Consider the following 288,358-nt stretch of genomic DNA (forward strand, 5'->3'; position numbering starts at 1 on the left):
TTGACAGTACTTGGCCCCACACATACCATTATATACAACATTCAGATATGGTACTTCCATATTCTGCAATAAGGGATTAGGGATTCTAAAATTTATGCTGATATATTAAAAGAATTATAATCATCTGCTGCATAAATGGTCATAAAAGCTAGTGACCGGAACGTTCACTGCTGTCTAGATAGAATACGTTCCAACATCTCTTAGCAAATAGTCTGTCCAGCTTTCCATAAACCATCTGCCAGCAGTCTGTATCTACAGCCCATCGAAGTCAGGAATTTTCTGGAGAGTGTTATCAAGTTTTACTTTGGAAAAAACCTACTCCTTAAAATAAGGCGTGATGTGTCTTTCGTTGTTTACTTATAAGGAAATTATGATTTAAAAATAAACAAAAAAAAAAAACGTATTTGCAATCTTTAGTCACACTTAAGCTCTTTTCCAAAACATAGTGAGCTGCTTCATACTGACTACATACACAGCTGCTTCCAAGGCAGCATCCTTCCACTGTCATGGAACCTCATAAATGACTTTGATAAGGTCTATAATGATTCCTCAAGCACATATACACATCTTTGTGGTAGTTTTATCCCTGGTTTCACAGACAACGTTTAAGATAGTCCCAGACTAAAATACATGCTTGAGCTATTTTAATTGAAAGCAACTTGCACTATCCTAAAATATGTCAGTGCCATCGTTTTGTCTCAAAATGCACACCAGTAATGTTGTTTTCTAGGGCATGTTTATAAAAGCTACTTAAACATCCTTATTGAACTAAGGCCTAATCTTGGCTAATTTCTAAGCCCTGCCTATGAAACCAGGCCTTAGATCTTATATAGCAGTTTGTTGGCAGCGGCACCCAGTCAGGGTGCCCATGCTGACCCCTGAAAGCGCCAACAGTGGGCACGTGAACATCAGAACTGGACCATGGATCAATGGATGAAGGTCTGATGAATCATGTTTTGGATGGCCGAGTGCGTGTGCGTCACTTACCTGGGGAACACATGACACCAGGGTGCACTATGGGAAGAAGGCAAGCCGGCAGAGGCAGTGTGATGCTTTGGGCAATGTTCTGCTGGGAAACCTTGGGTCCTTTCATCCATGTGGATGTTACTTTGACATGTACCACCTACCTAAGCATTGTTGCAGACCATGGACACCCTTTCATGCAAACGGTATTCCCTGATGGATTTAGCCTCTTTCAGCTGGATAATGCACCCTGCCACAAAGCAAAAATGGTTCAGGAATGGTATGAGGAGCACAACGATGAGTTTGAGGTGTTGACTTGGCCTCCAAATTCCCCAGATCTCAATCCAATCGACCATCTGTGGGATGTGCTGAACAAACAAGTCCGATCCATGGAGGCCTCATCTTTCAACTTACAGGACTTAAAGGATCTGCTGCTAATATCTTGGTGCCAGATACCACAGCACACGTTCAGGGGTCTAGTGGAGTCCATGCCTTGATTGGTCAGGGCTGTTTTGGCAGCAAAATGGGGGCCAAAACAATATTAGGAAGGTGGTCATAATGTTAATTAGCAATGGATTATTTCACCCAGACCCAGACTTTGTGCCTGATTGATGTATATCTTTTATATATCTACCCACAGAAGCTGTAAATGTAATATTTGAGGTTTGGCTGGGTTTAACTTATTTTGTTAAACAAAATTTGAATGTCTGTTTTGTTTTGTTTAACCACAGAACACTTTAATCATAAATAAAAAACTGGCATCCTAAAAACCAATGGAACCCATGGCTCAAAAATGCCAATTTTCTTCCAGATTTTTGGATTTTGGACTGCAAACTGAACAGATCTATTGATTTCAATAGATCAACAAAGTAATATAAGCATAAAAATACACAGCATATACAAAGTCTGGGTGAAATAATCCATTTCTAATTATACTGAACTGTTTCAACACGATCTCATGGCAATTCGTAACTAGTTTAAGTTTTGCCGAATTTGTGGCTAATTTGTTCATACATTTTCATACAACCTGCTGAAGCCCCACTGACACTTAAGTTTAGGGTGGACCTTCATGCTTTTTCCTAAAAATCTTATTTTTTTGTGCGAATCGCATCAGACAAAATTCTTACAAAACCACCACCTACTTTGGGTTTCCCATGAGATAGACTAGAGATAGATGGTAGACTAGTATAGAATTTTATAGTAATGAGATAAAACTTATGTAAAAGTGTTGGTTTTGCACCTGAAAATGTTACATATTGATACCTATGTATTAACTATTCGTCCAGGCTAGCATGTTATATGTGATGTGATCTGATTTAGAATTTAGCTAAAAGGTTTTGGCTCGCTAGAGCTCTGAAAGAAACCATCTTGGACAATCTTTAGGTAGACATAAGTCATTTAAGTGAATGTTCTGATTGCGTATAGCCTTTTGACCCTGCTGACAAGCCTGTCAAGTTCTTTATGGAGACCAATCTAAACAATCAGAACATCCTGATCTCCTGTCCTTTTACAGTGTCATTGTATCTGCATTTTATATGTCTTCCCTTTAAACCCTGTTGACCCCAGGCACACCCAAAGCCAGGGGTCATATTCATGGTATGTGTGTCAGAGTGACCGTTCTGATAGTAAGTATGGTGGGAGCAGCAGGGAGGAAGAGCTTTATAGGTGGACAGGAAGTTAGTTGTAATGAAGCTGGAGCCATGCTAGATCTGAACCAGCACTGGGAAACTGGCAGGTCAAAATGATGCATTGTGCTTTTCATATAATTAATTACTATATTCTATTATTAAACAGGGATGTGTTGGATAAAACATAACCCTGCCAGCTTTTGTTTATCTTTATATTCTTTGTGTAAGTGGTGTTCTCAGGCAGGCATGTAAGGTCGTGCTGCATGCAAGAGTTTATAAAAGACCATCTTGAAGATTCAGCGTATTTGGTGGGAAGGTTCAGTGCTCTTTGAACAATTGCTACATTGAACAGTTTATCTGATTATGACTCACTGAACGTGCAAAGCTTCTCTGGACACTGTGTCCTGAAACACACATATGTCTTAAAACTGATGCAAATTGTCTGTGTACAGAATGATCAATGGTGTATTGTGCATAATGTAAACACAACATTTTATTTTGATAAAATTTGTTTTCTACCCACAGTGTGTTATAAAGAGGGCATCTGTGGGCGTTAGGAAGAACATTTTCGCTTCCTCTTTGCAACTGCTGACAGCTCATATCAGGTCTCGTATCTGGCTTCTACTCAGAGGTGGTTTGGTGAATTGTTTTAGTTTTTTTTTGAGGGGGGGGGGGGGGTTGTTATTTCTTTTGCTGACAAAAATAATTTGGTAATTAATTAATTAATTAAGTATTTTCAATCATCTATTGATCTCTAATCTCTAGATTAGATCTCTAGACTAAAGTTTAGTAACATCCTGCTATGCGTGCAACATTAGGCATGCTGATGAAGGTGTGGTCATGTGGTCTGGTCTTTTACAAACCCACTAGCACTTCACATTTCACAAGAGGAAACAACTGGACACACGAAGACCTAATAAAAGACAAGAAGCCGCATGATAAATACTGATACAAATGACAAAAGAATAATAAGAAATAAGTGAGGGATAACAAAATGAGCAATAAATTGATAGTAAATTATCAAAAAGAGTCAGAATACATAAATGCATTTAAATGTTCTTGTTTGTTTGAGTGTATAAATTCCCCTCTTGTGACTTCAGAATTGTATGCAATTCAGTTTTTTTTGTTTTGTTTTTTTGTTATTTTGTATGGAGCCCCTAAAGAGACACGGCAATGTTGAAAAAAAAAAAAATGTGATAATGCAAAACTGGTGATAGAAATTATGAGATTGCAGGAAAAACTAATGGTTTCTCTTTCAAGATTTTCACAAAGCTTTGTTTGTCTTCTCATGTTTTTTTTTTAAGTTTCATTGATAAACCAAACACTCTTCAGATGGTGATCACCTCTCAGAGGAAAAATGTGGCTTGATTAGATAATTTTGCAAAGGGAAGGATATTCTTGGCAATGCTCAAAATTTATCTGCAAAATATCTGAAGACCAAGTCATGCCAGAGAAAGAAAGATCAGAACATGCCTGGAGTGTTTAATGTCTTCCATAAGCTTTCGATATTAATTTCTTAAATGATTTATGCTTTAAAATCAACAACTATATTTCATAGAACTAGATGTGAGCATTATAAACATTTATGTCAAACTTTACAGTTATAATAACATTCTCCAGATTACACGACACAGCGAATATAACTGGGCTTAATGCTTCAAGCTGTGGAAAGATTTATGCTCCGTTTAGGCAAGCTGATTTAATGATAACTTTCCATTTGTGTTGAGTTTTACAAGAGCAGACGTTGTGTATATTGAATATTTCTGAAAAGCTTTGGTAAGTTTTCTTGTGAATATGAAATCAGCCTTCATCTACTTTATTCCAGAAATGTTCAAAATGTGATTTCCATAACTGTAATTTCAACTACAGAAGGCTATGAAACCCATAAATTATACATAATACATTTGAGATGTGATATTGGAAATAACATTTTGCATGATTTTTCTGAAAAAAAATGAAAATAAATTCTATGATTCACTGTTAGTAGACACATTTAAAAAGTATTTAAAAAGTATCAAACTACTGACAGTGTGATAAGTGTGTAAACACCCATTATTTCAATAGATTTATACCAGTGACACATGAGAATGAAAGTAGCCTACGCTTCAGTTTATATAATGCTCACTCCTCAGTCTCTCATACAGTAATGCTTTGGATTTCATAGGCCCAAGTATAATGTGAATGTGGGTCAGCATCACATTGCCATGGGACAACATAGGCACAGTCCAATCATAGATATGTTTCTGTTATAGACACAAATCGCCTGTCAGTGATTAAAGGTGGCATATTGGGAAAAAAAATCTAAGTCACCGTTCATTAGAGAGTCAGATCTCTAGAAGTTGTAATAGCCCCGCTGCCATTTTCATACCATTAAGCACATGTGTGGGTGTCATTACAGGCTCTACAGGATATTTATATGAAACCAGTGACTGAATATTGACTGAGAAAGTCTTGTCTAAATGATGGCATTAGCAGAGTTAGGATGAGCTCATTGGTTTGGATAATTAGAAATACAGCACAGGAGAAGTTCTGTGATGTTTCACCAATGGACATAAGCTCACAAAGCTCTACGTTTTTCTATAACAAATGTTGGACTGTAGCACTGTAGACTTCTAACTCGCCTAAACAAGTTAATCCTAGATTGGATTTCAGACAGAATTCAGGAGAAGATTTATTACCACAAGGTTCTTTTATAGTGCAGTAGAGCAGTGTTTCTCAACCTTTTTTTGTCCTCTGTTCCCTCACAGGCCTTTCATTAACACTCAAGCCCTTTACATGGTTTATTTTCCTTTCTTGCCTTAAAAAGGAACTGAAAGCATTGTTTATTGATTACAAAAAATCATGAAATTATTGCTGATTATTATTATTAAAACGAGCGTTAAAGCAAATATCTAATCAGCCAATCATATGCCAGCAAGTCAATGTATTTAGGCATGTAGGCATAGTAAAGACGATCTGCTGAAGTTTAAACTGAGCATCAGAACAGGGAAGTAAGGTGGTTTAAGTGACTTTGAACATGACATGGTTGCTGGTGCCAGACGGGCTGGTCTGAGTATTTCAGAAACTACGGATCTACTAGGATTTTCATGGACAACCTAGTCTTTAAAGAGAATGGTCCAAATAAAAAAAAAAAAAGAAAATATCTGTGGGGAAATGCCTTTTTGAGTTGAGAAGAGAATAACTAGACTGGTTCGAGCTGATAGAAAACCAATAGTAACTCAAATAACCACTCGTTACAACCGAGGTTTGTGGAAGAGCATCTCTGCACACACAACACGTCGAACCTTTAAGCAGATGAGCTACAGCAGCAGAAGTGCCACTCTTGTCAGCTAAGAACTGAGGCTACAATTCGCACAATTCAACCAGCTAACCAAAACTGGACAATAGAAGATTGGAAAAACATTGCCTTGTCTGAAGAGTCTTGATATTTGCTGCATCATTCAGATGGTAGGGTCAGAATTTGGTGTAAACAACATGAAAGCATGGATCCATTCTGCCTTGAATCAATGGTTCAGGCTGCTGGTGGTGTAATGGTGTTGGGGATTTTTTTCCTGGCACACTTTTAGGCCCCTTAGTACCAACTGAGCATTGTTTAAACGCAACAGCCAGCCTACCTAAGTATTGTTGCTGACCATGTCCATTCCTTCATGACCACAGTGTACCTATCTTCTGATGGCAACTTCCAGCAGAATAACGCACCATGTCACAAAGCTCAAATAATTTCAAACTAATATCTTGAACATGACAATGAATTCACTATAGTCAAATGGCCTCCACAGTCACCAGGGGTCTCATTTATAAACCGCACAACCTTTTTGCAGGAACTGGCGTACGCACAAAACGGGGCTGGAAGCGTGCGTACGCCAGTTCCTGCAAAAAGGTTGTGATCTATAAAAACAAACTTGATGGGAGAATGTGCGCACCTTTAAGCAAACTTTGAGCCAAACTCTGGAGACAAAGTGATATGAATTGAGATAGATGTGCTACTTTCAATCACTTTTCCAGTGACACGCTGTTTTATGACAGCGAGGAGCGCTGGGAGCACAATAATTCCAAACTAAACTGCAGATGTTATGACAAAATATTTTTTCGAGAATGACGATCAGTGATGCACACTTAACTTAGATATTATGGAAGACACTGTTGGATTCGGTGGTCGAACGGTCCGTTGTCCAGTTTGAATAGGTCTAATGATATCTTACTGTACAGCCACAGCTGCAGGAGGTGTTGATGTTGTGTGAAGGATCTTCAAACAATTACCATTTGAAGGATATATTTTGAGTAAAACGGTAAGATTTGCATGTTTTCTTTTTAAAATACTTTGTCAGTGACGCGCCGTTTCAGACAATTGTATTTACACTGCAATAAATAAGTAGTCCGATCTGTTTCCACTAAAAATAGCCTATAAACTTCCTAAAAGATATTTTCACCTCATCAGCAAAACTGCATAAATTTGATTTGAATTGTTTAAAACTATTAAAATACTATCTGGCCAGTGGGAATGAATGAATCAACTCTATTCTGAAACCTTTATCTGAAGTATTTTATACAATTTTGTTTTTATGGATATTTTGATATATTTATTCTAAAACATAAAGAGGATATTGGATGATCTTTATCAATATAATGTGTGGCACAAATGGCATTTGTAGTCCATATCTAATATTTTCCAATGTCTTGTACCTTTGACGGTGTTAACCATGGTGTCACGTGGTTGGGAACGTGTATGGAAATGATATGGAGATGAGGTTATGCATAGTAAAACTAGGCGTCGTAAGCTCCAGATATGGTTATTTCGGGGAGGAGACAGGGTGGAGATGCACGTACGCACAATCTTCGGCTGACTGGGATTTATAAAAGGATTTGTGCGCCGGTTCTGGCGTACGCATGGTTTTATAAATCAGATTTTTTTTGTGCGTACGCAGAATCTAGCTTTTGCGCGCAAGTACACTTTCAGTAGGGATCCTACGCACAGTTTTATAAATGAGACCCCAGGTCTTAATCCAATGGAGCACCTTTTGGGTGTAGTGAAATGGAAAATTTGCATCATGGATGCAGTCAACAAATCTGCAACTATGTGATGCTATCATGTTAATTCGGACCAAAATCTCTGAGGAATGTTTCCAGCACCTCATTGAATCTATGCCATGAAGAATTAAGGCAGTTCTGAAAGCAAACCTAGCAACCTAATGCTAGTACAGTGGCTGGTACACACATACGTGTGTATATATATACATGTGACAGTGAAGAAATTGAAGAGTAATGACTGGGGGGGAAAAATGCAGTGTTCCGAACGAAAAAATGTGTTCCGAATGGTTGCAGAGAACACACGATGAAGAAGATAAGATTTAGAAAGTCTTTAATAATCCGCACAAACAAAATTAAGACAGGCATACAAAACAACTCTAGCATTAACAAGACCAGACAAACTAAAGGCGAGCACACAGCAAAAAGGAAACTGAATATATACAAACTGGAAGTCCATGTAAATGAAACTAAGACAAAAATAACTGAATATATGTTACATTACACCACACCCCCTCCCATCAATTCATCTCTTCACACTCACACAAACTGTGCATTAAGTCCAGTCGGTACTCACTCTCAGTGGAGGTGGGCAGGGCTCGCTTATATTCCCTCGTATTCCTCAAGGATTCCCACAGCGATGGATTGTGATGCTGGCTCACACCCCTGGTCAGACTCTCCAAGGTGCTTCGGCTCCAGGGCGATGTCCTCCCTTCCCTGGGCATTGGCTCACACATTGCGGCAAGTGGAAGCTTCCAGTCTGTGGGGGGCTCTGGCATAGTATCTGTCGATCAGAGTGGTCTGGGCTATGGGTCATTCTCGGGGCTAGACACTCTCCAGACACCTCATGATAGCCTCCCTCCAGTCCTTTGGTGTCTGGGAGGTCTACTGGGTGATGATAGTTAGCCCCTATCCAATACAAATATTTTAGTGTCTCGTCATCAGCAAGATGGCAGAACTGCAGTATGTACTCCATAAAATCATGGCCGCATAGGGCCATGGCAGCAAGCTATGCTGCAAAATCCATTTTAGGTCCGGTCTTCTGTCACACACGGTTGCAGAGAACGCACAAAGGAGAAGAAGATGATCCAATTTAGAAAGTCTTTAATAATCCAGATGAGCAAACAAGCACAACTATAGCGTTAACAAGACTGGACAAACTGAAGGGGAACACACATGAACTTGTATACAAAAGATAATGAGATGATTACAGATTACAGTTACTATGACAGCTAAAGACTGGCAGGAACTAGCACAAATGAAAAAGAAAAAAAAATGAATAGAAACAAGCTAGAAGTCCATGAAAATGAAACTAAGACAAGAATAACTGAATATATGTTATAGAATGATTCTTTTAATAACCAGGGCATATGAATGGTCACCTGATTAAAGTCTAAATTTTCCATTATGTTATATCATGTAGGCCTCAGAGATATTCCTGTAACTGTAGAATAATTAGCTGAATGTCTCTTCCCAGGTGAACCAGACAGAGTTGTGGTGTGAAAATGAGGTCATAACATACCACTCATACTTATTTCTTGCTTGGTCATGCCTAATCTAATCTAGTCTAACCCATTTGCGGGATATGTTAGTATGGGTTTCATTTGATCACAAACTCAAAATACAAGTTCTTAAAAATGTTCTAGAACTCATAAAGTGTGTGCACATTGTAATTATAATTATATGTGAGTCATGTTTTTGAATGTTTTGTAATAACTGCTGTTGGCTTCACCTGTTCTACCTGAGGCATGATTGATAGAGTTCACACCTGTTTTCACTGAATGTTTTCCTTTTTTGGCACTTTAATTTTTTTTTTTTTTTTTCCTTTTGGATGAGGTCCATAATTTAAAACAGAAAATAAATATTAAATTAAAACTGGTCTCCAGTTAAATGGTAATATCTGCCTCCTGAAGCGATTTTCTCAGGAATCCGTTTATGAGCATTGTGTGGCTCTGAGCGCATGATCCATTTAGTTTTGTTGGGAACAAAAGCCTATTGACTTCATCAATAATCTGCAGCAAAAGATGTCTATAATTAATACCATCTCAGTCAGATGCCTCACATCCCAGGTCTCCATTTGTAGCATGACGGAACAACAAAGTCGAACGATTCTACTTGCATCTTTTTGTAACTGAGGGCCATTGATCAAGTTTCTGAATTAGGTTATGGCAATAGCAGGGTGTTTGAGCACTTCATCTGGCAGGTTGAATTAAGCCTTTAATATTGTTATAATAAATTAAGTGCAATGCAGATCATCAAGAATGTGAATGAAGTCAATGGAAATTTTTTGTGGAATATTTGTATCGATTAGTGAACCGAGGTTGCTTAAAGATGGTCATTAAAATGGCATTAATAATTCAGAACTGCAGAGTTGTCTTGTTTTGTTTAATGGCTCTCACTAACTATTGCTAGAAGGACTTATTGTCAAGATGTAACTGTGAGATACAATATATTGACATGTAAATTGAAGCCATGAATTGTTACACAATGTATTGTTTAACTGAGATCCTACTGTGTAGTTTGAATGGAGTAAGCAAAGCCTTTAGAATGGTTTAGGGAAAACATTTTATATATAACCCTATTCCAAGGTAAAGAAATGAACTAGTGTTTGAAGCTCTGTCTGGAAACAAGATCAGTGATATGAAGCATTATGCAGCTGTGTCTGTTGCGTCTGCAATGTTATCTTCCTTTTTAAATAATTGTAATGTGTTCTTCCTGTGTCTGTAATATTTCAGTTTAGTACAGTGTTGTCTTCAATGTTAAGATGAACCAGATGTCATCTGGCCTTTATGAAGTGGGACGAGCTTACACTAAATGACATGGCTCATGTACTCCTTGTGTACTTGGCAATTAATAGTAAGGCCTAAATACATAGACATGAACATAAACACATAGATCTTCTGTATCTGCTGTGGATGGTGGGTCACATGGTCTCTCTCAGTTTGGTCCATTCTGTTACTCTTTTGCTGTGTTTGAAAAGCTTTGGATTCCTTGCATGTGGTGTATGTATATGAATAACTTTTTCTTTAAACTGTCTACCAAGCATAATTTTAGTGTATAAAAAAACATAAGTAAAACAAAAACTGCTCTCTAAAACAAATATCCTTCAAGTACTTTACAGTATGTACAACGTGGACAACAGTATGGCACTGTGATGAATTAATTAGTTGATTTATATAATAAATTGATATTATATATTGATTTTGCTGAATTAGTATACTTTTAAATTGACAGGTGCAAAACATTTTGAATTCTAACTCTTGGTTTATTTTAGAAATGTTACAACCTTATTGTATCTCATTACCTTTTAGTAACTTCAGTTTATTGGTATTTTAGAGCAAATAGTCCTGTCTGTTCATTTGTTGCCTTGGATGCTGTTTTTTATTTTTTTTATGCTAATGTATTCAGAGCAGTCAATCCACTTTGTGCCTGTCGAGCTGAATGCTGCAGAAATACCAAATTTAATCTGCACCACAAATCTCTCTCATACAGTAGACTCCTTTGCAGGCTACTGATAAGCACATTTTAACACATTTGTTTGTACATGGTTTGACTTCTGATGGAGTCAGTAACTTAACCTATGTAACTTAAAGGGGTAAAATTGAACATTCTGAAATCATTTACTCACCCTCATTTTAAAGTGTTCGGATCTAAAAACCATATATGTGGCCCCCTAAACTTGCTCAATAGCTCACCTGGTAAAGCAAAACACAAGTCATGATAAAAGAGCTCAAATACATGTAGAAGCAAGCATGGCATGGTTGCTTGAGCAAATGCATTGCTTTAGTTAACACTATTGCTTAGGTTAAGTGTAGGTGTATGTTATTTTCAAATGCAAGTATTAACCTCAGAGTCACTGATGTTACACCCGCTGAGTGGCAAAAAGACTGTGACTGTGTCCGAAATCACATACTCATTTTAGTTGGTACTTTGAATAAGTAATTACTTCATGACCTCCAAAAAAGTGTGTATCTAGTATGAATGTGTGTAGTATAAATGAAATCCGGACGTACTACATTCGCCGTGTTGTCATTATCATGTGACCAATGGGTTAGTAAACTGTCCATCATATGCACATTTAAGAAAGGAAGTAGGTCATCCAGGTACTTTTTGCCTACTCTGCATTTATTAAAAAACATCCATTACGATGAGCGTTACGTTGTACAAAGTGGTATGTGGTTAATATTAGATAAACCCAAATTTCCTTACAAAGTAAGGATAGATAGATTGATAGTTTGAAACAACCAGATTATCCATTGATGTCCTCGTCACTTTAAGTTGGCCAACCAACATCATCTTGAAGTACAAACAAGCACCAAGTCAAGTCAAATGTATTTGTATAGTGCTTCACAATACACATTGTTTCAATAGAAATATACTGTCATGTAAACAGCTTTTAGCTTCTTTTTAATAGTAGATTGTAGAGTTGCAAACTAGTTTTTTCAGAGGGGTACCTTGACTGCAGTTTAAAAAAAAACCCTATGGTGAAAATCAAGTTTTTAATGTTGTTTATATGTCTATGGTGGTTTTAATATATGCAAATTCGTAAGTCAGCACTATTGCTGAGTCTCAAAAATGCGGTTTGAAATCGCCGGTGTTCCTTATGTCACAAACTACCTTGTAACCAACGTGCTGGTGGGCTTTATCTTTAACTATGCTCTGAAGAGAAGCCAAGTTATCCTGGTATTTTCTTTTGATATGATTTTTTTTTAGCAATATAGTAGTTGAATTATATTTTATTATGATGCTATAATCAACTATGCACGCGCCTTTCTCCACTGACGTTCAAAGTTGTTCAAAACGTTTCCAAGGATAAACGCATTATCACTTTTAAATTTCAAACATATTTGCCTGAATTAAACCAGTATTTCTACTTGCCATTGTGCAGAATTTACTACAGTAAAGTTGACCAAGTGGATCTCTGAGCTCGTGTGAGTAACTGGAGGTGGGGCTGAGTTGCATATTCATGGCTCTGCATATGAAGAAATTAAGAGATTTTTTTCACAGGAAAGACTTTCACAGGATGACTTTTAAAGGTGCCCTAGAACTTTTTTTTTAAAGACGTAATATAAGTCTAAGGTGTCCCCTGAATGTGTCTGTGAAGTTTCAGCTCAAAATACCCCAAAGATTTTTTTTTTTTAATTCATTTTTTTAACTGCCTATTTTGGGGCATAATTAGAAATGAGCCGATTCAGGGTGTGTGGCCCTTTAAATCTCATGCTCCACACCCCAAGAGCTCACGCTTGCCTTAAACAACATAAAAAAAAAGTTCACACAGCTAATATAACCCTCAAAATAGATCTTTACAAAGTGTTCGTCATGCAGCATGTCTAATCGCGTAAGTACAGTGTTTATTTTGATGTTTACATTGATTCTGAATGAGTTTGAGGCTATGCTCCGTGGCTAACGGCTAATGCTACACTGTTGGAGAGATTTATAAAGAATGAAGATGTGTTTATGAATTATACAGACTGCAAGTGTTTAAAAATGAAAATAGCGACGGCTCTTGTCTCCGTGAATACAGTAATAGCTTCACCCAACACCGAATGTTAAGGCCAATTCACACCGAACAGACAAATGGCAACAAACACCAACAAACAAGTTGGCCGGTGGATTTAAAATTTTATGAAAAAATAACAGTCACGTTCACACTGCCTCAACAGACACAGACAAACACTAATTGAACATGTTCATTCGGGTGAAAACAAATCCCAACCATAGCCGACAGGGGTAACACACTGATCTGACAAAACCCAACAAACATCCCACATAGCAACATTGTGTCGGCCCAGAACCGGCCCAGATCTGGCACATGTGGCATGATGATCTGGCCCACATGCTGCAATGAATTACGGCCCTTGTGTGGGCCGTTTCTGTCTGCCAGATCTGAGCCACAAGCAGGCCACAGCAATGCCACATGTCAGCCAAGAGCAAAGAAATAAACCAGAACTGGACCTTAACAGAGGATGATTAAACAACTCCACAAACAGCATTAACAGATTCACTTATTACTTACCAGATTGACTTTATTTCTGTTAGACATCAACAAAGGTTGTTATTGAGAATTAACAGAGATTTAACTCTGTTTCATTTGAAGTCACCATAATGGTGAATAGTTGTTCCATTAGTTGGGCTCTTTACTCTTATTATACATTTGTCTTTTCTGATCGCTGTGACAGTGTGTTTGTTGTTACAGTAGCAAAGGAGGGTAAAGCAAAATGTCATCAGGTGATGATAGTTGTCTGTTGGTTGTTTTGTAGTCTTCATGAAGTGGCCTGATGTCTTTTGAATCTAACAATTGTGTTACAGTTAATACATTTACATTATAACCCTATGCTACTACAGAATGAATTATTGCACCAATCAGAAGATTTTAACAGACATGAGCACTAAAAATTAGTCTATGATGAAAGACACAGACATCAAGAATCAGCATATCAATCTCAACTATGGTGACAATCAAAAGTGCCACGCTGCAATGCATGCTGGGTGTTTTGTAGTATGCTGGTACCAGCATGCATCCCACTTTTAATTGTCACCACTGTTGAGATTCATATGCTGATTCTTGATGTCTGTGTGCGTCATCATGAACTAACTTTTAGTGCTCATGTCTGTTAAAATCTTCTGATTGGTGCAATAATTCATTCTGTAGTAACACAGGGTTATAATGTAAATTAATAGCAAAGCACAATTATTAGATTCAAATGATATCAGGCCATTTCATGATGACACAAAATAACCATCATCATATGATGTCATTTTACTTCAGCTGTCTCTACTACTGCAAATGTGTTTAACAAACACACTTTCACAGCAGACAGAAAAGACAAATGTATAATAAGAGTGAAGAGCCCAACTAATGGAACAACTATTCACCATTATGGTGACTTCAAATGAAACGGAGTTAAACCTCTGTTAATTCTCAATAACAACTTTTGTAGATGTCTAACATAAAGTCAATGTGGTTAGTAATAAGTGAAGCTGGTAATGCTGTTTGTAGAGTTGTTTAATCATCATCTGTTGAGATCTTGAGAGATTTAATGTCTTCTTTCATCTTCAGTTGATTTCATCTAAGGCTGTGGCTGAAGTCAGTTAGTTCTTGTGTTTCTGCTCATTTCTTTTTCTGTTCTCTTCTTTCCTTCAGTGATTCTGCTTGTTAACAAGCTTATTAAGGCTGAGATGACTCTATACTTAATATACACAGATTTTGTGGCTCAGATAAGGTCCAGTTTAGGTTTATTTCTTTGCTCTTGGCTGACATGTGGCATTGCTGTGGCCTGCTTGTGGCTCAGATCTGGCAAACAGAAACGGCCCACACAAGGACCGTAATTCATTGCAGCATGTGGGCCAGATCATCATGCCACATGTGCCAGATCTGGGCCGGTTCTGGGCCGACACAATGTTGCTATGTGGGATGTTGGCATTTGTCTGTGCGGTGTGAATTGGCCTTTATAGTATAATACACCATTACAGTCACCAGCCACCAAGTTCCTGCTTTCATCACAGGCAAACTCTTATAGAGGACACAAAATCTATCTAAAAAAACTTAACATGTTGACCTTAACTTTTAAATTGAAAGCACTGTGATGTGATGCTGTTAGACAATAATTATTGTTCTGCGACAGTAATTATGACTTCTTATTATATAACTAGGAAGACTCTCTTATGGTAGTTTTTAAATTCTGGGAGAGTGGCTCACTCTTACTGACAAGCTGGCAGGATTTATTTTGACATCAACGTTTACACGGCATGAATTCCATAATACAGTCTCCCAGGCCTCCCCACCTCTTTCCACATTGCCTCTTGATTAATTTCTGTTGTTTTGTTTACCGCAAGCTACAAGCACCAATTTGCATGCTTTTAACACCCATACCAATCCAGTGTGTGTGAGCAGAGGATGGCTGCTTCCTGTTTCAAAGGGGCTGAATGGAAATAAGGCATCTTTAAATTTGAGAAACTCTTCAAAACAGTTGAGGCAAGTGGAGAGATGGAGATAACAGCCTTGTGAGATGTGAGCTGTTGCATGGAGAGAGAGTGACTATTCTATTCAGAACCCTGTCTATTCTGTATCTCTACTACAGCCGACTGTCCTTTTAGCAGCCGATTAGCATTTCACGCTTCGGTGGGCATGGTGGAGAGGTTCTTGATTTGTTGTTTTTGCTGTTTTCTTTCAGTTCTTTGCTTTACATCAGTATGTCTGTGTGTATAGTGAGTGCATGTGTCCTCAGTCTCTTCCCAGTATAGTTATACTGAAGCCATCAAATGCTCAATCTTGTTTCGAGATGCATGCTTGAAGGACATTGGGTTCTTACATCTCTTCCTTATTCCTGTCACTGTGCATATTTCTCAAATATTGACTTTGGAGCAAACTCATCTTATGTTCAGTCGAGTTAATGAATTGAAGGATAGTCCAGGCCATTCTGTTTAAGCCTCTAAATGGATCCTGATTGCCTTAGTGGTGTGAAGTCCATAAAGTGTCCGCATAATAGCCATTGACTGGTCGACAGAAATATCATCAGGCTAACTTATGCCCCCGCATTTACAGCAACGATAAAATGATGTGTCATATCACTGACCTTCAATTATCTCTCTCTAAATGTCAAACTATCCAGAGGTGTTCGAGTGCAGCATTTCTCATTGATCTGTATTCAACACCAAACTGAGACTAATCAATCTGAAGAATATATTAAATCTAATTTCATTGTGGTATTAGTAGTGTTGGCAAAGTTCTAGAACTTGTAGTCCTTAAAATGAATATATAGTAATACTGTACATACTACTGTGTGCATACTTTTGTACATCAGATCCATCTCATGAATTTGTGGCATTCATCCAAGTGGACGGTGCTGAATACAGGTGTAACTGGGGTAAAATGCCAAAAACACTTTCGGACTTACCGTGTGTTCACACCGCCACCGGCGAGAGGGTCAAAGCAGAGCCAACGTAAATGACAAGTCGCGTCAACCAATCGGAAGCCTCTCAAGCGAGGAACTCTACATTCTAATTGGTTGCCGCCGAACCGCATCATAGCTCATTACCATAAAGTTAACCTGATTTCAATTCTCCTCGACGCTCTCGCCATCCAAGACGCGCCGCGCCGCTCTCGCCGGAGCTCGCCGCCGACTCTCATTGAAAATGAATGACTAGCATCACTTTGACGCTCACGCTCTCGCCGGCGGTGTGAACACACAGTTAGTCAATACACATGCGGTCAAATCCTCAACATGAGTGTTACTGTAACGATGGCAGACTCAGGCAGGGGATCCAAATGCAAGCTTTTATTAAAAGTGAGCGTGGTCGTACAGGCAGGGTCAACCAGGATCAAACAGGTACAGCTGAGGGTAGACAGAATCGTAATCCAGATACAGGCAGAAGTCAGGACAGGCAGATATCACTCACAGGTCGGTATACAACGCAAGGGTCAGGACAGGCAGCAACGGGTCAATAAACAGGAAACAGGCAGGACCGGTAACAATAAACAGGCAGACAATAAAGACAGGGAAACGCTCAGAAATGTCACACAGGGTAAACAAGACTTCGCGATCAGGAGGTGTGTGTGTGAGTCATTTATAGTCCAGATAACAAGCTTCAGGTGTATGTGGCAGATGATGATTGGAGTAGAGTGTGTGCATGTGACTGACTGGGAGGATTATGGGAAATGAAGTCCGGGAACTGACAGGAACAGACGGTGATCATGACATAATGCCCCCCTCTCGGAAAGCACATCCTCGCGACGTAAACGGAACAGCTGGGGTGCATTGGAGACTGGTATGCAGACAGGAACAGGGTCCCCAATGCAGGTTCCAGGAACTCAGGCCACCATGACGGGTCAGGCGCCACGGGCAGCCATGGTGGGTCAGGTGGCTTGGGCAGCCACGGCAGGTCAGATGGCTCGGGCAGCCATACTAAATTGCAGTCCAAAGGTGGCCATAAAAGTTCAAAGGCCCATGACGGCAGTGGTCGGGCAAGGTCCCCACCCACAAGCTCCCCACCTTCAGGAGCTTGGGCGCCGCTGGCAGAGCGAGGAGCTCGAGTGGTGCTGGCAGGGCAAGGAGCTCAGGTGGCGCCGGCAGGGCAAGACGCTTGGTTCACCGGTTGGAGCGGGTTCTGGAGCAGAGCATCGCCTCACCCTCGGAAGAGGAGGAGGAGGAGGAAGAAGGCTTCCTTCATTCTTCAGGGATCGGAGGCCTTCCCAGAGCCCGCTGTGGGCCCGGAGACCACTCCAGAGGTCTTTCTTGCTACGCCCAAGCGTCTTGCCCTGCCGGCGCCACCTGAGCTCCTTGCCCTGCCAGCGCCACCCAAGCTCCTTACTCTGCCAGCACTGCCCAAGCTTGGAATCCACTTTTGCTAGTTTAAAGAACGCGAAAAATGGTCAGTGTGCCCGGTGCATGGTCTAAAAAGGTTGTAACTATTCTCTTAATGAGTAATGTATGTGTTTTGGGCGTAACGTGCAATAAACCAATCAGAGTCTCATCTCCCATTCTCTTTAAAAGCCAGTTGCGCTTGCGCCATGGTGGATTCGCTATTTACATGGCAGAATTTGCTAGCAGAAAAACTGAACACTTCTCTAGCGAGGAAATGGATTGTCCAGGCTTGTCCCGGAGATGGTCTGCTTGCGCGCTTTAACCTCGCGCACGAGTAGACCATCTACGGGACAAGCATTTTTATCTTTTTACACAGAGTAATAATCTTTTACATTGTAATCCTTTTATTTTTAATATTTGGCATGTGCTGCTGCGCATCCCTGTGTGTATAATAAGCAGAGTGTACACGCGTTGTGCTCCCGCATATAGGCACAAATTACTAACGCACCCGCGCAGTCTATTTCAGTTGCCTCAAAATAGCAACGCACCAACAATGCGCCTGAACACACCTCGTTTTCAGACCAGCCTGCCCTTGGGTGCACAAATGGGCGCAAATGCATTTGCTATTTAAGCAACATGGCGCAGGACGTGAAAATGATAATTGGTCAGGCTGAAACTAGCAAAAAACATTTGCACCGATAGGGCCCATGATGTGAACGGGACCCTAGAGAAGTGTATATATTGAAGCTTCATTTGAAAGTGTGTGAAGGGTCTTCACATTTAAGTGAGAGCTTAGAAGTATGAAAGATTGTTTTAACATAAGCTGAAACAAAGTCTGCATTCATCATAAGGACTTATAGCTCAAAAGACTTTAAAGACTGTCTCAAGTGTGACGCAAAAAGACTCCAGGTAGAGGTAATTTCACAGTAACAGGCAATCAGAACATATCATATATATATAAGCACAATATTAAAATTCTGCTCATGACACAGATCAGTTGATAATTATTTTCATATGACTGATAACGGACAAATGCTTATATTAAAATTTTATACAGTTTTTTTTAAATGAATTAGAAATAAAACACTAAAAACTAAAATAAGTCTTTTTAAATGATAAGTGAATTTAAATATCAAATTATTATAATGTAAAGTATGAAAAATACATATATTTATATATTTGTTTTGAGATTTGATAAAGATACCATTTAAGTGTTATTGAATAAATAATTTTTAAAGATCAACTTTGAATGTTATATGAGCATGCACTGCTAAATATCCAATATTGAAACTGATATGGTATCGATATATCTCGCATCTCTACATTGAATAAAGAATTATAAAGAATTGTATGTTTAGAGTGTTGGTAACCAAATATTTTTGCATTGACTTGTAAGAAAACACATTTCTCTTCTTTTACATTCCACAGAAGAAAGACATTTTTACAGGTTTAAAATTACATTAAGGTGAGTAAATAATGGCAGAATTTAATTTTTTTTGTGTGTGAACTAGCTAAATTGTTTGTGAAAGCTATGCTGTATGCTTTTAGGCTCATTTACATAAGCTCTTGAAAATCTAAATCATCCAGCTAACACCAACTCAATTCCCTGCTGAGTTAATGTCACTACCAACTTTACGACTTGTGGGATCAACAAATAGTTTAGAATTTTTTTTGTTTCTTTGGGCAGTATCTTGCTGAAATATGTGACAAACAGTGAAAAAATGCTAGTACTTTTCTAATCGATTTTTTTTATGGTTAGGTTTCATGGTGAGTTTAATGGTTATCATTTCTTCTTTTTCTTTTTTGTTCATAAAAAAAACCCCTACTTTTTCTGCATGTCACTTCTGTTATTGTTTAGTTAATGCTTAAAAATGCCTTTGTATCCTACAAATATTTTTGCCTCTCACAATGGATAAAAGCGTCTGCTAAATGACCAAATTACCACAGAATGCACAGCACAGCACAATGACATGTACAGCATTAAAGAGTATTCTGTATACATAGTACACACAAATACAGTGCTTGACAGTGTACACAGAACATTATGTGACACAATATGGGTAGTGTGACAGGTGAACAGTACATTCAGAGCAAAGTATATGTTTATGGTTTATGTTTAGTAAGTTATATGTATTTCCTAGTGTATATGTGTGGTGTCACTTACAGATTATAAATGTTTTGACGTGAGACTTTGTAGAATGGCATGGTGATTCTGTACAAGGGTTGACTGAAACTTCCCAGCACCATATTGAGATGTTTGTAAGCTGAATATATTTTTCATCCAATCGAGCTGAGGAGGATGAGGGTGCTTCTCATTCACTTTATTACTGCAGATGCTATTTTCTAGTGTATTGCTGCTGGTAAATGATAAAAGGTTTGCTGGTGGCGCAGAAGCAGCCCTGTTTAACAACTTTGGCACAGACAACACCCTTTCATGCAGTTTCATTCATGGCAAGCAAAACAAGCAAATGAAGAGGATAGATAATGCTTAACTGGGTGTCCAAATTCACTGCAATGCATCTTTTAGGCAAATGAATCATTGTCATCTGATTTTTAGTCTTGTATTGAATGATTGAACTTTTTTTTAGTTTTTTTTAGTTTTTTTTATGTAATGGTTGAATGAATCATTCAATGACTCAATCATAACGCACCAAAAGACATGTATCCTGCAAAAGGACCACTGAACAAATATTTTTTTGGTGAGCAGATTCAAAAGATTTGACTCACTTAGATTAATCAAAAGCGTCACTTTTGCCCTAAAGATTGATTCTTCTTCTTTGTTGTGCTTCTCCTTGTTCATGTGTTTCCTTTTGAAGCACGTTTGAGTCACTGTAACAGTTGGTTTCTATCACAGCTCCATGGGATCCTCCCATACATGACATCACTGAAGTTATATGTGCTGCATTCCAAGGCATCTTTTACTGAAATCTGCTGTATGTGTGTTCATGGGAATGCAGAAGTTGTTAGGGTAGGTACTCTCCATGCCTCTGGGAGTAGTTTACCTTGTTAATCAGGTCACTTTGGCTCCAGACACTAAAATACACAGACATCACAACATCTATGCGGCAAGCATTCGATGGGAGGACATTACAAACTGCCTGATATGATAATGTTATATCCGTAACATTCATATCCCAGAGTCATATCCGTAAAGCCATTAGACTGCTCATAAATCTTTTTTATAATGACTTTAGTGTTTTAACTCTCATGTTCTTTTTTTAAATGTGCCATTAGCTCAAAATATACTCATAACAACATTGAAGTATTATTTAGATTTATCCTAATCTTATTGATTATAACTTGATATGATGCTTCAACTGTTTTGTATATACTACCATTCAAAAGGGGACTGTTTATAAAGAAGTTATTTTGAAAAATTAATACTTTTATCAAAGTATACAAGGTGCTGCTTTTATCAAACAAATTGTTTATTGAAAATCCCTGACTGGACTACATAAAAAAAAAAAAAAAAAAATGACAAAACGATTTGGTGTAAAGTGTTTGATGCCAACACTTGTGAAAACACAGGAATTAACACATGATTATCACACATGCAGTCACATGACTACTAAACTGTCTACATAGTACTTGCCAGAGCAGATGGTATTCCTCGCCACTTACTGTGGTGCTCCGCCTCCTCTTGAAGTGGAGCACGCTAATCTCTCCATACAGCACCGTGGCATAGTTTCTAAAACAGCATTATAGGCGTGGGACAGATGATGTCTCAAACCCCTCCTCTATTCAGTGAGGGATACTCCACTTTCACATAAATGACCTCCATTTCACCTCTTTCAAAGCACCTGTCTTCACTGTCCAGAATCCTTACTTCATGATCAGCGTTTATTTTGTTGTAAGTATAGACTGCCAAAGTCCTGCCCCAAAGAGGTTGCCATCTAACCTAGGCCATGCGTTGATAAGGTGGTTCGGTTTCCCCTATAAACAATCTCACTGCACTTAACTGCATATACAATATAACTTTTAAGGTGTTCGAGAATCTGGTCCTTTGGATGAAACAAACGTCTTAATGTAGTCATCAGTTTAAAATATACAGGAATGTTTTGCTTAGAGAAATTCCTTCTGAACTTCTCAGATACTCTGGCCAAATAGGGGATAACCACATGATTTTCCAGACAATACGTAACCTTTTTCTTGATTGTTTAACTCTCCCTTTTCGTCTTGTGTGGGTTTTAAGGCACATTTTTTTAGACTAGTATTTGCTTGTTGACATTTACTTGACATACCAACATAAAGTCCAGTCCTAGTCCTCTCTTGTCCTTTACTGTCATTGCTTCTCCTTTTATTCTCCGGGAGCTTCTCCATGAGAAACTCGCTCCGTTCCCACGGCTTTCGGCCTCATCCTGCTTGCCACATACCCTCATCACCCCTCGGAGTCTGGGGTGTACCCATGCTTTACTCCCCGCCTGTCATATGCCGCCTGGTGGACGGTGACGTCTCCTCTGGGTTTGGGTAGATGGTAGCGAGTCCCCCGTTCCCTGCTCCTCCCTATCATGGTTGACGGCAGCAGGCTACGGCCTACGACGAACGGTGGCGGCGACTCTGCTCCCTCTCTGATGAAAGCTGCCCCTCCAGAACCCAGGTCAGCTGGCAGCGAGTTTGTCCGTCCCCCCGGCAAGTCACACCAGCCCACCACCTCGAGCATCCATGGCGATTGAGTGTGCTCAGCTCGATGGTGAGGGATCTTTGAGGGCATTCCTCTTTCCTCTCAGGTTTCGGCACCAATGTAACAATGTTAGCAAGTTCAAGGAAGGAGGCGATAACGGACGAACGTTCAAATGTAACTTTAATATCAAAATAAACAAACACAAAATGAAATTGAAGCCGCAGCCCCTCATGGATGACTGCCACATATAAACAATAAAAACCCCAACAGAAAGTCCAGGCCTGGTTTTGCCTTGTCCTGCTTGCCACAGTGTGCTATATAAAAAAAAAAGTAGGGATGCATTAAATGTATCAAAAGTGTCAGAAAAGACATTTATAATGTTACAAAGTGTTTCTATTTCAAATAAATGCTGTTTTTATTTCTATTCATCAAATAATCCTGAAAAAATGTATCATGGTTTTCAAGAAAAAAATATTGTTTTTTCTGTGCCATCACAAAAATAAAATATATAGTAAAACAGAAAAATGTCATTTAAACAGTAATAATATTTCACAATATTTGGCTGTATTCCATCAAATAAATGCAACCTTGGTGAGCAAATGGGACACACACAAGCCAATTCCCTCCAAAATGTATTTGCTCTCAGAGACCCCAAATATAAAACATGAATGAATTCATTTTCACACTGTAAAAAAATCCCAGTAAAATTTACGGTAAAAAACCGGCAGCTGTGGTTGCCAGAACTTTACAGTAAAAAATACAGTAGCAACGTAAAAAAAAAATATCTGTTAAATTTACGGTAAAATAACGTATTTCATTAACTGATATAATGTTAATTTACCAACCTAATGAAGTACTAATATCTGTTTTGTACCTTTATAATACACTGACAGTCACCAAACACAGTGGTGATGAGAGTCACGTGATGAATCAAAGTTCATCACAAGCAGATTTTCCACAAGCTGAGAAGGACAACACTAATATATAGAAGGAGCACACAGTCTCATTCACACACACACTAAACACCATCATGGTAAATGCATGAAATTTTAAAAATGCAATAAACATTAATTTAACAACATTAGATGTAACATAAAACCCTAATGTACATAACTGATTAGAAAAAAAAATTGAGTTATTTCAACGAAAATATATCAAATGTGAAGTGTCACGCAGGGAATTGTGGGAATGTCAATTTACGGTTTTTCATTGTAAATTTTACAATGAATTGTTATTTTTCACTTCCAAAAACTGTGAATTTAATGGTATTTTACCGTAAAATTACATTAAATGTACCATTAGATCTATTACAGTTATTCACCGTATATAGTACGGAAACTTTCTGTAAACCAATTGACAGTTTTTCACTGCAGCATTTTTACAGTCTTTTACTGTTAAAATCACGGTCATTTTTTACAGTGCACATTATAAGATTCTAAGATGCTTATCTATCTGAGCTCTTTGTCACCCTCATTGATCAATCACTCACATTATGAATAGTAAATAAATTAGGCATCTGTTTGTTGCATAGTAAAAGCCATATGTCCTGTTTTTTTCTCTGAATCCAATCTGAAAAAAAACATGTAGTGCCTCCAAAGAGAGCGAGAGAGGGAGCGGGCGCGGCTCCTGTACTTTAAGCAGATGGAAATAACCTTTTCCCAGCAGCATAGCTGATATCATCAGCAGGAGAACCCAGGCAGTCGGCACAAGTGGTCTGTTACCTCTGTGGCCTGCCATTATCTTCAGGAATTCTGTCTGTTATCTCAACAGCACCCTATCAAAGCGCACTATTACACTAGCACAGCATGAGCAAGGTAAGATGCCCTCACTAATGTCATTTGTACAGACCTGTGAGAAGCCTAATGAATGAAAACACATCCTAATCCATGTGTACAATGTGAACAATAAGCTTCCTTTTTTTAACAAAGGAGAGCTGATGAAAAGGAGACCTTATTAGATGAATCAGAGCTCCTTTGGTATAGAATGCATGGAGTGAATTGACTGAGAAAATTGCTTGTTGAATACAGGGCTCCCCAATGTTCAAAATGGAGGTCGATATTGATTATTTCAATTGAACTTTTACATTTTGTCTTTGCTAGTCTAGTCATGCTTGATTGAATAGATATGGATGAATAGACAGATAGATTGACGTAATTCTAGGCAATAGTGCCAACACAGTGGAATTTTTTGGCACAGTTAACATATTGGTGACCGAATGAGTTCGAAGGGGGCAGATGGATGACTAATGCACCATGATTGAAATTGAACTGCCGTGGACTGAATCTCAAACTCAATAGAGACGTGCTGCAAAACGTAGATGTACTGTATCAACTGATGAAAGGTTGGCATGGCAACAGATATAAACATTTATCTTTTTTGGCCAAACCAATAAAACATTAAGTAGACTTAACATACTTTTAAATACACTTAACAGATGCTTAATCATGAGTGATTACATAGGGTCATCTAGGATATGGGTGTTTATTCAATTTTGGACAGTTTAATGTCCCAGGGGTTGAATTTTTATTCAAAGTAACAGATTTCACCATTTTTTCTTTTTGTTATATGAAGGTCACAGAGTTTTTTTTTTTTTTTTCTGTGCCTTCATCATTTTCCTTTAGCGCTTTAAAAGGGTTAGTTCACCCAAAAATCAAACTTATGTCATTAATTACTCACCCTCATGTCGTTCCACACCCGTAAGACCTTCATTCATCTTAGCAAAACAAATTAGGATATTTTTGATGAAATCTGAGAGGTATCTGACTCATCCATAGACAGCAATTTAACCACCACTTTCAAGGTCCAGAAAGGTAGTAAAAATGCCGTTAATAGAATAATAGTCCAATTGAATAATCAAATAATAGTCCACATGACTGCAGTGGTTCAACCTTAATTTTATGAAGCGACGAGAAACAAAACAAAAATAATGTCTTTATTCAACAATATCTTCTCTTCTGTGTCATTCTCTTACGTTGTTTATGTTCAGCGCTTCCATGTTCTACATCAGAACACCGGCTCAGTATTGGCAGACACTGTTCACATGAGCAGCACGATGCATGCATATGATGCTGACACAGGAGCCGGCCATTAATGAGTCAGCGTTCGGACGTAAACATGGACATCAGCTTCAGTTTGGATCCAGCCTCTTAAGAAGACCTCAGATGATCAACACCCATGAAGAGACGGCGCCAACTCCTGCGAGGACTTCAGAAGACGCAATCATCTGGATCAACATGCACATTACACAATAATTATTGTTAATGTAATTCAGCTCATTACTTCTACGTTCAGTTAAACTGCTAACAGTGACTGTAAAATTAATTGCATTATTTGCTAACTGCATTCCTTAAATTGTGGTGTTGACATGCATTCTCTGTAAAGCTGCTTTGAAATGATTTGTATTGTGAAAGGCGCTATATAAATAAATGTGAATTGAATTGAATTGAAAGTATTTTTGCTGAAAACTTTTTTTTTTCAGGATTCTTTGATGAATGGAAAGCTCAAAAGAACAGCATGTCTTTACTGTCTTTATTATTTAATTTAATTTAATTCATACTCCTTACTAACTAAAAATATTAATTTCTTTACAAAAAATTGCACTCCAAACTTTTGAACTGTAGTGTACACAAAACTAGCGAAAAAGTGCATTTCTAAAGTTTATTTCCGTATATGAGACCAAAAATGCCCATAATTGAAGAAACACCCACTTACTTTTGTGTGTAAATGTATGTACAGTATGTCCCATGTACCATTCCAGTTTGATTTATGACAGTCACCTTCTGCTGTCACATGATACTTTATCTAGAGTCTGGGAATGCATTCCAACAGGGGCACATAGTGCTGGAGAGATGTGTGTAGTCAGACACTTTTCCATACGCCACCGAGCCACGAGACCAGGGCATACTTACGCTGTTTATAATAATCCTTCCATTGTATCTAGAGCGACGTTTATTGTCACACAACACCGTCGCATGCTGATATGGCGTGGTTGCTGCAAGAAGAAAACTGTGACACACCAGCAAGTTTTCAAAAAAAGGAAATGAAATTGACATGAAGAGAAAACACAAGACCATACCATTGCAAATCAGTCTGGGACATGATCTGAATGTACGTGACTTAAGTACGAAGTACCCAGTCTTTCAGCTGGACAACAGCAGGCTTGTTTAGAAAAATGTACTGGTGCCTGCCGTGTTCCTCATGCTGAGTTTGGAGATGAACCTATAATCACGGATGCTAGGATACAGGAAAAACCATCTCTGCTGCTCACCCCTGTGGAGCGATTTTAAAGAATATGCCAACTGTTTGTTTATATTCGTTTATGTGCGTGTCAGAGTTTAGTAGCAGATTTGGTTATGGGTTGATTTGGTTTTCAACCCATCCTTTTTACTTATTCTGTTTAATGCCTATATGCTGTTTTTGTGTTGATGAAACCTCTATTCAAAACATCATATTTATAGCCAAAACATTGTTTCCTAGGAATCTGTAACAAAATACACTACTGTATTATTCTCAAACACCAGGGTAACATTACCGTACATTTACCTGAGATGAACAGGTTTAGCCAGTGAGCTGAAATTGCAGAGTCACATTTCACATTTAAACTGAATGGGAAATTCAGTTTGTTCGTGGAAAGTATCAAGGTTTAATCTAACCAGTCATAATTAATAGGATTTAATGTATCCTTGCACTGTTGAGATTTGATTTGAGTAATAGAGGGTGATTTAGCATCTTGTTTCTCTTCTCTTTGAAAGAAATGTGCTATTCCGTACCCAGACACACAGATAAATCTGAAGTAGATAACACTATGGTGGCTCCTTCACATCCACTTTCATGAATCCATAAAATCCAATATGCATTTGATGGAGGAAAAGGTCAGAGTTGTTAATAGAGAAGGACACGCACCATATAAAGCAGCTGACCAAAGGTCCCATTTATCCTTTAATTCCATGTCCTTTTATTCATTTACTTTTTAATTCACATTAATGTATCTCAATAATGAATAACTTCCAGCGAGCACATTCATGAATACCAATTAGCCCTGTTGCATAGTTATGACTAATGTGGCAAATGAGAGACAGGTGTGAGTATAATACATTAAGCCACCTCTTGCTGGCAGACATGAGGCATGAAACGAACCCACTGTAAAGGGCTTCCAGATTTTCTGAACACAAACCTGGCAGAAAGTATTATAACTCTTTAGAATGTGAAATTAAAATCATTTGCATATGCAGCTTTATTAAACAGCCTAGTTTCTTGGGGGGGGGGGGAGTGCCTGTGGGGACATTTTTGCAAAAATGATATTGTGTTGCTTGTTGCAGGTTTCATGGTAGTTTAAAAGTGAAATGTCCAAGACTGGCACTAAATAGCATGTGCAATTTTCTCTAAAACAGTTAAACGTGACTGGCAACATTTTATGATGTTGGTTAATATGCGCATTATGGCAGTTTAGAAATGAAATGTCTGGTAAGTGCCACTAAAAGATTAATGCTCTGTCGCATTTGAAACGTAACACCTACTTTAAAACCCTAAATCTAACTGATAGTGTTAACAAAAGCAAATGTGTGGTAAAATACACATTTGCTGAAGCAATTTTACTTTTCTTCTACAAAGCTTTGAGTTCTTTTGTAGAGTCGTACTCGAGTCAACTCGTACCCGTGCTCCACATCTCAAGTGCAGTTGTACCAGGTGAGCTGTAAAGATTTTAAAAAAGAATTGTTGGTTTAACTTAAAAAAGTAAGTTACCTGGTTGCCCTGCCTGGTCTCATTGTTAATACGTAGGTATAAATACGTAACTTTCAAACACACAAATCGTATATTTTTGTACGTTTAGAAAGGTGCTGAAACTTACGATATTGTTGTACTTATAGCACTAAAATGTAAAAACGTATTTTTTTCAGCGAAAAAACTAAATATTTATGAATCTTTCATGTCATTAAGATATATGTATAATTTCCCTTTTATTGTTTTGTAGATAAATGTAAGATCCCTAAAACATTTAAATTTATTAGAATAAAACATAATGGACAGAAATGTGTAGGAAAATGTCAATTTTAGTAAAAATATAACATTAAAATGATATTTTGAGCCACTAATCCTACCCATAACCATTTCTTAAAACTATGCCGTTATAAATAAAAGAATAACAGACAAACAAGCGTAATCACAATAATTTATTTATTGCGAAAATGTCAAAAGTGGTACCAAAAGTAGTTCAAATAATGATGATTTGGAGTTGCAGTCCTCTCTGGCTGTAATAGTTTTTTATAGGGTACAGAGCAGAATTTAACTTATTAATCCATGAAAATATGATTCCGGCTTCTCTCCGTGAAGGCTTGCACTCATTTCAAATGCCAATCCACTTAAACACGACATATCTGAATCTGTGACGAAGCAGGTGCGAACTAATGAGCGTCGGATATCAGTACCGTAAACCATGTTGTAAAGCTTCTCGAAGGGCGCAAGTTTCAAATTTGAATCATAACGATCGCGGGCTTTGACTGTGATGGTTGCTGCTGAGAATGAAGATAAAGATTGCCAGATATAAAGGCTAAATTTGGATCTGTTCCTTACAAACATATGGATTCTAAAGATTTGGAGTACAGCAAACAAATAAAGTTGATGTGATTTGTTAATTTATGTTGTGCTTTGGTGTATCTTTTGGTTGTATTGTCAGTCGCTGCATAGGAGAAAACGTCTTCTGTATCGCACAGCAAACAAACTAAATATTACAAAATGGTTAAACAATTACGGAAATTGTATTAATTTTAGGGTTTCAAAATGTAGTCTTGTTTAACATGTAATCCTCCGAAACGAGTTTGCAGCTCAAGTCACGAACAGAAATGTTCATATTAAGTAGATGAATAAACTGCATTCAATAAATTCGACTAAAAACATGTATGGATTGATTAGTGAATGCAACAGATTTAAAACATTAATGCCACGATTTTAATATTAATACATGGGAATTCATACACATTCACACTTGGACACGTAAATAATTCACGTTTTACTGCTGTTAATCCGTAAGTATTTTTACGTTTTAGTGCTATAAATACAATATTGTACGTTTTTGTGTGTATGAAAACATAAGTAAATGTACGTGTGGTAGAACCACCCATTACGTAAAAATACACACATATTCTTATGAGATCACGTTGCGTTGCCTTAAAATTTTGAGTTCACTGAAATTAAAAATGTTAGTTAATACAATGAAGTTGATTGGATTAATCAACAGAAACTCAAAATATTGTGTTATCTGAACCACATTAATTAGTTGATTTGACAAAATAAAAAATGTTGTAATATTTTTTTCAGTGTACAAAGCAAGTTTACTACAACAGAAAAGCCATATATATGGAGCTCGTTATGTGATGTAAATGTCAAAACGTATTAGTCTACAAATCATACACCAAGTCATAACGTAGTATTGTGCAAGGAACTGTGTGAAAATAAATTTTTATTATCCGATAATCTGCCCATGTGAAAAGGAACAGGAAGGTGTTTTACTGCCTCAAGTGCCGTGCAATGTATGTATAGGTACATTTTTGCAGTTTTGTCATGTATTTCCAATGAACACGGGTAGGACGGAAATTATATACAATTGATAAAAACGTCTCCTTACAATGGATGTTTAATTCTTTGGCAGACAGAGATACTTTTGGAGGTTGGATTTAGTGTTGTATTATGTTATAAGGCATTGTCCCTCGTTGTGGCCTGACCTTTGAACAAACTGGAGGAGACTGTGTGATATTCTGAGATTGAGAGTAATTGTTCAGTGCTAAATGTGCAAAAGGTGCCGCAACCTTGGTTCCTTCACGGTGCTAACAATGACCGACACGGCACAAGAGATTGGTCCACTGAAGGACAGAGCAGCTGTGGTGGGCTTTTTCCATTTAACGGTTGTGAAAAGCGTGAGTGTTTGTGGGTTTTGGTTAACCTTGTTAGTGAAAGATGAAAGGTATGACTCATACAGGATTGCTGTTTCCTCAGTCCTTACCTCAAAAGATGGATCAGGCATCAATGAACGCTTCTGAAGAAGACAGACTACATGAAACTGAAACTGCCACAAAACTTTGGAATTAAGAACAAATCTTGAGAATAGCAATTTGAGTCTGTTGTCTACGAATGTGAATCTAAGCTCCTTTTGAATATGTGCTGTAATGATCAGCACCTGTTTTGTGCTTTTTTACGATTGGAAATCAATTAAATTCAGCTCAAAATCACACGTTTTTCTCACACATTTGAGAAAAAAGTGAGTAGTCTAATTTAGGACTGAGGAAGAAAGAGCACTGACCATCACCTCCATATGCCACTGTAGGTGTTTCACAGAGAGATGTGTGATTATGACATCATGCTCTTATTAAAACTATATATAGAAGTCTAGTTTATATAGAATTTCTAGTATTACTGATTTTAAAAAAAAATACTATATGGAAATCAATGGATACATCTTCCCTTTGATTTGTCGAAAATAACTAATCTTTAACTGCATAGTGTTATTTGCTTTGTGTGTGTTTTATTCTTAAAAATGATCATTGGTGTTATAGATTGGCTTCTCAGGTCCCATTCTAAGTTACAGTAGCTTTTTTATTTAGTTTTTATTTATTTATTTATTTTGTTTGATCATTTTACTTGGAAAGACAGTTGTTTCCCCTTCTTTTTAAACCTCTTAAAAATGTGTCTGTATCAAGAACATCTAAACAATGTGAGTGATTTTTCCACCATCACTTATCCTGCCAATAAATAATTCACACATTTTAATTTTGGAACAAAAATCATTCATTAACACCAAATCACGAGAGGTGCTGATTAGATAATTATGTGTGTTTCTACATTATCTTTGATGCCTTATGAAACATGAATGGAGATGATAATGAGGGTATTTACCAGGCCTCTCTTTATGAATTAGACAGAGGGATCTCAAATAAACCATTCTGCATTGCATCGCTTCAATCACATAGACAGCTAATATTGCACGGAATTAACTCTAATCATAAAAGTTGTGTGTTACCTTACACTCAGATGACTCACTATAATGAAGTAATTTTTGTAACGTCCCTAAATATACATTTCCCGAGAGAATGTCTGACTTCATAATGTTGCCATTTCAATAAAACAATGAAATGAGTTTTCATACTTTGGGGCTAAAACAATGTAGGCAATTGGGAAAAGTAAGATGAATGAGTACTATGACCTAATGTATTTTATAAACTGTGCATTTATTATAATGAATGGATAACTAGATGCCCAATATAAAAGTGCAATGCCAGTCAGTGATAAATTAATGTACTTATTTGTGGTCAGAGAATCTCTGAAAGTAGGGATTGCTGCTAAACATTTAGGGCCATAGAAAGATAAAACACTCCCTAAAGCATGTTAGTTGTATCTCTGATAGACTTAGACTGACTGAAAGTAAAATTATCTCATCAAGCCACAGAATTGCAATCAATTCAGCCATGGAAATGTGCTTTTCTCATTATGTACTTCTTAAGAAGTAAATTCTCAGCTTTTTTTCTGCTCATCTCTGTGATCCCACTTCTTTCCACATATAGAATGCATCTCATTTAGATAGTGTAGGCCTACATAACTTTACACATTTTATTTTGCATGCTCAACATATTTTCATTGTACAGGGGGAAAGAGACTTGAGTATTCTTTGTACAAAACACTATAATGCACACATGAGGACACATTTCAAGGTAGTAAGGCATCAAGGCACGTCCGAATCCAATGTTAGCTTCACTTCCTCTCTCATGAGATACCTTCCTCAGATCGATTTTTGGAGGAAGCATAGATGCCTTTGATATCCCACAATCCTGTGCTTTCCATTCTGTGACAGTTGAGCTACAAAAATAAAGATGGCGTCCGAAAGTTGCGTTTGCTGCTCAGTTTGTGTATAAATGTACGATTTTGATCAACATATTTCAATTTTGATATCATTTCTATCGAGAAATTGCTACTGTAGTAATTAAATATTTGTTTAGTTCTCACCAAAGCTCGCGCTATATTGCTGTAGATCATTAAACTGTTACGCTGCCTCAGAAGTCTGTCTGAAATCAAATTCGTGAGGTACCTTCATGCACAAATGCTGCCGTACAAGTCATTCTCTTATAAGACAGCGAGGCAGCAAGACAGCTACCTAGGTTTTCGGATGCAGCCTTTGTCCTCAAAGTTGATGTGTTAGAACCAGGAAAAATGTTTGACAAGGGCCAAATTGTGATGGCTAGACAAGTGGATCAGAGCATCTCCAAAACTGCAGCTCTTGTGGGGTGTTCCCGGTCTGCAGTGGTCAGTATCAAAAGTGGTCCAAGAAAGGAACAGTGATGAACCGGCGACAGGGTCATGGGTGGCCAAGGCTAGTTGATGCACTTGGGGAGCAAAGACTCAAATTGCAGAAAGGTGTCAGAACACACAGTGCATCGCAGTTTGTTGCGTAATGGGCTGCATAGCCACAGACCATGGGAGCCCATGCTGACCCCTGTCCACTGTCGAAAGCGCCAACAGTGGGCACGTGAGCATCAGAACTGGGTCACGGAGCAATGGAAGAACGTAGCCTGGTCTGATGAATCACGTTTTCTTTTACATCACGTGGATGGCCGGGTGTGTGTGTGTCACTTACCTAGGGAACACATGGCACCAAGATGCACTATGGGAAGAAGGCAAGCCGGCGAAGGCAGTGTGATGCTTTGGGCAATGTTCTGCTGGGAATCCTTGGGTCCTGCCATCCATGACACGTACCACCTACCTAAGCATTGTTGCAGACCATGTACACCCTGGAAATGGTCCCTAATGCACCCTGCCACAAAGCAAAAATGGTTCAGGAATGGTTTGAGGAGCACAACAACGAGTTTGAGGTGTTGACTTGGCATCCAAATTCCCCAGATCTCAATCCAGTCGAGCATCTGTGGGATGTGCTGAACAAACAAGTCTGATCCATGGAGGCCCCACCTTGCAACTTACAGGACTTAAAGGATCTGCTGCTAATATCTTGGTGCCAGATACCACAGCACACCTTCAGGGGTCTAGTGGAGCCCATGCCTTGATGGCTCAGGGCTGTTTTGGCAGCAAAAGTGGGACCAACACAATATTAGGAAAGCGGTCATAATGTTATGCCTGATCTGTTTATTAGAACAGTGATTCTCAAACTATGGTACTAATGGAAATACCACCAGCCCTGCACATTTTGTATGTCTCCCTCATCTATCACATCTGATTCAACTCATGAGCTCATTAGTAGAGACTGCAAGACCTGAAATGGGTGTGTCAGATATAGAGAGACATGCAAAATGTGCAGGGCTGGTGGTACTCCAGGGGAGGTTTGAGAAACACTGTATTAGAGCATTGTTGTTAAGAATGCATGCTTTTATTCATTTGCATCAGATATGGAGGAATAAAACAAACATCCCTTAGTGGTCTAAACATACTGTGACAGTTACACTCTTAGGCTAAGCCCTGTCAGTGCCACAAAACAATGGCACTGACAAATTTTAAGACATGTCAGTGCTAGTTGCTTTCAGTTAAAACAGCTCAAACATGCATTTTAGTTTAGGACTAGCTTAAGCCTTTTCTGTGAAACCAGGGGACAGTGTTTTATACTGTCCCATATGCTAATATGACACTGTACACAGAAAGCAGAGGTTCCAGTAACCTTAAGTTAAACAAGGACAGTAGAAATACTATATATGAAACTATATATAAATGGCATCCTTATTCAGTGGTCTTAATTAAATAGAAATATATTTCCTACCTATGTATTTCTTCAGTAAAAAGAGTAGAGATGTACTTTAAATGTCATGCTGAGCATCTAAAGCTTCAAACAGAGGCAAGGGACCTTTTTTACAACATGAGGCCAGAAATAGAAAATAGACCTTTACTCCAGTATCCAGGAGCTCTTTTGATTTGTTGCTTTCTCAATGTTCATCCTTACTCCAAAAGAGCTGAAAGGGGGACACATTAGGACAAAACACTGGATAGCACATACAGCTCAGCTCTCAACACTATTCTGCAAACTATTGCTAATTCTGTTGTTCAGATTAAAGAAGCTGATACGACAAACTAATCTGACTGTTCGTTGACCCTGCTAAACTGATGCTGGAGTATGATAATCACATGCAATGTGGTCACAGCTGCAAGGAAATGTTAACATTCAAAGGCAGTTTAATTTTATTTCTTATGATGCAATTGAGTCATAAGATTCTTTATGGACATTTGACTTCAGGCTCAAGTTTTTCAAATGATTTACGTAGATGATTTGAGAAATGTCTAAATTTAATTTGAAGAAAGCCTGAAGCACTTTCTAGCTCATTGACTAATGTTTTGTTTCAGTGGGTGCTTTTGTAGATATTGCTATAGAGAAAAAAAATCATTTAAGGCATTATAAGTCTTGCATACATTAGAAGCCACAGTTGTAGGTGTGATAACCCATCATGAGCAAAAAGATGCAATGTTATGTGTATGCAACAGCAAAATAAATAACACAAAGAATACAAAGAAAATGCACTAACCGTCATCATCATTGGTACTGTGCATTGATGTCGGTAGCACTTCTGCTTAAAAAGTAATGTTTCATCGGCTTCTTTTCATTAAAATATCATTACTTAATGTCTCTGCTGGGAAGTCAGATCGGGTTATTTGAGTAAGGAATGCATGGGAAATTAAATGAATGTGTGTTTGTGTGTTTATTTAGTACTGGCGTTCCAGGAGAAGAAGAGTTTCTTCTCTTGCACATCCTGATCAACAGAAGTAGAAGGGCATGAAAACAGCTCAAAGGCCTTGTCCCAAATGGCACCCTCAGCCCTTGCGGTCCTCCTCCGCAGTCCTGTCCCATATGGCACCCTCAGCTCTCGCCGTTATCCTCTGTACTTTGCCACATGGGCTGTTAGGTAACAGTCCGCTGTTGACTTTTGCGCCAATGTAAGCTCGGCAAAAGGTCTCAAAGAAGATGTACGTGGGATGCTGGTGAGCACATGCCAGAAAAATTCAATGACAAACGTACAGTTATGGTTACTAGTCAAAAATCTCTTTACTCACAACTCAGAAATCACTTTATTTATTCTGTTTTCCAGCAGAAAAGACAATGACAGCCTATGTTCCTCATGCTCCAAAGACACAGGATGTGTGAAACAAGCCTCAGGGCATCCAGCTGTATGAATGTCTACTTGCATTCAACAATACTGCGACCTGGTGACCTCCACTGATTTTGAGAACACACTTTGAAAATTAAAATGACAAGTGGGAAACCCTACGGTCCTCATCAAGAGCCCTATTTCAGTCAGTTCCCAATAACTGAGATCAGCTCTGAATGTAAATGTTGTTCAGCTATCAAGATCAAGACAAACTGGATGTCATTATTTTCAGAATCAGATCTGAAAATAGTTATATAGTTTCTTTGTCAATATGAGATCTTATACACTCCCTGAAAAAAGAGCAACTTTTAAGGGGCATCTTTGTACCTTATTTACCCTTAAAAGTTTCATAGCAGTACCTTAGGTACCTTACCTTGGGTTACTTCACCCAAAAATGTAAATTCTGTTGTTATTCCAAACCTGTATGAATTTCCCACAAAAGAAGATATTTTGAAAAATATGGGTAACCAAACAATGGATGGGCCCCATTGGCTTCCATAACATTTTGGAAGTCAACGGTGCTCCACAACTGTTTGGTTACCCATATTTTTCAAAATATCTTCTTTTGTGTTCAGCAGTAGAAAGAATTTCATACAGGTTTGGTTAGGGGTAGATAAGGAACAAAGTTGTCCCTTTAAGGATACTGCTTCAGTGATGAGCTGATGTACCCTCAAAAAGGTACAATTTTGCACATTTTGTTCTGACATGACTTGCAAATTTGACTGATTTTGCTGAAAAATACACTGATTATGAAATGGTATGCTTGTCTAACTTTTCACTGAACTCTTCAGTCCCTATTCTAGGTAATATTCATCATAACAGAATTGAACCAATCAGAGTGTACGGAAAAGATGGGTACTGCAATTAGCAGTCAATGGCTCCTTTCATCTGTTAAATGGCCATTTAAATGAGCCTTGAAAAATCAAACTTTTGCTCACTTTCCAGGTTTCTCTTGACATACAATTATCAAACCCTTCGTCAAATTGCTTGTACCTCTCATTTTTGTTAGAACATTGATTTCTCACATCTAATACCCAATAGACGCCTCTGCCATTTCTAATGTATAAAATGTGTGATCAATTTGTATTCCAATAAGATGCAGAGAACAGGAAGGTACATTGTGTAGTTGCTGGGGAAGTCAATATGTCCCTCTCTGTCAAGCTGCATTTTTAGGCTATATGTGAGAGTGTGATAAAAAGTTGTTTTCTATGTCTGCACACCATATTTTACTGCACAGTACACCTCAATGACTTTCCACCTTGGCAGAGGGAGATATACAAAGGGAATTTGCATTTTCAAACATCACTAGTGTAATTAAAAAAAAAAAAAAAAACTCCCCCAGGCATATTTTTGAATTTTCATCAAAGTCTCTGAATTGATTTTCTCTCCCCCCCTCTATTCTTTGGATATTTTCCTACTCTTTTCTCTTGCAACTTAGCCTACAACTACATTACAAGGCCATTTTAGAGAAGTCAAAACATATAAGATCAGTCACAATGAAATAATGAGGGGTGAGCACATCTTTCCTTGGTCCCCATCCACATAATTTTCATTTCTGGGGTGAAATATCTCTTTAAAGGGAAGTACTGAGTACTTCAACACACTTTAGATAAGGTCTTTTTCAGGGAAGAAATCATCAGTGGTGGTCTGGTCTAAATATTTCCTGAGCAAACAATACCATTTTTCATTCTGTCTGCAGCAGTTGGAAGCAGGCAGCCACTTTCTTGGCCTCAGTTTCTGAACAAAACCCTCAGTCTCACTGCGGTGTCAATCTGCCTTTACTCAGCTGACATCATCTGTCATCAAAACAAGTATGTAGGCTTCCAAAGCTTGGTGAGAAACATGGTAACTGTTGAAATCATTGAAGGCTTTGTCAAGGGTCAAAAGTTTCTCTTTTTTAGCCTTTATTTATTTATATGTATTTAGCCTATTATACTTTTTTTTTTAACCTTTCGCTAGTAAACCTGTAACATCACTGTGATGATTTCACATCAGCTTTACAAGGAGTAGTCTAGAACAGTGAATCTCAAGCTTTTTTGAGTATTGGACCCCCGTCATCTTTGGAACCATCATCAAGGACCCCAGAATAAAATTGTCTCATTGGTATCATTAATGTCTTTGTGACAAACAAATGCAATCGAGTTTAATTTACTCTTACGTTAGTTAACTTGTCCTATATCCATATAGTCAGTTATATTATACATATATTATCTTTTTATGGGAACATGTCAATATGAATATGTAATGAATATGTCAAATGTCAAAATATACAAAAATCATATTCAGATATTTTATAAGGACCCCCTGGCATTATATCAAGGAACACTAGGGGTCCATGGACCATGGTTGAGAAACACTGGTCTAAACTGACAAATAGATTTGCAGTTGCATAGTGAATGTATTAATCAACGTTACAACTTAAACATTCGTTTTAAAAAATAATGATAAATTAAGAAACATGACGTGAATTGCATAAAGCTGTATCATGGCATTAGGCGGCCATTGGAATAAACGTGATTAGAAAGCGTTAACCCTCTACAGCACAGCGTTGCCCTTAGGCAACAGAAAGTTTTCTTAAGCCCTATGTTTAGTAAATTTTTCTTTAAATGATAACAACCAATTAGAAAGGTCGAGAAAGTACCAAAGAACAGTTCAGTAAGGTGTTGGAGTCAATATCAAGCACCATTTAAAGGTGGGACGTCCTGTTCTGACACATGGTCACAGGAGCACATGGTGTGAGAAGAAGGCAATATTATTTGCTTTAGTAATCTTATTTAAAACGACATTAACTACATGAAAAATAAAAGAGAAGCCTTTTGTCAGGTTTTATGAAGTTTTTTTATTTATTTTGCATGTTCAGAAATTCAGTTTTTCTTTTCGTTGTCTCAGGGCAACATTATGCGATAAGGGGTACTTTTCGAGGAGGTTTTAGAGAGTACCTCTCATTGGCAACAATGTATTATAAGAAGGGAAGATGCAAGATTCCTGTGTGTGCAGGAACACCCAAAGTGATGTGCAAAAATTGTAACATACACCACTAAGTCACAGCAGAGAAGAAGTGCTTTTTGAAGTTTCGTACAGAGTGAAATCTTATTACATGAAGTACATTATATTGCATAGCACACTACATGATACAGACCTATGCATGTATCAAATTCAATATATCAATGTCTTTCAAGTGTGTTTCCCTTTTTACTTTTTTTTTTTTTTAATCAATAAAATGTTCCCAAATTAACCAAAAAATTATGTGAAATATTTTTTTCATGTGCCATCAACATGTGTGCAGTAGAGGGTTAACAGTGAGTTAATAATATGACTTTACTGACCCCTGGTGGACGACACGACGCATGGGTTGTTTTGTTTTTCCACAGTTCTTGAAAATTATATAATATAAAAAATTATTTGACATGAAACCCGTTGGTTTTTCATTAGCTGGATGATAATGGCTAACCAAAAGTCACAACTTATTAGAAGCTACAGCTTTTGAAGGACGCTGATCTCTAACTAGATATATTATCTTTTTAAAAAAAAAATATCGACAAAAAAAAAACAAAAAAAAAAACAGTGAGATTCGCCAAACTAACGGGTCGGTGTACCTTTGTTTGTTTTTGTGCCCTATCATCAAGGATTCGGAGAGTGAATATGGAAAAACTGAAGAAATGAAAATGAAGTATATATATATATATATATTTGTTAATATCTTTGTGCCACACACACACACACATAAATATATATATATATATATATATATATATATATATATATATATATATATATATATATATATATATATATATATATATATATATATATATATGGGTATCGTTCAAAAAATTTCGATAATCATACCTTTTTCGATACCAATTTTATAAAATCTGTTTGAACAAGATTACATTACCTCCAAAAAAAATCTTTGGTTTTATATTTTAAGTTTGTTGACTTTTTTTACAAACTCAAAGACTCATCTCCTGAGCTATTGCACAAAGGAATAAAAAAGCACAAATGAACAAAATGTAACCAATAAAACAGTGCAAAAAGTTTTAATAAAGTTCAAATAATTTTCAATGCAAAATGAACAGTTTCAAGTCAGTATGTGAGGCTCACTGCACATCTTTAAATCACTAAGCAATCTTTTTCTTCAAAAAAAAATGTAATTATTATTAACAATATATATATAGAACATTTTAATGATAAATTCATTATTCTAGTGCGCTTTGAGAGTTCAAAATAAAGAGCTCCTACCCATGTTCAGTGTGCAAACTGAACAAAGACAAAGTCTGTGCATTCACCTGCCAACCGTCCAATGATTTTATCTGATTATCTGCACCTGATCATCAAATTACAATCATTCAAATTCACAGTGTTAAACATGATGTAACCAGTGGTGTATAAAGTACTCGAAAACCATACTTGAGTAAAAGTATAGTTTTGTTGTTCGTTTTAATTCCGTTTTTGAAGTGCCCCGCTCTGTGCAGCGCGCATAGAGGCAGCGCGCAGCCTCACGTCACGTGTCAAAACAAACAATACGAGGCATCAGTAATAGTTTTTATTTCGCCTCTAGAGGCCACTCTCGTACTGTATAATGGCAGCGCATATTCTCAGCCGCTCCAGCAACGGATGCAACCCGGAAAATGAAATTAACCGCGGTTGTGCGAGCACTTACTTGCAGTCTGTGTTCTTCCGACTTTATTTTGTAGTAAGTAACGAAAATGCTTTGGGAAAATGCATCGGAGTAAAAGTATACATTTTATTTAGGAAATGTAGTGGAGTAAAAGCAGGGGCGTAAATTTCATCTGACAGTAGGGGGGGACAATAAACATAAAATTTCTTAAGAGCAATTTTTGAAGGGGACACAAATAACAGCCAAAATTTTACTTATAAAGAATATATGTAATGTTACACAGAAGAAAACCTACTATTATTAGTGTAGCATGGAGACTGCCATTATGCTCATTGTTTCTCTTTGGTTCAATGAAAAAACTGACTAAATTGGCCAAAATATTCTTCAAAATCTTTAATATATATATATATATATATATATATATATATATATATATATATATATTTATATATATATTATATTTAAACATTTTTTTTTTTTTTTTTTGAAGTTGTTTACAACCAAGTCACCAAAATACGATGAATACCAAAGTCCCTTTTATTCTTTGTGAATACACACTGAGCATAACCGAACACACAACAGTAAATCTATTAGCCTTATTACAGTTCACATATTCTTATTACAATGTTAATTGTTGTTGGTGTGGGTGACTTATCTTATAATATCCAACAAGCTATGGTAAACAAGCTAGGTAACATTATAATCGCTAAAATAGCGGACTCACGGGAAAATAAAATCATCAGTTATTATCTTTTTTGTTGTTGTTATGACTAATTACTCAGCACCATCAGCATTAAAGAGAAAAATAATCACTTCATCCGATGTTTTTGAATAAAATAGCCTTGAGAGCCGACTTACTGGAACTCATCTGTCTGTAGAACTATTCTCTCCCGCCGGCGCCGCCGGACTTCTACAGAATCTACACACAAGCGTGTGTGACGTGCGCGGTGGACCAAACCACTGTGAGGCAAGGGAGGGGTGACTCAAAATATTTCTAAACTTAAAACGCCCGTTTGCGTTTGTATTGCTTCACTACTTACATAATTATTTTAAGTTTATATAATTTATATACAATACTTAGCGTGGTTATTAATTATATATTTTTTTGGGGGGGGGACAGCACTCAGATAGGGGGGGTCATGACCCCCCTGTCCCCCCCGCGATTTACGCCCCTGAGTAAAAGTAAAAGTTGACAGAAATATAAAGACTCAAGTAAAGTACAGATTCTCTCAAAAAAAACTTAAGTACTGTAACGAAGTATTATTACTTCGTTACATTACACCACTGGATGTAACCTAACACACTGAAGTAGGCTGCTTATGAATTAACATTTAAAATTAAAGTTTTTATTAAATTACATTCCCCTAACAGCCTTTAAACACAAGCTTTACTACTTTCAAACTTAAATTGTCACTGCTTCCTTACATTATTGTTGGATATATTATTATAATAATTATATAATTTCTGTTTGTTAATCTTGTGTATATGTTTAGAGTTAAAGCTATTAAGTTATAAAGCAATATCTCATGTAGGGTTTTCCTTTGTGTTTTAATGACCACTAGGAGGTGCTTTAAGCACATGTTTTCCTTTATTGGTTTTCTCTGAAGAGAAATATGTTCAGTTGAAAACAAAAGTAAAAGAGTGACGCACGTTTGTTGCATCTTGCCGTGAAATGAGAGTTCCTTGTCTTTATTAAAATAAATGTATTAATGATTTATCTCTCATCCACCCGCAATTAATTGGAATGTTATTTTTGATTACTTGGCCCGACCCGCGGATTATCCGCAGTATCAGCACATCACTGTCAAACGGTTCGAGGATGGACACAAGCCCACAAAAGAACCATGTCGGTGAAAAGGGGGTTTCTGAGCACGTGACTGCCTGTCTGAGTTTTTTTTCTGTTGCGTTTCGACTTGAGGAACGAACGCTGATGAAATGCTGCTGTGTCGTGTGTACCTGTCCATATAGTCTAAAAAACATTGCGTGTCCCGCTGTTTGTGCAGGCAGTGTGGCACTTCTGTTTTGTTGTTCACAGTATCTGGAGTATCTTAAGATTAATCACATCTTAATACCAGGTGTAAACAGGGCCTAAGCATGCAGTTGCTGATTTTTTTTTTTTAACGTTTTTACGATCTGATGAGGCTTCTTATTAAAGATTGAGGCAAACAAAATACATTATTTTTTACAATTCTACTGTGATAAAGGCTATTTCCATTAGCAATGTATTCGCAATATACTTTATTCTTATGAAAATTTTACCTTACTTTTTATGAGTCTACCTTGTACTTTCTACGCGAGGGCGCCCTCTGGCTTCGAGTATGAATTACAACATATACTGTACATTATAGCAATAATCAAATTCAGTTTTATTGATATTTAAAATGAAAGGGTACTGGAATTTTATAGTTAAACTTTCTTCCTTATTGCAGTGTGTAAGGCATTGCCCTGTTCTCTTTGTTCTCTTGATTGAAATTTCAGTAAACTATTCATAAACAACTATACATTTATTTTCAACCAAACATTTTAACACACCTCTACATAGCGTGAGTGCCTTTATCTTACCAAAACCCAACCCACACACACACAAACACCCATTGTGTCAACAAACCTCAGAAGAAACCTCAGATTGGTTGAGACTGTTTGTTAGATCATGTTATCTGCAAAAGGGTAAAGGAAATGGAAAAAAAGTCCAAATGGGTTGTTTTGCTTTTCTGTTTTGTTTTTATGACGTATTATGATGATGTAGTCCTACTCATGGTATAATAGTCTTTTATGCAAAATATCTCATTTGAAATACTATTAGATGCTACCCCCCAGAATGGTCATCCTTGTGTGAGGGACCCCATCCTAAAACTTAAAAGGCAGCTATATATTTTCACATATAAAGACGCAATTAAAATATTTCATTTTTGTCATGTTACATTATTAATTTTTTCGTACTCACTATAATAGGCTACTGTACTGTACTGTAAATTACAGACCCCTAGTATTCCTAATTATTCCTTTTTATAAATATTTTTTTATAAATAGCTTTCCTGTGGCTCAGTGGTTAGAGCATGGCACTAACAATGCCAAGGTCATGGGTTCGATCCCAGGGATTGCACATACTCAGATACAAATGTATAGTATAATGCAATGTAAGTCGCTTTGGATAAAAGCGTCTGCCAAATGCTTAAATGTAAATATGGATGAAATATTATTTGTACGGAAGAGGATTAGGGCCAAGCAATAATAAAAAAATAAAACCATCTTGAGATTAAAGTTGTTAAATTTCGAGAATAAACTCATTAATTTACGAGAAAAAAACTCGTTAAATTTTGAGAAAAAAAAGAGTTGAGATAAAATGTTGAGAATAAAGTCATTAAATTACGAGAAAAAAGTTGTTAAATTACGAGAACAAATTCGTTAAATTTTGAGAAAAATGTCGTTAAATTTTGAGAAAAATGTCGTTAAATTTTGAGAAAAAAGTCGAGATAAAATGTTGAGAATAAACTCATTAAATTATGAGAAAAAAGTCGTTAAATTACGAGAACAAATTCGTTAAATTTTGAGAAAAATGTCGTTAAATTTTGAGAAAAAAGTCGAGATAAAATGTTGAGAATAAAGTCATTAAATTACGAGAATAAACTCATTAAATTACGAGAACAAATTAATTAAAATTACGAATTTGTTCTCATAATTTAACGACTTTTTTCTTGTAATTTAATGACTTTATTCTCATAATTTAATTACTTTATTCTCGTAATTTAATGAGTTTATTCGCAACATTTCATCTAGATTTTTTTCTCATAATTTAATGAGTTTATTTTCAACATTTTATCTCGACTTTTTTCTCGAAAATTTAACGACATTTTTCTCATAATTTAACGAATTTGTTCTCGTAATTTAACAATTTTTTTCTCGTAATTTAACAAGTTTATTCTCAACATTTTATTTCGACTTTTTTCTCGAAATGTAATGAGTTTTTCTCGAAATTTAACAACTTTAATCTCGAGATGGTTTTGTTTTTTTATTATTGCTTGGCCCTAATCCTCTTCCATATATTTGGATAATATTTGATTTATGTTAGATTTAATTTACGTTCGATTTTTTTCCTACTCACTATAGTACTATTTATGTTTATTTATATTCATAATTTATGTGCTTAGTTATTTACCTAAGTAAATTTAACTAAAAATGTAATTTTATTTATTTTTTTATTTTTCTAAGGCCCCCTCCACTCCCCAGTTTGAAAACTTAGTCTATTATTTGCTCTAGCTAGCTTATATCATCCCAATGGTCAAAAAGGAGTATTGATGTTTGTGTCCTGCCCTCTTTCCTGTCCAGTGACTGTTGGGACAAACCCAAATAGAGTGACTATCCAGTGATGGATGGATGAAGAGTTAGTATCACCTTGCCTCATGGTAACACAGGGTATTTACTGTTGGTTTTGTTCTCACACCTCAAAATGTCTCATTTTCTCTCTTCTACTAAACTGCTTAAGTTAGGGGATTAGAACCATGTTGTCAGTGAGAGCTGAAGGGATATACCTGAAGAATATCTATTTGAGGTCTAGACCAGATGGTTTTTACATTGACAGCTCTGCTATTTCTTGTGTGATAGATTCATAGTTTGATCTGTGTCTTGGTAAGCCTCTAACTCCTCCACATTAAATATGCATGAAGTGTATTTTTCTGACCTGACCGATATTGTCAAGTCATTCTCATATTACTGTGCCTTGCGATTTATCTGCTGTCATCGTTCTTGAAAGGTCTTTGCATATAAGTTAGTGAGGGAATGGATATAGTAGGCAGATAAAAACATGCCAGTCAAACACATATTCAAACAGTATTTTTCAAATTAGCATATTCAAAATTACAGTCTAATTTACTACAAGGCTACTCAATTATAAATATGTTTTTCTGCCTGGCTCACGGTTCCATGCCATTTTGTATTTTTTTATTTTTTTTATTTTGGAATTTTCCCATGGGATAGAAAATGCCAATTGGTTGCATAATTCAAAATGTTAGTAGATGTAGTAGGCAATCCAGGTATTGTATAACTTTATCAATAAACATGGTGACACTTTGACAGTCAGCTCTTCTTCATTTAAAAACTAAATTGGTTTTAATAGCGAAAGCTTCTGAGAATAAAATACACTAACAGCTCTTATTATACCTTTGATACCCTTGTGATCAGTGTCTGGGTGAGGGTTTGCTTTTTATTAGGATCTTTTCTGAGTCACCCTGATTTATCACCTTTGACTATAATAAGCCTAAAGTTATTGATCCATCTGTCAGTCATAGCACCAGACAGATGGTAAAGCACCCCCTTTCCCAGAGCCTTCAGCCTCCTCTTATTGAAAAGAGAGCTCCCTTGCATGATAATGAAGTTTCTGGCTAGAATCTGCACACTGTATCCTAATGTAACGTTTGATCAGGCTCCAGTCCACCAGAGGGAGCCTTCTCCTGAATATTGAACTTTGTCACTTCCTGTTCCTGCCACATCAGTTCCTGTCTTGTCATTTCCTGTCACTCTATATTTAAGCTACCTGTTTGCACTGCCATTTTGCGAAGTATTGCCAGTTCACTGCCTTACTAAGCGTTCTTCCATGACTCGGTTATTGATTATTGTTATGACCCTTGCTTTTGCTCTTCTGACTCACGTTTTTGGATTACTGTTTTGGATTTGTCTGCCATTGGATTGTTTTGCCTGTGTTTCGACCAAAGCCTGTGACCTGACTACGAGTTGTGACTATTGTTTGGATTTTATGCTCAGATCCTCTAATAAAGACCCGCTTATGGAATCCACTCGGCCTAAATCCTCCTTACAGAATACTTCGCCCGGCGCGGATCCAGCGGAAGTCTCTCAACTCCTTTCAACCATTGAGTATCAAAAGGATCTGCTGAATGGTTTTCAACACCAGTTGTTGACGCTGCAAGCCACCAACGAGCATTTGACACAGTACATTCAGTCTCTCCCTGCCCCACGACCTGACCCGGTAAGATTCGCTTTACCTGATAAGTTTGATGGCTCTCCTGACAACTGCACTGGTTTCCTACGACAGTGTTCTATCTATTTTTCAAACCAACCTGAAACTTATCGCCAAGACCATACAAAGTGTTCTTTTATCATGACTTTGCTTACTGGGAAGGCATTAGAGTGGAGCTACAGCTGTTTGGGATCACGACACACATATCCAGCAGTCATACAGTTACTTCACTCAATTGATTCGTGATGTCTTTCAATATCCTGCTGGAGGCATGGATGCAGCAACTCAGTTAACTCAGTTACGTCAAGGCAACAGATCAGCTTCTGACTATGCTATCCAATTTCGCACTCTAGCAGCACAAAGTGGGTTTAATGATGTTGCTTTGAAGCACATTTTTCGTTCAAGTCTGTCTGCTAAGCTACAAGCAGAATTACTATGCAAAGATGACTCCCTCGACTTCTCCCAGTTTGTTACCCTTGCTATCAAGATTGACAATCTCTTACGAACACAACCAAGTCCCAAGTCTAACTTCACTTATCATGTGCCTACTACTACTGCTCTAATACCATGTCAGTCTAGTCCTACTGAAGCCATGCAAATAGGACGAACTCACTTACCGCCTGATGAACGGAGAAGAAGATTACTCAATCAGCTCTGCTTCTACTGTGGTGAATCAGGTCATCGCTGTTCCAACTGTCCTGTTAAACCTGCTGCCAATCCCTCTTCAAGTTATCGAGTGAGTCACATGTTCAATACTTTGCAAATCAGTCTATGCTTGTCACTTCCCATCATTTTGTCAATTGCTAATCAAGACCACCATTTCTCAGCGTTAATAGATTCTGGAGCAGCTGCAAATGTGATTCATCAAGATTTAGTGAAGCAGTTGAACATTCCCACAACCAGATGTGAGCCACCTATTGCTGTTACTGCCGTTGATGATGGTCCCATCGGTAAAGGTCATATCACTCATCAAACACTTCCCATAAAGCTCAGAGTTGGCCTGCTTCACACTGAAGAAATCACTCTCTATGTCATATCATCACCACGAAACCAAGTTATCCTAGGATATCCTTGGTTGTCTACGCACAACCCACAGTTTTCATGGAAGGAAAAGGAATTGATCAGTTGGTCACCTCATTGTCACACCCACTGTCTGGAACTGCCCACGAAACTTACAGTCTGCACTACCCATCTAGCCAAGAATCCCTTTTCTTTACCAAATAACGTCCCCAAAGAATATGCTGAATTAGCTGAGGTATTTAGTAAAGACAAGGCCACCAAGTTGCCACCTCATCGCACCTGGGACTGTGCCATCGACCTCCTTCCTAACACCTCTCCACCTAAGAGCCGTGTTTACCCACTGTCTATTCCTGAAACCAAGGCCATGGAAGAATACATTGAAGAGGCCTTATCTTATGGATTTATTAGACCATCCACCTCTCCTGCAGCATCTGGGTTCTTTTTTTGTTGACAAGAAAGATGGCGGTCTACGACCTTGTATAGACTATCGAGCACTCAACGCAATCACTGTTAAGAATCGCCATCCCTTGCCTCTTATTCCTTCTTCTCTGGAGCAATTACGAGAGGCCCGCTATTTCAGTAAATTGGACCTCAGATCTGCCTACAATCTCATCAGAATCCGTGAGGGTGATGAATGGAAGACGGCTTTTCTCACCAGCAGGGGGCACTACGAGTATTTGGTTATGCCATATGGGTTGGCCAATGCACCTTCAGTTTTCCAGTCCTTCGTTAATGAAGTTTTCAAAGATCTCTTGAATCAGTATGTGATTGTCTACATAGACGATATTCTGATCTATTCATGCTCCATGGAAGAACATATCTCTCATGTAAGAACTGTCTTGTCACGATTGCTCCAGAATGATCTTTTTGTGAAGGCTGAAAAGTGTGAGTTTCATGTTACATCAACCAAATTCCTGGGATACAATATTAGCCATTCAGGAGTTGAGATGGATGACACCAAAGTAAAAGCTGTCACGGATTGGCCCATACCCAGCACTGTCAAGGAGTTACAACGATTTTTAGGCTTTGCTAACTTCTACCGTAGATTCATCCGTGACTTCAGTACCATTGCTGCACCTGTCACCTCACTACTTAAAGGAAAACCCAAGAAGTTAGTATGGACGAAGGCAGCTACATCAGCATTCAACAGGCTCAAGTCCAGTTTCACCACAGCTCCAATTCTTAAGCATCCAGATCCTAAACTTCCCTTCATCGTAGAGGTTGATGCCTCCAACTGTGGAATTGGTGCTGTCCTCTCTCAGCGTCATGGAACACCAGGCAAGTTACACCCTTGTGCATTCTTCTCACGAAAGTTAACTCCGGCAGAAAGCAATTATGATATTGGTAACAAGGAATTATTATCTATCAAGGCCGCTCTTGAAGAATGGAGACACTGGCTTGAAGGTGCCCTTCATCCCTTTCAAGTCATTACAGACCACAAAAACTTAGAGTATATCAAGGATGCCAAGCGTTTGAATCCTCGCCAGGCAAGATGGGCACTCTTTTTCACTCGTTTCAATTTCGCAGTCACATACCGTCCAGGGAGCAAAAATAGTAAGGCAGATGCATTGTCACGTATCCATGACTCTGATGATTCACAGGGGAGACCAGAAACTATCTTACCACCCTCCATCATCATCGCACCCATCCAGTGGGATATTATGGAAGAAATTCAACATGTCCAACACGAAGAGCCATCCCCTCCAGAGTGCCCAGCTGGAAAAATCTATGTTCCATCCAGTCTTCGCAACAGAATCATTCAATGGGTCCACACATCCCCTGCTTCTGGACATCCTGGAATTAATCGCACCACTGCTTTGGTCAGAAATTCGTTTTGGTGGCACACATTATCTGCAGATGTCAGTAATTATGTAAATGCTTGTCAGATCTGTGCTCAGTCACGAACACCTCGACAATTGCCTGCAGGACTTTTAGAACCACTACCCATTCCCCAACGACCCTGGTCACACCTGTCCATTGACTTTGTCACTGATCTGCCCTAACTCTCAAGGATTCACCACCATCATGGTCTCCATCGACCGCTTTTCTAAGTCTTGTCGTCTCATTCCATTGAAAGGTATACCCACTGCCATGGAAACTGCCCAAGTTTTGTTCAATCAGGTATTTAGGATTTATGGACTACCCGATGATATTGTTACTGATCGAGGGCCACAGTTCACATCACGTGTTTGGAGAGCTTTTTGTACACATTTAAACATCAATGTCAGTCTCACATCTGGCTATCATCCTCAAGCTAATGGACAAGTGGAGCGTCTTAATCAGGAGATTGGTAGATACCTGAGATCATACTGTAGCCAGGAACAGGAAAAATGGAGCATATTCCTCCCATGGGCAGAGTATGCCCAAAATTCCCTCACACATTCTTCAACTGGCCTTACCCCCTTCCAATGTGTCCTAGGATATCAGCCTCCTCTATTCCCCTGGTCTGGGGAGCCATCTGAAGTGCCCGCCGTGGATGATTGGATTAGAAGAAGTGAACAGGTTTGGGACAATGCTCATGTCCATCTCCAGCGGGCTATTCGATCTCAAAAGATCCAAGCTGATCGACACAGACGTCCTCATCCTCAGTACCAGCCAGGTCAAATGGTATGGCTTTCCACTCGTGACCTACGCCTGAAACTCCCTTCCAAGAAATTAAGTCCAAGGTATGTTGGCCCTTTTAAGATTATACGTCAAGTTAATCCTGTCACGTACCGTTTAGAGTTGCTCTGCTAATTACCGCATCTCTCCTTCCTTTCATGTGTCCCTCCTGAAACCGGCCCACGGCCGATCGAGCCCCGAAGCGACTGACGAAGAACCTCCTCCACCGCTCGAGATCGAGGGAGCTCCTGCCTACCTAGTCCGGGAGATCCTAGATTCTCGCAGGAGGAGGGGTCAGATGCAATACCTCGTAGATTGGGAGGGATACGGCCCGGAGGAGAGATCGTGGGTAGCAACTAAGGACATCTTGGATTCATCACTTATCAGAGACTTTCATCAAGCTCACCAAGAACGTCCAGCACCAAGACCCAGCGGTCGACCTAGAAGAAGAACACCTGGAGGTGTTCTTAGAGGGAGGGAATCTGTAACGTTTGATCAGGCTCCAGTCCACCAGAGGGAGCCTTCTCCTGAATATTGAACTTTGTCACTTCCTGTTCCTGCCACATCAGTTCCTGTCTTGTCATTTCCTGTCACTCTATATTTAAGCTACCTGTTTGCACTGCCATTTTGCGAAGTATTGCCAGTTCACTGCCTTACTAAGCGTTCTTCCATGACTCGGTTATTGATTATTGTTATGACCCTTGCTTTTGCTCTTCTGACTCACGTTTTTGGATTACTGTTTTGGATTTGTCTGCCATTGGATTGTTTTGCCTGTGTTTCGACCAAAGCCTGTGACCTGACTACGAGTTGTGACTATTGTTTGGATTTTATGCTCAGATCCTCTAATAAAGACCCGCTTATGGAATCCACTCGGCCTAAATCCTCCTTACACCTAAACTATCAGGCTTTCTCCTTGTGGATTTACTGTTACCCTTTGCTGTATGCTTAGACAGTCTTATGCTCTTCAAAGTTAGATGTCCTAAACCATCTCTTTAGGTCTTAAATCATCTATTTAGATCGCTTTAGTTCAAAACATTCAACTCTGTTTATTTCATTTAAACTTTTTTTTTTTTTTTTTCTTGTACGAAATATGGATCTCTTCACACACTTTACTGGTAAGTTGCAATTATCGTATTTTACCACTGGCTGAGTGTGTACTGACTCCCAGTTATGTAAATGAGGGGGAGATGATGTAATGTAACATGGCCACAGTACATGAAATCTGACTACCACTTTTTCTTACCTACTTACCTAAGGGTGTAAGGTGAAACTGCAAGCACAATAAACCTCGCTGGAATCAAAAATGGTCTGCTTCCCGTAGACTGGAGTGAGACCATAGATGTTTCTCCAGGTGTTGCGATCTTTCTTGGCGCTCTGCGGCGCACGTGAACTGACCATCTCTTCCGCTTTACTAGCTACAACACGAAATCAACATGAATGAACATCTGAAGGTATGTTGAAAGATACTGTACAGTACAACTTACCGAAATCCATATCATGGCAGACGTAATCGCTCAATCAGTGTTTCAACCGCGGAAAGACATCACTAAAACAGCTTGTAAAAATGTCATATTTACCATCACATTTACCTCAGAAAAGCCGTTCAATGTCCAAAAACTCATTAGTCAGCTACAAAAATGAACTTAGAGAGGAGCGATTTGCTAAATTGTATTTGTACTTAACATGTGCTTCAATAATGTTATGACAGCCACCATTTAGGCCTATATAAAAAAAAACGAGTAGAAAAATAATGTCATTAAAAAATTATTATAACATTATAAAAACATCCTTATATGTAATTTATATGTAAGTAGCTTACAAATCAATAAATTTTAGTTGAGAGATATTTTATTCTTTGAGGAAATTTGCCATGTTCTATACCTGATAGGCCCAAAATGAATCAATATTGAATCAAAGATTATCAAATCGAAATCAAATCGCATGCTTTTGAATCAAAATTAAATCCAGTTGTGAAATTTGCCAATGCTCAGCCCCAGTGTCAATTTTTTTTTTTTTTAAAGGTGCCCTAGAACTTTTTTTTAAAAGATGTAATATAAGTCTAAGGAGTCCCCTGAATGTGTCATTTTTCTTGGGCATATCTGCCTATGTTGGGGCATCATTAGAAATGAGCCAATTCAGGGTGTGTGGCCCTTTAAATCTGGTGCTCCACGCCCCAAGAGCTCGCGCTTGCCTTAAACAACATAAAAAAAAGTTCAAACAGCTAATATAACCCTCAAAATGGATCTTTACAAAGTGTTCGTCATGCAGCATGTCTAATCGCGTAAGTACAGTGTTTATTTTGATGTTTACATTTGATTCTGAATGAGTTTGAAGCTATATGCTCCGTGGCTAACGGCTAATGCTACACTGTTGGAGAGATTAATAAAGAATGAAGTTGTGTTTATGAATTATACAGACTGCAAGTGTTTAAAAATGAAAATAGCGACGGCTCTTGTCTCCGTGAATACAGTAAGAAACGATGGTAAGTTTAACCACATTTAACAGTACATTAGCAACATGCTAACGAAACATTTAGAAAGACAATTTACAAATATCACTAAAATATGTTATCATGGATCATGTCAGTTATTATTGCTCCATCTGCCATTTTTCGCTATTGTTCTTGCTTGCTTACCTTGTCTGTTGATTCACCTGTGCAGATCCAGACATTCTGCCCTTGTCTAATGCTTTTCATAATGTTGGGAACATGGGCTGGCATATGCAAATAGTGATTTGATAGAAAATAGTGATTTGACGTGAAGCCAAGTATGGTGAATTTGTGCTCTGCATTTCACCCATCCGAGGCAGGGAAACTGAGAGAACAGAACTAATTAACAAACTAGAAGCAAAATGACAAAGTAAAACAGAAGGAAAACTAATACAGAAATACAAACATGAATAAAACAAACTCAAAACGTGACACTAATGTCATTACTTGTGTTTGATAACTCGTACACGATTTCAAGTGTAATGCAGTTTTTGGTTATGTGATGCACACAACAAGATGTATTAATCTATAAATCATGCACTATATAGTAAATGTGTGTTGAGTAGTGAACACACACCCAGAGCACTTGAGCAGCCATTTTTAAGTGCTTTGCTCAAGGGCGCCTCATGGGTAATAAGAGTGGAAGATAGTGTTCATTCATTCCCCCCAGCAAGAGTTCCTGCCAGTATTGAGACTCAAACTCGCAACCTTCACGTTACAAGATCGACTCTCTAATCATTAGGTCACAACTGCCCCCAATGAAAATAGGTAGAGTGAATTTCCATTTCATGCTAACTTTAAGCTAGTATAGAGAATACAGCACTTTTGTCCTTATTTGTGTATATGTTAAGTCAGCACTTCAGCTGTTATACATGCTGACATTTTAAATCTTTTACATTGCTCTTGTAAATCTTTGTGTAAAGCAAGTGAAGTGAGTGGTAAAATGTTTGTTTTTTTACAGGCTTCCTGTTTCAGTTTGCTTTCTGGTTGTGGCTGTCGCTGCGGTTATCACGTTGTGTCCCTGATGGATGAAGTATCATTACAGCTGGACTTCTCAGGTTAGAAAGATTTCAAAAGCAGTTCTGTGCTTTTCCCTGATATTTCTCTTCCCACGTTTTTCACACACCTTTTATTTTTAAACATTCATGATTTCAGTAGCTCTTGAATCCCACATCTATAAGAACTGTATGCCTAAATCGGTCAAGAGTTTTTTGTACAAATCACAAAGAATACAGAAGTCAATACTTTATTAAAGGGGTAGTTCACCCAAAAATTAAATTTCTCTCATATCATTTACCACACACTGCCATACTACTCTTATTATTTCTGCCATTTACAGCGTTCAGAAGTTTTGGGTTGGTGGGATCTCACATTCTTGCATAGGCTGCATTTATTTGATCAAAAAATATAGTAAAAATAACAAGATTGTGAAATGTTATTAAGATTTAAATAGATTTAATTTATTTTTTTAATTTATTTTAAGATGTAATTTATTCCTGTGATGGCGAAGCTGAATTTTCAGCATCATTACAGTCTTCGGTGTCACATGATCCTTCAGAAATCATTCTAATATGCTGATTTGGTGGTCAAAAAAACATTTCTTATTATTATCAATATTGAAAACAGCTGTGCTGCTTAATATTTTTGTGGAAACAGTGATACTTTTTTGATGTAAACAAATGAAATAGAAATCTTTTGTAACATTATAATTATTTTTACTGTCATTCAGTCCATTTAATGAATCCTTGCTGAATAAAAGTATACATTTATTTCAAAAACAAAATATTACTGACCCCAAACTTTGCAAGTGTAGTGTACAGATATGATAATAACAGTAAGAGAAGACACTAGTGTACACTACTGACTTGCATGAAATGTACACAGCACTGATGCACTACTGCCCTCTTCTGGCTGTAATGTGGTAGAAAATCCACAATGGGCCTTTATGCTTTGATTTAAAACAATTGTGAAAGATGATTATATGAATAAAATGCTACTGCAAATCTACTTTAACATTTACTATACTTGCATGTATTATCCTCCTGGGACCCAGAAATAGACTTCTGTCCTCTGTAGTGGACATTATATTTGAGTGATTTTCTCTGACATCATACATGTCAAAGTTTTAAGTCTGGATGTCCTGTAAAGAGCACATTCAGGGCTTTGCAGAGATACCAGATTTTTAGAGGTTTCGCCATTACAACAACAACTTCTTGGTCTTTAATTATGACTGAAAATGAAAATAAGAGTGCTAATGGAAATATGATAATATTTTGTGATTAAATTTAAAATGTATTTAAATCTGATTAATTTTCAAATTGTTTATTATAAATCAACATCTCAGGAAAATGTTATGGGGTTTCAAATCAAAATATGACTTTCTGTTATGAAACAGAACATTGATTTCATACATGTCCACTGTAGAGGACACCAGGACTTAAATCATGTTTATCAGGCATTTTAGGAGATACAACAAGTGAATAGGGAAAGAAACTATATGTCAATATACCTATTAATTATTAGATATTATTATGAAAATGTTGCCAATTATTGCTCCCATTATTACACTTCTTTTTTCATTGCATGTTGCTCCAAGAACAGATTAATATGCAAATTAGATACAGTGTATAGATACATTGTATTGAATGGGAAAACCGATGTATTGCCATTTTACCCTCATATTGCATAAAGTAAAATGGTATATCAATTAATTCCATTATATGTTTTATAACATAGTTGAGAATCATCTTTATACAAAGTTTGGTTAAAAACAATATTGAAGCCTAAATATTGATTGGTGATTAAAAAAAAATCCCATTGTTTTTGCCTATAAATGTCATTTCATGTCATTTTATTTTTTAAACAACTTAGTCCTGGTGTCCACTACAGAGGACATATCATAACATATGAATAAAATATAATTTTTAAAAAATTTAAATTTTTCATTTGTTTCTTATGCTCTAAACAATATAATGACGTGAAAAAAATGCTAAATTAAAAAAAAAAAAAAAATGTTGGGTCTCAGGAGGATATGTAACTAAGAAATGCCAAATGTGTCAAATGTAATGGAGATTCAGAAAGGACAGTGTCACAGGACACTGTTGTCAGCTGCTGAAGGTAATCAGAGAACTTCCCTTTCTGTGGGAAATGTGGGAAGTAAACTCTCTCTCCCTCGTCTCTTTGTATATGTGTGAAATCTTAGTTTCACTAAATGAACTATTGGGGCTGAAACTTTCAAAGGTTTAAAGAGTTTCAGGGTTTCAGGGTCAAGGGACGCATAAGCCAGCAACTAAAATCATTTATGTAACTATATATAGTAGGCCATAAATATCAGGATGCAGGGGCTAGAAATTTGTATCACAGTTATTTCATAATTTCATAATAGGTTCTATTGTGACAATGTGTAGAAATAGCTTTTGTGTAGTCAAAATTACCTTTTACAGAAATTAATTTTCACTGGTGTAAACAGTGTGACAACTCTCTGGGTTCTACCTAATGTACATACACGTATATTATTAAACAAACTGCTACAATATCATTCTCAATACTACTATTATTGTTATTCACCTTTATCACATCAGACAATAGTCTAACCAGAAGACATTTTTTTTTATTTCCCAAGTACAATATAAATTATGTGTAGATATCCATGAGACTCTCCTAAGTTGTCTGAAACGTTCATATTGACAACTCTCTTTACAGACACATTGGAGATAGTTGCCATTGGCTTGTACATTTTTTATTTCGCTCACCAGACTTTTGACATACAATATAAATGTTTACTAAATGTAATTTTTATTTTATGTTACAAAAATACAGTTTTGTTTTACAAAATTAACTCACAATTCTATGAACTGATTTAGTGCTAGCCAATGGGATTGCCTGTTATGCATTAGTTCCGCCCACTACTGAAGGGTCCAGCTGGCACTGGTGTCTGCTTGTCGGCATGAAACGGAATTTGCGATAGTCTTTTCTACCCTATTGCTACAGTAAATATATACAAGTAAAATGGATTCTCAAAAAAAAAAAAAAAAAAAAAATGTAGGGACTTAATTTTGTCCATTGGGAAATGATTGGATAATGTCATATGCTATTGCTTTGATCTCATGACATCAGAAGAGATGTTGCTGTAAGAGGGAGAAAAGTTAATTTGATTAAAGATTATGAGGGCACATAAAAAAAGATGTGCATGGATACATAATTTATAATAAATACTGCAATATCCCATAAAAAGTTTTGATTTCATGGTGACTTTAAAGGCTTCATTTTATGCGAATGGATAAAATGTTAAAGAATTCCAAAAGATCTCTGTCATTTTTACAGAACATAACAAGAAAACACCATTTACGTGTATATATATATCATATAAAAAATATATCTGTGTTACACTTCTTCTTAGCGTCAAACTTGACCACTGACGAGTCACATGTGAACATTTACTAGTCAGTGACTAATGACATTTTTAGTCACCTAATAGTGCAAAATTTGATCGCATATGTGAGTGTTTTACTGGCATTAAAGGGTTATGCAATGATGTTAAACATTGTTAAAGAGTAAATGTTTAAGTATCACTTGTAGCTGTATGAAATCTGTACTTCATCCTTATTGTTGTCAAACTGGTGAAAAGTTTTTTTGAGCACTGAACCCTTGAGGGTTAAAGAGGAATCTGAAACTATACCATCCACATCAACCAGCTCAAAGACAGAGGTATGAATGGATGAGGTATATTCCGAATGATGCTACGTACACAGACACAATTCAGCACATGTGACACTGGTCACAGGTCTTTTCCATTAACTTGATCTCATAAACCAATAACAATCATCAAAACAGAGGAAATTTGGCAGTAAATGGGGTTTTTCCTGCAGGGGAAGTGGCTTTTTGGTCATATATTGTAGGTTCTGTATAGTTATGTGTAAGTATGGAGGGGCTGTTTTTGATGTGCTCATGTTTTTAAGAGAATGGCTTACTTCACTACTGAGCAAAATGCAGAGCATCAGATATATCACCTCAAAATCAATTTCTCCATCTGCACCCCATGTTGAACATCAGCATTATGTGTTTCTTCCCCATTGTCGTCACATGCTTCATGAAATGGTAGAACTGAATTTCTGAGGAAGGGAAAAGAAAATCGCAACAGTTGTTCAAAACATCAAAATTCCACCATAGATCCACTTATTATAGATTCATAAAAATTACATAAAAAAATTGAGAAAAATTACAGAATAATCATGAATTGTCTTCTTGTTAAAGAGGAAATGTGCATTAATAAGGAATTATTATTACAGTTTAGTTTTTTTTCTTCTTCTCACGAATATAATCATATATTATTTTAGTGTTTCTCAGTGACAGAATTCAATAAAATTTGTTAAAATTCAAATAACTGAAGAGAACTCCTTCTTAACTTAATTTTGGTAGAAATAACGGTCACCCTTAAATTAATGCTTTTACCATGGTAATTATATTTTAAAATTCCAAATACAAAGGGTGGTTCTGAAATCTTACGACTTGTTGCCTCACTGTCCTATCATGCAATGACTTAGCAGGCAGCGTTTGTGAAACTGAGCCTTACGAAACTGATTTCGGTTTAAGGATCTACATCAAAATAGAGACCTTTGTTGATAACTAAGCATACAGTCAAACCAAACATTATTATGACATTTTTGATATTTTTGATATATTTCCACTAGTGGGTGCAGGACACTATAGTTCATTTATGTAAGTGAGGATATCAAAGTAAAGTAAACTGTGACATATTATACCCAAACATTCTTCATACAGTGGACTACCATTAAATTTGATAAAAATTTGGAACCAAAAATTATTCAGACACTTTGACCTGACCATGTTTTTCTTAAGTGTTATCTGACACAGTTAAGATTTTTTTTTTTCTGACACAGTTTAATTCTGAGACCTTGTCATATTTAATTACCATTTTTTAAACTATAGCAAAAAAAAACTGTATTAATGAATGAAATGTTCAAGGTGTCTGAATAAATTTTGGTTTGACTGTACATACAATTACTACAATAGTAATTTCCCACTAATGACATCAAAAGTGGTTAATAAATGTACATTTACACAAAAACTGACCACCAACTGCAACTTTCAGACACCATATTTATTTTTTAACTTAACCGTCACAGAATCGAACGTACAGAATTATGCGGCAGCACTTTTCAGCCATTGGCAGTGTCACTGAGCTGAGACTTCTTTGTTTTCTTTTCTTTTTTAAAATCTAGGCATCCTTAAAACACTTTTCATGTGCCATGCTGAAGAGTGTCATCAGTGTTTCATGTGTAGTTTCTATCAGTACCCTTAATGTACAAATCACCAAATGACATGATCTGAGTGAAAAGGGGAAATTTTGAATTGGAAAAACCAGCAGATTGGGGTATAGTAGGGACAAGCAAATCAAACACAGTAATGCAACCAGGTAAATCATCCTCTGACTTTCACATGAGAACTTGTGGCAAAAATTCCCAAGGTGTTGGAAAACAAATAATTGACTTATTATGTTTCCCGCCACTTTAGGCTCCACCCTAGAAACAAGTTAGCAATTTCATGTCCTATAATTTCCTGCAAAATATAATACAGTCCAATAAAAGCATCATACTATCCTCAACAGGCTGAGCTATTGTATGTAAATAGACCAATATTAGAGGAAGAGAGAGGACTCAATGACAGTGAGAAGACTCGGTGGAAGTGAGAGGAAGTCTGAGCAGAGCTCAGGTTCTGGAGTTTGCTCATGCTGTGGTTGGTTCCTCTATAACCTGCACTGGACTTTTCCTGGCCAGGGAAATTCTGCCCTCCTGACACGTTACTTATAAGCTTGCACACTAAAACACAACAAAGCAAAGCAAAGCCAATCTGGTTGTGGAGGTTAATCTTGTTGAAAATTTGAGTGATCAATGGTAAGTCTCTTTTATAATCTCATTAAAAGTACCACTGAATTATTTTATTGAAATAAATACTAAATATTATTTAATATTAAAATATTTGTTCACTCATAGCCTATACAAAATGATAGTTAAATGCCTAATGTCTCGGGAAAGATATTCGTAGTTATGGCTTCACTGCCTACGAGCAATGGTTTTTCTTCAGGACCAAGATTTTATATTAGATTTCATATTTAAACTGACAATTTAATAAATGCAGAACAATAGCACAAGTAGGATTGACCAGTTTAACACACATAACAAGCAAAAGGTCAAATATTCTATTAGTATTAACCATATTACAAAATGACAGGCAAATAACTTTTTCTCTTTTTCTACCAACAGATGTTTTTTCTCTTGTTAGGTACATTGATGCTTCTCCAGTCTTCTTCTGCAGGATCCATCAAAACTGTTGAGAGTTACTGGACACTTAAACCAAATGGTTTGTTTCTCTGAATCATGTCTGAAAAAAAAAAAAAAAAATATTATTATAGTTTCTCCTAGGCGTTTACTTCACCCTGAAATACTCCTAGAGGTTTACTTGTATTTTATGGGTAATTGGGTTTGTTTTATTATATTTGCACCTCTAATTTTTATTTTCTCAAATGTCTGTCATCAGTGCTTGTGGTGAATGTAGATGTGGGTAAAGATGTAAACATGGTCGAAGTGCCACTTATCTGTGGAGAAGCCTACGAAGGGCAAAATGTTACATGGACCAAAAACAAAGATGAAAATCTGGAGGCTCATGGAAACAAGATCATGATCACCGTGGAGGGCTGGAAGGGGGCTAATTACTCCTGTTTCAACAAGGAGGGCTCTTACCTAAACCACACACTGGTGCTGGCTCAGTGGACCTTCAAGAAGATTATCAAGAACACTCCTGAGAAAGGTACAACCATCATTTACATTGTGTAGCATTGTCATAATATTCATTTGAAGCAATTAAAAACTGAAATAGTTTAAAACCTTCAATAGTTAAACATTTTACAGATATTCATTTCTACCATGTAGATTGTAGAAAATTTGTTGAAAAATCCAGTCTTCAGTGTCACATGATCCTTCAGAAATTCTAATATGCTGATCTGGTGCTCAAGAAACATTTCTGATTATTAACAATGTTAAAAACAGCTGGGCTGAAAGTTCTAAAAAAATAGAAATCTTTTATAACTTTATGCATGGCTTTACAGTTAATTTTGATCAATTTAATGAATCTTTATTTTAAGTATTCATTTAAAGCACTTGATTGCAAACATTGTAGTGTTTCTGATTTTTATGTTAATAATGTGTATTTATTTAATTACCAAACAAGGTTACATCCATTGCTCAACAAATAACTATGGAGGTTCCTTCCAATGTTTCTGGACATGGGATGTGAACAGGAATGGCCATGTTGCTCATATCAAAGCCACCCGGTAAGTTTCCCAAACTTGCTCTGTAATCTGCAATGATTTGAGGGGTGTGGAGGGAAAAAAAAACAAAAAAAAAACTTTGACTGATTCTGATCCAGCCCTCACGGTGGAAGCAACATCAGCTGCAGTCTGGATTCCAAAGGACAGAGTATCACATGCTTAGACCAAAACTACTGTCCATATTCAGAGGAGGTGGATCGCATCAACCTGACCATATACTTCAGAAGTAGCTTTGTTGTAGAAACTTACAACACAAAGTTTTACATCATGGATATTGGTGAGCTCTTCAAAATTTTAAGGCCCCATCTTATCAATTTTGAAGTAATATGCCGCTCATCTGAATATGAAACAATGTTGTTGACATCTTTTTTCTCCACTTCTAAGTGAGGCCTGATGTAGTGGCTATTAACAGGATCAATCAAACATCTGTAGAAGTTGGATATCCACACTCTTGGAACACACCATCTTCTTACTTCCCTCTCATCTTCCAAGTGAAAGAGATTCGCTGTCCGAAAGGCATAAAATGTGACTGCTCCAAACCGAACTCGCCAGAGGTACTGTTTTATATATAATAATTACTGGATAAAAGTTTGGAATAATTATGATTTTTCATGTTTTTAAAAGAAGTCTCTTATGCTCACCATTTATTTAATACAGTATAAAAAAAAAAAATTAAAATAATACAATTTAAAAGAAATATGTGTTTTAATATATTTTTAAGTGTAATTTATTCCTGTGAGGCAAAGCTGAATTTTCAGCAGTCATTACTCCAGTCTTCTTATACATTATTATTATATGTATTAATATTTGTTCTTATTGATCTCAGACTTACCTCACACAAAGTCACCAGCTTCCAGTGACAAAAGGGAGGGTGGTGTGTGTGAGAGCGAGGGATGAATTCTGTAATTCTTCTTGGAGTGAATGGAGCCTGTACAAGTATGTGTATTTATATTTGTATAGTCGCTTTATTCCTAATAAAACATTTCCTTATTGCTTTATTAATGTTTTTGTTTTTCTGTACACACTATAATACAAATTTTCTCTGTTTATTTTTAGATGCAGAAACAGAAAAAACAAGAAGCAGCGGAACCAAAAACCAAAGTTAATGATGATATAATTTATGTATCATTAAATAAAACTTTATATTATTTAATCATTTTAACCACTATGAACAATGACTGACTCCTACCACCCATTAGATCTACTTTGGTCATATACTGTTTAATTAAATCCAAACACATTGTATGTGTTCTTGTAATATATAATGTGTTTATCTATACTTTGTATAATAGAATGAATAACACTATCATGCCCTTAAATTAATTATTTATTACTGTATACATTTCAATTGTGTTACATGTATTTATTATGATTGCAATGTTTCTGATGTCTTTACATGAATTTATCAGACATAAACATCCATATGCTCATAATTACGTTTGTGTTGCATGTTTAGATTCAAGAAATAATTTCATGTCTCAACAATTGTGAACTATTATGTAGGTTGCCAAACAATGCACACATTTGAAAGGCATGGACTTTATTGGGGTCCTAATTATGTGCAAATGTCTTTTCTTTCTCTGTAGATCAGACACAAGGCTGCTCAAGACAGGAATTACTGTCACCGCTCATTGTGGAGCAAAACAAAGTGCTATTCCCCCCAGTTCAACAGAGTTCCATCATCAAAGCAAAAGCACCATTTAAATCAATTGATCACCGATTGTTCAAGTGTTGTATGAAAACTAACCCTCTATCGAAGCCTGGAAAAAACACATGAGTGATACTTAATCATCATGAATTGCCTGTCGTAAAAACACAAGCGCTGGGTTTTTGGAAATGATACAATTTGTGATTCATTTTGAGGAACTTAGCCAAACAATTCTGCCATTCATTCTCTCAGCAGATCAGCTGTGACTGGAACTCTACTAATCACCAAAATTAACAATCAGCTTTAAATGAGGTGAATGAAAATAAACTAATTATTACAGATAATGCATTTTTAAAAAGAGCCTAAACACTGTATTTATTTGGTTACATGAATTCTTGACCTGTTCATCCACCCAGGTGAGAAAAAAAGGTACACTTCTATAATGTACTTAAAGTGTTCTAATTTTGTACTTAATATACTAAAAATTCTTCTTAGATCATCTTAAGAACATCTAAGTGTACTCAACTGTGCTATTTTGAGACGCCATGAAATATGAACTAAAATGTACTTTTAATATACTATCTCTGTATTTAAAAATGTATTTACTTACCACTTGTAGTACACTGTGGGTTCAAATGTACTATAAGTGATGTATAAATAATTTTTTTAAACACAGAGATAGTATATTAAAAGCACATTTTAGTTCATATTTCATGGTGTCTCAAAATAGTACAGTTGAGTACACTTAGATGTTCTTAAGATGATCTTAAGAAGTACTAAAGAAGAATTTTTAGTATATTAAGTACAAAATTAGTGCATGCAAATAGAGCACTTTAAGTACATTATAGAAATGTACTTTGTTTCACCTGGGCAGGTAGTTTTCTCTACAAAAATATAGCTAATAATTTTGAGATATATAGAACTCCTTATCAGAGTAAACAGTTTTTTGTTTGTTTGTTTGTTTGTTTTTCAGGGCAAGTGTGACATAAAAGCTTTGATAGATGAACCTTTTCCTCAACAACATTATGAGAGTGTAGAGATTGCTGACCTACTTATGAAGTATAGAGACTAAAAGAGAATATTGGCTCACTCCCTTTGGGACATGTGCTCTTGCTAGCGGGCTGATAGAAACATTCACATGCTCATAATTAAATGATTTACAGTCTATATGCAGCAGACACACTGTCTGTGGCTATAATAAAAGATAATAAAATGTGTTTTTTCATATTTTGTCTTATAATGGACAGACTGTCCTGTGTCCACAGTGTTCATTTTATGCAAATACACAGTTCAGAAATATCTATAGTGATCTCTCTCTTTCTCTGAATCTTAGTCAGCAGTGTCTAGTGGTGATTTTGTTTTTATTAAACATACAAATAGAAGTAATTATGGGACTGTGTTTTTGATATGGTCCAGGACCTGGACAGTTTTTGAGACTCTTGTCAGTTGAAACTTTCATTTTTGGTTATCTTAAAACAAGGCAGCTGCTTTAGGTGCTGTTGTGGGTGAACATGTTATTGTATTTACTGTGTATTCCATGTGTGCTACATCATATTCTGATGATGCTTAATCATATGTTTATACAGGAGGGAAGTACATGTCAACATGAGTGAATAGCTGAGCCAGCTGTGGCTTCACCACAAGGAGAAATTACTAGGGGTTTGGGGATGATAATTCCCCATAAAGTGTGATTAAGGTCATCAGTTTTTAACCACATGCTTTTTTGGGTTTGAGTATGAAAGCAGAGACTGTCACGCGCTGACTAGAAGTGATAATCCACACAAAAGATGCTTGATGAGGAAGAACGATGAAAACACATTTAATACACACTAGGAATAATACATGTAAACACCAGCTCGAAACACAAGACAATGATCAGAAGATGACTAAGTGTTTAAATAAATAAAGATAACAAGAGCCTAGGTGAAGAGACACTCCTGCCCCTTCCCCCTTAAGGAGTGGATTCCAGACACTCCTAAAACTAACACAAAAAGTCCAGCAGGGTGGTGGCAGAACAGGGGGGATGGCTAGGCCCATGTGGCGGAAGTGGGCCTAAAGACCAAGGCAGAGCCGGCAGCTCCGAAAGTCAAGGCAAGGCCATGAGTTCATTGACCAGGGTGGAACCAGAAGAGCAGGAGACCCCCAAGGCAGAGCAGGTGGAGTCAAAGTCATCCGAGGTGGAGCAAGCAGTGTTGAAGACCTCCAAGGCAGAGCAGGCGGAGCTGAAGACCACCAAGGCGGAGCTGAAGGTTCAGGAGATCACCAGGGTGAAACAAGCAGAGGAGAAGACCACCACTGCGGAGCAGAAGACCACCACAGTAGAGCAGACCAAACTGAAGACACCCCTTGCGGGGCAGAAGACCAACATGGTGGAGCAGGCAGAGTAGAAAACCACCACTGCAGAGTAGAAGACCCCCACAATGGTGCAGAAGGGACTGAAGACTCCTACGGCGGAGCAGAAGACCACCACTGCGTAGCAGAATACCCCCATTTCTGGCATTTCTGGAGCCTGGAACAATGATGCTGTTGGTGCTGGATGTCATGGCAACACTGAAACATAGAGCCAGAATGGCTGTAACAGGGAGCTCAGAGAGTTCAAAATATTTTCTGTGACCATGACAGGAAGCTCAACGAGTTCATAATTGGCCTCCGTGGCCATAACAGGGACAACAGGGAACAAAGGGAGTTCATAATCAGCCTCTCTGATCGTGACTGACTGAGCAGACAAAGGGTTCATATTTTTGCCTCCTTTTCCATGACAGCAGGCAGACAGTTCAAATTTGACCCCCTTGGCCGTAAAATGGCAGACATAGAGTTCATATTTGACCGCCACCTCATCAGTCTTAGCTGTAGCAGTCGCCACCACCTTTGGGAGGACCTGCACAGGTCACTGCCGCCTCGGTAGGACCTGTAGGAGTGTGTGTGATCCAAACACACATGATGGCAGAAGCCATCACAGACAGTGCAGACGACAGTGGCAGTAACTCTGTGACCACCGAACTTGGATATGCTGAGACCACCGGACTTGAGGGCGCTGAGACCACCGGGCTTGGTATGCCAGCCGCTCTCACTGACCACAGTTGTGGATCCATTACATTAGAGTTAGTTTCCTTCATCCCGGGACTGATCCAATGATCAAGGAGTTCCATGGTGAGGGAAACTTGAGGTGTGTTGGCAATGACATACAGAGACTCTAGCATGACAGCCATGGCGTGAAGAGACTCTGGCGTGGCAGCCATGACGTGACGAGACTCTGGCGTGGCGACCATGACTAAATAAACAGGAACTGAACAACAGCAAAACAAGAAAAGAATATCAAAATAAAATAGAGATATAGGGAATCGTGACAGAGACAGTACTACACTTCTTTAAAAAATCTTCTTGTAATATTGCATAAATTGGCGACACTTCATTTCCTTTACTTCACACCCCACCACACAAACTCGATTTGAAATCAAACAAAGACTCCTGTAATTGTTTTCATTTATTTTATTATAAATAAATAATATAATATCTAAAAGTATATTTTATAAATAATTTTTAAAAATATGTAATTATGATTAATGTAGCTTATACGAATAATATTATTATTTACCTATATGGAAATTATTATTATTAATGCCAATCAAGCAGAGATATTAATGTGAAAAGTCAGCATTACACATAAACACATAAAATCATTTTTGTATTATTCACAGCCCGTGATCTGGTTCATTATAGCGCTGTTAATCTTTATTGCACAGCTGGCATTGTGAACGCTGAGTAGTCTGGTCCAACTCCTTGTCAATCCACCCCCTCTCTTCCTTTTTCTTTCAGTCTTCAACGTGTGCCCTCATGATGCCACGGCGCTCGTTAATCCGCTCTCCTCGGCGCACATGCTCAGTACCGATCACTGTGGCAATCTGTAATGGCTGCGGGATGATGTGATACGAGTCCCGGTGCCGCGCCGCGTCTCTTCGGTAGGAATGCTATTTCCTGAGACCGCCAGCCACTCCATTCATTCCTCCGTCAACATGGTTGACATCCGACAGAAGAATAAAGGTCGGACATCATAGGCACGAGCACTTACAAGAGTCATATTCGTGTAAGTTGAATGTTTATTTTGTCTCTGTAAATTGTGGTTCATTGAGCGGGGGATCCGGGCATGCGTCTGTCAATGTGTTTGTTATCCGAGGTCACAATAGTTCATAGCAGCATCTCTAGAGAGGAGGCACGTAAATAGCCGCGTGCTGCATATATCTGCATCCAAATACTATACATAACGAGTGATTAAAGGCCACGATAGAGATATTTGTCTGTATGTCTGTATCTTTTTATTATAAACGTTTAACACCGGTTATCAACATGCTAAAGCAACATCTCGCCTTGAACAAATAACATCAACACATCAGATCCTCACGTTTGTTGTTCTTATTTATAAAAATAGCGAAGTTATTTTTGTAGACGCGCTTATTTAATACTGCAACAGGCTCGTTGTGCGATCAGCCAGATGCATACAATGAATTTTCAATGAGCTCGGGGTTACTATAGTTCATTTCGACACTGGTTCTAACGCTAGAATATACATCAGCAGGATTTGAGGTCTTATAAAATTGGGGTCTTATAAAAAGTTACTTTTTATGAGGCTTGACCCTTCGAAAAGGAAGTCCAAACAGTTGAGGTCTTAAAAGTATATTATTTTTACAGTCTCTAACTGTCTGATAGAGTATCACTTTATTATATATTTAAATATTGCATATGTGTATCACACAAAAAAAATGTTTAAAAAGATTTTATACATGATAACTAATTTTTGTGCAAAAACAACATTGTGAAACAATGTCCTACAAAAGTAACTTCACAAAAGAAGTTAGAAAAATGGACTCCTCCCCCTGAAGTCTGTATACCTAACACACTGAGTGCAAAAGAGATGCATTGCATTTGCCATTATGTAACTATTTCCCTATACAAGGCTGCTGCGTACAGTGACAATCAAGTTATATGCAAACACATTATTTGCTAGGTTATTGTATACAATACAGCATATTAGATTATTCTCGCTCTGTACTGTGATTGTGTGAGTTTTAAAGCAGGCAGCCCTCAGGAAACAAACAGGTTATGTAATAACCTGTGTTTGACTCTGTCCATTTTATATTTAGTCTGTCTAATTATAGCCTGCATACAATCTTTTTGTATTTTTTGCTGTATTTGGTTGATACACAGAATAAAAAAATTGCCTTATTAGTATTTTGGTCTTTTTTTTTCAGAGCTTCTCTTGTGCTTAGAGTTAAGAAAACAGCTTTTTTACTGAATGGCAGTCATGGACCTTTCTCTATCTGTCTTGTTTCTGTCTACCTATCTCATATCAGTGCAGTGCTGGTGTGTGATAGTGCCAGTGAATTGCGTGTGGTTGGCGGTAGTCAGGAGTGATGGCTGTGAAGAAGCGGGTGGAGGCGGTGCTGAATGTGGGCCTGCGGGTCCCCAGTATCATGTTGCTAGAGGTGCTGTACCGCTGGGATGTCAGCTCCTTCTTCCAGAAGATCCAGAGAAGCAGCCTCAACAACAACCCCCTCTTCCAGTACAAATACCTGGCCCTCTACCTTCACTATGTGGGTGAGTAACTAACAAGCCTATGTTTATGTGATTTAATATTTGGGGTATACCATGGTATACGAATAAGGAGCCATTCTGTATCACGATGATAAAGTTCCATGGTATTACCATCTCTGCACCATGGTAGATCGGTTTACTTGTTTCTTTGTTCCTTCCTACTACCTAAAACCTGGCAAAAATCCAACACACTTTCATGGCAATTCATAACTATTTTACGTTTTGAATGTGTATGATAACATTTGCATGTTTTTGTACGATTTGCTTATGGCCCATCAGGTTTAGGTAACTTTTTTTTTTTTTTTTTTTTTTTTTTTTTTTTAAATTGTATGTTGCCCTACAAATCACATTATACGAATTCATATAAACTTGCCACCTTGTAAAATAGTTGTGTTTTCTCATGGGCTTGGGTTGGCTAAATCATAACTATGCTGTTATAGAAGATAAAATGCGGTTTGTTATAGTTCAGGACAGTCAAGCAGTCTATGAAGAATCTTTGCGATTGGAATAGGAGAGAAACAAATTGTTCTAGAGGTCAGACAGGTGGTCTGTTCATCGGCTTTTTGCTCCAGATTCCTCCACTCATTTGAATAATGGTGGCACAGGCAGCAAGATGATTGAGTGGAGAATGGGAAAGACTGAAATGAACTGTCAAAAACCTCAGATGCAAAAGAAAAATCACCAGAAAATGCATAAATACAGCCTATTCAAACCTATTTCTCAGTGTTATTTACCCTGTGGTCCTGCTGACAATGGTGGAGTCAGAGGCGACTGGTTCAGACCGCAGGTCTATCAGACAGCACCCTGTACTGAGATTTAAAAAGACTCAATGGAGCGTGGCATTAGCCCATATTCATCTGCTGCACATCCCAACAGACACAGATCATGAGTTATTCACAGGTCTCGTGCTGTGTTGTTGTGTGTGATTTGAAATCAACTGTTTTTGTTGTGAATGACTTCATTTCCCGCTCCTTCTCAATTGTCTGTTTGTTTTTCTATCTGAAAGGGTTTCCGACTTCTGGAGCACCAATTGGTCTTGTTTGTAAGAGACTTTAGTACAACTTCACCCACATAACCCCATGTTTAAATGGTTTATAAACTTTAATTAACGCTGCAGACTCCAAGAAAACTGGCTTTTGGAGCAGATGTTTGTATAGTACCCAAAGGAACAAACCCTAATGACCCTGTTTTGTCTCATATTTGTGGTCATGCGCTTTGCACATGTGGCTGTTATTTACCCTGGAGAGGAGGCTTTTGAGGTTACATGCGGATATGTTCGTACAATAAGAATGGCAGCTTCTGGTAATGGCTTTAGAACACAGACCACCACCCAGCAAATTGCAAAGCACAAAAGAATGCGCCATACTGTACATCCAGTTTACAGAATGAAAAGTAATTGTTTGAATGAATACACAGTGAAGTTTGGGTTAGGGTGATATAACTGTGATATCATAAAATAAAATAGTAACATTTTAGTTTAGGGTCCATTTCTCCCTATTAACTAGTTTCTTATTAGCATGCATGTTACTAGGATATTGGCTGTTTATTAGGGCTTATAAAACACATATTAATGCCTTTTTCTGCATGACCATATTCTACATCCCTTAATCCTACACAATAGCTAAACTTAACAACTACTTTACTGACTATTAATAAGGCAAAAGTCATAGTTTATAGTGAGAATTGGACCCTAATCTAAAGTGTGACCAATAAAATTCTTAAATTATGAAATATTTTTCACATATTTTACATATATTATTTCTTAAATGAAATTTTAACAAAACTGCATTTTGTTTATTGATGTTAGAAATCGTCTGTCCTTCATATCAGTCATGTGGTCGAAAACATTAAAAGACATGCAGAAAAAAAACATAAAATAGGAAACATCATAGAAAGGATGTCATATGGTGTGACTGTGCAAAAATATAATATTTATGAGTTTTCATACATGATATTTGAAAAGAAAAAAAAAATATATATATATATATATATATATATGAGAGAGAGATAATGTATATGTACTTTTTCATTTGTTAAAAGAAATGTATGTTTTAAAAGTTTACATTTTAAACCTTTCTTAAAATTTGTATAACATTTTTGGTATAACTAACCCATGAGTTAATGCATTAACTAACATTAACAAACAATTGGTTCTATAAAAATGTTCATGTTCATGTTAGATAATAGTGCATTGACTAACGATCTTACAAATGTTTTAGCAATTGTTAAAATTGACTAAGATTATTAAATTTTGTACAAGCATTGTTCATTGTTAATTCATGTTAATGTTAACAAAAGAAACCTTATTTTAGTTTTTTTTTACATTTTATAACATTTGAAACCAAATTAAATACAGAGTACATTTCTAAAAATGTTTTACGTGTTTTAAACCTGATTTTCAGAACAATGTTTCCTTTTTCCTCTTACAATGTCATTCACCCTTTTATTAAACACAAGCCAGTGTGACTCTCTTTCCACATTAACACCCACATACAAGTAAGTTGAATGTATTTGCAACAATAAATGTATAATTTAAAGCAAACAGACATTATTTGTTTTTCTCAGTTATGATGCTCACAAAGTGGCAGAAAACAATAGACTTAATTTGTCCATCTCTGCAGTGCGCTGTATTAGCTGTAGATGCTCTGGCAATTGGCATTGTTTAGAATCAATGATGACATTGCGGGTGAAAAATCCAGCATGAATTCCGTGTTGGTTTAGGCATCTGGTATAGTGCTGGCAAACAAGCATAGTCATGCTGCAACCATCATCCCACACTGGTCCCTGCATGTGAAACATACTGCTGGTGACCAACAATGCTGTATTTTTCAGCAGGGATTTCAAAGCTACCACTAGCAGAGCCCTTACTGTTGTTCTGTTTAATAGAGATTCAGCAGCTTCTCGTCTTGGCTGCAGCTTTGTTCTGCAGGTGCGTTTTGTCCAATGTAGATGGTGCTACCCTCAGGAACCCCTGCTGAATGTCGGACTGAGTCCAAATACAGAAGCTCCCACAGGTCAAAAGGACTGCTGTCAGGAAACACTTTGGACTTCTTTAATCTCAGGCTTGCTGGGTTTGTATTAGTTTTGAGAAAAAACACCTGGCACTGAGAAGCCCCTGTCAATTTTGCACTATAATGAAGCCAAAATAGGACTGTCCTGTCTGTTGAACACTTCAATTTCAAAATATAACACTGTAAGCCCATTAAAACTAATAGAGATGGCCTTGCCTAACACCAGGAGCTGACATTTCTGCAGAACAGCTCTACTCTTTCTTCAAACAGTTAATATCTATATATTCTGGGCTTTAGCCCAATCATTATATTGATTAAATATAATGTATTTGTGGCCACCGAGCCTTTTTTAGCTATACAAGTTTGTCCTGGCTGAAGGCACTACAGCAAAAAGGTTAAATTGAGACATGGAGAACACTTGCTGTCAGCAAGATCACAGGCACTTTCCATCTTTACTGTCTATGGATAATATGAGCTGTCTTTCAACATTTTATCCAGCCACAAAGCTGGCCAAGTCCTCTGCTCTTTGACCTGGCAAGAACTTCCTCATATTTCACCACTAACTTTATTCCCAGGTAATTGCATTGGTCCAAGCTAGTGTGCCAGCATACTCCACATTAATCAATACTGAGATGCCTTCCACCTAGTGGAATGTTTCCACTGTGTATTGTATTTTGTCCTGTTTTCTTGACAGTGGGGTAGAGCACGTGTTTTCATATTTTTGAATGGCAGAAGTGGATGAGTGGGTGAGAGGATGAGTGCTCTACGTCAGATATACAGTTACGCAACAGAAGGGATCAAGAGGGTTTGGCAGAGGAGTAATGAAGGCTTAATCTGTGCATGGCAAAAGCCTTAATCTCCCGCCTCATCCTGTCTACACACACTCGTTTGAACACACACATGTCATCGTGAGCCAGTGAATGTCAAATTGGAGGCTGAATCATGTACTACAATACTCTAGTTTATTATGATGTATAATACTAAGTGTATTTACATTTAAAGTACCCTTTTTCAGGAAATATTGCATCTTCAGAGGCATTTTATAAGATAAATGTCTAATGGAAAAATTCAATTTTTGTTAGCCAATTTTTTTTCTATATCCTCCACTTGAGTTTTCTCACTGATGGCTATAACATACTGTAGGCTCAAAATAACTTCTAATTTAGTGTTTTCATGCAAAGTATGCAGATTTTGGAATACCTGATGATACCGGTACCAACCACCAGTGGCCATTCAGAGAACATCAGGGGGCAGTGGAAGCAATATTTTCAAGTAGTGCTTGCTGCAGAGCAAAATGACCTCCACCTCTCTGGAGGGTGGAGCTTAGCCTGTTTAATGGGTGGAGAGATAGGGTTATGGGTAGGGTTAGTGTGTGGTTGGAGAATGCAGCTCCACCCATCATGCCCACAGTAGGTCGAGAGAGGGGGAGCTGGAGGTTATGGCTCTGCAGTGAGTAGCCTCTCAATATTTTTGAAAGGGAAGTGTTCTTAGAGGGCATTTGTTTAATGCAAGTTTTCACCAAGGATTCAAGATGAAACGAGCTGAAACTACTTGCAAAAGAATATAGTGTACAACATTCTCTAGTCTGCACTGGACATTCCAAATCCATTTGTCCAAATACATTTTATCACTGATTACTTTGGGTTCTTTGTGCTTTTGACATGACATGTGTAGACGGGATGTGAAACCTTCTAGGTTACACCAGTGCGGTTAGACAAGACTGTGTATAATCCATAGCCATGACTCTTTATGTGTTTCTGTCAGCTTTCTAGCGCAGCTGTCTGACTTTCTGTAAAAGCAACTTAGCGTCTAGCATCCAGACATAAACTGATATATCTAAACAAACTAAGATAAATTTAAAAAAAATCTGCTTTTTTTTGTGTGTAGATTCTTCTTGTTTGCTGGTTGGCTGCTGTTTGTGATAAACAACCTAATTAAAGGTGCCCTAGAATTAAATATTGAATTTATATTGACATAGTTAAATAACAAGAGTTCAGTACATGGAAATGACATACAGTGAGTCTGAAACTCCATTGTTTCCTCCTTCTTATATAAATCTCATTTGTTTAAAAGACCTCCGAAGAACAGGCGAATCTCAACATAACACCGACTGTTACGTAACAGTCAGGATCATTAAAGGATTAGTCCACTTTTAAATAAACTTTTCCTGATAATTTACTCACCCCCATGTCATCCAAGATGTCCATGTCTTTCTTTCTTCAGTCAAAAAAAAAAAAAAGTTTTTGATGAAAACATTCCAGGATTTTTCTCCTTATAGTGAACTTCAATGGGCACCAAACAGTTGAAGGTGAAAATTAGTTTCAGTGCAGCTTCAAATAGTTCAACACGATCCCAGACGAGAAATAAGGGTCTTATCTAGTGAAACCATCTCTCATTTTCTGAAAAAAATTTGAAAAAATGATATAAGTTTAACCTTAAATGCTCATCTTGAACTAGCTCTCTTCTTATTCTTCTTCTTTATTAGAATTCCAGCAGTGTAGATGCTGCTAAGTGTATTACTGCCCTCCACAGGTCAAAGTTTGAACTAATTGTTATATACTATTGAACTAGCATATTGCATATAAAAATTAGTTCAAACTTTGACCTGTGGAGGGCAGTAATACGCTTAGCAGTGTCTACACTGCTGGAATTTTAATAGAGGAGAAAAAGAAAACAGCTAGTTCAAGATGAGCATTTCTGGTTAAAACAACAACAAACAAAAAAATTTTTTTCAGAAAATGAGCGATGGTTTCATTAGATAAGACCCTTATTTCTTATCTGGGATCGTGTTGAACAATTTGAAGCTGCAGTGAAACTAATTTTGACCTTCAATTGTTTGGTGCCCATTGAAGTATACTATAAGGATAAAAATCCTGGAATGTTTTCATCAAAAACTTTAATTTCTTTTCATCTTGGATGAAATGGGGGTGAGTAAATTATCAGGAAAAGTTTATGTAAAAGTGGACTAATCCTTTAATATGCACGCCTCCAATATTTGCATATGCCAGCCCATGTTCCAGGCATTACACAAGGGCAGCCAGTATTAACGTCTGGATCTGTGCACAGCTGAATCATCAGACTAGGTAAGCAAGCAAGGACTATAGAGAAAAATGGCAAATGGAGCAATAAAAACTGACATGATCCATGATAACATGACATTTTTAGTGATATTTGTAAACTATCTTTCTAAATGTTTCGTTAGCATTTTGATAATGTACTGTTAAATGTTTTTACTGTATTCACATCCGCCACAGCCGTCGCTATTTTCATTTTTAAACACTTGCAGTCTGTATAGTTCATAAACAACTTCATTCTTTATAAATCTCTCCAACAGTGTAGCATTAGCCGTTAGCCACGGTGCATATAGCCTCAAATTCATTCAGAATCAAATGTAAACATCCAAATAAATACAGTACTCACATAATCCGATGTATGCATGCATGATGAACACTTTGTAAAGATCCATTTTGAGGGTTATATTAGCTGTGTGAACTTTGTTTATGCAGTGATAGAGTCGAGAGCTCTGGAGGTGGCGGAGAGCATGAGCATTTAAAGGGGACGCAGCCTGAATCGGCGCATTTCTAATTATGCCCCAAAATAGGCAGTTAAAAAAAATTAATAAAAAAAAATCTATGGGGTATTTTGAGCTGAAACTTCAGACACATTCAGGGGACACCTTAGACTTATATTACATCTTGTAAAAAAACGTTCGACGGCACCTTTTAAAGTTTGAATTTCATTACATTTGCATTTGTTTAACACTTATAAGTTTAAATTTTCTTTTCACATTCACGGGAAATGAATTAATCACTCAAACGATTCATTCAAAAATGAAATGATTCATTTATTTAGGAATGAAACGTGTAACTGTCTGTATTAGTGAGTCCTCTAACCATTCACTCAAATGATTTGTTCAAACACACTGATTCATACAGGAACAACAGTAATGTTGCTTGGAAACACAGAGCTATTTTTGTTGGTGGTCCAAAATAGACAAAGGAGTGTCAATATTGTGTTTACAATGTAAGTTACACATTATCATTACATTTTTATTTATTGTACTATTGTATAAAAGCTAAATCACACATTTGAAATGATGCTGGTGAGAATGTCAGCATTAATGATTGCCTATATGTTAATAAATAATATGGGCTACATAGTAAATATTCTAGTAAATTTCAATTCGACTTCTGTCAGTGAACTTGAAGCAATATCTAACATGATTTTTTAACATCGGACTCATCACGTGCATCAGACTGTCAAAAGATCAGACTTGAATTATTAAAATTCAGAATAACCATGTTTATTTTTTTAGACTGGTAACTGCCATTTGCTAAATTAAAAATTCAGTAGTAAACAACTTTTTATATTTGCACATTGCATGCTGTTTCACATGCTATTTAAAATAGTGTTTTCTGCTCACTAACCGGTATGCTGGTATTCTGAACATTGCCAGAGACTCTTTATGCAGGTGTGACTATCAGTAAACTGAATATCCAGATTCAGATTCAATCAGTGTGCTCTGGCTCTGTGAGTTCCTTTGACAGTCTGAGTGAATGGACTCTCTGTGTTGGTCAGGGATATTGAGAGAGATGTGCCCTCAGAGGCCCTTATGTGTGCTTGACAGCATCCTCACATAGCGGTCTAACAGCAGTCTCATTCTTTATCCCTCTCTCTTTCAGGTTACATTCTGAGTCTGGTTCTGCTCACTCTGCCCCGACAGCACCTGGTGCAGCTCTACCTGTATGTGCTCACTGCTCTGCTGCTGTTCGCAGGTCACCAGATCTCAAGGTTAGAGTTTCAGACTTAAATTTAGAGCGATTGACAGAAAAGCTGCCTCCTACCATAACAACCACACTTTCCAGAAAGATTCTGTTTTGGATGGTCAATATTGGTTATTCAGTCAAGATTACAGGGTTGGTTCACCCAAAAATGAAAATTATGTCATTAATGACACGCCCTCATGTCGTTTCAAACCCGTAAGACCTCCGTTCATCTTTGGAACACAGTTTAAGATATTTTAGATTTAGTCTGAGGGCTTTCTGTCCCTCCATTGAAAATGTATGTACGGTATACTGTCCATGTCCAGAAAGTTAATAAAAACATAATCAAAGTAGTCCATGCGACATCAGAATTTTTTGAAGTATTGAAAATACATTTTGGTCCAAAAATAACAAAAACTACGACTTTATTCAGCATTATCTTCTCTTCCGGAATCATTTCCATTGAATTGATTCCATTGAATCCTTTCATCTGTCAGCGCTGGTAATGCACTTTTACATCGACGTTGTTGTTTTTGGCGATTAGTGCATCCGTGACATTTTGAAGCATCAAAAATACATTTCGGTCCAAAAATAACAAAAACTACGACTTTATTCAGCATTGTATTCTCTTCCGGGTCTGTTGTCAGTTCACGTTCATGACCATAGAAAGTAAAAGAAATGGACACAGCGACCCCATTGTAACTCAATTGAGTCAAATGAAGCCCATTTTTAGCGATTTTTAGCACTTCCGCTTCTGACGCGCAGACTCACACTAAGCTTGATGACGTCCGCAACCTGTCTGACAGATGTAAATCTTCTAGTAGCTGTGCGTGCAAACTGCCATCGTTAATCTTGCAGAGACGGCGAGCTTGAGCGGGGAGTTCTTTGGCGTGAGTGAGCAGGAGTAAGTATTCTGATTAATTAGTTTGTATAGTATTTTAAAATGTAACGCCAGTACGCCATATTAAGATAATCTCCCCGATTGCCTGCGAGCTTCTCTTCCTGTCTGTACGGTAATTTCGCTACTGTGCGACAGAGAGTCGAGTGGTTATGACGCAATCGTTAGCTTATTTTTACAAAAACTGTTTCTACGGGGCCATAATGTAACATAGAAGGTAATGGAGCCCTTTATACATTGTCGTGTATCTTTGGAAATAAATAATGGACAAATGGAGTCTTTAAACGCCTCAGATGTAAAGTTATTCACTGTCAAAGTGACGCCAAAATGAATGGGAGTCAATGGGGATGCTAACGCAAGTGAAGTTCTGCTACAAGATGGCGGCACGCGGCCGACTTCAACTTCCAGTCGACTTCCTTGGGCACTGTTCATGACTCCGCTTCTTCTTCTTCTTTCCTGTTTTACGGCGGTTGGCATCCAGTTTATTGGTGCATTACCACCCCCTTCTGTTCCGGCGTGTGGTTCACGACTCCGCAGTGACGCTGCTGACGTGTTATCTTGTGCACCTGAGCTTCGTTTACAGTCTGAGGGAGACGCACGCTGTATTCAAGCTATTCTACATTGTTTGTATTTTAGTATTGCTATATTTTTTTGTACGTGTGCATGTCGCGGATGTCCTAATCGCCAAAAACAACCACGGCGACGTAAAAGTGCATTACCAACGCCGATAGATGAAAGGAATCAATGGAATCAATTCAATGGAAATGATTCCGGAAGAGAAGACAATGCTGAATAAAGTCGTAGTTTTTGTTATTTTTGGACCAAAATGTATTTTCAATACTTCAACAAATTCTAACTGACCCTCTGATGTCACATGGACTACTTTGATGATGTTTTTATTACCTTTCTGGACATGGACAGTATACCGCAAATACATTTTCAATGGAGGGACAGAAATCTCTCGGACTAAATCTAAAATATCTTAAACTGTGTTCCGAAGATGAACGGAGGTCTTACAGGTTTGGAACGACATGAGGGTGAGTCATTAATGACATAATTTTCATTTTTGGGTGAAGTAGCCCTTTAAATTTAACTCATTCAATCAAGGGAAATCCCAGACATTATGCAGTTTGATAAAGTCTGTTTTATACAATATAAAGATGCTGTCATATTAGCAAAATTTTGCAGGGGATTGTCAGCTTTCTGTTGCAAATTCACGTGACCAACTGGAACCCAATGGGGAAATCTTTCACCTTACATAAAATTCCTGATTGAGTGGATTGTGAAATAATGAAATAAAATAAAATGAAATGATAACCTGCGAAAATTCACCAAACAATGGTAAACATGACCGCACCTTAATTTGATATATTTTTCTGTGTTTAGCATAAAATCGGACTGACCCTAATCCATACATTTTCATATATGAATGCTATCACTGCAATAATGATGCAATCATAGACTCTTATGCAAACAGCCAACAGCAACTTTTTGGGGGCATTATATTATATTATATTATATTATATTATATTATATTATATTATATTATATTATATTATATTATATTATATTATATTATATTATATTATATTATATTATATTATATTATATTATATTATATTATATTATATTATATTATATTAAAAATATTACCTCAATTTAAAGTAAATTTTCCTTTTAAATACAGTATTTTTTTTTAAAGTTATTTTCCTTTTACGGTTAAGCAGGCATTACGACAGACGCTTTGCTTTACTGAAAACTCTTCCATGCTCATGGGTCTGCGATTATGGTGTGGTACTTTGCGCTTGACAGGTGGCTGTTTAGTGTCAGATTAAGAGAGAGCTTTTAGCACATTTCTCAGTATAATGTGTGTCTATAGAAAAAGAGTGTGGCTGCTCAAATTAAGATCACCCAAGTGTGGCAAAGCCATTACTGCCAGCTCGTAACTTACCTGCCTCACTCCATTCCCTCTCTGCCTCATTCTGAGCAAAGCCAAGCTCTGTAAAGGATTGAAGCAAGCTTTGTAAATGTTTATTCATGTATGTGTGTGTGTCGTGTGTGTGATAGCCATTCTGTCCACTTAAAGAGTTTAATCTCTCAAAGAACATGCCCGGGTTATATTTCACCACCAGAAAGAAATTTGTTATGATGTTATATGCAAAGCCATTTTGATAATCAAATTTCTCACCCAAAGCTATTGTGGGTCTTCTGAAGACTTGAGGTGTATCCCAATTTGTGTACGTATGCACTATTCTATGTTGTTTTGTAGCGTAAAATAGTGTGAGTAGTGTGATCCACTCATTACATTATTCGGATACTCTCCCTTTGAATTCAATGGAAGGAAGGAAGTTATACCTATATACTTATATATTTTTTCCCACAAAAGTACCCTGCGGTAGCGTCGCAGAGCCCCTTAGGGGTTACGGACCACCTATTAAAATCCCTTAGCTAAGGTTAAAGAATTATTTTAAACTTCTGAATGTCAGTGGTGGTGGTTTTTGTGCTCAGTGGGACTCAGCTGAGGGTTATATAAGTGAATGTTCTCTCAGGAATTCTAGTCTGGTAAAAACAGACGGACTGATGGTTCCACCGCTCTGCTCTGTCTGACTCGGGCTGTAAGTATAGATCCTCCACAGGCTGTGATGACTCAGGGGGAATGTCACACTGTGAGAGGTTAGAATAAGGTCTCTGTTTCTGTTTCAGGGACTATGTGCGCAGTGAGCTGGAGTCTGGCTACGAGGGCCCGCTGTACCTGGAGCCTCTGTCCATCAACCGCTTCACTACTGCCCTCATCTGTAAGTGCCTGACTAAGTCCACAAAAAATGGATCACATTTTTGAAGTCAATGTGAAATGCTGTTAGCATCCCATTTATACTTCCGTATGAAGGCTTTATAATACACACAGCACAGGAAATTCAAGGGAACAAGTTTTTGAAACTCAGAAGAACATAGAGGAAAAAAAACAAGATACTACACTTATCCATTGACAAGACCAAACAATGACCTGAAAGAACTGAGGGCTTAAGTACACAGGTAGAGTAATCAACGTAAAACAGAACAGGTGCAGGAACTAATTATCAACTAGTGAAACTATATAACTGGGAACTCAGGCAAAACACAGAAAATGCAGTGAAAACAAAACCAGGACAGATTATAACAGAATATACATGTTACAGTAGGAGTTCTGGGGAGGATAATCAATTGACTGGATTCTAAAAAATTGGGTGTTTCATATCCCAGTTGAAAAGGTTGTTTCAGAGTTTTTATGTTTTGATAAAAGACATTTTGAATAATGTGCACTGAGAAACTAGGGCTATTAGGGTTGAGCAATATAATACCAAAAATGATAAATTAGTTTTCAATATTTAAAGCCACAGTCCATATGATTCAAAATCAGTTTTTGAGCAATCACATAACCAGCCAGTGTTCAAAACTATCTCCTTACCCTAGCCCGATTCACAATGGTAAGCTTGTAATAATGTTTTTTAATTTGAGTGGTACTGGTAGGTTTTCGCAGGTAATATGAGTTTGCCACGTCTGTATATATAAAGAAGGAGTCCCAGACACTGCTGGTAGCGGATCATTTATAGTAGGACTGCACGATTTGGAGAAAAAAATCTAATTGTGTTAAAATTGCGATTTGCGATTTTATAAAAAAATGTTTTTTTTTTTTTTTTTTGTAAACGATACCTGGCTTGTTTTGCTTGTTTGTAGGGCTGCACAATTTGGCCCAAAATTGTATGCTAATATATTATTTTGACTAATAATTTTTTATTATTATCATCATTAGTGCTAAATAAAAACATTAAACCAAATAGGAAATATTACTGTTGTAATAACTTTCATTATTAAAGTATTTAGCATTAGTATTTAATTATAAATAACTATAATAATTAGAAAATAATATTTAAAACTTGTATGACAAAATGTGGGGTAACCTGTTAACATGCAAGCAGTATGTCTATAAATCATTATTATTATTTTATTATCAAATATCATATTATTATGATAAAAATCTGTCTCAATAATTTCTTTATTTTTGTCAGGAGGTATGCAAAATCAAAAATGGAGTCCATGTATTTAATATGAACTATGTGCCTCTTATGCATCCACTGTGGGGAAAAAACCCTGTACACTTATGTACGCTGGAGAAAAATATAATGAATATATGTTCCCCTCAAAATTCTTAAGAGAGAGGAATTATTTTTCCTATTTGTACCCTGAATAGGATTGAGTGAGCTTTACTTGCGCTAAACATGTCTGTTTCATACTGGACGCTGGAGGGCGCCCTTGAGCAGATACTCCAAATACTCCAAATATACACAATATAACAAACGCTGTTCCAGAAAATCCCCAATGGGCATCATGTTACCGCTGTGACTGAATAAAAAGAAGGTAGAAACGCTTTGATTGATTAAACATGAATAAAATAAACCGACAACTACAACAATACATGTGTTGTTTTGATTCAATTATGATTAACCGTGCAGCCCTAATTTATAGCCTTTTCTCACAGCAGCTGGAATAATTAAATTTATCATTTTGATTTCGGATTGTAATCCAGAAAGTTCCCAACGACAATCATAAGTGACAACTGAAGATTCACCCGTAGTCAAAAGCAAAAGACTTAGGACACAAATACACACTAAATACACATAGTCACGCAATGCTGATGTCATTAACATTAACAATTTGAGAACAAAGTATAACAGTTATAATAATTTGCATGGTTTGATGTGATCTGAGCTAAGCAATTGTTAGATTTAATCACCATTGGTAGCGCAATTTATTGTAATGCTTTTTTTTCTCAGTTGGTCAGAACAAAATTGGCAGACATGTTACTTGTTCAGATGACATTTTCCGGTGAAAATTCTTATTTTGGTTGTACTTCCAAGACGTAGAATCTGTGATTCCGAAGTAGAGCAAACATTAAATTCATCCGCGCTAAGGAGTCGTGTCAGTGCACAACCCACGTAAAGATAATAATTCCGCAAATTACTGCAATTGCAGATTTCAAACAGAGATGGCGACAAAGAGGTGAAACTTACAGGTTGCAGCTTTAATTAGCATAAGTAGACTAATGAATTATTAAGCATTTTTATTCATTTGAACAATAAATTTGAATAAACAGCAATATTTTTTACATTTTTTTTTACTAAAACAATTTAATACATGAAAAATGCAGCAAAGGCCATCTTGCTGCCACAAGCTTTTAGGAATGCTTATAAAGCACTTGCAACCATAATATTCGTCATCGTAATACACCAATAAATCATTCACAATATGACCATGAAGTTGCATTAATAAAGTATTGATTCAGTTCTGATTTCATGTTGACTTCAAATTGGTGTTCCAAGTCGTTCAAAAGAGAACCGCTCTGTTAAGATTCCTGTCATGTGCGAGTCTCACACAGACTCATTACTGCTCTCATTCAGTCTCTGCAGCCTATTCTTTCCTGAACGTGTGCTCATGCAGTTTCATTCTATGGAGAGTTGGGTAGTTTTGCATGTCTTGGGATGTGATGTCAGAGGTCAAGCCATTTCCCGCTCTTGTTCCCCTCTCATAAGCCGCCTGCCTCAAACACGCTGTGCGAGTGCCAGAGATGCACATTTCATATTTTCCCCTCTCTTCACATTTGCTATAAGTACCATCCTTTGTCAGCTTAATGTCTCTTGCTCACTTCCTTTATTTCTTTTTTTTTCTCACACACAAATACTGTCTGCTCTTCCCCTTGTTTGTAATATGTCATACACTCCCAATCTCTCTCTCACTTTCTCTTTCACTGTGTATTTTATAAGTCTGTCCCTTCCTTTGACTTTCTTGCTTTCTCATCAACTGTATTTTTGAATTCTTTCTGCTTTTTATCTCTTGACTTTCTCCTGACTTTTACACTGTTTAAGGGGTGAATCTCACTATCAAGAACATGCCAAGGTCATATTTCACCCTAAATAATAAAAAATATATAATAATACATCACATTTAAATAAATTAAATTGTACATATGGAATGTTGCATTATTTTTGCATAAATAACATAACACTCTACATTAGTTAGCATTAGTTAACATTAGTAAATGCATTAACTATATCATTAAAGATGAGCAATAGTATTTATTCAACATGGGTTAATAAAAATAGTGTTCATTGTTAGTTCATGTTAGCTCAGGACAGGCCCATTTAATAACAAATGTATTATAAAATGTTACCTTTTTATCATTGGGTAATGAATTTTCTAACATGAACTAACAGTGAGCAATACATTTTTAAAGCTTTAATGTTAGATAGTAAAAATGTAATTGTTATTTTTTTGTTCTTCTTAGTCCACAGTGCATTAACTAATATTAACAAACATAACTTTGGATGTTAAAAATGTATTAGTAAATGTTAAAATTACTGTTGACTTATTAATATATGCTGTACAAGTATTGTTCATTGTTATAGTTCAATTTAACTAATATACTTATCTAATCTTACCAAATGTATTTTAAAGAGTTACCAATGATTTTAACTGATACAGTATTTGATTTTAATAGTGTTGATTTCAACACTTAATAATACATTAACTATTTTAAGATCACTATGATGTTTTTTTTTTCATTATGACATTATTTTCATTACAATTAAACACATTCTACCTTAAGTGAAAATCATTGTTACCAGTGTAAATCTGTTTTGTTCAGTTATGTATTTATTTATTTTTATGTTTTTATTTTTTTGTTAGTACATAACAAACGATGATGCATTTTTTTAAAAAACATTAAAATATACATTAATGTCTTTCGAAGAGAATATTCCTGTCTTTATTTATCCTGAATTAAACATTGATTTACAAAATGTTTTCAGTACTTTATTTCACTATAAACAAAGACTAAATTAGCTATAACATGAATTTAAGTAGAATTTTCATTGAAGATAACTCGTAAAAAGCAGATAAATAAATATTATTATATTCACCTACTGTAAAGTAACATTTTGACTTGTCAAATATATATATATGCTCTTTATAATAAATAATTTTTATGTTGTTTTTATATTTTTGAATAATCAAATAAAGAAATTTGTCTGAAACATTTTATAAGTATATATTTTTTCAGTGTAGTGTACTGCCATGTTAAAAAATATAATTATTTAAAGTACATCTTCTTACTGCATTACAGTAATGAGAATTTATCTAATAGGATTTAATAGGGATTTAATAGGTACTTAATAGGCTTAATTTTCTTTATGCAATATATTTTTTCTCAATCTTTTTCTTTCATTTTGTGGTGATCTATAACCCTAGCATTTGTTGGTGAGATTCACCTTTGAGTTTTCTGCTCTTTCACTAGTGTGTGCACTGAGTTCTTGAGTGCTGCTGAATCCTTCAACCATTACTGTTGATTCTGTAGGGCCTAATTAACTCCAGCAAGAACAGATGCATTCATTAATGTCAGTGGGTACATTAGGGAACACACAGCTCAGATACAGGTGCTTTGCTTCGCTTTAATGTACCATATCGCAGGTATCATTAGCAATCTTATTATTATGAAAATGCCTATATATCTTTAATTCTTTTATGAATAAGATGTTTTTTCTTCCTCTGTGTCTGTGTATGTTTGAATAGGCCAGCTGGTGGTGTGTACCTTGTGCTCCTGTGTGATGCAGACCAAGCGCATTTGGCTGTTCTCAGCGCACTTGCTCCCTCTGGTGGCCAGGCTCTGCCTGGTCCCTTTGGAGACCATTGTTTTCGTCAATCGCTTTGCCATGATTTTCACAGGCCTGGAAGTCATCTACTTCTTGGCCTCGAACCTGCTGGTGCCATTTAACCTGGCCAAGACAGCATACCGGGAGCTTGCACAGGTTAGAAAGTGCCTTTCTGATGAACAGTAGAGGCTTAAAGAGTTTTAGGGCAGACTTGAGAATGTCAATTCAAAGAAACAAGAATTAAGCACTTCTCTGTCTTATTCTGTTAGGTGGTGGAGGTTTATGGGTTGCTGGCTCTTGGGATGTCTCTGTGGAATCAGTTGGTTCTTCCTGTGTTGTTCATGTGTTTCTGGCTGGTTCTGTTTGCTCTGCAAATCTACACATATTTTAGCACACGAGACCAGCCCACATCTAGAGAGAGGCTGCTCTTCCTTTTTCTCACCAGGTGAGTGGAAGTTCAGGCTGCTCTGCTCATAAATCCTGAGCATTTTACTCAAGGGCGTATTAGAGAATTAGATGAATAAGATATTAGAGTGTCCTTGATTTTTTTTTTTTTTTTTTTTTTTTTTTTTTCTCCATATAAAATTTTATTACTAATAAAATATTAGTAAATGTAAAATGTTTGATTTTGGTTCCATGAAGGTACACAGCAACTTAAATTGTAAATGCTCTCCAGTATTGCAGAGTGCTGTTGTACTCCGTACTCTCTGCTGGGCCTGGTCTTCACCGTGTCCTTTGTTGCTTTGGGAGTGCTCACTCTTTGCAAGTTCTACCTGCAGGGCTACAGGGCTTTCATGAATGACAACACCATGCACAGGTATCATATACCCTTCATATACCCTCTTGTTGCTCAGAACTTGTAGGAGAATAAAAACAGTAAAAGCTTTCTTTTCCATGTAATGAATGTGCATGATGATCATTGACTATCAGTTGCCATTTTGTCTGGTTTAATAATAAAATTATACATGTTGTTATTATTAATAATGATAATAATAATAGTATAATTGTTATTATTTGGATAATTATAATTTATGTTTTTGAAGGATGTCTCATTAAAGCTGCATTTATTTATTCAAAAATACAGTAAAAACAGTAGTATTATGAAATGTTATTATATATTTTCTATTTTACTATATTTTAAATTGTAATTTATACCTGTGATGGCAAAGCTGAATTTTCAGCATCATTACTCCAGTCTTCAGTGTCACATGATCCTTGGTAATTTAGTTTTCAAGAACATTTCTTATTATGATCAATTTTAAAAGCTTAATATTTTTGTGGGAACCGTGATACGGTTTTGGGATAAATAGAACGTTCAAATGAACAGCATTTATTTGAAATAGAAATCTTTTGCACCATTATAAATGTCTTTACTATCAAAAAATGTACTTTGATTAAAACAAATCGTACTGATCCCAAAATTTGTGTATATTCAGGATTTGAACTTGTGTCTTATCTTGTTAAATGAGATTTTTTTTTTTTTTTTTTTACCTCTAATTAAGCTGCCACTCTTTCCCCCAATTAATCTTTCCCTAACTAACTATACCTTTATGATTACCCTGCTAAACAGCTTGGCTGGAGTCTATATTTGATTCATTATTTTGCCTTTTTATCACTTAATTGATCATTGAACTCGCAGAAGTCCATCAATTCCTCATCTCTCTCTTAGGGGCATGACGGAGGGGATAACTCTTTTGATCCTCGCTGTTCAGACTGGACTGATCGAGCTACAGGTCATCCACAGAGCCTTCCTCCTGAGCATCATCCTCTTCATTGTAGTGGCCTCCATTCTGCAGTCTATGCTGGAGATAGCTGATCCCATAGTGCTGGCACTGGGGGCCTCCAGAGACAAGTACATAATGATGAATGTTGAAGTCATATATTTATGTATTATGCGAGTGGAAGGTGAATCCGTATTCTGATTGCCAACAGGAGTTTATGGAAGCACTTCCGTGCGGTTAGCCTGTGCTTGTTCCTGCTGGTGTTCCCGGCCTACATGTCCTACATGATATGTCAGTTCTTTCACATGGACTTCTGGCTGCTTATCATCATCTCCTCCAGCATTCTGACCTCACTACAGGTAAAGATCCCACACAGACACACACCATCAGAAGTGGAGAAACTGTGTAATGGAGCAGATACGGAACACTCATATAAAAGTGAGTGGGAGAATTGAACTTTTACATGATTCAAGCTGGAGCAGCTAAGTTTATGATGCCATTGTTGTCAGAATTTATTCCTGAATCCTGATATGGAATATGTAATTGCAATGTAATCCTGACAAACAGTTTTGGAGATTTCGAGGGTAATATTAGCAGTACAAATAGCGGTTCTAATAGAAGGCACAACATCATAAAGAATATAATATGATTTCCTTTCAGTTTTCTAATGATGTTTTCTAATATTCCTTATATGAAGTTTTCAAAAGAACCTTCCCGTTTCTCATGGATTATATTTACGTTTCCCGCTAACCATATCATAGCTTGGAGATGACACTGGTTCTGGGAGCCCCTGTAATTTTAAATAAATTTTCTGTATGTATCTTAGGGAAATGAAATATAGTTTATTCTTAAAGAAAGGAGAAATGAAACTCTGGTTTAAGAGAATATTCAAATCCTATATGTGAGGGGATGAATGCAAAAGAATGTTCGACGACTTAATTTTGAAAGAAATAAATAAAATATGATATTAGTACCAACAGTGATCAAATGAAAAATTATATCAAAGGAAACCATGTAAGTGAAGAATGGTATATCAGCTAGGCTAACAGACTAATCATTTTTTAAAATGTTTTTATTTGTATTCATTTTATTCACATTATTCATTTATTTATATAATTTTAGTCAACCAACAACTATGTTGTTTGCATTTAATAATAATAATAATAAAATAATTCTGTAATATTTTATATTAATTTTTTTATTAGTGTTATTTAAATATTTAATTTAGTAATAGTAATATTTAACATTAATGTAATAATTTAGTGTTTGCATTTTTAATAATAACATTTAATAATAATAATAAAATAAATTAAAAACAATAATAATATTTTTGTGTAAATGTAATCCACTACTCTGCTCTCTAGTCATCAACCCTGAAAAACCTATTACAGGTGACCATTATTTTTGTAATGTTTAATTCTTCTGATTTGAACTCTTTCACTCCCAGGTTCTAGGTACACTGCTGATCTACGTCCTCTTCATGGTAGAGGAGCTCCGCAAGGCTCCAGTGGAGAACATGGATGATGTCATCTACTGGGTGAATGGCACCTACAGACTGCTGGAGTTCCTGGTTGCGCTGTGCGTGGTCGCGTACGGTGTGTCGGAGACTGTGTTTGGGGAGTGGACCGTGATGGGATCTACCATCGTACTCATCCATTCTTACTATAACGTGTGGCTGAGGGCCCAGCTGGGCTGGCAGAGTTTCCTGCTCCGCAGAGATGCTGTCAACAAGATCAAGAGCTTGCCTACAGCTTCTCACCAGCAACTCCAACAGCACAATGACATCTGTTCCATCTGCTACCAGGTGCGTGTGGATGTGAGGATTTGTGTTTGTGATGGATGTCTAGGTACATTCTTTGTCTATTTCTGTGGTAGATTGATGGTGGGTTCAGTTAGGGTGCATCGCTCTTGTTCATACAATCCTCTAAGTTTTAAACTTATGCGCATAATTTGTGCCACGCCATTTGTAGTATGGTCATGAATGATATATAATTTTGTGTGGCTTGCTGACGAAAGACTTCAAGCGATTGGGTTTGAAATGTCTTTGTCTGATGGACGATATTGTAGACCAAAGCAATAAATTCACTGTGAACCGCGGCTTATTGCCTTTATAAAATGGTTATTAAAATAAATATTTTTATGGACTTTATTTTATCCATAAAATAAACACAATAAACAAAAAATATAATGATATTGATAACAAATGTATTCTTCCACCAAGTAGTGTAGTTCTTCAGAAACACTTCAACAGACAAACGCAGCAACACACAGTGGCGCAGTAATACTGATGTAATGAGGTCACAGGTGTATGTTTGTAAAGTAATGTACAACATCTTTGAGTGCAGCTCAATGATATTACATTAAAGAAGAAGCAACTCAAGCCTTATCCAGAAACCAGAATATAATACAGATTTGGGGGGTGAACTATTTTGAATTTGGTCAGCAAGCATCCACCTAACAACCGCATAACAACACACTAAAAAACATTTATTTAAAAAAAAAAACTTGCATAGCAACACCCTAGAAACCACCCAGAATACCCTTGCAATACCCTAGCAAGTAAGTACCCTAGCATCTACATATTACCACCTTAGCAACCACCCTGAGTCCCCTAGCAACTACATAGCAACACCAGAGCATTCATCCAGAATACCCTAGCAACCGCATAGCAACACCCTAGTAACCACCCAGAATACCCTAGCAACACCCTAGCAACCACCCTGAGTACCCTAGCAACCACCCTAAGTACCCTATCATCCACATATTACCACCTTAGCAACCACCCCAAGTACCCTAGCAACCAAACAGCAACACCCTAGCAACCAGCCCAAGTACCCTATCTATCATTTATTTATCCCTTCTATTTTAATTTAATATGTCTACAATTCACACAATATTAAGCAGAAATAAATCAAGAATAAATAAAATAATTTGATATATATCTCAACTGATTGGATATTGATTTGTGAATTTGTTTACCTTATTTTCTACATGTAATTTACAATCTACTACTACTACTACTACTACTACTACTACTACTAATAATAATTATATAATAATAATAATAATTATAAGTTACATTTACTATAATAGTTATATTGATAATAATGTTTTAATATGAATACTACTACTTCTAATAATAATATAAATTACATTTGCCGTTGTTATAGTAATAAAAAATAATAATAATGATAACAATAATGTTTTATTATTATTATTAATATAAGTAATACTTTTACTACTACTACTAGTACTACTACTAATATAATGTTCCATCGTTATAATAATAATGATAGTGATGGTAAGAATAAATAAAAATTATTATTATTATTATTTTACCCAACCTACATTCATAATAATAATAATAATTATTATTATTATTATTAATAATAATCATTTTTAAAAAATATGTCTCAAAATGAATATAAATTTAATAATTTTTCTTTTTATTGTTTTTTTAAATAAAATTTTTCATATTGTACATTATAATATTGTGATGCTTAAATTTGCTATTTAACAATTTGTATATATTTTTTTAGACCTAAACTTTTCTGTTCCTAAATCTAGGACATGACGTCAGCTGTGATCACCCCCTGCAGTCACCTCTTCCATGCCGGCTGCTTGAAGAAGTGGTTGTATGTGCAGGAGACCTGCCCTCTTTGCCACAATCAGCTGAAAGGCTCATCACAGCCGGGCTCTTCCACACAGCAGGACACCCCGCCACAAGATACCCTGGACCTGGATCCTCCACAGCATCTAGAGTCAGATTCAAGCCTCCAGGTTCCCCAGCAAGATGACACCGCTCACACTCCAGCATCAGACCTTGTGACTGGACTAAAAGAAGATGCTACCTCTCCTGCCTGTTCCTCCTCCCAGTCCTAAAACCTGCCTCGAGCCAAACTCAACTCACACACTGCTGGCCAAAAGACTTGTGTTGCAGCAGAATGTCCGATGGGAAACTGTTGGTTCTCTGTGACGGTTACGCACACTGAATGCTCCTAGACATCTATACAATCAAAACCTTTCTACAGTCCCCCTCTCATCCAAACCATCACAGAATCCAGAGGTGAAAAAAATAATTTCACCAATTCCACATCTGGATCTACCAAAACACCAGCTCTTCCCCACCCTTTATTATGAAACTACAATCTCCAGCAAACACCAACCTGAATGTGATAATGTGACCCTTGAATATAGTGCTGTGATGCTCTATAGGCACTTAGCACATATCCACTAGCACGCTCTCAGCATCCAATAGCAGTAGCCCGTCTCTTTTCTGTTTTCCATTTGTTTTCTTGAGAGAAAAAATATATATATATATATAGCATATATATATATATATATATATATGCCACTGCATTTGCACTAATGTAACATAAAGCAATGCTCCAAAGTTTGTCTTGTCCGATACCAAATATTTTGGTGTGTATGCGTTGAATCAAGTTATATACGAAATATATACCCATGTACAAATTTATATATATATATATATATATATATATATATATATATATATATATATATATATATATATATATATATATATATATATATATATATATATATATATATATATATATATAAAGGAGTTTTGATATGCAAAAGTACAGTGTTAAGCAGCACCGAGTGTCATGAAATGGCCTCAGGCTCATATGATCGCTACGCCTCTTGCGCGACCTCTAGCGGTGATAGTGGGAAGTGCCTTTGGCTGTAGATCAGCACTGGTGACCGTTTAAGAAAGTCAAATTCATTCTCGTCAGTATTTGGCATTTAGCGCATTTGTGAGCATGAATACATTAGAGAATGTATGAACACACTTTGCGAATGCCGTTTTAACTTTACACTAAGTGGTTAAGTTGTTTAACATAGTTTGTTAAATGAATGATATTTGGTTTTAAATCTGGAAAAAAAATGTTACTTTTATCTGGAACACCAGTTTTTTTTTAAGCTGTTACAGATATTTTTCCATTTAAAAAAATAAATTGGATTGAGAATGTAGAGTATAATCGTAATAGCATTCTTAATTTATCTCCCTTTGCTTTTATACAGCATAAACGTGGAATGATGTTCTGTGAAGGCTAACTTGTTTGAATTGCAGCTGAATTCAGTAAAATATGCCTGAAGTCTGAACGTGAACCTGAATGTCAGAATAAATCCAAACCTAATGTATGAAACATTTGTCCTGGCTTTCTTTCGCTGAGCCTTTCATGGCTCTTAAACCCACCTGTGATGGTGATGATGATGATGATGATGATGATGTATTAATTAATGCTTATGTTTAATGTAACCTTTGCAATTTGTGTGAAACCTGTGTGAAATTTCCTCACTACTAAATATTCCATGGTCAACTGTTATTGGTATCATAACAAATTGGAACAATTGGGAACAACAGCAACTCAGCCATGAAGTGGCAGGCCATGTAAAATCACGGCGCGGGGTCAGCGCATGCTGAGGCGCACAGTGCACAGAAGTCGCCAACTTTCTGTAGAGTCAGTAGCTATAGACCTCCAAACTTTGTGTGGCCTTCAGATTAGCTCAAGAACAGTGCATAGAAAGCTTCATGGAATGGGTTTTCATGGCCGAGCAGCTGCATCCAAGCCTTACATCACCAAGTGCAATGCAAAGCGTCGGATGCAGTGTAAAGCACGCCACCACTGGACTCTAGAGCAGTCGAAACGTGTTCTCTGGAGTGACGAATCATGCTTCTCTGACAATCCAGTGGACGAGTCTAAGTTTGGCAGTTGCCAGGAGAACGAATACTTGCCTGACTGCATTGTGCCAAGTGTAAAGTTTGGTGGAGGGGGGATTATGGTGTGGGGTTGTTCTTCAGGGGTTTGGCTTGGCCCCTTAGTTTCAGCAAAAGGAACTCTTAATGCTTCAGCATACCAAGACATTTTGGACAATTTCATGCTCCCAACTTTGTGGGAACAGTTTAGTGATGGCCCCTTCCTGTTCCAACATGACTGCGCACCAGTGCAAAAAGCAAGGTCCATAAAGACATGGATGAGCGAGTGTGGTGTGGAGGAACTTGACCGGCCTGCAACCCCATAGAACACCTTTGGGATGAATTAGAGCGGAGACTGTGAGCCAAGCCTTCTCGCCAACATCAGTGCCTGACCTCACAAATGTACTTCTAGAAAAATGGTCAAAAATTCCCATAAACACACTCCTAAACCTTGTGGAAAGCCTTCCCAGAAGAGTTGAACCTGTTATAGCTGCATCACATATATATATGGAACTAGTAAAGTAATGCATTACTTTTTCAATTTACAACAAAATATCTTAGTTACTTTTTCACATTTATTGACTGACAGCTTCCCTGTCCCCATGTTGAGAGATTTGTTTGAGCTGCGATCTCTACTGTACAAGTGTAAATATGCATTTCCTTCAGCCTGAGGTTTATTTGTTTCACTTTTGGTGTGAAAGGGCCTTTACATTTGCCAAATATAGAACTTTTTTGTTGTTATTTAAAAAAACAAACAAGCAAGCCCAGCCCAGGTGAGAAAAAGTAACGCAAAAGTAATGCAATGCATTACTTATCATATAAAGTAATTCAACGCAATAAGTTACTTTTTTTAGGGAGTAACGCAATATTGTAATGCATTACTTTATAAAGTAACTTTCCCCAACAGTATATATATATATATATATATATATATACATACATATATGTATATATACATACATACATATATATATATACATACATATATATATACATATATATATATATATATATATATGTATATATATATATATATATATATATATATATATATATATATATATATATATATATATATATATATATACATATATATATATGTATATATGTATGTATATATATATATATATATATATATATATATATATATATATATATATATATATATATATATATATATATATATATATATATATATATATATATATATATATATATATATATATATATATAGGCCTATATATTTTTTGACCTAACCACTTCTGTTTTTGAATCTAGGATATGATGTCAGCTTTGATCACAAGATTTTTTGTGGTTGTCTAGAAAAAAATCTGGTACATATATTTTTCCATTTTAAAAAAGCAAATCTGACTGAAAATGGTGAGAATAATCCTATTAGCGTTCTCAATTTATCCTCCTTTGCTTTTATTCAGCATAAATGTGGAATGATGCTTTGTTTGAATTGCAGCTGAATTCAGTAAAATAAGCCTGAATGTGAACCTGGATGCCAGAATAAATCCCAACCTAACGTATGAAACATTCATCCTGGCTTTCTTTCACAGTGCCTTTCTGAAGCGTAATAAGACCTACAGGGCTCTTAAACCCACCTGTGATGAATCAAACAGACCCACACCTGAGTACTGAGGTAATGTCAGACTGCTGAAACCATCAAAACATCTGATGAAGAGACACGGACAGGATATGCACTCATTTCCTGATCTTTCAGAGGTCTGAAGATCACTTGTCCTTTTACTGTAAGACCCTTTCTGTACAGTCGGCATAGTCATAACTGTTTTTTTGACGTACAGTAACTCTTTCACTATTAATGTTATGGATTTGGAAATACGTCTGTAAGAGTTTGAAGTTATGGCATACACATATTCCCACTCTATTTAACTGCAGTGTGAGGTGTTTCAGTGCAGGCAGATGAGAGCGTTTATCCGCTTTTCCTGTGTGAGCACTTTAACTCCCTTTAGCGTGTGGAGCAGGAAGAGAGAATGGAGGAAACATTAGCAAATCAAAGAGTGCTACCCTTTAACCTCTCTCCATCCTTCTGATCAAAGTTAGCCTTGAACTATGACCTTTGTGTATAATGGAGAAAAAAGTTAAAAAAAAAATACATGTGAAAAGCAGGAACAAAGCACTCGGTCATTTTGGAAAGGCCAGATATTCCCTAGGTACTTTTTCTCACGGAACAAGAATATAAATTATGTTGTCTTCACGGGTCCCCACCAGTGTGAGTTTCTCCTCCTCTCATTTCGGCTTGTGTGTGTGTGTGTGTGTGTGTGTGTGTTTGTTTAACCTACATTGTGAGGACCAAATGTCCCCACAAGGATAGTAAATAGATCACCTACATTGTGGGGACCAGCCAGCAGTCCCCAACAGGGGAAACTGATTAATAAACATACTAAATGATGCTACTTGAAAATGTAAAAAATCAAAATGTTTTTTGTGATGGAGTAGGGTTAGTGAATATACAGTTTGTACAGTATAAAAACCATTACGTCCCCACAAAGACACCGAAACCTAACGTGTGTGTGGTCCAGGTAAACCCTACATCATGGAGACAAAATGTCCCCACAAAGATGACAATATCTGAAATCCTTGTCCTTGTGGGGACATTTTTTGGTCCCCATGAGGAAAACAGCTTATAAATGGTGTTTTTGTTGTTGTTTGAAAATGTAAAAATGCATAAATATTTCTGTGAGGGTTATAAGGGATAGAATATACAGTTTGTACAGCAGTATAAAAATCATTATGTCTATGGAAAGTCCCCATAAAACATGGAAAGCCAACGAGTGTGTGTGTTCCCTGCGTGTGTGTAAAGGCATTCAGCAGAAAATCCAGGTTCAGGTCAAGTGTCACAGCAAAATATAATTTTTATGTTCTTCAAAACTAAATCTTAAAAAGGGTTTTGTTGTGGGCTAATGTCTACATTTATTCAAATGTATCACAATTTAGGTAGGCTGTGTCTAATTAAATGACTGATACTTTAAAAGGACAGTTTAGCCAAAAATTACAATTCTGTTACTATTTACTCAGAATGACTGTTTCAGTCACCATTCACTTTCATTTTATGAAAAGAAAAAAAAAAAGTAAAAATGAATAGTGACTGAGGCTGGCGGTTCCTCGAATTCTGCCTAACATCTTTGTGTTTCACTGATGCAATAAAGAAAGTCATACGGGTTTGGAATGACATAAGCGAGTAAATAATAATTTTAGATTGGCTTAACTATCTTTGCTTTACTCAAATGTTCCTACTAAATGTGTTTCCACGCATGGACACAAGATGGCAATGTTGGGCTGTCAACGATTGATCGCGCGCATCCAAAACTCTTGATGGGATTTATTTTCTTGAACACAAATCACAGACTCTCACACATTTTAGTTGTCATAATCACCACTAAGACTCTTATTTGTCAATTAGTCGATAATTAGCCTATGCCTAATGTCAAGGTGAGATGGATCACAAATATGCTAATCGATAAACAAATCCTAATTATTTCATATAAAGGGGTGCATTAATGAACATAATTATTATCGAGTTGTTTTCTTGCACTTGCACGCGAAAAAAACGCCTATAGACTAGCTATATTTTTTTTTAAGATGGAGCACGGATTTCATTTTACCAAAACTGACAATGTTAATAGGCTTTTCTTTAAAAAAAAAAAAAAAAAAAAAAAAAAAATGTTGACATGTGACAATTATCTCACGTGACAAGAACTTTCTTTTACATTATGATTTATTTTATGGTTATTGAATTCAATTATATGGGCTACTCATCAACGACAGCGTGATTTATGTGGACATCTGTTTTACAAATCAAATCGAATTTGTCGCTGTCAGCAATAGGATTAGTTATATTACATAAAAGTTCATTTGAGCATTTTTATAAGATTATTACAAAAATGGGCACATCATGTTAACAAAAAAAAAAAAAAAAAAAAAAGATTGTAGCCTACATTGATGTTTCCACGCAGACACACACATTCACATATACGTATTTAAGTAATGCACAGAATAGAATGTGTTTAATATGCTAAATAACAACAGGTCTGTTTCTTATTTGGACATAAAAAAACACGGAGTCTCCACCGAGTTTCTGCAACTTTAAGCTGGATATGGGAATATAAATACAGAGACCCAATGGGAGCAGAATTCCCCTCTGCCTGACCAGCACTGGATTGGACGGATTCTGTTATATTTCCTCTGTGGAAATATAATTTAGCCATTACTATACAATATCCATTTCCCGTGCACGCGCACTCATTTTTGAACATAATAAAGCTTTATAATTGCATTCTAAATATAACACAAAGCTGCTGTTGTGTGAAAAATACAAAGTGCTAAAATGATTTTGCGCTCCCAGCATTTACTTTTATACATTTAAGCTGCTGTTGAATCGTTTGGGTCAATCCAGTTTTGTTTGTTGCGCGTAGCCTATACTGTTTGACCAGATGTTTTATGGATTATAATATATATACATGACGTCTTAATCAGCAATGACGTTTTTAAATACATCGCATGATTCAAAATTATTATTATTTTTTTTTTGTAAATAATTTTGTCATGTTAGCAAGAATTTTACTATTTATTTGATTTGATTGCAATTGATCTGCTGAAATTATTAAAGCGACAAACTCCCCATTTAGTACAATGCACTTAAATGAATCTTTTAAAGAATAATTATGACATTAATTATTCATTTCCTTTATTTGTCAAGCATATCACGTGGGATATTGTCTCTCGAACAGCTACATTTAATAAAAATTAATAATAATAATAACATATTTGATGACAGGTGATCTCTGTTGATTATTTTTATTTGACAAACGTGTTTTAAATATAAAGAACAATACCGTACTATGACTGTGGTTGCTTGCGGTTGTTTTAGTAGGCTAACCACGAAAGTGAGATAACAAAAGTTAGTAAGAGTTCATATTTATTTTACCTGGATGTAAACAGACGCTCACGAGCAGAAAATCGCCTTTGCCTAGCAGGTAACCATAGCAACAATAGGTGGCTTGAGCACGTCAGTATCATTATCGGTATGAATAAACAGTAAAAAAATAAATAAACAAGCAATGCCATTGTTTATCACTTTATTACATTTACATTTCTCCAAAAAAACTTGTGTTTTGTTTAAAAGGTCTTTAGGATGAGCTAGACGTCTGCTTAAATGAGCCAGGGGCGCCAAAAGGATCCTACAGCGCGCGAGACAAACTTCAACAGACTGCGCCCCGAAATTTCCTTGAGAAAGTCCAACCCTTGAAAGAAACTACCTCACATATTGAACAATTCTCACACTTGTTCATCCCTAAACCAGTATTTAAACAAAAACTTACTGTGCTGTTTCTGAAATAACCAAACCGTATTCAAAATAATTCAGCGTTCGTGTGAACTGCATCAATTTGGCTTCAATCGCGCGCTCCGGTAGGCACTTACCCGCGTGACATTAACGCGCGGCGCGCATAACTTCTTTCTGGTTTTCACTCTAAACACGCTGCTCGCTAAGTGGGCAGGGCAAGCTGTGATATCTAATTAGGCGACGGGCTTCGTGGTTGGGTGGACAGCTAATGGTAGTTCGGCTTTACTTATGTTTGGGGGGCGGCCCTGTGTGCTCAGTCACTCCCTCCTCCTCCTCCTCCCTTTGGGGTTAGTTTGCTTGTGTTTAGTTCCCAGAGACAGTCAAATCGGATTCCTTTGGGAAAGGACACAAATCACTCCCGTTTGAACAAGGGGAACAGCGAGGGAGCTGTCTCCACAAGGGTCCACCTCTCCTGGTTGATTTCATATTGCTCATTCATGTGATTTGATCAGAGAATACTCTTTGTGGAGAAAGACAGGAAAGGAAAGAAGGAGAAAATAAAGGGAAAAAATAGTCTCTGGATGATGACATTTGATCTAACCCTCAGCGAAGCCCGTTCTTGATCCTATTGTTTCTTAAAGTGACATTAGACTTTTTTTTTTTTTTTTTTGCTCACGCTAGACCAAAGGGACCTCCAGTCTAATCTTACAGTTTTTGTTTGTTTGTTTGTTTGTTTGTTTATTGTTGCACGGTGTTCCCAAACCTGGATGTTGACATCTCGCGTTTCTTTTGGCACGTCGCTCTATTTTGTGTTTCAGAGAGGAAGCGCTAATAGAGACAAACGCGGTGACACCTGCTCACCCATACACTTCTCCTTGTCTTTTTTTAACGGAGCGATCAAAAGAAGCAAGCATCGACTGAGACGGTGACAGGAGTCTGTTTTCATGTTCGGGATTCAAGACAGCATTCAAAGGAGCGGGAGTAGTATGAAAGAGGAGCCCATCGGTGCCGGGATGAACGCTGTCCGGACATGGATGCAGGGTGCCGGAGTGTTGGATGCGAACACAGCCGCTCAGAGGTAAGCCGGCGGCGGTCTCCAGCGCTACGGGAACAACCAGACGGAATATTGTGCGCTTATCATCCTGGGACGACACAAAACGCTCATGTATATCATCCTAATCAGTGCGCGATATCTGCTTATTAATAACCAGGTGACAAAGAGATTGATTTATTGCTGCGATAAGTTCAGCATCCTCTCCGGCGTGCTGTGGACACCAGCAGATAGAATGCTTGAGTTGCAAGTCACATTAAAACTGTTTTTTATTATTTCTAGCATTATTAGTTCTAACGTTAAAATAGCAAAAAACGTTTGCTTTTAAACAAATAGTTATGCATTGTTTCTAGAGCTTCAAATACCGAATTTGAAAGAAAAAACAGACAGTATAGCTGAATGTTATAGCCTATTCAATAAGATTTATATTAATTACTTTTTGATTTACCACAATTACATCCGATATATTAAGTCCTATATTTGTTGTTATAGAAAAACAATAGGCCTTATAAATGCTTCAGAAAAAAATGACCATAGCCTTTCATTAATAAATTATTCATAAAATGTTTGTTTAAACTATTTAAACGGTTAAAATTACATTTTAAGACTTTTCCATTTTGGAAACTAAAACATTTAATTATTTTAACCCTTTTAAAAATAAACATTATGCCCTATTAAATAATCACAACGAGTGTAACTATTGTTTTTATTTTATTTTTAAATATACATAGGCCTATATAAATATATATAACTGTCTCTGTGTCTCTCTATGTGTTCATAGTGGAGTGGGTCTTGCTCGAGCACACTTTGAGAAGCAGCCTCCTTCAAATCTTCGCAAATCCAACTTCTTCCACTTCGTTTTAGCGCTATACGACAGACAAGGACAACCGGTGGAAATTGAAAGAACTTCTTTTGTTGGATTTGTTGAAAAAGAAAAGGCAAGTGAAACGGTCTCTTTTGCATATATTGGTTTTGCAAATTTGAATGAAAATATCTATCATTTTTTAAAGTGTAGGCTAATGAGAATGTCACTGATGGCGTATAAAGTTGACATTTTTATTCTTGCATTCAATTACTCTCATAAATCTCAGCTTTTAAACCTCCCTTTTATTATTATTATTATTATTATTATTATTATTATTTTACATATTCATCCCTAATAATTTAAGAGAAGCTGAGGTTTTAAGTTTTTTTTTTTTTTTTTTTTTTCTTTTAAAGAACAATTCTGTATATTTTGCAGAAAGGCTCTAGTGATAACCTAAGGTCATAGAATAAATTTTCCCTTTCAAAATACATTATCATTGATAATACACATTGTAAAAATAGCCTACACAAAACGTATTTTTTTAAGTACGCTAATTTGTTATTAAACTTGCTCCTACTCACTGAAAATGACTTTATACCGTTCAGATTTTATTTCGGTTCATTTTTTTTTTTTTTTTGGCCTCCTGGTCTGCTGGGGAATAGCGGTCTGACTCACATGGGCACTTCAGAAATAGTAAAATGGGTTTTTCTTGCTAACCATCAAATTTATTTTCGCAGGAAACTAGCGGAGAAAAGACAAACAATGGGATCCATTACAGATTGCAGCTTCTTTACAGCAACGGTAAGACGGCATCAAGACTCACTGAACTTTGCATAAACACATCAGGGATTTACTTAAGTAGGTTATCTGAATAAAATTAAAAAAAAAAAAACAGCGAAAAGGAGGGGTGACAAGAAATAAATAATTCACTATGTAACTAGATCAAACTGACTGAAAAGGAATATAATGTCCTGAAATAATAATAATAATAATAATATTAATATACTATAATTCATAGGCCTATAATTGTTCAAACAAAAGATATTAAAATGCGCAGCAAAGTCGTTGCGTTTTAACTAGGCTATAAAATTATTGAAACATAAAACGATGACCATTAGTGCACTTTTCCGGTTCCGCGTTTTCCAGAAATGTGCACTTCATATTTGATGGAAGCTAATGGCCTGGCCATAATGAAAGTATACTCTTTTCTGTCTACTAATGTGGCAAATTACAACCAGGCGTTTGAAAATTTGTTGCGCCAGTCTCTCATGTTCCTAAACCTGTACCATAAGACATTTTAGTTTGTTGAAAATCATGTTTTCTGTGAATGTTATTAGCTCCACATTTTATTGTTTTTTTTTTCTCTGTAAAAGAAATTTTAATTTCAGTTTGATTTAGTTTGATCCAAAACCTTTTTTTTTTTTTCATAATCGTTTAACACTTTCTGCAGACTATGTTGGGTTGTTTTGTCTAGACATTTGAAACATCTATGTTGTATTAACCCATGTCATTGTGAATGGTATATATATATATATATATATATATATATATATATATATATATATATATATATATATATATATATATATATATATATATATATACCTGCCAGATTCATTTCTAATCCATGTGTGTGTGTGACCTGCATTGTTGTGTGAGTTAAAGAGGAGTTATCTTTTCTCCTCCACAGGCATCAGAACAGAACAGGACTTTTATGTACGCCTGATTGACTCCATGACCAAACAGGTAAGACAGTATTTCCAAATCCCCACGTTCTGCTGGTGAATACCGTCAGAGAGCCTGTGTGTGATTTGCAGTGAGGGTGAACGTGTGCGTGTGTGCCGTGCACCCTGGTGAGTTTGGGGTTACACTCTAGCATGCCTCAGGGGCACGAGGATCGGTTAGTGTCTAAATATGACATACTCTCTCTGGGACATCATTTAAGATGACTGAGCGTATGCATGTATTTATGTGCATACGTGTCACAGCGAGATTGATAGCTAGAGAGAGAAAGAAAGAGACTTTCAGTTGTATTCATTGTCTGTCACAGGGGATTATCCAGTGGTGCCTTTCAATGTTTAAACAGCCAGTTTTTGAAAGTGTATGTGTGCGTGACTCTTTCGCAACGCCTATAGACTTATCAGTGTGTATTCAAATGTGTTGTGGGAACTGATGTTTATTATGAACAGGCGTGCATGAAGATTCTTATAGCTTGTCGTATTAACTGTGCAGGTTGTGAGCTTTAATCTTGGAGAAAAACACACAGGGCAGCGAGAGTGACCTCACAATCTCATATGTGGCGCTCTTCCCTTTTACCCTAAAACAGAAACAGCCTCTTCCCCCCTCTCTCACTCGTCCCCTCGCTTCCTCTCTCATGATCTCTGTCAATGAATGTTGTTTTAAAGGTCCAACAATGCTAACAGCTGCTATAGTCAAGAAGTGTGACAATAAATTTTAGTTCAAAGTTTCATAATGCTACATAGAATAAATATAATCAAATAAATATGCAAAGCTTATAATTTAATTATTAACTAAAAGAGTTGTATTTCCCTTAAGCTGTTTTAATAACAGTTGTATGTAATATGTGTAATATGTATGTAATATATGTAATATAATAACCCTACCCTAGGCAGGGTGAAGTGTGTATTGATATGAGGTAATTAGCAGGCGTGTGACAGACAGCCTGCTAATGCTTTGAACACTTAGTGCATCATGTGATTTAAACATGCCGGCTTGATTACCCTATTGTTCCATCCTGTTGCTGTATGTGTGCTTATTGAGAAGCTATATATATATATATGTATATATAATATATGTATTATCTGACAATTATTTTAATTTGGTCTAAAATTTTATATAAAACATTCAGTGTTCTAATATTTTTAAAATAACAATAAATGAATGTAAGAATGTTTAATATTTATTTGAATTTCACTCATCCAGTTTTTCATGACCAAAAGCATAAATTTCTACTCCCCGAATCCCTGGATGTTACATTTGGCGCGAACAGTTCTGCAGCTCCCATTTCTGTATTGTGTGATTTGTTTGTGTTTTATAATTTCCTTTACCATGAACGTTTATGTGCGGGAAGCTAGGTGCTGTTACTGATGCTGCTTTTTGCCCTCGCTCTACTGAGCGGTTTGGCTGCCGTGTAGCAGGACAGATTTATGTGTGTGGGTGAAAGGCAGGAGCGTTGTGCTGAGGGAGAGAGACTGTTCTCTGACACCCCTGAGGTAAATACAGTGGCCAGGGGGACTGGCCCTGGCTCAGCCTTTCACTGAGTGTCTCAATAAAAAGCCGTTTATCTCCCCAGGGTTGTCTCCCACGTGCACATATATTACTGACTGATTTATTGGCTATTTCTGTGGCAAACAGCCCTGCCATACCTGTTAATGATGAGGTGCCAGTGAGTGAACAAGAAAGAGAGATAGTGTGTGTGAAAGAGAGTTTGGCAGTCTAGTCAACATGCTGGCTGAATATATGGGTACTTTACAAAAAGTTATCTGATGGTATACCAAGGTATTAACCATAGTATTTACATAAAGAAATGTGCAAATTGTAACTTTAGGGGTACAATAGGTTGTCACTGCAGCAGTACCCTTAAAGGGATAACTTTGTACCTTATTTACCCTTAAAAGGTTACATATTATACTCTAAGGTACTAGTAAAAAAAGTTGTTCCTTTAAGGGCACTGCCCCAGTGAAATAAGTTTCTTGTACTTGGTATTACTATGGTATCATGTGCAAAAAAACTTGGTAAATACTATCTTTTAGAGTAGGCCTACTAATTGGGTCTTTCAGCAACGAAATACTCTTTTGCAACATTTCCCAAAATCCACATGAAATGTTACCTTAAATATATCTTAAATACTTTCAATACCAATACCTTTTAAAGGGTTAGTTCACCCAAAAATAAAATTTATGTCATTATTTACTCACCCTCATGTCATTCCAAACCCGTAAGACCTTCGTTCATCTTCGGAACACAAATTAAGATATTTTTGATGAAATCCGAGAGGTTTCTGACCTCCCTATTCATAGCAATGTCATAACAAATTTTAAAGCCCAGAAAGGTAGTAAAGACATTGTTAAAATTGTCCATGTGGTTCAACCTTAATGTTATGAAGTGATGAGAATACTTTTTGTGCATCCTAACAAATTTCAAGGCCCGGAAAGGTAGTAAAGACATTGATAAATTAGATGAATGAAGGTCTTACGGGTTTGGAACGACATCAGGGTGAGTAATTAATGACAGAAATTTAATTTTTGAGTGAACTAACCCCTTAAAGTTTACAGTATGGTCACGTTTACTGTTGTTTGACACATTTTTTTGTATGGAAAGGTCAAGTCATTTCAATAGGATTCCATGTGATCTGGAATTTCATGGGGGGCGAAAAATGTACTAATGGAGATTTTGCAACGGGTTGTTTATGCAGATTCGCTGTGTTGACCAATAGAAAGCTGCTTGGTTTGAAAATGAGCTGTGTTTCATACAGATTGATAACACAAAATGGACCTTTTGTTGTCTGCGAAATTTCACACAAAAACAAATTTTGTGTCAAAGACAAACTTGCGCAAAGCCTTTTGAGTGGCTCCTCTTCGGGTTTCTCATCTTGTTGTCATTTGACTGCAGCAATTTTTTTTCCTCACCCATGTCAGCTTAAAACGAGGCTTAGGTTATGACGGCGTGTTAGTATTTAAATGCCTTTTGGAAAACCTGGTCCAAAACCACTCTGCGGTGAGCAGTCAGCCTACATATGCTGAGGAGTGCTCGCAATGTGTTTAAGATTTCCCATTAAAGCCCCATAACTCTGTACAGAGAGGCTACAGAGCGCCTCTCCACTCAGCATGTGCTGGCTTTGGCAGTGTCGGATGGGAGGGCTGATGAGCAGGTTTATAGAGCTGTTCAACACACACTTCTCTTTAGCACTTAGCAAGGCGGTGAAGTCCAGTTGCCTGGCCACACAGTTAGCTACTGAGAGCTTCTGTGCATGCACACAGCTATTAGAGACAATCAAACAATCCAGGCTAGAGCAGCAAGAATCAAGTTTGCTTCAAAATAATAAAGAAATGGTTCAGTCTAAGCGCATAAGAACTGACAAATTCAGTGCCCGTCTTATGCTCACACTCACAATAAACCCATATACGCTCAGTCGGTTTGCCTGTGGGAATGGTTGGAGCGGGCGAGGAGAGATGGAGCGGGTGTCAAGCTGACAGGCCGTATCTGTGATCAACGCATGAGCTTGTGACAGATCTGATGAAGACAATGCAGTAAAAGACTCTCTCTCTCGCTCTTTATCCTTCCATCCAACTGTTTCCCTCAACAGCTGAAGCGCAGAACAAAAGCGAATCACATACGCGGGCTTAATGCGCACACACACTGCGCTGACACGCTAGCGTGATGGTAACAAAGAGGGAAATGTGTTTTCATGTATTTACAGTGCATTGTTTACATGCCTCAGATGCGGCTGTCAGTTCAAGGCGACACTGGCGGCTCTCAAACGAGATTTGAGGAGCAGTTTGTGCAATATAAAATATGCATTAAAAGCAGCATCAGGGCCTAATGAAAGCTTCACACACACCTCGGCGCACCGTGCCATGCATGTTTCATGCGCTCCGTGGCCCTCCTTAAGGAGAGCTTTGTTCAGAAAAGTGCTGGGCTGGAACCGGTGGGTAACTCCGAGCTGTAGCTCGCCTGTTGCTGTGTGTGTTTTTTAGAGCTAAGCTTCGGGCGGATTCCTAAATAAATTTGCACGGGAGAGAGGGAGGTCTCGGCTGTTCTTTCGCTTCGGTGCAGCTTGTGCGCATATTTTTCCTGTTAATTATGGAATAGGGTGTGTTTACATGCCAGAAACACTTCCCCAAAGTGTACGACATGCAACAAAGTGACACAAATCTCCTATATTAGATATTTCCTGTAATCAGTAGCTGTTTGGAGATTCTGATGATGTCAGATAGGACTTGAATGGCCGCTCTGTGCCAGGCCACATAAAGGCTTAATGCTACTCATTTGCAAATATTTACACACACAAGCTTTGAGGGTCTAAATATCCCAGTGATTAAGTCTGCTCATCTACATTGAACGTGTGTGTGTGTGTGCTTGTGTGAAATGTGTAGCAAAGAAAAGCATTCAAAGCTACTATAGACAATGACCTTTAACACTTTTTTTGTTGCAACTTGGTAATGAAAAGTGAGGATATTGGGTAAAATAGGAAACCTGCCCCACAAAGGCAAAATGCAGTAACTACACCAACAATGAAACTGAAAATTGATAGTCTAAGACAGGATTTTTTTTTACATTTTTGTTGCCAAGGACCCTTAATATATAATATTTTCCAAATATATTTATATGTATAAAGGCCCATTTTTAGTGAGTAGAAGCACGATATGAAGACAACATATTGCTTGTAAAAATTAATTATTACTGTACTGAATTATCTGAAAATATTTACTTTGTTTTAAGCATTTTATTAAAATACTTAAATTACATTTTATAGTAAATTCTATTTTTTTTTTACATACCATTAGAGTAGTGTTAGATGTAAACCTGAAGAGAAAATCTTTCAATTAATTTTCAACTTTATTTTTTTGTAATTAAAAAAACAACTTTATTTGTATAGCTATATGTTTGTATAGATATACATTTTTACAATATCACTCCACAGCAAATTTGCATTTATGTTTTCAAGTCCTAAAAATACATTTTGTATATCCAAAACCCCTAGTGTAAGAAAGTTCAGTCTTAACCTAACATAGGCAAAATTTGTAGTTGTTTTTTTTTTTTTTTGTCCCTTGCATGACGTCAGGGGCTACAGAAAAACCCACCAGATGACGCTTCGTGTTGCACTAGCTGGAATCCAGAGGAGTATGCAGGACCATTGTTGTGTTTGCCTCTGAGGAGAAATTGACAAACTGTTTTCAGACTTTTTCCAGGCACTTATGTACTGTTCTCTGCATGGAGTTATTCTGAGTCTGTTTGCAGGGGCTTTGTGTGATAAATAGCTAGTCTTATATATGAAATGAATGTGTGGTGGTGTAGAGGACGTCTTTGTGTGGCCTGAACTGCTCTCTCTGCCTCCCTCTTCCTCTCAGAAAGCCTGCGGGGTCGAGGCTCTAGGCTTAGACAGTGATGCATGCTTGCTCGCTTTTAGAGGACCTTGACCCTTATTTCCGCAATGTGAAATCTAACAAACAAATGTCCTCGATCACCTATGTCCTCTAGCCACAGCAATGACAGGAAATAAAAAATATATAATAAATAGGGCTGAAACGATTATTTGGCATTATCGACAACAAAAAATTGTCGATAAATATTTTTGTTGTTGGATAGTCTTTTGATCTCATATGATTTTGCTCTATTTTAAAGGCCTGCAATACAAGGTTTGACCAGAGGGGCGCAATTCTGTACTGCTGCCCTCCCGGATGAAATCCAATAGAAGAAGACTCGGCGCTTCGGAGTGTAAACAAAGCCGAACCCGTAGAGTTTGGGAAAGTTGTAACTAAAATAATTATAATAATTCTGTCATATACACGGCTGCCAACTCTGTCCACATGTCCATTTTCTCATGGAGTGAAAAATACGTCGCAGAGCACGAGGACACAACACACCGACAGACAAGACAGAGCAGGTTACTTTTGATATGAAACAAAGTCTCAGCTTTTAAATTTTGTCAAATTTACTACAAAATTCAAACAATGAATGTGGTTTTGGCGCATTTTTAATGTGTCTTGACAGATTCGCAATAGCGCCTTAGTTCAAACAGTACGTGAACCGATCATCTCTTCCTCTTTACCGCTAGTTGTAGCACGAAATAAACACAAATAAACATCAGAAGGTATGTTGAAAGAAACAGTACAACTTACTGAAATGTAGCATGTCTCCTGTAATCGCTCAATCAACGTTTCAACCGCGGAAAGACGTCAATAAAACATCACTTAATGTTATATTTACCTCAGGAAAGCTATTAAATGACCATAAACTCGATAATAAGTGAGAAACATTAACTCCAGAGATTTTTTTTTTCTTCAAAAAATATATTTACTATACATATTTTTACTCTTATTAAAAAGTTATTCTTATAACATTATTTTAAAAACTGCATTATATACAATTGTATTCAAATCAGTTGTTAATTTTAACCTTTGATAAAGTAATGTACCAGCATTGACCTAATATGAATTAACTTTATCTGGGTCTGATACTTGTTGTAAAAAAAAAAAAAAAAGTTGTTTTCAAACAAGTGTTTCATGTAATTGAAAAAGCATTGTGCACTTGTGAGGGAAACAGTTCCTCATTAGAACCATCAGCTGTTTTTCTGTGTCTTCAGTTGCCATGAGTGGCATGTATATGCGTGTTCAGAGAGAAAGAGAGAGTGATTCATGGCAAACGGGTTTAAGTGTGTGTGTGTGTGTGTGTGTGTGTGACAGAGAGCAGCCTGTTAATAGGCTGCAGTGTGTGTATGTTTTGAGTAGAGTCACTGATTCACGGCTGTGGGGGACATCTTGTGTGGAATTGGAGGATGGAAACAAAGCTGAGGTTTTTGGATGAAGTGTTAGCTGGGCCAGATGGCTCGCTATGCTCCAGTCTGGCAGCCCAACTGCTTGCTGCACACATAAACACACACATGCTAATGCACAAATACATGCGTGAATGCATACACATGCACAGAGTCTCACAGATGCAGGCTTATGGAAGCTCACGCACGCACATCTTTCCGAGAGGGCTATTTCACACTAGCTGGAGTACGACACTTATTCAGAGGCACCTGTAATTATGCAGTTTATCCGATCACCCTCCTTTATCTCTTTTCACTTCGCAAATGTCTTTTCTTATGTAGTAATAAGAGTGCTTTACCAAACAATGCTGTTTTGCATTGTTGTATGATTAGTCAATCTGTGAGCCTCAGATGTCTGTGGAGGGTGGGCACTGTGGCAAGGGTGGTCCTCTATGACATAATAGGACAGTAATCTGCACAGTCCAACAAACACTACACACAAGCCTGTTTTTAATTAAACCAAAGAGCAAAAATGATGGAGCTGATTATTGCCAAGAGAAAACAATGCAGAATTGTGCAAAATTGAAGAATAAATTCATGGGAGTGAATCGGAATTGAATTGGCCACACCCCACAAAAAAGTGTTCTTTCACAAAAGTCTGTCTGTCTATCTATGGGCTTTTTTAATTTTATTTTTTTTCAAACATTTCAAACAAGTTCAGAGTTTGTGTTTAGTTAAATTACAGTTACATGAATGTTCTTACATTCAAATTTGAATCACAATTCTGCATCCTGTTTTCTAGTTCAATTCAAATTTCATTCAGATTTAGGATTTGAATTGGAATTTAAAAGACATTCTCAATTCAGTTCTAAGATAGATTGGATTTTAAAGGAAAAGTTCATCCAAACATAAACTCTGTCATCATTTACTCACCATTATGTTGTTCCAAACATGTATGTTTGACTTACTTTCTACTGTGGAACACAAATAGAGATGACAGAATTACCATAGAAGTAATCCATTTGACCTAAGCAATAGTTTATTTGTTTTTTAACCCAGAAAATTATTCATTGATTCAAAGATTTTCATATTCAATCTTTGGATGTCTCCATGTTTGATGACAATGACACCAAACACCAACGGTTCTCACATAACCGAATGTGATGAGCCGAGTTTAAACTCTCAGAGAGGTGGTTAAGGATCATTTTCTATTGCAGCAGGTAAGTGGGCATTAAATTGCCCACTTTAAGCCTGGCTCAGCCAGAGACAGACCACCCCACACACGAAGGCTCTGTTCAAGTCTTCCCAAGGTGCACTAGGCAGTTTTGATTGATTGATTAGCTGAAACTAAATGACATCAATGAAATCCAGAGCCCAGTGTGTAGAGTGAGAAACACGGGACTAAATGAACAAAACGTTCTGAAACAAAGATACTAAAACCGACATGATCATTCCCAGGCTGCATGAGATCTTTCAACGGCAACCTCTGCCAGATGGAAGAAGGGTCACATTAAGTGCTGCAGTGTGTGTATGGCGTAATGATGTGATGTCATAATGTTTTTGTTTCAGTGAAACGATACAACCAGATATCCTATTCTTTTCATGATAGGATTTAAACACACTGAGAGTTAGTCATGGAAATTCATGCACGCTCAGAGCATTTACACCACAAGGAGAAAATGTTGTTTATCAATTTTCTCTAACCACATTTTTCCACCTTCTCTTGTCCATCAGGCAATTATCTATGAAGGGCAAGACAAAAACCCAGAGATGTGTCGGGTGCTGCTGACGCACGAGATCATGTGCAGGTGAGAAACACATACTGTACACATGCAATACACCACACTCCCTCCTATTACACAATCATGCTCTTGAATCTTCCCTTCCAAGCTCTGCCCGCTGACTGTGAGAGCTTTACTTTGGCATCGTTCTTGTCTTGGCAAGGCTGCAGACCTCTGGTTCTAGCATTAGTGTGACAGGGCTGAGCTTTCTGCTCACACACACACAGCTGTGTGTAAGCCTTGTTGTAAAATTAGACGTAAGGGGGAGGATAGATTAACATTATTATAAATTTGCTGAAAGGTCAGATCGTTATTCTTTAATTTATCATACACGTCCGTCAAAACTGGAATAAACAGTTTACTTCTATTTAAGAGGGATGCAGTACATTTATATCAAGGCTCAAGTTTAGACTTACGATGCACTATTACACAAGACGCTCCCAGATCATTTTTCACCAGCCCAAATGGGATCCTGATAAAGTTACACCAGCCTGTTTCCTATCAGAGTTAGAACTGTTCTTTTCCCAGACTCTGGCTCAGCCTTAGAAATCAAAGCTTGGCTTTGTGCAAAAAAGATGCCAGCTAATATTTCTATTTTTGGAGGCTCATTTTTCAGTGGTTGGTAATTCTTATTTTAATTATTGTTGAAATAATCACACAAAAACTAAGTAGAAAAATATACTGTTAAAGTTCACTTTATAGTCAGGGTTGTCACCATTAAGAATTGAAATTTTTAAATCTGAATTGAATTAGCAAACATGATGCAGAATTGCTATTTAAATAATAACTTGTAACTCATTTTAATTAAAAAGCAAAGTTAGTCATGGCAAACTTTGAACTTGATTTGAGTAAAGTTTTGAGGAAAGTGTAAAAAGCCTTTAAGTTTGAAGGTTTACATAGATAGATACACTCATGAATTGAAAGTGAGCTGGTTCTTCAATTCTAAATTTTTCAGTGACAGTATAAAAAAATGGAGTTTCATGACATGAGAAATGAAGGAAGATCGACGACTTAAGTTCAGACCAGCCCTCGTCTCTCTACCTTCTTGAATCTCTATCCAGGTCATCCACTTCTTGCTCTGCAAGAAAAAAAAAGAGAGCGAGAGAAAGCCATGCACCTTTAATTAAAATCAAAAGATAAATTCCTTGCACTTAAAACTGGGTTGTGGAGATGAGTCCTCATCTATTTTTGGTTGAAATGGAGAGCATTTGAACAGTTTTCTACTAAAAATATACCACTCATGCTTGGTTAATTAGGACAAGGAAAAACTCATTACTCAATAAGAATCCTCTTGTTATTCCACTGCTAATGAATGCAGCTTGCTTTGAGTTTTGACAATGAAATATGTGCAGGCGAGCCAAGGCTCTCTCTTCTTTCTCTTTCAATCTTTCACTCCCCCTCACTACCTTTCTCACACGCGCACACACACACACACGTGCACGCACACAGCCTTCTGTTATTGCTCTTTCAAAATAGTCGCTGATTTAAAGATGTGTATTGACACAAACACTTAGTACCATACGTGCCTACAAAGGCTCACCACGTCAGCTTTGATCTGCCACTGTAGGATTACACGGATCACATCTGAACTACATATCGCTACTGGAACCCATAAGGTCCCGCAGATGCAAATGTCTGTACTTGGTTGCACACCAAAGAGCTTTCTAAAAGCAGCAGAAAAGGAAAAGCATCTATTTCAAATGAGTAAACAACTAATTCTTTTCTCTATCTTCCTTTTCTTTTCCTTCTTCATCTGTATATGGTGTTTTGATACAGAGCCTGTGCTGAGAGAAAGGCACAATTACCAGTCTGCAATTAGACTGCTCTCCATTAATCAGGGCTGTTAATTGCTGTACGCCTTGCCATTAGCCATATGGTGCCGCATGGGCCTGCAAGCATGAGACAGAGACGCATTTTCCCAAACAACTCGCTCACAGGCAAGGCTAGAAACAATCGCTCAAACGCAACTCTGGGCTCTTTATGATGGAGTTCCACATCCTCATATGCAAGGATTGATATGATTTTGATTGGTTTGTGTGGTGCAGATGAAACATCACAAACTTGGCCAAAGTATTAAAGGCTGGGTGGTCACAGTTGGAGAAATGCTGCTTTGTTTGGTTTTGGGGGCTATTTTAGAGCTGCTGTCTGTAAAGAAGCTGGACTAAGGGCAGTTCAGCTTTAATGGCATCAGCGAGGGCCACATCCTGGTAATTACGTGCAGCAATTTGGATTTAATTTCTTCAAATGCTGCAGCAGGAGGAAACGCTTGAGATTAAAGATTATGGTTCCCCTGCAGGTCCGCTGGGACAGAGCAAAACGAGCCGGAATGGGCGAAAAATCCCGCTGAATGAAGCCAGAGCATGCGTGGAGTCATTAGCATATCGTTGATGGGGGGGCTTGGCGGTTCACTGATGGTGGTGTGGGGCCTTATTGTGGTTTCCCATGGGTTCTAGCTGGCTATTGGGTTATCGGAGTGTCACATCCATCTGTGCCCACCCCTCACATCCCAGAAAGCTTTGCTCCTGTGTGACCCACTTCTGAGAGAACATCGCTAAAGACTTGACTGCTCTCAGAGGAATGAGAGAAAATGAGAGCAGAGAGAGGCAGGAAGGTAAAAATACGACAGCAAGGAAGAGTAAACTGAGACGGAAGCCAACCACACTCTGTCCAAACTAACAACAACGCTTAGACCGCCGGAGTGCATGAATGAGGGGTCAAACTCAATCCATCTTATCAAGCTCATCAGGTCTAAAGGAGCCCACTCACACACAGATCTGTTCTGCTCCTATCACATGATGTTTCATGCCCTATACTCGCTCTCATTCGAGCCCCTCTGCCATCTGTGCAGAGAAACCTGAACTCACCGCCCCACCTGCTGTTTACTGCCAGCCTCCATCCACTGAAGACACCATGTATACACCCCCTTTCCAATCCCTCCTGTCTTCTTTCACTTGCTCAAGCTCTAGTATCCATCTTATTCTCCGCTGCTGTCCCATGCAAACAGAAACCTGGAGCTATGAGCAATGAGATTAAATAGAGAGCAAGAAGGTGTTGCCAATAGATTTTGGTGCATGTGTAATCTGGCAAAAATAATTATTCTATTCAGATATTAGAGGGCTGTTTGACTGACATATTAAACTGCCAATCACACGTCATTTTATTTGACATTTAGACTGCATTTACATTGCATGACCCAATTCTGATTTTTCCCGCCCATGTGGCACAGATCGGATATGACCCACGAACGTGTAAGCAGGAAAAAAGCGCATGGATTCTGATATTCTCCGATCGATTTCAGGCCTCATTCATAGGAGGAAATAAATCTAATATGAATCGGATATGTGCATTTGAATAAAATAAAATGCACACAATCATGTCCCTGCCCTTGATATACAATCACTGAAAAACGCATTTGGTTTTAATGAGTAAAAAATAATATATGAGGGCAGATTCAAACCCAGAACATCTGACGTGCTTACCAAAAGTTCTACCACCTGACTATTATTCCTCTCCCAAGCATCCCGTGAATCTGTATACATAATCGCTGTCATGAAAAATTTGAACTATATAATTATTTTGATGTAAGGAGGATGAAACTATTGCATTTCTATCAAATCCATGTCAATAAATTAATCTCAATGTACTAATAAAAGTGATTTCTTGATATCATAATGCTATTTTTTTTGTTAGTTTCACCGTATGTAGTTACAAAACTGTATCAGATACTGTCACTTTTAAAAGAAGATGTAAGCTGGTTGTCAAAAAACAAACAAACAAAAAAAACCTGAAAATCAGAATTAGCCATCAAGACCTGCAGCGTAAATGCGGCCTTAGAGGCTGGCAAAAGTTTCTGCATTAAAACTGATATAATATTATAAATTATAAAAAATATCAATTAAATATCTATTAGAAACAAAATAAAGTTCATAAATATAACACAAAATTGTATGTATACCTCTTTAATTTCACCTCTTCTCCTTTATCCTTTCCTCTCCTTGCCCTCGTCTCATCTCTCATCACTCTATAACTGCCCAGTTATCAGCCACACTTCTAATACACAGACCAAGAGGCAGAATATTGTGTGCTGTGTGAACAGTAGGAGTGAATGTCTGCCTTGAAGGAGTGAAAGAAAGACTGCTTCATAATTACTACCTCTTCGTTCTCCACTGTGTTTGAGTTCAGTGCTGACATATGTGCAGTAATACCCAGGTTAACTCCTCTCTTCCTCTCTTTCTCTCCCTCTACCTCTATTAGCCGCTGCTGTGACAAGAAAAGTTGTGGCAATCGTAACGAGACGCCCTCTGACCCGGTCATCATCGACAGGTAAGAGCTGGGTATAAGATGTTTGTATGTGTGTTGCAACATATCTGATCATCAAACTAGACAGGAAGACCAGTGGAAGTGTTGAAAGTGGCTTTATTGAAATGTCCCGCCTAGCTCGACGTGATCATGTTAGCAGGAAAAGAAGCTATCTATCTATCTATCTTAGATACTATCAAAATATTAATAAAGATAACAAGTTACATCATTAGAAAGTTCTAAAGGTTTACTGTCAATCTGTGGTGTCTTTTTTTCAATATAGATGCTCCAGCACCAATAATATTGTAATATGTTTCGGGTGTGCAAATGACATTACGCAAAATCAAACACTACTTCATACCTTTATAATGAAATAAAAAAGTACATGAGTGTCCATTGTAAAACAAAAAACAGTACTTTTTGTCCACAAAATTCATGAAATATTGATATATTATCAATTTTTTTGCATCATATTTCTTCTAAATGATCTGCTCTCCATCATCGTTCTTAAAGAAATTGTGGAACGTGAACAGTTGTGTTGTAAAACTGTATATGATCGTATATATATATCTAAAAATAAGTGAGTCTACATCCAAAGTATAATTTTTCAAAATGCAGCAGTTTTAGTTATAATATCCAAGCAGTGCTGTCGGAGTTTTATATCCTCCCGTAATTATCATTGTAGTAAATCTCACGAACAAAACTTTTAGCCAATGCCACGATCCAACAACATGTGTTCTGTTTATCTTCTAGACAGACGCACATCTGTCTCGAGTCTCGACCATTAACGCAGCAAGCCATATTATTTTACAATTGTATAAAATAATCCAGAAAAAGCACAAACGCGGCAGAGATGCCAAATTCAGCAGCTGGAATTAGCCGAGGTAATGTGATGGCTCACAGACAGCAGTGCGATCCACCTGTCACTCAAATGATCACGCTCTTAATTATACAGAACTTTAAGGCTTAATACAATTTAAACGGATGAGTTATAAAAAAATTCACCCCCCTCAAAGTTGTCATGAAGGGCAAAATTAGCAGTATAGACCAAAACCACAATTTGTACCAGCTATAAACATTTTTTATTTTTTTTCTGCTGTAAAGTTGGGAATTTTAACATGGGGGTCAATGAGATTCTGCTCTCTTTTGGAGCCTGTCCCTAGTGGCAGTCGCTGAATTGCAGTTTAAGTCACTTTTGGCTTCAAGAGAAACTGGGGGAGGTTGCCGCTTGGTATAAACAAATAACAGCCTGTTTTAATTTTTTATATAGTATTAAATTATAAGTATCAAATTATTATTATATAAATGATAATGAAGTATCAGCATCGCTGCAGAGAAAATGCTCTAAATGAATTCAAATCACATTCAAACAAGCCAAAATTACAAGTGTTGCTCTAAAACAGCTTGGTGAAGATGTCTCTGGATGCACTATAACACTATATATGCTCTACTGCTCAGTATAAAACATTACAAATCAAAGGCAACAGTTCAAAGAATTCACCATCAGTGGGAAAAACAACCTGACAACAAGGATAAAAAAGCCTTCCTGGAACCAGAAGCCATTTTTTTTGCAAAGGAGTAATTGTTAAGTGATCGTGCTAGGCTGTTTTGAGGCCCTGTCGGGGTGGTCGAGCATGTAGTGTGCTCTGAAGTTTGCATGTATGAATAATCAGCAGTGAAGATGTGCAAGACTTCTGGAGAGAGCAGCATGTGCAACGAAGCACGTCTCCTACCCTTTTTGTTTAAAAGATCATACAACCGTGTCACGTTATTATTATTGAGGGCGAGACCATTTCATTTCTGACTCGAACATGCCGTGGTACGACTAAACTAAGCATGGATTTCTGCAGATTAAAGTGTGTTTAAGTGTCAAAGGTGTGTTCTCATCTGTGTGTTAATAAGTCAGTGGCCTGTACTATCAGATGAACACAGCTGTAGGTTCACCGCAACTTTGCCAGCAATTGTGTTGTGTGTATGTGTGTGTGTTTGTCAGAGAGTAAAAGAAGCTTCTACCTGGCTGCTGTGTCTGTGAGGCTGGCCCATTTCTGCTCCACTGAGCTAGAACGCTTCACAGCTCTCAAAGACAGCTGCAGCCCCTCGATGCCACGTGGCATCACCTCCACCCAACACACGCTCACGCAAACACACTGCCCGTCACTTACTCTTCTTGATTGTTTCCCTATATAAAGTTTGTCTGAAATGCTTCCTCAGATCCTCCTGTTGCAGCGCCGCTGTAGGCGTTTATGGTCTGAACGCGTGTGTTTCGGGTCTGGCTGAAGTCGGCAGCTGTGCTCGAGGTCACCGCAGACCCCTTTAGGCTCAGGTGCAAGGGCATCACTAATTGCCTGTGAATAAAAAAGGAATTAGTAACAGTTTCCTTTTAGTCGTATGTCTCTCTAAGATGGGAAAATAGGTCATTTGAAATGAGAGAGGGAAATATGGAAGAGTTTACTGGAACTTTCAATATTTTCTTGGCCGCATTCACATTCTGGGGTTCCCAACAAACAAGGCGCAAGATGGAACAGAATCAATTACGGCAAGCGTAGACGAGCGTGCGCTCCCAAATTCATCAAAAAATATGATTTTGAGCATCTTCCTTCCCTTGAAGTTATTTAGCTGAATAAATAAGAGCTCATTAGTGTGGTCTTGTTTCAAAGAGCTGATTAGGTTTTACAGCAGTAATTAGCAAGGCTAGCGCTAATTCCTCTGGAAGAGTAATGAAAGTGATTTCCTAATTAGGTTCCTCTCATAAGACGGCACAACAGGCCATTTCAGCGAAACCAGAGGAATGTCAGGGAAATAAAGCCAACTAACAATGCCTTATTAGATTGTTAAAAGAACAAATCTTACTTGCAGCAGATCTGCGCTCACGGGACCGTAGGCTCACGGTTCGAGTTCCCAGACTCATCGGGAAGCTTTTGAAAATGTGATTGGGGTAAATTGAATTACTCACGTGAAATTAAAACTGGCTCGCCAGCTAGCTTTCTTCTCAGAGGGTGTGTTTAGTTTACGTTAGCTGGCTGTATCTAATCTCATTTCATGTGTAAATGTATGTGTGTCGTGATTGACTCCTCGTCTTCTCCTTTTTCTTCTTCTTTTACCTTCCGAGCTCTGTTAATGCCCCAGTAAGATTATTTCAAATACTTTAATCTGCTCTCATTGACACAGACACAAAAGGCCAGTGACATCTAATAGCAGCCCTTTTCACTGCCTCCTGTTTCATCTCTTTCACATCTCTTAGAAGCTCTCTCTCTCTTATTCTCTTTCTCAATTTCTTTCTCTCTTATCATTGTGTGTGTTAGGAGTAATTGAAGCTCAATAAGCCGTACAGTAATGGGGAAAGGTGTCGTTCTATCTCCCTGGGAACATTGCAGTTGATGCCTTCATCACCATGGATACTCTTAAACACTGATAGTGATTTCGGAGTGCAGAAAGTTCAGAGTTCCCGCGCGAACCGTGGGAGTTCTGTGGCTTTGCGCTCTGTCGTGAGCCCTGACCCTTCTGGAAGGCTTTATTTGTGATGTAATCTTCAACATCTGGATATCCACTTCATGAAGAAATAACACAGTGAAGGGTGGAAAACGCCACGGAACGGGCTTGATGTGCCCTTTCTCTGAATGTTTAATGGAGGTCTTTGGCTTGCAACTATACTGCTGGCCAGATTTGACCTTCTAGAAAAAGGCCTTCAGCTCTCATGAAAGCAGAACAGGAAGTAATGTTTCTCGGGTTGCTTTCACAGAACCATTTTCGCTCCTGCTCTGCTAGGGGCCGCTCACACAGGATGTGCTATTTTATTCAAAATCAGCATGAAGATGCATGAGAATGTGAAAGGCAGTCATCCAAGTTAAAATTCATCCATTTAATTTATCTATCTATCCATCTATCCATCTATCTATCTATCTATCTATCTATCTATCTATACTGCTGAGCTATAAAGGAGCAACATCTGAGCAATAAAATTGCACCTCAAGATTGGATGGTTGGGAAAGAGACAGTGACAGCGAGCAGCACTATATTCCTGCAGTATGTTTGCATTAGTGGATTAGTGGGCTCTATTTCACAGAGCTGCTCTCTGAATCGGTGGCCAGAGAGTGATCCTCACAGGCTGGGGCTCCCATTGTTAACGTAATCCTGTCCGATCTGTAGCCCTATTGTGTGGCAATTAAGACTGAGAGACTGTGAAGAGCTCAGCGTGAGTGTCAGTGTGTGCAAGCCATAAAAACGACCGTAATATAGTGAAGGAAAGCATTTGCAGTAAACATGTTTCTGTCTTCTCACAGAAAATTAACTAATAAGTCTTTTCCTCTTAAAGAGATACACAGGAAGTGGAGGAAAATGTGTGCGTCGGCTTTAAAAAGTGTGCGTGACTCTCCAGGCTGCGCTGTCACAGCTGCTGAAAGGTGATGTGCTCCTATGCAGTGACAATGTCTCTTTCTGGAGAGTGTGTATGTGTGTGTGTGTGTGTGTGTGCGCATGCTTGTATTTGTGAGTCTGTGTGCATAGGTGTATATGTGTGGCCTACTTAAGCCCAAACGGTGCAGGAATAATAAAAGGCCAAGCTCTGCTGTTCCGAGTTAATACAGGGTTAAAGATATGCAGCTCACTGTCAACAATCCCATCATCCGCCTGGATGGTTCCCAAAGAAGAGCATGCACTCCTCTCCACTCGCCCGTGCCTGTGTGTGTGGCCCTGTGTGTGCTGTTCTCCCCTGACAACTTTACCATTCTCTCTTTATATACCGAGCGCCCACTTTCATTCTCTGTTGCTCTCTATACACTCGCATATTTATCCATGTATCTAAATGGAAATGTCACATTGACATTGACATCTATTTTTTTTTAAATAACCTAATTAATTAACATGATTAATTATATTAAACAAATTAATTATAATGCCAGCCCATTTACTACTGTAAGACTGTGGTATTAGCTACCACTTTCATCGAAATTACACACAAAAAAAAAAACATTTTGAAAGTTTCTAACACTTTATGAAATATATTTAAATAGACTCCATACACAAAGAAGCCTAATTTTATGTATGTTTATGATATTACATTAAAAACTGCATGATGTAACAACAAAGATGCGAATACAATTTCAAATTTCCAAATGTGCATAAAGACGTTTGTGTTTGGTAGAGATTCTAATGTCTTTGAAAGAAGTCTCTCTCTTATGCTCACCAAAGCTGCATTAATATAATAAATACAGTGAAAACAGAAATAATTTGAAATATTATCACATTTTAAAATAAAATGTTTTCTATTCTAAATGTTATTTATTCCTGTGTTGGTTAATTTTGTCTCAAATACAAAAGTCATAAAAACACACTGCTATTCTCTCTGCTCTTCTATCTCTCTGCTTGTCCAGCCTGTTGTTCACGCACAGGGCATGAGGTTGTGATCTCTGGGTAGACTGATCGGCCCTTCAGGCTAGTGCTAGAAACCCTGGCAGTCAGAGTCTCCTCTTCTGCTCTTACAGATAAGAGCCACGGATCAGCCAGATCACTGATCCACTTCATACGCTTTAGACACAGATCTGACCCACAGGATGAATGATTAGGCACTCAATGCTACTGACAACACTTACTGATGAGAAAGAGTGTTTATGAGCAAGACAGAGAGGAAAACTTCACTTTATTCCAAGAAAAACAACCAAACTGTATCATTTTCACACACTAGTGGTGACACAGATTAGACTGGTGTTGTTTTAAGAAGCATGTGTGTGGCTGAGACCGTGTGTTTGTGTGTGTTCATACGGAGGGTATTGTTGATGTATGCCATTTCCTCATGAGTGTGTGTGTGTGTTGATTGAGGAATGTCAGACAGGAAGTGCTCCTCCCGGGGAAGGTGATGTCACTGCAGCTTCAGGGCGGCTTCCTGTCTACTTCTGCAGCAACAGATGCACTCTCCCAATCTCTCATTTTTTTCAGAAGTAAGCCCACACATACAACTTATTAATGTTAAACCTGATGTTTTTCTCAGTCTACTCTGACCAACCCCCAATTCCCCTGTAAATGCATGCTGGGAAAACATCCCCTCTCTGCCTCTCTCCACTGGATGCTCTCATGCAGGGACATCAGGGTAATCCTGTTATTTCTGTCAACACATACACACACACACACACATATAATTGAACAAGTGAACAACCACATCCAATTTTATTTTTTATTATTTTTTAAATGATCTAAAACAACAACAACTTCAAAGTATTTCTTGATTTGCACTTTCAGTGCCTTACTGAAGACATTTTCCAGTCAAAAAATCATTTTCTTTATTAGTAATTTTGTCTTTTTGATACCTAAATATATCTAAAATATATCTAAATACCCTTAGGAAATTATAAAAAAAAAAAAAAAAGTTTTAAGAATTTGAGTTTTTTTTAGAATATTTATTTGAATTTATTTTTCTTACCATTGGTAAATTAAATAAAAATAAATTCTTGTTAAGCAAGAAAAAGCTCTAAAAAGATTTATACTCACAATTTTTACTAGAAAAAGGAAAATTAATTTTTTTTTTTTTTTTTTTTCTGTGCACACATTCTCTATTGGCTTCTCTCATCCATATGGTGAGGCCAATCAAGATTGCATAGATCTATATTTAGCATTGTGTACCGCTCAGTGGGTGTGTGTATTTGCGTGCGCACTGCACAGAGGGAACCCCCGTGTCTGAAGTCCATTGTTGTGGTTTGTTGTGTTTGGGATGCACTTCCTGTGGTGAGAGGTCAGCAGCGCGCAGCCTCGGCTGGCTGCTGAATAATTCATGCCATTGACTTTGTGTCAGCTTTCACAGGCGTGCCCAGGGATGTTTTATTCATTTATCTCATTTAGGGGCCCTGCCTGCACCTGTTCCACCATTAAGCACCCTGCTCATTTGCATTAGATGCTAATTTAGTTTACCGGCAGGCCTGGGTTCCCCTATTTTTATTATATTTTCTTATAAATATTATACTTTACACAATACATAGATTTTTACATGAACTATAAATATATGCATGGTCAGTCTTAAATGTAAGAACGAAAGACAAAAAGAAAGAGATCTTGTAACTGTTAAGCACTCATTCTTTACTAATTATAGTTTATTGTAAAAAAAAGTGGCCCCATTACTGAAACTCATAACATTGGAAAAGTGTGAACGTACATATGTGGTTGTGTGTGTGTGTGTGTGTGTTTAGAAGGTGTCAGAGGGAACAGACTTGCCCTGGAGCAAGTTAAGCACAGATGTGCCTCTTTATACCCCTTCTCTTAGCTCCCGCCCTATTCCCTCACTCCACATGAAGATCACCTTTCTTTTAAACACACACACACTGTCATTTCCCCTGTCATCCATCTGTCTCTCTCTTTCTCTCTTTGTTCTATTTTTATCGCCACAATCATTTCATCTTATGTCAATACTTTTCTATACATTCTCATTCAATTTCAGTAAAGAGAACAGAATTTATTCTGTTAAGTGAACGTGAATTGGCATTCACAATTATTTTCACAATGTGATGCCAATGTAGGACCAGATTTTATTTTATGTATCAGGACTTGATTGGATGGTCATCATTACATACATCCCAGAATTATATAAATGTGAGATTGGCATAGCAATGGTTAAGTAACTATTTGGCTACTGGATAACATTATTTAAAGTCATGTTTAAACGCAGATCTTTTGTACTGTATTGTGACATACTACATCTGAAAAAATCTAGGATGGGGCCTTTGTTCTATTCATTGGTTGTTAATTGAACAACATATATATATATATATATATATATATATATATATATATATATATATATATATATATATATATATATATATATATATATATATATATATATATATATATATATATAGGGTGAGTTTTCATTTCATGCTGAATTTAATAGCATATACAGCCTAAATAATGTTAACTAAAAAAGAAAGTCATTTCAGAGGAAGAGCAAGTGATATTTTGATTAAAGATTAAAAAGATGGCAACGCACAGATGAATTAGTCACAATAAAAATAGATATGTACATCAATTTTTAAGACCTCATCACTTGTTCAAGCACACCTCCCACATTGCTACCATGAGGGTGTGATGTTTAGACCTCTCACAGCAAATGAATTCAATAGACGACTCTGTATGTGTTAGTTTGTGTACGTGTATGTTTCATTAGTATTACGCAGAATACAGAGCCTTTTCAGTGGCTGACACTACTCAAATATGTTTTTACCACTGAACGTGCTTTTCGCTGTTGGACCTGAGCGTGTTGGCTGTATGTGTGTTGTGTGTGCCACACTTTGCGCCCTCCTGGAAATTAATCTTGTTTGGACTGTCTGAGACTGACTACATTATACCTTATGTCTACTCCTCTAATTACTATACCCATCAGCTCTGCCTAATAAAAATATCTATCTGAACTCCATGCCATGCCTTGACAATTTAATCTACATTCAGAACCATTAGAGGAACAGTTCACCGAAGAATGAAAGTTCTGTCATCATTTACTCACTTCACTTTCATGATCGCTTTCTTGTTTCCGTGGAACTCAACAGAAGATGTTTGCCATCCTGGTGGTCTGAGAAGTGATGCTTTCAAGAAACCATACAATAAAAATGTATTAACACCTGACATCGCTGCTGATCGGTCATGAAACTACAACTAAGCTGATAGTATAAGATAATCTTGAGTCTTGAATCTTGAATCTTGAATCTTGATTCATATTCTGTTCTTCTGAATAATACATAATTGGAAAATAGCACTTTATTTTTACATACTACTTAAAAATAGAGTACTTTTATGTCTTTTTTTGGAGACTGGTGATGCTATAAATGGCCTACTGTATCTTGGGGAGTAACTAGTTACATGTAATGGCGTTACGTTTTTTTTTTTAAGTTATATTTATGGGCTTTTTGTGCCTTTATTTGGAGAGGACAGTAGAGAGCAGACAGGAAAGCATTGGGCAGAGAGAGGGGCGCAGGGTCGACAAAGGATTCAAACTCGAGACGAGAATCAAACTCGGGTTGCCGTGAACGCATTTGTCAGTGCACTAACCACTAGGCTGACCACTAGCGCTGACAGCGTTGCATAAATTAATTGCAAAATAAATGTAACTGTAATCAGTTACAGTTATTGAGAATAAATGTGTAATTAAATTACAGTTACTTCTGAAAATGTTATCGATTACAAAAGGGGGTTACATCTGAATATTTTCTGTAAAAAGCTAGGATTTTCTGAATAATATTAATTTGTTGCTTTGCCTGTATTTCATCTCAGAATGATCTCAAAGTAAAAAGAAGTGCTGAAGTCTTATATTGTGGGAGCTGTGCTTTAAAATTAAATTATTGTAATCTTAATTCAAGTGATGAAGGATTTTGAAAGTCTGACATAATCAGTATTGACTACTATTTATAAGGTTAACCCTGCCTGGTTTAAATGTTTGAAAATGATTAACAGTTGAAAACATTTGTTAGAAATTTAGAAAAGTAATCAAAAAGTAATAAAATGTAATCAGTTACATTACTTTAATAAAGTAATTGAAATACTTACACAACTAATTACATTTTAAATAGGGTAACTTGTAATCTGTAACCTATTACATTTCCAAAGTAACCTTCCCAACATTGTAAATTGCATTATATATGAAAAAGAGCAACAAGTACATTCTGCTAAACTTCTCTTTTTACATCCCATTGAAGAAAGAAACCAGTCAAACAGATTTAAAATAACATGAGGGTGAGTAAATAATGACAGAATTTTCATTTTTAGTGAACTATCCATTTAAACATCTGTTGTTTGCATCTGTTCAATATTTGGAAATGCAGGTCTTAAAAATCATTAACAAAGACTTAAGGTTTTGGCAATAAATGCAGGAGTTGCAGTAGCTGTATAGGTCAGTAAGGTGTCTGAGAGGTCTATCACTAACACTAATCATTATCTTTCTCTGTCAATATGCTGTACATCAGGGTTTCGATCACCAGCCTGTTCAAACATGAGCGCAGAGTATCTCAAAGCCATCATTACTCAACTATTTGATTTACATCTTATATATTTGGGCCTTGGGGCAGAGGATTGTGGGAACTGTAGTGCACAGTGAATGTGTGTTGGAGGCCAGCAGAGTTGCTGAGTAGTGGATGATTATGCAGCCCTAAGGTGTTGATGGCTTCACTGGGCTGGCCTGGAGCTCCCTCCCTGTTGTGTTCCTGATGTTTCTTTCTTTCTCTCTCTCTTTCACCATCGTATTTTTTTTTCCTGGGGCCGGGCAAAACTGCCTCAGGGGACTGTGGGTAACTGTGATTGACAGCCAGATGCTGGCAGAGGTCGAAGCTGCTTTAAAACGTCAATGGGCTTTCATCTTGTAGCGGACACCAGCTCTCTTTATACACACACTCTCGCTCTCTCACTCTCTTTATGTGCTGAAAGACACGTACACAATCAACGCAAAGTATGGTGCTAATGCTACCGTAATACAATCTGCACTGAATTAGCCACTTAAAGCTACAAGTGCATAAGATAATTTCATGATTTGAGAGATTTCTTCTGCCTTGCTGAAAGTAAAACAGTCTTGACCAACATAAACTTTCATGCTGGTTCACAATTTGTTGGTCAACCAGCATGGTGCTTTTCATGAAGCTGGTTGACTGTTAAGAAAAGGCTATCACAATTTGTTTGCCAGCTTGAGAAGCCTACAACATATGCTGGAAAAAGTAAAAGTCTGACACATAGACATTTCGAGACTTTTCAAAATAATCAATAAAGCTCTTATATGAGTGAATGGACAATATCACCTTTTTGGCATCACAAGTGGGGGTTGGGAAAGAAAGTGTACACATGCACAAATCTGTCTAGCAGGAGCCGGTGGAGGCGTCTCTCATTTCTCATCTGTTTCATCCTCCATGCGTAATCAGATTTCGATGTTTGCTGAGGAAAGAGGACCACTCACTCTCAGAAAGGCATGCCTCAGCCTCCCTGTCTCTGTGTCTGCCATTGCCACCACGGTCTGGGTGTTAGCATTGTCTGAGTTACAAATATGTCTTACCTGCTGACTTACACATTTTAGTAAGTGTAGTGCATGCTCTTGGTACATGAGTGATGTAGTGCCGGAGAGGTAATGCGAATCTTTATTATTAATGTGCATGTAGAAATAAAAATGCTAATCTTGTCCATATTAATAGCTTGAACCCTTCCCGTGTTGCCTTGAAGTCCTGTGTGAAGTGATGTCAGGGTCCGCTTCTACACACAGATGCTCATGTTATCATTCACTGTTCACACACACTTACAAACAGACAATGAGAGAGAGAGCGAGAGAGAGCTGTGGCCTCTGGCAGGGTAAATGGATGGCTCGGGTTACAGCTCCGTGAGTGCTGGATGAAGAGAGAGAGAGTGAGAGGACTGTGAAGGATATTCTGAATCACAAAAGGGTCAGAGGATGAAAAATAGATGGACATGTTAGTTCAGCTCTGGGTGAATTCAGAACTGGTTCCTCACCTTCCCTCAGAGCTCACCTGACCTCCTGTCCACCAGTCTTTTTAGGGATACATTGTGGAAGAGTTTGGAGGAGTGTGCCCTTTTTATGTGTACTGTTTAAAAGCACACATCTAAGGTCTGTTCCGAAACCCAGTGAGCTTCCTCTGTAGGCAGCTTTTTCATGGCATAGTAGCGGACACAACAACTTATGTCAATTATGCTGCCTTCACCTCAGTTTGGACAAATTCTAAAACAGCATATTAGAATGATTTCTGAAGGATCATGTGACACTGACGACTGGAGTAATGGCTACTGAATATTCAGCTTTGCCATCACAGGAATAAATTACATTTAAAAATAAATAAAAAAGAAAACACATTTTAAATTGTAATAATATTTCACAATATTACTCTTTTTACTGTATTTTTGATCAAATAAATGCACCCTTGGTGAGCATATGCAACATCTTTCAGAAACATTTTACTGAACCCAGATTTGGTGGTAAAGATATGCTCAGTTTAATATAAGAAAGTCACAATTGTGAGACATAAAGTCAGAATTTTTCTTAGCGGAAGAACCTGGCTTCCATACAAAAGTATCTGTAGGATATTAAAGGGTTAGTTCACACCAAAATGAAAATTATGTCATTAATTACTCACCCTCATGTCGTTCCGAACTCGTAAGACTTTCGTTCATCTTTGGAACACAAATGAAGATCTTTTTGATTAAATCTGAGAGATGTCAGTTCCTCCATTGACTGTCTTTGCAACGATCACTTTGACGCATCAAAAAGTTCATAAAGAGATCGGAAAAATAATCCATATGAATAGAGCAGTTTAGTCCGAATTTTCTGAAGAGACTCGATTGCTTTTTATGATGAACAGATGTAATTTAGGCTTTTACTCACAAATGCGAACATAAGCAGAAGCTTAACCTAATCTGAATGACGCACAAGAACCTACCTCTTCCGGTAGCTCAGACGTGCTGCGTAACACATGAGAATGAACCTCACTGGCTACGCAGCATGTTTGACATTAAACAATATTAAAAACATTACCTAACTTTATTCAAAAGTTTGGTTTGTATTATGCGTTCCAAATCAGAAACAAAGTTAAGAAGCCACTATAGAAGTCAGGTGTCTATGTAAGCAGTAGACTCTGAGGATTTGAAACACAGCTGTAGTCACCCTGTTGCTCTCTCTCTCTCTTTTCATTCAGCCAAATGAAAATCCACTGTCCGTCTCTCTTGTTCTTTCTTCACGAAGCCTAAATCTGCCTCCGTGCCTGCTCGTGTTTCTATCTGCTTTTGTTCAGATGTTTGTGAAGGGGTTGTGAGAGCCACACTGACCCAAATGAATTATGTCCCAGTTCTCCAGAGGCAGTGCGTCAACTATTTAGGGCATTCTGTGCAAGAGATTTTAGACCAAAGAGAAAGGGTGAGTAAGAAAGAGAAACACAGCAGAAAAAAGAAAAAATATGCTGTACTAGGTGCAAATTAGGATGCCTCCACCTCATATGAAAACACATCATGGCCAGATTTACGCACAGGTCATTTTGAGTTAAGCTATTTTTACACAGACTATACAACACAGCACAGCTGTCAGTCACAGATGTTTAAGAATTATAGGGAGAGTTGTTTTGTTTAGGATGGTTGTGTCTGTGCATTCGATACTTCCCAGTGTGCACTGCACAGGAAGTTGACTACAGCCTCCCACTGTGGTCTGCATTGTTTTTTTAGCGCTCCCCTCCACCCTGAGCCCTGACAGCAACGCACCAGCACCCAAAAACAACAAACATGTCCGGTACACTTCAATCTGCACATATATTACGCTACTGTCTGGAAAGACTATTCACAATAATTAATTATTTTTGGATTGCAGACTTTAATTCAGCATTAAGGACTTTAATCAGGGCATTTAAACTATTTTGGTCTGAAAGATTTTTTTTTTATGTTTTTGAAAGAAGTCTCTTATTCTCACCAATGCTGAATTTTTACTTATTTGATCCAAAATATAGAAAAACTTAATGAAGTCATGAAGTCAAAAAAAAGAGCACATATTCTTATTTATTCACACATATTAATTTCGAAATGGAAAGGATAGTTTACTTTAAAATGAAAATTCTGCCATCTACTCACCCTCATGTAACTCAAATCCTGACTTGTATCTGTGGAGCACAAAACTCTTTTCCATGCAGTCACCGTAAAAAGATTTTTTAAATTTGTAAATAAAACAAAGAATAGTACATTTTACAAGAAAAAATCAATTTCTTGTTAAAAACTTCACATTTAATTCAGTGTTACTTGCCATTTCTTTGTAATTGTGAAATGTATTAGCAATTTCTGAGTGAAAATTGTTGAAAATGTCAAACCAAATGACATAATCTCAAACCAAAAATGTACCATTTAAGAGACTGATAGACTGTAAAAGAAAACATTTAAGTCTTCTACAGCCATACAATAACTTTGTGATACAAACAAATGAAAAAGTAATGTCAGTTTACTATGCAGTGGGCTGAATGATCATTTTTGGATGAATCGCTTTAAAGATAAGTTATAAAGGCTAGGCTTTAGAAGCCATGGGGGGCTAATCTGGCAAAATTACTATTTGTTGTTCGGCTCTAGTGAGAAAAACAAAAACTGAACAGCTGGCCGTATACCACCCAATTACCTCATTCTTCTGTTCTGACAGGTTGAGTTTTATCTCCTGAGCAGATTACACATTGAATATTTACTGTAAGTGACTGAGAGTAAGTCGATGCCAATGAAAACAGTTAAAAACAGCTACATTTATATATATTACAGAGTTTAGAGGAAGGCAGTGATTCAAACCGTAGCACCTGCTCTTACATAACTTCCTGTCTCTCATGTCCTGATTTTTTGCTGTATGTTTGTATTTGTTTTTGAACTGACAATCATTCCTTGCACCTCCCGCTTCTGTCTTTGTCTTTTCCGCTTTCTTTTCCTCTGTCCATGGGGCGAAATGGAATGATGCAATTTTCTAATTCAGTCAAATAAAGCTCTCCTTTTGTCAGCTGTCAGAAGCCGGGCTTACAGAGGTCAAAGGTCGCAATGCTGCTCTTAGGAGAGCACTCATCGATTAGCCGTCAAGCCGCTGCCGCCTCGTCTATTCCGAGTGGGAGCGATGGAGGGATGCTGAGCTCCATTTCCATAATTGCTCAGCGCCTTAAGTGCTGGTACCTTTAGAACAGAGGAGGTTTGGAGGAAAAAAAAAACAGATGCAGAAATTATAAGGCAAATACAGTTATTGAATATCAGTGTATATACAAACTGGGCAATATTGATCTGTAATTGAGCAGGAATAATTCTTCCAGGCATTAAAGCTTCACCCCGTAGCATGGCCACTCTCTTTCAATAGGCTTTCATCGTGAGAAATGAAACTTAATATCTGCAATGTAGTTTAGCTTTATTCCTCACATATATTCTCTTATTCCTCTGTCAATGTGGCACAATGTAATCTCAGGATAGTGATAATGTTACTAAATCAAAAATTCTTTTGGTTTGCTCTTTGGATTTTTTGTTCTACAGACAGGAAATTCACACCAATTCTAATTCGGCAACAAAAGTAAAATTGAAGAATCTCATTAAAAAACGTATTGATCAAGTACTAATTTGAATTCTCAATGACTCAATTTTGATTTCCAGGCCTGGAAAAGTCATGACAATTAATTAAAAAGGCATGGGAATATATAGTAAATTACTTCTTTTCTAGTTAATCATTAAAGCTTGTGTAAAAAAACAAAACAAAACAAAAAACAGTTTTTTGAGGCAGGACAATCTGTTTGTTTGACCAGTAGCAGGAGAAGGTGTTCTGGGAACAACATGTCCTCCAACCAATACACCCATATAGGCCGTTTGTCACTTCCCTGAAATACAACCCATACTAGTGTTTACTAAGAAGTTGCACCCCTATTGACAACAGGACACTTTCATTTTAATGCATGAAATACAACCAATAGGAGCGTTTACTAAAGTTGCGCCCCTATCAACAACAGGACACTTTCATTTTAATGCATTGTACCCTTTTATCTGCTTTATATTTTGGGTTTCGCGTAGCTCAATTGGTAGAGCGTTGCAATATACAACAATATGTAATCATGTGATCATACAATCGTGGGTTCAATCTCAGGGAACGCATGTGCTCATAAAGTGTATATGCACTATAAATCACTAAGGGTAGGTTTAGGGTTGGGGTAGTTGTAGTCGTTATTAATTAAAAAAATGAGTTTTGCTAAATGAAAATAGGACAAATTGTGGGTAAGGGACCATGTAAAAAGTCCACACATTGCATTTAAATGTATGCATGTAACGACGGTCATACGTCATTTCATGACGACAGATGTAACATGACACTGTCATTATCTTTACGCCAGCTAGAGGGCGCATGACTAAACGCAAATATAGGGCGTAGTAAGGTGCTTGGAAAAATGACCTATAGGGTTGTTTTTTTGGAGGAGGACAGTATCTAAAACAAATATTATTTTTGTAAATATATTTAAAATGTTTAAAAACATTTTTTAATTTAAATATTTTTCAAAAATGATTTTTTTTATTAAAAAATACATATTTGAGTTGGGACTATTTGTTCAAGCAATGCTAAACATGGGAAGTGTTCCTAGGAAACCTGCTTGTGAACAATTATTATTTTTGCAATTTAGCTTTAAAATATTATTATAAATACAATTTTAAAATGTAAAATATAACTTTTGAATATAAAAAGAACAACAACAACAACAACAACAACAAAAAAAGTATATCTCCCTGATTAGCCTTTTGATTGACTGACGGCTATCTTTTGGCTACTTAATGCTGAAGAGATGGAACAAACTAAGCAGAGCAGAGCCTGGCAGACAGCTCATCTGTTTACAATTTGAGCCCAGCCAGGAAGAGAGGTCACAGGTCAGAAGCGTGTTCTGAAAGGTGTATGCTGCGAGAGAAAGAAAGAGAGATACAGGACAGGAGGGATAAAGGGAGGTCCTGTCACAACATGGCTGCTTCCTTCCACATGAAGACCACTAAACCACAGCATTTCCTCTCCCAGAGTGGCTTCTATCATTAGAATGTGGAAAAACACACTAAATTGACTGATGACGGTTGGCTCACGGAGCCCTTCTTAAGCTGTAAAGGGCCCCTGATAGCTGTGGACATGGCTTTTATCGACCCCGCACTTGTGCGTATTAATAAGGTCTGCTGCTCACATTCACTCCTCTCAGATCTCCTTATCTGTGTTTCCTCCCACATGACAGATGAGTGTGTCTGGGGCGCAGCATGGTCAGACAATGGCTGTGTGTGTGTGTAATGAGGAGTCCAGACCAGCAGCGCTCTGATTGCTGCTGATTTAGGGCTGTGCTCCGTGCTGTTAATGGCCTCACACTGCGATAGAGAGGTGGCTCTGGGGGCAGGGCCATATTTAACGGCCCCTGACTGTTTATTACTGGATGTCCCTGATCACCCACACTCCACGTCTTATCGTTTAAGATTGGCGGCTGAAATTTTTGAGGGTAAAAAACAATTAGACGTGAGATTTATGTCTGCATAGCCATTTTACAATAATGAGAGCAACGAGGACTGAAATGTGGAGGATAAACATTCATGGGTGTAACGGAGGGAGACAGCCTCAGTGTGTGCTGTTTTATTGAAGCTCTCGTACCCTGACCTCTACATTACTACATCATCAAATTACAAATTCCATTACAATGAAATGTTTACAGCGCTGCTGCTCTGCCCGCTCCACACATCTTCCTGTGACCCGTCCGCGTGTCCACGCGTATGGGAGGAGATGACTATTTGCCGAGCGCAGGGCCGTGCATGTGCATGAATACCGAGATTACACTCGAAATAGCGGATGAGAGTCTTTGGAGCAACCTGAATGAATATCTAGAGGTTTACATAGAGAGAAAGAGACACCTGTCTTGCTGTCACTGCATGCCATATACAGCTGCACAGCCATTAAGGCGAATGTGCACACATTTGGTACAAACTTGCAGCTTTGAACTGCCTTCATTCAATCTCCCTGTGGGTTATAAAGGTGGTAGATAACTAATCAGCACTCACACAGCGAGATCAACCTCTTTATTGTTGTTCAAGGTCTTAAAGGGATAGTTCACATGAAAAAAGAGAATTTTGTTATTATTTACTCACCCTAATGTCATTCCAAATCAGTTAATCATGTTGTTATTTTGACAGTGGAAAAACAAAAGAATTAAAGATGTCCACATAGATCTTTTCTGTACAAAAACAATTCAATTGGCTGTCAAAAAAACAAAACAAAACTAAACAGCATCCTAAAATGAGTCTATATGGCTTACTCCAAATTCTTTTATTCATTAAGGATGCATTAAATTGATCAATGACATTAAAGACTTCATAAAATAAATGATGTTCATTTGAACTTTCATGAAAAAATAACAAAAATATTAAGCTGCATAACTGTTTTCAACATTGATAAAAATCTTTAGTAACAAATCAGCATTTTAGAATTATTTCTGATGGATCATGTGGCACTGGAGACTGAAGGAATGGTTATTTCAACACAAATAAAGAAAATAAAAAGAAAAGAGTTATTTAAACTGTAATAATATTTCACAAAATTGCTGTTTTTACTGTATTTTTGAAAAATGCTGTCTTGGTGAGCACAAGAGACCTAAACTTGTGTGTGTGTGTGTGTGTGTGTGTGTGTGTGTGTATTTATAAATAGAATTGGCTTGCTCATAGTAACTACATAATAAACAGGAATGGAAGAAAGTTTATCCAAAACAATTACATACTACACATAATATTACAAGTGCAACAGATCAAACACATACAGAGTTTGTGCTTTGTAGTATCCAGGTCAAAGTCATGAACTGTATTAAGGAGAAACATTAAAAATGCATGAAGAATATCAGCATGTTTAAAAAAAAAAAAAAAAAAAAAAAAGATTTAGAAGGATTGCTGTTTGATTATGGGCCTACTTGAGTTGAATTTACTGTGAGAGATTGTTTTTGCCTGTTTTGATGTTGAATTGTAAATGAGTGCTTGTAAATTAGCTGCCTTATTTTTCTATTTAATGCATTGTGGTATAAGTGTTCATGAATAGTGGGATGTTAATTAGTAAAAATGCTCTAAAAGGACTCTGGATTTATGTGGCCATCACATTGCCGCTTCCTGAGAGATGCAGAAAAAAGCAAAGGAAATGCGGGTGCACGGAGAGCGCTGGCTGGGTAAATAAATTCATAAAAGGTCCATGTGATATATGGTGCTGAGATCCTCACGGACAAATGCAGGAAATTTTTGTGACCTGAATTCACAGGAAGAATACCATAAATTTGATGGTGTCTTTCTTTCTCTCTTGTTCTCTTGCTCCCTCTTTTCATCCTAGTTAGCATAATAAGTGGTTTAGGACAGATTCAGGAATGAGTTAGATTATAGATTAGTGTAGGAGGAGGGAAGGAGCACTTGACTAAATCTAACATTCCTTGATCCAACAGTGTATCTGGAAAGATTCATTCAATTTGTTTTTCAAATGAGGTGTGAAATTGGGCTCTGCCACTCCGTTGGCTCTTTGTTTTGTTCCTACACCTCTGATTTGTTTGGACACCCTCAACGAGGAGTCGTCTGTTAAGTGCCACGCTCAAGCTGTGTAGGCAGATTAGCCTCGCTCTAAACACTCCGTAATTGAGCGCAGAAGCAAACGGGGCCGCACAAGTGCATTTCATCTATCTTATACTCTTCTCTAGGTTCCTTTAATTTCTTCGCCTTCCTTCCTTCTTTGCTTCTTGCTTCACTCATTTGCACTGAGCTATAAATAGAAAAGACCAGCTCATGCAAGAGATGTACAGATCTGTGTCTGAATACAACCTCAACCCACAACTAACATTGTGATTCCTGACAAAGTCAATGTAGAAAAAGATGAGCAAAATAAAAAAGTTCATATTTCCCAACCCCCACATCTCCATCACTCTCCAGACTCCATCTGCGATGCCATCTACTTCAAAAACACAACCTAGTCTCACTGGAAAAATGTGCCTTTACCTAAATTTTTGCGAAACTCAAAAAGATGTACCTATAAATATAATTCACTGCAGTTTTCAGCTGAAATGAACGTTAGTGGCAGTAAAACACCAGTGACATTTATTCCTTTTCACACAAATTTTGATTGTAGACCAGGGTCAAATTATTGGTTAATAAAGACTTATTTTCACACAGTTTCTTGCACAGTACTATGTTATGACCTCAAAACACTTTCTACCAAGCTAATTCATATTGACATTTGCATCACAAAATTAGCTCCATTTCAATGGCTTTTCTGATGTAGTAAACTTATGCCTTTGCAGTTTTTGTTAAGACTATTGGTTAGGATTAGAGTAGGGTTCAGTGTAGTTGGTACGCTAAAATAAAACACATTAACATTTTGTTGCCATTTACCAGATATTTAATTTCTGAGCTGCCATGAGATGCACAAATTAACATCATAATATGTTGCCAGGTTTCACGTTCATCTGTTCTGAACAAAACTGAATGTATTTTTAGTGATACTGGAGATTTCACTTTGAACGTCCGTAAAGCAACATAATATTTTGCAGAAATGTCGCCACAGGTTTTTCCAGTGAACCTGGGTTGCAAAAACAACACCAGGCTCATCAACTCTGTCTTCACCTCTTCAGGAAGCTGGTAGGGAGATCCCCAAAACACAGGCTGACAGAGATGCTCTGTTGACAGAAAGATGCTTGAGATGCAGAAAATAACAGCGTCTCTGTGTGTGACTGCAGGAAGGAGAGCTTTGCTTCACGGTGACCTTTAAACCGGGTCTCACATCTGGCTTAAACCCCCCCCCCCACCCTCTGCTTCTGAAATCATCCCCCTACAAGGGACAGGAAGCTGCTTTTCCCTCATCCTTCCAAAAACAGGCCAGACAGACCACCACACAGCAGCCAACCTCCTTCCACTCTCACAAAAACATACACTCAACCCAACAAGGCACATAAGAAATCGGGCACAAAATTCAAACAGAGGGGTATCCCTTGGTAGTTTAAAAATAATAATGTTTAATAATATTGTTTAAAGACTATGTGTATATCGTTACGAGGGGGGGTTAGTGAGAGTATGGCAAGTGGACGTTCCCCCATGTTGCTCGAGGCAGCAGCTTCAGCTCTGGGTGATGTATGGCCAGGCAGGCTGTTTCCACGGGAACCAATCCATCACACCACCGTCAGCCGTCAACAGGCCTGCCCCGTGCAGCACGGGCCGACCTCCAGTCACCACAGGCACTGAGCCAGGAGAGAGAGAGAGAAATAAGAGCAGACCTCACTACTTTACAATGGCTGTTATCGGTGCTTCACTGATTGTGATCTGTTACACGCGGCCGGGTGACAAAACGGCCTGATTGACAAGTCTGCTGTCTTCTGGGATCAACGCACGCTGAGTTACAGCTCACCTGAAACAGGCAGGTTAGCGTGTCTTAGGGTTCTGGACTATGGATGTCAGGGGCGTAATTCACTCAGTATTTTTGAGGGTGCACCAGTTTGGGGGCCCCAAATCAAAACTATTATTATACATAATAACTCTTTACTTAAGCTTTCACTGTAATAATTACTGTAATGTCATCATATCCGATACTTATTACTATTTATTGTATACATTATTAACACATTTACTGTTGCTGTTAAGAATAGCCTACAAGTCCTGCATCGATTCAGTCTTCCACATAGCTTATAGAAACAAAACATTTTAAAGAATTTAATCACTGACACCTAAAGGCAAACTATCCCGCATTTTGTGAATCAGAGGCTATTCTTTGAAGTTCAGAGTTCGGTCGAACAGTAACAATCAGTTTAACAGAAGGCTAAAAAATTTATATTTTGTAAAATTTTGGACAGACTCCCCCAACCACCCGCACGCGAAAACGCGATGGTTCTGCACCAATCGCCTAGGCCGTGTGACAAACATTAGCTTTAAAACTAAGAAATTCACCAAAAGATGATGCCAACTTTGGGGCACTATTCATTGTGTACCTACAATATTCTAAGTTTAGAGTAAACTTTATAGTTACCTACACAATTTGTAGACTAAGCTATCGGATAAAACACATTGTCAAATTATATTTAAAAAGGATTATTGCCGCAATAGACATCAATGTATATTTTACAAACTATAAACGTTTTTGCTTGTACTTATTTGTATTTAAATGTCAGAATCATAAAAAAAGAACAAAAAAAAAAAAACATTCTATGGTTGAAAACGCTGAACAATTGTGATATATAACGAGCGTTGAGCACATTCATCTCTGGCTCGGCACCAGCCAAAGCGCGGACGCAGATTTGAATTTAGCAGTTGATAACGTGACACACTGGTGTGATCATACGCTTAAATGGTTAATTATCAAATGCAATATATATATATATATATATATATTTTTTTTGTCCTTTGAAAGCTGCATTAAAATCAATTTGGCTCAAAAATCTGAGGGGGCACGTGAAACAGAAATCTTGCTTGTGTGAAATTGCTTAATGATGTCACATTGAAAAGTCTGTGTGAATTTACCTTTTTGTGACGTATATTCCCCTTATAATCAAACCTGAATTTCACTGCTTCATAACCCTGTACCATCATCACAGGGTCTCCAGGGAGGTCCAGTGAAGCAAGGTCTCTGGCTTGAAGCATTAGAGTTCAGGACCTAAAGAGAGAAAGATAGATGAGAGGAATGTAAGGAGGGGTAGACAAAGAGACATCCAACAGCCTGTCGCATGCTTCATTACAGCCTAAACGAGTGAGGCTGCGAGAGGAGGAAAGCACCCCAGATCTCCCTTCCCCTCCTCATCCATCTCTTCACCTGTCCATCCAGTCACACATCAGTCTGCTCTGACCTCCCCTGCTCTTCTGTAATCTAGCAGAACTGACGGGGAACCCCTGTCTGTTCAGAGAACTGTGTTTGACAAGGACTGAATTCACTGGCTGGTGTTTACTGGTCAAAAAGAGAAAGAGTGTGAACACAAGCAGAGTGACTTCAGAGAGAAGTCGAAAGGTTCAGCTACTGTCAAAGAGATCAGAACAAAAGTAAATACTGTGACTGGCAGACGTGCTTCTTTTTTAATCCGCTGCTGTGCTTCCATCTTTCCATTTCTGTCTTTTTTCCATACCATACCGACATTCCAGCAGGTGACTCCCTCAGTACCCCTGCTGGCTAAAGGTGCCCAACTGCTGATGGCAGGGCGTGTGGATTTCTGCTGTTGCTTTTTATAATTTGTCCCGGAAATGTCGACAATCGGCCCAGAGTAATGAGCGGCACTTGTGGTCTTAGTCCTGACAATAGTAGGAAGACCTGTGTTGTGTGTTGGAGAGTGAGAGGGGGTGTGGGCCTGAGCAAACTACATATGTGGCTGTGAATGTTTGTCAAATGCATGTTATAAAACATGGTATACACATTTTATTTATTATAGTTTCAGCTTTAAGGCAGTCTAGTTTTTTGTGATTGTTATTGAGACATCGGTGTCTTATCATATTACTGTAGCTGCTATTTTATAAAAGCTACGTAACCATGGTAAATTAATGATTTTATTTGAAATTTAATAAAAGTCTCTTATGCTAACCCAGTATGCTAAAATCTATCTATCTATCTATCTATCTATCTATCTATCTATCTATCTATCTATCTATCTATCTATCTATCTATCTATCTATCTATCTATCTATCTATCTATCTATCTATCTATCTATCTATCTATCTATCTATCTATCTATCTATCTATCTATCTGTCTGTCTGTCTGTCTGTCTGTCTGTCTGTCTGTCTGTCTGTCTGTCTGTGTCTGTCTGTCTGTGTCTGTCTGTCTGTCTGTGTCTGTCTGTCTGTCTGTCTGTCTGTGTCTGTCTGTCTGTCTGTCTGTCTGTCTGCTTGTCTGTCTTTAATATTTATTAATTAACAATATTAATTTCTCTTGCTCAAAATAGTACATTTAATTTTTGTTAGATAAATTTATATTATAAATTATAATTATTAAACATTGATTTCTGCAGGTGCATTAAACATGAGACTCTAAAACAGTAAAAAAAAAAAGAAGACTCAATTGTGGGATAGAAATGTGCTTTACTGTTACTTCTATTCCTTATGTTCTATTTTTATTATTCTTTTTTATGTAAAGCACTTTGAATTACCATTGTGTATGAAATGTGCTATACAAATAAAATTGCCTTGCCTTACCTTTATTGTCATGAAAATATTGCACTAAAATCATTGTGACATAACTTTCATGACAATTAACTAAAAAATGCTGGGTTAAAAACAACCCAAGTTGGGTTGAAAATGGACAAACCCAGCAATTGGGTTATTTTAACCCAACTGTTGGGTTAAATGTTTGCCCAACCTGCTGGGTAGTTTTATTTAACCCAGCTATTGTTTGAAAATGACTATATGGCTGACTTAAAATGAATCTAAAATGAAATTAAAATGTTCATTTATTAAACATAAATGTTAATTTTCAAGATATTTTGGGTTCATTTTAAGTAAGCAATACTGTAATTTTTAAACAATAGTTGAGTTAAGTAAAGCTACCCAGCAGGTTGGGCAAACATTTAACCCAACTGCTGGGTTAAAACAACCCAATCGCTGGGTTTGTCCATTTTCAACCCAGCTTGGGTTGTTTTTAACCCAGCATTTTTTAGAGTGTAGGGTGTAACAATATATTGTGTCACAATATATCGCAATACAAAAATGCAACAGTATGTATTGTGGATAGTGACAATATGTATTTTGTATAGTTCGCCCAAAATTAAAATTACTGTGAGAAAAAATTCAAGTTTACAGTGTCAGTACTATGTTAAACTACTATATGTAATGTTGAATACAATGTATAATAATGCAATGGGGGAATATTTGTGGGTCCTGATAATAACAAATATTTTATGTTTACAGTAAAAAGTGGCCTACATTATTCTAAATATATCTGTCATTGAAAGAGTGCAAGCGTATTTGTCTAAAATAATTCTGTATTTTCATCTTCAGGATCATGAAATTTTTTCATTCTGGTATCAACATTGTCCTGTGCAGTGGGTTACCAGCACCAAGTCCAATCCTATTCATTTCAACCTCCAATGTAATACCAAATTTAGCATTTTAATCAAGAGTACATTTTTGTTAACTTTTTACCAGATGTCTTGGAGTATCGCAATAATATCGTATCATTAGCTCTGTTTCGTGATATGTATCGAATCGTGACATAAGGGTATTTACACCCCTACAATTAACACATTTCCTCCCTATAAATACAGATGCACTCCATATACACAATGTAATCAGCTTAATCATACTCACTTCTAGAAGTGTAGGCACTTTTATTAAAAATTCCATCTTATCTCTACCTGCCTCCTCAGACAGCACAAACCATAAGTCAATAAGTGTTTGCTAGAGCAGTATTTAAAAGTGTGCCAGGATGTTGTTAATGATGAAGAGAATGATGACTGTTTGAGGTGTCTGTCAGGAGCGTGTGTGTGGCATCCAGAGCGACTCGTCAGGCTGAGAGGTGTGAATGCTGGATGACTGTGCTGTGACAGCGAGTGTCAGAGGCGGTGACGGCAGTTCCCGCCGCTTCTTCCTGTACCCTGACAAAAAACACAGAGAGAGCTCCATTTCACACCATACAGCAATGATGATGGATAGTAGAGGGGACATTTATCACCTGACCGCTCTTGATATATGAATTAGCTATACAGTGTAATATCACTAAGTTAAACTTCTAGAGTCTTCATTGTACATACCTATATAGTAAGGAAGTAGGCATATTTGGACATATGTCTTATTTAAATGCCTTCAGCAGAATTCCCCAGATGTTCCTCAAAAATCTGTGAAGACATAATGGAAAAAATACACATGATAATCTACAAGGATTCTTCATTGTGAGCATCAACCAGCAAACTTCTGGTTATCATTCTTTAGCCTTAACCACTACCGCAACACCGCCAAACGAACAGGAAGAGCGGAAACTCATAATAAACACAAGCTAAAATTTATTACAGATGCACAATATACTAACTGTCATACTGACATGACATCTGTTTGTACATGAACAGTAAACACGAATGCCTGCACTGGCACAAAGCGCCGCCAACAGCAGAAGTACAGCTTTGTTTTTCTTACAGCGCATCTTCCTGCTCCTTTAATCTCTTTTTTATTTACTTGACTTTTACAAAGTATGAGTTATTATCGGACTTTGACAATCAATCCCACTCATCTGAGATACAAAAATAGCAGAACAAAGTATAGCTGTGAGCTGAAGGAGCCCAAGCAATTAATTAAAAGAGAAGCCGTCAATATACAGGCAATTACAACTGCAGTCCATGATCAAAGCCGCCATGACTGCATATCCTCCTCAACTCTGTTTTCAAAATCATTAACAAATAACTTGTAAACATGTCATCTCTATCATTTCAAATACTCAAGTCCTTTGATGGGACTGCTGGTCGTAATTTAAGGACATGTAGGCATTAATATGAGCACACATTCTGTTCTCCGTCTTCAAACCCAGTCCGTCAGGCAGCAGTTTGCGTGTTTTATTATTTCTTTACTTGTCAGGATTTCGAATGCTTTAAGTGCAGATATGAACCCTCCTCATTTATTTGAGTGCTCTTTGTTTATTTCTGTCAAACTGTTTCTTGTACTTGTGATATACAATACTATAACGTAAATAACATAAAGCTAATTCAATGAGGCAGCATGTTTTTATTATTTGAACAGCCTTCACAAATCAAAAAGGAAAACACAGGACTACTTAGTAGCTTTCTTACAATTTAATGTGATGTGACGTCCTGTAATAGGACAACTTTTGCTTGCTTTTCTTATATAGGCATGGTTTCCACAAAAACATTAAACAGCACAACTGTCTTCAACATAATAAGAAGAAATGTTTCTAGAGCACCAAACCAACTTTGTGAACATATCTTTCTTCTCATGCAAATGTATGTTATTTTAAAGATAATAGATCATTTTAGTAGGAAAAGAAGAATGGAAAAAATATAGTAGTGGTGGTGTCTTTTGTCTTTGGTAGCATTTAGTGTTAGTGTTTGAGAACCTGTGTGTTAGTTTCTGCTGGGGATGATGGTCGAGCTGCTCTCTGGTGCTGCTGTTTCCTGGACAGAAACATTCCAGCTCTCAGCACATTTGCTTTCCATTAGCATTGGCCTGTAAAGCACAAACTCACACCAGTTCCCACAATTTTCTCAGAATGACTGAAACAGTTTCTGCAAGGCAAAAGCAGAGAACAGCAGAGACAACTTATGATGGCATCTCAACACCTTTCGTATCTCTGCTCTGGAGATCCTTTACCGTGACAACATGTTTACCTAGATATATGCTTACTAGTTCAGATGTCCTCTGGGACTTTGGAGACAGAGACAAATATGTGAAGAAGATCAAAAGAACAACAGATCTCTCTTCATCCAGAACTGCTATTGCTTTTTTTGTAAATGTAGCTGTCATGATTACGAACAGCTTAAAAATACAGTACAATACCTTTATGATGGAGTTCACAAAGATGGGGCGGTAATTACAGTGTGTGTGTGTGTGTGTTGTATTTTGAGACTTAAAGAGATCTTGTGTGACTGAAAGGTGTCGTGAAGGGGTGTGGGAGGTGAGGAGTTGTCATTCAGCCCCTGAGGAATCGAGAAAAAAGATTGTGGGAAGGAAACAGAGAGAGAGAGAGATGGAGAGAGGGGTTCAAGGAAAGTTAGGAGGTGTGTTTGCTCCGGTGTGTAATGAGAGCTCAGAACCCAGTGCGTGTTCCTCCTACGAATATTCACTGAACCTTTCATCAAAGCGCCATCCATTCGCCATCTTTCACAACCTCCTCCACAGTGCGCACACACAATCCATACACATGCATACATACAGAGAGGTGCAAAGTAGTGAAAATGTTTCTCTTTTTGTACAAATGTGTTTAGGTGGATCAGTGCAACACAATCTGATCTTTTAAGTGAATCAAAAGAGCAACCTGCGTAGTTTGATTCCTGAACAAATGACCCTTATGAGCTGTTTTTTTATACACTACTGTTCAAAAGTTTGGGGTTAGTGAGTTTTTTTGTTACACTTTTGAAAGTCTCTTATGCTCACAGTTTATTTGATAAAAAAAATACAGTAAAAACAGCAATATTAATTGTTTTCTATTTGAATATATTTTAAAATGTTATTTATTCCTGTTATGACAAAGCTGAATTTTCAGCATCATTACTCCAGTCTTCAGTGTCACACGATCCTTCAGAAGTCATTCTAATATGCTGATCTGGTGCTCAAGAAACATTTCTTATTGTTATTAATGTTGAAAACAGTTGTGCTGCTTAATATTTTTATGTAAAACCATGATGCATTTTCTTTAAACTTTTTTATATTCATATTCCAATATATTCATTACAGTTCGCGTCACATTTGCATATCGCAAACACAAATGCACTCAATGTCCAAACTGACATTTTAAGGCCCGGGGTGCACATGCTTACTCCAACAATGGTCGTCTGAAGAAGGGGTCACTATGTGTCAAGGAGGCATGCGTGGCATGGTGCTTCTTATTTATTCTCCCTGTTTGCCACAAAGTCGTCACAAAGCATCCCATAATGGCGGCTGTGGGGCTGCATTTTAATGAGCCTTTATATGAGAGGTCTGCCTCACAACGAGCTTGTCTTACACAGGTCAGAGGTTGTGACCCCTAACACACCGTGTGTTTACCAGCAGGCATCAGTGCAGGCTTTTGAGTGGAGCTGAGATTATCATTGGCTGTGGTTGATTTAAAGCCACACTGTCACAGATATCCCCCCTCACAGTTATTCCATATGGTGACTTCAACGTTTAAGGGCAACAGTCAAGACCTCAATGACATACCACAGAGAAAACACAGATTGGAGGAAGAAACAAACATTTTAAATTAGAGTTGTCACATTTTGTTTCTTCTTGTGCAACATCCATATGTTTGAAGCAGTGTTATTTTAGTATCATTTATGTACTATAATAGTTTTTGCTCATTTTTTTAATTAGATTTTATATTTATATTTTTGTTTTCATTCTAATTTGAGTTAGTTTAATATTAATTAAATAGTTATATAATATTAACAAATAGCCAAATAGCATTTTAGGTATTATTTTAGCAAACGCATACTTAGGTCTGGGTCCATTTTGGTATGTACCCTGTCTACTTTTCAAGATCAAATCAATTTCCAACTAAGTTCTCAATGTTCATTTTCTTCCTCTATAAATATCCTGTTTCACCTAGAAAAAAAAAATCAGTTTACACAAGCAAAATGTGTTGATAATGCTGTTTCTTTGACTTGAAATCTTCGTGTTGACATCCCAGCATCCTGGGTTTAAGCTTGCCTCCTATAAAAGTGCTGTAGCGGAATCACAGTATCTGATTAGGCTTTTACAGCTCTCTGGCTCTATATCACCTGCACCCAGCATGCATTGCTTCAGCTTTACTGAGGCTGTTTGCATACAGCAGCACAGATCAATAGCAAGAAATCAAAATCCTTGCCGCTATACAGCTCCATGAAGGGTCTTGTAAGTGTGTGTGCATGTGTCTAGAGCTTCCTTACGGCGTATAATGTGCCCTCCGTGTAACTCCTCCTTTTCTCGTACAAACAACACACACTTAATCAGAGCAGACGATTTTCTTTTGGTCCTGCAGTGTGGTCTGTTTGTGTGTGTGTTTTTGCCAGTGCATTGTTGTGCCCACATGATAATTGAATGTGCGCTCAGGCAGCATCCGTGCTAGCGTTCCAGCTCACACTTTAATTAGTTTAGCTTTGTGTCTGCCGACTCGGCCATCAGTCGCCAATCAATAGCACTCCGGAGAACAGAAGGGCTCTATTGGAAACAGATACGTAAGCTTTGTAGATAGCACTGCTCATGCACTCGCTCCACATACCTCAGACGGCTTTAAATGTGTCCGATGTTAAAGTGAACATGCTTAATTGTACAGATAAATGATGCCCCTGAACCTGTTTTTATGTATGTGAGTGTGTTTGCATGAGTAAGAGAGGTGTGCTTGGTTATTGCTTCGCTAAAAAAAAAAAAAAAAATGAGCGGTGAGCCGCGGCTCTATCGGAATTCAATAGCTGCTTTGTTTAAACCTGCTCATTCTCCATTCTTCACCTTTATGAGTTTTCCCTTCCTCTAATCCCATTCACTTTCACTATGGTTCACTTTGCCCCAAACTGACTTAAACACAGGCCTAAATATCAACAAATTAGATTTTCACCAGTAGCATTTAAAGCAAATGTGTTGAAATAAGTTCAGTCCTTTTTGCTGCGAGGAGCCATTCCGGCTGTTATTGTATAAAAACGCATTGTGCGGGCAAAACAATTATGCACTTTACCGTCGAATCGCAGAAACGATTTCAAAGTGCATGCCCATTCATCATATTTACGCAATTTAATAATTTCAGATTTTTACAGTGTATTATGGGTGCAGTTAAAAGCGAGAGAGGAGGAGGTAATTGTAAAGCCTGTCAGCATTAGTTAAGTGTGTGTAATGGCTGGGTATCACACACTAAATGGCAGTTGTAATATTTAGATCCTCTGCTCATTACCTCCCGATCTGCCTCCTGTGACCCGCAGCACCGGGCCTGCGCTCTCTCTAATGAGGGATGGAAATTACCGCTTCAAGAAATGAAACACAATTTATTTAGAGGAAGATGCAGCGCACAATGAAATTACCACAAACAACTCTGAAAAATCGGCCCAATAACGCCGGCTTGTGTTTATTACGTCGGAAAAGCCCAAAAAGTTCTTATTAGAAGTTAATGGAGATAAAAGGAAAGCGAATTTTAGAGTTTAATTGCATTAGCAGGTTTAAAATTTAGCACATGTTTGTGCACAATATCTCAGAGCTATTTTATATTAAAACTCTCTCAACAGAGAGTGTGGACGATACAGAGTGGTTAAGTGCTTCCTGTGAGCTGGCCTGCTCATTGGCTCTCTCAAAAAACGAGGTCAGGGGTCACTTCACAAGTCTGTTCCTTCTTTCACTGCCCTTAAAGATGACTTGAAATCTAAATGTTTTGAGGTTTTAGATCATGTCTGCTGGCTTTGAGACCATCTATATGTTTGTGCACTTGACAAAATTAATGTTTAAAATTTCTGGGAAAACAGACCAAAATTCTTAATAGCTCTTTTTGCCCTACGCAGTTCTTTTGTCCAATAAAATGCTGTCTAAAATGTTGTCTTAGCAAATGAAATACTTAAAACTGAAATAAAAACAAATTAAAGCTAGAAATATAATATAATATAAAAATGGCAAAAGCACATACAAAAATTACTAAAACTTAAACTAAAATATAAAATTAATAGCTAATTCAAAAAACTAAAAATACTATACTATAATATAGTATATAAATAATCCTAAAATAACATTGATTTAACTAACCAAGCTTGACAGCAAGTAGCAAATCATGATACGCAAGTGTGTTTTTTTCAGGTGAGCTTACTGTTTAAATTGGAAACATGGTGGAATGGTTCGCCAATCCATTTCATGTGGTCTTTAAACAGTGATCACAGTGATAAAGTCATTATTAACACATGTAATTGCTCCATGTGGTCAGGTAGAATCACAACCCACATCTGGCAGCTGTGTTTTTTACTAGACCATCTTCCACCAGCAACAAACCATCTACCAGTAGTCATACCAGCTAAAGGTGGTCATGCATGTTTATGTTTTTTTTTTTTTTTTTTTTTTTGGAACATGGTAGCTGGTCAACTAGTTAATTACCATCTTAGCCATGTTGCCATGTTCCAAAACAGATCCACTCCATCAGCCAAACATAAACACACACACACTTCTCCTAGCACAAGTGCCACTTGAGATTTCTATAGAGAAATCTGACTTCTAACAACTAGTCTGAAGGCGGGAGGGAGGTATGGGAGGGGAAAGAGGGGGAAAAAAGTCCAGAAAAACAAAAGGAGAGGGTGTGAGAGTGCTGAAAACGGCCCTGAGTGTTTTCATGGAGAATTCCAGCAGCCACTCGTTTCAACACAATGGCAAAACAGACTATAAAAGATGGAAACGCCGCTTACGAGAAAATAAGCAGAGGAATAAGGTATTATCTTCTTTTCCCGAAGCAAATATAATAGTGGCGCTCCCGTACCATTGTGTGCGTGCTGCGAGGATCTAAGTTAAGCCATGACTCCTCTCCACCCCAATGCTCTCCACACCCTAATGTCGGAAATAAGCGGAGCCTCAGAGATTCATTAGAAAATTGAATGGAATCAAGAGAGTCTGAGGGCTGAAAAACATCCCCTTAATAAGACGGCTGGTAACATAAAAGCAGCTCTCAGCCAAGGTCCTTTATTTTCAAAAACCAGTGGAGCCTTTGAAGAGGGCTTAAGAACAGAGCGGAGGAAGAGATGAAGAGAGTGCAACGGAGGGATATCCTTGGAGAACTATTCCTGTCCCACGAGGGAAGTGATGGAAGCATGGATGTATGCATGTTTGTAGTGCAGTCTCAGCAAGCTTGTCAGCCCGTGTGTGTGTGTGTGTGAACATCTACAGTGTGCTGGAGCATGTGCACCTGTCACACTAGATGGCACACGTGTAGCTGTGAGTGCTGAAGGTGAGGTGTGTTCAACGCTTATGTGTGCAGGTACTGTACGTATGTGTGTGTGATTAATCTTGTACTGGCTCTTTTGTCTGTCTGTCTCATGGCTCAGCTCAGCTGAAGTCTCTCGTCTCATTCATATTTGATAGACATGCCCAGACCTAATCTGATAAAGTGCACTTCAGCCTTGGTGTCTTCTGATGAACTTCTAAGTGGGAAGTGCAAAAGTGTGTGCACACATGTGTGTTTATGATGAGCGTATGTGTGTGTGGGAGAGGGAGGGTTTTGGGGGGATGGGTAGAGGATGGATTGGGGCTAAATCGATGTTGATTTATAATTTACTATTGCAAGAACCTATCACTGTATGTGAAGCCTGTATCCAGCCTCATCTATATTACATTAGGACAGAAGCTCTTGCTCGGCACTGGACAACAGACCTTGTGGTGTGGAAGGGGGGCTGGTCGATCCATACACACACACACACACACACACACACACACACACACACACACACACACACACACACACACACACACACACACACACACAGGCTGTAACAGCAGGGCCTTCAGGAAGACACATACACTTTCACTTTGGGAAGCTGACAGGCTCCCTCAGATTTTTGAGCCAAGTGGATTCTGAATGCAACTTCCCACAACAGTGTTTGTATAGAGCTATTCAAATCATCTGGTGAAATTGTTTATATATAATATATATCGCAGAAAAACAGAATATTGCAATGTCAGTTTTTCCAATATCATGCAGCCATAATTGTGGGGACAAAAAGAAAAAATCACAGATTTATGTTTGAATTTGGTCTGTCCAATATAATCGCACCTCTCATAGATCATTTGCTTTAAAATGAAGAAAATATTCTCAGTCTCATGTTACTCCAAATTCGTGTGACTTTTTTCCTGTGAGACACAAAAAGTGTTTAGCAAAATGGTTAGAAAAATGCCAAAGCTGCTCTTTTATATACAATAAAAATGCATAACTGGCTGTCAAGATCAGTTTTAATTTTGCTTAATCCCTAAAATAAAGTAAAAAATAAAATAAAAAAGTAACCATGGTACACTCAAAAAATGCATTGTTTACTGAATTGAAAAAAAAAGTTTTAATGAGGCTTGTTTTTGTCTTGTAATTATTTGGAATGTGACAGTTCTTCTGCTGCATATGGTGTTGATAGCCAACAAAAAGCTGTCTTTAGTCATCTATATAATGCTTCTGTAAAAAGAAGCAGTGCATTATGTGTGCTACCGCTTTCTGCACTTTACCTATATTTTGTGTTGTTTGCCTCTAATTGGTATTAGCAATGCTTTGCAGTCTTTATGCTGCTGCATTAAAACCTTTATTATGCATAATAACTTACATTTAGAAATACAATTTAGCTACACGTCTTACTAACAAATGCAAATTCATAAAAAAAGAGTGAATTAAAGAAGAATCAAAGCATTTCATTTTGAAAATATTTCTTTTTTTCATTAAACAGAAAACATTCCTGTTCTATTGCTGTCATATTTTTGACAGGATGAGTATGTATATTGGGTTTATGAGAAAATGCTGTCATCTGTCTGCTTTATTAACAATCATAGATTACTCCTTAGGCACACAACAAAGACCCTTTCTCTGTCTCCCCCTCTCTCTCTTTTATACGGTCTTTCTCTGTTTTTCGGTGTAGTATTGATGAGGGAGGAGGCAGTGGTTGTCAGGACTCTGCTGACTGGGTGAACAGCAGGCATATGGAGAGGTCAGGCAGGGCACCACAAGACCCCTCTGTCTGCTCTGGCCAAACTGCTACACCCCACTGAAAGAAAATCAATCCCATCATACCACAGACACATATTCCCCTCCCCTTCTCCTCTCTTCCTTGTGTTCCTCACCTCTGTTTTATCCACAAACACACACAAAACCTTTATAAGATGTTGTTACTGGGCTCCTCTTTATTAAGTCTACACTCCTCACCTTATCTCATGCGTTCCTTTTTAAAAGCTATGTGACTCACATTATGGAGTGAGTGTGTGTTTTTAAATGCTGTATGCATGGAACCTGAATTTTTTGTCTTTTCTTGTTCTTTTTGATTAAGTCTGGCGAATATATACACCACGGTTTTATGTACTAAAGTTGAATTCAGGTACATACTGAGCTGGACACAAAACTTCTGTTTCCTACGTTCATGTTTTGATGTTTACAGTTTGGTTTTAAATGAAACACATGCAAACTTGCTCTTCGGTGTGACTATTGCCCCCTGGGGTTATACGTGTTGTCATGGCGACTTGCAGCCAGCCAAAAAAAGGGGGTAATTAGTGTCGGAACAGTTGATTGGTTTGCGGCAGTAATTAACACAGGTGAGGTTAATTAGTTCCCATGAAACCAGTCAGTCTCTGCAGCACACACAAGGGAAAACAGCAGAGGAAAAAAACATACACGTTTACACGCCTTTACTTTATTACTTCTGAAAGTTGGGGAGGATTTTAATATGCATGGTAAGGTCCCCTGTGAGAGGACGCAAGGAGAAATTCAGCCTCATTAATGGAAGCGGGACAAACCTGAGCGAGATGCTGTCTCTATCAATAAGACATAGATAATTCCACACATGAACATGCCAAGTGCCAAACAAAATGTCATGCTGTTTGTGTCCAGCACATCTGCTTCAGATGTCTATCTATCTATCTATCTATCTATCTATCTATCTATCTATCTATCTATCTATCTATCTATCTATCTATCTATCTATCTATCTATCTATCTATCTATCTATCTATCTATCTATCTATCTATCTATCTATCTATCTATCTATCTATCTATCTATCTATCTATCTATCTATCTATCTATCTATCTATCTATCTATCTATCTATCTATCTATCTATCTATCTATCTATCTATCTGTCTCTATTGTAAGATGTGTGGCTGTAGTAAGAGATTCAGAACAGTCTTTTTAAAAGATCCAACAAAAACACATAGGGAAACTCAGGAGCTAGAATAATCCACAACCATGTAAAGCAAATATGACATGTAACACTGAACAAAGGAAACAAGGGACTTACATACAAGGGAGAGATAATGAACTGAACAAAAACAGGTAATTAATTAAGAGCTATGGAAACTAATAAGCACAGGAAACACAGGGAAAACAAAACAGCGAAAACAGAACACTATAAAACAGAACTATACAGAACAGAACTGTAACAGTACAGGACGAAGGCCCACAGTGGAGTCGAAGAAGGGAGGAGCCATGGTGGAGACTTGACAGGTGTAACCAGGGGGATAACTGATGGTAATACAGCCGAAAGGCTGTGGCGCAGATAGAGCAACGACTAACCAAGGCGGAGCGTGGTGTAGAAACGACGGTCCCAAGAAGAGCCGAAAGAAGGAATGAGCCAAGGTGGAGCCGACTGGTTGACGAGGTGAGGTGGAGTGACGGGCTTGGCAGCAGGGGGGATCCTCTTGCCAAGGTGGAGCTGGAGACTGAAAGACCCAAGGCAGATCCATGCTGAGGAGTGGAGTCAAAAGTGGGTGAGCCGAGGGACTAAAGGGCGCAGCAGAGGCGGGGCCGAAGGATTGGCTGTCTTTGGTAGAGGAGGTGTGAGTGGGAGCTGGGTGGGATCACTGTAGATGCAGGACACTTAAAGCTGGGTGGGACCAGTGGAGACACTGGAGACTTGGAGCTGGGCAGGACCAGGGGGGACAGGAGACACAGGGTAATATCCTCTTCAATTTCCTCATAATATACTGCAGAGGCCAGCTGCAGCTCACAACGTGAGTGTGGTTAGGGCTTCCTACTATCCACTCGTACTCCAAGAGCATGCCCACTGGAACGCACAATGTTGCCAGCTCACACATCTAGTCAGACCTCTCGTCGGGCTCGGGGTTCGGGGTGATGATTGGCTCTTTCCTGTTTATTGGCTCATTCATTGTGGCAGAATCTGGCTCCATGTCTGCGGTGGGCTCTCGCATTAGTTCCGGACAGGCGTGCCTTGGATCGCTCCCTAAGGCTGATGTAAAAGAAGTCGTAAAACGAGCGGTCAGGGAAGTTGGTGATGCACAGTTCATTACCGAGTCGGTACTGAAATTTTAAAAATGTGAAGATACCAGCATTTCCCCCTACCATTTTGAGCGCTGCTGAGTGGACTCTTAAACACCTCTGATTGGCCATTGTGTTCACACGCTCAACAGATATGTCTGTGACTGGCTACAGTGATCAACACTTCAAAAACATGTTGTAAATAGACATCTTTGACGCTCTTCACCGAGCACTTGCACAGATATACACGGGAGCATTTGAAAGCAGGCGTCTATCAGCAGATCCACCTATCAGCAGATACATTAGGGATTCACTGATAGAACACCTGCTTTCAGACGCTTCCATGTGTATCTGCTCAACAGCGCTCAAAATGCTAGGGGGAAATGCTAGTATTGTCACAATTTTAAAATTTCAGTACTTTTGACAACACTTCTACTCATCTATCACTCTATCTGTCTATTTATCTATCTGTCTGTCTGACTGTCTGTCTGTCCAACCTGCACATTCACTCATACAATAAACACACTTTAACACAGCTAGATACTACTAACAGCTGCAGCAAACCTGGATGAAATGATATGGAAAACATATACAGTTGACTCACATTGATTCTTTTTAGCTCTTGTCACATTCTTAGAGGGTGGGATGAATCGTGCAGTCCAGTATGTGCCATTATGAAGCCGTGATGTCAATTCCCTCTGGTGCACCGTAGATCTGAGCGACAGGAACCAGGCGGTGAAATGGAAACATATCCAGTCGTTGTCTACTCTTCCTTCCCATGTTCTTATATATCCTGGAGCAAATGGTGTAGAGTTAGAATGACACTGGCCAAAGCTGAATAACAAAATGTCCAACATCCTGTGTCCACCTCTCATTTCCTATTGTATGCAAACATCTACCGATTTTAAACACGCCACAGATACTCCAGCTTTATAGGATGGCGTGTTTATTTAGAGAACAATGAGGTGGATGTGTGAGAATTGATTTTTTTTGGACAGCTTGTCATGTACATTGTTCATTAGCAATAGTACTGCACTTTACTTCTAATGTGCATTTGTTAGAAGCTCACATGTATGACGGTGCTATATACATTTATAATTCAGAATTGCTAAAAACATATACACTCATCCAGGTTGCCCCTTAACCTTTGCACACTGTTTGGATCATTCTAATGATTTGGACAGAGTTTAATGTAAATGCATTGGCTGTGAGGGAAACAGCGTGGCGTCTGAATATCTCCCTGGAGCTGTAATCTATACTGAAGCACTGCATCTTTGATCAGCACAACTTCATAAAGTCTTTAGAGCTACACTGTTTTGGCGAGGCTGCTTTTCAGGAAGACAGCGGGATGAAAGATTGTCTTTCGCTTTTCCCTTCATCTCCAAATGTTTTTATTGGAACGTATTGACACTCTTTCACCTTCCTGTTACACAGACCTCTCCGTAAAGCACTTCAGTAATGGCTGACTGCTTAAAACAAAATGTATAAATTAGTAAATAAACAACGTGAAATCATCAGATGCATTTCTAAGAAAAGAAAATCAGCAGCAGAGTGCTGTTTCTGATCAGTATGATGTATTTTTCATGTTCAGACATCAAAAAATGGTGTAGTGATGCCACCAACCTGAAGCAAACATCTCTCCCTTTTGCATCTTTGAGGATGCTTGAGGAGGACAGCCATATCATAGCAAAAGGCTCTAAGGCCTGTTTACGGTATCTTTATGCAAAACTATGCATACAAAATGCACACAGTCAAATGTTCATCAATTTTGCCTCTATATAACAGTGATTGACTTAGGTGAGTTGTTGTTGGCGAAAGAGTGCTGGAGTGTCCCTGTTGTGTGAACCCTCCCTGAATCCATGTAACTCCCAAACAACACCCCCACACCCCCCTCAGGCACGTGTGTCTGCCAAAACACCTGCCTCAAGGTATTCCCACTGTTCATAAATCAGGGTTCAGGCTACGGCCAGAACAATAGCAGATGTGGGAACAATAGGACCTGTTAATTCATAATGATGCAGGCTTCCTCCAAAACAAAAACAACCAGGTAAACACTAATTATCATTAAAAAAAAGTGAGAAAAACAACTCATTTGTTCTCGGAGGCTTGAAGGCTCCTTCAAAGTGCCGTAAGATACAAATATCAGATGAGAATGAAACTTTAGCTTCAGTAATTGTCACATTGTTGGGGATCAATGTACTCTCAGTCAGTATAACAAAAACATTTCTGTTGCACGGGGGCTCTGTTCTGCTGTTCATCATTTTGAAATTTTCGTTGGTGAAAAAAACAATAACAATACTGTGTCTAAAATGTGCCTAAACTGTGTCTCACATTGTTCATTTAACAATAAGTTGAAGGTATATTGCATTTGTGCTGATTTGGGGAAAACGGCGCTCTTACTCGTGTGATATTGTAATGTTGTAATATTGTAATATTGTCGGGGCAAAAATGCCCGTGTATTTTGAATTTTGAGGGCATATATACTGTATGCATAGCTACATCACGCTGAGTAAGACGAGTAAAGAAAACGTGGTAGGCTACTTATTAAAAGAATCACCCTTTATTTAAATATATGAACACAGAAAATTGCTGTTAACAGTTTAATATAACATTTTTCATTCCATTACTAGTAAAATAATCGCAACTCTCTTTAAAATGGCGTACTCTGCAGGCTGATTACCCACGGAGGTGGGTAAAAAGGTTGGTGGTGTTGCCACCCTTCGTGCTGAATCCTCCGGATTGGGCTGTCTAAGCAGCTGAAAAACTCCCATACTGTCGAGTTTACTTGACTTTTTCTCGGGTGTGGACAGAGCCTCTCGCTCTCCCGTTCGGACGTCATTCTTCTTGGAATAGCTGCGTGCGCTGCGTCTTCTTGTTTGACAGGTATCCGCGTTAAGGTGCAATACCACCACCTGAGAAGTCAACCAAGTACTGGCGCTGGAGTATTTACATGTCATGATATCATAAGCGTCCTATTCATTTTAAATATTGTGGTTATCGCCAATACCGGTATATTGTCACACCCTAAATTAATACGATATTGATATTTCATGCTTTGAATATCACGGTTATCGTCAATACCGGTATATTGTGACACCCCTATATTGTATATATGTATAACTACATTTGGATGAAAACCTCAGACCCCAGTCTCCTACACTGGACAAACCTTTTATATTATAGCAGTTTTCTTTGCAGCTGAAGATGCATCCACTATTTTAGTAACTGAATACTGGCAGGATTTCACCATTTGTGAATGTATTAGTGCTCGTATGGTGTGTTTTAGTGCTAAACTGAGTCTTTGATTGTATAAAATAGAATGCATTTAATGTTAGAACCAATGAGATCTTACTATATTTCCAACAAAGAAAAGCATGCTGTCCTTTGAAGTGAAAAACACTTTTGACATACGGATACATGAGCCTTATGGCAGCCTTATAAAGCTCTTCTCCTCTTAGAAATAAAAAATATGGACTAATTTCTGCCGCATACAAACAAGAAAGCAGTTATATAATCAGCTGCAGGTCTTTAGTGGTGGGCGTCTGTTGGCTGTGTTTAATTGATGTTGAGATGCTTTTGAAGTTGAAGTATGGAGAGTACTGCTGATCTGAGGAAGTGAACAGAACCTTCTCTGCCTCTCCACGATGCTAATCTTGCCCAGACTGCCGCGCCCTGTGCTAACTCGCCGCCTGTCGCCAGCATCTCGATGCCCAGAGACGAAGATAAGTTTTGTGGTACTGCACAAATACCCTCCCCCATCCCGTATCTCTCTACAATGTGTGTCTTAGAGCTCATGAGAATTTTAATGTTACTATTAAACTAGGTCATTGATAAAGTAGCCCTTGCATCCAAGAGAAGCAATTAGCTTAATGTTAATGAAGCAAGCAGATATTGAGATCTGAATTGAGAGGACGACTGGTGGTCCAAACTACAGTAATGAAGGCAAATGGCTGGTCATTTAGTCAGTCAATCGAGCATGAGGAGCATGTGTAGCTCTACCTAGATACTTATCTACAATCATTGAATGTTCTGGGAGCAAAGTTACGCGGTGAGGTGATGCTAATGCTAATGCTGCACTCTGTTATATGGCAACTCATATGGCAACTTCAAATGAAACTCCATCCGGCTTCACTTAGGACAATGTTTTTTTATTACTAGCCTTGCATGGTGTGAAATTAAGGAGTAATATGCTATACTTAGAAAGGGAAAACAAGGCTATATGTTTGCTTTTTATTTCTTTTCAAATGAGACACTGGTGAGGTGTTAGCCAAACAGAGTAATATAAATAGACTCTGTAGCAGTAGCAGGACTTTGATTCCATACATTCTGATGTACGGCTTGTTACTGGTTTATGGAAGGGCAGACCTGCACTTGCAAATGAAAACGTAAGTAAGCGGAGGCTGAGGGAATCAGCAGCACAGTGGAAATGAGCCCAGACTTCACATTTTAGCAGCATAAAGAGCTCCATTACCGCTGCTGAATGCATAAACAGTGCACCGTCCACCCAGCACCGCTACTGCAAATACACTCTAGCCTCCAGCAATAATAAACACACATACACACATTAAATTAAACCACTGCTGAGTTCCGGTGAGCTAATGATGCCTTTTTTGACTCATGGTGTCATGGTTTGCATGCTCTACATTTATCTGTATCTGTGGTACTGAGATTTTATAAATTATAATTGTAAATGGTTTCGTATTATTTTAGTACTGAAAATGCATGACATCTGAATGCTGCAAATGAATCAATTATTCATTAGTAGCATAATTGCATCTTGAATGCTTCATGTATAATAAAATGCTGAGGTTAATAGTAAAGATGAACTCAACAAGTGTAGATTCAACAAATGACTGTTGTTAGCAGGTTTGCCCGATCTACGAACAACTGACTCTTATTATCTTTCTCCTTGCAAATCAAAAGCTTACAGCACAACCAGTGTAGTCCAATTCACAAACAAATGACTCTAATGATCGTTTCTTTTTAGTGAATAAAAAGATATGGCACAACAAGTGTAGCCTGATTCACAAACAAAGAATTCTTGTGAACTCTTTCAATTTAGTAAATCAAAAACATGCATGCAACCCTATTCCTGAAATAGTCTTATGAGCCTGTTCTTTTAAATGAATTGTTAAAAAGCATGAGTTACTGGTTTAAATCAGTGCCCTGTATTATTTAGATGTAATAAAAATGGGCATTATAACTGAAAATTATCAAAATGAATCGTAATTTAATCAAATTGAATCAAGATCTGGTGAATTGGAAACAAGTTATAAAATCTGTATCAAACCCAGTCTTACTTTGCATTCAAGAAACCTTCCCATAACTACTGAATGAAATGGATAGATTGCATAGACTAGTGCACACAGTAAAGGTGTGTAGAGGCTCTAGTAAGTGCCCTGTCTAAGTACAGCATGCTGTGATCATAGACACTGGCGGCTGCAGTAAATGGCAACCCTGTGGTTGGGACTCAGTTTGGTGGGGTCAGCTGATCCAGGCTTTGTGCTGCCATTCACTGCTCCTCTATCACTGTAACCCTAATCGCTTAATCTCTGTCTACTGTTGCCGTCAACATATACAAAGAGTCCAGACTCCTTTGTGTGCCAAACCTTTGTGTGTGTGCGTGTGTGTCACCAGGCATGATATCTCTGGGTGGTGTATTTCAGCTGTGAGTGTGTTTCAGGAGAGATGTATGTAACTCTCTCGAATAGGAGACTGTAACCTCATTAAATCAGCACAGTTGCTGCACTTCTGCCTCTGTGATGGCTTCTCCGACCCAAAGCATGCAGCAACACTTAGAAAGCACAAAACTGCTCTAAAGATGAAAAAAAAAAACACTAGAGGAGAGAGAGAAAAGGGTGGGTGGAAGGACGGACTCTGACAGCGTCTGGACTCTGACATTTCTCTGCTTGGATAACCATCGCACCCTCTGTCCCTCCAGCCATGAAGGGAGGGGGGGTAATGTCAGTTGTCAATCAAGTAAGTCCCCATGCAGCTCTGGTTCCTGTGCTGCTGTGCATTGGCCTGTCTGAGAGACAGACAAAGAGACCACCTTTCACCCCTGACACCCCCCTCAGCACCATATCTTACCCCATTTGCAGCCTTAGGCTGGCCCAGAGAAGCTGAAGCATCAGTTTTGTGGAGGGGAAATAGAGCACAGGTGGTTCACTACATCTCTCATACTCTCTAAGATAGAATGGCTTTACTAGTGTGACATTTAAACACCTGTTCTGCACTACCCAATTGGCTTGCCCATTCTTTACAAAGTCTGTGTGTGTATCATAATGCTTGTAGCCTTTCAGTATAGATGTAGACAATCTGTCCTGTGGTTATGACAGTGTTTGCCTGAGCTCTCGGCTTCCTCTTTCACTTTTAAGCTTCTTATTTAGGACAGAAAAATAAGTACACAAAAACGAATTCTTGGACAGTGTAGTGCAAGTGTCCGTACCTGATGTGGTGGTAATAATTCTCTGAACTCAAGGTGGGCAAGCACAAGACATCTGTGCCATATAGCTAGCTATAAATATGCAGACAGTGTAACTAACTTTAACTTACTTGATCAGCATGATCCTCTTCAAACTGTTGATTCATCATGACAGACACCTGAAAACAAAAAACACCATAGAAGAATCTAAATCAACACTGACAATGCTACATGTACTTGTTGCATTATGAGTTGTGTTCTAAGATATTTCATGCATTGTAATGAATTTAAAACGTTACTAAGACTTACTGAGCTTTTGCTTATTGAGAGCTTATTGTATCGACAAATACCTTTTATATTTTTAAAACGATATACATTACAATTATATTATCTGAGAATCAACACTGCATATGATAATTATGAAAAAAAAAAAAAAGCCAGTATACTAAGAAAAAATATACTTGTATTAAAGATTTTCTGAAAACAAGTATTATATCCAATCTTATGCAGTCAAGTAAATGATCTTGTTTTAAAACTAGATATTTAAACTGTAAAATACGAGACATTCTTACTAAAGAAAGCTGCAAACCATTCACAATGGCATAAATCTGAAGTGAGAGACTGGAAAAGGTTTCTGCTTATTGTCAGTGTGTGTGCAAGATCTCCATAGCCATCACCTGGAGTTACTCATCAGTCCCGTCACAGTAAGACTTGAGAGAGGAAACCAAGGGCATTAGTGCTACAAAGCAGATGTGTTGGCTCACTGTGACGACCGCTGCAAAAGTGCCATTCATTCCAACTGAAATGGCTTTATCTGTCCCCTTATCAACTCAGCAAATGCTGAGCCTTTATTTGATATTCACTGTGTTAGCAGAAGAGAACAGGAGGGCCTGGCTTCTCAGAGGGTGGGTAGTTGCAAATCAGCAGCCCCTAAAATCCTCACTGCTGGGTAAAAATGTGTCCTATTGAAGTGAGGTTGGGAAGGGCAGACCTTTGGACATGTCAGAGCTGGAGTGACAGATGGAGACAAAGAAGGAAAGAAAATATAGATAGAGGGATGAGGTGGAGGAAGGTGTCCTGCTGTGCCCTTCTGTCCACGCTGCAAACAGCAGGACTTTAATCTGATGGGTTGTGTGTATGTCTAGCAGTAAGTACAAGTGTGTGTTACTCTCGTCTAGGTCAAAGCGGTGAGGCCCAGAGCGGGTTGGATGTCATGCGGCCCACAGGGGTGGCAGGGTCAAGGGGTAGGGCTCCTGCATGCTGGGGAGCTTTGATGGGTGGCACACTCTCCCAGCAAAGCCTTCCAGGCTGGCCGGCTCAGGGAGGTACTCCTCTGTCTTTTGTTTTGACCTCAGGCATGTCAGAGCTGTTTCCAATTACGCCCTTGGATCGGGTGGCGTGTATTTCTATGTGTTATATGGGATCATAATTGACTATAACTGCACCCTCTTAACTTTAACCAGGTGCGCTAGCCAAACCAGAGAGATTAGGCTTGTGCTCTTACAGACACAGTGTGTGTTGAGTAAGTCGTGCCAGGGTTCGACACCAGGGTCTTGTTTGGCCCTGAAGGAATAGTAGGGAGATTGGCCGTGACTTATTGCCAGATCTTACTGCTATCGGGCTGAGCGAGTGCACATGTGGCCGTGTGCGTTCAGGAGTCGTGTCTGCGGGTACTGTTGTGCTTTACGAGCTGTGTTAAGTTGTTGTTGTATATTTGTGTTAGTCATGCTCTCCTGAGGCACAGTGTTGCTTAGCGCAGCGCTGCAGCCGTAACCGCAACCATTTTTCCAAGCCAGCACGTAAGGTCTCGACGGAATCGCTGCTGTACAAAACAGCGAAAGTAACAACATGTGGATGTGCACCCACCTGCGACGGGTGCTTTATGAGTGGCCCCCCACCCTCTCGGATTTAAATAGCCCCATTTACTGGCCTGACAAAGGGGGAAGAAGCCCGGTATACACCAGAACCCAGAACCTTACACCGGGAGAGGGACGAGAGTGGGGATTGATGGCTCATTGAAGTGCCACTCACAGAGAGAGAGCAGTTATGTCAATCCAGTCTAGTGTTTCAGAGTTCACCTCGGGCTAAAGCCAAGCTAAGTGCATACAGAGCGAGGGCGGCCCGGGTCAGCCTGCAACCAAAGACAACCATCCAACCTGAGAGGGAGGTTTCCATCAGTCTTACAAATCTTACTTAACAGTACATGAAATCTTACCACATGGACAGGAAAACAAAGGAAAATGATGAAAACAATGAGCCCATCGTGAAACCAGAGAAGAAGCCAACGCATCCGTATATTTAGTTACACAGTCGGACCGAATGCATGAGGTGGTCGGGACAGAGATGCTTTGGCTCTGAGCGGCCTTGTGTGGGATACTGTGTAGGTGACTGAGGCCTAACAAAGGGAAGAGAAAAAAGAATGAGGCCATTGTGTTAGGCAGGGAAAGAGAAAGGCTGGGTTAAGAGTCGCCGTCATTGGTGACTCTATAGAATAAACATCTCCTGAACACTGATGAGCTGAGCTACCACTTTCAACAAGCTCATTACTGTCACTTCTTTACATGTCCCGTGCTCATCTTTGATGTTAACGGAGAATGGAGCGGCAAGCAAACAGGAAGAGAGTGAAATTATGTGAACGATACAGCATAGTTACAACAGCATGGGGACAATCTGTGACTCTTTCAGAGAAGTAAAACAAATGTTTTTGTTGTTGCTCCAAAATGCCAAATGATTCACATTCAATTGTTTGTGTTATTCAGTGATCCAGCCCTTACATAGATCATTTGTTCTAATGTGCTTTTTGGACATTTGACAGGTGGGAGGAGATGTGGAGCTTGATGAGAGGAACTGTGTATGTGTGTGTGTTGGGGGGAGGAGTGTGTTTTTAATTACACGATATGTGTTATACGGATGGTTAAAAAGCCAGTTACACAGAGGAGAGCGAGTATAACTCTGCCAGCATTGAAATGCATGCTCCGATTCCTCACTAATTAAAGCAGCAACTTCAGAAATGCCATAATAACCATTAATTAGGGGGCTGCTATTTTCAACATAATTTGCTAATTAGTCTGAGACACCGCGCTGTGGAGGTGACTAATTATTGGTGGGTTGGAGCAATAGACACTTGTGACTTGGGTGAAAATCACACTCTTATGGGGTCAGACCATTATGGGTGAGACTCAGGACCTGACGGGGCCTTAATGGCTTGTAGTCTGCTACCCTCCCCCTTTTAATAAAATGTACTACATTGAACACTAGACCCTGTTTATTTACTAAGGCTTGAAGATGCTGCATCCACACACATTAATTAGTATGTTATCGGCTTTACTCTTGACCCCACTGGCCTGTCTGTGATATTGGACTGAGGGTGAAAATACATCTCAGCCCACAACGTGTCACTTCCTGCTGTGTGACCTAATCTCCTCATAGCCCTTTGAAGCCCATAGTCCTCACATGCTCCACGGAGGCCTGTACACACACATCTACTAGTGTGTTGTTGAGTATGTGTGTGTAATGTATTCACTAAAGTTGTGTTGTGCTGTGCATTTTACAGAAGAAAATCTGTTGAAGATGCGGTTATCTTGTTTTATAGTCTTTAAAAATCTGGTCAAGGCCTCTGAATAATTCATGGCTGAAACCTTTAGGGCTGTTACAGGAGCTTTAGCAGGTTGTTAGTTTGTTGCTATTGACTATGTTTAAATGAATTTCCTTTAGATTGCCTGAGGGAAAATCCTTTAATATTCACCAGAATTAAGAGCAGTTAAACACCATCCAATGTCATGGAGATACAGTGAAATATTTTTTAATTATTAGTATGTCCATACCCTACTTTACTAAAAGACATGCTGTTTACTAAGAGAGCTGCTTTGCTGCCTACTTCCTCATAACGCTGCATGTTAAGTAACACAACTTGACCCTCATGTTGTTCCAAACCTGTATGAGTTACTTTCTTCTGTGGAACACAAAGATATTTTGAGATTTTATTTTTGTCATACAATGAAAGTCAGTGGGCTTCAGTATTTTTTGGAACGACATGAAGGTGAGTAAATGACGACATAATAAAACAATTTGGATGAACTATCCCATTAATGATCACCCAAACAAATAAAACTAATGACACAATACTCAAATAAGCACTGTTAAAATATACATTGTACACTCAAATATTTGGACTGCTCGTGGTGTGTATGTGTGTGGTTGTCTTTAGCATTGGTGTTTCCTGAGAGGATGAGTTCTAGAGGAAGTAGGTTTCCTTCTGTCAGTGTGTGTCACCGGACTATCCTACATCAGACAAGGACATAAACAATGGGGCGGCAGGGCCCTGGGGCCATTCAAACTTTACTCTTCTCCAGATACTATTTACTACTGTCAGTGTATCATTGACACACTGTATGAGTCTTCAGTGAAAAGGAATGCTTTGAGAGGGGTGACCTCAATGAAAATGAGCACAATCTTACACTGATTATGATTAATAAGCCAACATGTTAGTTATGTAGGTATGGTTTTTATAATGATCAGATTTATTTTGTTGTACACTGGTCAGTATTTTTTTCTTCCTTAGAAATTCAAGGATGCATTCAATTGATCAAAAGTGACCGTAAAGACCTTTACAACTTTTACAAAAACAAAAACAAAAAATCATCAGAGAATCCTGAAAAAAAAAAATGTATAATGGTTTTCACAAAACTATTAAGCAGCACAACTGTTTTTAACAAAGTTTCTTGAGTACTAAATCAGCATATTAGAATTATTTCTGAAGGATCATGTGACACTGAAGACTGGAGTAATGATGCTGAAATATAGCCTTGCCATCACAGAAATGAATTACATTGTAAAACATATATTAAAATAGAAAAGTTATTTTAAATTGTAATATTATTTCACAGTATTACAGTTTTGCTGTATTTTGATTAAATACATGCAGTCTAAGACTTATTTCCAAAGTATTAAAAAAAAATCATACCGACCCCAAACATTTTGAATGTTTTTGTTGCAAACACAACCAATGAGTGTTAATATGTAGAAGCTTTTCTCTGAATACAGCGTTACATAAGCAGTGGTAATAGGTCATTAAGTGACCTGTAACACTGAGCTTCAAACACAACGATGTATGTTAATTTCTGCATGCATATTTTAAATATACAGTGTATATGCTTGAATATTTCCTAACATTTTCTTTCTATCTCTTTTTTTCTGATGCTGCTGCTTTTCTGCGTGGTCTTCAAACAGGTAAGAAAAAATCTTTTATTCAACATTTTCAACATGAGCAACATCTTTTTTTCAAGAATTAGAATACTATTTGTATCGCAGAATATATGGGAGGGTGTTTAGATGCAGTAATGTGCACTAATTTAAACCATTAACATATCACACATTCTCCATCTACCCTAGAACTTAACTGACTTTGCTCGGTCCAGATCTAATTTAATCCCTATTACTTTTCTTTTCCCCTTTTGCTTTCTCCCTCTCTTTCACACATTCTTTTGGAGAGACCTTTACTCATCTTGGCTAATGACTTCCAAATACTTCATCAGCATGTAGCCTTAACCTTGCTGTTGTTTCCAAACACCATAACGGCTCTAATTAACTGCTTCCCCCTTCTGTTTCACCTACCTCAACACACACACACACACACACACACACACACACACACACACACACACACACACACACACACACACACACACACACACACACACACACACACACACACACACACACACACTCACACACACAAACACACACACACAACACAGCTTAAACCAGTTTCATTCTGCTGAGTTCTTTGCCCAGTGCTCTGTATAGTTTTAGTGCTACAAGGGGAATATATATTTTTAAGAGCTTTGTGTGGATGGATGATGTTAGAATCACTGGCTCTCGCCCCACCGGCCATAAGAACAGCATCTCTTGTTTATTATAGTGCTTACGGCAGTGTTTAGTCAAGGACTTAACATACATACACATACTGAATCCAGAGCAATAAAGAGAGTTCAGTTTGCCTCAGCAGATTCACATTGAGGCAGCATTAACCCAAAACACTAGTCCGGACATGTGCAGCCTGATAGAAGGAACAGTCATACAGTATGTGGCATTTATTTACATATTTAACTTTTGATCTTTTACCCGGTACTTGGCCCTCAAGTCAACGGAGAGAGGTGTGAACTAAGGGGAAGAGCATGTCACTCAAGTTCAAGGATTCTCTCGCCTCGCTTGATAAACAGATCTCAAGACTCAGGCTTTAAAATACAGGAACCCTGCTGGGGAGCAACCTGACCTCATAAGTTTATTAATTACTTTTGTTATTAACTATTCATCATGGTTTCTGATGTCTGTCCCAGTGCTGTGCTGAAACAGGACCTATATTCTTTCCTTTAGCTGCCTATGAAAATCTAACAGTCCACTGAACTTGATAAGTGTGCCATCATCTCGTTAATCAAATTACTTATGAACCGAAATTGACAGTTTTCATTAATTATAAAGGATTATTCTAATTGCGATTCAAATTTATTCATTTAGAACAGACGGCATTCAGTAATATTTCAGTGAATTTGCATATTAAATGGAGAGGGTGGTTGATTAAGTATGGTAATGTATGCGCGATGCCTTATTTTGTTTCTGGTGGGCCATATGCGGCATGGTGGCTGGGGCAGGTGAAGACTCCAGAACGTGTTTAATTTGTTTGACAAACACGGAAGGGGACACAACACGTCCTCTGGCACCCCACGCTCCACTCGCCCCTGTGACCCTCACCTCCCTCTGCACCCACCTTTACCTTTAGCTTCTGCTCTGCAGCTCTGCGAGCGGTCCATATATTGTCAAACTAAACACGACTTATATCTGGAATAAACAAACTTACTGTACGTCTTTCTTCTTAAAGGGACAGTTCACCCAAATAATGAAAAGTCTGTTCATTTACCACACTCATGTTAATATTTTCTTTCTTCTGTGGAATACGAATGGAGATATTTTGAAAAATGTTCATGCTGCACTTTTCCTTTTCCCATCTCCGTCATCTACTTTTCACAAAAGAAAGAAAGTCATACAGGTTTGGAACAACTAAATTTTGGTTAAACTATCCTTTTAAAATTCTGATGGATTTGTATGATAAGTGTTGTCAAGTCATAGCAATGACTGAAATCTACCAAATTGGTCACACTTTAGTACTTTAGATGCTGGCACTGTGCTTTTATGACTCTTCAAATTGATTTTAATACTATTTTACACTGCAGCTGTGTCCCATTTGTCCTTTGTTCCCATTCTTAAGGTTAAATCAAACCCATTCTTTCTGGAGTTTCTCCGCAACCAGATTTGTAATATTTTTAATGGATTATGAATACACAGCAAGAATTCCTGCTCCAAACTCATGCAAAGGGCATTGCTTTAGTGTAATTTAATACAATAGTTATGGCAAATGAAAAAAGAGGAATAAAATGAGGACATCTATCAACACCGTGTGCATTTACACAATGTGCCCTTGCTTACACAGGAACTCTTTATCAAGTTATATATAGCTTGCATACTATATTTTGAATTTAGTTTGCGGATACTAAATTTTAGACCATTTGTGTGTTTATACATCATCTTCAAGCGAAGAAAAACTATATGCCCAAACTGCCGTCGTCCAATATGAATGCACTAGTGCAAATTTCAGTCTAGTAGGTGTAGTCCAATGGAAATAAAGCATTATTAGATTCCTTAGCAGAGGTCAAGCTCCTCTGACAGGTTAACGGTTAACCCTATAGCTTTACTCAGTTCTTGGACTCTTGTTCTGGCTGGGCGCCTGGGTGTCCCTGGGTGCTGGGCCACTTAAAAAGAAATAACGTAGTGCAGCTGCTGGTGTGTTTAATTAGCAGGGGTGCTGATTTTATGTGTGTGCGCGCCTGAAATGCTGAAACGGATCCTGCGCTTAGACGGCAGAGTATTGACAGTCTTCGAGTGGCCCGGTGACAAGGCCATTCTTCATTACTCATGGCCGCAGGGAGAGAGCGGACTCGGGGTGGGGTATTGGGTGGTAATGGGGTTCAGGGTTTTGGCAGCGATCCAGCGGTGGCACACCCAGTTGGGAGAGGCTTGGTGCGATTGCCATCACTTTGCTCTCTCAGATTTATGAGGGCTGCTTTAGAAAGGAAATGTTTCAATCAGCTGTGCCTGCCAAGCATGTCCATCACCCTGACAGGCATTTATTTACGGCATCATAGAATTAAATCTTGTGTACTACGTGCTACACACACACACACACACACACACACACACACACACACACACACACACACACACATATGTACACATCCACAGATTTTTATTTCAGCAGTACATATCTCATTCATTCTGCTCACCAGTCATATTGTTTTATGTACTTAGGCCATTGTGCCGCTGAAGTCCAATCATGTCAGAGAAGCCCTTCTCCAACTCTCCAACTAACTGGAAGAAACCTTCCAGAAACATGTTCTACACAAGTACATAAACACAGACGCTAATTCTAAACCAACACATTGTTATTGTGGCAGGAAGAAACCTCAGTACTCGTGAGGGCGATAGATTACCTTCACATGCATGTGCCTTTAAACCAGATGTACTGCTTTACACACAGCTAGCGATAAACATGCTGACAGTTTAGATAATTTTAACTAACTCTTAAAACTGTTGCTCTGGAATGACAGCAGTTGATGTAAAAGAGAAAACTGATAGGAGGCAGTTTATTCTAATATTTGCTATAGTGCCCCCTTGCATCAATACAGAGAATGCATTTTGTGCAGCTAGAAGTGTTTGCGTTCACATATTTGTTTTGCCATAAGTCTTATCCTGAAGTTCCCTGAATGGGAATGGGAATGTGAAAGAGATTATAAAACTGACTCTTAGCAAAGTCTCGTCTTAAAAACGTTACTATGGTCAGTAACTATGTATACTGGTCCTATTCTACCTTTCAAAAGTTTGGGGTCAGTAATATATATTTTTTTGTTCCTTTATTCAGTATTAAATTGATCAAAACTGACAGTAAAAGTCTACAAGAGATTTCTATTTCAAATAAATGTTATACTTTCTAATTATCAAAGAATCCTGAAAAAAATTATCACAGTTTCCACAAAAATATTAAGCAACACAACATCGATAACAATAGAAAATGTTTCTTGAGCAGCCAATCAGCATATTAGAACAATATCTGAAGGATCATGTGACACTGAAGACTGGAGTAATGATGCTGAAAATTCATCTTTGCCATCACAGGAATAAATTACATTTTAAAATAGAAATGGAACAATAAAAATAGATCATAGAAAAGTTATTTTAAATTGTAATAATATTTCACATTATTACTGTATTTTAAATCAAATAAATGCAGTCTTGGTGAGCATAAGAAACCTTTCAAAAATATAAAAAAAACCCTATTGTTTGCATTTTTTCATGACAAGCCTTAGCTCTTTTCTAATGTAAATCTGTAGGATCTGTTTGAATAGTTTTAAACACAATTCATTGCTTCTGCGTCACTTATAATAATGACGCAAGAGCACGTTTTACAGAAGATCATGCCGTTGGAAATCTACAGTGTGTGCCTATTGGACATTCTCAAAAGCTGAGTTGGCAACAATAACCAAGCTGGACGGAGCTTAGCAAAGGGTCAATTGACCGTTCGTTAGTTTAGTTACTGTTGCTATGTCCGACAAGCCATGCCGATTTCTCGCCACACATCATGTTCTCACGCAGTGAAAAATTGCGGAGCAAAGTGGACACTGACAACGTGTCGACAGATAAGACAGAGCAGGTTACTTTTGAAATTTTGAAATTTTAAAAGAAATTTAAACAGTTAATACTGTTTTGTGGCTCTTTAATGTGTCATGACAGATCGCTGTAGCGCCTCAGTTCAAACGGCTTGTGAACCGATCATCTCTTCCTACTAGTTCATTTATAGCATCAAATAAACATGAATGAACATCATAAGGAATGATGTTTTAATTGCGGAAAGACATCAGTTCACACCATTTTTCAAGTTCAAGTCCACCTACGTTAATCTTCTAACTCCTCTGACTGCTTTGTCGGACAAAATGGCGGATTCAGCGTTATGACTGGTTAGATCGCCTGTCAGTCAGACTCCTGGCGAAGGGTCAATTGAAGTTGAATTAGCAAAGCTCCACAAATACTTAAGGGTTTAACTCTTATTAAATAGGTCATTATAACAAAAACTATAGCTTTAAAAGAGTTTCAGGGCTTCCTAAAACTCTTTCCTAAAAGACTCCGAGACTCCCACTATCTGACTCCATCAATGTGACATGATGATTCCAGCACCCCTCCACTTTGTCCTGAGAAATATTTAAAGAAAAACAGAGTGGAATTACCTGACACAGGACAGGATTAGACAGAGAGCACGGACTGATAAATTTTTCAGTGCAATGAGATGTTGTGGCTGAATAAAACATTGCTTTTTAAATAGACATGGGCTAACATGGAAGGTGTTTCCTGCCAGTCTCTCTGCGGAGCCGTTGACAGCTACACGCTCATGTCACATGCAGCCACAATGACTTGCTATACAGTTCAGCATACTCTCAGTGCACTCTTTCTTACCACTTTCAGATCAAATTTGGTGTCATCCTTCTGTATTTCATCCAATACCGAATGGCAGCCTGTCTGAGCATGTGTGACATGAAGAAATGTGTGTGCGTATCTCTGGGTGTCCTCTGTGACAAAGTACATAGTGCCCTCTTTGTGAGTACAGAGACCCGGCCTGACTCTCTCACACAGCATTAGCATGCCAACATGCCCTCTCGCACCTTCCGCCCGGTACACGTGCCTAACGTGATCCTACACACTAGGCCGGCTCTCCCCTTTTTCTCTCTCCCGCGCTGTCTGTCGGTGACCCCACTGTTACTCTGAGCTCTTACAGATGGCCTGAGCTCAGATAGCATCTGCCTCCTCCCATCCATCACAAGCGGCTGCTCTGCGGAGCTCCACGGCAGGGGCCCGCATGCCTGCCAGATCCGTTACCCCACCTCTGTGTGTGGGACTCAGGTACCGAACGCTGCCTGCTAGCATACGGTCACTCAAAAGGGGGAGGAACCCGAGTCTTCACGGTCCAGACTGGGAGCGAAGGCCTGGCTGCGGGTTATTAATGGGCCCCCCTCGTTGTGCCTCGGCCCCCGAGGCGTCTGCCTCCGTATCTCCTGGCACGGGACACCGCCTCATAAATCTCCTTAAATAATACCGCGAGGCAGCTAGGGGAAAGGGGTCACTACGGAAACAAGGCAGTCAGGCTGAGATGAAGTGTCAGTGATGCATGGCCTGTGCCCCCGAATGCAGGTAACATTCCCCCCAAACACACACACATAGATAAAAGTGAAGAAGGGTATCGAGACGCAAAGCACGATCTGAAACTATGAAAGAGATTTTATCAGGAAAACGAGATATATATTTTCATGTGAAACTCCTCAAGAGACCCCCGAGATGCCGAGGAGTCCCCCAAAATCAGAGCTCCAGCAGCAGATGAAGGAGTTGTAGGTCGCAGCTAGTGGAGTGGCAGCTGAAAGCTGAACATGTGGTTTGAATTAACACCCTCCCCAGGGTTCAGCCCAACAGCGGGGGGAGGCAGGATCTGAGACTACCTTGTGATGATAGACACATCCGTCTGATTATTGTTCTTCTCTTGACACACATCACTTTCACATGCACTGTAGAGTTCCCACGCTTTTTTCTCCTTGTGATTCAGAAGGTTTAGTGAGCTCAAAATGTGGACATGATAATATTTCTTAAAAGCTTATAGAATGGGGTCAGAATCTAACCCAGACTCGGGTTAACAATGTCACCGTAAGTGACAAAAATGTCTCCAAAATGAATTAAACTGTTATAATATATCCGTTGTAATATATTTCAGAATATTCAGGTTGATTCTACTCAAATGGATTACATCTGTTCAAATGAACATTTATATATGTGCTTATACTTTGTATAAATGTATTTAAATATGTGCCAGCCTCAGCTGAGTTTTGGTTCCTCTCAATCTTTCTTGTTCATCTACTTAAAGGTCTTTAAGAGTTTTTCCGCCTTTGGTTTGAAGAGTCTGATATTGTTTAAAGATGCTTTGGAAAAATATTTAAAAAGCATTATGCAAAATAACTGAAAAAACAAACAAACGAAAATTATACAAATAAACTGAATTGAATATTCCAGCATATTATATATTGTTTACAATTCAAATATTATGTATTTTGTGATTTCATAATTGTAAAATGTAAAATACTAATAATTTTTGTCACATACACCAGCTAATATTTACACTACTGTTCAAAAGTTTGGACAGTTTCACTTTTTTTTGTAAGAAAAAAAGGATGCATTAAATCAATCAAAAGAAAAGACTTTTAAATTCTTGAAATAAATCTATTTCAAATAAATGGTGTTCTTTTGAACCTTCGATTCGTCTAAGAATCCTAAAAAAAATGTATCAAAGTTTTCACAAAAATAACAAGCAGCACAACTGTTTTCAACATCGATAATTATAAGAAATCAGTATATTAGAATGATTTCTGAAGGATCATGTGACACTAAACACTGGAATAATGGCTGCTGAAAATTAAGCTTTGCCTTCACAGGAACAAACACATTTTTTAAATGTATCTAAATTGTAAGAATATTTCACAATATTACTATTTTATTGTAGTTTTTATTAAAAAAATGCAGGATTGGGACTTCTTTCAAAGACATTAAAAATATATTCCCATCCTCAAACCTTTGAACTATATGTATTTACTGTTTTAAATTTAGTTTTTAAAATTCTGAAGAATAAATTGACCTGATAAAACCAATCCCGGGCAACACCTCTGCTAGATAAATAGCATTGTTTTGACACGTACCTTCTGTTTTTATGCGAGAGTTCACTAGCAGTTACTAACTTCTTCCTGTAGCAGTTCTACTCTGAAGCATCATTCAGTGTTGCGCTTTGCTCAGGGAATGCAGCCCGTGCGCCGGAGCATTGAGCGCATAGAAGATTGTTATATATTAGTTTAATAAAGTCAGAGACAAATGAAGCCCCCCTGCCAAAGAGGACTGTGTTACACACTTCATGAACCAAATTAGTGTGGCAGCGCAACACGCCGGCGCGTCGCTTTTGTTCTGGAGATGATCTGCATAGCGGAGCTCATTTCTCAGACAGATAAATCTGACGGCAAGCCGTGACTTCCCCCCTGAAGTAAATATTGTAAATAATGAAAGGGCCTGCCAGCAGTGCTTGAGGAATGACTTCATCCTAAGCTATTTATACAGACTGTCAGAGGGGAACAAAAAAGGAGCTGGGCAGAGAAGAGAAGAGAATGGAACCTCCATCTGATTGGATAAAGAAACAGACTGGCTAATGCCTTCTGGGTAATAGAGATGGAGCACCACTTGAGCGTTGTGTATGTGTGGTTGGGAGGGAGGGAAGCTTTTAATTGAGAGGTGAGAAGGATGGATCCCACAGGTTAACTCCATTCTTCAAGGGCCATTAATATGGATCAGATAAGGTTTTTAGTGCACTGCACCTTCAGTGACACATGACATGCTCTATTAATCCTACTGATGTTGTGGACTTGCTGGATGATTATAGTCGAGTTTATCATATTCTGTTGTTAATACGGCTGTGTTTAATATGTAAAAGCGATAATAGAGTTATAAAAATCTTTGTTCTTGGGTCACAGCTGAGAGTCAAATACTAAAGGCACCAGGGCCACTTAAGGGATGGCCTGAAACTTCCATCTCTCCCTAGAGGAGCCTATTGTGAGATTCAAGAGCTGTCCTGCCTATATAATTATCAGAGCAGTTACACTACCATTCAAAAGTGTGGGGTTGGTAAGATTTTTTTTTTTTTATGTTTTTAAAAGAAGACTCTTATGCTCACCAAGGTTGCATTTATTTGAAATGCAGTAAAAACAGTAATATTGTGAAATATTGCAATTAAAAAATGAATGTTTTCTATTTTAGTATATTTTGAAATGTAAGCTAAAGTTCCAGCAGCCATTACTCAAGTTTTCAGTGTCACATGATCTTTCAGAAATAATATGCTGACCTTGTGCTTAAGAATGTTCTGTATTTTTTCTGTTGACCATTGACTTTCAGGATTCTTTGAGGAATAGAAAGTGCAAAAGAATAGTATTTATTTGAAATTAAAGTGTATTATGTATTATTTAAAATGTATTTACAGTCTTGCTGATTTTAAATGCCCCAACCATAACTTTATACTTATATACTTCTACACATTCTCACAATTGTGACTGTATAGCTCACAAAATGACTTTATATCTCACAACTGTGCCTAAATTTATTACTTTAAACCTTATCCCACAATTACCTTATTTGTTTCTTTTTTACTCTAAGGCTAAAACAGGCTTTCATAGAATCTGCTTATCCCAAACATGTGTCTTTCTTAAATATCATTGTAAATCAACATAACATAACATTTTAAATCAACCCAGTAATCCCATTATTTTCATTATTCCTACATTATTTTTCAATCCAACATTTTTTTTTCTTTACAGCTGATAATGGTTGCGTTTGTGTCTTTGAAAGTTTCTTTTAACCAGGCCAACTTGTCTAAAGTGTATTTTAAACTGTAATATCACCAGACTCATTTGGTTTCCTCATTTAGTAGCTATTTAGGAAGTGTTTCATGTTCTAATAATTAGAGCTCTTGTCTCTCGGCTCCTTCTGGCCCCTCCTCTCTCCGCTCTGTAGTTTTATCTTGACGCGGCTCGTAAGGCAGATCAAAAAAATGTGCCACTGAGGATGCCATACTGCTGGCAATTACCAAGATGTTTATTATATCTGGTGTAATAATTTTGGTCGCTACAGGGATTATTTTAAAGTTATTACCACTTTGATGTTAGCGCTTTTCTCAGGTTGTGATTGTGTGTTTAATTGTACCAAAGTGACACATAAACCCCATCTTAATTTAATGAAAGCGAGAAAGTGAGATTATTAAAATACGACTGCATCGGCAACCCGGCTGTGTAATTATTTTGGTAAATTTGTGCTGGGAGGCATGATAGGGCAAACTGTACTCATTTGCAGGAGGCTAATTTAATAAAGCTCAACCTTCTTTATATGAAGGTTGAATGTTTTCCTGTTTAACCCAATTGAAAACCACACCAATTTGCTGTACTAATATTTCCAGCACTATTGGGCTAATGATGCTAACTCCAAACAGCCCGCAACCAGTAATTAACGGAGATACTAATGAAAAGGTGACGGCACCTTTAGCACGCTATGGCGGACACTATCTATCTTGGACTAGTGAAAAATTCCTCCTCTTATCTCGCAGCCCATAATCCTCCTCTTCTAATTAGCCACTTCGTTCAGGCAGAATGGAGAATCACAACTTTCATCCCTTCTTTTCCGGTGAGATTGAGAGAGCAGGGTTCAACCCAAAGAGACTGGAGAGAAGGAGGAGGAGGGGAGAGACAGCAGTGTGTGTTACACTCTGCTGGTCACCTGTCAGCTGTCAGAGCAATTACAGCACCTCCTAGTGTTAAATGTTTAAAGTGCGCATTAGCATGTAGCACAGTGGCATCCTGTCCCTGTGATCCTGCGAGGCTGGCACTCGGCGACAGCCCCTATGCCGCCACAAATCGCTGCAGACAGTGCGCTGTTAAAATCAATATGCTGCAGTTTTGTAGCGCTTCCGTCTGACTGCGCACCGTTGTCTGATATAATGTAAATAATAAATTATCAGGAGCAGATTACCAGGCAGCGGAGACACTCCACCTCACAGTCCCCCACTGATATAAGTGCTCAAGAGCACTAATAGAGGCACACATCTCACTTTTGCGCATCTTTTTCTCCTGCTCAGACTTTTAAATACTCTACATCATTAAAAATAGAGCTTCCAAAAGGGGGTTTTCACAGCAATGCCATAGAAGAATCATTTTTGGGTTCCCTAGTTCATATGAACCATTCTTTTCAGAACCATTTTTTGTTTCTTAGTGTGAAGACCATTTGAATAATCTGAATTAAAGAACCTTTTTGTGCAATTGAAAGGAATCTTTATTTTTAAGAGTGTACATGACACCTATGATCAAGCAAACAGAACAACTTGATTAATTAGCGATACATTGAATAAACAGACAAACAGTTAAATTCATTTATTTTGAAAGCCTGAGTTTGACTTTAAATTTTCCCCGTGGCATTTTACATCTGCACCTGGACCCCCTTTGTTGTGGGTTAAATGAGCGGTTAGGTTTTAGTGGGACACGCCAGATGAGAGGAGACGGAGTTAGGGAGCGAGTGAGTTCTAATTAGGTCAGTGGAAGAGAAAGGCAGCACAGCGCTCTTCGTGAAAAGGTCCCTCTGTCCTTTGCGTCCCATCTGCGGGTGACTGAATAAGACAGGTGAAGGCAAGTAGAAGTGGTAGCTGTCAATACGCCTCCCTCGCTCCCCTTCCTTCTGATGCCATGAATTATTTGTGAGAGCAGGCGATGACAAAAGGATGTCGCTCGCTCTCAAAGCCTCACCTGCCGTCCCGTCACACCCACAGAGAGTTGATTCCATCAGACACGCGAGGGGGAACAGAGTCCCTCCTTTACATTTCTCTCTGCTCTGCTCTTTTTTTCTAACCTCATCATTTCTGTATCAAAGCACAGTAAACGAGTGCCGTCCCACTCTAGCTCAACCCACAGAGCTTCTCCTCTTCCATGCTATACATTTCCATCTTTCATAGACTAGTCCTATCCTTTTTGCAAAGTCAATCTTTTTTTTTTTTTTTTTTTCAAAAAAAATTATGCCAAAGCCTTAAACAATGATTTGCTATTGTCAATCAGAGGCTATTAGGGATGCACTGCAATATGGATGGCCACACATGCTCTAAAAGCCACTATAATGGTTTCATGGGGTATTTACATGATTATTTTGGGTTTTTTATCCAATCTGAGTGAAATCACAAAAAATATGTTTTTTTTTTTTTTTTTTTTTTTGCAGCAACAGCTTATATCTTATTGTTTGGTTGGTGAGAGATGATCATTTTTCGACAGTCATCCAACAAGTATTTAGATGATAACACACTGCAATACAAGTTATTACAGTTATTTAATCACTAACTTGAAATAACAATAAATAAAACAATGAAGAAGAAAAATATCCATTTATTAATCTAGATAAATGTTAATTTATACATATTATAATACATTTTAACAATTTAATTTTGAAGTATAAATTAACATTTCTTCATATATTATGAATAATATTAATTAACAATTAAATATACTTCATTTATAAATTAATTTAACCTAATAAATGCTGTAAAAATTTAATTGCAAATGTCATTGTTAGTTTATGATACCTAATGCAAGAACTAATTATAATTACGAATTAAACCTTATTATTGTAAAGTGTTCCCATTACATAAAGCCATGCCTATGAAAAATTATAACAAACAATCATTAAATTAATGTCACAAAAAGCTAAAAAAGTAAGTTTTACTTCCACAAAGATACCAGAAAGGAATGTGATGTATCTATCCGTATGGCATTGTTTTGAGTCAAAAATATTCTTTATGGTTATCAGATTCATAGCATTAGGTCAAAAACAATAATCCTTTAAGGTTAATCTGACTGCATCCTTCTGTTCCTGTGTTTTTAGGGAATATAGGGTTGTGTGAGTAGCTACGTATTACTCAAGCCAGTTTTTTTAGCCCTGTGGCAGTGAGTAACAGTGTGCTGTAAAGCTCCAGTCTTCACACAAAAAGTAGGCAGTCTAATGATCCCACTGGCTGCTGACCCTCAGGCCTGCGCTGTCCCTCCACCACCCCTCCATTTCACACCCTTCCTCCCTCCATCCATCCCTCCCTTCCTTCATCCCTGCCACATCTGCTGCCTCTTGCCAAAGGAAAAAAATCAATCTCTCCATCATGAATTATTGAGGTGTTTGCCTACAGCCTCTGAAATATACAGGAGGGTGGTCTCTCTCTCTCTCTCTCTGTGTCTCTTTCCCACTCTCCCTTTCTCTCTTTTCTTGTACATTTAGTTTAAGATTGGTAAATTATGCACAACAGAATGAATTTAATATACTTTTTCCTTACCACCTTAGTTGCTTTATTTGTGCAGTTCACACTGGGTTGAATCTATTGTGTGCGATCTTGTATTTCCCTCTGAGCGGTGCAATTCATTTGTGCCACGGCCAATGCACAGAGGCTGTTTACAGAAAATATATCTGTTTGTCCATAGCTTTCTGTATGATTAGCTAAAACTAGGGTCATTTGTGCTGAATTAGTCAATTATATCCGTTAAGCCAGAGACGGAAGGGTTTAATGTGTAAATCTCAGCAGAAAATGGGCGAAACAGCTGCAAACTGGGAGTAGGAGCAGATATTTCCACTTCGACTCTCAAAAACCCTCCCCTACTTAACTGAAGTTTGACTTATTACACCATCAACTGCTGTACTACTGCTGGTCTGCTCTCTCACACACCTCGACTGGCACTCGTAAACAATAGCTTTAGCTGCAATGATTACATTAAATCAGGCAGTTGTCATATGACAATCATTATCCCTCCTCCAGTGGCAGCTTTTGATTGACAGCTCCCCAAAACCCAAGTGTGGTGGCTGCACATCGTTGCCTGGCTTCAGCTATCAATTACAGGCTTGAATTTGAAGCATTTATTATGTAAAATAATTCTCCCATCTACACTGCACTCGTCTCCTGGGTCTGGTCCCGCTGTCTGATGTGAAATTTCTCTCCTCGCTCTCCTCTTTCACGTTCTTTGTCTCTCGCTCACTCTTTCTGTCTCACTCAACTCTTTATTGTTATTTCGTAGAGGGTGCGTCTTCCATTCGTTGCTCTTAAATCGACACAGCCCAGGTAGTAATGACATAAGACTCCAGTGGATTGTCAGAGAGAGGAAATGCAGCAATTCAAAATGGTTAATGCTCAAGAGCTTCAGCATAGTGAGAAGAACAGGCCTCATTAATTGAACCCTCTCTGGAGTCAGCATAGAATATACTATGATCCTTCAAAGGTATTTTTTAATGTTTAGCTGGCCAACACAGAGTTGTCTTGGACTTATACTGACAACTAGTGGCATGGATACAGCATAATGCGAACACAATGCCACGTGATGCCATTGTAGAAATTGCTATTTGCAGTCAGCCATGACTCACTAGTGAAAGTGTCCAATAAAAGGAGGGTTAACCATATGAAACAAATGGTATTTGGTTGATCACGTGATCTCAAAAACCCACTTTTTTAGTCTTCATCTCATATATACGTATACATACTACCCACTCCACTCAAACGTTTGGAGTCAGTAAGACTTTTTTAAAAACGTTATGCTCTTATGTTCACCAAGGCTGCATTTATTTGATCAAAAATACAGTGAAAACAGTAATATTGTGAAATATTATTACAATTTAAAATAAATGTTTTCTATTATAAAACATTTTAAAATGTAGTCTATTCCTGTGATGCAGTGGTTCCCAAACTTTTTAGAGTGGAGTACTCCCTAAAGGCATTACCATCCTTCTTTCCGTTGCAAACTAGAGTAAATACTGACAGTACTATATTTAAAATGCACGCTTTGTTTTTTGACCTATGTATAATAATGTCACGTTTGCAGTTGTGGATATTTGGGAACAGTTGCATTCTTTCTCATTATCAATATTAAATACAAGAACTCAAACAAGGTATGTTTTTGGATCAATGAAAGTTTGAGTCTTAAATCGATATCAATTTACTATCTGTGTCTATATTTGTTCTTCATGTGAGTAAGTGCTAAATCCCCACTTTTACAAAGGTGCATTGTCGAGAGCAACAGTAATTTAGCGCGATTTAAAGTGCATGCAATCTTTTTTGACTGCAAATGGTGAGGTAGTTTGATTAAATGTACTGGATTTACGGCATTTTGCCAGTTAGAAATACATGCTCGGTTTTAATATTATTTTAAGGTAGAATTAAATTAACTACTCAGCATTTTGTTCGCGTACCCCTGGGGGTATGTGAGATGACAAAAGGGGATACACAAACAAAATGCTGAGTAGTTTGGGAACCACTGTTGTGATGCAAAGCTGAATTTTCGGCATCATTACTACTTCAATGTCACATGATCATTCAGAAACATTTGTTATTATCAATGTTAAATCAATGTTATAAAAAAAAGAAAAAGAAGAGTTGTGCTGCTAATATTTTTGTGGAAACTAATATTGTTTTTCAGAATTCCTTTATGAATAGAAAGTTCAAAAGAACAGCACTTATTTGAAACAGTAATCTTTTCTAACATTATAAAAGTCTTTATAAAAGTCTAAAGTGCATTCTTGCTGAATATAAGATAAAAAATTCTACCTGACTCCAAAGTTTTAAACAGTAGTGCACCTTTAATATAGAACATGATAGATTAGAGGTTTTTAATAAATAAATACATTGTGTACCAAAGCAATCCACTCACATTCACCAAGATAGGACTAAAAATAAATAATGCTACAACAACAACAACAACAAAACACTCGTGACTGAATCACTCTGAGGAAACATTTGTAGACAATGGAAGACAGAGAGTGCAAATTCTTCTGCTCTGATGTTATGATAAGAGAATTCTCTTTGCTCGCTTGCCGTTTCTTTTTTCTCTCTCTCTCTTTCTGAAATAGTTCTTCGGTTGCATTTGGCACCAAACTCACAGGCCAGTGCAGAAATCCAGCCATAATAAATGGAGGGAGGAGGGAAAAATAAGACATCTGAAAGACCAGCTAAGCAAGCTGGTGATATTTCTTTTTCTTTTTCTTTTTTTTTTTTTTTTTGCCTGGGACAGATCTTTTGGAGATGTGTATTGTAAGCAATTTTAGAGCTGTCAGCACAACATGCCTACTGGTCTCAGCTTGCCTGAAGGCGGAGAGAGGGGAAGGTTAGACTTGTAGCTGTCAGATTGTTCTACCCGTGCGTTATTATTATTTTATTTGCACTATCTGGTCTTGAAGGAATTATGAGAAAATTAGACACCATTCAGGAGGGAGGCTAACCGATGCACGTGTATATTTTCAAAGCATGAGCAATATGTTTTTCTAGAGGGAGCTAAAAAAGAGAGAGAGAGCGAATGACAAACAGAGGCTGAAATGGACAGCGTGTTACAGGGCCGCTGACTTTAACGCTGCCGCTCAGAAGATTAGCCTATCACTCATCAACATGGTGTCGCCTTACTCAATTAGCCACAACTCAAACTCTGTGTTTTAAACAACTGCAACATTCCTATCGTGCCCACACAGTAGAGGTAATGGAGAGCTGCCTTGAGAGGACATCTGCCCCTGCTCCCATTAAGACAGCTCATGCTGCTGTCTCACTGAGGCATTCTGGGAGACGGGAATGAAGATAAGATGGTGTAAGGTGAGGAGAGAGCGGATGAAGAAAGATATCATGCCATACCGAATGGCACTTTGAGTGTCGCTCCATGGCAAGAACTGGCATTGGCTGTGTCTCCCAGAAATGGGCACATTTATATTCTCTTTCTCTCAGTCTCCCCCTCTCACACTCTTATGGTCTGCGTTAGCCTTCATAAAATATTCATGTTGGTTGTGCTCAGTGCCATAATTGCCATCTCAGCCTCTGAATAATTGATGGCTGGTGCCGTTGACTTGGTCTCATTTACTGAGAGTGTGGGTAATACCATACTCACACATGCCACATGCTTTTATGCCATGCTGCCGCAGTTAGTGCTGACTCCAGATCGGCCGCTCTCTTCGCACGCCGCTATCATTCATTTGAAACCACCCTCACAGCTACAGTTAAATGCATTTAAATCAATAGTGCTAGTGACTTGGGCTACAAGTATCATTGCAAACACAGGGGGCAATTTGATTTCATTTGACGTGCTTTTTAGGAGCGACTCAAACTCGATGAGGGGCAGCAGAAAATTTTTCCAAATGCTTTTCTGTTTATTAAAGTGCTGTGATCGTCACACTTTGAGTGGGTGTCTGATTGTAAAGACCACTTTTCTGTGTGGATGTTTCGTAACTATTGAATTTCACGTCTAGCAAAACCGTTTTTTGCGTATCTTTCCTCTGGTGAGATTCGAGGAGAACAACACTGAAGGTTTAACGGCCGAGTGGCCGAGTCAGGTGAGCCTGCAGGAGAGTTAATTAATGGGCCAGAGCTGAGCGGACAGATGTGACCCCTAGACAGACTGAGGTCAAAGGTCAATTTGTTGAGGATTACATTAACCCTGCCTTCACCAACCCCAACCCCATCAGCCCTAGACTGCTGCTTTAATTCATTGTTCTCCTTCTTTTTCGCCCTGACATTCACTCTTACCTCCTCTCTTTAAATGAACTTCATAGGGTATTTGACCATCTCTTTTCAGCCTAAAGGGCACTGCAAAATGCATAGGGAACGATATTACATCAATACATCACATCACAGGAAGTGGACATGGAAAATATCCCAGAAGTCACTGCACATCACCTGAATACTACAAAAAAATACTACACTGGGGTGTAAAATTCTCAAGTAGTTATTGCCATTATTATGGCATGCATATGTTATTAAGACATACATATTTTAAATAATCAAAATCACACAAATTATATTCATATTAATAAATAAATAAAAATATATAATTAAAATTTTAAAAGAATATCAAAGGGTTAGTTCACCCAAAAATGAAAATTCTGTAATTTATTACTCACCCTCATGTCATTCCAAACCCGTAAGACCTTCGTTTATCTTCGGAACACAAATTAAGATATTCTTGATGATGTATATGACTCCTCCGTAGACAGCAATTTAACCACCACTTTCAAGGTCCAGAAAGGTCATAAAGACACATGCGTGTGATGCTGATGCAGGAGCCGGCCAATAATAAGCCGCTGTTCTGACGTAGAACCTGAAAGTGCTGAACATAAATAGTGTACGAGAGTGACACAGAAGAGATGTTGTTGAATAAAGTCGTTATATAAATTATTGTTTTTGCACACAAAAAGTATTCTCATCAAGGTTGAACCACTGTAGTCACGTCAACTATTTAAACAATGTCTTTAGTATCTTCCTGGACCTTAAGTATCTAGTATCTTTCTGGACCTAACAGTAAGACATTATATTGCTAAAAAAATATTGTTGCAAATAAATGCTGTTCTTTTGAACTTTCTATTCATCAAAGAATCCTGAAAAAATCACAGTTGCCTCAAAAATATTAAGCAGCACAACATTTTTCAACATTGATAAGAAATGTTTCTTTAGCTAAAAAAACAGCATATTAGTATGATTTCTGATGGTTCATGTGACACTGAAGACTGGAGTAATGATGCTGAACATTCAGCTTTACCATCACTGGAATACATTAAAATCACTGTATGGAGCAATAAACAGTGCATGGAATTCTGTGAATCAGAGAGTGAATCACTCTTGCATTCTTTCACACCATCGTCTGTATTCTTTCCATATCAGTTACACTTTCATTAGCAGCCGCTCTGATGTGTCTAAAAGTAAAATGTAAGAGTTATTAAGCAGAGCAGTATGTATGACAGGTCAGGCTCTGTGCTCTGACTCAAACTCATCCTACCCATCAGACACTTGGAGCATTGCCCTCTTCCTCACGCTGACTGTGGTAATAGCCCTCTCTAATTGAAGTGCTCTTAGCCGTGCCATTTGCGACGTACCGTCCAATCTCTTCTAAAAGCATAAGGTCCCTGTCCGAAGTGCCCTACGGAGGGGACAGTAAGCACTTTATTAAACATTACACGTGTGATTACATGTACCCTCCCTGTTCAGCAGGCATCGGAGTACTCTTGCTATTGCTAATGGAGCTATAGGGTCAACAAAGTCAAACTATATACACATTACACATGTGGATGAGGGCTCTAAAAACTATAAGTGAGTGTTTATGTGAACGTGACGTGTGGTTAGGAGACCAGAAGGACAAATCCGTAGAGCGGAGTGAAAGAAAGACAAAGGATGTCTTCCTAAAGTGAGGGCACCCAGGGTTTTGCAGGGGATTTAGGAGGACTATGAGAGCGTGATGTCAGCGATGAGGTTAAGCCCAGACTTATCTCCACACAAAGCAGGAAAGAGAGAACGAGAAGGAAAGCGAGAGCATGGAAGAATAAGGGACAGGTCAGGATAGCTCAGACAGGGTCAGTGGCAGAGGGAATCAGCGGGGAAGAAACCACGGCTTAGAGTTCTTAAATGATATTATAGACGAGGTCTGTAGCACTAATCTGTTTACCCAAACAACAATGTGGATAACACACACACACAAACATGTTTTTATCAATGCACCCATTGAGCTGCAAAATGCTAGATCTGATCTATATTTCATACAAATTATATACAAACCCACATATATATATATATATATATATGAAGAGTTCCAACCTCTAAGTGCCATTTGAAATGTTCTTCTAAAATGATATTTTTTATCAGACTCCTATGTTTATGTTCAGTTATTTCACTTTAAAGGCAATGAAAAGGACTTGTTGATTGCCATTAAAGTGAAATTACTGAACCTAAACCTAGGAGCCTGATAAAAACGCTCATTTTAGAAGAAAATTCCAGATGGCACTTAGAGGCTTTGGCATCTGAAGTCTTCATATACATATATGATTTTATATATGTATATATATATACATGCTACTAAAAGCTTGAATGGTTTGACACACATGGATGTGTACTGTGTAGATGTTAGCAGGGTGACACAAACAGTAGATTAAAGAGCAAAGGATAAGACCTGGACCTCTTATCCTATACAAATTCCAACCAGTGCTCACAGACTATGCATCTTGCATTCCTTCATTGCTAACAAGCCAGCTGCACACACACACAGACACACACATACATTTGTTTTTCTATCAATCATGATGGAGGCTTTCCACAGACTTCTGTTGTTTTTATATAAGCTATTACATACTAGCCTTAAAAGTCTAAGTACCCCTTAAAAAACTAAATTCTATGAAAAAAAAAACTTTAACCGTTCAAGACAGCCCTGTCTGTCTATCTATATATGCATGCATTTATCTAAACAAAAATTTTTTATTTCTTTAAAAGTCTTTTATGCTCACCATTTTATTAGATTTTTTTTTATTTTGTAACTTAAGTATTTACAGTCACTTTTGATCAATTTAGTGTGTCCTTTTTAAATAAAAGTATTCATTTGAATGGTAGTGTATATAAAATCAATAGGAGTAAAGTTTGTCTTCATTTCAAAAGCTTAGTAAAAGTGTGTTGTTAAGTGAAGATGATGGATATGTAGATCCAATAGTCCAATAGGTGTGGCATACAACTGTACCATAACTATGTGACCAGCAAGCTACTGAAAGTAAGTGAAGGATTTCTGTTTGTGTAGGGGTGTCAATGCATTTGTGTGAGTAGTGACAGACATCACGTATAATAGTGGATAGATGCTGTAGACAACTATACCAGTGCAGTGAACCAGAAAACCCTGAATGAAGAGAAAAGAGAGAAACCCCACTGTGCTAATTAATATTGTAGATTTCAGACTGCAGAGAAGGAGGGAAAACACGCTGAGTCACAGCCATACAAGATCTGACAAGCCCACTGGATTGAACATTAAAACACTGTTAATAAACACTTAGAAATCATTTGAGACACAATTTATTAATTTAATTGATGTATGGCACAGTAACATTCACAATATTAGATGTTCTCCTGGGAAGTTGAGCACAAATACATACAGTGAGTAGATGCGTCTAGCATCTTTATACATTTCTTAATAATAGTTAATAAGAATTCAGAAGTAAATCTACTATTGTTACCTTACAATGAAAATCTGGGTGCTCTTTGGAGTGACTTCAACAACACATTACAATCTCTCCTGATATTTCTTCTGTTTTCTTCTTCTTCACACTGCTGACAGGCATGTTTCTGGCCTCACGACAGATGGTCTCCATTTTCTAGACCAGTGTGTTACTCATTGTATGTGTTTGATATGTATGTAGCTATGACCTTAAGAATGCATAGAGTAGGAGGATGCAGTAGGTTAACTCCTCATCTAGCAGGGTGGCACATAACATAGCTCTAATGTGGTCAATATCAATACCACACAACCCTGCCATCTTTACCTCAGACTTGGCCTTACTTCATAAATCCTCTTATTCTGTGTTTTTCCAGGTTTTTCCTGAAATTTTTCCTCAAATGCAACCAGAACTGCCTAAAGAATGCAGGGAACCCACGAGACATGCGGCGCTTTCAGGTAGGATCGCATCCTTTCTGCTCACCCTTCCAGACTACAGTGACAGAATTTAAATTTTAGCAATTTATGTTAATGGAGACACAGCGTTTGCATTGTTTATCGCATTAATTAGTAACAATATAAAAATAACTTTACAATCATCATTATATTAGTGATTAATTAATTTATTATATTAATGTTTATCAGATAGTATTTGAAAATTCAAATATAGGAAATGATTTTATGGAAAATATATTTGAAATATTTTTTTAATCTATTAACATTCTTAATATAACTAATTACATGATAAACTTAATCACAAAAAATCTAATTTCTCAATATTTGATTAAAAAAAAGTTACAATCTTTCAAAGACATTACATTAGAAAATCATTGAATAGATATTACAAAAAGTGGCTATAAAATTATAACTTTTATTGTGATTATATTTGTTATGTTATTAAATACACTGAATTAACACATTCAGTTGACCACTCACTATTTCACTAAAAAGGTTGTAGTAATTTGAGCCTGAAGAATGGATTCTTAACAGATAAATTGTAAGAACATATAAAGACACACTGATGGAGAGAAGAGAGAGAAAAAAAGAAGCTTTGAGCATATGAAGAGGCTGCCCAGAACTGGGATAATGTAAGCGGTGTTTGCCAAGTCTCATCAAGCCTCTTCCTCTCTTGAGATTGAGAGACCTCTCAAAGCCTGAGAGCCATTTAAATCAAGAGGCTCCTCAGTTGCTGTGAGACACCTCTAGTCTATGTCTTCAGTTCCGTGAGAGCTGTTAGCTGCTGTCATTGTTCCAGGCTCTGTGGTGAAATGTGCCTGTATGTCAATTTGTCAGTCAGCAGTTACACTCATACCGTGTGTATGTGCTGCTCCAACACTTCAGCTGTTAGTTTGAACTGCGTATTAATTTGTATACAAGGACAGAGTTTGTCTTTGTGGGTCAAGTGAAGTACAATCATTATTCGTCTTCTGCAGGTGGTGGTGTCTACGACAGTCAGCGTGGACGGACATGTCCTGGCTGTGTCTGATAACATGTTTGTACATAATAACTCTAAACATGGACGTAGAGCTCGCAGGATGGACCCGTCTGAAGGAACTCCGTCATATCTGGAACACGGTGAGTGTACGTACTGTATATGTCTATCAACATGCACTTTGTTGAGAAATAAAGAACACAAGTTAGACATTTTTCACAATGTGAAAAACGGGGGGGAAACAGACAGCAGGAATGAAAGACAAAGAGTTACACAATTGCAATGTCTGTGTAACTTCCATTGTGAAATCTTTCATTGTGCTTTTCTCCACAACAAACTCTTTTATTTGCACACAGCTAACTAATAGCAGCAATGTGCCAAGCACATTCAGCAAAACTAAGCCACTTTGTCCCACTCCATGTAGTTTCATGGTTTTGCTACATGAGCACAGATGGTTTCAAATCATGGCTAGCACTGTATACATCAACAGCTTAAAGCTGAAGTGTGCAATTTCTATCCAACTGTCAACAAATGGTATTGCAAAGATAGTGATTTCACTTTTTCTGAGCCCTCCCACATCTTCAATTGTCCAGAAGAAAAGATTGTTCTGAAAGGTCGGGACAAAACAAGGATCTAACACTGATAGACCGATAATGTTCACAAATAAACCTACTAATGGCTTACAGTTGTCTCTCAAGCATTTCAATATTGAACAAAATAAACACACTCAAAAAAAAATAGTGGTGCTTATATGCGGGTGAGTTAAAATACAAAAAAATAAAATGCAACCGGGTCAGTCCCACTGGAGAACCCTTCAGTTTAATGCTTTGCTAATGGGAAAAAAGGAAATGCACTGCAAGAGATTTTATTTTAATCTTTTTTTTCTTGTTGTAATCTATTAAATATTCTTAAAGGTGCCCTAGAATTAAAAATTGAATTTTCCTCATCATAGTTGAATAACAAGAGTTCAGTACATGGAAATGACATACAGTGAGTCTCAAACACCATTGTTTCCTCCTTCTTATATAAATCTCATTTGTTTAAAAGACCTCCGAAGAACAGGCGAATCTCAACATAACACCGACTGTTATGTAACAGTCGGGATCATTAATATGTACGCCCCCAATATTTGCATATGCCAGCTCATGTTCAAAGGCATTAGACAAGGGCAGCCAGTATTAACGTCTGGATCTGTGCACAGCTGAATCATCAGACTAGGTAAGCAAGCAAGGACAATAGCGAAAAATGGCAGATGGAACGATAATAACTGACATGATTCATGATATCATGATATTTTTAGTGATATTTGTAAATTGTCTTTCTAAATATTTCGTTAGCATGTTGCTAATGTACTGTTAAATGTGGTTAAAGTTACCATCGTTTCTAACTGTATTCACGGAGACAAGAGCCTTTCGCTATTTTCATTTTTTAACACTTGCAGTCTGTATAATTCATAAACACAACTTCATTCTTTATAAATCTCTTCAACAGTGTAGCATTAGCCGTTAGCCACGGAGCACAGCCTCAAATTCATTCAGAATCAAATGTAAACATCCAAATAAACATTGTACTTGCGTGATTAGACATGCTGCATGACGAACACTTTGTAAAGATCCATTTTGAGGGTTTTATTAGCTGTGTGAACTTTGTTTATGCTGTTCAAGGCAAGCGCGAGCTCCGGGGGCGGGGAGCGTGAGCATTTAAAGGGGCCACAGCATGAATCGTGCATAGTTAATGATACCCCAAAATAGGCAGTTAAAAAAAATAATTAAAAAAAAATCTATGGGGTTTTTTGAGCTGAAACTTCACAGACACATTCAGGGGACACCTTAGACTTATATTACATCTTGTAAAAAAACATTCGATGGCACCTTTAAAAGTTTCTTTTAAAAAAGTGTCTATGGTAGAGTAATAAGACCATGAAAATGTTCTAGCCCATTGCCAAATTGTATTTTCTTCTTTCCAGCATAAACACCACTAAAATTTTTGTGATTTAGCTTAAAAAAAGAAGAAAAAAAATGTCAGTGGGGTAAGAAAAATAAATGTTGTTTAAGATATTTAGCAGATTTTACATTGGAATCAGCTGCTTGGCTAAACTATTAACTATGGATCTTTTTTCCTGAAATATTTCACTAATGTGTCCACACTTTTTTCATGGAGTTGAGCCTTTAACCTTTTGGTTAAAGGTGCCCTAGATTGTTTTTTTACAAGATGTAATATAAGTCCTAGGTGTCCCCTGAATGTGTCTGTGAAGTTTCAGCTCAAAATACCCCATAGATTTTTTTTAATTAATTTTTTTAGCTGCCTATTTTGGGGCATCATTAACTATGCACTGATTTTTTCAGCACGGCCCCTTTAAGAGATGCGTTCCCTCTGCCCCACCAGCTCTCGACTATATACATCGCATAAACAAAGTTTACACAACTAATATAACCCTCAAATGGATCTTTACAAGATGTTCGTCATGCATGCTGTATGCATGCTTCGAATTATGTGAGTAAAGTATTTATTTAGATGGTTACATTTGATTTTGTGTGAGTTTGAGGCTATGCTCTGTGGCTAAAGCTAACATTACACACTGTTGGAGAGATTTATAAAGAATGAAGTTGTGTTTATGAATTATACAGACTGCACGTGTTTAAAAATGAAAATAGCAACGACTCTTGTCTCCGTGAATACAGTAAGAAACAATGGTAACTTTAACCACATTTAACAGTATATTAGCAACATAATAATGAAACATTTAGAAAGACAATTTACAAATATCACTAAAAGTATCATGATATCATGGATCATGTCAGTTATTATTGCTCCATCTGCCATTTTTCGCTGTTGTTCTTGCTTGCTTACCTTGTCTGTGCACAGATCCAGCCGTTAATACTGCCTTTCCTTGTCTAATGCATCGAATGGGCTGGCATTATGCAAATATTGGGGTCATACATATTAATGATCCCGACTGTTACGTAACAGTGTTATGTTGAGATCCGAGTGTTTTCCTGAAGTCTTTTAAACAAATGAGATTTATATAAGAAGGAGGAAACAATGGAGTTTGAGACTCACTGTATGTCTTTTCCACTCTTGTTATTCAACTATGCCAATATAAATAAAATTTTTCATTCGAGGGCACCTTTAATTCACTGATTGACCATGCCAGGTGTGATTGTTCATCATGTTGATATAAAATTTGTTGATTTATTTGCCTGATGAAGATCGCTTGTGGTCTGTGGGAGCAGAAATAGCAGTGTGCCAGTTCTTTTGCATTTCAGCTCAGTTTTCTCTTGATCGAACACCTGCTGAAGTGATGATTGGATGTGCGCATACTACTTTGAATTGAAAGACAACTGTTACCATTCATTCAGCTCATATTGACTGATTTAGCACCTCTGTGTGCCACATTTGTGTTAATGTGACTAACAAGTTATGCTAGTGCCAGATATTGCAGGTGGTTTGAGCTAACCAGACTTTAATTTGACTATCAAACAGCATACCAACAGTAGCAGTGCAGAAAAGCACCCACTTTTCACTAAGGCTTGCGCAGGCTAAGAAAATAGCAGTCAACGCAGCATTCCCTAAATGGCCTGTTCTCTTTAGGTTTGAACATGTGTCTTACGAGACCTCTGAGGCTTAAGCACTGAGTATTTATTTTCTGAGCGGCGTGTGGCCTTATCTGCTGTCCTCCATCTCTCGCAGGTTATAGTGTGGCCCTCCTAAATCTGTCTAATAACATGTGGACATGATTTGAGCAATGATTTGATCCTTAGTCGCATTCAAATCCAATCATTTTCTCATTTATGTTTGGGATGACTCTAGAGAAGAACATATTTTTCACTTGGACTGTTAACCCCCATTTATGATGAAAAACTAAGGATTTGAATGATGATGATTTGATAATAATGATGCTGATGATTAAATTCTCTCTATTCTCCTGGGGACATCTTCAGTCTTTAAGTATAGTTTCCACTGCACTGGGAAAATTAAAAAAGTCAGTTTTCTAAAGCCTCGACATATTTAAAAAATTGTGTGGATTTTTTGTTGTTGTTTCTTTCGTTCTCTTTTTTTCCAAAAGAAAGTATAGGATAAATCCTGAGACAGACTGGCTTATACTGTAATTCTTCATTATGTCTCACTGACATGTACATATATACATATTTTTCTTGGAGGGCAATCCAGGAATAAATGTTTTATAATTCAATACAGAGTTCCTAGATTTAATTCAAAATTGAATCACCTGTCATTCACTGAGTTCTACACATTCCCACCCCTTGTGTATGATCTTATTAAGTACTTTGGCTAATTTTATAATATTTTCCACTCCCAATCATAGTGTACTTTCAGCTCCATTTAACACATTTTTACCATATTTAAATACCTTCAACAAAATTCTGTTGATTTTCCCTCAAAAATCAGCACAAAATATTCAAAAATGTCCTGATTGCTTCCCTTCACTCACCTCTGCTCGCTCTTGTCTATTATTGTGTCAGTTTCAAACCATTTCCACTCCCCTCCAGCTAATGAGTCTGTTCTGTCAGACATGGTGTGCATGTGTGTTGATTGCTCTGGGCTGCGGAGACGAGGGTAAAGTGAGGGCATCAATACGTGAGGTCATGTCACAAATGCACTGTGGTGGAAAGAGATGTCTGCAGGGTTCGAGAGTGTGAGTTTGTAGAAAAGAAAGCTATTGTGCTTCTATCTGAGATGTGTGTAAGAGCGAGCGCGCATACGCGTGCATACATAGTAAGGGAACAGATGGCGGCAGAGGAGGCACCAAAGTTTAATCCTATCAGATGGATTCGCATTCCACCATCTGCTTAATCCATGCGCAATTTCAGCACCCTGCAAAAGAGTCGTCTTAGGCCAAGATTACCATCACAGATTGCTTCACCATTCCTCTTCATCTCTCCTGGTTTATCACGCCGCCAAATTGCATTATGCCCAGCAGTCACCCACAACACAGCTCCAACAAAAAAAAAGAGCACAGACTAGCTGGGGAAGTCCTCAAGGCTGCAAAGTGGATTACTTCACTTATGAAAATTACAACATGCCTGGAAAACAGAATATTTGTGACATTTTGGTTAGTCTATAAGGAGATTTGATTTGTATATTTGGGGTTACTGAAGTGCTTTAAAATCATGTTCCTTAATCTAAAATATGTAATTCCCTACTTAAAATGCAATATACCTTCAGGAAAACATTCAGTATCATCAGCACTCTGTAAATCTTAATCTTAGAAGATGATTTTCTTCCACAGATGCATCACTATACAGTATGTTGCTGTTAAACTAAATGTTATTTATTACTTAGAATTCTATATTTAACATGGATATAAAAAGTCTTCAACTTACCTAAAAAGTGATTACACACTCATAAAAACAGACTTTCTCCTAAAATAAAATGTATAATATAATGAAAATGTAGACAGGTAAATATTCTCTCTCTCTCTCTCTCTCTCTATATATATATATATATATATATATATATATATATATATATATATATATATACAGCTATGGAAAAAATTAAAAGACCACTTCAAGTTCAGAAATCAATGTTAAGTGGTCTCTTAATTTTTTCCATAGCTGTATATATATATATATATATAGAGAGAGAGAGAGATATCAAGTAGAATTACACAATAATCTTACATACTAAATGTGCTATTGAGTGCAAATTGATGTTCAAATGCTGTTTAATGGTGGGTTTTTTTGGCTGTTATTTGAGATCCTCATTGTTTTTGTACCAGATATATACAGCTGTGTTTGCATAAATAAATAAAAAGATGTACAATATTGTTCAAAAGTTTGGGGTCAGTAACATTTTCTTTAAAGAAATGAATCATTAATTTAGATAAAGAATCCTGAAAAAAATTATTAAAATTTCCACAAAAATATTAAGCAGCATAAATGTTTTTAACATTAAAAATAAGAAGAAATGTTTCAACTCAGCATATTAAATGTACTGTAGCTGCCCCATTGGCTTTCCAAATAAGACTCATCATGAGTTTTGTCTCTTTAATTTCGTCATTCGAGCACTGTGAAACTAAAAAAATAACAAAAGTAATCGAACACAATGAATATACACAAAGGCAAATAAACATTTACAAAACACGAATGAAAAAAAACATGGACATTTTTAACAAACAAAACTTAACCAACACCATATAAAATGATTAAAGATCGTGAAAGATCATGTGACACTGAAGGAAGACTGGAGTAATGGTTGCTGAAATTTTTAAACTGTTATAATATTTTAAAATATTTCTGTTTTCTACGGAGCCCCGCACATGACATGCAAGAAAAAAAATTAAATTGTGCGCACGACTTACTAATTCGTTTCCTTGATTTACAAAATCGTGCGCATGATTTACTATTTCGTTCCCTCGATTTAAAAACCATGCGCATGATTTATAAATCAAGGGAACTAAATAGTAAATCGTGCGTACGTTTTAGTAAATCGAGGGAACGAATTAGTAAATCGTGCGCACAATTTAGCCTACTATTTTTTTTCCTGCATGTCATGTCCGGGGCTCCGTAGTTTTCACTGTATCTTTGATCAAATAATTGCAGCCTTGGTGAGCATAAGAGACTTGTTTCAAAATTATTTTTAAAATCTTAACGACCCCAAACTTTTGAATGGCATTGTGGCTAGCTTCTTTGTATTACTAGCTTGTACTCTAGCATAACTGCAGTTCAAACTAGATTTCAATTTTCTTGTAGCTTGACTGTTGAAACTTGCTTCCCCAACACCATTCCCCAGACCATTTTCCCCTGCAGGTTTTCAATATCCCCTACTATTATCTAAGCTAGCTCTTCCCAAGGCATTGCCGATGGCTGACACACACCAGTTTGAGCTGTGCGAATGAGGCCTACAGCCTCGTCTAATCTCAGTTCAGGTCCTATCAGCAGAACCGAGCTCTTCCTACACGCAGGCCATCTGCCTCCACAGTTCGACTGCCTCACTTAGGTACACTATCGCACGAGCATTGAGCGTAGACCCCCACCCTCCCCCAGGGGTCCTGCCTACAGTCAGAGCTGTGTGTAGCACTTGTTAAAGGATATGTGTTCAGTCCCACTACTAGAGTCACAGAGGACAACAGAGCCGCTCGTGACAGACTCTCCCGTTCTCTGCCTCCGACAGCTGCCTCAGAGGACCCTTACTTTTCCTTTTTTCCCTCCCTCATGTCTTTTCCTTCTATTTAAATCCAGCAGCAAATTGGAACAGCAGTAATTAGTCGGTTAAAGCGCCTTCAGTGAGACACCGAGCTTTAGAATCCGGTGCCAAAGTTCAACACGCTGAAATGAAATTTAAACTCATTAAGGTGTTGAATTTTTATGGCTGGCTGCTGTTTTCTCAGAGTGTCCCAGGGCACCTGGCCTTTTGATCGACTGCTGTAAGGACTCTGGATTTCTCTGTGCCTGGCGAACTCCAGCGCTTGTGACATTTGCACGAGTGTCATAAAACAAGCGCTCGCACCTGGCCCCCTCCCTCCCCGCGCACACATGGGGTCAGTGTAATATTTAATAAAGGTGTGTGTATAATCAAGCGGAATTAGCATTCTTGTTCTTCTACCACCCCCAGAGGGGAAGGAAGGAGGGGTTGGAGGGAAGAGTGCTGCTATTGTACACTCATCACTGACTGATCTTTTCCAGCCTGACCCTCAGATTTCATTAATTATGTCCATGACTAAAACAAAGGCAGAGGGGAATTATGGCTTTTCATAAGTAAAGCACCAGGGGGTCTGCTACTGACAGAGACTTTCACTCTACTCTGTGTCCTGTCGCCATGTTTTTGTCTGCACTCAGTTTAGTCAATGGAGTCTGAGCGTCTTTGGACCAGATTATACAAGTTGTGTAGAGTGAAAGTGGAGTGATAAAGGGGCAGGGTTTTCTCTCGCTCCAAAATTGATCTGATAACACTCCCATCATTCGCATACAATGTAAGAAAAATGCCAAGAGATAAAAAAAAAAAAAAAAAAAAATGAATTTTGTGTGATATTATTGTAGAAACAATGTCAAAATTACAAAATAACAAAGATTTGAGAATCACAACCAGGGTAAAACTGAATTTGAATACAAAGAAAATTACATTTAAAATGCACCTTTTTGCCTGCAATATGCCACTTAATTAATGCATAATATTATTGTATAAACAATATTAAAACGACAAAACATTTCATGAAAATAAATGACAGATGAACATGAGTATCATGAGAATGAGAAAAATAAGTTAGAATTTAAAAATACATGTTAACCAAACATTAAGAGGAAATACATAAAATATAAAGGTCTGTAGCAAAATTAATCATACTAACGCATCGCCCGTACAACTCTATGTAAATTGGATGTAACAATATTAAAATTCTGGCCAATAAAATTAAATTTATTTTCATGCTATGTCTCAAATCGATGATATTAAAATATAACACTATTTTGACTAAATAAATTCAAAATAAAACATTAAAAATAAAACTCAATCAATTTAGATTTTAGATTTTATTTTATTGAATTTAGGCATTTATAATGTACATAATTTTGAGACTTGCTAAAGAGTACTTTTAACATTTAAATATTGTAATATTATTTATTTAATTTTAATTTAATTATAATTAAATTTAATTACATTTAAGTTATTCAATTATTTACGTTTTTAAACAATTAACTAAGTGAGCAATATATAATAGTTATAAAATTATATTACTGTATAATACAAATGTATTTATGTTTATTATATAAATGTATTTATTCTCTAATATCAATATCATAGTAAACAGGGAAGAGAGTAAAAGAGGTGGTAAAAAGAGACTTTACAGCTAATTTAATTAAATTATAATTCAAATTAATTTCATTTCAATAATAAATTGATAATAGCAAACATAATTATATCAAATTGTATTACTGTGTAATGCAAATGATATGTTCATTATATAAATTTATTTAATCTCTTATATCAATATCATGGTAAACAGAGAAGAGAGTAAAAGAGATGGTAAAGACAGACTTGGCTGGTCTGTCACAGTGTAATTTTAAGCTATGGAGTGGATTTGGAGTGGGCTTTCTCTCACCACTGAGTAGAGAATAGAAGCGGAGCTGGAGCGGAGTGATTATTTAACACTGAGCGGGGTGGAGAAATTGCTGTTGCTCCAGTCCACTCCACTCTCTGAGTTTGAGTTGTGTTCTTCCATGTGACAATCTAAAGATCCCAAAACTAGAGATGATCATGGTTAGGTTGCAGGTGATTTCCAGGCAACCACTGCAGTGAATCATGCTACTATACAGGGTAGATTGAGATAAATGATCGGTGAGCGAGCGTCATCTCTCATGCTCGCACCGCTGTCAGGAAGCATATGGGGACGGCGCAGAGGAATGGCCACAGTCTAATCATATGTGACGACTCTAATGAGTCAGTCACTTGTCATTAAGCTGTGCCTAAAGCTTCCTAATAGACTGTGGCTCATAAATCTATTTGCCGTAATCAGGAAGAAATCCGTTGCACAGCTTTAAATTTATTTCCTAAGAATTTAGTCTGTGCATGAAATTATGTCACAGGTAATGCACACGAGTGATGATTTGCTGGTTGCTTCCAGATGTTTATTCTGATGTATCTTGACATTATTTTCATATAATCACTTTACAGGTGTCTTGATGTGTATACAGGCAAATACATATAGCCATAATTAATGTATATTGCGTATGTCTTTTCAGGAAAACAAGCTGTTTATAGTATACGGTGAGCCACTGTCTCACTCATTTTTTTTTTCCTATTCCTCTTTCTCTAAAACAGCTACTCCTTGCATTAAGGCCATCAGTCCCAGTGAAGGCTGGACAACAGGGGGTGCCACAGTCATCATCATCGGTGATAACTTCTTTGACGGCCTACAGGTCATCTTTGGAACCATGCTGGTCTGGAGTGAGGTTGGATACCTTTCTATGCAATCCATTCTGTAATATCACTTTAGTTGAAAAATGTGTGGCCAAAAAAAAAAAAAAAAAAGAGATTTAAGAATCACAACAATTCAAACTGAATTTAAGAAAATGAAATTAAAAATGCACCTTTTTACCTACAATAGTTGTGCAACTCAATTATAAAAAATATTTATGATATGGAAGATGAATTCAAAATCCCCTTGGCTTACAAATATGAGAAGGCATGTGCCAGTCTGAATGAACATAATGCTTCTGTTCTCAGTTGTTCAGTTCTTGGTTAGCCAGTCTGTCTATTTTCCTGTCTGTCCATCTGTTTTGGTCTTTCACTCAGTTTCTGTGCTGCTTGTTTTGAGAAGAGCTAGATAAAAGAGGTAATTCTATAAAAAGCCTCTCATTGACAATGCCATATTTATCTGAGAGGTGAGAAGAGCAGTGCCTGGCATATGAAAACCCAGCTAAGTGAGCAATGAAAGGGACAGTTTAAAGCCATGTAAAGCAGCACCAGTGCTGCTGGCTTTGAATATGACAGAGTATTTGCATGGAAACTGAGCGCTCATGGCTGCTTTGTAGTGGCACGGCTCCTCTTCAAAGGGGATTGAGCACCGCTTCATAAAAATCGTAAGCAGTCAAATCATAGTCTAATCAGAGAACAAAACAATACTGTTTAATAGCTCAGCTAGTATGGTTGCAGGTAGACAGGGGTACCATAAATGCACGTTTTAAATATTGTGAAGCACTTATACAGTACAAGTGTCAGAAAATACAGATGCAAAAAAAGGTGGACAGAATTTACATTATGTAATTACTTGGACTGTGCACTGCCAGCTGACAAAAGCTTTAATCTCATTGGCTGGTGAGATTTGTGTCACCTTATGGAGCTAAAAGAAAAGTTAATCTTTGACCTGTACTGACCAATGACCTCTCAAAGGATGCTGTATTTTTCATAATTTATAATTAGAAATTAGCTCTCAACATCTCTGAGGCTAAATATACTGTATAGGCTGTTCAGAATAGAATATTTGTAGGGATACACCGATATGAACATTTGATCATATGATCATATTTCAAGCAATTCAAAACCATTGTGGCAAACAGTGTGCATCTGAAGTGTCTCAGCTGAAGGAAATAATCCATTATCTATCGGCCAAATTTTCTTTTTGGGCAGATAACGATAACATTAAAAAATGAACATACTGTATATCAGCCGATACCGATATGGTGGTCGATATATCGTGCATCACTAAATATTTGCTTACTGTTTACTATACTCTGCATAGCATATACTGCATGCTGCCTACTGACCTCATTATGTTGCATGCGAGGGTGTCCAATTATATATACCACTACAAGAATAGGATGGTAGTATGCTATTCTGAACACAGATTAATGAGATGATCCAATTCCAGAGGTAGAATTTACTTTATCCTCTCATTATTAGGATTCATAAACTCTGTCTGAACTGTAAAAATATTTTAATATTCTCATGTCTTATTTCAACCAATGTATTCTACTTGTTTTATTTTGACAACAACAACAACAACAAAAATAAAAGCTTAACACTTCTCACTTTAAAAACATATCATTTTCTCTTTCAGCTCATAACCCCTCACGCCATTCGAGTTCAGACTCCTCCCAGACACATTCCCGGGGTTGTGGAGGTCACCCTGTCCTACAAGTCAAAGCAGTTCTGCAAAGGTACACCGGGCAGATTTATCTACACAGGTAAGGACAACAATAAGCACCTTTACATTCACCATACTCAGTCATCTACAGTACATACAACCATCATGTCTTACTTCTTTACAACTGTTCTTGATTTCACATGTGGGTTGAGTAACAGTCAGCAAGTGTATCCTGTAGTAAAAAACCTATGCTGTAGAGGAATCTTACCTATTTCCTGAGCACACCGCTTAATATGAACGGCTGTGCCTTGAACTCCAGGAACATCCTGCAGCCTGCACAGATAAGAGAAATGTAGGACTTATCTTATGGAGGAAAGAGAGGTCACCTGCGATATCTGCACGCTCGAAAATTAGTTTACTGTACTCTCTACATATTGGGAGAAGTAATTAACTTCAGAGTTCCAGAAGTAAAGGAAGTGCATGAGGGAAGTATATGATGGAATCAAATGGTAAAACAACATGAAATCAGGGGAGGAAGAGGTGAAGAGTTTGTTTGCTGATCTTGCAGCTTTTTTAGTTTAAATTTAGAGTTTGCAGTCAAAGTACAAGCGCAGCTTTTCTGAACAGTGTTAAAACGCTGAAGGGAGCAATGTTAAAGGCCTGTCTCATCAATAGGTTTAAACAGTGCACAGCTGTGGGTATTGTTGGCTCAGTAGGTGTCTATGTATATGCCTGTGCATTCGTGGGTGTGAATGAGTATGCTTGTTGGGTTTATGGCACTGGACTTGGCTTCTTTTCATGGCCCATTCAGCGAGCACATGGGCAGGAATGGAGGGAGGGATTTAGACATTCGCACACAACCACACAAACACACATATTGCCACACACGCCTCCGAAACAGAGGGCAGATGGTCACCCCCTTTTATGGCTGCACTTCTAGATGTGCCCCTTTTGCTAAAGCTGCAAGCTCAATAACCATATAGAATGCTTTTAAATTGGATGTGCAGGTTTTAATGCTTGCAGCACTCAAATTCAGTTTGAAATTCAATGCTGTTAATGACAAGAGACCAAATGCGGAGCTGTCTATCTCACCACAGACCATTAAAGTTGGCATGAAACGGAAGTCACGACAGTCTTTGCTTCTCTATTGTGACATATTCAAACAGCTTCTCGAACAAGAAAAAATGTAGAATGGAACTTGATATTATTGGTCAGGAATTGATTGGATCATTGTCATTTGCTATTGCTGCGATCTCATGTGAGTGACAGGTTGTTTCCCCCCTCACAGCAGTAAACACTCAGAGATGAGATGTCGTTGCAACAGGGAGAAGTTATTTTGATAAAAAATTAAGAGGGCACATGAATGAAAAAAAAAATAATAATAATGATGTGCATGGATAAATCATTTAAAAGTACAATATTGAATAAAAATAAGAATTGTACATTTTGATTTCATTGCAACTTTAAAATGGCTGGTGCTGATCTGACTCCCTCCTCCGGTTGGCCCCACCATGCGATTCTCCTCAGTTTAAAGCATTTTGGGCCATCCCTCTTCCCCTTGTCCCCCCGTCCCAGCTACTGCAGTGGGACGTCAGCCTGTGTGTGTCTCTCTCTCCTGGCTCCAGTTGGCACCTGTGCCTTGCCCAGTTGCCAGTGGGTACTAATCATAGAGTATTGGCAAAGCTATGTGGCAGCTGGCAGTGGAATTACACAAGGGGCATCTGGCACCTCTAATCAACTTCTGTCAGGCAGAGGAGATGGAGACCTAATTAAATCAATGGTGCACTGATGCTGCCTTGCTAAAACACCACACAGCCATGCGGAAAGCCTGAGCTGTACCTGGAGAACATCCCTTACAGCCATGGTGGAGAGGAATAACAATCCTTTCAGGGAAAAACTCATTTTATTTTGCTTTTTACATTCAGTGCGTGTTTCTCACCAGTATATATGTACTATGCATGATTTTAGAGTATTTTCTTTACGTTTACATTATGATGGCAACTATATTTGACACTGTTCTGTCTACAGTTATAGAGCTTGGCTTTGACGTGGCTCTGATTATGAACCCAGCAGCCATGCAGTTAATGAATTCCTCAAAGGCCTCTCATTTCAGTCTAAGATTCTCTAGGATTCTTGGCACATGCTCGTGTGAACTGTGCCTCTGGCTGGCCAATGGTTTGTAGTTAAAGGGATGGTTCACCCAGAAATTAAATTTCTGTCATCATTTACTCACCACCATGTCGCTCCAAACAGATATGGCTTTCTTTCTTCTGTGGAAAACAAAAAGAGATAATTTTAAGAAATGTGATATACATATATTGAACATATTGTATTCATAATTACATAAATTATCGCTTGTATGTATATTTATAAATGAATATTTTAGATATTCAGTATGACAAATAGATTGACTACTAACTGAAAGTAACAGTAATAGGAATAAGGAAAGTAATAGTGTGATAGTACAGTAGCTCATCATTTCCCTTTTTCTTTTTTATTGCATAGCTGGAATGCTGAAGTTGAGACTCTATCACAAACCTAAGCTTTAATGAGGAAGACCCAGTCAAAGTGATCTCACCTCACCCCCAGTTTCTGGGCCTAAACATCCAGAAGCTCTCTGCAATTATATTTATCATCAGAAACAATTAAACCCTCACTGCCTGGGACATTACCCGTCCTGCATGGCACTCCGCAGATAAGAGGGATGAATCATGTCTCCCTACTTTCTCTCCCTCTTCCTCCCTTTCAATTCATCTGCAACAAATGCATTTCCATGTTTGGTTGTGTATTACTTCTTACCAGATTGCCATGTTTGCATCATTCGTCAAAGGGGTTTTACGTCTGTTTTTTGGGGGAAAGAGGCAGAGTTATAATGCTATCTGCCAGTGAGCGTATGTGAAGCCCTGTGCAGCCGATAGATTGGAGGTGTTGATGAATCACTTGAAATGTTCAGCAGGCAATTCGTTGCTGCTCAGTATGCAGGCCAGTGGGCTGAACAGCACCCATCAGGCCTGATATTAAAAGACTCTGCTCGATCACATTAGAGGGAGCTCTCTACGCCTGCCCAATGATTAAGTCTATGGGAAGCATTTGTCACTTTAGTTGAGGAAAAGCCAGACTTCAGATCATACATGCATACACCCTCTCTTTTAGTGCAAATATACGTTGGGGTCCAATAACCTAAGTCCACAAGGAAAAATGCTTCTATTTGGCATTTTCTAAATTAATGCAAAATGCAATCAGCTTAACAATTTGAGTAAAAAGTTAAAGAACCATGGATTTAAAAATGTTTTACTATTTAGTTTGCCTGTCCTCATGCTTTAAAGGGATAGTTCACTCAAAAATGAAAATTATGTCATCATTTACTCACCCTCAAGTAGTTCCAAACCTGTATGAATTTCTTGAAAGATATTTGGAAGAATGTCAGTAACCAAACAGATCTAGTGCTTCAACGTAAACAAGAATTTCTTAAATATTGTTGGTTTTGTTGTTGTTTCTTATTTTTCAAAATGTATATATATATATATATATATATATATATATATATATATATATATATACACACAAATCTGTTCAAAGGTATCAGGTCGGCAAGATGTAATTTTTCTTTTGTTCACCAAGGCTGCATTTATTTGATTAAATGAGTTCAGTTAGATTAAGTTCAAAAGAACAGCACTTATTTAAAATATAAATCTTTTGTAACATTATAAATGTCTTTACTGTCACTTTTGATCAATTTTGCTGAATAGAAGTATTAATTTCTTTTAAAAAAAAAATGTTTTGAATGGTAGGGTAATTTCTACATGGTCTCAGACTTTTGGACCCCACTGTAAATGTAAATCATGCATTTATTTCCATGTAAAATGTCCATATAAGAAATGCCGACTAAAAAATGTAGATGAGAACAAATTATATACTGTAGTTACCTATGTATTTTTTTCCAACCTCTAGATTTTGCAGAAGCTTTCTTCTTGAGTGGGTTGAGCGATTGTTCGATTTTGATAATGAGTCTCTTTATTTCTATTGACAAATGGGGTCACACTAGGTGATCAATGATAACCGTTCCAATTAAATTGCTAAACCTCTGCATGGTGGAGATTGTAACCATAAAGATATAGAGCAATTGGTTTGCTCAACAGCAGGGCGTCTTCAGTGGGCCATTTCACACAGATGTCTCTGTCTTTTAGAAGCTGCTGCTCACGATCAAGAAAAACAAGTCATCCATTTTATGGCCACAGGTTTCAAGACCCCCTCCCACCTATGTCTTAAAGTGATGCCTTATTTAGCTTGTCGGATTTTCCAAATAAACGCTATCACTGGGTTTATGGAAAAATGGATAAAAATGAGATTGTAAGGTATTGATCCCGACGTGGGGAGGGCTGAGGAAAAACAGGCCTCATCTATATAGGGAGAGAAATGAAGCAATAATTCAGGCAGGCATCGAACACCCTGCCACTGAGCCTATTGATTCCTATCCACAGCATATGAGATCACACCTGAATGAAAGAGAGCTCTGGGGAAAACGGAGAGAGAGAGCGAAAGAGAGAGAGTGTAAAACGGAGTCTGCTGTTCCCTAACATGTACAGAACATTACCACCCTGACATTAACAGCTCTGTACAAAGCCCACAAGTGCCTGTTAAAAGGTTCTGCTAAAGACCAATTACCCAGCATGCCTTTCTGCTCCGTCAGTCAGGGATACTGTTCTAGCCCTGCAGGTCTATGTGTGGTCAGCTGATTCAATTTACCACCAGCAGCTCAGCGCTAGCATCTGGTCTCAAAAACAGGAAAGCCACAAAGTGCTGTGTTCTCGCCATTCTAAAAACTGCCGCCCACATTCTGCCCTCGAGCTTCTGTTTGAGATATTAAGTGTGGGATTTTTTTTTTTTTTTTTTTTTTGGTCTAAGGTATTTTAAAATGTACTGTTTTGACTGGCTCCATCTGCTTTTGACAGCACTCATAGTATTGTCTTTTAGTAGTGGCTCATTCCCCTCCTCTCTTCACCCCCGCGGGCCTGTAGTTATTATTGTGAAATATGAAGCGATCCGGCTCTGCCTTCATGAAATTTCAATGAGCATTGATCTGTGTGATTGCGAGGAATCCTTCAAGCAGTGGTTGTTGTTCATTTATTTATTTATTGCTGATATGTTTTACTCGTTTTGATCCCATCTTCTGGAGAAAGAGGGGAGCTGTCGATTGTTAATGTATTTGTAGCTTTCCTTTTTTGGAAAATCAGGTCTGTTCCTTGATAGTTTCTTTGTTCACAAGGCAGAAAATTCTGTTTGCGCCTTCAGGAGGACCGTTTATACCCGTAACAGCCCTATATTTGCCTATATCGGTTATATTTATTAAACGTAACGAGATGGCATGGTATACGGCTGATATTCTGCTCTTTTCAATATTGATTTTGTAGATTTTATTTCAGCTCATGACATCATAAGTAACCTTTTCGTTCTCCTTCACGTATGAAATAAGAGAGGTGCAATGAATCCGTGATGACACAAGACTGACGCCATCATATATGTCGGGTGACTGGCTGGTGTTATTTCTGTCGTGAAACCGTTCCGTGAGCCCAGAAAGAAATGGAAACCACAGCTTGCCAGTTTCTGGAACTGTAAAAGTAAACAAGTGCATGGACAGTTGAAAGGTGTTTCTCTATAAATATACAGGTCTGCTGCGCATGGTTTGGTATACAACATTACACACCAAGTAAGACATAGAGGGTCCGGAAATAAAGAAGCTCATGGGATTTTACTTCCCTGTTTGGTGTGTATCTCTGAAAATACACTGTTTTGTTTGACTTTCTGACAAAGTTCACTCCATGACCCAGCACAGGAGGTGTTTTTTTCTTTTCTGTATAGTCTCAAGGGTTTGAGTTTGTTTTTGCGATAATGTATATGCTGTCACTGGTCAATGTCAATTTGATTTGTGACATATACCAGAATTGCATGGACTTGTGTCCATGAAATGTTTGCATCATTGTTTTCGGTGGGCGTTCAGCGACTCTATAAAATTAGCAGTACTTTACCGCCAAATGTTCAGTACACAATCTTTCTCTCAGCAATTGAGCATTATCGAGTCGTCTGGTGAGAGGATTGTACAGTATGTGAAAATCAATAGCAATGAAGGAGAGTAAACACATGCAGAAGTCTTTAAGTGTGGCAGAGTACAGTTTAGCCTGAGATCTTGACCATCCATCTCTGTATCAGCACATTAACTCTTTCTCAGAGGTGCTTTGCATCATGCCTCATTATACTAGCACATGGGTCCTGTTTGAAGAGAGATTCTTTAAATGTTCCCTTTCCAGGCCCTCACAAAAGTTCTGCTCCAGCAGCCACTTCATTATTCACACTTAAATGAGTTTAGTGGTGATTTACTCAAGACCAGCTGTTTTACAGCTTTCATTGCATGTGTATTCTTGAAGACAAATTAAGTATAATGAGACTGAACCTCTTTACTAATAAATGCCCCAGGGCTTGGTCCATGTCCCTGAATTGTTCACAAAACACCAGTGATTCATTATTATTATTTTAAAAATTAAGAAAAAAAAAAAATTGTTTTTATAATTTTTCACTTACATGCAATATAATAACCATTTAGTTGGTGAATAATAATACCAATAATTACTTTACAAAGTACATTCAAATCGTGGTAACCAATTATTTTATCAAATACGTTATTTTTGTTTGAATATTCTGAATGTTTATTTTATGTTTTTATAGATTTTACACCAATGTTCAGAAGTTTGGGGTTATTACAACTAGGGATGTCCAGATCCGATCAAGTGATTGGAAATCGGGCCCGATCATGTGGTTTCAGACTCGATCGGAATCGGACATTACCTCCCGATCAGGACTCGGATATATAAGTATTAGGGGTGCAACGGTTCTCCACTTACGGACCGCACTTGCACTGCGGTCCATCTCGAATGGCGACGCATCTATTGGTTAATATGGTTTGTTTAAAATAGCAACGTGGAAAACAGACAGAGTTCAGATAATGTATGTTTCAGTCGATGGATGCACAAAACGTTACAACAACGATAAAGCTTGGACAAAACAGTCACTCTTTGTAAAATGTTAACTGCGAGTGCCGTCTGCTGTAATGTCCAGTCATTTACGCCGTCATCACCCAGGTGTTGATAGCGCGCGAGCGCAGGTGAGACCTGAACAGCACACGTTGCTATTTGTGTTTAAACTAACTCATTTAAGCCTTGCTGATTTAAACCTTAAAGAACACGCGCTGTGGGAAGATTTGTGTGCGCTCATCCGAAGCGCGCACACGCTTATTCCAGTCAGCGCGCAAATACTGAGTTCTCTTTCAAGTCTTGCGCTTCGGCGGCCAAATTCATACAAAAATTATGTCAACATGCCCGTCTTAGCGAGTATCCTAGCAAACATAGTCGGTTATGTCTTAAGTGAACGTATATTAGTCGAGAAAGACAGCTCATGTGGAGCAGTATAGGTATGTACTGGATCGTGCATGGGAAAACAACTATTCCTGCTGCATGTATTTAATGTTAAATCAAACAACAAATAACAAAGAAATCACTTACTGCTCTTGACTGAATAGTTTTTGTAACTTCAATAATGATTAATCTTTATTTATTTTATACAGTAAAGATAATATGCAGTGATATTTTATATTTGATTGCTATTTGAAAACTGTTAGATACCTGAAAAACCTGAAAATCACTGTTCCTTTATCTGTTTTTTCGCTCTTATTTATTCTTTTTTATGTAGGCTATTAAGTATCGGATCGGGACTCGGTATTGGCAGATACTCAAAATCAACTGACTCGGACTCGGACTCGAGGGCAAAAAAACGTGATCGGGACATCCCTAATTACAACATTTTTTAGTGATGTTCTGATCAAATGGCCACAGATCACTTTTGGCTGATAATCACATTCTATGACTCGATAGGCAGTCACAGAATTTGGCTGATCTCACAAACCAATTGCAATTTGATGGCGTAAAACATAAAAAGTTTCCATGTACATGTAAACAATATACAGATTAGGCTTTTGTGCCATGTTCTGCTTTGTAACTTTGCGAAATATTAGTGAACCATAGTAAATCGCATATCTTTATTTAGAGCAGGTTGGCTAAATTCAAAGGAGTCGACATACAACATAAAATGATCTGTGATTCTTGAGAAAAATCCTCAGAGTGACTTGACATGCTGCTTAGCTAAAGCTATACGACTTACTGGAGCTGACTGCGTCGTGATCATGACACTGTGTTTTTCAACTTCACCTGAAAGTTCAACCACTGGAAACTGGATCTCAGATGTGGCTATAGACGATGTGTAGAGACCAATCAGACACTGTTTTACAGCTGGAGCATGCTTGGATTGGATCAATCTCTCAGATTGACAGCTCTTGATTTACTGTGCGCCACACACAGCTGAAACAGCAATGGAAGATTATCAACCAAGATCTTATTTTTTGTTACTTATTCTATGTAGTTAAAAATATTTTTTTATGCTTTGTGGTGTTTACATGTCTAAATAATTCTTATGTTCAGTAAAACACTCAGATCACATGTTTGGAGAGGAATTTTGGACTTTTGAAATCGATAGTTGTAACGGCTGCAAACATCCTGATCGGAGAATTTTCTTTTCTTTTTTTTTTAAGAAATAAATACTTTTGTTTAACAAGGATACATTAAATTGATCAAACATGACAGTAAAGATATTTATACTGTTACAAAATATTTCTATTTCAAATAAATTCTGTTCTTTTGAATCTTGAAAAAAATCATTTTCATAAAAATAGTAAGCAGCACAACCTTTGATAACATTTATAATAAGAAATGTTCCTTGAGCAGCAAATCAACATATTAGAATGATTTCTGAAGGATCATGTGACACTGAAGACTGGAGTAATGATGCTGAAAGCTTTGCCATCACATGAATAAATTACATTTAAAATATATTCAAATAGAAAAGTTCATTTAAATTGTAATAATATTTTGCAATCAAATTGATCAAATAAATGTAGCCTTGGTGAGCATAAGAGAAAAATACCTTACCAATCCCAAACTGTTAGACAGTAGTGTACCTCTGTTAATATTCTGTTTCACCTAGAAATATACGTCACATTACTGTATTTAAATATGTTCCGAATATTGCATCATGTCGTCTTTAAGCCACAGAACCTGGTGGCTGTCCAGACCTAGCTACAGCTTTCTTTTCACATAGTTCAGGCTACCCCCACTCTTTTACTCTTCCATTCACTCTCTCCTACCTCCATGTCAGACCTGCTGTAATACTGCACAACACAATCTCTCATTCAGCCTCCATCTATTTCTTTGCCATTACGAGATCCTGCAATCAGCTTCTCACCAACCCCCATTCATGTGCCATTCGGGCCACTTCTGTGCTCTGCACCGGTCCTCACTTCCATATCCCTGTCTCCAAACCACCAACAGACCTGATTACAGGAAGCCTATTTAGATATGATGTATTGTCAGCCGCAGGGTGGCTTTGAATCATTCTGTCACATTCGACTGTTTTTGTTGTTCTTTCCGTCGCCGATAGCTGCGGTCTGTTCTCCATCATGCTCCGGGATTGTTTTAACTGTTTTTTTCCTCGTCTTGCTCTTTAAGTAAACAGCCAGTCAATCATAGTGCTGCGTGAGTGACTGTGCATCCAGGCGGTCATGGCGGCCGAGAAAGTCGAGGTTAATGCTGCCTCTCAAACAGCGAGTCATTGAGCCCTGCTGTGTCTCGCCGCATGAAGTCCACTGTTATTATCCAATGTCAACTGCTTTTTAATGAAGTTATTGTAAAAGTAAACAAGACTTTTTACAGAGTTATTTTGGATGCAGCCTGGCTTTTTTTAAAAATATATATCTTTCTTTTCAATGTATTCAAGCTTTATGTCAAAACTAGATTCTGGACCAGCATTTGCTTGTGCTCATAAATCCATAGATCCCACCTGCCGTTCAATGTTGTATCGAGAGGCATTGATGTACAGTCAGAGATGCCCCTGTTCCCCAGTGGAGGATGGCCAGGCTGGGCACAGCTTGTGTTCTGGGCTCCAGGGGTCTGGTTCTGTCTGGGCCCTTGGCCATCTGAATCCACTCCACTGCACTCAGAGGCTGCCCACAGTCTGTCCTCTCAGCTGTGGAGCTGAGGGGAGCTGGGCGAACTCCCTCAGGAAATGTCCAGGCTGCGGCCTACAGGGCAAACAGAAGGGAGGATGGAAGAGAGTGGGGCTGTTACAGTTCTGTTTTTTTTTTTTACCCCCATCTTCAGCAGGACAATTAACTGAGGGCCAGAGGACTCTAGTCTTCAGTTGCTATTTTTGCTGCTCCTCCTCCGTTTTGTTTGAGATTTGATGCTTCAGGCAAAAGAAAGGCGGTCAGTCTATCATGAAAGAAAAAGAGAGAGGGAAAGTGTGTGTGAAGAGTGAACAATTGTTGGAATGACTCTTGGGTATCTTATGTCACATACCCAAATAATTTTATTACAATATTAAAATCAGGTCTGGGCCTCTTCACTGACTTCCTTATAGTGTGGAAAATGTTATATTCAACTTGTGCTTCTTAGTATTTGATAAGATTAAGCATTTAAGTAATTATCAACCAGTTGAGGGTGAATTAAAGATATTTTGACATACATTATACTGTATTGCCAAATGTTTTGTGCACATGAACTTTAATGACATCCCATTCTTAATCCTTGGGGTTTAATATGGAGTTGGCTCTTTGCAGCCACAACAGCTTCAGCTCTTTTGGGAAGGCTTTCCACAAGGTTTAGGAGTGTGTTTATGGGAATTTTTGATCATTCTTCTAGAAGCGCATTTGTGAGGTCAGGCACTGATGTTGGCGAGAAGGCTTGGCTCACAGTCTCCGCTCTAATTCATCCCAAAGGTGTTCTATGGGGTTGACGTCAGGACTCTGTGCAGGCCGGTCAAGTTCCTCCACACCACACTCACTCATCCATGTTCTCATGGACCTTGCTTTGTGCACTGGTTCGCAGTCATGTTGGAACAGGAAGGGGCCATCCCCAAACTGTTCCCACAAAGTTGGGAGCATGAAATTGTCCAAAATGTCTTGGTTTGCTGAAGCATTAAGAGTTCCTTTCATTGGAACTAAGGGGCCAAGCCCAACCCCTGAAAAACAACCCCACACCATAATCCCCCCTCCACCAAACTTTACACTTGGCACAATGCAGTCAGGCAAGTATTCGTTCACCTGGCAACCGCCAAACCCAGACTCGTCCATCGGATTGCCAAACAGAGAAGCGTGATTCGTCACTCCAGAAAAACGTTTCGACTGCTGTAGAGTCTAGTGGTGGCATGCTTTACACTGCGTCCGACGCTTTGCATTGCACTTGGTGATGTAAGGCTTGGATGCAGCTGCTCAGCCATGGAAACCCATTCCATGAAGCTCTCTATGCACTGTTCTTGAGCTAATCTGAAGGCCACATGAAGTTTGGAGGTCTGAAGTTATTGACACTGTGGAAAGTTGGCAACTTTTGCGCACTGTGCGCCTCAGCATGTGCTGACCCCGCTCTGTAATTTTACGTGGCCTGCCACTTCGTAGCTGAGTTGCTGTTGTTCCCAATTGTTCCACTTTGTTATGATATATACTAACAGTTGACCGTGGAATATTTAGTAGTGAGGAAATTTCACGAATGGACTTATTGCACAGGTGGCAACCTATCAGGGTACAACGCTTGAATTCACTGAGCTCCTGAGAGTAACCCATTCTTTCACAAATGTTGCTAGAAGCAGTCTGTATGCCTAGGTGCTTGAGTTTATACACCTGCAGCCATGGAAGTGATTGGAACACCTGAATTCAATGATTTGGAGGGGTGTCCCAATACTTTTGGCAATATAGTGTATATCTCTAAAAAGTAATTACTGCACCAGATATATAGCATAAATCCAGCTTAAAACCAGTATACAATGAAAAATAATAATAATTTGGACACTTAAGCCATGTATGAATGTCATTGCAAAATATAAAACCAAGTGCCATTTGTTTTGAAGTGGTGTAGCGTAAGCACACATTTCAAAGATAAACACTTCACTAAAAGATTTATTTTTAAAATGTTAAAACAATTGATATACTGTTTAGAAAGAAAATGATGAAATATACTTGTGGTTATTCTGATAGTATTCTGTCAGTACATCCATTAAAAATCACCTTGAACAGTAACATTAGAGACAGTCCAGTTATGAAAGGTCTTAATTTGTATGATACTACTTGGTTTGGTATTTGTTATCTAATGCAGTGAAATTCATACGTTTTTAAGCATAGCTTTAATGACTTCGTACCAAATACTTTTGTACTGAATGCTGCATATCAAATATCAAGTATCTCTGCTTACATACATCTCTCTGTATATCTCTTACTCTGTCTCAGTGAATCACAGAAGGGCTCTGTGTGAATGTGCCCCTGAGGGCTTGAGTTTAGCACCACAACAGATAAACACACAAACAAGCTCAGTGGGCCAGTGCTGGAGAAAGACCCATTGTCTCAGTGTGAAAGCCCTGCTCAATCCAGGGAGGTTAGAAAAACATCGGTCCAAGCACCATGTGGTCCACCCGTGCAGGATGTTTGGGCCTATCACGCAGATCGGGTTCCTATTTCAATATTATCTTATTGCTCTGTCCTCAGCAAGCATTCGTGAAGCTGTCTGTGGGCCTCTGAGGAGTGGGAGGTGCCGCCACACAGAAATGAAAACTTTAATTGAATTATTTGCTCATAACGGTGGTCTATAGATTTGTTTTGCAGATTAGTGGTGCTTATGTAAACAAAACAATAGAGAGAGTTGAATCCAGCATTAGTTATTGGAGTTTGTTTAAGGACAGCAAATTTAAAAAGGCGCCTTGTAGTTAATCTTAATCTTGCTTATAGATGAAATTATCTGGCTGCTTCTGGTCATCATAAGATCTCTGTTAGTTTTGGTATAAATAACTTTTTGCTGATCCATGAAATCAGCTGTAAATATGTATGTGTTTAAAGGAATATTACGAGTTCAATACAAGTTAAGTTCAGTCAACAGCTTTTGTGGCATAATGTAGATTACAACAAATAATAATTGTTATGTTAAAAAAATGTTATTTTTGTCATTTTTTTATCTAGATTATGGTGAGACACTTAATGGAAGTTATTTAATTAGTTTTTGGGCAGATTTAAAAGTAGAACTGAAGTGAAGCTAAAGTCTTTATAAAAGCATTTAAATTCATTCTTCCGTTAAAACAGTCATTTTATGGTTTATAGTGTTGCATTGTCATGGTTGTAAAATTGTACATAAACCTTCACAGACAAAAATATATATATTTTTTTTTTTTTTTTTTTTTTTTTTTTTATCCATCTTAAAATCATGTAACATGCATATTGTTTTTTATCTTATGGCTATACCATTGAAACATACTTAAACGTTTACAGATTGGCCTCATTCACTTCCATTGTTAGCATTACTGTATCCCTAGATTTTGTAAGAAGTAAGAAGAGTTGCATTGCTGTTAAACAGTAGCATTTGCATTGCAGTTGAATCTGTCACAAATCTCATTGCTCATGACCAGTTTGTGAAGCTGTGCATGATGGTTGTGCCTTTGCACCGGCTGCAAAAATAAGATCCGTTCACACAAACTGCTCAAGTGTTGTTTTATTCATAAAGTGGTGCCTTGTGGTTGCAAACGGCTAAAGCATAGTGGGAATTGATACAGATATTTTGGCAGCTGTTTAGGAAACATAATATTTGATACTTTAGTTATCATTTTATTGCTTTCTACTGTGTTTTTTGGAACTGTATTGAGGTCTGAAGGAAATGACACTTATGTTTTATATACATTTCTTTGTAATGGTAATTGCAGATGGGTGTTGAGTTTCACTGCAGTAACATGGTTAAATTTTCTCTTTTCCTGCAGCACTGAATGAACCCACTATTGACTATGGTTTCCAGCGGCTACAGAAGGTGATCCCTAGACACCCAGGCGACCCTGAGCGCTTACCAAAGGTCAGTTCTCTTACATGACATAACGGTTATGCTTTCTTTGCTTTAAAGTCAAAATGAAGTCACTATTTACTTTCTGAATAATACACATTTCTGGTCTTATTGTTTCGTTGCTGCGTTATTCCAGAGATCATCCTTTGAAACAACTTGTTTTCTACTGACGTCAGTTAGGCCCCACAGGCTACTGGATAATGATAACCAATAACCAAATAACAATTTAGGGATTGTTTTAGCTAACACCGTTTTAGCATTGATTCTGGCCCCATTCTGGTACATGGCACCTACTTTTAAAAATACATTCAGTTCGCAAAAAAGTCCCATCCAGATTTTCTTATTGCATATTGTGTTTCACTCATAAATATGTCACATTATAGAAGTAAAATGGGTTTAAATGTTGACTTTAATTGGTCATTTAAATTTCAGTAGTTCATTTTTCCTTTCACAGAGCAAATACTAACGTAAACACACTGGTTCTGATTTTCATTTACTGCGGTAGCCTTAGCTGAAACATGGTCTTGTTATTTGAAGCATTCATTACAGACTCCATCAGTTCAGAGATTATATACTGTATATTCAATCCCATGCAGTTTTGTTCAGTATTCTCAGTGAAAGGAGCCCAGTTGTGGACGCAGTTGGGTGTTTATTTCTCTCTCCATGCATGGTTCTTAAGGAGAGGCTGGCCAAGTAAATGGATCCTTTGGGAGGGATAAATAAACATTACTTTATCTTGTTGTGCGTGTCCTATACCCTAGAGCCCCGCTCCAGCAGAACCACTTAATAGTGTAAAAAAAAAAAAAAAAAAAAGAGTAATTATAGCTGGCTGCTGGCTGGGCCTGCTCACACTCAGGACTGACCTTGTGCTGTTAGCAGCCCTCTGTATCAAAGCTGGGCCATCAGTATTCACATCCCATGAGCCTCCTCCCAATCCATTACACCTTAAACACATCAAATTAGACCATGGGGTCAACAAAAGCGGCATCAAACCAAAGCCAATCTAGAGGAATCAGGCAAATGTAGAGTTGGTGGCCAAGCAGTTACAGTTGGCTGCTAATCTCATGTGACCTGCACCACTCTTCAGATACTATTATATATATATTATATACTATTATACTTATATAGAATTGTTGCTTTGGCAAGTAGCTTTTTTATATTTAATTTCAGGTAACTTTTATTATTATTTAATTAACAATTTCAATTTTTTGTGGTTTTAGTTTTAGCTAATTATCAACTGCCATTATCAACTAATCAGGCAAGGTTTTAAATTATATACTACCAATGAAGTTGAAAGTGTGGACACTCATTAATAATAATAATGATTATTATTATTATTATTATTATCATCATCCATATTTTATAATAAGAATAGTCATCAAAAATATGAAAGTTTTTCATTCACTATCCAGTTGGGGAAAATAATTAAAAAACTTAACATCATTCATAGGCACACTTTATATTTGATTAGATCCTAAATAATAAATAATCTAAATAATAAATAAATAATTAAATATATCATAGTTCTATAAAAAAAATGCAAACTACTTTTTGATCTCAAGGATTTAAAAAAGGACCATTTAGATCATTAAGACCAGGTCAAGTGTGTCCAGACTTTTGCCTGGTAATGTGTGTTGATATCTGCTACAGATTTGATCTGTAGCTTAACAAATGAACATGTCATGAACAATTTTGGGAAATTTTCCATTTATTTTTGCAGCTAATTGATGTATGCTTTATCCATCTTATGGACATTGCACACTCAGGCTTTCTCATATAGTAGTCCTCGTCCTTCCTTTATCTCTCAATTTCTTCTTTCATACTCCTCCCTCACTCCCTCACTCATCCCTCGTGTTAGTGCCCATTCCCCAGCTGGTGAGGAGAGGACAGATCTTCTGTCTCTTGTCAGTGGGGCTAAACGGGGCAATGGCGTTTGATCTTAGTCCCTAATGAACCACATGGACATTGTCTGAATACCTTCCTCTGCAGTCCCACAGTCTGAACCCTGTGTTACCACACACACGCACACTCACACACGCACACATGCACACATACTCACCCTTCTTTGTGTACTGGAGCACTGTGCTGACCCACCAAAGGGCCATGTAAAAATCAGCAGCAGACATGTGTTGCTATTTGTCCCTCCTAACGTTGATTACATTACTGACTCATTGATGTCACTGATGAAGATAGGAATATCCCCTTATAATGACAGATTACATATATATATATACATGAAAATATAAATTGCTAGACATTTAAAATAGCATATTGAGGGTTTCCATAGCCATCTGTAAATATCAGGCAGGATATTTTTTAAACTGTGATTTCCATTTGCAAATTCATAAAATTACAATCCTGAAAAAAGTAATAAAATTGAATTAATTTTAAATTTTAATTTAAATATGTTTTATTACTTTTTTTATTGCTCAGCTTTAAAATATTTAATTGCTTAGAAATGTATACTGTTAGAAGTGTAATCTCTATGAAATTATTGTTTAAAAAGTCAACATCAAAAGTCATTGAAATTAATTTGCTTGTCAGAGAATGTAGCTTCTCTGCTTCAGCTTCTCTCTGAAAGAGGAATACTTAAATCTGCCCCATGATTATTATTAATTTTCTTTGTCTGCCATATTGGAACTGACTGGTAATTTTCATTGAAACTGGGGCACCATGTTGCTCACATATGTTCTCAGTGGTCTTAACCTTGGCTTGATTTGGACTAATTTTCCTGGGCTGATGATGAAGCTGAATGCATTAGGTGGGTCATGGCCAGGGTCACTTGTCACATATTTCCCACTGTTTTCAGCATAAGGGAGGCAAACCAGAATACACTGTTGGCTGCTCTCCCCAGAGAGCCCGCTTAACGGCCGCCCTTAACTGATTCCTTACCTTTTAATGAATAGGGTGGAATGGCCCACAAGTGAGCAACCTCACTCTATTAGAGCTGCTGAATAAAACAGATAGGCAAAACTACTCGGCAAGATAGTTTCAGGGTCAGGTATAGGGGAAGTCCCTGAGGAAGCAGTTAGATGTTTGTTATATTAAAATACTGGAGTATGTGCTCACTTTTTCAGCAGCCCGTGTACCAGTTTTTTGTTTTTGTTTTTTTTTCACTTGAAAAGCAAAATGACAGTCTTGTTTTTAGAGAAATTTTAACAAAATTCATTGATGTTTGCACTTAAAACAAGAACCAAATATTTTCCAATGAGATAAGAAAAATACCCATCATTCAAAGGAAAAATTATTATTACAATTTACTTTCATGGTTCTGTTCTGTTCTGTTTTGTTTTCCTTGTCACTGTTTGCCTGAGTTCACGTTTCATTGTTTGTTGCTATGGTTTCTGATTAGATACGCACCTGTTCCTTGTTTCGTTGATCATCATCCCTGTGTTTATAAGCTTTCAGAGTTTTGGGTAGTGTAGTTGAAATCAAACTGATTTTTGGCTTCTACAGAAGCATATGCTATCACTTAACATCCTTAGAGCTCATGGTAAGTTTTTGAAATGACTTATTGTATGCCTAATTAGTTAATGTTTATCTTCAGAGAATGCAGATCACATGGAAAACAATAGTCCAAACCATTCAACAACACACTAACATTTACAGATTTAGTCCTGGGCCTTGACAGGTTGGCAGAGAAAGAGAGCGAGAGACAGAGAACAAAAGGAACAGGCAGGAAGGGAGAGAGAGAGAGAGTTGGGTGATCCATCATGGTGAAGTCAGCTGTCCGGTGCTGCCTTCTCACAGGTCAGCCGATCGAAGGCACCACAGCCCTCACTTTATTACTGCTCACCCAACAATAATTGAGTCACCACAAGGGGGAAGAGGCAGCCAAAGCAGCATAAGGAAAGAGGGCATAGAGATAGCGAACATGGAAAAGGTAAATGAGAAATAATTTCTCTGTGTAGCTATATATGTCCGGTTGGTTGTCGAGACAAGGTTGGTGTTAGCAGATGGATTTTACCCTGATATCCTCAAGTACTTGAGGTTGTACGCCTCTCTTTCTCTCTCTTTCTCTCTGTCTTCCCCTCCCTTTTCTGTCCCTCCTCCTCTCGTTCAAACCCTCTCAGCGAGATATTAACAGCGTCGGCTACTGCGCCCAGCCACTCATTTCAGCACTATTGATTTTGCCCTTTATTGAGGCAATAACAGTTTGTTGACGGCACTTCTCTAAACTGCTGGACTCAATCACAGGTGAGGGCCAAGTGTGGAACACGGCAGGTTAACTTGTTTCTCTCAGTCCTTGAACAAGCATGCTACTATGTTATCCAGGCCAGCAAATTTATTACGCAGCGATGGTTCAACAAGATGTTTTTTTCTGTGATATTTTGGAAAAATCTCTTGTAATAACAAGATTACTGGTGATAGTGAGAATATTTAATTTCAAACCAAGAGTTCATGCCTCCTGATAGTCTAAATATCGTATAAAACTGAGTGTTGCAATAATACCATATTAATGTATTTTCATACTTTCATGATTAAAACATACTTGAGCTGTACATTTAAAGTATATATATATATATATATATATATATATATATATATATATATAATATGTGTGTGTGTATATATATATATGTGTGTGTGTTTATATATGTGTGTATATATATATATGTGTGTGTGTTTATATATATATGTGTGTATATATATGTATATATATGTATGTGTGTATATATATATACATATGTGTGTGTGTATATATATATATATATATATATATATATATATATATATATATATATATATATATATATATATGTGTATGTATAATATGCACAAACACACAAATATGTATTTTTATGTGTGTTATGGGTAGTGTTTTATATGATGGCTATATAAAGGTAGATATAGTCAAACCAAAATTTATTCAGACAGCTTGAACATTTCATTCATTCAGTTTATTCACTATAGTTTTAAAAAAATGGTATTAAAATATGACAAGATCTCAGAGTTAAACTGTGTCAGAAAAATTGTGTCAGATAACACTTAAGCAAAACATGGTCAGGTCAAAGTGTCTGAATAAGTTTTGGTTCCAAATTTGTATACATTTTACTGGTAGTTCACTGTATGAAGAATGTTTGGGTATAATATGTCACAGTTTACTTTATTTTGCTATCCTCACTTACATAAATGAACTACAGTGTCCTGCACCCACTAGTGAAAATATATCAAAAATGTCTGAACAATTTTTGGTTTGACTGTATATTTATAGTGTTTGTAGGGAATCATTTGAAGGAGAAACTGCATCCCATAATGCACCTGGCCCATATTCAGCACGTCCAGGCTGTGGCCTTGTTTGGTCTCTCTTCATCTCCTCTGTCAGTGTTGTTTCCCACATTTTCCCTGTCACTTCACACCCACCTGATCCCCCTTGGCTAACTCTACAGGGTCCAGAATTCAATTTGTGCTTCCAGGAAAAATGTTTCTGGGTAGCGGTGTAGCATGTTCTTTATACATTAGTGGGAAATCCATAAGACCACTATAAAATATGTGAATATGGATGTAGTTAATTTATTTAATCTGCACAGGTTTATTTAGACCAATGTTTCCCAACCCAAAGCAAGCAAAGTTGGAGATCACTAATCTCACAAACTTTTCTTAAAAAATAGTATTTGTCATACAAGTCATTGAGTAGTATGTGATCCAGACTTTGCAAATTTTTGGTGGCTGCACTACGCAGTCGTATTGTGCAGACTTGGAAAGACAGGTTATTATTGACTTTCAGAGAGTAACCTTTGAGGCCCGGAGAGAATATGAATTATGCAATGAAGTCACATTAGTTAAAGAGCACAGTGACTGATATTTATGATGGGCAGATATTGATGGAGGAAAGACATGGAGGAGGGGGAGATTGGGAAAGGAAGACTAAGGATATTTGATTTTGCATTAGATAAGCACGGTGGTTAAGCCACTATGTTGAGAAATACATTTGACAGAGCAGGCAAACTCAAATCAGTGGAAGTCAAAGAACTGCGCATCAGCTGTGCTCATACACATGGAATGGACATTCTGCTCTAATTCACATGATTCACTGCATCTACACAATGTGATGGCTACCTTCACTCAATGCATTTTACCTCACGCAAAGGTGATTAACACACGTGTGACACCATAAAGTGTACCGTAAAAACTGAACCTGCTGTAGTTCCTCACTTAAATTCAGGAAAATGCATGCAAACATATTAACTGTCATGGATCATAACACCACAAACCATATTTTTGGTGAACCACTGTACTCTTATGCTGCCCGTAACTAACTCTGTCATAAAACTGTCATACATTTACGATTATTACGGTAAAGACACTTTTCTATCAGATTAAAACCTAACACATTGTTCTGGGAACCGTTGCCGTTGTATTGACTCATGGTTGGAGTATCTCATCTCTTACATCAGCGACAAATTGTGCGTTTGAAACTAAAGATTAGATTATTGTCAGGATAAGGAAAGCTCACTATATGATAGCCCTCATTCATCAAAATGGATTGCAGCCTTGGTGGGTATAAACAGCATGACATTACACACCGGTGTGGTTACTGTTTGAGCCAAGCATTTACAGTTATTGCAAACAGATAGAGGCATATGAGTTTGTGTGGTTCGTTTGCACAGATTATATGTACATCACACTTGGATTGGGTGCATTTGGTGCACCCTATATACTAACAGTATACTATGCCCTGTTCTTATATTCTAGAATTTATTTAGAATTCTATTCAAAATTTGTTTTTGAATTTTTGTAGTACAGCTGTCAAGTTGATTAATAATATTAATAATAATTATTAATAATACAAATAATATTTATAATCAGTATTATTATTATTTATTATATTTTTTAAATATATAATGAATAATATAAATAAATATAAATTAAATATAAATAAAAATATATATAAATAAATAAATTTATATTTTATATTTTCCTACCTTAGGAATAATTCAAGGAAATCTGAAGTCTTGATACATTTTTCAAAATTCAATTCAACTTTAATGACAAAATAAACAACAAAACAAAAGTAAAGCGGCAGCCCCTGACAGACATCTGCTGCATAAAACACAAAACAACATAAATAGTCCAGACTTGGTCCTCTCCATTCCTTCACTGTCGTCACTCCTCCTTTTATCCTTCTGGAGCGCTTCTATGAGACTCGAGGCTGGTGTTGCGCACAGGTGACACTCATTAGCAATTGCGCCACTGGCTTAGTTCCTTTCCCATAGCTCTCTGCCCCACCCCATGGCTCTCTGCCCCTTACTACTCTTACCGATACTGCTTATCGATCCGTTACTTTAACGGTATTCTTATCTGTACTTTTTGTTTATATATATATATATATATATATATATATATATAAGAGCTGAATTAACTTTGCTTTATATTATATTGGTGTTTTATATGAGATACAGTAAGAACATGAACAAAGAAACAAAGTAAAACAAACTGACAAATACAATAAAACAAAGATGAATAAAGTGCTTTTATTTGTTCATGTGTTCAGGTAAGTAATATAGGCCTAGCCTATATATGATATCTTAAGTAAAGTAACCAAATGTAAAATAACACTGCATGGTTTTCACAGTATAAATTAATAGATTAATGCCTATTAAAGCTAACTATATTCAGATGAAGAGCTGTAAGTGATTTTCTCTTTGCATTTTGTTGTTGATTAACACTGATGGCACAATCGTCAGAAGGTGACTGCTGTCATTTTAAGACAATAGATATTAACACACATCGGATTTTCCCCCATCTGTTCATGTACACTTACGATATAAACTGAGTTTAAGTAGCTAAACATGCTCCAATCCGGTAATTTTAACATATTTTTGTGTGTATTTGATCGTTTGGACTTTGTACATGTGTAATTTGTCTATTTGCGATACATTTTGGAGCGTGCGCACACAATTCAGCCTGAGGAACAGCATCTCTTGCGCGGATTATTGTGCTTTCAATGTTTTAAAACGTTGATAATAAATATCAAACATTTACTGCAATTTAGCAACAGTAAAGACTGTATTTTACAACAATCGCCGATAATGCTGATTCTGACCTTAAGTTTGGGTTTAGGGAGGAACATGCACATCTGTGAAGAGAATGAAGGTGGTTTTTAATAGTTTTACCTCTTCTTTCTGATCCTTGGAAGCCAACATCGAAATCAAAAATAAAATTAGCTTAATATCACAGGCCTAAAGTGTAAGCAGACGTTTAGTTGTTTAGTTCTCTCCTCCATCATCACCATTAAACAGGGCTTTCATGTGAGCGGCTGTGCTCTAGCTCCTCTGCGTGAGCGTGATCTCTCTTCTGGATTGTGAAAGCAAAAATGCATCATAGACAAATGTCCTAATATTATTGCATACAGACACAGCTGGTGACTCTGGTGAGATAGAATTTGCAAGATAATGTCTATATAGCATAAATGTACGTTTATTTTCTTCATAATTTCTCCAGTACCGATAGCAGAACCGTTAACGTCAGAGCTTATCGATACACCAGTCTTTCAAAATTTAGCCCCGGGGCCAATTTAATACCGGGTTTCGGTACCCATCCCTAATATTGACTCCTAAAAATCTGCTACTCTAATGCAATGTCTTCTTTGCTTTACCAACAAACATTGCTATGCAAATAAATGACATTCATTTTGAATAATCAATTTGCATATCATGTAATTAATTTGATTAAAAATTTTAGTCAGTTGACAGCCTTAGAAACAATTCTGAGATGCTAGAGACTGAAGGCTGTATTTCTTTAAATATTAATATATATAAATGACTTTGTGACTGCACAGCACTACGTGTACGAGACCTCAGTTAAGCTAATAAAATCAGAACCTCCACAAGACCAGCAGTCCATGAGGTCAGAGGAGCAGAGCAGGAAGTATGACATCATCACTCCGCTCCGTTCCACATGAGCGACGATGGTGACCCCGCTGGTATTACTGCTCTAATAGAACATTAGGAGATGATAAAATTGCAAATGAACAAGCACAGGAATAAATTTATCATGTTTTTACAGGCCTGGCTTCCTTGTAAATGTGCAGACGCCATTGCCTTAACATTCCAGATGTGACCCGGGCCTTATTTCATTTTTTTTTTCAGCAGTCCCCTTCCTAATGAATGTATATCATATTACCAGCCACCATAATTTACACACAGGAACAGATTCAATGTCCGGAGCACATTAATGTGCAGGCTGGCCCTTACGGTGCTGCGCTGTGGCTATTTGATATTATATTCTTCAAAACACTATGCCTGGGGTTGTTTGGTTGCCCACATTCGCATTTATACGCGCTTATGTGTTACTATGAGTGTATATATACATCTCAGCTTTCACAGTGATGGAAAACAAAGCTGGAAAACACCTGTCAGGGTGCTAAAGACACTCCGAATGGGTCGAAACGGAGATCGGGTCCTCATAGCTCATGGCTCTGAAGGAGTGGAGAAGGGGGGAGGATGGAGGATAGAGCCCGGGTTATGATGGCTCTGACTGATAGACAGCTATACAGACGCGCAGATCCAAGATCAGGTTTCTTTCCTGTTTACCGCTCCTGGCTCCCTGCTCGGCCCTTACTGGAAGCACTGCTACTCGCCCAGGAAATGGGCTTTGCTTCCAGACACAGGGCCACCACACACAGCCTGTGCTAATAGCATTTATTTGTTTATCTGGACAAACTTTTGGCCCCTTCCTTATTGGATTTGCCCTCTCAACAGATTTCTTCCCCACCCCCCAATATCGTAATGACGGGAGATCGATAGGTAGGGACGAGACCTTCTAACAAAGGAGAGCGAGTGCGAACGCGAACGCGAGAGAAGTAGAGGAGAGTATGAGGTGCCTGTAGAGGTGTACTGGATAAATGACACAGTGCCGGTGCAGCAGGGGACCGAGCCATGGACTAATGCTTCCCATCCCTAATGTTCTTCCTCCATCCCACGAAGAGGAGGGTAAAGGAGAAGAGAGCCCATCGGAGTCACACATCCATACTAAAGCACCACTTTAGGCCTCCCCAGGCTCCCGCGCTTCTCTCAATCACCCAGCCCGAGCCCCGGCGAACGGAGACGGGCGCCTCCCCCGCGAAGCACCCCTAACGAGGGGTTAACGCAGTGCCAGAGCTCCCATTATTGAGTGAATTTAGCACCTTGGACAGCGCACTAAAAATCTTTATTGCTTTGCTGACCCCCTCGTCATGTTCGTGTCTGTGTGTTGCGTCTGGGGCCGCCGGTGGGAGGCGGAGGGGGCTGATTGAAAGGCAATATGTCGGCTGGCAGGCAGGCACACATGCTCGGGGGCTTGTTCGCAGCGAGGGTTACACGCCGAGGGTGAGAACAATTTTCTGGTTGTCGCACTGCGAGCTTATTTCCTCAGCACCAGCACATTAACTTTTAAAAAGGGTTCCACTGGAGCTTCAGGGTTTAAAAAAAAAAAAAAACGAACAGAAGATGAGGGCTTGGAAGAAAGGAAATGAATACACAGTGTAAAGAACACTGTAAATAAATGTTTAATGTGTGAAAAGGTTGGTAATAAATAGGTTTTTGGTTATGGAAGTGAAAGTCGATTACCTGGAAGGAAAATAGCATTACTGTAGCCCATGCCTCCCGCGGAGCGGTCGTTTGCATGTACTAACATGCATGTATTTGCTTTAAATGTGTTTGTATTCATGTATTATACATGGAATTGGTGGCAGGGCTGTTGGTAGGAAGTGCTAGATGAAGTACAGGGGCTGTTAAGGTGTTTTCTAAGACATATCCCCTCTGCAAATGGTAGTGTAGGGGAGTTGTGGTCAGGACTATTGGCTAGCAATCCAAAGGTCACATGTTCAAACCCTGTCAGGGGCGAACTATGAACTGAAGGTCCCCTGTTAGCATTGTGCCCTTTAGCGAAGCACTTAACCTGATATTGTTCTAAAGGGACTGATCCTGTAGTAATTGTACTGTAAGTCTATTTGTATCGGTCGAGTAGCAAAATAGACTAGAAAAATGTAATGCTTTGGTTCATTAAATCACACTTTTAAAAAATCTTTCTTTGTAAATATCCTTAAAATGTTCAGTTTCATAAAATAATGGCATGTTTTTAAAGACTTTTTTCAGACAGTATGTCTTGAAATATGTTTTTTTTTTAAGCCATATATATTGTCTGAAAATTTGTAAGACAATTTCTGTCAGATCTAGTCATCGATATCATGTTTTGTTAATTTGAAATCATGAGAAATGGAAAGCTAAAGTGCCACCTTATAATATTTCTGTCTTACAGGAGGTGATTCTGAAGAGGGCAGCAGACCTGGTAGAAGCTCTGTACGGGATGCCACACAATAATCAGGTAAGATTCAAGTAAACATGACAAGACTTAAGACCATAAACATTCTAGATGCACAGGGCCTCATGATTCATAAATATTTTGTGACTAAAATATATACTAAATTTACATTTTAGAACCGACTGGAACCACACATACATAAATATCACATTCTCCTGTTGACCTAGATGTTAAGCCAGTTTTATAAATGAATAAATTACAAATAAGGAAAAATAGTTGAAATTCTGCACATCCTTTTAGTCAAAAGTGCAAGCGCACAATAGTGTGCAAATTGTATTATTAGGGTTAAGATTGTGATGTAGTATAGATGTGGTTTAATTGAGCATTACAGATAAGCATTTGTTCCCAGTTGAGGCCATTTCAGAGCTTTAAGGCCATAGACTCATTCTCTAATATTCCCTAACATATTTCCTCAACATAAATCCCCCAACGCAATTCCTCCAGAGCGCTCTCTCATTGGTTTGAAGGACCACAAGGGCATCTTCAATGTTAGATCAGTTATGAACTGCGAGTGAGGGCATATGCTCATCGATTGCTGAGCTGAGCATGAGTGCAGTGATGCTGAATTATTTAGGCTGGGCAGTGGATGGAGCATGACTCCAGTCATCAACCCACTCAGAGAGTTCTCTCTCAGGAACCCCTATCCCCCCAACCTCCACACAGTCCTGTCATCTTTATGAGGGTGAATTATGAGACCAAAATGTGCAGCCCTACTCCCCCTCCACCCCAAACTACTGTGTTTTGCTCTCTATCTAGACTGACTGGCAGATAAAAAAAAAACCTCTTTGAAATTTATATTGATTCTAAGATCTTCTAGATTTGGTTCTTTAGTATTAACAATATATTGACCCTCTTATTCACTGATTTATATGATCATATTTGAATAGGTGGCAACACATGAGTTGCCTGTGCATAGGTTTAATTTTTTAAGAAAACTTTTAAATTACTAAACAGTAAGGTGCATTGATAAAATGAATATATTTGGGGTTTTTAAATTGTTTCATAATATTTTATAAAAGTATAAATTTTGCTGTTATTTTTTATATTATTTATTTATTAGTATTATAATTTTATTTGTATGTATTCGTTGGGTTATATATTATTTTTAATGCATTTTATTGTGATATTATTTTGTTGTAAAATGATTATTCAGTCAAACCATTATTTATACTGTATTATTATTTGAAGGAGGGTGGTTTTTTTGTTTGTTTGTTTGTTTTTTTCAGGCAGTTGTTGGCTTACTAATATCCTTCTAATCATGGCATTGGTTCATATCTTTGTTGATCCTCACAGGAGATCATTCTAAAAAGAGCAGCGGATATCGCAGAGGCGCTTTACAACGTCCCACGTGGTCACAACCAGCTGCCAGGTCTGGCCAACAGCTCAGTCCATACTGGCATGATGGGAGTCAACTCCTTCCACAGCCAGCTCGCTGTCAATGTGTCTGAGTCCACACAAGCAGCCAATCAGGGTGAGCAGAGATTACATCAATTTAAATACCTCAAGATTTTTTGGCCATTCACAAAACACAGAGACCGAGATTAATCCTAGACTACTATGATTGAATATGAGAGTTTGTGCTTGCGTGTGTATGCACACAAAGAGAAATATCTAGAAAGACTAAGCAGTGAATTCACTTTTACATGTAGTATTTTAGTACAAACCCCTGTGTTTTATTCACTAAACACCCGTAAACCAGTTGAACCAGGTGCTAAATGTGCTGAAATATTGCTGCAGTGTATTTAATAAGTCATTGTCAGTCTTTCCATCACAAACACCCCTCTTTTCTACTTAAGAGTCAAGTCAAAGTCAAGTCAAATTTATTTATATAGCGCTTTTACAATTGGTAATTGTTTCAAAGCAGCTTTACATAGTAGAAGCACAGAAAAAAAGGGAAGTGGTTAAAACTGTACAAACAAGCGTGGTAATATGTAACATATACAAGATGGTGCTACATTAAGCCAATGTCGGCTGACTTCCAGGGGTGGAAAAAACCCCCTAGGAGAAAAACCCAGCGTGCTAGCACTGGGAAACAAGTCCTAGGACGGAAACAACCCCTTGGCAGATCTATAAATGTAAATGTATATGGAGATCAAAATCTGAATTGTACATTTTTATTATAGAGATTAAAAATCGATTATATATAAATATATGCAAGCGGATACGGGGATCCTGGGCTACGTTGTAGTCAGGTCCAGACGCAGGTTCTCCATCTGACCTGGATACGGCCTGGATCCAGCACCCGGCAAACCTCAGGATAAGCAGAGAGACAGATATTAGCGTAGATGCCATTCTTGTTCTGATGTACAGGTATATCTAGTGTTATAGGAAATGTTCTCGGTTCCGGCCGACCTAATTATTGCAGCGTAACAATCCTTTAACGGATTTGAAAAATGTTAATGTATTGATGATGTGTTATGTGTATGCAAGAGCAAAGAGATGTGTTTTTAGTCTAGATTTAAACTGACAGAGTGTGTCTGCTTCCCGAACAATGCTAGGAAGATTGTTCCAGAGTTTAGGTGCTAAATAGGAAAATGATCTGCCGCCTTCAGTTGATTTTGATATTCTGGGTATTATCAACTGGCCTAAATTCTGAGATCGCAATAAACGTGAAGGACTATAATGCATTAAGAGCTCACTTAGGTACTGGGGAGCTAAACCATTTAGAGCTTTATAAGTAAGTAGCAAGATTTTAAAATCTATACGATGTTTAATAGGGAGCCAATGTAATGTTGACAGAACTGGGCTAATATGGTCATACTTTCTGGTTCTAGTAAGAACTCTAGCTGCCGCATTTTGAACCAACTGTAGTTTGTTTAAAAGCCGAGCAGAACAATCACCCAGTAGAGCGTTACAATAATCTAGTCTTGAGGTCATGAATGCATGAACCAACTGTTCCGCATTTGTCATTGAGAGCATATGTCGTAATTTAGATATATTTTTTAGATGGAAGAAGGCGGTTTTACAGATACTAGAAACATGACTTTCAAATGAAAGTCATGTTTCTAGTATCTGTGAGTGATTCTGTACAGTCCCAGTAAAGTGTGCCACGGTAGTCTGCTGCGTGGGGAAGTGGGTGAAAACTAGTGAGATAGACAGCATGCAGACAGATACAACCGTTCAGCAATGTGCCCTGAACCTCCCGGCTCCTTTGCCTCAGCATTCCTTGGCCTCTGTGACAGTGAATGATTTGTGTTAAGTCAGCAGTAATGTATCAGTCGTCTAAAGAAAGGGAGAATGAATAGTAAGCAGTGCAGAGATGAGCGCTGCCTTTGTACCAGACAGCGGGGACTCCTGGAGCGAGAACTTCCTGCTGCTTTCACCCATGTCAGCGTTTAATGTATATTTATAGTCCATATCCTCCTTCTGTCCTCTCTGTCTCCGTATGCTACTGACACACAGATCATTTTTTAAGGAATAGTTCACCCCAAAAATGAAATTTGTCATCATTCATTCACCCTCATGTCATTCCACACCTGTATGACTTTCTTCCTACTGTGTAACAAAAAAGGAGATATTCAGCAGAATACTCACGGTGTTCTTTTCTATACAATGAAAGTCAATGGAGACCGAAAGCTGATTCTGTTTGTTTCTTTATTTATTCTATCTTTGTATTTTCTATGTCATGTTTGGCTCCTCTCAGTCCTATGTGTGTGTGTTTTAGGTTTCAGTCGAAACACAAGCAGCGTATCCCCTCACGGTTACGTACCCAGCACGACACCCCAGCAGAGTAGCTACAGTACCGTCTCTACCAGTATGAATGGATATGGAAACACAGGCATGACCACGCTGGGAGGATCGCCCAACTTCCTCAACGGCTCTGCTGCCAACTCTCCTTATGCCAGTGAGTTCTGACCTTCTCTAACCCCTTTTGAGTCATTTGCATATAAGTATGAGCATTCACATACAGTCAAACCAAAATGTATTCAGACACCTTGAGCATTTAATTAATTAATACAGTCTATTCACTATAGTTTAAAAAAATGGTAATAAAATATGACAAGATCTCAGAGTTAAACTGTGTCAGAACAAAATTAATCTTAATTATGTCAGATAACACTTAAGCAAAACATGGTCAGGTCAAAGTGTCTGAATAATTTTTGGTTCCAAATTTTTTACCGGTTTTACTAGTAGTTCACTTATTATACCCAGAATTTTTGGGTATAATATGTCGCAGTTTACTTTATTTTGCTATAATCACTTACATAAAAATATTTCTATTTCTATTTTAAATAAATGCTGCACTTTTGAACTGTTCATCAAAGAATCCTGAGAAAAATGTATCAAGGTTTCCAACATTTGTTGGAAACCTTGATTTCTGTTTTCAACATTTATAATAAGAAGAAATGTTTCTCGAGCACCAAATCAGTATATTAGAATGATTTTTGAAGGATCATGCGACACTGAAGTCTGGAGTAATGATGCTGAAAATTTTGCTTAATAAATTATAATATAAATTAGGGCTGACCGATATATCGCATGCGATTGTCACACACATTTCGTCAGTAAAGCCGGTTCCCTGATTACTGCAAAATCGCCATCACCTACTTTCAAATGGAGCGGCATTTAATAGACAGAGACGTAGATCACTGACAAGCCACGCAATATCGCGTTCATATCGCAGATGAATCGCCTTCGATATTTGAACACGATATTGCGTGGCTTGTCAGTGATCTACGGCTCTGTCTATTAAACGCCGCTCCATTTGAAAGCAGGTGATGGCGATTTAGCGGCAATCAGGGAACCGGCTTTACTGACTAAATGCGCGTGACAATCGCATGTGATATATCGGTCAGCCCTAATATAAATTATATTCACACATAACTGTTACTTTAAATTATATTTCACAACATTACTGTTTTACTATATTTTTGATCAAATAAATGCTGCCTTGGTGAGCATAAAAGGCTTCTTTCAAAAACATTTTAAAAATAGTACCGACCCCAAATGTTTGAACTGTAGTATATATATGTGTATATATAATATCCAAGCTGGTCCTTGCATGCTAAACATAAACTGTAGTAAAATTAACACATCTTATGCCTGTATCATATTTCACTCAGACCACCAAGTGCGCCAGTCCTGCCACAGGAGCCCCCTCTAAAATATTAGATGCCCCTTGGCTAGAGACATAAGTCAGCTATTAATGTGTGTGTCTCTTTAAGAGTAGAAATATAATCCCAGCCACTCTTTTCTTCAGTCATGATCAGACGCTGTCTATAATGCTTAGCCATTCGTATAACACCAATCTTCTCGCACAGCTTCTAAATTAAAGCGTCTTAATTAAATCAATAAACTAATTGCAGGAGAAGCAATTCGGTACTTTGATTTCAAGATGTTAACAAGTATTTTAACAGGCTCACTGACTCCACGCTGACACTTTCAATCAATGCGGGAGAGCAGGCTTTGTGGGCTCCAATTTTCATTAATTGATTAGTTAGGCCTTCATAAATGGATTATGACACTATCAGGAGAATTTACTTGGAAAAGTGCCATAAAATTTAAGTGTAGAATAATAACAACAATAAAGGTAGATCAGTGTATAAGAGAGCAGCTGAAATACGACAGGAGTAATTGTAAAATCGTTGAGGGGGAAAATGCTCTTAGGGTATTAATAGACAAAAGGAGAGGCGGTAGAGACGGGGCATGGGAGGGACCAGCGCTAATGTTGTTCTGAGAGGAGAGGAGCTTGTGCAGTCAAAGAATACTATAAAATAAATCATTTGACATTACATATAAATTTCATATATTTTATTTTTTTAAATCACTTGCTTAAAATGGCTAAAAAAATTTATATTCTAGCATTTTTATTATAAAAAAAACTGGCCTATACTACACAAATATTTCATGGGTTTGTGTTCAGTCCCTATACCTTATGCACAGGACTATGAGGTATGCTCTGACCTATCCTAAACCCCTTTCCCTCTCTCGTTCATTCCCGTCCCTCAGTTGTTCCTTCCAGTCCCACCATGGCCTCCTCCACCAGTCTTCCCTCCAACTGCAGCAGTTCCTCAGGCATCTTCTCTTTCTCTCCGGCCAACATGGTGTCTGCAGTCAAACAGAAGAGCGCTTTTGCTCCCGTCGTGCGGCCCCAGGCCTCGCCACCCCCTACCTGCACTAGTGCCAACGGAAACGGCCTCCAAGGTGAGTGGAACAGCAGAAAATAAAGCTTGACCTATCCAAGAAAGGCCAAGCACAAATGTAAAACTTAGCTTTAAATCTGTTACTTAAAATAAACAAATGTGATGAAGAAAAGGATGCATATTTAGGTTTTGTGTATATAAAGCTTGGGGTCAGTAAGATGTTTTTTATTGTTTTTGAAAAAACAAATCTCCTATGCTCACCATTTATTTGACTAAAACTACAGGGAAAACAGTAATATTGTGAAATATTAATAGTTTTAAATAGTAAATTAAAAAAAATAATAATTTCTATCATAATATATTGCAAAAAGTATTTTATTCCTGTGATGGCAAAGCTGATTTTTCAGCATCATTACTCCAGTCTTCAGTGTCACATGATCCTTCAGAAGTCATTCTAATATGCTGATTTGATGCTCAAGAAATATTTTGTGACAGTTGTGCTGCTTAATATTTTTGTGGAAATGTCTTTTTTCAGGATTCTTTGATGAATAGAAAGTTCAAAAGAACAGCGTTTATTTGAAATAGAAATCTTTTGCAACAATGTAAGTCACTTTTGATCAATTTAATGTTTCCATGCTGAATAAAAGTAATAATTTCTTCAAAATGTATAAAATCTTACTGACCCCAAACTTTTGAATGGTAGTATATGTATACTGTATACTGTATATACTGTTTTTCTACTCTTTTTTTTAAATGGATTCTGTTCCAAAACCTAGTGAGCTGCCTTCAAAATGACAATAACCTAATTATACTGACTTCCATGCAGAGCACTGTTTGTATGTCACAAGGAATCTTTGCCTATGTATAGCTTTCCAAATAGTCACTTACTTACCATTCCAGTTAAAAGGCAACTCCATATGTAGGTAGTAGCCAGTGTTGCAGCTCACTTGTTTTGAAACGGCGCTCGAGTGTCTGATCTACAACCTTCTAACACTTAGAAAGCTGTCAGTTTGTCCTAACTTGTGGTAATCTGTTTTTACATTTGCTTCTCTGACCCAATTCCTCTCATTGTACTTAAAAAAATAACTCTCTCTTTCTGTTTCCTTCATCTTCCTTCCCCTTCCCCCTGCTTCCTCATTCTGCTTTCAGTAGATCAATCTTTTGTGGACTCTAGCAAGTACTCCACCGCCAGCTCCCTGCAGGGACTGGCCTTCTCCTGAAGTATGTTACACCTGTCTCACACTCTTTCTTCATCGTCCTCTCTTTCTATCCATTAAGCCATCCATCAGCATGACTGTCAGAGCATCTTCTCCCTTCATCCTCACTTCTGCTCGGTCACCAGGGGCCTGCTGCGTGTCTCGAAGAGCATGCCATATGTGTTTCATTTCCTATCCGACTTCCTGTTTCCTGTGTCAAGTCCTCCTCAGAGTTTGCGTTTCGTCAGTTAACTAACCATAAGTCTATCAATATAAAAATATATAAAAATCCAAAGGGAGAATCTCAAGAAGAAGAAAAAAAAAAATATATATATATATATATATTCTGAAAAATACTTGGGACACTTGTTCAGTTTTTAGTTGTAGCCTGCTGCATAAAAAACACTCATGTGACATCTATAAAGACAAATGTTCACTGTTATCTGAAACAAAGCCATAATCAGCTTCCTCTGATTTATGACAATTACTCTGCATAGCATTTGGCCCTGGGTGTTGAGCTGAACTATCTAGACATCCACAGTGAGACAATATTAAAGTAATTGAGCGTTTGAGGCAGACATCTCTTATCTGCGAGCGTGGAGTGCTTCCTCTCTGTATGTTGATATGCACTCAGCACTCTGACCCGATGACCGATTGTCGGTCACCACTCATTTTTTTTTCCATTCCAAATGAGGCAGAGACACTCAGGAAATAACCCAGGAATTAGAGATGAGGGACCAGAGAGAGGAAATCAATAGGAAGCCAATATGTTACATGAAAAATCTGGTGCGGTGATGTGGCCTGCTGAACGTGGAGAGCGAAAGAGAGAAAAACCCGGCTCGGTGCTCATGGGACTTCCTTCCTCTTTGTCAATAATGAATAGAAGCGATACTAACGTTTGACTGAACAATGTTTAGCGTTTGAGAACAAACATTATTTATCTAAGCTCAAGCTATTTTTGTTTAAGTGTTGGCAAGCAAGTTAATTTGGGTCGGACTATGTATACACTGCATGCACTTTTTATTAGCATAGCTGTTTGTTTGTAATTTGTCTCGTAAAAATGATGTCTGCATAAATGTGCGTCGGTCCCCACAGGCACATGAAATAAACACTCAGTCGCTCATCGAAACACAGGCGAAACTCTACACAGTCAAATAAAAACAGCTTTAAATGACCTCTTTTTATTCAAGTCAAATATATTATTTAATATGACGGGATTATACTGGATTACACCAATGAAAGTCATTTTTAAGAGTATAAATAGCTAACAACTGCATGCGTACTCTTTTTAGCGCTCTTGAGTTTGTCCTCTACGCTCTTGATGTAAATGCAAAGTCCCTCCGACTGTAAGAATATCCTGAACGTCTCCTCCGAACCCGTGGAGCTTTGTCCTCATGGGAGAGAAGCATTAGCTAATGCGTTGCGAAGCCGTCCTATAGTGTTATCACTAATTGGATTGATGAATTGTTCATATAATGGCTCCCTGATGGGGAGACTGATATACAGCCTGTAAAGCAAGTCACTATTTATCCTGACAATGACTCCAATTAAACACGGACGACCTGCAACCTTAGGTGGATCATACAGAATAAAGATTATCCTCACCCACTCGCTGGGAATTGTAGATCCTTTTGATTAATGTACAGCTTCAGTGTGATCGAAAGCACAGTGAATTATGGGATATACTTCTGCATTCGTTTAGTCTCTCTGTCCCTCCTTCAGCTGATTGAAGCCATATTTCTGCCCTGTTGTTTGGATGTGATCCATGTGCATTGTCTTTAAGCCCTCCATTTCTTTGTATATATTTACTTCAAAACTGTTGCACAACACCTCAGTAACCGTATCAGGGTTATAATCGTTAACTAAAACTATTTCAATCACGACAACTCTCAGAGTGAATTATTTAAATGGCAATTATTGGCATGGAATGTACATATGCTTGATTTTATCGGACAAGATCTGCTATGCTGCTGAGCAAATACAAGAATTAAACAGCGCTATCTCCAATTCATACATATTTTACGAGGTGGTAATTCGTACAAATTTGTACGACCTCACTCGTATGAATTCATACGATTTGTCTAAACTCCAGTGACGGGTAGGTTTAAGGGCAGGGTTAGGGATAGGTCATTCATACCAATTCATATGAATTTGACAACTCGTACGATTTAGCAAAAAACATACAAATTCGTACAATTGAGGTCATACGAATTAGCCACCTCGTAAAATACTTATGAATTGCCGTGAGATCGGGTTGGAATCAAAATAACAAACATAAAGGATATGCTGCTGCAAGAATATATTAAAACCACCGTAGCAAATCTCTACAGGTGGTGCTGGGGAGGAGGAGGGGTAAACAGAAGCAGCAGGGCGATCACAAGCTAGGGTATGAATATATATGGTTACGTGGATTAGGAAGTACGTCTGGTGGGCTATTAGAGGGACCAATCAGCGCTTGGTTTCATGACTGAACTGTATAAAAACCATATTCATGAATGAATTCATGAATACCATTCATAAAAACTAAACTAAAATGAAAAACTCAAATAAAAAAAAACAAATAAAAATTATATAAAGCACATTTTGCAAAATTGCAAAAAATTTAAATAAAAAATCAAAATTTAAAATATTAATAAACTATAATTGTGTATAAAAAAAAATAACACTGAACTGTATTGTGAATTTCAGACCTATATTGGGAAGACAGCACAAAGCAGTACAGTATTTCAAACGCCCCCCTCTCTTTCTTTCTCTCTTTGTGCCATGTTGACTGTAGCACAAGAAAACTGTCTTATTTGTTCATTTCGTTTGAAAAAGACATGCTCTCCAGATGCTTTTCTTTGGGGATTGTTGCATGACAGATGAAACCAAACAATCCCATGTCTTACCCTCATTCTCTCTCTCTCTCTCTCTCTCTCTTCTCATGACTAGTGATCCCAGGGATGATTGTTCCTCCCATGTAGGGGCTTCTGGGATGCTGAAGAGGCACATTTGATTTCAGCTCTCGCCAGAGAATCTACGGTCTGAGCTGAAGACAATTTCTGGTGGAGGAAACATGAAAACTGAACTTTTAAAACTCAGGCCTTTTGACAAAGGAATCTCATTTTATGGGAAGAAAGTGTTTGTTTGCTTTTGTTTTTAAGCTAATATCTGGACTGCTCTACCGGAGGACTTTCCACCCCTGTGTTTTACCCATGTGTAAAGGAGGGATGGATTTCTTTTTCATTTTATTCATGGGCTTTTTTGATGAATTCAATGATATCATGCCTTTTTTACAGACTGTATCACACAAACATGACACTTTAGGAGCGGGTGCATCTGTATTGTTCCTGAGAGCAGTGATGGGCAACGGCACAGATCTCTGTTAATACTGACCAGTTTTTATATAAACAGACACATTAGTGCACAATCCAAATGAGAACATTTTGGCCAACCGTTTGAACACAAAAAAAGAGGAGGGGATGGGTTTTTTGTTTGTTTGTTTGTTTGTTTTTGTTTTTTCCCCCAGAGAAAAGCCAACAAATAGTTTGCCATAGTCTTGTTTTCTTACTAAATGAAATTGTAGCGCCATACTTACTTCCCTGTTGTAATTTTTTATGCGAAGAGTCATATGAAGCATCTGGGTACCAGCCGGCTTGGATGGCTATGATGTAGGAAAGTTATTTAAGAGTTATTAAATGCTGTCATGCTGTAATTTTTCAATGTCCAGATCCGTCCTCAAAGAGAAGAAAAAGCGACCCAATTTCCACAACAAATCAGTGTTTATGTTCATGCAAATATTTGCTGCTAAATAGAGCAGAGATATGCAGTAAACAGATGGACTGAAGGACAACACCCTCAGTTGCCATGCCATTTAATTAAAAAAAAAACTTTTGAATTTTATGTGCTCAAAGAATGTGATGATTTTTTGATCTTTTCTTTTTGTTTTTGCTTTGTCTATGAAAAAATGAAACTGTGATTATATAAATTTGAATGTGTTTGGTTTGCTGTGTTCACTAGTGAAGGATATAGGTTAAATGAAGTATAAGAGGAATACTATTTCAGAGCCGACTGTTAAAACAACCCGTTTTTTTTTTTTCTTTTTGTGTGTTTCTTTGGCTTGTTTTAAGGGACATGACTTGAAATAACAAAGTATTTTCATGTTTAGACGGCACTGTATGAAGAATGCTTTCCAAATGTGTCAAACACCCAACATACAGCAGTTTGATTGGCTTACTTTGGTAGTCGTCTATTTTTGTACATATACTTTCTGTTGCCAAAGTCTTTGTTTTATTTGTATTTATCTCAGAATGGCTTAAGGCAGCTCATAATAACACTGATGATCAGTTCATTTCATAAGTTAAACAAAACTTCAGCAAACACAAATCAAGGATTCTGGACAAAAAGTGGGGAGTCTGTAAAATATCCATATAAATAATGTATGTATATCCAGATTTTGTATATTCTTTTCTCCCCAAAATTACTTTGATTGTGGAAGGTTTTTTTTTTTGTGATTATTTGTCCATCTGTTTGCTTTCATCACCGACATTGTCTTTATTGTTAATGTTTTTGTCTGCATTTAGGTCCATGTTTTGTATCATGTCAAGCTTCCATTTTTTAAGTTGTATTCATAAAAAAGCCATTGTCTATTTTTGTATAATTTGTAAGTTAAAAAGCAATTGTTTTCCTTTTGGAATTTTTAATGTATGGCAAAAAAGTAGCATCTCACAGCATTTAGTTATGTAGATTTGTTTTTTTTTAACAAATTATATATATATATATATATATATATATATATAAATGATGAATATATAAATCTATATCTTTTTCTTTAAAGACTTACAGAACCTGTACTATTGTAATAATATGCATGGGCTCTTCTCTGAGAGTGATGGTTTTATTTTGCGTGTCAAACCTAGGAGGACGTTTTTTTTGACGTAGTTTTAATCTACGTTCTTTTTCGTCTTTTCTTTGCTCTTTTATTTATCTGATTATTTATGCCTGCTTATAAATCTGTCTATTCCATTTTCTCTCTCTCACGTTTATCAATACCAGCAGTATAGATGCCTTAACAATGCAAACCCATAAGTGTACAATCACTTGTACGGACTTCATAACCACCATCACCAATTACAGTAGCCACAGAGTTCCTTAAGGGATTTCTTTCTGGAAAAAAAAAAGCACAAATCGGTCTGTTTTACCTAAAGCAAGGAGGGTTAAATGAATTATTTGTCCTTTTTCTGTTGTTTGTATTATGAAGGGTTATGAAAGGGAACTTGAAGGAATATAAAGAGAGATTATATGATTCATATTTTATGTGTTGCTAGTGGGATGGGTTGCACTTTCTTTCTCTTTAATTTAAAGCAAAAGGCTTCTTCCCCCATTCGCTTATGTCTGCTGCGTTCACGGGAGGGGGAGAAGCTCAAAGCCATATTCCGCAGTGTCACCGTTCGCTCGGAGGGGACGTTCACTTTAGCTGGAGGTGCATGTGAGCCTGCATGTTCTGGGTCGTGGTATGTTGTTCATGCTGCAGCACTCTGTAAGGTACCGTTGGCGTATTCTTCACCCTGAGCAAAGTGACTTCGATTTCAGAGCACAACACCTTGCCCCCAGAGCTGAGGTGCTGCTGACTCCCAGTCTGTAACGCTGTGTCTAATTCTACTGTCAGCCGAATCGGCCCTCGATGATCGGTCTTCAGGACTCTTGAATGGTTTAAGTGCTGTCTCCAAAAATGTGTCTGCACTCTACCATCTAACAGAAAATGGCTTTTAATATGCTGATTTGGGGTTTGTGTGAGGACTTTTTATCAGAAATGACTGATGATTGAGCATTCATGTTTTTCTTTCCCTATGTGGCTGTTACACATTGGTTACTTTGTTAGCAGCTCCATCGCAATGGTTAAGATGGACTTCTTATAAAACGACAAGCATTTGTAGGACACAAGACTCGAACCAAAAAGATGGTCTCCTTTTTTTTTCTGCCTCCTGTTCTTGTGTTTGTTTGTTTGTTTGTTTCAATTTTTGACTGGATACACACTGAACCGTTCTATTGATAGGAAAACTCAAGACAAAAACTACTGTATAGATTGTTATCATTTTTTGATGAAAGCTGTAAAATAACTTTTCAAAGTTCACAATATTAAATTAAAGTTACTTCTTGTCTGTGATTTTTTTTTCGGAGTGTCTTCCTTGAGCTTTTCTTCCAGAAGCAGGTGTTTGAGGGGCACATTAGGAACGCAGACCTTATAAACATAACCCATCATGTTATTTTTGTGCCGCCTTATCGCCAACAGATGTCTGATTGTTTGTTATCTCCGGGGAGCGATCTCTCCTTGGGCCCAGCCCACTTTCCGTCTACCCCAACCAGCCAATTCCCCTTAAAGTGGCACATTTTAATTAGCTCCATTCATTAAATTATTATATACCTGAAAGCGTAAACATGTTAATATGGGCTCCTCAACTTATTAATTGAACTATGCATTGCATTTAATTGACTCATCATTTGCATTTACAGTCATCAGCAAAAATTAATCTTTTTTTTTTTTTTAGTTTGCATATTTAATTTAAGATGCTCTTGATCTGATTAGCTTGTAAAAGTCACTGACAGGATTCTGCTGACCCTGTTGCATGAGGGCAAACTCCACCTCCGCACAGGGCTTGAAAGAGAGATTCACATGACCCTGAAACATTAGTGAAATGCAAGTTTGAATCGTTAATATCATCAGCCATTAAATCAATGGTCTGTGGTTTTAGTAGGAATCACTGTTGTTTTAAGACCTGAATCAGTAGTTGTCTGTTTGCTAAAAACAAAGAGAAGACCACAAACGAGTTGAAACTATTTGATTTCTCATATAGATTATTGTACACCATTAAAATGTTTTATCATGTTAATGTGAGGGCATTTAAATTAACTGGTTTTATTAATCAAAACTTTTATGTAATGAAGAACCCTAAATTTATTAGGCAAAAATAATTTGTAAATATATTAAGTAGGAACAGTATTTTTTATTTTAAAGACTGGCATATACACCAGTCAGGCATAACATTATGACCACTTCCTAATATTATGTTGGTCCCCCTTTTGCTGACAAAACAGTCCTGACCCATCAAATTAGACCCCTGAACGTGTGCTGTGGTATCTGGCACCAAGTTGTTAGCAGCAGATCATTTAAGTCATGTAAGTTGCGAGGTGGAGCCTCCATGGATCGGACTTGTTTGTTCAGCACATCCCACAGATTGGATTGAGATCTGGGGAATTTGGAGACCAAGTCAACACCTCAAACTCATTGTTGTGCTCCTCAAACCATTCCTGAACCATTTTTGCTTTGTGGCAGGGTGCATTATAAGAAGCCAAAGCCATCAGGGAATACCATTTCCATGAAAGGGTGTACATGGTCTGCAACAATGCTTAGGTAGGTGGTACGTGTCAAAGTAACATCCACATGGATGGCAGGACCCAAGGTTTCCCAGCAGAACATTGCTCGAAGCATCACACTGGCTCCGCCGGCTTGCCTTCTTCCCATAGTGCATCCCGGTGCCATGTGTTTCCCAGGTAAGTGACGCACACGCACCCGGCCAATTTACGTGATGTAAAATAAAATTTCATTCATCAGACCAGGCCACCTTCTTCCATTGCTCCATGGTTCAGTTCTGATGCTCACATGCCCACTGTTGGCGCTTCTGGCACTGGACAGGGGTCAGCATGCGCACCTAGACTGCTATGCAGCCCCATACACAACAAACTGCGATGCACTGTGTATTCTGACACCTTTCTATCAGAACCAGCATTAACTTCTTGAGCAATTTAAGCTACAGTAGCTCATCTGTTGGATCAGACCACACAAGCCAGCCTTCTCTCCCCACGTGCATCAATGAGCCTTGGACCTGTCGCTGGTTCACCACTGTTCCTTCCTTGGACCACTTCTGCAGTTTTGGAAATGCTCTGATCCAGTCGTCTAGACATCACAACTTGTCCCTTGTCAAACTCGCTCAAATCCTTACGCCCATATTAAGGTGCATCAATCATGACAACTCTCAGAATAGTTCTAACATGTTATTGAATAATTTGGTCTTGGTAGATCTTTTACGTTACTGCTGTTGTCGATTAATGCTGCTGCTGTTGCTGGAGAGCAAGTATAGACTTGCTACTACTAATAGATACACTGACACACTGCTCTGAGCATGTAAGATATGCTGCTGCTGCATAAATAGCCATACCTAAATCCCATAGGGGATCTAGGCAGGTGGAGCTGGGGGAGGTGGAGGGTTCCAGAGGAACTCTGATAGCACGCTGCAGGACTAGCTAACAGCAAACAATGACCCAGACTATTTCAGTGGCTGCAGGATCAGCAAAGGCCAATCAGCTTGTGACATGTGGTAATGATGATTTGTATTTATTATATATATCAAGTCTGACCTTTGAATTCTTTGAATTGCTGCCTGGTTCCTAATGTCTCAGTGTTTTGGAGTCGCTAATTATCAGTTTTATGTCAGTATTTTTGTTCAGCCAGTTGCCATATGGAAGTAAGATGACAGAGCTTTGGATAGCCATTAGCTAATGGATTTTTGAGAGACATGGCCACCCCCCTCGCCCCAAACCTTCAGTCCACACCCTGCAGTGAGGCACTTAGCAAACAAAGCCCTCTTTGAACATTAAGCATCACAAGTGAAGGATTACTTATCTCCCCTTCTCGCTCTCTCTCTCATACTGTGTCTTTTTCTATCTTTCTGTCACTCTTCTCACTCTCTCTTCGTCACAGATCCCAGGGGAAGACTGTCTGGAAGCTAATGCACAGGAATGAGTGATAGATGACAATTTGAACAGAGGTGTGTGCGCAACTCTCTCCACTTGTCATTGTTGACATTCGCTGACAGAAACTCTATAGAGCAAATCAGCCTCTTCCAGTGTTAATGAGAGAGCTGATTATTTTTATATGGCACTTATAAAGCTGACACATCAGAGCATGAGTACTAAGCACCCAGAGGAAAAATGTATATTGCTCAATGGTTGCTCCTTCAGTTTGCAGTTTTGTGTCATTTAAGTAGCACTTTGATTCTCTTAACATTCATTGGAAGAAATATAAATACTCACAAATATGAAAATTGTGGGAGTACAGTAAGAGCATAAAAAAGAATGTGAAAGTTTAGATCTTTTGAAGAGTTAAAACACTCTAAAAAATGCTGGGTTAAAAACAACCCAAGTTGGGTTGAAAATGGACAAACCCACACTCTAAAAAATGCTGGGTTAAAAACAACCCAAGTTGGGTTGAAAATGGACAAACCCAGCAATTGGGTTGTTTTAACCCAGTGGTTGGGTTAAATGTTTGTCCAACATGCTGGGTAGTTTTATTTAACTCAACTTTTGTATAAAAATTACTGTATTGCTTTCTTAAAATGAACCTAAAATATGCTGGAAATTAACTTAATATGTTTAAAATTAGCATTTATTAATAAGATAATGAATAATAAACAATAAACATTTATTAAATTGCTTATTAATAAATGTACACCTTTTGATTATTTTTGTTGCCTCTAGTAATTATGTGTCTGATTTTTAATTTCTCACCTATTTTGGATTCATTTTAAGCCAGCCATATAGTCATTTTTAATCAGTAGTTGGGTTAAATAAAACTACCCAGCAGGTTGGGCAAACATTTACCCCAACCACTGGGTTAAAACAACCCAATTGCTGGGTTTGTCCATTTTCAACCCAACTTGGGTTGTTTTTAACCAAACATTTTTTAGAGTGCAGCGATTGGGTTGTTTTAACCCAACTGTTGGGTTAAATGTTTGCCCAACCTGCTGGGTAGTTTTATTTAACCCAACTATTGTTTGAAAATGACTATATGGCTGTGTTAAAATGAATCTAAAATTAAATTAAAATGTTAATTTATTAAACCTATTAATAAATGTTAATTTTCAAGATATTTTGGGTTCATTTTAAGTAAGCAATACTGTAATTTATAAACAATAGTTGAGTTAAGTAAAACTACCCAGCAGGTTGGGCAAACATTTAACCCAACTGCTGGGTTAAAACAACCCAATCGCTGGGTTTGTCCATTTTCAACCCAACTTGGGTTGTTTTTAACCCAGCATTTTTTAGAGTGAATAAACAAAGAGTTTAAAATAAAAATCTCATTCTATCTATCCATCCATAAATAATATATATATATTTTTTTATATATATTATTTATATAATACATAATACTATTATATAATTTGAATATTGATATATAATATTTGTGTAGTTTATAAGCATTAGTGCATGTAGTTATTATCATGCAGGGAATGTTCTTTACTGGAAGATACCTGCTCAAAAACATTTCAGATTATACCTTAAGATAAAGACTAATACATGCAGAAACCCTAGCCCAAACCAAATAAATAAATTAATAAATAAAGCAGATCGTCTCCAGCTCTTCCCATGAGCAGGGATAGAGGGGGAGAGGAGAGCTGAAAGGCATCTTTGAGAGGGAAAACAGGGGTCCCACTGGGGAGCTTGGGGAGAATGGAGAAAAGGAGAAAACAAGGAAAGAGCAAGACAAAGACGGTGAACTGAAAAGAGGAAAAAAAATTTGAATGAATAAAAAGCCACAAGAGAGAAGGAGAGGACACGATACAGAGAGAAACGGAGAGCGAGCGAGTGAGAGGGTCCTCATAGTCCACAGAGAGACGAGAGAGATACCAGAGATCAGAGAGGGATGTTCGAACCGATGCGGGAAGGCGCCAAAAGAGAGAAGGAAATGCTGCCTGGTACCTGAGCATGGGGGTACTGGTTGGGGGGGGGGTGGCCCTCCTGGGAGATGCAGGCCTGTCATCGCAACACAAAAACACTGCAGGCCGAGCCATGGGGATAGTGGGATGTGGGGAATAAGGGGTAGGAGGGGTTGGGACTGTCTTTCAGCCCAGGGGCCTCTTCAGGCACAGAAACACTTCACACACAAGAGGGCCACAATAATGCAGCCAATGCAAACTCAAATGTCCTCTACATGACTCCACTGTTCTACTCATCAGGTCTTCAACAGATCATAAAGGACATGTACTGTCAAAACATTTGGCCCTACATGATGAGTGACAATTCCCTTTTGGAGGTAGAATTGAATTGTTTGAATGGGATTATCATGGTTGTAAAATAAAGACCGCTTGAAATGAGTTCATTGTTCACATCTTTTTCAATACGAAGTTTCAGTTTCAAGCATGGCTACATTACAAGGCTTAGCTTATAGGCTATATCATATTTTATTACACCCTATGAATGTTGTTATATTTATGGTATAATATTTAATAACAGGTGTGACAGCTCACATTGAGTCGCTGTTAAATGAATAACCTGTAAATCATAATTTCTCACGGTAGTGGTGAATATATCCTGCTGTAACCATTTAGTGAATAAACCGAAACAAAGACGGTGACGTCCGTAACAATGGCAAATTTCAATCGGAAGTGAAAAGGTGCAATCCCTATGCCCTACTCACTACGAAGGGCAGAGCCATGGAAGTGGGGGCTTTGGAGGGAGCAGGGCACTTGTGTTTCATAATGAAACTGCTTGGAACGTACTTGAGCAATAAAAGACCATCTAATTTCTTCATTAGCTTTACACAAAATTTTACCACAACAAAGCAGTGACAACAGGAATATCTTATTATTGGTGTTAATATTATACAAATAGGTGTATATTTATAATTAAGTTTTTTTCTTTATGTGTGTGTGTTTGTGTGTGTGTTCCTGATATGTTCTTATAAGTTAAAGGGATAGTTCATCCAAAAAGGAAGCTATTTGGAAGAATGTTTGTAACCAAGCAGATCTCGCCCCCCATTGACTACCATAGCAGGAAATAAAATACTATGATAGTCAATGGGGGGCAAGATCTGCTTGGTTACCAACATTCTTCCAAATATCTTCCTTTATGTTCAGCAGAACGAATAAATGTATACAGGTTTGGAACAACTTGAGGGTGAGAAAATGATGACAGAATTTTCATTTTTGGGTGAACTATCCCTTTAAGCATTAAACACATAAAGCATTAAACACATTTCTTACCTATTAAACGTTTTTAATCTTAATATGAGATGCATGACAAAAATGTGTGTAAATCACAACAAAACAAAACAACTTTAATTATTCTATATACTGTAACTCCAACTCTCCCGCCATATCTAGATTTGAAATGAATCGCGATGACCTGGGTCACATGATCATTAGCGATTAAATTGCTAATGGACTTGGAAGGGCCCTTCCCTATGTAAGTAAATCAGTAGCAAAACACGAGAGGTTGCTGATTTGAATGTGAGAACTTGTCGTATTAATATTTGTATTTGTAAACTGAAATTTACACTCACAGTCCTGATGTGAAAAGCTGAATGTTTCGATTTGCACACGCAGACAACAATCAAAACACCCGTGTTACGAAGTTGTAGTTGCAGATTAATAGTTACAAATGTGTAAAATGGCATTCACATAAACAAAATGACAGACACAAATGCGTGAGACATATTTACTTTTACACTTTACTTCAGTTTCGCTGTACAGCTTCAAGTCGGCGCTTACAACCTCTCAGATCTGGCAGTACAAGTTCAATTCCTGGCGCTTTGACTTTTGCTACTCTTTTTGCGATATTCCTGTAGCAAAACTGACTTGAGCACTTGAAAGCAGAAGTGAGAGAGCAGAACGGGGGTGGGGGGTAAAGGCGTTTTATTGGTCGATGCCTGACCAATGAACAACGCCATCCAGTGCGACTTGGCATGCGGAAAGAAATAATTGCATATGTATGAGACAATATTTTCATTAAAATATCGTTAGTTTTAACAGGTTTTTAATATTACAGTGAAAGAGTAATAAAGTTTTGGACCACCAAAACAGCGCAATCTGCTCTATGTAGTGACGTCATTGCGTACAAAAACGTCCTATTTCATTGGCTGACTCCAACCACTAAACGACTTTACTACTCAAGATAATATGAGAGGGCGCTATTTTAATTTAATTAATTTTTTTTTATTTTTTGCGTAAACTCATTACATATTAAGAGAGCAAGAGAGAGGTTTCAAAGCATCAAAAGGTTTCAAAGCATTAAAAGTGTCGAAAACAGTGCCATCTTGTGGCAGGTAAAATTTACAGCAGCCATAAACCTGAGATCGCAGCTCCGTTGTTTTATCCATTAAACACAAATGAAAGCCTGACGACACTAAATGTGTTTATTTCAATAATGTAATTCACATCTTAAAGCTTGGCAATAAATGAAATGGATCAACAAAAAGAATAATTATAATAATTACTAATAATACATAGCCTACTGAGTAGTTTGATGCAAGTAAATTGTGCTGTTGTGTGTTTATTGTAGCCTATATGACAGAACATATTATGATGTAATATAGGCTACAGGCTTTATTTAAAATGTTTAGTAAATGGACTTGAACTTTCATATAGTAGTGGTCTGGGACGTTTTTGTACGCAATGACGTCACTACATAGAGCAGATTGCGCTGTTTTGGTGGTCCAAAACTTTATTACTCTTTCACTGTAATATTAAAAACCTGTTAAAACTAACGATATTTTAATGAAAATATTGTCTCATACATATGCAATTATTTCTTTCTGCATGCCAAGTCGCACTGGATGGCGTTGTTCATTGGTCAGGCATCGACCAATAAAACGCCTTCACCCCCCCATCCCCGTTCTGCTCTCTCACTTCTGCTTTCAAGTGCTCAAGTCAGTTTTGCTACAGGAATATCGCAAAAAGAGTAGCAAAAGTCAAAGCGCCAGGAATTGAACTTGTACTGCCAGATCTGAGAGGTTGTAAGCGCCGACTTGAAGCTGTACAGCGAAACTGAAGTAAAGTGTAAAAGTAAATATGTCTCACGCATTTGTGTCTGTCATTTTGTTTATGTGAATGCCATTTTACACATTTGTAACTATTAATCTGCAACTACAACTTCGTAACACGGGTGTTTTGATTGTTGTCTGCGTGTGCAAATCGAAACATTCAGCTTTTCACATCAGGACTGTGAGTGTAAATTTCAGTTTACAAATACAAATATTAATACGACAAGTTCTCACATTCAAATCAGCAACCTCTCGTGTTTTGCTACTGATTTACTTCCATACTTCCCTTCGTGAATGGATTCAGTTGTTTACTTTTGTTTGGAACGGTCCTATATATGGCGTCCCCTTCCCGAAGTGCGCTTCAAGGGTGCAAAAACACCGTTTGGAATTCGCCCCTTTTCACAGTTGAGGCGTCACAAGTTCATCCGTCAAATATGAATTAACCGAAAGCGGGTTTTAGTGTAGAGTGGGTGTAGAGCGGAACGTTTGAGTCACGTGCGGAGTGGACCACACAACTGACAGCACCGGTGACTCTAAAACCATCAGACTACATACATATCTCGGTAAGTTACCAAACTTACTAAAAAAAAAACGCCATTCCATTTTCAAACACAAAAACGCGAACTATTTTGCACTGTAGGTAGACCAGGTACAGTTAGTACACTTTTTGCTTTCACCGTTACCACACCAAAACTGTGGTACTGAAAAGAAGTGAAACGAAGTGATTTTTCATTTCTTTTACTTGTCTACAATTAGCTCATAAACACAAGAAGCTTTTTTGTTCCAACTGTACCCATGTCGGAAACAGTCAGGTACAGTTGAAACAGTAGGCTCCCCTAGTAGTTGAGACACCCATCCGGAATGCTGTAAGCTGCCTAACCAATTCACTACAAATGTAAAATACCTTTAAAAATTACAATTTAACAGTTTTTATTTCCATTAAGTATTTTATTTTATTATTTTGTTTAGTTAAAAGTAGTCCATTTGTAAAACATTGTGCAGTAATGGCAAACAGCGATACAATATTTAATTTAGGTCATAATTTTAACATTAACAGTTGAAAAGTTGAGTAACAGTAAAAAAAAACAGTGAACAATTGCAAACAGCAATAATAAAACAGATTAATTTTAATAGATTAATAGATCTTAATAGAACTTACATCGTGTAACTAAACTGCATGGGCCGAAATAGGATTCTATGGTGTGGGAATGTGTCTCAACTGTACCCCGCTGACCACCTCGAACATTTCTCTAGATTTTACGATGACCTTGTATGACACAAAGTCATGCAATATGTCAGTGTTTAGAGCACAAAATAAGGTTTACGAAAATGTAAGTAAACTTTAACAGTCATGTACGGATAAGAAGCTGTTCAATGTGGAAACGACGTGGTGAAGTGAAAAATTTACCTCAGAAAAAAACTTTCGCGCATGTACTTTAAATTTCACACGGTTGAAGAGGGCACTAATATGCATGTGCTAAGAAAATTTCACAGATCAGACTTGTTGTGTACGCAAGTTATTTAAGGTGTTTCAACTGTACCCCAGAACCAACTGTACCTGGTCTACCCCTATGACATGAGAACTAGTTGTCCTGTATGGTTCCATTCACATTAACTAAAAACGTACTGGTGTGAGTTCGATTATTGAATTCTGTTGTTGCTCTCATCAATGACTGAATTGTGTGTGAACCATAAGCCCTCAAATAAAGGACTGTCAACAGTATTCTGCTGCTGTGACTGTGAATGTGGTTATAGACAATGACTGTTGAGTGTGTATTGTCATTTTCATGTAAGGCTGTCTAAATATATTAAGTCTTAATATACCAATGCCCAATGATAGGTTATAAAATGTATGTTTTTCGTTAATCTTCTAAACAGTCATATTTGTATTGATGTTTGTCTGGAATGGTCAATTCTGATGTAGGCTTGATTTGCAAAAACCTTCCAGATTTTTTGCATTGTAGACAGTTCCCTCTAGACATGACTGGAGATTTACCGTTATTAACATGCTCTGGGAGAAAGGGCAAAATCATAAATCAGGATTTACTTCATATTCTGCACATCACGGTCCGTCTTCAGCAGTTTGAAGTCTGTTGGATGCTCCACTGCATCACTTTATTGCAGGACATTAGTTGCATGAATTTGTGGTTGTAATCTTGTATCTTCTGCTAAACTGCTGTTATCCACTGCAGCAAGATCATTGAGTAACTCAAGAACTGGATCTGTCCGATTTGCAAACAAATCATGAAGGGGCCATTCACACAGAATGTGTTTTTGCTTTCCAGTGTGCTGATTTTCCATTATTTTCTATGCAAACATGCGCTGGACTGACGTATTTGATCTTTGTGCTCACATTGACGATTAACTATCACACACTACTGTTTAAAAGTTTAGATGCAGTAATTTTTTTTTTATGTTTTTGAAAGAAGTCTCATATTCTCTCCAGCAGTAATTTTTTGAATTATTTACAATTTTCAGCAGCCATTACTCCAATCTTCAGTGTCTCATGATCCTTCTGAAATCATTCTGAATATGCTGATTTGCTGCTCAAGAAACATTTCGTATTTTTATAAATGTTGAAAACACTTGTGTTGCTTTTAATTTCTTTTTTAAAATAATTTAAAGATGTTAAATTAAACAAGTATACAGGTGCTGGTCATATAATTAGAATATCATGATATCATTATTTTTATTGTAAATTATTTAAAAGAATGAAACTTTCATTTATACTAGATTCCCTACATGTAAAGTAAAACATTTCAAAAGTTTTCTTAAAAAAATTTGTTGATTAGAGCGTACAGCTCATGAAATTTCAAAATCCAGTATCTCAAAATATTATAGAATATTTACATTTGAGTTTCATTAAATGACCATCCCTACAGTACAAATTCCGGGTATCTCTTGTTCTTTGAAACCACACTAATGGGGAAGACTGCTGACTTGGCAATGGTCCAGGAGACAATCATTGACACCCTCCACAAAGAGAGTAAGTGACAGAAGGTCATTTACTGAATGTGGTGGCTGTTTACAGAGTGAAATATCAAAGCATATTAAATGCAAAGTTGACTGGAAGGAAGAAATTGGGTAGGCAAAGGTGCACAAGCAACAGGGATGACCACAACCTTGAGAATACTGTCAAGTAAAGCCGATTCAAACACTTGGGAGAGCTTCACAATGAGTCAAATGAAGCCGGAGTCAGTGCATCAAGAGTCACCACACTCGGAAATCTTCAGGAAAAGGACTACCAAGCCACTTCTGAAACAGAAACAACGTCAGAAGCATCTTACCTGGGCTAAGGAGAAAAAGAACTGGACAGTGAACAGTGGTCTAAAGTCCTCTTTTCAGATAAAAGTAAATTTTGCATTTCATGTTGAAATCATGATCCCAGAGTCTGAAGGAAGACTGGAGAGGCACAGAATCCAAAGTCTAGTGTGAAGTTTCTGAAGTCAGTAATGATTTGGGGGGGCCGTGACATCTGCTGGTGTTGGTCCATTGTGTTTTATCAAGTGAAAAAAGTCAATACAGCCATCTTCCAGGAGATTTTGGAGCACTTTATACTTCCATCTGCTGACAGGCTTTATGGAGATGCTGATTTCCTTTTCCAGCAGGAATTTAGCACCTGCCCACAGTGCAAAAACCACTTCCAAGTGGTTTGCTGACCATGATTACTGTGCTAAATTGGCCAGCCAACATGCCTGACCCCTGAATCTATGGCATATTTTCAAGAGAAAGATGAGAAACAGTCGATCCAACAATATACAGATGATCTGAAGGTTCAGTAGTGCCTCAGCAGTGCCACAGGCTGATCACTTCCATGCCACACTTCACTGATGCTGTAATTTGTGCTAGGAGCAAGTATTGAGTGCACAAATTAACATACTTTAAAGAACTTGAACTTTTCTGTTTTGCAAATCCATTTTTTGATTGATCTTAGGAAATAGTGAGGTACTGGATTTTGGACTTTCATGAGCTGTAAGCTCTAATAATCAAAATTAAAAAAACAAAAAAACTTTTGAAATATTTTACTTTACATGTAGGGAATCTAAAATATATGAAAGTTTCATTTTTAAAAATAATTTACAATAAAAAAATGAACTTTTTGATGATATTCTAATTATATGACCAGCACCTGTACTGTATGTCCATTCTAGATCTAAGACTTACAAGACAATATTAAAGCACCAAAATATTCAATGAGTACATATAACCAGCAAAGACTTGCAATCTGATTTGTTTATATTCTGATTCAGGGATTTGATGACAGCTTTTCCAGTCTTTTCCCTTTACTTTTCATATTTTTTAATGTTTAATGATCTGGTACTGACTAGTTAAGGGCAGTCTACGACTCTACCTCTTTAATTTTACTCACAGTCTCTGTGTCATACAATGCAAAAGGTGCAATCCTGACTGGACAGAAATACAGTGGTGACACTGTTCATTTAACACTGTGTTTTACCCAGGCTGCACTGCAGGGCTTTGATGTAAGTTTCACCTTAATCAGAACACCCACAGTAGGTGTTCCAGCGTGAACCCGAATGTGCTGTGGCCGAGGCTCGTGGTGGCGCATGTTGTGTTTGATATTTATTCTAATTGCTGCGGGTAATTTGCTGTGAGTAGGACTAATGAGAGGGTCGGAGGGACCTAATGGATGACGGAGGCTGCATTTAGCCGTTTAGATATCACAGGTGGCACCACAGAGAATGAGGCAACATGAACTCTGTTAGACAAACCTGCATATATTACCGTTCGTTTGATTGCTCTGGCTATTCTCACCTCCTGCTGCGGCTGCCAATTGGCTGTGATTCAGTAAATTGACTGAAGAGTGGCAGAGGAGTGAGATAGCTGAATTATGAATGTGGTGCCATTAGTACAGGTATCGGTGTGTTTAGCTGTTTATTCCACGACAGTAATTATTTATCACAATGTGTGGTTATGATTACAACATCATAAAGGAGATAAATGGACAGGGACACCATGATAAATCCTCAAAGCTAATAGAGCATGTGCATTTACAGGAGTGCATTACGCATCGGTGATCTTTGGCTTTGTGACCTTCATCAACTAAACATATTCCATAACAGTACATGTGAGGATAGAACTCTTAAAGGGATAGTTCACCCAAAAATAATCATTAAAAAATCATCTTTCTTTCTTTCTTTCTTTCTTTCTTTCTTTCTTTCTTTCTTTCTTTCTTTCTTTCTTTCTTTCTTTCTTTCTTTCTTTCTTTCTTTCTTTCTTTCTTTCTTTCTTTTGCATAACACAAAAAGCAGGTAGAATGTTTTTAACCATACAATGAAAGTCAAAACATCACTGAATCCCATTGGCTTTAATTGTAAACCAGTGGTTCCCAAAGGCCATGGCAAGGCTAAGGGACAGTTTACAGTTAGCAGAGTGTTACTGTATGCAAAAAAATTACCCTCTTCACAGGACCCCATTGCGAAATCATCCCGCTTATTATGTGGCTACGCTGTAAAAATTTATTTTCATGATTTGTTATCACAACATTGTTTCTTTTGTCAAATCAACTTAGATAATTAATGTGGTTCAGATAACTCGAACTTGAACAATGAACAACCAGGTAACTTACTTTTTTAAGTTAAACCAACATTTATTTTTACAGTGTACTTGCAGTTTAAAAATATTTAATGATGCATGGTTCTGCACTAAGTTTGGAAAGGACTGCCAATGTTTGACATGCAGGACAAATGGATTTGCAACACTCGCTTTGTCATTTCCAGAGTAGACAACCTCCATACAAGAAAATATGACTGAATCATATCTCACCCTTGGATTCACCAGTATACAGTCGTGGGAATGAAGAGAGGCCAGTGTGTTGTGTGCTTCAAAATATTAGCTTCTGATGGTATGAACTGTTGTAGTACTGTATTATTTATAATGTTTCAAATACATCCTATAAGATTTTTCCAAGCAAAGCCACGAGAACCAGTAAACATAAATAATGACTGAATTTTCATTTATGGGTGAAGTATTGTTTTAAACTTAGACAAAAATTGTTTACTTGTGTCAAAGTCCCTTAAGACAAGTCATTTCACTCGGAGGCCATCTTTGAAACGCCTCTCGGGCATCCTGGGCATCATGCAGCTCCAAAGCTGTTTGCCAAGCTTTCGATTAAATTTAATATTTGAAATCACCAATGAAATCTGACAACAACTGTCTCATAATTTTTTTTCCAAACTCTGGAATCATGACAAAAAAAAAAGAAGTATTTTTATGCTGGATCAAGCTAATGCGCATGCGCAGACCTAAATGCGCATCTCTTGTGCCTCATTTCGGAGGTGCGCGTCTGACTGTTTCTATAGAAACCGGTGCTTGTCTTGTGTTATTCTATAGTCTTTGCTTGTGTCCTGTCCAATCCTTATGCTTCAATATGAGCATCCCAGTTGATTACTATATTGGCAAAAGTAATTATCACTATCTTGTAAAGCACTAATTCTGTGTGACATTTGGACATGGAGCAAATCAGCCCTTGATTTGTTCTTAATGGGGTCAGAATAGAAGATTGTTCATTTGACAGGACTCACCATTGACAGAGACACATTGATTGATGCTTTGTAGTGATTTCCCATGTTATATATTCTTTTCTTTTAATTACGTTTCCCAAGCATCATTAAGTGCCATTATACTATAATGACAGAACTGCAGAGTCACAAGACAAGCTAATTGGTGATTAATGTTGTGTATCAGTGATGGAAGATTTGCAATTTAATGAAACAGTTCTGTATTTAAATGCTGAATTCGTAGAAACGAAATCGCAACAACAGATATAGTGAATGTGTTTCTGTCTATCCATCTACGAACCACGACACCAAGACAAAACATGCCCCAGCTGTTCTTGTAACAATATACAAAACCCTCCAAAAGGAATTATGGTTTATTAAAGCAGGGCGCTTTTCACTGTTTTATAAATACTGCGAGAGGAAAATAAATGTGCACGTTTGTTTTCTCTTCCTCGTTGCCTCTGTTTCTCTCTGTTCGTCTTTTTTGCATCTTCATACAGGCCTCATAGTTTACTTGTCCATCCGTCCATCCATCCATCTCTGCTTCGTGTGTGTGTGTGATTGTGAAATATCTATCTTTCCATCCACACATCCATCCTCGCCACCACCCCCTTGCTCCGTCTTGGCGCGTTCATACCCCGCTCCTGGCTCATCTCCTCTGGGCTGGAGGGCTTGTGAAAGCCTCCTGTTTACAGGCCCTGTTGCCCACTAAAATCAGCTACAGATTCCCATTAATTTCTGCTTGTTGCTGTTGTACCCCAGCCAATGAAACAGTGTGTGACCACCACACAGCCCTATCCACTTTGGAGCGGAGGCTGCCAAGGCGCTGTTTAACCCTGTGTGCTGGAGAGGGCAGGCACATATAACTCTTCCTAATGTATTGTCCCTCGTATGGGCTTCGACAGCCCCTTCTACTTGTGCGGCGCTATTCATTACCGCTAATTTGACGTGTTTACGGCCTGCCTTCCTTATATTAGATACTTAAAGGAATCGATTGGGCTTAAATCGAAACACCTACAGCCGCACAAACATGTCAATACGGAGATGAGTGCTTAATCTCAAGGACCAAGGAACTTATGTCCGGGGGGAGGAAACTTTGCAGGTCTAATTTATGTATGTATCCCAATTACGCTCAAGTGTGTGTTAGTGTGTTGCTCGTGTCCTCAGGGCATATACGGTTCTGTACTGTACCGAGGTATTGCCTTCCAGTTTGTCCGCATGCACAGTGTGATATGGACCTTTTTGTGAACGAGTTCATCTGCGGGGAGGGAGATAGGATAATGGGGATTCTCCATGACTTTGAAGCTCTGGCAATCATTATATGAGGACATGAATTTGGCACTTTGTAACCTTAGTAAACAGTGAGGTGCGATGTAGTCGCTGTGCGCATGTTTATTTGTGTGTCCGTGTGCATAAGGGAGAGGTGAGAGGTGAGAATAATACAACCTTTATTATCACACACTAGAGCTATTATCTGTTATGTCATTGACAGATTTTAAACACACATGCACCCTGACCACAAAGAAGGGCCTAAAATATAATGAAAAAGGTGGGAAAATATAATAGCGAGCACCCACGGCCATTATGGATGCAATGGCTGTCTGTGTGTGGTGTAGTGTTGCCTCAAACTTGTCTAATGGCTTCCAGACCTGCAGGTCAACTGCGTGTTTCTCCATCATTCTGACGTCTTGGCTGTACTATTGGGCTCAATCTAATCATGGTGCCCAAATGCCCTGCAGGCTTTACAGTGTGCTGTTGCTGCCCTTCACCTTTATTCTGAGTTCCAGTGAGCGGGAAGCCAGGTTTGAGTCTCACAGGCACTACGCAGTACAGTTGTTAAACTACATACTGGTCGTCACGCTGCTGTTTGGCACTTTTTGTGGACCGCTTGTTGGCTTTTTTCATCTTGGAGTGAATGGTGAGTGAAAATGGTGCCAAAATGAGCCGAATTTACATGCTTTATGGATTTATTTTCATCAAAATGATGATAAACATTAGATTCTTTCCACCACCAATTCACAGCCTGAGGAAACTGCTCAGAAAGGCAAACACTCTGAGCTGATTTTTATAATGAACTCGAGGGCAGTAACTCTTCCACCTACCCCCACCCCCGAGGCCAAGCTCTCTGTAGCCCACTTCCATTCTGTGTTTTTCTTCTTCATTCTTTCTTTTTTGGCTGGGTGGGGGGCATCCAGAGGAAGCAAAAAATGGAGAGCGCAGCACATATTTCAAATTTATGAAGTTTGGACACTCCTCGCGTTCCAACATGAGAAAGAGAGAGAGAGAAATCCTCATCTGGAAATAATTAGACTTTTTTTGTCGTCCTCTCAGTATTAACGCAACATGACAGCCTGTAAGCATTTTTGTGCCATATTTCAAAGTTATGGTTTATAAACATCTGGTGAAGCTCTCTCGTGCACTCTTGGGAAAAGGGGATCTTTTTTCCACATTGCGCTCTGTTTGTGTTGGGCTCAGGAAGGTGAGAAAGTCCAGCGATGTAAGAGGCTGTTGTTCTGCGCTGGATGGAGAGAGGGAGCAGTGGGCAATGGGTGGGAGGCAGGTATGAAACGCTCTGGCCTCTCTCAGACCTACAGCTTCCTCAAAGTGCCTGTAACCAGCTGTCACACGCACATTAACAGCCATGCTAAATGCCCCCAGCAGCATCCAGAAGTCCTGAGCTTAGCCAGGCCACTGTGAAGCTGAGTCATCTGTCATTCTGCCTCAGTCTTTCCTCACTATTTTCAGATTCATTAAAGATGGCAGCATGCTTTTAAAGAAAAGAAATCGAATGATTTATAGTTGTTTGAGTAACGGTTCACGCACATGCATTGTTGTACCAATGTAGACAAAATATCATACTAAAACTCTCTGAGTTTCCGTCACTAGAGAATGAATGAACAGTTACTGAATCAAAAGCATAAAACGCAACCAGTGTAGTTTGATTCTTGAACAAATGGCTCTTATGAGCCGATTCTGATGGTACATCAAAACACTGTAGTCCGTGTCCCAAAAGAATAACTCTAATAAGTCTGTTTTCTTTTTAGTGAATCAAAAATATAATGCACAGCACAGCCAGTGTGGTTCAATTCCAGAATGTATGATTCTGAGTTGGTTCTTTTTAATGAATCAAACATGTATAGATGAATAGCTTACTAACTGTAAGACTAAAGGGATAGTGCACACATACCTAAAAACCTTTTTTGATTACCATTGACTTTCACTATATGGACAAAAAACACTGATACTCAAAATAACTTGTTTAACTGTCTACAAAAGAAAGAAAGTCATACATGCTGGATCAACATGAGGATGAGAAAATAATGACAGGACTTTTGGGTGAACTCTCCGTTTAAAGCAGTGTGCTTGTTGTTCATATTATCGTGTAGTTAAAGATAACCTGAGATAGAGATACCCTGGGTCATTCTAAAACCTGGATAAACGGAATCCCGGGTTATCTTGCTTCACGTTTCACACTACTCATAATTTACCCAGGGTTAACAATTAATCCTGAGTATTCATAAGCTGACGTTTCAGATTGTACATTCCTAAACCCTGGGTTAATGTTCTTATTTGCATATTTGTGGTGTCAGTGTCATTGATTGGATAAATGCAGCATGCAACTTGTTTACATATAGGCTAGCTAGCTCGTATTGCCGACTGTATGGAGTTTATACTGAATGGACATTTCGGACTATAAAGGTAAAAATGAGTTTGAATGCGCATTGTTTCCGTGACTGTCCAAAGCAGACAAATATGAGTATGCGATTGGTTGTCTGTTGCTAAGCTTCTAGCTTTGACTCCGCGTCGTTTCACACTGTAAAAGCTTGGCAGGGTTTCATAACCCGGGGTAAAAAGCGGTGCTAAACATAGACTGTAAAAAAACATAGACGTAGTGTCTATGACGTCACCCGTAGATTTCTGGAGGGCATTTTTCAAGTCACCGCACGTCATTCCTGGATAACTGAAAATGAGCAAAGAGGCAAGACGTGGTTGGAACTGAGGTGCCTGGTTGCTGAAACCATGCCCACCTTGCGTGACATGATCATGTTAATAGGCTAAAGAAGCTATCTTATATCTATCTTATCTATCTTAGACATTATCTAAAATATTAATAAAAATAACATGTTATATCATTTGAAAGTTCTTTTTTATGATATAGATGCTCCAGCAACAGTAATATTGTGATTTGTGTCGGATGTGCAAATGACAACGCGCAAAATCAAAACGGGACTCCATACCTTTATAGTGAGATAGTGATCGTGAGATGAATCCAATCCGTTGCACTTGGGTAAAATTTCAATGAGTGTCCATTGAAAAACAAAAGCATTAAATCCATGGAATATTGATACATTGTCCATTGTTTGCATCACATTTCTTCTGAATGATCTGTTCTCCATCATCGTTCTCCAAAAAGTATTCAATCTGAGCAGCGTTTATGTTGTAAAACTGCATATGATCATATACATCAGACTCTCACAAATAAATGAGCCCACATCCAAGTATAATTTTTCAAAATAGTGCAGAAGTTTGTTATAATATCCAAGCAGTGCTGTCGGGGTTTTTGCTGTCTTGAGAGGCATATACTCCAGCCACTGTCATAGTAAATCTCACGAACAAAACTTTTAGGCAATGCCAAGACGATCCAACAACGTGTGTTCTGTTTATCTTCCGCATGTGTGCACATGTTCACAGACGCACATACCATTAACCACACAGCAAGCCATATTATTTGATAATTGTATGAAATAATCCGGAAAAAGCACAAACACGGCAGAGATGCCAAATTCAGCAGCTGGAATTAGCTGAGGTAAAGTGACGGCTCACAGACAGCAGTGGCAATCCACCTGTCACTCAAGTGACCACGCCCTTAATTATGCAGAACTTTAAGGCTTAATATAATTTAAAAGGACGAGTTATAAAAATATTCACCCCACTCAGAGTTGTCATGAAGGGCAAAATTAGCAGTATAGAACAAAAACACAATTTGTACCAGCTGTAAACATGTTTTTTTTCTGCTGTAAAGTTGGGAATTTTAACAGGGGGGTCAATGAGATTCTGCTCTCTTTTGGAGCCTGTCCCTAGCGGCCAGTCGATGAATTGCAGTTTAAGTCCCTTCCGTATTGGCTTCAAGAGAAACTGAGGGAGGTTGCCGCTTGGTGCTAACCCTGCTTCTAAAATACAAGTGCGAAACATTCCTTTACCCGGGGTTGAAAGCGGTTTTTAGAATGATGATAACCTGGGGTTAAGCGAAAAGCCCTATTTTTTTTATATATATATAAAAAATATCTTTCCACATTTTTTTGTGCTAGTATTCTTGTTTAAAATAGACCTATTGTTACCTATTTTTATTGCCAGTTATTGGATTGCATTAATTATTTCTAAAAATAATGTGAAATATTTGCAAATGTTTATCTCATCATTTGACAATACTTATTTCCTAAAATTACTAAAAGAATCATTAAAGGAACCGGAATCGCTTGGAGGAATCAGAACCAGAATCGTTAACCACTTTACAATTCTCATCTCTACTTCACACAGCATTGGGTTACATTTCTCATGTATGTCACAGTAATCTGTGTATCATTTTCGTGCTTCTCACATAAAAATGCGGCCCCTAGATCGACAGCTTCAGTTTCACATATTCTTGTGTAATATGAAGGTTTGTGTTTCATATGCATGATTTTGCCAGATGCTCCGGTGGTCCTTGCTTGTGGAGTAGTACTCGATCTATTTTTGAACCTCCATCTTGTAAAGTGCTCAAGGGAATATTTTAAAAGTCATGCTTCTTGTAAAAAAAAAAAAAAAATACCCTATATGTATTTGACAATGCTCTCTTTCCTTTCACCAGCAACAAAGGATACATTGATTATCCCTCTAAAAGAAAGTCTGTCCCACCGCGGACCAGTGTCTGATGTGTTTTTCTTGGCTAGCTCAAGTTAAACTTTTGTCATTCACTCAGCATATTTTAACAAATTAGAAACATTAGAAACCCAAACCATAGTGATGTTTTGGTTTCGACATTTCAGTTCCACAATTACATTTTAAAACACAACCAAATTGTTTGACAGCAGAATTGAAAAACTTAAAACAACTATCTATATTTGAAACACATGCTTGTGGAATTGAAACTCACAGCACCATGTGAATTCTTTCTGCTTTGTCATACCGGTGTTAGACGTGTATTTCTTCCTCTACAAAGATAACTGTTACAGTGCATACTAACAGAGGGGAATCAGGCTCATATTTCTGTGAACTTTTGCTGAACTAATGTGTATATATACTTCCTTTATGAAAGCTGCAAAAGATCTCTGACACACCCACTCGCAGACTCAACTCTCAGTCTCTGATCACATAGAAATCGAGTGAAACAAAGCATCCCAGTCTATATTGAGGAACAACATCCTAAACGCAGTGAAGCGCAATGAGAACGTTCTTTGTCAGTGCTGTTTTCTCATCAGGAGTGACCTGTTTTTCCTGGCCCTTCTATGAAGTTTGTCTTGTATTTCAGCCAGATGGACAGAGTTGCCCATGGTCAACGCACACACAGTGGTCAATAGGATCAATTTCGTGTGTGCTTCCATTTTTAGCCTTTTGTCTATCAATAACTCTCTCCATACCTCTTTAACTCCATAAAGTCCATAAGTTAAACTTCCTTATAAAATGGTTGTGGAAGTGTTTTTATTTTTTGTTCTTCCTCAGGATGCTTGTCCTGATGTTGATGTTCTCTGGAGACAGTCTTTGTTTTTGTTATAGACTGTTGAGAAATTGTATCTGAATGGGGTACTAAGATAATCGCAAATACATAAAACTTATGGACTTGCTGTGAGTGGCCCCAAAAAAGTATCTAGGACGCTTAAGTCTCTCATGAAAGTTTTGGATTTCATTGCAATAGATGATTACTTTTTTAAATCTTTCCACGTTTTTTGTGTTAGTATTCTTGTTTAATATATTGTTATTGGCAGTTATTGGACTGCATTAATTGTTTCTAAAAAGAATGTGAAATGTTTGTGCACTAGGTTTTTACTGCATGTAAATGTTTGGATTTCATTGCAATAGATACTTCTCTAAACCTTTTTACACATTCATGTACCTGAAGAAGTGTTTAGATACATTTTTGAGCCACTGCACCTACATTTTTTTGGAGAAGGAAAATTACAGTCTTCTGTTGAATGAGCTATTAGCTAGTGATCGCAGATTTAAATGTGCACAATTTGATCTAGTGCTGGTGAGTGAGATTTCTAGTGTATTAGAAACTGCTCAGCCAAATCCAGTTCTAAAATGTTAGTACTATATTTGATATTTACTGATTTTTCCAACACTACATAAATCTGTGAGCTATAATTATGATAGTAACACACTATATTAGTCTGTCACTCAGTATGTTCTCTATACTCCTCACCCTCCTTTCCCCTTCTTTCTCTCTCTCCCGCACTCTCTCTCTCAAATGAATGCCAAACAAAAGCACCTTAATGTGCTGGGAGAGAGAGATTATAGCGTTTTTATTGAGAACATGTGGAAATAATTCTCTTGTAATCTCCAGTAATTGTAAGTCTGATATAAGGACGGGCTGGAGTTCATTTTCACTAACATCTCGACTGATTGAGTTATTATATCACATTTGCGGTCCAAGCAAATGATGTGGCCATTTGTATGAAAGGACCATTAAAATGTTTGTAGGAACTGGCTAAGATGTTCGTGTTGAACAAGTTAACATGTGTTGCAAACATTATTGTCAATGTACTTTCAGTCAACTCGCTATGCTTTTTTTTTTCAAGTCACTTCCTATTTTTTCTCCCTCTCTTCCATTCTTTTGAGCTCAAGGTTAAAGTGAAATGACAACTAATCAGAGTTTTTTTTTATATATATATAAGGACCTCTTGGCCAGCCAAGCCAGGTGACAGTTGCTCATTAACCTACAGGAATAGTTCATCTAATAATGACAATTCTGAACTTGAGATTCAGATCAGTCTTACAGTATTTGTTCATTCTTACTGGTTCAGTGAACTGGACTAAACAGTAATTAATTGAAAAGTTCTAAACAATCATTCACATATGGCATTGCTACTTCTTTAATTAACATGCAGAAGAAAGAGTTATAAAGATTTTCACTGAATTTTTTATTGAAACTAAATTTGGTCCCACTTTATTTTAAGTGGCCTTAACTACTATGTACTTACATCAAAAATAAGCATTATGTACGTTTGCTGCTATTGAGGTGGGATACGGGTAGGTTAGTGACAGGTTTGGTGGTATGGGTAGGTTTAAGGGTGGGTTAAGGTGTAAGGATTGGGTCAACAGTGTAGTTATAAATGTAATTGCAGAAATTAATTACAGATGTATTTACATGCAGGTATATTTTAAAATATAAGTACAATGTAAAAACATGTATGTACACAATAAGTGCATTGTATCAAATGATTAATTTAAATATTAGTATGTAGTTAAGGCCACTTAATATAAAGTAGAACCCTAAATTTTATTAATCTAATATTCATCTGACTTGCACTAAGATGACTTACTCTTGCTGATATTGTGAAATCTTAATGATGCGTGAAAATTGCCCTTATTTTGCCCCTCCTTTCCATGGTCAATTTGCAATAAATGCATTGGAACGCTTTACTATATGAGTATAATGTAGACAGATAATTACACAATATCAGCCCTTCATTACTCCACCTTAACCAGGACTTAATGAGAAATTCATTACCCATTTCCACATTTCCCTGCTGCCCATGTCTTCAAGGCATACACTCAGCATACATTATCTCTTCTTTTGCTATCAACAGCAAAATCCTCCACCGCTCTCTTTTCTCAGTAAAGATCAGAGGATTATTTGCCGGTGTGAATGCTAAACATGCGAACAGAGAGTTCAACTTTATCCAAAGCATAGATGATATCACACTAATTCTATAGCTAACAAGGAATAATCTAATCCAGACTCAAAAACTTTTGTAGATGTTTGTATCCTAAGTCTTGTATTTCTGCAAGGATGATTTCAATTGATCAAAAAAGACAGTAAAGACTTTTATCTAATATTTGTTAATATTATTACAAAATGTTTCCATTTCAAATTAATGCTTTAAACTTTCTATTCTTCAAAGATCTTGAAAAAAAATGTTTCATGGGCTTGGGCTCCAGGGCGAATGTTTGCACTGGCTGCAGCTCAGGTGTAGAAATTGTGGCGGGCTCGGGCTCCATGTCGGGCTCCTCTGTCCACAGGACTGGTGGCTGCGGATGCACTACAGGTGCGCTGGACGACTCCTCTCTCTCGCAGATGGTAAAGGGGGAATCATTGTGTAGAACACCTATTCTACATACTCCACAAACGTCCCTTGGACAGTCTCCGGGCAGGCATGCTGAAAAACGCACACAGGCTATCATTGTCATACACTCTAAAAAATGCTGGGTTAAATATGGACAAACCCAAGGATTGGGTTGTTTTCACCAAGCCATTTTTTTCAATCAATTTCGGATTTATTTTTTTAGCCAGCAATATAATATAATAAAAGGCATGTTTTTGCTCACCTCCAAATAGGGGCAAATTTGTGGGGTATTTTAAGCTGAAACTTGACCAGACCAGAGACTTATATTACATCTTGTGAAAGAGGGCATAATAGGTGACCTTTAACCCAACCTGCTGGGTTTGTCCATATTTAACCCAACTTGGGTTGTTTTTAACCCAGCATTTTTTAGAGTGTAGTGGACTAGGTAGTGTAAATCCAAGAAGTCCTGTTTGTGTCTCTCCAGGGAACGTTCCCCCTGTGAGAGGAAGAGGATTTGTACTGGATCCATTAGATCGGTCCGTTCTGCAGTCACAGTCGGTTGCAGAAAAGAGGTGAGAGGCACGATCTAATTGCAAACAGTTTCTGTTTATTAAACTTTAACACAAGAAACAAAAACACTCTGGGCAAAATCAGGATCAGATCAAACAAGAACAATGTGACATGAATGGACAATGAACAGAACAAAACACAGTGCTTAAATACCAGAGCAAACTAATTAACAAAACAAGCCACAGGTGCATAACTTCAATCAATGAAAAACCATAGAAACGAACTGAAACACAGGAATTTGAACTTAAACACGTGTCAAACTCACCCAAAGCATAAGCAGACACATTACCCATAACATATTAGAAGGACTCCTGAAGGATCATTTGCCTCTGAGGACCAGAGTAATGGCATTAAAATATAAAAAATACTTTTTTATTTAATTATTATGAAATATATTTATTTAAAATATTAAAATTTAAAGTATCATTTTAAATTGTAATAATATTTCACATTATTACTGTTTAACTGTATTTTTCATCAAATAAATGCAGCCTTCGTGATCAGAGACTTCTTTCAAAAACATTAAGAAAACTTACTGACCCCATATATCAAAACTGTTTAGACCTAGCTTGAGTGATATAGTGCGTATACATTTGCAGGAAAAAATATGCAAAGCTTTTCTGGATGTCAGTTGAAATTGGTCATAACATTTGAACTAAATCACAACAACAGACAAACAATCTGCTTAAGATTAAGAACTGTTGATTTGCACAAAGCAAGAAAGAGTTACAGAAATATCTGAGCCTTGATGGTAAGACAAACTGTACATAAGTGGAGAAAGTTCAGAATTGTTGCTGCTCTCCATAGGAGTGGGCGTCCTGCAAAGATGACTGATAGTTCATAGTGCAGAATATTTATGATGTAAAGGATCTCATATTTTTTTATATTTAAAATATTCTGTGGACAGATGAAACCAAAGGTTTTTTTTTTAAAGGCACAGCACACCAACATTTCATCCCAACTGTAAAGTACTACAGTGGTGGAGAGGCAATGATGGTTTGTGGCTGTTTGTAGCCTCAGGCCCTGGACAGCTTGCTATTATCGACAGAACAAGTTTATCAGGACATTTTACAGAAGAATGTAAGGGCATCTGTCCACCAGTAGACGCTCAACAGAAGTTGGGTGATGCAACAAGACTGATACCCAAAAGTACAGGAATAAATAAAGGTTTGTAAAAAGAAATGGTGCAGAAAATCCTCCTGGATGTTGTATGACCTGCAGTTACGGGAAACGTTTGATAAATGTTTTTTTTTTTGTTTTTTTCGCCAAAAGAGCGCAACCCAGTTATTAGATCAAAACGTTCACATATTTTTGTGCTGTGAATCTTTACATGGTGTGTTTAATTAAGATATGAAGATGTCATTTGTGTTATTTAAGACTGTTATGAAGATTAAATGAAATTTGTGAACTACTGTTTTGTAAACTGAAACAGTTGATTCACTGTAAAGATCCGACAAATGATTCTTTCATGAAATCAGACACTGCTACTTATTTCTCGTGAATGTTTTCAGTGATTCTCTTTAAATCTCTTTTTTTAAAGCCTCTTTGTTTTTGCATTCCTTTTGAACATTGAAATCCTTTTCATCCCATTTGTATAGAAATGCAGGTAAATCCAAACTGTAGCAGGAAAACCGGCCAAACTAGCGCACAGTCAATCCTCAACCTTGGCCAAAACTTCTGCCCATTACAGTAGGACTCCAATGCAAACCACATATTTCATTTTTTTTTTTTTTATCCGGCCTTCTCCTTATCAATCTTCAGCTGACTGATTGGATCAAAAGTACAGAAAAGTAAAACCCTTCCTGCTCTCTGATCAAGGATTTTAAACCATTAGCTTGTGAATGATAGGCCAAACACCTTCCTTAATTGCTTTTCTTTTTTTTCTTCTTCTTTTTTTTTTTTTTTTTTTTTTTTTTTTGTAGTGTCTCAATTTATTTCTGAAAAGCCAAAGCACATACTCTGCTTTTTTATGATGGATGGTGCCGCAGAAGAGGTTCAGCTCCAGGAAGGCACGAGGTGCTGTGATTAACGATGCTGCATGGAATCCCACCGGAGCCCAAGAGGATGATACAGTTGTGTGAAAACAGCTGCTTCTGTGAGGAGATAGAAAGCTCCAGGCAGGAGGCACAACCCTCCGACTCACACCACGGACCTGTCAAGATGGAAACACGAGCAACAAGGGGTGGGCTGCAGTGTTTGAGAAAGGATAGAGAACATGAGGAGGCTGAAGGTCAGAGAGGAGGAAGAGGCAGAATTTCATCCAATATTAGACTAAGGGCGATTAGAGTGATGGAAGCAGAGGGATCTCAATACAAAAAAAAGGAGTTTATGCAACAAACTTAGTAATGACAATTCAAAAGTGTGCTCTGCAGTGCACTGGTCAGTTATACTGTACTGTTTATACTGTATGGTCAAGGTGTTTTGTGCGCCCCATTATGTTTTTCCGATTATATCCAATCATCCGTCACAGAGACAGGGCAAGTGTTATTTATGTCAGACCTGTATGTGCTGCAGAAGTGGGGTGACTTTGGCAAGAAAACTTTTCACAGGCTTCCTGATCTTAAAGTTCAAATATACCAATGGGCACTAAGAATCGAGCATACTTTCTGAATGACATCTACATTAGCCAGATATAATAATGAGACGCTTAAGGGGTTTTCACACCAAGAATGATAACTATATTAGCATTTACATCAATGAACAATAATGTTCTGTTTATTATACGCACCTCTGCAATTATGTCATCTGCTGCTTTAAATACTCAAGCTCAGGTAAATTCTGATTGGCTGTCAATGTTTTTATTTTTCATCTGCTGGAAAAAAAATCATTCTGAGAGTGATTCCAATGATATCGTTCATCTGTGTCATTATTATTATAGTTGTGTTTTGGACTTTCCAACTTATAAAAACATAGTTTGTCCTTGGGGTGAATGGGTCTTTACTCCATCTTGATGCCCCCATCCACATCTAGAGATGTGTCAGTGCATGATGCATTATCAAGGTTTGGCTCATTAGACACTATGCTCTACTACAGATTTTAGCAGTGAATATTTGATCAATGTGAGCAGTCAATATTATTGCAGAACGCAGTCTTGGACTTTAAAAATGTGAAGATCACGTAAAATAATTCTTTTTTTTAAAATCTATCCTTTCTATCCAGCTCTTTTGCTCACACTCAGTACCTAATGAGAAATGTGTTGAAATGAATTTCTCATACTCGTATTATTAAAATACTGTAGGGTCCAATGGGGCTAAAGGCACACCTTAAGAAAAAAAGTGCTTTTCACTACGCCCGTAATGTATGATTGCAGAAAAAAATATATATATGTTTTTATTGAACATTTATGGAGCAACAGATTTTGTGTGAAAATAAATCATAAAAGTGGTTTATTTTGTTTAAAAATCTAAAACTTATAAATGTATGAGGTGGTGAGGTGGCTCACAGTATTGATACAAATCTTTTAGCTAAAAAATATGATTTTAATAATGTCTACGTTTATATAAAGTTTGTACTATTTTCTGTTTATTTCAATAAATAAAATAATTAATTTTTGTTCAATAAATATATTGCCATTAAAATATGTTATTTTTAAAAATAGAGAAACAAAATATTTTAAAAAGTAAAGATTCTGAAAGCATTGAATGAGATCTTAATATAGCTTTACAGTTGTAACAAACAAATATGATATTTATATGATAATGATTATCTCTCATGTGGACATTTGTGTGTTTAGCTCCAACAGCAAATACCATACTTTTACATATTCTTCCGTTATTGGAAAATTGTTGATTTAATTACCTTGAACAAAACTGAAAATCATTAAGAAGACCTTTGTCTAAAAATATATTCAATAATTTTAGCAATTCTCATTTGCTACTTAAATCTACAACATTTTAAAAAACGTCAATTATTATGTCAGATTAGGTTTTGTGTCAAAGATCAGCCAAATTTCCATGTGCATCTTGAAAAGCGGATGTTTTGTAAAATGCTGCGTCAAGTTTTTGTGCCATCTAATGGTTTAGAGGAAAATAAAATCAAATGCGCCTTTTACCCTGAGGCGCCTTTAGCCTTTTACCCCCGGTGCACTTTAATAAGTTGTTAAAATTATATTATATTATATTATATTATATTATATTATATTATATTATATTATATTATATTATATTATATTATATTATATTATATTATATTATATTATACACAGTAATGAATGTCCTATGTTGAAAGACTGTTCAATGTCTTGAATTGCATATCTTGTTCAACATCCTGTGGGGTGTGGCATATTCAATTTCCACTGAAGAATTGGCACCATTTTAGTTCATAAATTCTCATATACATAATCTCTTGTTACCAAGCACTGAGAAAGTACCAAAAAGGGGAGAGAGAGAGAAAGGTGTAGCTCATAGAAGAAGGTGCTTCAGAGTTGTGAGTCGTCCTGACGGAGCATGCTTAGAGACATGTAAATGAGAGGGTAATGGTTGTCAGGTCCTGACAGCTTTAAACAGCCTTTTAGTTCACTGCGCTTATCTGTCATAAAAAAAAAAAAAAAAACATTTAGAGAGCAGGCACAGACAGCTGAGAAAGCACATCACATCATTATCAGAAAATGGTGGGATTCTCTCTCTGCATTTGCAGGCTTGTCTGAGTCAGGCCACGCATCTGAGTCTCACCCCCGGCCGTGCAGACAGTGCTCTGCCTGTCAGGAGAACAAGACATGCACTGCCACAACCACGTTTTTTTATTGCCAATCACATACTCGCTACATCACCTCCACCCAGGGAGCATGTGTAAGACCTGGGTTGATTTGTACTTATGCAACACACAATCATACAACTGCCTTATCAAGATGTGATGTTTGTCAGGGTTGTTTTATCTCTTCCTTTATGTGATTAACATGTTCATTCCTTTTTTGCTCTCTCACATCTGTTTCCCGTTTTCCTCCCTCTGTCTTGTAGGTTGAGGATTCAAATAAATATAATTAATTCCAGATTAAAAAATATATATAAGTCTGCACAAATTACCAATCATGATAGAAAAACAAATGTGTTTGTGGACAAAATTGTACACAAAATGTATAAAAAATATATTCTTTTATTGTTAATATTCTAAAAATATGGAAGAGGATTAGGGCCAAGCAATAATAAAAAAATAAAACCATCTTGAGATTAAAGTTGTTAAATTTCGAGAAAAAACTCGTTAAATTTCGAGAAAAAAGTCAAAATAAAATGTTGAGAATAAACTTGTTAAATTACGAGAAAAAAAATTGTTAAAGGTCTTTAATTCTACCCTATCAATTTGAGCCGGAATCAGACCCGGTGATTGGACTGCGGGATGAAAATAACAGCGTTTCGACGACATGGCGACAAATACAATCTACAAACGCAACTCTGGTGTATTCCTATGGGCGGAGGTTAGTCAAAAAACTGTTTTAGTGACATCATTAAAGAAGGAAGTAGAAGGATGTAGTCCAAACTGACCGTTCGATGTAGGCGACTTCTGTTAAATGAAATATCTCGCTTGGCATTGAACTTTGAGCTTTAAAATTTTACAGATTTTATTTATACTCTAACAACAACATTACACACTAACTAAAGTTTGAAACATGGGATCACGAAGAACGGGACCTTTAAATTTTGAGAAAAAGGTCAGATAAAATGTTGAGAATAAACTTATTAAATTACGAGAAAAAACTTGTTAAATTTCAAGAAAAAAGTCGAGATAAAATGTTGAGAATAAACTCGTTAAATTACGAGAAAAAAGTCGTTAAATTACGAGAACAAATTTGTTAAATTATAAGAAAAATTACGTTAAATTTCGAGAAAAAAGTTGAGATAAAATGTTGAGAATAAACTTGTTAAATTACGAGAAAAAAGTCGTTAAATTACGAAAACAAACTCGTTAAATTTCGAGAAAAGAGTCGAGATAAAATGTTGAGAATAAACTCGTTAAATTACGAGAAAAAAGTCGTTAAATTACGAGAACAAATTTGTTAAATTATGAGAAAAATTACGTTAAATTTCGAGAAAAAAGTCGAGATAAAATGTTGAGAATAAAGTCATTAAATTAAGAGAAAAAAGTTGTTAAATTACGAGAACAAATTTGTTAAATTACGAGAATAAATTCGTTAATTTAATGACTTTATTCTCATCATTTTATCTCGACTTTTTTCTCTAAATTTAACAACATTTTTCTCGTAATTTAATTTCGAGAAAAAAGTTGAGATAAAATGTTGAGAATGTTGAGAACATTTTATCTTGACTTTTTCTCGAAATTTAACGACTTTTTTCTCGTAATTTAATGACTTTATTCTCAACATTTTATCTCGACTTTTTTCTCGAAATTTAACGAGTTTGTTCTCGTAATTTAACAACTTTTTTCTCAAAATTTAACGACATTTTTCTCATAATTTAACGCATTTGTTCTCGTAATTTAACGACTTTTTTCTCGTAATTTAACGAGTTTATTCTCAACATTTTATCTCGACTTTTTTCCTGAAATTTAACGAGTTTTTTCTCGTAATTTAATGAGTTTATTCTCAACATTTTATCTCGACCTTTTTCTCGAAATTTAAAAAAAAAATTTTCTCAAAATTTCACAAATTTAATCTCGACATGGTTTTATTTTTATATTATTGCTTGGCCCTAATCCTCTTCCGTATAAAAATGCAAAACGTTTTTCTTGATATAGTTAAGAGTGAGTCTATGGTATATGCTAATTTAAATAAAAATACATAGATTTTTATGCATGCGTGCTTGTGTGTGTGTGTATGTACATTAGATAAATGTGTGCTAATGATGCTCACAGACAAGGAATAAACAAGCAAGACGTGACATTTTCTCATTTTCTTTTCTTGTGGTATTGAACTATCACACCAGACCTGTTACTAACTGACTAAAGTTCAAAATGAGTTTAATGTGTTTACAATTGTGCCTTAAGCATATTGTGATCAGTACCATCTAATAGTCTGCATCAGTCCAGTCCCACGGCCCGACGACTTCAATACCAGATGCGCAGAAAACTCCCACAGGTCCCTGAGGTCCAACTCTGTAAGATGCAGGTTGTTGTGCTCTCTAAGGTCACTGCAGTTAACCTCTGTTCAGTGTCTAGTCTGCAGAATCTAGCTGCCCTCATGGGAAAAACAGGAAAGGCAGAAGAGAAAGAAGTTGCTTGTGACACCTGTCCATAACTCCTCTGGCACTGGCCGAATGCCCAGCCAATGAAAACACAGTGTGAACGTCCCACATAAATGAGAAGCGGGCGGATGTTATTGAATACAAGTGAATGACGTGGAGGCACCTGAATGAACTTTGTCAGGTCATTTAAACTGCTTTGTTTCCCAAAAAAGTCCCAATTTACAGCAATCAAAGCCGTAGTAGCTCCACATCGAACATGGGGAATGAGAAACAAAGGGAAAAAAGGGGGGGAGGGGGCAAGAGAAAAACAGAAATGTGGAGCAAAAGACAGATTTGACTGTAATAGAAGGAATTCAACTGGGGCATTTTCTCGCTTTGTATTCGTTTCAGTTCATCATACATCCACTTTGTTTTACAGAATACATCCACAGTGTTTTAATAAAAGACATTACGTCTAATTTTGTCCGTCGGTGTTTCATCTGCCTCTTCAGAATGCTGATTGCAGTTTGATGAATGTTTAAACTGTTTAAACCGTATTGAAGGGCCCAGAGTTAAGTGCTTTAGAATAATAGAAGCACTCTGGTGGGTTTTGCGAGGCCCTCCATTAAATAAACATCTGGCTCTTCCATTCGGCAGCATTATTCATGCCATAGGACGGAATTGAGATCTTCCTCTTCTCTCGTTCTGTTGCTGTTCTGCCACGGGCAGCTCACTGTATCACAGCACAATGAAGTCGTGTACGTTTCTACCATTCAAACACAACTCTGCGTGTGCCAGAGGCTCACTGCCACGGTAACAAGAGAAATAGGCATTACTCCAGATTGCGAAGGGACCATAAATTGGCTGCTTAAGAGCTTTGTTTTTACAGGAAGCTCTTGCCTGAGATGTTGTAAAATCCACTACTGGCCCTGTCACCACATTCTAGTATAGGCCTCACCTTAACAATACATCACTGTATCAGCACTGTCAGGTAGAGTTACTGAAATGCCCACATGACCCCAACTCTCTGCCAACAGAGACAAACATATATTGAGTGATTCATACTAGAAGCTTGGAATGTTATTCTCTTGTGATTTCGTCAAATGTGCATGGAAGTAGCAAACTGGGGGTAGATAAGGTAAACTATAGCCAGGGTTGTGTAAAATTCTTCTCTACTATATAGTATGTATGCGAACCGAGTATGTCCAAATTCATAGTATTCGAAAAACAGTAGTTGAAGAGTACCCGGATGACTTACTACTTCCGGTGAGATTCTGAAGTGCGCATACGATGGACACTTTACTATCCCATGAGGCCACAGGAGAGGATTTGTGAATGGAGTTGAAGGAACGCTGGAAGGTCACCAGCGTTGGTACTGACGTGTAGTATGTCATATGTAGTGCATCCAAATTCATTCATACTACACGCATTCCTACTATATAGAACGTATGTAATGTAGTACCTACTCAACAGTATGCGATTTCAGACGCAGTTCAGTGTTTGTTGGGGACTGTTGAGGCAGTGTGAACATGACAGTTATTTTTCATAATTTTAAATCCAACTGCCAACTTGTTTGTTGGCATTTGCCTGTGCAGTGTGAATTGGCCTTTAGATTCAAATGTGAATGGCAATTCTCATTCCTACCTCAATTCAAATCAAATTCACCAATCAACAAATGATTCTAGTTTTATGGTTGAGCGCCATTCAGAATTGAATTGAGAATGCCTCTTAAATTTGAATTCAATCCTGAATGACACACAACCCTAAAACTAGGAACTTTTGAGTACTTCAGATGCAAAAGCCTATAAGTAATTTTCTTCTAAAATGAGCATTTTTATCAAGCTTGTATGTTTATATTCAGCTATTTCAATTTAATGGCAATGAAAAGGACTTATTAATTGCCATTAAAGTGAAATTACTGAAGCTAAACATACAAGTTTGATAAAAATGCTCTTTTTAGAAGAAAATTTCAGATGGCACTTATAGGCTTTTGCATCTGAAGTCTTCATTTGCTAAATGGTGAACGTTTTCTTGTAAAGGCTGTGCTTGTTATTTACAAGGAAATTCTTCAAGGCCTGTGAACCAGAATATGTTGGTTTAAAATAAAGTTTAAGTTTTCCATCAAACAAGTGTTGCATGTTTACCTTCTAGAATCATACCAGTAATAAGAACCGTATGAGATTGGGGGTTATTCCAGTGCCAGTGAGTAAACATTGGCACACTAGCGAAACATAGAGAAAGAGAACAATCTTATATGATAGTCATGTTATTTAGTTATTGCTGGGTTTTTTAGAAATGTTGAAGTCACTGTTTAAAATTAATGCTTTCCAAGCAGCAAATGCAAGTAGAAATTAAAAAAAAAAAAAAAAAAAAAGTAAACGGGCTTCATTGAGTAAATAAAACATTACATGATCTGAGTGATATATGGCACAGTGACTGCCAATATAACTTGAAAATGGCAACTTGTGACAATGGATTAAACCCAATCCCACGGTGCAAGCTTTCTGTTCAGCATGTTTTTCTCTTCCCACTTTTTTATATAGTCATTGCAGTGGTATAAGAGAGACAGCTGCTTTGAAACACGTCATGATGACATTGGCTGTCGGATATAAAGTATTGGGGCTTTTGGGTAATGTCTTTGTCCTGATGGCTCAGTCACCACTTGCACATAGTTTGTCAGTGGCGCAGAGACACATGTGGCCTCACTACTCCAAACAAAGTTTTAAAAAGAGCAGTTCTTGATGGCTCACCGTGAGGGCACAAATGAAGGGGGAGCTCAGCTAAATCCTGCTCTGACTGACAGGTGAATGCTGACCTGTCAAACATTTCAAAACCCTGTACCAGGGGACATCTGCTGGCAGCATGAGAACATACAACTGTTGAGCAAATATGTCTCAATTAGCCTGATAGGGGTTTTAGGGCTGTCCGCATATACAGGGGTTGGACAATGAAACTGAAAAACTGAGGTTTGAGGTTTCATATGTGCGCTGCCTGGTGGCCAATCTTCACTGACTGCACATTCCATCAGTAAGAGCAAATTGTGAAGGTTGAATTAAAGGATTAGTTCACTTTAAAATGAAAAATACCCCGTGATTTACTCACCCTCAAGCCATCCTAGGTGTATATGACTTTCTTCTTTCAGATGAATGCTATGGGAGTTATATTAATAATCAACCTGATGCTCCCAAGCTTTATAATGGCAGTGCACAGAAACCATCAGTTTGAAGCTCGAAAAAAAGTGCATCCATCCATTATGAACGTACTCCACACGGTTCCGGGGGTTAATAAAGGCCTTCTGAAGTGAAGCAATGCGTTTGTTTATAAAATATCCATATTTAACATATTTATAAAGTAAAATAATTAGCTTCCATCAAGATCCGCCTTCTGTATTCAACTTACTTGTTTCGTAAGTTGAATACAGAAGGCATAGGATTTTGCGTAAGTGTTTTGAACTGTGAGAGGCGTTACGCTTTCTTCGTAAGTTGAATACAGAATGCGGTCTGGCGGAAGCTAGTTATTGTACTTTATAACGTGTTAAATGTTGTTGTTTTTTTTTTACACAAACACATCGCTTAGGAGCATCAGGGTCAGGGTGATTATTAATATAACTCTGATTGTATTTGTCTGAAAGAAGAAAGACCTATAGGATGGCTTGAGAGTGAGTAAATCATGGGGTAATTTTCATTTTAAAGTGAACTAATCCTTTAACAGAGCAATAGCACAGATGTACATAAAATATTGCAATTCACACAACATAATGGGAGACATCTCAACTAATCAAAAATCAGTTGTTGGTGCGTGTCTCACTGGCGCATCTGTGACCAGGACAGCAAGTCTTTGTGGTGTATCAAGAGCCATGGTATCCAGGGTAATGTTGGCATACCAGCACGAAGGACGAACCACATCCAACAGGAGTAAATGTCGATGCAAGAGGAAGCTGTCTGAAAGGGATGTCCGGGTACTAACCTCTGCTGCGTTTCCCAAAAGCATCATAAGCCTAAGTTGATCGTAGAGACCATTGGTGGCAGTTGTTCTACGATCAACTTAGGCTTACGATGCTTTCTGGAAATGCAGCCCTGGATTGTATAAAAAGAAAAAACAGCTGCCCTAATCTCTGCAGAATTAAATGCGCACCTCGACTCTCCTGTTTTCACAGGGTCAATATTCATGGTCGGGCTGCTATAGCCAAACCTTTGGTCACTCGTGCCAATGCCAAACGTTGATTTCAATGGTGCCAGCACAGGAAATCTAATGCTGTGGACAATGTAAAACATGTATTGTTCGCTCTATCCGACTTCACTGTCTTTCCCACGTCCGTGGGAGTTACGGTGTGGAGAAGCTCTAAAAAACCTTAAACCCAGACTGTTGCATGCCCAGAGTGGAGCATGGGGGTGCAGATGGTTTGGACTGCAATATCATGGCATTTCCTACTGTGCTTGATAGGCATGCCCCTACCAAGGAATACTGAACCATTCTGGAGGACCATGCGCACCTAGTGGTTCAAACGATGTACCCTTTCTTTCCTTCATTTTGCTGTGAAACTCATTCTTTGACAGTATAGGCTTACCACACAATACAATACAAATATTAAAGCTAAAAATATGTAAACTTTCATGAAGTAAAGTTTCACTAAAAGCCTTCCTTCCGCTGGAAAAAATAGTCCCTGACTATAGCAACAGAAGTTACATTATTACGCCATTAGATGGCGGCAAAGACTATCTTTATGAGTGTGTCAGTCAGTAGCGAATACTTTTACATTGAAAAGACTGAATTGTTGTGAACACGGAACAAGACGCAACTGACAAATGCTTTGACTAGCGCTGTCAGTCACGGGAAAACCCCTTAACTGTTAAAAGGACAAGATATTGCATCAGACATTTAAACAAGATTTTTTATGAACATTGGACTGACCTGAAGGAAAATGCTAAATCTGAATGCAGGTTATAAACTCGCTCAGTCGATCTCTTTCTCACAATACTCTTCTACATGAGTAAGCTTCAATAAACAATATAAATTGAGAACAGACAGTTTACATGCTGTGTAGTGATACACAGAACCGTTGGGTGAAGCGGTCATAGCCATAGACATCATATAGGTAGACGCCCTATCGAACGCTACTGCCTATTGGCACGGACGAGCCGTGGAGCCGCCATCTTGGACCGGTCGCCAACTCCACTCAGTGTAACTTGTTTGACAGGTGCAATGAGCTGTCAGCGCATTTAATTAATCATATCTCACTGAATACCTAACTGATTTTGATGCGGGGTTTTTTGCTGCAAAGGACATTCATGTAGCTATGATACAGGACACATTGTTCAGTGTATTTTAATATTCATAGTAGGCTTAACAGTTATATAATATTCTGATATAAGATATAAAGTGACCAGACGTCCAAAATCAAAATATGTGATGTAGGATATAAGGTAATTTATAAATCACACACTATAAATATGATAAAGAAGCAGAAACAGATAGTTGCAGTAAAATAAGATATCTCAGTAATACTAGCAGAAGTGGGAGGGGTAACTCGATTTGCGCTTTGCCTTCATGTGTGAATACATTGCTTCCTGATATCACGTGCACAAACACAAATAACAGTTATTATGTCCGGTCGAACAATGTATGTATAACTTCAGATTGGATTGTGTTGGTAATAGGCACTTAACGTTACCTAACGCTAAAAGTAAGTTTCGTGCATTGAGCGCATTCTAACAAGTGCGAATTCGAACTTCTTTCTGATCTGAATAGTAGGCTAAATTATGTGGAAAACACTTGCGAGGTTCGACGGTTAATCAGAGCGGTTAAGATAAAGGGGCTTGAATAATTAATAATCAATATAACCTGACGAAAAGATATTTATTAAATGTTATCCACATTATATTTAATCTGCAACAGCATTGTGTACTTTTATAATGATGCGTTGGTCATTAATTTTTAAATGCATCATTATGCAAAGATGAGGAGAATTCTCTGCATGAAAGACCCATGACTGGCAGATCAACGTGCGACTACATTTCTCTCCGAAATGGTAGGAAAATAAATTTAATTGAATGTGGAGGATTTTAACTGTGACAAGATGATTGACAGGGTAGTTTAAACAGTTATAGGTTGCGTAAATAAGCAACGGAAACGTCAATTAAAGATGCAGTTATGACGAGGTAGTATGTCCCAAAGCTTGTCTACTCTTCTGCTACACACTCAAAAGTATGTACTTTTTCTTTACAAAAACAGTAAATGCTTTTAGGACGTAGTATAAGTAGGCGAATTGGGACGCAGCTTAGGAGTACGACCGGTCTAAGATGGCGGCCGCAAATCTCATCGCCCAGTGGCCAATAGGGCGTCTACCTATATGATGTCTATGGTCATAGCCGTGTTTTATCGTGAATTAAACACAGCTATTGACCAAACAGAATCAAGTACAGGAACTAACCGTTTTATAATGATTATTAATCAATGTTAAATGTGCAAATTTCATTTTCAAACTTATTCTGTGACATGCATATTGTCTATTTAATTCTTTAAACCACACAACATGCTTATATGCATTGTTACCACACAAGTAAATGCAGGTGGGCTTCAGGGACAGACTTGTAAGGGCATATCAAATGAATTAGTAGACATTAATACATTATGAGCGCTGTTCTGGCTCGCTACAGCATGTTGGGGCAGGGAGCTAATGGGCGTAAATGATTTCCATGTCTCACCGAGGGTACACAAGCACTCCTCCTTGTCAACTGGGAGCGATTTTGTAACCCATACTGTTGCAGAGCCGTAATGGAAGATGGCTGGGTGAAACCTTGGGGTCCACATTAACCTTTAAAGTGTTGGCCCAAAAGCATTGAGGAGAGGCCGTACAGGACCAGAGTTAATGTACCAGCCTCTATGTCCTGGCCCGGGAGGGGTCTGCTGAAAGACTGCACACACCAGCTGCCCCCTGCTATTTTTGAAGGGGCATTTGTCCCATCCTTATCCCTTGCTGGCTGACTCAACTGAAAAACATGAGTCCATAACTGTGCCAAGTCCAGCCGTTATACCTGTGCTTGTAGCACGGCACCTGAACCTGTTAACCTTGTTAGCCTCCACTCATATGAGAGAAATACAGCGCTTAGAGAGAGTTTTTCACAGTTTTTGACTGTGTGCATCTCAGAAGACGAAATCTGCAAGTTCTAGCCTATATCTCTCATAATAAACTAAAATGTATTCAAATATGCTTTTTTTTTTTTTTGTACAGATTTATTCAAACACAATATTTTTATGTTTAGCTAAACTTGACATATGTGGCATTATTTAGATGTCAGATGGGGATGAGAACAGGTACTGTATGTGGCATAAAAATGAAGAAAATGTTAACAACTGAAACTCTGAATTTTTTTGCATTTTACACTACAGCAGAGTTTTGGTGGGCACTTAAAATCTGTCAGCGTTCTGAAATGCCAGCGATTATTCCGTGGCATGATTGCGCCATTTTTCAACTAAAAAAGGTCCAGTGCACGTAAATAAATAGCAGAGCCCTGGCTGGAATTATAAAAATGTCACCACAAACCAACAAGTGCCGCTGATGCATATAAAGCCGTTTCGTTTTGAAAAGAATGGGGAGGAAAATGTGATACTTAAGAGTCATTAAAATTGTATGATGTTGTGCTGCACGCAAGTCAAATATGACTTCTCTGTTCTCTACAGAGGGAGAACATAAACAATGCCGACTGCCACACAGCGAGGTCCATAAATGTCTCCAGAATAATGTTTACATCTCAACTGATCTGTCATCTGCAGGAGCCCCTGCCCCATCATGTGCCTCACATGCCCTCACCCAGACGTGCCATAACTAAAGATGCTGACAGAGGATTCTTTGTCACTACACCAAATATTTTCTTGTTTTTATTAAAGTGCTGAACAAAACATCAGGAGTAGATTTATTTCTCCATTTGAATAACAACATATTTTAAACCTGCAAGTCACATTATTCCAGTAACAAATAAATATTTTTTCAAATGATACATAAATGATTGTTTGTTTTGGTTTATTTCAGTGCTTGTTTGTAATAAACTCTTCAATTAGTTTAGTGGAAAAGAATGGAAATGCAATGCTAGGAATACTGTTTATTGCCAATGCACTTTTTTTATTGTCTGTTATGGGACAATAATATTAAACCCAAAAATGTGCACAGTATATTTTGGATGTTAAATATAGACTATCAAAAAGCAGCACCAGGCTAGATCTACTCTTCTTAAAAGTAACCTGGAATGATTTCCATTGCGAAACAGCCACATTTAAAAAGATCATTGGCACAAAAATCATTGGCACAATATGTTGTAATGTGTTAGGACATTTATCAACATCTTTTCTTCATATTATATTTCTTTCTTTATATTTTATATTTACATTTGTTTATTTTGAGTAACCTATTAGCAATTCACATGCACAATTTTGTTGCAGTAAGCTGTCAAGTGTCAGATACACTCACAATTCACTTCAGCGTGTAGTAAAATCCATTGATGAACAACCACAATTTTACTCAAGCGCTCAATTTAAGAAACAGTCTGATCAGACGATGACAGACAGCGTCAATACAGGATACGTTTCCTAGTAGCTCTATGCTGCCCTCTTTTGGCTTGATGTGATTATGTCATCCAAGGGTCACAGAAAAATAAAAGATAGTGGACAGTAAGCGTTATTTATTTATTTATTTAGTATAATCATTTATATTTATTTAAAGTATTTAAATTATTTCCAATTATTATTTATGAAAAAATAAGCAATTAAATATTATAAATAATTATATATATATATATATATATATATATATATATATATATATATATATATATATATATATATATATATATATATATATATATATATATATATATATATATATATATATATATATACAATAATGCTCACTGCCAAACATTTATTTTTTAATTTATCAAATAAATTGATTATTTAAATATTGAATTTATAATATAATAATAATATTTTTTAATAATACAGTTGTATTAATTGTATGTATAATTTTAATTTATATATTTTGAATTATTTATAGTTAAATAATAATCAATATTTATAAATTATTTATATTATTTATAAATAAATAATCAATACTCAGTTTTAGATGTTAAAAAAAAAAATCTTTTTGTGTGGCCCACATTTATTATAAATTCTATATTATTCATAAATAAATAAAGCTGGCTGTTTAACATCTTTCTGACATCCCTCTAATGTATTCATTCATTCATTCAGTGTTCGTTCAGTGTTTGTTTGTTTGTAAGTTTGTTTGTGTGCATGTTCTAAGAATTAGTTCAGTTTTGTAGGGGATAAATAAAGCCGAAGAAAAAAAAAATCTCAGGCGTGATAACTATGGTGTTTTGCATATTGTCCAGTTTTGGACATTTGAGTTTGTGTGGGTCTTTTGAATTCTGATTTAATCATATACATTACCCTTACTTTTGTAAGCCATCTATACTTTGGTTTTTCTATGGTGGTGTTCCCACTTCAATGGGGCTAATCTGTGCTGCTTTGTGAAACAGTGGGAATTTATTCAATCGCGTGGGGCTGGAGCCTGTCCCAATCACCCTTCTTTGAGCGGTGACAACCACTGAGCTCTTTGCCACCAACTGCCACCGGGGACGACACTTGTTTGGAGGCCCTTAGTCCCGTTGAGGACATAAAGGAGAAAAAGAAAGAGAGTTAGAGTGTGTGTGTGTGTGTGTGTGCGTGTGCGTGTGTGTGTGTGAGAGAGAGTTGCTGATCCGATTTTGCACTTGTATACTTATCAGTGGCATTTAGGGGCCAGTTCCTCCTTGGTAATACAGATGGACAAAAACAGCATTAGCTGGGCTGCTGTTTGGGAGGAGTAGCCGAATAGCTAATCATGACTGGGCAGCCTCTCCCTGTGTGTTCTCCAAAGACTGGAACACAGAAGGAGTGTTCAGACGGCCCTCACAGGAACAATGGCGTTTGTCCTGCTAGCATATGGGTGCAATGGGTAAATTATGTAAATAGATATGGAGCAGCTTGTGGGGCTGTATTCAACGTGCTTTCAGACATGCATGCATGGCAGGTTACCACCTCTTCCTCACGTTCTGAATCTCTCCATTAGTGCCATAACAAATGCTTGACACAGTTAACAATGGATGTTGACTGATCTTTGATACCCATATCAGTTATTTGAGTATATTAGATGTTTCAGAAAATCTTCAGACGAATTTTGCAGGAAGTAATAGCAAACTTTGATGCTAAAAAAAAGTGTACTGATAGTCGGTCAGCATGCAAGTATTATATACACACAATGTTGAAAAGTTAGGAGTCAGTAAGGGATTTTAATGTTTTTAAAAGAAATCTCTGCATGGCTGCATTTATCTCATCAAAAAAACCTAAAAACAGTTATATTTCAAAATATTATTGTAATTTAAAATAACTGTTTTCTATTTTAATATATTTTCAAAATTTAATTTAAATTCCTGTGATGGCAAAGCTGAATTTTCAGCATCAGTCTTCAGTGTCACATGATCCTTCAGAAATCATTCTAATTTGCCGATTTTTGTGTTTAAGAAACATTTCTTATTATTATCGATGTTGAAAACAGTTGTGCTGCTTAATATTTTTGTGGAAACAATTCTTTGGTGAATGGAAAGTTCAAAAGAACAGGATAGCATTTATTTAAAATAGAAATATTTTAACGTAAAAGCCTTTGTTTTCATTTTGATCAATTTAATGTGTTCTTGTTTCTTTTTGAATGGTAGTGTATGTGTCAGCACCTTCAGTTTCCTCAGACACCTTTGTTTATCCCAGCCTTCCAAAATGACAAGGGAAAAAATGAAGTCTTTAGGGCTTCCTAAAACAATAAAAAGATAATCCAGTCCTATCATAAATATTCACGCTCAGTGGTCATTCAGGCGTATAGATGTCTCTCAGAGGTCTTTTCAATTGCTAAGTGTTAAAAATCCCCAGAAGAAAGATGACTTGATTGAATTTGCCATGGATCACAACGTTACTGGTTTGTTGATGCGGAATGTTTTCGCGTAATTGTTTGTGATGGCTTTTGTACTAATTTCCACTATGGCAGATAATCTCCCAGGATTACAGCAACCTGTCACAAGCATCTTTCCAGTCTGTGCAGCGTCATGGGAGAGAGTTTTGTCATTTTCTGTTGTTGTTCTGTGTGACGATGATTAAATGTGAGGTTAATTTCTTCTGCCCCTCACATTTCATTGTGTCCTTATTTATTCACCTCTTCCTAATTGAAATCGGTTTTGTTTAATTCAGAGAACAGATTGCTCTGATCATTGAAAACCAAACAGTCTAAGCAAGGTTTTGTCTTTGCTGATAATATATAATTCTTCATGTCCAATAATCTTAGTTGCTTCTATATGTAAAATCGGTCTCAAAGGCCTGAAGAACACCATCAACAGTCACAGTCAGCATGCATGTTTTCATCCGTTTCTTTATTAGTGTTTAAGGTTTTTTTCCCACCTTACTGTTAGCAGAAAGAGTGGAGGTAGAGAAGTAAACAAATAGACGAAAGGTAAAGACAAATGTAGAGTGTGTTTGTTCTATTAAAGTCATCCAGAGACAGAAGAAAACCTAACAAACAAATCCATTCACTAGCCTGTAATGAGAAGTGAATGGAAGCCAGTTTTTTCACAGCTCAGAGACTATTGATATAAAGTGACGTCTGGTGTTATAAAAGAACCTTCTGATGCTCTTATAATGATGTGTATTAAAATAACTGTGATATGATCAAGCTGGGAGATGAGGAGAATGCTTACATGGTTTGATAAAGCAAATGAAAGATATTGGAAAAGGTTGAACTGAAAAAAGTTCAGTAATACACCACATATTCATATAAAGATGTCACCCTTATCTATACACAGTATGTATGTATGTATATATATAATTTAACTTACCTAAATTGTTTTAAACCTCACTAAATGTAGTTGGATTTGTGCTTAAAACAAGAAATTTGCAACAGAGTAAGAAGACATAGTCTTTAAAAACATATCTTATGCAATTTGTTAAAGGGGACCTGTAATGCCCCTTTTCACAAGATGTAATATAAGTCTCTGGTGTCCCCAGAATGTGTCTGTAAAGATTCAGCAATTATCAGCTTGTCAAATTTACCCCTATTTAGGTGTGAGCATAAAGGCATTTGTGTGTGTGTCCCTTTAAATGCAAATGAGCTGCTGCTCCTGACCCCCTTTCCAGAAGAGGGTGGAGCTTTAACCATTCATGCTACAGTTGCTCAATAACAACAAAGCTGGAGAATCTCAAGCAGCCAAAATGACAATTGTCAGTAACTGTGTTCAGCCTTACATTGTTCAAACCGGAGTCGGACACTTAAGGAGAAACTCTGGAAGAAGTTACAACATATAGAATGCAACTGGACGTTTCTGAATGGTTAGTGGAAAAATGTATGTAGTTGTTGTGGAGTTGATTCAACACATCGACTAGCATGTGCCGTCATGTTAATCTTTTTTGCAAATCCAGTGTTGAATTGACCCTCAATTGTGAAGCAGTCCAGCGTACATGACGGCATGGCAGCAACACTCTACAGTAGTTCCCAAACTTTTTAGCTTGGAGTACCCCCTGAAGGGATTACCACCCTTCTGCATACCCCCTCTCTTCCACTTAGACTGCAATCACACCTTTACCATTAAGGGACAATATTTGCCCCTTAAATTGATTTTCCTGTGCATATTTTTACCTTTATGAATAACTATAAAATAAATAATGTTTTAAATAAAAATGTTCAATAAAGAAATATGCAATAATGGTAAAACTAAATAAAACTTTTAAATATTAAACTTAAACCGCCAGTAGGTGGCGGCAAGTCACTGTTTTTAATGAGTGAGTCATCGAGTCATTCATTCAGTAAGGAAGCAAGTGGCTGTGAATAAATCATTGAATCATTGACTCTCACGATTCGTTCAAAGCCGCAGAATTGTTCGCGAAACACAGACGTGTGTTGTAGTTCTGCTGTGGTTTTCGTTAGAGCTATTATTTCATTTCAAAATAGAGCAAATACTGACAGTACTGTGTTTAAAATGTAAATGTAAATTTAAAATGTTTTTTTGGCCTGTTTTTTTTTTGGCCTGTTGTATAATGTCACGTTTGCAGTCATGTGGATATTTGGGAACAATTTCGTTCTTGCTCGTTATCATCATTAAATACAAGAACTCACACAACAAGGTATGTTTTTGTATCGGAGAAAGTTCGAGTATTAAATCGAAATTAATCCACTATATGTGTCTATTTTTTCTTCATGTAAGTAAGTGCTAAGTCCCCACTTTTATAAAGGTGCATTGTCGAGAACGGCAGTAATTTAGCGCGATTTAAGGCAGCAGACTGCACGCAATCTATCATATGTGGATACAGTAATTTTTTACTCCAAATGAGGTAATTTGATTAAATGTACTGGATTTACGGCATTTTGGCAGTTAGAAAAACATGCTCGGTTTTAATAATATTTTAAGGTAGAATTAAATGAACTACTTTTCGAGTACCCCCTGTTGTCACCTCAGGTACCCCCAGGGGTACGCGTACCTCAGTTTGGGAACCACTGCTCTACTACAACATCTCTTTCTCTTCTCTAAAGCAGCCCAACATGGCATTGCCCCCTTTGTTGCATGTTCCAGGGGTCATGGTTTATGTAAACTGTGGAGTTTGTGATGTCACCAACCCAGGAAAAAGCTCATTGTAGTCCTTTCAAGCCGTTTATTGTAGTCCTTAAAAAGCAATTTCTGTAAAAGAAAAAATATCCTTTTGCACTGAACTTTGAGCATCGTAACTTTGCAAATGTTGTTTATGCTCAAACAGCAACATTACACACTAACTCAAGTTAAAAAGCGAAATCATAATCATGGACCCCTTTAAAGATTATATATTTTTACTGAAAAACAAGGCAAAATACCTAAGGAAAATAATTCTGCAGTGTATAGGAAATAGGCCTACTGTAAATTTCAACCTTAGAAGACTTGCATTCTGCATTAAATATGTTTTATTAAAACAAACGGTGGTGCCAGAAGTCAAGAGCGCAAACATCAATCAGCCAGCAAATGTGTGTCATTCTAAATGAGTGAAAATTTATTTGCAGACACAGAGTTCTGGACCTCTGCGTGTACCTTTACATACACCACGGGATCATGATATGTTGTCATGCGACATACATAATTACATAGCTTTTTACCTTCCACCTGGGACAGCTTTACGTTTCTCCACTCTGCATGTCACCACCCATCTGTGCTTGAGAAAGGCAGTACAGTGTGGTTAAAATGAGGCCGTTTAACATCGCTGTGCCTCTAGAGCCCTGCCTCTCCTCAGGTCTGACCTTGGCTTTGACTGCCAGACTGACTCACAGCTTCACTGTGACTACAGAAAAACAATGAGTGCATAGAGACAATGCAGCTCTCCTGTCCCATGTGTCCCTCCACAAAGACTCCCCCTGTTTACCACCTCGCCAATAGGCCCTTAATTCCTCTTTTGTTTTGGAAAATGGGAAATGTGCAAGGATCTTCCTAACGAAAGGCATAGGATGAATGCATTCATGGGATGGGGTCTCTTGTGGAACACAGACGAGTTCTCTCTGTCTTTGGCCATGACACTTCTCTTTAATACACAAAAAGCAATTACAGCCCTGTTTCCCAAATGACAGCCTTCTGTAAGCTGTTGTCCCAAAGGCAGGCGGGATGAGAGCTGTAACTTATTTCCCACATCTCTCCTGTATCTTTCCCTGCAAATCAGATGGGATGGGATTAACGGAACGACTGCCAAATGGTGCCTATGGTTTGTGGAGGACTACAATATGAAGACTTCAGTGGTCAAAAATCAAACACTCTGAATCGAGATTCTTCACACTTTTCTCTCTTATACAATGCATATCTTATGCAAAGTTATGTGTCTGGATTTGTGGCATTTTTGTGAGCGTGTGTGCATGTATGTATACAGCTGTCACTCCTCCATGCTACTCTGGTCTATTAAGAGGAGCAATTAAATAGAGAATATCTTTCTGTAAGCAGTTAATGAGGTTTGGTCCCTGGAGGAGACGGCTGATTGGCTGAGACTGTGGGCTGGGGGAAGTCAAGGGCACTGTTCTAAGCAATGCATTGTGGGAGACTATGACATTATGCACCAAGGGACCAAACGACTTAAACAATATTAGTGTCCCAGACACAGATTTTAAATTAAAATGACAGAAGACTCTGGAAGGATGATCTTAAATATCTAAGTTTGAAATTAAAATATTTACAGTTTTTGTGAGCTCATAACAATACATCTATCACTTTAGTACATGAAAAGCACATTCCGGGTCATACAGTTCCCATACTGGGGTGATTTGTACTTCATGTACATCAAGGGTTCTGCTGAATTCCTCCTGTCTTATTTTACATTGACCCAAACATGTACAAACAGACATATAACCTTAAAGGTGCTAAAGAGGATGTTTTGTTTTATACATTTTTTGCAATATACTTGAAACTGTCTTTACTAACTGACAAAAGACTATTTATTAGGTGCACTGAAAGTAATAATATTAATATACATCATCTGTGCACGAGGTAGGGCCTTAAAAACATCAGCCAATCGTTTACGCGATCATCACGTAAACGATTGGCCCTCTGGCTTGTCAATCACTGCCATGACGATCCATGTGAGAGACGTGCTCAGATTGGCCCTCTGGCTTGTCAGTCACTGCCATGACGTTCCTTGTGAGAGACGCGCGGCTGCGCGCTCCAGTAACTTTCCTAACTCCACAGGCGCCGCATGCAATGTTTTTGTCAGGAGACAGGAGTAACAACTGCAGATTATGAGTCACCTGCGGTGAGTCCGACATAATGAATCCACTAAGTGTGTGTGCGGCTTTAAGTGTAAGGCCGATTATGAATGTAATTGATACTTATGACTGATCGCGCTGAAATGCGTCCAGTCAGAGCCAGTTGCGTTCAGTCTGCGATTCGGTGTTCAAATTCCATGTGAAAGTATATAAACTGCTTCAGGAGCAGGAAACTATCGCTGTATGTTGAGCATAGTCAGAATGTTTTAGCTAGTCGTTAAATGTGTGTCCGGCTTAATAACACAGCGAATGCTGGTGGTAAACACTCGTGTTCCGATACTCGTGCACAAGTTTTGGGAGGCGTTCCCTCTAAATGAGCTGTGAAGGAGGGGGGTTGTTCTTACACATGCGCTCATTTCAAAAACTCAGTCAACAAAAAGAACCTCTTTAGCACCTTTAAAGACATTACAGATTTATTGTAAATTTATAATAGAAAATTGATTTCTGACCCGTTTCACTGATCTGTATAATTAGATCTGTATAATTAATTGGTTACATATGTATATTATAGATATTATTATAGAAATTTTATGCATACACCAATCATATATGTGTAGACCTAATAGTTATATAAAATTTATTTAGGCTATTTTAAAAATAAATGCATCACATCTTCCACATTTTCCATCTTCATTTAACCAATGTATATATTAGTTTAATATATGATATTTCAAACAAAGTCAGCAGAATGCTTGCAACACGGAAAAATGCACAGTATTGGTATTTTGCTCCAGAATGACTCTGCATTTTTGAACGAATCAGCTGAGTGAATGATTCGGTCATTCGTACAAAGACAGGTGCTCAATTCGCAACCGCTTATACTGTGGGAGCATGATGGTTATTGTAGTTCTAGACTAAATGTGAGAAGGCATTTACTCATCTCACCTGCACAAATACAGTTTCAGTATTTCTCAAAATTTGTTTAAAAGACCTCCGAAGAACAGGCGAATCTTAACATAACACCGACTGCTACGTAACAGTCGGGGTGTACGCCCCCAATATTTGCATATGACAGCCCATGTTCCCAACATTATGAAAGGCATTAGACAAGGACAGAACGTCTGGATGTGCACAGCTGAATCATCAGACTAGGTAAGCAAGCAAGAACAATATCAAAAAATGGCAGATGAAGCAATAATAACTGACATGATTCATGATATCATGATATTTTTAGTGATATTTGTAAATTGTCTTTCTAAATGTTTCGTTAGCATGTTGCTAATGTACTGTTAAATGTGGTTAAAGTTACCATCGTTTCTTACTGTATTCACAGAGACAATAGAGCCATCTCTATTTTCATTTTTAAACACTTGCAGTCTGTATAATTCATAAACACAACTTCATTCTTTATAAATCTCTCCAACAGTGTAGCATTAGCCGTTAGCCACAGAGCATAGCCTCAAATTCATTCAGAATCAAATGTAAACAATATAACAGTATACAATACTCACATAATCCGCATACATGCAGCATGCATGACGAACACTTTGTAAAGATCCATTTGAGGGTTATATTAGCTGTGTGAACTTTGTTTATGCACTGTTCAAGGCAAGCGCGAGCTCCGTGGGCGTGGAGCACGAGAATTAAAGGGCCACCTGAATCGGCTCATTTATAATGATGCCCCAAAATATAAAAAAAAATGAATTAAAAAAAATCTATGGGGTATTTTGAGCTGAAACTTCACAGACACATTCAGGGGACACGTTAGACTTATATTACATCTTTTTTTAAAAAAAGTTCTAGGGCACCTTTAACACTGTGTCTGAAATTGAATACTTCTCTACTATATAGTATGCAAAAACAGTATACGAACAGAGTATGTCCGAATTCAAAATTATTCGAAGGTATTTGAAAAACAGTAGGCAAAAATTACCCGGATGACTTACTCCTTTCGGCAAGATTCTGAAGTGTGCATACAATGGACACTTTACTATCCCATGAGGCCATGGGAGAGTATTTGTGAATGGAGTTGAAGGGATGTAGCCAAAGACTATACTGTACAGACGTGAATTTGCATTTCCTTCAGTCTGAGGCTTATTCATTTCAATTTTGGTGTGAAAAGAACCTAAAAACAATAAGCAAGCCCAGCCCAGGTGAGAAAAAGTAACACATTACTTTCAATAAAAATGAACTTAGTAATGCAATTAGTTACTTTTTTAGGGACTAACACAATTTTGCAATGCATAAACTTTTAAAAGTAATTTTCATCAACACTGACTGTATCCATGCCTTCCAGCACATATATACTATTTATTTGGGTTTAATTGGCTTCCAGAATTTCTATGAAGGTTTATATGATTAAGTGAATTTGGAAAAGGTTTACACCCCTGTCTAATGTCAAAATAAATCAAGGTCTATATTACATACACTTTATGCACTTACTTTTAAAAAATGTCCCAAATAAAGTCAATTCAAATTTTATTTGTATTGCATTTTTCCACATTGTTTCAAAGCAGCTTTATAGAAAATCATGATGTTTATAATATCTCTATATCTTCATGCCTTATTTGCATTTAGCAGATTAGAGCTAGGTGATAATATAGTTTACATTTTACGATAATACAGGTAATCAAGCAAATGAGATATGCTAGCATATACTATCCATCTGATACTAAAATCCGTCAGTTTCTCAACTTAGAGCTGTTTTTATGTAGCAAGAACAGTGAATTATTTCTGCATCATATATTGAAACTGTTTATCTTTTGGGATTTATTTCTGTTATTGCATTTCTATACATCTGTAGTGTTTTTCTTTCCATTTTTTAGTTTAAGGTATTTGACCTAAGCAGGCTGTTGACCCCCAGCATTCATTCTCTTTTGATGTCTCGAGATGCTTGCAGCGTTTGGGGGTCCCCACCAATCTTATATCTCCACGTTTGAGTTGAATTGCCCCTGTAATTGCCCTGCACTCTGGTTGGGCCTGTAATAGTAGTAGATCTTGGATATTGGCATGGGCTGCTCACTCTAGCACGGTTAAAACAACCTTAACATTTCCTCGTTCTGGAACTGAGATGGTCTACTTACAATGGAAACAGTGTTACATGTTTGAATGTAATCATACTCTACTTTCCCATTCACCTTTTAGCACCTTCCACCATTCAACATTGTCATTACAAAGAGTAAATGAGTATCCACATTACAGAACTACATTAAACTGAATTAATGTTTTTTTATAATCACAGCCATAAATGGAACGATAGTTTGCCTCATTATCTCATTTTTCAAGCTTTGTAATTTTGGCCCAAGTTCAACAAATTACATTTTTTACTTCTCATTCCCACTTCTTCCATGCATTTTGAATTCCCAAATCCCTTCCCTCTCTGATTACCATATCATCTCAGCCCCTTCTCACCCACCCACCCTCCCTCCCTCTCTTCCTCCCCTTCCTCTTCCCCTTCTCTGTCAGTAAAGCTGCCCCATTAGCCCCTTTGCAGGAGTGTTAAGAGTAATGGCCCTGCCAATGTGAGAGCCAACACAGGGGAAATAACGCTTCCCTCGCCTGGCCTGGAAATCTCAGAGCAGGGTAATGAATCCTTATGAGAGCAAGGCAGGGGTATATTGTTCCCTTATATGGGGGAGGGAGGTGGGCAACGGCAAATTGAAGAAACTCACAAGCCGCTGTTGTTTTTGCAGGTCATTAAGTCTGTGTTAATCATCTCGGAGCATTTTCATAAGTTTGCAGGGGGAAATGAAGACCAATGAAGGGATGTGCAGATAAAAGGAGAAAGAAACGTTGGAGATTGATGGAAAACGCACGGTAGTGATCAAATTCAACGTGGCCTAAGCTAACTTCTGAACCTTCCCGATCAAGTCTCCATTATCGTGGTGGTACCACACTTTGTGCATCCATCATGCAGTTCAAACCTGACATCAAGTTTGCTTATGTAGGCAAAATGCTGTTTTCCCACACTGTTTCTGACACCTTTTGTAAGTGCAATCCACTGCTAAAGTGTGGCAAAAATACATATACTGTTGAGACGTACACATTATGTGGATGTATATAACTATTTTGAGGTTTATCAGAAGCAGAACGGTCAATTCCTCAGAGTTCTGTTTTATATACTTATTAGCAGCTGCATTACAAATTGAAGGCCTACTTTACAATGCCAACATTGAGGAAAGTGGATATGGTATTCAGAATTAACGAAGCCTTCCAACAACAACACTTTTTATATGCGAATTCATACTAAATAAACATAATCTATTCATGAATAAAGCCCCCCATGTACTTCACACTCGCTTTTAAATATTTTCCATGTAGAGAGCATGTCTAATTGTAGCCTGGCACAGCGTCTCCAGTAAACCTTGCTCAGTGAACCCATGTTTCCTAACCACAACTGACTATCTTTATTTCTCTGGCTCAATAAAACCTTAGCGTTTATGTGAAACCGACAAGATTCGAGTGACATCATTCACACTTTTCCCGTGTGTTTTTAACTCGCTATTTGCCGCGAAGCACTGCACAAAATCTCCATAACATGATGGAGTTCTTATTTGGGGTGCGTTTCCCTTTTGTTCTGCGATTCATTTGTTTAATGCTCAAGGATGATAGCGATTATGTATTCAGTGTTGGATAGGTGTAATATCACCTTATGGACTAATTAAATGAATCTCTCCCCATCCTCTCTGGAGCCTCGCCAACAGTACCTTTCCACAGCTGGGTCCTGTTTGCTTGTCTTATCTCAATTCCCCTCAGTTTTTCTACTATGGAATCTTTCCTTCTCCTCACGCCAACAATACCACAGTCTGTTGGGTTTTCTTTTTCTTCTTTTTTTAGTGAATGAGGGCGTCTGGGGGTGTGAGAATGAAAGTGATTTCACATCCAAACCCCATACACCAGTTTTCTTTAAAAGAGTATTTTTTGAGGTTGTCTTTCTTCTCTGGGGTCTCTGTAAACATGACATCTCCCATTTAACCCTTTCTCTACAGCTGAATAAACTTGGCCTGCAAAGAAGTATCGCTGAGTCCAACGTCCTTGAACATTTTACACAGCAATATTCCCCTGTCTTACCTTTTTTTTCCAGTTTATCACATTAACATGTAACGGCTCCAGATGTTGACTCCTCTTTTTTTATTCAGCTTAATTACTAATTGAATTTGCCCATAAAAGAGCAGATGCTTTCTGCTTCAGAACACAATGTGTCATGGGCACAAAAATGACAGGAACATGTTGGGAATTGGACTAAAGCATTGAGTGGATTTTAACTCTTTCTATGCCAGGACTTTGTAAGAGATTATAAGCTATTTGCAATAATCAGTATGCGTTTGTTTACTGTACTGAGTAACACAATTAAATATGTTGCTTACAATGAACACCCCTCAAGGGACATTTTAGGCACTTTTAACATTTAGTATTATTGACATACAACATTGCAACATTCTATCACTCCTATTACAATTGTTAAACAAAATGCTGTTGATAGGCAATGCATGTTGCAGTCTAAAGAAGCTAGTGAAAACTCTCTTTAATAAAAGAAGACCATGGGACACTGATCACTAGATAATTTCCGCAGTTTATGCTGTAGCGTTTCCCATGAAAATGTGGTCAGCACATCATTTCAGAGTGGGAGTGGGAAATCTGACATTTTTATTTATTTATTTTATTCACCACACATGTTTCCAATCTGCAGAAACTCAGCATAGTTGGGTTTTTCCCCTTTTACAATGCCATTACAAAACAATGTTCATTGTTTGTGGCATTTGCTCTAATTTTACAGCTCTTGCTCCATTTTGTACTCATTGCTTAGTCCTGCACTGGACTGACTATGGGATATGGGGACTCTTTTCATGCTGTTTTATTTAAGGATGTTATTGTTGGCCCTTGCACAGGCCACAGTCAGCCCCTGGGTCTTTTTCCCAAGCGATAGAACCACCCACACGTCATCCATCATCTGACCTCTCTCTGCATGACAGGTCACTTCTGCTTTTCCACCAGGATGCACTGTGTTTGTGTATGCGTGAGTGTGTGCTGTGAGTCAGTTTTGGGACAGTAATTATAAGATGAAGCTGAGACAGAGCTCATAATGCAGTTATGATACTCTGTTAAGATGGTGTGGTTTATACGGTGCTGTAAAACCTCATCTAAATACAGTTCACTAGTCTTGCCAAGCTCTGCAAACACTGTGCTAATTATATAGGCTACTATTATCTATAATTACAAATAGGTAGGCTATTATTGCATCTATCCACCAACTATTATTGCACTGCCACAGGTCAGGGTGTTTATAATGATAACAACCTGAAACATACTGAATTAAATATGACTAAGGCCTTACATATGATGATAAGAAGGTAAAGAGATGAAATTGTTTATGTGGTGTGACAGTGCCCCCTAGTGACAGTTTGGTTCACATCCTGCTCTTCTTTCGGATAATGATAAAAAATGTTATGCTATTTTCCTTCCATCATTATATTTTGGCAAAAAATTAGACGGTTTTATCAGTACAAAACTTTCTTTTCAAATCTAAATGTTGATTTTGGGACATAAGATCAAATATCAAAGTAAGCAAAGCTAAAAAATTTCATGGACCATTTTAGACAATAAGGCCTTTAAACTCTTACAGCCAAAAGATCTCTTTTTCAGATTTCACTTTGAAGTCCATGCATTTACATTTCCACTGTTTGAGCTGTATTATTTATTTTTATTTCATTAGTATCACTTTGTTGATCACTATCAACAATAATTACCTACTTGCAACATTTCTCAGTAGTATAGTTTACATTTTAATAATACTTTTACAACTATTTTCAGTCAGTTGACAATGACATCCCCATTGCATGCAACTGACTACATCAGTTTTTTTTTTTTTTTTAAATATAGATGACTGCATATATTCGTACTGTTGTATATAAACACATGCATACTGCATATATTCAACAATGAATATCACAGCAACTAATCTGTAAAGGGATATTTTCAAGCTGTGTTGGTTACAAAGCTCCACTTTTTGATGGATAAATCTAATGAAGACTTAGATATATTCCATAGGTATAGGTTTCAGTTAGTGATAAGGTTTCCGAGTTGTTTAATTCATAAAATTCAATAAAAATTAAAAATGAATTAAAAAAAAAAAATTAAAACTAAATCCATAAGATGAAAGGTTCTGTATTTGAAGTACCTGATAGAACACAATAGAACCTTTGCTTTTAATTAAAGGGTTAGTTCACCTAAAAATGAAAACTCATGTCGTTCCACACTTGTAAGACCTTCGTTCATATTCGGAATACAAACTAAGATATTTTTTATGAAATTCAATGGCTCAGTGAGGCCTCCATTGACAGCAAGATAATGAACAATTTCAGTGCCCAGAAAGCTACGTGTTTAAAACAGTTCATGTTCAACCTTAAAGGAACACTCCACTTTTTTTGAAAATAGGCTCATTTTCCAACTCCCCTAGAGTTAAACAGTTGATTTTTACCGTTTTCGAATCCATTCAGCCGATCTCCGGTTCTGGCGGTACCATTTTTAGCATAGCTTAGCATAGTTCATTGAATCTGATTAGACCGTTAGCATTGCGCTTAAAAATGACCAAAGAGCTTTGATATTTTTCCTATTTAAAACTTGACTCTTCTGTAGTTACATCGTGTACTAAGACCGGCGGAAAATGAAAAGTTGCGATTTTCTAGGCTGATATGGCTAGGAACTATACTCTCATTCAGGCGTAATAATCAAGGAACTTTGCTGCCGTTCCATGGCTGCAGCAGTGCAATGATATTACACAGCGTCTCTCACAAACGTCTCCATGGTTGCAAGGCACGTTCCCTGTGCAAGCAGGGGCTCACGGGCGCTGCGTAATATCATTGCACTGCTGCAACCATGATACGGCAGCAAAGTTCCTTGATTATTACGCCTGAATGAGAGTATAGTTTCTAGCCATATCAGCCTAGAAAATCACAACTTTTTATTTTCCGTCGGTCTTAGTACACGATTTAACTACAGAAGAGTCAAGTTTTAAATAGGAAAAATATCAAAGCTCTTTGGTCATTTTTAAGCGCAATGCTAACGGTCTAATCAGATTCAATGAACTATGCTAAGCTATGCTAAAAGTGGTACCGCCAGAACCGGAGATCGGCTGAATGGATTCGAAAACGGTAAAAATCAACTGTTTAACTCTAGGGGAGTTGGAAAATGAGCCTATTTTCAAAAA

General features: G+C 37.7%; 3 protein-coding genes across 6 annotated transcripts; all 3 read left to right on the top strand.

The window, feature by feature from the left end:
* The first annotated feature begins 51,282 nt into the window (after window positions 1–51,282).
* On the top strand, window positions 51,283–61,904 carry il12ba (interleukin 12Ba). Its single transcript, XM_067378107.1, has 9 exons — window positions 51,283–51,329; window positions 53,328–53,424; window positions 59,650–59,746; window positions 59,924–60,193; window positions 60,614–60,716; window positions 60,812–60,990; window positions 61,098–61,267; window positions 61,540–61,649; window positions 61,770–61,904. Exons 2-9 carry the CDS (start codon window positions 53,395–53,397, stop codon window positions 61,828–61,830), a joined length of 1,020 nt encoding a protein of 339 aa, XP_067234208.1. The 5' UTR covers window positions 51,283–51,329; window positions 53,328–53,394; the 3' UTR covers window positions 61,831–61,904.
* A 4,294-nt stretch (window positions 61,905–66,198) lies between these two features.
* Window positions 66,199–90,486, top strand: rnf145a (ring finger protein 145a). Its single transcript, XM_067387704.1, has 11 exons — window positions 66,199–66,445; window positions 67,710–67,953; window positions 75,644–75,752; window positions 79,326–79,417; window positions 84,225–84,460; window positions 84,574–84,749; window positions 84,981–85,121; window positions 85,974–86,156; window positions 86,237–86,384; window positions 87,473–87,829; window positions 89,593–90,486. The coding sequence occupies exons 2-11, from the start codon at window positions 67,770–67,772 to the stop codon at window positions 89,905–89,907; spliced, it is 1,941 nt and encodes a 646-aa protein (XP_067243805.1). The 5' UTR covers window positions 66,199–66,445; window positions 67,710–67,769; the 3' UTR covers window positions 89,908–90,486.
* Window positions 90,487–97,462: 6,976 nt separating this feature from the next.
* ebf1a (EBF transcription factor 1a) lies at window positions 97,463–233,261 on the top strand. Of its 4 annotated transcripts, none has more exons than XM_067387729.1 (16): window positions 97,463–98,136; window positions 98,891–99,047; window positions 99,652–99,715; window positions 100,605–100,660; window positions 109,143–109,216; window positions 113,444–113,512; window positions 181,979–182,060; window positions 183,035–183,182; window positions 192,811–192,941; window positions 194,549–194,675; window positions 208,463–208,551; window positions 219,781–219,846; window positions 221,137–221,314; window positions 223,508–223,687; window positions 225,793–225,987; window positions 230,054–233,261. In XM_067387729.1, exons 1-16 carry the CDS (start codon window positions 98,003–98,005, stop codon window positions 230,083–230,085), a joined length of 1,782 nt encoding a protein of 593 aa, XP_067243830.1. In that variant the 5' UTR covers window positions 97,463–98,002; the 3' UTR covers window positions 230,086–233,261. The 4 variants fall into 4 exon arrangements, with proteins under 4 accessions (XP_067243830.1, XP_067243838.1, XP_067243816.1 ...); XM_067387737.1 differs by having other exon boundaries at window positions 183,035–183,176; XM_067387715.1 differs by lacking the exon at window positions 230,054–233,261 and adding an exon at window positions 227,079–227,317.
* The last annotated feature ends 55,097 nt before the right edge of the window (window positions 233,262–288,358 follow it).

This window comes from Chanodichthys erythropterus, chromosome 1 (genome assembly GCF_024489055.1).
Source record: "Chanodichthys erythropterus isolate Z2021 chromosome 1, ASM2448905v1, whole genome shotgun sequence".
In the NCBI taxonomy this organism is placed as follows: domain Eukaryota; kingdom Metazoa; phylum Chordata; class Actinopteri; order Cypriniformes; family Xenocyprididae; genus Chanodichthys; species Chanodichthys erythropterus.

What these genes read in the sequence shown, in the direction of transcription:
- ebf1a (XM_067387715.1), top strand. Translation starts at nt 98,003, where the DNA reads ATGTTCGGGATTCAAGACAGCATTCAAAGGAGCGGGAGTAGTATGAAA. An exon ending in GGGCAGATTTATCTACACAG is followed by an intron (nt 194,676 to 208,462) that starts GTAAGGACAACA and finishes CTTTTCCTGCAG; the next exon opens with CACTGAATGAACCCACTATT. An exon ending in GGATGCCACACAATAATCAG is followed by an intron (nt 219,847 to 221,136) that starts GTAAGATTCAAG and finishes TGATCCTCACAG; the next exon opens with GAGATCATTCTAAAAAGAGC.
- rnf145a (XM_067387704.1), top strand. Translation starts at nt 67,770, where the DNA reads ATGGCTGTGAAGAAGCGGGTGGAGGCGGTGCTGAATGTGGGCCTGCGG. An exon ending in GCAGGTCACCAGATCTCAAG is followed by an intron (nt 75,753 to 79,325) that starts GTTAGAGTTTCA and finishes TTTCTGTTTCAG; the next exon opens with GGACTATGTGCGCAGTGAGC. An exon ending in CATACCGGGAGCTTGCACAG is followed by an intron (nt 84,461 to 84,573) that starts GTTAGAAAGTGC and finishes TTATTCTGTTAG; the next exon opens with GTGGTGGAGGTTTATGGGTT.
- il12ba (XM_067378107.1), top strand. Translation starts at nt 53,395, where the DNA reads ATGAAGTATCATTACAGCTGGACTTCTCAG. An exon ending in ATTACAGCTGGACTTCTCAG is followed by an intron (nt 53,425 to 59,649) that starts GTTAGAAAGATT and finishes TTCTACCAACAG; the next exon opens with ATGTTTTTTCTCTTGTTAGG. An exon ending in CAAGAACACTCCTGAGAAAG is followed by an intron (nt 60,194 to 60,613) that starts GTACAACCATCA and finishes TTACCAAACAAG; the next exon opens with GTTACATCCATTGCTCAACA.